The sequence below is a fragment of the Coturnix japonica genome, chromosome 6 (genome assembly GCF_001577835.2).
Source record: "Coturnix japonica isolate 7356 chromosome 6, Coturnix japonica 2.1, whole genome shotgun sequence".
Lineage (NCBI taxonomy): Eukaryota > Metazoa > Chordata > Aves > Galliformes > Phasianidae > Coturnix > Coturnix japonica.
The window spans coordinates 24,448,949-24,692,741 of NC_029521.1; the positions used below are offsets into that span (position 1 = coordinate 24,448,949).

General features: G+C 42.8%; 7 protein-coding genes across 19 annotated transcripts; 4 read left to right on the plus strand and 3 right to left on the minus strand.

The window, feature by feature from the left end:
- Window positions 1-244: 244 nt before the first annotated feature.
- Window positions 245-13,077, minus strand: DCLRE1A (DNA cross-link repair 1A). Its single transcript, XM_015867292.2, has 9 exons — window positions 12,309-13,077; window positions 9,896-11,392; window positions 8,203-8,336; window positions 7,425-7,543; window positions 5,586-5,729; window positions 4,600-4,745; window positions 3,366-3,520; window positions 1,223-1,364; window positions 245-963 (listed from the first exon to the last, which is right to left on the minus strand). Exons 1-9 carry the CDS (start codon window positions 12,712-12,714, stop codon window positions 797-799), a joined length of 2,910 nt encoding a protein of 969 aa, XP_015722778.1. The 5' UTR covers window positions 12,715-13,077; the 3' UTR covers window positions 245-796.
- A 296-nt stretch (window positions 13,078-13,373) lies between these two features.
- NHLRC2 (NHL repeat containing 2) lies at window positions 13,374-47,855 on the plus strand. The gene is made up of 11 exons (XM_015867293.2): window positions 13,374-13,564; window positions 15,687-15,839; window positions 22,774-23,229; window positions 24,889-25,010; window positions 26,087-26,216; window positions 35,128-35,227; window positions 35,696-35,927; window positions 36,383-36,505; window positions 37,532-37,741; window positions 39,303-39,528; window positions 42,478-47,855. Exons 1-11 carry the CDS (start codon window positions 13,402-13,404, stop codon window positions 42,744-42,746), a joined length of 2,184 nt encoding a protein of 727 aa, XP_015722779.1. The 5' UTR covers window positions 13,374-13,401; the 3' UTR covers window positions 42,747-47,855.
- Window positions 47,856-96,829: 48,974 nt separating this feature from the next.
- Window positions 96,830-98,747, plus strand: ADRB1 (adrenoceptor beta 1). The gene has a single exon (XM_015867370.2). The coding sequence runs from the start codon at window positions 96,878-96,880 to the stop codon at window positions 98,150-98,152; it is 1,275 nt and encodes a 424-aa protein (XP_015722856.1). The 5' UTR covers window positions 96,830-96,877; the 3' UTR covers window positions 98,153-98,747.
- Window positions 98,748-120,597: 21,850 nt separating this feature from the next.
- CCDC186 (coiled-coil domain containing 186) lies at window positions 120,598-152,595 on the minus strand. Of its 2 annotated transcripts, XM_015867349.2 has the most exons (17): window positions 152,462-152,581; window positions 149,915-150,002; window positions 139,728-140,436; window positions 137,746-137,872; window positions 135,804-135,932; window positions 134,942-135,154; window positions 133,970-134,089; window positions 133,324-133,428; window positions 132,890-132,988; window positions 132,111-132,197; window positions 131,683-131,825; window positions 129,447-129,702; window positions 128,731-128,920; window positions 127,554-127,634; window positions 126,374-126,584; window positions 125,170-125,389; window positions 120,598-124,469 (listed from the first exon to the last, which is right to left on the minus strand). In XM_015867349.2, exons 3-17 carry the CDS (start codon window positions 140,417-140,419, stop codon window positions 124,386-124,388), a joined length of 2,757 nt encoding a protein of 918 aa, XP_015722835.1. In that variant the 5' UTR covers window positions 140,420-140,436; window positions 149,915-150,002; window positions 152,462-152,581; the 3' UTR covers window positions 120,598-124,385. The 2 variants fall into 2 exon arrangements, with proteins under 2 accessions (XP_015722835.1, XP_015722834.1); XM_015867348.1 differs by lacking the exon at window positions 149,915-150,002 and having other exon boundaries at window positions 152,462-152,595.
- Window positions 152,596-154,464: 1,869 nt separating this feature from the next.
- On the plus strand, window positions 154,465-171,617 carry TDRD1 (tudor domain containing 1). Of its 5 annotated transcripts, none has more exons than XM_015867343.2 (24): window positions 154,465-154,584; window positions 154,703-154,783; window positions 155,782-155,852; window positions 156,072-156,216; window positions 156,606-156,711; window positions 157,564-157,624; window positions 158,808-158,912; window positions 159,258-159,440; window positions 159,952-160,095; window positions 160,928-161,096; window positions 161,755-161,931; window positions 162,287-162,394; window positions 163,210-163,380; window positions 164,696-164,944; window positions 165,558-165,680; window positions 165,820-165,930; window positions 166,052-166,222; window positions 167,143-167,385; window positions 167,874-167,993; window positions 168,222-168,332; window positions 168,874-169,041; window positions 169,336-169,557; window positions 169,937-169,983; window positions 170,712-171,617. In XM_015867343.2, exons 2-24 carry the CDS (start codon window positions 154,753-154,755, stop codon window positions 170,802-170,804), a joined length of 3,129 nt encoding a protein of 1,042 aa, XP_015722829.1. In that variant the 5' UTR covers window positions 154,465-154,584; window positions 154,703-154,752; the 3' UTR covers window positions 170,805-171,617. The 5 variants fall into 5 exon arrangements, with proteins under 5 accessions (XP_015722829.1, XP_015722832.1, XP_015722831.1 ...); XM_015867346.2 differs by having other exon boundaries at window positions 167,880-167,993; XM_015867345.2 differs by having other exon boundaries at window positions 154,466-154,584; window positions 167,877-167,993.
- Window positions 171,618-172,185: 568 nt separating this feature from the next.
- Window positions 172,186-185,664, plus strand: VWA2 (von Willebrand factor A domain containing 2). Of its 2 annotated transcripts, XM_015867369.2 has the most exons (12): window positions 172,186-172,271; window positions 173,021-173,079; window positions 173,473-173,547; window positions 173,912-174,045; window positions 174,773-174,882; window positions 178,955-179,149; window positions 179,285-179,415; window positions 180,211-180,343; window positions 181,152-181,207; window positions 181,812-181,919; window positions 182,054-182,635; window positions 185,342-185,664. In XM_015867369.2, exons 2-12 carry the CDS (start codon window positions 173,031-173,033, stop codon window positions 185,458-185,460), a joined length of 1,692 nt encoding a protein of 563 aa, XP_015722855.1. In that variant the 5' UTR covers window positions 172,186-172,271; window positions 173,021-173,030; the 3' UTR covers window positions 185,461-185,664. The 2 variants fall into 2 exon arrangements, with proteins under 2 accessions (XP_015722855.1, XP_032301450.1); XM_032445559.1 differs by lacking the exon at window positions 172,186-172,271 and having other exon boundaries at window positions 172,417-173,079.
- A 2,574-nt stretch (window positions 185,665-188,238) lies between these two features.
- On the minus strand, window positions 188,239-242,535 carry AFAP1L2 (actin filament associated protein 1 like 2). 7 transcript variants are annotated; one of them, XM_015867351.2, is made up of 21 exons: window positions 242,132-242,535; window positions 210,277-210,405; window positions 209,673-209,750; window positions 206,351-206,442; window positions 203,773-203,886; window positions 202,725-202,815; window positions 199,889-199,972; window positions 198,068-198,270; window positions 197,270-197,449; window positions 196,645-196,734; window positions 195,911-195,995; window positions 195,494-195,598; window positions 194,799-195,010; window positions 192,967-193,112; window positions 192,543-192,654; window positions 192,130-192,366; window positions 191,862-192,039; window positions 191,551-191,718; window positions 190,902-191,083; window positions 190,646-190,774; window positions 188,239-189,956 (listed from the first exon to the last, which is right to left on the minus strand). In XM_015867351.2, the coding sequence occupies exons 1-21, from the start codon at window positions 242,145-242,147 to the stop codon at window positions 189,930-189,932; spliced, it is 2,658 nt and encodes an 885-aa protein (XP_015722837.1). In that variant the 5' UTR covers window positions 242,148-242,535; the 3' UTR covers window positions 188,239-189,929. The 7 variants fall into 7 exon arrangements, with proteins under 7 accessions (XP_015722837.1, XP_015722836.1, XP_015722840.1 ...); XM_015867350.2 differs by having other exon boundaries at window positions 198,068-198,273; XM_015867354.2 differs by lacking the exon at window positions 199,889-199,972 and having other exon boundaries at window positions 242,132-242,534.
- Between the last annotated feature and the right edge of the window lie 1,258 nt (window positions 242,536-243,793).

A 243,793-nucleotide genomic window follows, 5' to 3' on the forward strand; every position in this document is an offset into this window, starting at 1 on the left:
CTAGGGACTTTAGAATGGTTTTCTGTGCATGATCCAACATTTTCTATTGAAATACTTAAAATTACACAAGCGTGCCCTGCATGAAACCACATAATTCAGTACCATAAACACCAAGCAGACAAAGAAGCAGCACCACCGAGGGAGAAAATGCAAAGTGAAACTTAACTTTCTGTTGTTGATTTACTTTAACTTTCTTCCTGAATCCAAGGGACAAACCTGTACAAACAGCCCTGCCAACACAAACTCACGTGCTTCATGTAGGTTCTTTATTTTCAAAAAAACCTTACCATAATATAGTTAGCAATGTCTTCTATAAAATTCATTCTTGCAAGCTTAAATACTGCAGAAGCTACACCAATATTCTCTCATCAAGTAAACTTTGTTTACAAAGTTATAATTAAGACTAATTCTGGCTTATGAAAAAATGAGCCTGTGCTGCATAAACATAATTATGTTTCATTTATTACAATAAGATATTTTCCTAAAAGATTAACCTGGAGGTGGCTTCTCCCCCAGCACTGTACATCTGGGCACCTCCATAACATGAGACAAATTAAGAACAGGTAAAAAGAATAAGATAAGAATACCCTGAAATAGGCATTTGCAAACAAGTGATAGGAAAATACATTAGTAAATAAATCAGAAAACAAGGTACCCTCCCATTAGTCCAGTTTTCTTAGGAGAATGGCAGTGGAATCCTTCCCAAGGAGTTCCATGCAAAAAGGAGCCACAGTTTCACAGGAACTCAGAATCTCCCATTCAAGCTTCTCTTCTTTGAAATACACATTTTTCCTTATTATTTATGGCCACTGTCCTCAGTCATCCAGTCTCTAAAATGCTTTTCCATTAAGCTTCTGGCTCTCCAGTCACCAACGTTTACAGTGGGGATAATTTTCTGTGGCTTCAACCATTGAACAAAACGTTTCATTTCCAGGTAACTGCTGTGCTCACTGTAAGGAATCCCTGAAATGAAACAAGTCAGAGAGATCTGTTACTCTTCCACCACGTAAAAACCTTTATTTGCAAGAACAGTACAGGAGCAGAAAGTATGAAAGAAAGTCTTCATTTACAATGTTCTCAACTACTTTCTCATGCAGAGACCCATCTGTCCAGTTTCTCACTGAATTATCTAAAGCATTGGTTGCAATAAGCAGTAGGAGTTCCCAGAACAAAAATACAAAGACCATTCACACTAAATGCAATGAATCTTTATCACACATACCATAAATGGTGATCTTTCCTCTTGTCTGCGGTTTGATATCCGTCACAGAAAGGCATGAATCAGAGTAGGTCCACCCAGTAGGTTTGAAAGCCAGAACTTGATCAAAATTCTCAGAAAACTTATTCAAATGATCTTGCAACCCCTGTTAACAAAAATAGGGCATATGCTGAATGCCATTAAACTGCTCATTAGCGGAAAGACTGGAGATTTCATGATAGAGACATCTAATTAAATTTTGTTCTCATGCTTTTATAAGAGCTCTTTTCTTTTAAATACCACCTGCCTTCAAATCAATAACGATGAATATTTACATTTGCAGAGCACCTCGTATGTTAGGACCCTAACTGTTTCATCTGAATAAGCACGTATTAATAACTACACATTACAAATCAGAACACACACAGCATCATCACATTTTTTGATCTTGCCCCCAAGCAATTCGTTTCCTTCTCTCGGCTGGAGGTCACCGCTCCTGCAGCTGAGTGGGGATAAAAAAGGCAAAAGCCTGCCTCAGTGCAAAATCATCTGGTTAATTTAAAGTGCCAATGACATTTTGGTATCTGCTTGTGGCCAGAAGCACTAAGGAAATTAGTGAATTAGCCAAAATATTGCAGCAAGCCAATGCACGGATACAGTGTTGCTCTGATCACTAAATTGTGCTTTATCACATCTCTAACCATGATCAAAAGGAAATCATCACTCCAATCTAAAAATGAAAAATAAAATAGTTTACAAGTTGACTAAGTTGGCCTCGATGCTGTTTAAGCTACGATCAGGAAAAGGATGAGGAGGAAGAATAAGAATAAATAGTGTTACTCCAGGATGACACAAGGTCAGTATTATTTCAAGCCAAAACCAGAAAACGAACTTCATGTGTATCAAACCTTAAAGGTGCATTCTTTACTTGAAAGCTGTATGTGATTTTAGAGCTCAAAATCATCAACCTTATGTCAGCAGCAGGAAGAAATCAAAATAAAGCCTGGTTTTCTAAAAAAAAAGAAAGGAGGGGAAGAGGGGAGAGAAATGGGGGGGAAGAGGGAGGAGAGATGGAGATTGAAAGGCCATGTCCAAACACCAATTGCTAACTTAACCCATCAGACACTGGGAAGTTATTAAGAAGAGAAGTGGCACAGCGAGGCTGAAGTAAAAGCAGGAAAATTAATCCACATTTGACAGCACTAAGTGAGCTCCTTCTTTCCCTTTCTTTCAGATTACCTTTAAAACTAGAGCCTGCCGCTTTGCCTTTCTGTATTGTGTGGGCCATTTTAAAACACTTCTTCGCCCCAGAAATTTGTCATCTTTCCGAGCTAAGAAATTCCCACAAAGACTCAATGCCAAAATTCTACTGGCTCAAATCTTAACCAAATGTGCTTTTAAATTCATCTGCTGTGAAACACCTTAAACATAAACTGGTTTACTTACTCTGGCTACAAAAAATACAAATAATGATCATGTGGAAAAACTAAAGCATGTGTCTGCAAAAAGCATCCTTCAATTCTTTTGCTGTGCGTTATTTGCTTACACAAAAATTTTCACTGAGTTTTAAATTATCCATATCCTCAAATATCCATATCCTTATTCTTCAGCAGGAGAAATAATGTTGTTTTTGCAGGTAAAAATATGATCGCAAATCCTTGGAAATTGAACTGGGAGGAACAGAAGAGAACCCCCCTATCCCTTCCTTATGTCAAATACCAAATTGGAATTCAGTGATGTTCATGGGCTGAAAGTGCATCTTCATGCAGAGCTGCATGCAGAAATTCCTTCTAGTCTTTTCCTGTATCACATAAAGACAGGCTGAAAGCAAGAACTCCGTGTCAAAACATTAATCGCTAATAAGACAGACCCTGCAGTCATTACAGAAATCCACTTCAAAAAGCCCACACAGAGCAAGTCTTGGAACAAATCTCAGCTTATCTTGCACAAGCACCATATTGAAGTGAAATTATGCTTTCTGTGCATCACGTTTGGAGACATTATTAATGTCTAATTGCATTTCATTTTCAATATAATGCTGTATGTCAAAACTTATACTAAGTAAATATGATCTGACAAGAGGCTAATAAGCACATAACACTGCTTGGGAAGAGCCAGCAGTTAAGATTAGCCAGAAGGTTAAACCAAGTATACTTACAGAACCTACCTTAAAATTAATTTGCATCATGGGAAGAATGTGAAGCAAAGTACCATCCCAGTTCATACTGATGAGGGAATTAACAGCTGCTGACTCCAAACACTGCAGTGTTTTGTATTTATCTCGGGACATGCTTGCCTTGGAACCCAGAACTTCAGCGATTGCTTTAGGATTAATTGGGAAAAACAAATGAACAAAACCAAACACTAAATAAAATAAGTAAGAGTTATTCTGTTACTTATTTGGAGCCATTCCTAGTCACCACCCTGGGTGGAAAAATACACCTATATTCAATAAGATAATTTTAGAATGTGAAACTGTTTGAGAAGTGAAACTTGTAGTGGATGATAAAAATACATATATACACCAGAAAACCAACTACTCCAGCTCCTATGTTTGAATGCCAGAATTACACATCACAACTGGAAAGGAGAAGAGAAGCACAGTGACAAGTTCAAAGTCTTCTTTCTTTGGTAAAATCTCACTGGCAAAAATTGATAATTGCTTCAAACAAGCTGGAAACATGAAGGGTTTTGGAACATACAAAGAAAACAAGCCAAAGCAACTAAGTATTAGTGCAAAGGTTATGCATTGATGACTTCAAATATATCTAAAAGCACAAAGAGCACAAACAGGGCACAGCTGCCTGCTCTAGAGTTCACTGCAGTACAATCACCTTGGTTTCTAATGCTGTACCTGAGTGAAGCAAAGCATACAAGATTGTTATTTGGACAGAAAAGTTGTGTTTTGGTTTGGGGAATGCTGTGTAAAAATTGATTTATTTAAAACTAAAAAATATACCCCTTTAGGAAAATACATTATATGAAGTTTGAAGAATAAACAGCAAAATAATTACACCCCTCTGCTACCTTGATACAGTGAGATTACTAAAACAAAAATACATCATTTACTTCTTAAAATGATCCCTGTCACTTTTCACATTACAATCAATTAAATAGGCTCATTCAACTAGTATCCAAATATTCCTTCTGTATACCTGGGAAGGAGCAGGTGTGTGTGTAAACATGGCGGAAATATAAAAAGTTCAAACTTCTTGATTAGAAAAACAAAGAACAAGCAGTAGCATCATTACATTCCTTCAATTAATGCAATTTCTGACCATTAAGAATAAACCAACCCTGCTGTATCCTACAGGAAAAAGGTTATTTAACATGTACTTACACATTTATTTAGTCTTTTTATCTATTAGTGTTTTTTCTTTGCTTTTTTTTTCTTTACGTACCTAAAAAAACTCTTTCCTTTCCAATGGAATAGGTGCCACAGACAACTAGAGTACGAGGGTTTAAAGTCACCATCTCAAAGGCTGTATTGACAGCAAACTGGATAACCTCTTGTTGAGAAGGAAAGGTATATTCAGGACTGCAGTACCTGGGGCATGGACACAAGATCAGATGAAGGACACCTAAGTTTACTAAGATCTTTCGATCTACATATATGCGATAGGAAATGAAAAAGACGCCATCCTAAAATATAACTTCAGTTTGTTTGAAACCCATTTATCAGAAACCATTGACTTGCTAAGATAAAACTGAATAAAACTTACCCTACGCATGCCTTCTCCCTGTGTATGTTCACTTGCCTGACACTGTCACTCAGTTCTGTAGTTTTTCCTCTATAAATACCAAGTGCTCTTTCAAGCATATTCTAATTACATCCTTATGTCTATTTTTTGTCATTCACACAAAACCATAACATAAAGCATTATTCATTCGCAGAAACATATGGAACAGAAATAAAGAACTGCAGCTGGACATTAGTCATCACAGAAAAACACTTACATACGTGAGTCACAGAAAGGCCTAATGAAAACCTGGAAATCTGACTTATCCACTTGGCATTCTTTCAGTCTTTCAATTTCCTCCCCTTACCTTTTCATAACAGAGCTGAACACTGAGAAACAACCATAAAACTCTTGTTTTTAGAGCTGAACAACTTACTGTACAAATTTTAACCCCAAGACCTTAATATCACAAATAATAAAACCATGTCAACAAATGCATCTTCTTCAATATCCACTTTTCTTCTCTTGTGTTAACAGCACAGCAGATGAACAGGATAGATGTACATGAACTTTGGGTTTTACATTACACTAAACAGAACTAATGAGCATCAAAACAATAAGGTTATTTACACTTGCAGGTATTTGGTTCACAAAGTAATATTAAACTGCAACTAAAGGTCATACTGAAAAAAATTAACTCAACTTACGTGGTATCAAGGTAAAGGGTGTGGATTTTTTGACCAATCAAAGCAGGGTAACGCTCCATAGAAGGATCTGCCCTGAAGTCTCCTGTGTGCAGAATAGCAGCTCCACTAGGTAGGTAAAAAAGGATCATTGTTGCACCTGGACAACTGGACAGAAAATACAAAAAACAGCCATATATAAATCATCTTTCAATAGAGATGGGGTGATTTGAGACAAGTAATATGGCACCCTCCAGTAACAAGAAAGTGTACATAACAACAATGGAAATCACACCTACTGTGCTGCCTAACGTAGCTGGAAATTCATAGTTTATGAAGGAATTGTAAAGCTGTCTTTAAGACAGACCTGAATTCTCAGATGAGACAGAGAAAAGAAAAAACACATCAACAGTAAAATAACCAAGTATAAACTTCTTTTTTGGGCTGCTCTTTTTTTGTTGGGTACAGCAAAGATGCTGCCTCAGTTGCATAACCTCTGAGGTTCTATTAAACTTGGAGTTAACAAGGACACAGCATACCACAAAACAAGCAGTATTCTTATCTGTAAGGAATATTGCATTATTGCAGATGCATCTTCATTCCTCTAGGACTTAATGAAGCATTTGCTTTTAAACTCTATTTCCAGGTTTTAAATATCATCCAGCATCCAGAATTTACTGTTTGTAAGTACAATTCTTGGCCACAATGAATCCACTGCACGTTCTGCAGCTCCTCACCAAAGCTGTCTGAAGGGCAAGCGCTCAGAGAGGAAAATCAGAGTGAGACTGTTTTGGACATGAGTCATATAGAAAGGGTAAATGAAACCTCAGAAAAGGAGAAAACTGGCATGAATCAGAGCTAAAATTACAAAACTGCTAAACTCTCCAAAAAGTTAAACTTGGTACTTAAGGTTGATATGCCTTTCAAACTGAAGCAGGGGATCAGGGAGGCAAACAGGAAAAATGAGAAGGGTCCAAACAACATAAGAAACAAGGCTTCCTTCATTCCCAGAAAGGGTTCTCAAAGGACTTCATGGAATCTTATCTCCCCAACTATAAACAAATCCTAAGATAAGTAATATTCAAACCAGCTGTGACACAGTGCTGCATTTCAATATATACTTTAGGGAAAGGACTTTTCTTCAAGCACGTAGCCAAATAAGGTACCAAGAGACAGAGCAGCAAGAACACAAGGCTGGAAGTCAGGAGCTACTGAACCCAAAATCCAGCATAACCACATACTGGCACTGCATCACGCTGGGTAAGAATCTCATCCTTCTAATCACTGAACCCACTATAAGTTACTTGTTGTGGTGTTTGTGGGTTTTTGTTTGGTTTCTGAATGGTTGGCTTCCATCTCTCTTGAGAACCAAAGTACGACATTTTACTTCAGCTGAAGATGTCACTATCTTGAGTTGTAGCTACAGAAACCTAACAGATCTGAAATCAGTTCTAGGATGTTTTCAACCAGGCACAAAAAAAATGAAGTCCCTAGACCTTAGAAAACCATCCAAACTCTCAACAAGTGCAAACACTAAGGAGATATGTCTGAATAAAACTAAAGTGCTCATTATATGCAAACAAAATAAAACTAAGGTTACATTACCAAAAAAGCCTAACATTCATTTTAAAAAATAGCTCACCTATTCCAAAAGTTCACATATGTAATAAGTTTAGGCTTCTAGACTCCTAAGTCGCTCATGAAATGATGTTAACAAGTCAACTCAGGTACTGAATTATTTCTGCCCTTCTTTTTTCAGATCCATGGAAACCTAGAAATTATGAAAAAACTGGGTCTGTTCAGCCATTTATCTTTAATATTCTACACGAACAAACACTGCATAACAAATGCAATGATACATACTGATTGGCATCAAGCAACAACACTTTGATCCCATTCACTATACATTCTGTGTCCATTGGCAGCACATTGATGTATTGCTCTTTGACTCCAAGTTTGCTCTTCACCAAATTGCCAGTTATCTGTAATAAGAAAAAGAACAAAATCTGTAGCAGTGTTGGCCACACAGAGACCTGAAGCATAGGACATGCAGGACCAAGCTAAAACAACTGCATTTACTTAACCTCAAGAAGAGAGTGCTTAAGGTGAACTTAATTTCAAACTTTCTTCTCCTGATGAGATTAATAGAGACTATGGAGCCACATTATTCTCCACTGACACATGCAAATAAAAATAAAATAAATAAAAAAAGCAGCTGCAGTCATGAGTAGTAAAATGATACATTTCAACAGTGTGTAAGGAAAAAAAATTAGAGTGGGTTAAGCACTGCAACAAGTTGCATGGAAACACAGCTGAACCTCTTATATTTTCAAAATGGGACTAACAAAAGCTCAGAACAATCTGATCTAACTTAGAAGTTAGTCCTGGACTAAGCAAGAAACTGAACTACATGATCTCTAAAGATCATTTAAACCTACATTAAATTCCTGGAAATAAGGAATACGTTTTACTAATCTTTAACAGACAAACTACGATAAGATTTCTTCCCAGATTCCCCTATACATACTATCCACTGTTCTGAATTGCCCCAACAATGGAATCTCTGTTCCTGTATTAATTTTCACCATTCTTAAAGTTGTACGTGGATTTGATAAGATCTAGTTACCTTGAAAAACCTTACCTTATTACAGTATAGTGGAAATACAAAGTTTTTTGTCAACCCACAATAGTGATCGGAGTGAAAATGAGTGAGGAAATAGGCCGTGCAGCCTTCTATTTCTCCATACTGGAAAGCATCAACTGTAAACCCAGTTCCTAAAGCAAAAAGGCAAGAGAAACCAGTCAGTAAACATAGATAGTTCAGAACAAGCAAACAGGTTTCTAATGAAATTTCTCTTGTATTCTTTTTTTATTTCTTTCTTCCAAATTAAAAAGGGAATACAGTTACACCATACAAAGTGTCAGGGACCATTTAATGACAGACTCAGTTTGCAAATGAGTCAAAAGTAAAAAAAAAAAAAAAAAGTTTTTTTCACATTAAAACAAAGTTTTAGCAAAGTCTCCACGTGCAAATATGTTCACAGGTCTCCCATCTATTAGTTGCTCAGCTGCCATCCTACACAGATGGCAGCTGATTAAGCAAATCTGTATTTAACTGGCATTTAAAAGTTCACGTTTAAAACCTAAGCACAGAATAAAAAAAAAATATATATATAAAATAAAAAGCACAAAGCTATTGCATAAAGAGAACAGCACAGAAGACAGCCCTCCTCCGTGCACGTTTAAAGTTTTTAATGCAGACATAATGACAAATTGTCCTTTTACATTGGGTTGTACTTTTGAAAAGCCACCAAATGCTGCAACGATCCAATTCATTTGGTGACAACCAAATATTTTTCATCTTATGTTGTTGACATCTCCCAGCTCTTCCATGAGAACTAGAAATTGTTCTGCTCACTTGGAGCCAGACTATGTAACTCCACTTAAAAAACACAACAAACCACAGTTGTCTGCTAATAAAAAAAAAAACCCACAAAATAAAATACAAAATTCTCAAGTGGGGGTCAATACGTAGCATTATCAGCACAGAAAACAGGCTTCACGTAAAGTAATAAAATTCAAAACAAAAAACACTACAGATTGTAGCAAAAAAACTTTAAATTTCTGTTGCAAGTATAGAACTCTGCTCTTCAAATTTATTATATGTGGAAATGCTCTCAGCTTATGGAACCCATGATAGTGGTGTAACCTCATGAAGACTTATAGTTCAGTCTTCATGAAGCAGCCTGGCTCTTATAACCACCAATATATTTCTATTTGGCTTCCTCAAATATTTAGATAAGATTAAATCCTTTGGTGGTAAGCAGAATTGTGAAGCTTTTAAAGTTGCTGATGTATCGTTCCATATTTAGCATAATTGTTTGAGAAGACTGAGAAATTCCTCTTTCCTGAGCTACATTCTGCTGCTTCATTTTCATTCCTTTGCTTACAAAGTTGTAGTGTTTCAGAATTTCATTATTATTATTTTTAATTAGAATAAGAAAATAAATGTAACTGACCAACCTGTTTTTAGGGGCAAAAGATACAATGTAAAAGATTAAATGCAGGAATTAAAACTAGTAACTGTTTTCCAGAGTCAAACATTTCTCTGTGCTTTACTGAGGAGGCCTCTGCAGGCTGCTGTCCCATAGTCAGATTCTTCTGAGGATCTGCACCCAGATATGATTTTATTGTCTCTTATAGAAGAAGTCACTAAAGACTGCAGTTTAAATGGATACGACGAGTGAAGAATAACAAAGCCTAAAATTAAGGGAAAAAAATGCAATACACAAGCCAAAATTAGATAAATGCTACATAACACAGTTATCTCTCACCTGGTATTTTCTTATAGAAAGGGCACTGTTTTTTCCTTGCTCCTTCATCCGTAGCAGATGATTCTCTATATCTTTTTCTCCACTTTCGTTGGCCACCAGGAGTTACATCTGCAAAGCCTCCATCTTTATTTGAACTTTCTTTAACTGCTTCTAGATCCTCCACAGATCCTTCAGCTTTCCTTTTTTGCTGTCTGGGCCTCTTTCCACTGGGAGCTACTGAACTTGGTGTCTGCTTTCCCTCACTCAAACACGCCTCTCCTTTGCCTTCCTCTTTCACTTTAGGTTTTAACCCAAAGAAAACACCAATGTCCATTTGTTTGAGTTCTTTGGCAGGACTGGATTTGGCATTCATACTTGCTAAGGAACGAGATGAGACCGTTTTAGAGATGGGGCTGGGAAAGCACACTCCAGTCGAATCAAGGTTTTCTTCTTTCTTCACCACTGGCTGCAGATTCTTTTGGCAAGCTCCTTTTTCAATTGCATCAGCAGTCATTTTATCTGTATTAGTTAAAACAACACTTGGGTCCCTCAAAACCTTATTTTTTTCATACAGAGGAGATCCAGCACCTTCTGTAAGCAGTTCTGATTGTGTATGAGTAAAATCTGAATACACAGAACCCAAAGCACAGGCACCCCTGTCTTGTGACTCTTTATTACCTGAGTTAATTACAGGGGAAATCAATCCTGGCTGTTGAAACTCCTCATTGTAATTAAGAGGAAAAGAGGATTCTGCTGACAGCATCTCCTGTTGATTATCTGCACATGGTGAATTACAGCATTTGCTGTCCACGTGACTCTGAGAAGCACCTTTTCCACTGTGATACAAACAGCTTGGTGTATTTCTTTCCTCACTGTGTTGCTTTTTAAGTTTAAAAACTTCAGCATTAGATTCTGCTCCTTCAAAGTTCTGGACTTTGAACAGTTCATTTTGTGATGTTTTTATTTCCCTCTCTTCCTCAGCTTCACCTTCACTTTCCTCACAAGTACTCAGTGGAGAATATGAAATTTCCCAGTCACTGAAGTCAGCTTTTGACTGCAGTAGGCTTGGCTGACTTGTATCTTTTTGACTACAAAGATCTTCGCCCAAAACACTTTCTTGTGAAGAGGTAAAGTCATAAAATTCAAATTTACAACTGTTATCTGTGGTTTGGGTGAGCTGAAATACTTGTTGAGGCTTTTGAACATCTGCAAAGGAGGAAGTACTTTCACTGGTTATATTTAGAGACTTCCTTTGTGCTGAGTCCTGTGTCTTTGATGTACACTCATTATTTGGGACATTTTTTAAGTTCTTAGACAGTTTCTCAGTCTGTGAGACTTCTACATGACTTGGAAAACAGCTGGACTTTGCAGCAGTAGAACATGTCACCTTCCTCTCCGAAGTATTGGCTGTAGAGTTCACAAGATATTCTCCTGCTCTGCTCGCTGCAAGTTGAAAGTGGCTATAACGCTTGTAGTGGGATGGAATGGTAGATGTGCACAGTAAACCATCAGGGCACTCTATGGAAACAATTCAGCCAAAAAGTAACGTTAATATCTCTGCTAATATATATTGCATAATTGTAACATCAAATAAAAATCACATAAGGCATACAGTCTTAAAGCTTTTCATATAAATGCAGTTATTGGAGGGCAGAAGACACAAGTGCAAAGCAATTGTCAGGCTGCCACATCTCCTGCCCCAAGCTGGCATGAAATGAGAGATTTTAGGTTTTCCAGCCTGATATTAGCATAGCACTGAGCCTGCATTAATTCCCCTTTCTAGCAAGATGAGTATGTTACCCTGTTTCAGTGTTGTACTTACTAATGTGCTACATGGCTTCTAGTTCAGAATTGTCCCATGTACAAGCAACACTCAGATGAAAAGTGCCCAAAAAGGCTGAAGATTGTTTCAAAACAGACCAAATCTTGGTTCTGAATCCACTTGAAATTCCACTGAAAACTGTCAGCTGGGAGATGTTTTAGATTTTAAAAAGTAGTCGGGTATTTACTTATGTGTAAAAAGTACTTGGGATTCAGATGCCAACGAAAGATCTGTGGCTGTTCCCTGAACACTTTCTGTTGACAGTTCACTAGCCTGACTTCTGAGAATTTAAAGACAGATGCAAATTCAATTGGGATTTTTTTTCCCTTTAATTGTAGGAGGAAGAGATGGAAATGAAGTCTTAAGTTAATACCACCATCAAAATCAGGATTAAAGGCTCAATTTTCATTGATCTGAAAAAGAAACTTCAAGAAAAGTAAAAAAGATATGAAATGGGAAGTGATTGTTACTACAGCACAGCAATATGTATATAGGATTGTGAAATCAATTTCTAAGGAAGGAGAAATTCTGAGTCAAAAACTGCAAACCCTTAACTGAAGGATATTTCCCATTATTTTACGATGGTAAACTTTATCCTTACCCTCCTCCTACCTTTTTCAACAGCTCCTGGAGTATCCAAACATTCAGCAACGTGCCAGCGAGGTGTCTGCACCAGCAGCAAGGAGAAGGGCATCTGACAGCTTGGGCAATATCCATCACAAACCAGCCTTGTTGGTGGCGAGCCCTGTTCTGTCAGGCCGCTCGTGCTTTCCTGAGTACACACACTGCTGTCATCTTTACATGGATCCAGCTCCTCCTTTGGCCTCAATCTCTGCTTGCTTTTCGGAGGAGTGCTATTTCTTTCCACAGATTTCTTTTTGCTTCCATTTCTCTTTCTTTTCAGCCTGCATTTGCCTTTGGTTACTGTCTGCCTGGACACACAGGTACCGTGTGATTTACTCTGTGTTTTTTGCTTCCTGATCGATTTGTATTCCCAAATATCCTCTTCTTCAGACATGGCAACATATGAAATCTCCTCCTTGCGCTCGAGCAGCACTTCACAAACCCAACTTTCCTACCGTTTGTCTTCCAGCAGCGAATGGGGGATGGCACAAAAGCAATCAAACCCCATTGTCCCAAAGCATCACTGGGCCCTGAATCAAACGGCAGCCCCTGATGGGACAGGAGCATGGTGGATCCCAGCCTCAATAGAACTTAATGAGCGCCTCTTTCAGCATCCGCAACCGCTTGCAGAGTGTCGGCGTTCGCAGCTTCGTCACCTCCTCTGTCTTAACAGCCCCCTGCCCTCCCGAAAAATAAATTAAAAATAAAAAAACTCTCCATTTTTAGTCCCGATACATTGCAGTTGTGACGTGTTTTACGCTTAAGAATAATAATTTAAAAAAAAACAAACAAACACGAAAAGAGGTGGTGTTGAATCTGCTGGACAGGAATCACAGCTGGGTGGTTTAGCGCGCAGCTTCCCTCACGAATGTGCTTCTGCGAATTGCAAAAGCCGGGTCAAAATGAGAAATGAATTTTAAAGACACTTCCTTTAGGAAAGACGAGTTTCTGTGTGTTTACGTTTACCGTTTTTATTGCTTGTTTTTGCTTCGTTTTAATTACAGCTTTTCTCTCCCGGGCCGAATGTGCTGCAGCGAAGAGCAAGGATAGTACACAGCGGCGGGCTCTGGCGGGGGGTGTCATGGCGGCGGAGGGGCTGGCGGGGCTGCTGCCCTCACAGACACAGCTGGAGTATGCGCTGCTCGATGCCGACAGCCCGCAGGAGAAGGAGAACCTGGTCTACCAGTACCTGAAGAAAATGGACAGCAGGGAGCGGGACCTGACGGCTCCCGAGCTCGGCGGAGGTGGGTGGAGGCAAATTGTTCATCTTGCAAACCCTGCTCTGGGTGTTTGTGGCCTTAGTGATACAGGAGCTGTGAGAGATGAGGGGCTACAAGGCAAAGAATCAAACAGATGAAATACAGGATTAACATCATACACAGCATAGGAGTGAATTGTGGCTTTTAATCTCTGAATAATTTGACTGTCTGGATTTGGCCTCAAGATGAATTTTTATTGCTAATCTCTTAGTTTCTATATTTTGTCAGTGCTTATGTTTGTCTCTAGAGATGAAATGAAATAAGTAGCCAACACTTTTTATTTCCAATATGCTTTAAGGGAAGATATTTTGATTAGGAGCGGTCCTTGAGAGCAGCTCAGCAGAGAAAGACCTAGGGGTCCTGATAGATGAGAAACTCAACATGAGCCAGCAGTGCGCTCTGGCAGCCCAGAAAGCAAATGGGATCCTGGGCTCCATCAGGAGAGGGGTGGTCAGCAGGGATAGGGAGGTGATCGCCCCTCTCTACTCTGCTCTTGTGAGGCCCCATCTGGAGTACTGTGTCCAGGTGTGGAGCCCTCAGTACAAAAAAGACATTGAGATTTTGGAAAGGGTCCAGAGGAGGGACACAAAGATGATCAGGGGGCTGGAGCACCTCCCCTATGAGGACAGGCTGAGGGAGTTGGGCTTGTTCAGCCTGGAGAAGAGAAGGTTGCGGGATGACCTCATTGCAGCCTTTCAATACCTGAAGGGAACTTACTGCCAGGAGGGGAGTAAACTCTTGGAAAGGGCTGAGAATAGCAGGACACAGGGAAATGGTTTTAAGTTAAAAGAGAGAAGATTTAGGTTGGATGTTAGGGGGAAGTTCTTTACTAGGAGAGCGGTGAGGCCCTGGAACAGGCTGCCCAGTGAGGTTGTGGATGCCCCGTCCTTGGAGGTGTTCAAGGCCAGGTTGGACGGGGCCCTGGGCAACCTGATCTAGTAAATGTGGATGTTTGGTGGCCCTGCCAGGCAGGGGGGTTGGAACTACATGATCCTTGAGGTCCCTTCCAACCTGGGTCATTCTGTGATTCTAGTGAAAAGGGGAGTAATGCCATTAAAGCAATCTAGTCTTCTAAAAAGCAGAATATAAAGCCTCACTCATGTACTGTGGAAATGCATGAACTGAAAATAAATTTTCAAGTCTGCATATGTGTACATTCACATTGATTATATATTCATATATATTCACATATACAGTACAGAGAGGGGCCAAACTTCCTCATAGTGAAGCAGAAAACAAATCTGCTGAGTTGACTAGCAGCGCCTTCTGGAACACTGAGCTCATGGTTTGCTGAAACTGATGGGGTGAAGGTTCTGACTATTTTCAGATTATTCTTAGTACATTTGTGCACTTAAAGTCATTTAAGATTTGAGTTTGACTTTATAACATATCACATCTGTTTTCCTCCCCTTTTTCCTCCCCCAAAAAGCACTGAGTGGCAAACAGTTATGTAGGACATTCGTATCTCAATACCAGAATCAGAGTAATATCAGTTACCAGCGAGAAAGCATTGCCTTCATTTTTCAGATCAAGTAGATGAATAAGTATCCAAGTGTACTTCCACCTCTGTCTGAAAGGGTTACAGTTCTGTCACCTGGGAAGAAATACTTCATATGTCATTTCAAACTGTTCAAAATGAAGAACAAAACTAAAAAGGCAAAAATTCATTTCATTCCTGGAAATAGTTATTTACAAAAATGTTGTAAAATGAAGAGTTCCATGAATTATTAAATAAGTTGTCGTTAATACCTACGATGATGTTGTTACATGTTGAGTAACATAGATTTTGAAATATATGGAAATTGTTCAGCAGCTTACATCTTCTGTTAATTAAAAAGGTACTTACTGAACTATGCAAGTTGTACTTTCAATGTTATATTAAATTTCATAAAAATTTCCTTTAGTAATTTTGAATATTTGTGTATTATAAGGGTGAGTTTGATAAGCATAAGACTTCTGTTTTGCTTTTCTGCTTGGTGGAAAGAGGAGGGGTTGTTTGCCTGAAGTAAAATGTATGAGGAATGTTGTATGTTCACATACCAGTTAGGTACAAGCGTCTTCCTTTCCCTACCCTTCCTCTAACTGGCTCTCTCTGTTCTCTGTGCAGATCTACAGTGGCTAAACACTGAAGGTCCCATTTCTCTTCACAAAGACCTTTGTGGAAAAGTTGTGGTGTTGGATTTCTTTACTTACTGCTGCATCAATTGCTTGCACCTGCTGCCTGATCTCCATGAATTAGAGCACCAGTACTCTGATAAAGGTAAAAGAGCTTTGGCCAGCACAGAATAGAATTTCCTGGCAGTGTTGCAGGTGGAGTAGCTGAGTCACTTCAGTTACTAAACAGCTGGCAGCATTTCAGGGATGCCTAAAAGTGTCTTCTAATCTTTTAAGTAGCCTGACAAAGGTTACTGGCTGTACTCTCATCACATTTTTAGGTGGGGCTAAATGCAGTGTTTCTTTAACTGCACAGGCACAGAAGACACTATATGTGCTTGAAGCATGAATCTGATATCCTCATAGGGCCGTTTGCAAAATGCATGGATGTAAGTTACAGGCTCAGAGTTGCTGTATGCACATTTACCTTACAGATGAACTCTGGGCAGGACATTGTGCAAGTGGTAGACTAGTTTAGTCTTATTTTTTTCCTTTCTAATTGAAATAAAAATACATTAAAATTTGGTTTAGGATTTATTTATTTTTTTTGCATCATCTTGTTTTCAATTAGTAGCCATCTATCCAGAGAGAAGGGATTAAGCTCTTAAAGATTCTAAGTCCACATCTGAAATAAAGCCCATCTCTCTCTGACTGAATGAAAATCCAGGGTAATTACTATTTCAAATTTAGTCTCTCATCATTCTGATGACTTGTCAGAGAGGTATTTCTACGCAGGAACATATCAGCTACTAAGTTAACTTGTATATGTTTCAGCAGATCAACCAAGTGGATAAAAAAAAAGTGTTACTTTCATTCAATAAAATACTTTAAGGACTAACAGTAAAAATTACATTACCTTATAGTGTTTACTCTTTTGATTCTACATTAGCATTTCTGATTTGATTTTCATTTTGCAGCATTTTCATGTTTCCTGTTTTCATTGGAAAAACAGATGACAGTATCTTTGAAATTAAAAGTTCATTCAGTTAGTTAACTCATATATTCTAGGTTTAAATAGTGCTTTACAAAAGATTGAAATAGAATAATTTACCTGCCTTGAAAAATTTTAACTGTTTCCTTTGAAGAAATTTGAGAACTGGTATAATAATTTGCTATGACAAACATCATTGAAGTAACATTTTCATAGCTTTTTTGTGAAGGAGGCACTTAGATTTGAGCTATAGAAGAACTGGAGATTGGGAAAAGACACTCAGGAAGGAAGTGAAAAAAATAAATAGAAATGAGAGCAAGCATGTAGGAGATAAAAGTTACCAGTCAATAAGAGATGAGAGGAAAAGCCAGCTTGAGAAACGTGAGAAAAAGGCTGGAAGAGTAAGACTGACAAAGAAGGAATGTTGGGCAAAGCAAAAATACTTTAAGGATACTAAGATATAAACTTCTTTAGCATTCACCCTGATGGCAGAATTTCATTCCATTTTAATCTACTGCCATCTTTACTTAATGGAAGCCCATTGCCCCTTCAGGATAATGGGGGACAGATTCACTTTCACTTGGGTTGGTTCCCCCATCTCTCACCTCATAACTACAAAAAACCCTACAGTATTTTACATACACATTTCATTTACATGTTTACAGTAAGCTACAGTAGCAGAAGAGTCCTCATCCAGCAGGTTATTCAGAGAGAAAAATACTTTACTCTAGGAAAGTTATCTATTTTATAGTGCATTTGGGTCTTAATCTGTTATTAGAATAGCTAAAAGAACACTGCCTCCATGTTTCTGCATAGCTGAGAACAAACCTTAATATTGATATAATTTGCAGCAACATCTTTTTGTGCATAATTTTTCTCATTCTAATTACTTTTTTGCCCACGTGGTTTAAATCCTGTCTCACTGAGAGAATGTAGAAACTTCAGTAATAGAGGCATCAGATTTAAGACATCTAAACAAGAATCTAAAAGTTTTAAGGTGATCCTAAGCCATCAAATATATCTTTGCGGACAGTTCTGGAACTTGAGATTTGTCTCAAAGTAAAGACTGCTTTCCATAGGATTAAATATCGCCTAGCGTCTTTATCTGATCTGTTCTTGTTGCTATCTTCAGTGGAGCTATTTCTGTTCTTCAAGTGGCATTCAGAAAGTTATTTTAAACCCCAGTGCATATCCAGTTCATGTTATCAGCAGTCCAGAAATTACTTCTATAAGAGGGAGTACTTTTTAATATTCAGAAATAGCTTGGCATAACTCCAGTGTTATGCTCTGTTATAATCCTTCAAATAGTGTTTTAAATGGTGTGCATTTTCTTGTATCATGGTGTAGCATCTGTTTCCACAGAAGTTTTCTTCATGAAGGAGTATTATGATGTGTCTGTGCGGTATAGGTATCAAAGAAATTATCCTTCCAGCCTTAATGATATTTTTTATGGAGGAAATAAACACTACTACTGATCTTATTACAGTGAAAATGTTTAAATTGCTGTTCAGAGTTTATCAGTTTATGATACTAGAATTTGAGTTGTCTCACACTGCAACATGCCATGCTTACTGCATTGGCAACAATAATATGATTTCTTTGGCTTTCTTGATTCTCTGTCCATGAACTTGTTTTATGCAGCTCACGTACAGAGCTTCACCCTTCCTTGTTCTCTTCCAGAGATATTACCACTCCTCCAGATGCTGTTCTTCCCTATTAATACTGTTTTACAGCTGAGGAGAAGAGCCAAAAGAGAAAAAAATACGTCTCAATTTCTTTGTAAACAAATAAAAAGCAAGTTAGAGATTAAATTGATTTCTTTGTTTTGTTCTTAGAAGGAAACAAACTCTTCTGAGCTCAATAATCTAACTGTTTAAAAGTCAGGAAATAATACCCTTTCTTACATTTCTGACACAAAACCATCAAGATAATTTACTTGAAATAAAAAATGAGTTACACTGCCAAAACAATAACAGCTCTGGCAGCCCTCCATTTTTAGAGATCATTCATCAAGTGCTAGCAATGCAATGTGCATTGCTGCAGAAAATTTATTTCCTGGAGCAGGTGTCAGACAGCCATAATGCACACTAGAATGCTTATTCTTTTGTAGAAGGGGATTATTTACAGTCTGGTTTTGTACACCATAATATTTTTGCTGCATTATTTGCAGTAACACAGCTGTTCAGTAATCCATATTATATATTGGTTTAATCTTTAAAGCTTTGAAAAAACACAGAAAGCCCCACCCAAACAATCAACCAAAACCAAACTGCAACACAGGTATTAGAAGCAAAGTAGAGCAGAATTCTTCACATCAGTAATGCTTCCCTAAGGTAGCATTTGGGCATTGTAGAATAGAGCAAGCTAAATGCACATTCCATTACATACGTGGTCATGTAGGCCAAGAAGAAAACAATGATAGATTTAGAAATAAAACACTGGGTTGGTAACATAGATAGGGTTATGCTGCAAAGCTTTAAGAAACATGATGGCTTAATATCTGCTGAGTTGTAGAGATTCTTAAAGAAAATAAGGAGAAAAAGGTTTGGCATTTCTGCAAAAAGTATATTTAAACAAAGTAACCACTGAGCAACAGGGGAAGAAGAGATTTGCAGGTGTGCTTCTAGGTAGTCTGAGAGTAGCAGATGCAGTGGGTGAACACTTTGTGAAAAAACAAGTAATGAACTTGCATGAAATATGACTAAAAATGTAGTCTTTTCCAGATTAAATTTGTGTGGAGTTAGGAAAGTTTCATTCTGTCGTAACAAATGGTTATTCTCAAAGAAGAACAAAATGGTCTTTTAATTATCTGCTGCTTTGAATAACTGAACAGTTCATGCTCTGAAAGTATTACTGAAAATTCACTAAGAAAACATTTGAAATTTGTCTTTCCCAATTTAGTGACCTTCACCATATTCAATTCAACACCAAATAAAGGCACTTAGTTCCTTACAGAATCACACTGCACATCCACTTTTATCCTTTAAATCTCTAATTTGTACCCTCATTACATAAATCTATTAGCCATTCAACTAAAATGTTTTGCCTGTAGTAGTACAACACACTTTTGACTGCAGTATTTGAAGGAGCACAAATTAACCCAAGATGTAACTTAAGATAAATGTCATTTAAGAACCTCATTAAGATCTTCAGAGCTCTGTACCAGTTGTATATTAAAGTTAAACATCAACAGAACTGGATTTAGGTTGGATAATTTCTTCATCTGTGACACCTGCAGGGTCACAAAGCTTTCACCTCTTTTATGATATTACTTGTATTGATGATAAAAAATAAGGAATTCACTGTAGACATAAAAAAACACTAGAAGGAAACACTACAGATATTTGAATGCAAGCAATAAAAAATCATAAATGCTGATTATTTATATAGATACAACTGCAAAAAGAAGAAAGAACTTGTTGCTGTCAAAATATTTTTTAATTTAGAAAAATTAGCTAAAAAGGATATCAACCATAAGGGTATTCCCCCTTCCTATTTAATTTAGAATCTCTACTCAACCTAAGACATAAGGTTAAATAAAACTTGATAACATTTTTTCAATAAAGTAGTAGAATGATACCAGTTACCTGTGATTATAAAAAGCTTGAAATATCCATTAACACAGGTGATTTTTCAATACACAGATATACATATGTATACATACAATACAGGTATAACAGTGGTAAGTGCAATAGGAACAGCAGAGCAGCAAGATCCCAGGCTGTAGCAAATAAGGCTCTACTCAAATGTAGCAGCAGGCACAGAAATAAAAGGAATTTACTTACCTTCAGAAGGCCTCAGGTGCACAATAGTCTACAGCAAGCATTGCCTCCCTGGCCAACCTTTAAATAAGGTCTGGGAAGGGGTGGATCCTGGCTCCACCCCTTCCAGTTATTAAGGGGCATTGCTTGCACCTGAGCTCCCCTGAGCTGGCTCTGCCTTCCTACCAGGTGCTCAATCACTGCTTCAATATATGACTTAGTTTTTCCACTGCATAGGGTTAATGTCTAAGATTTCAATTATATCAGCAGTTTGGGTTTAAAGTTATTGTGCTGCAGCTTTCTACAACTGCATGGTTGTTACTGTCATTATCTTCCTGGCTTCAGTAACGAACGATATTCAGTGTCTCATTCTTTTATGGTGGCTGTGAGCAACAGATTCTAGAAATGGAATGTTCTGAAATTTAATCAAATGTCATGGTTCAGATAGTCTCATTTATTTCACTCGCATCTCTGAATTTTAAAATAAAAATAACCCAAAACCTAAATCATCCCACATTTGACAAGTTACTTTGACTGTAACAACATGATGTTTATGGCTAAGCATTCTTTAAGCACAAAATGAAACAAAATATGTTGTTGATGTCATGTACATTGCTCATTTAATTTCTGAGAGATTATGCTAGAAGGCATAATTGAAAGCACTGAAAGAGATCCAGAGTTGTTTGTTAGAGCATTTGAGGTTTTCTCCTCCTAGGAGGTACTGAAAAGTGACTTTGCTGAAGGCTCCTCATTCTTTTTCTGTTAAGTAGGTAGGGGGGTGCAAAATTTGGGACTGATGGTGAAATTATTTACATGGAGTAGAAGTATATTTGTTTTTTTGTCCCATAGAGAAAAGCTGATGAGTTCTGAACTGTAGATTTTCTGTTTGAGTTTCACTGAAGTGGGAAAATAAACAAGCATTTCAGTTACGTGCTTTCTGATCAATTTATTGCTGATGCTGTCTATTCCATGTATACAAGCTGAATTATATTACTTTGTGTTTATTCAGTACCTTCATAAAATCACAGAATCACAGAACAGCCTGGGTTGGAAGGAACCTCAAGGATCATGAATCTCCAACCCCCCACCACAGGCAGGGCCACCAACCTCCACATTTAATACTAGACCAGGCCACCCGGGGCCCCATCCAACATGGCCTTGAACACCTCCAGGGACAGAGCATCCACAGCCTCTGGGCAGCCTGTGCCAGCACCTCACCACTCTCTCTGTGAAGAACTTCCTTCCCACTGACATCCAATCTAAACCTTCCCTCCTTGAGCTTAAAACCATTCCCCCTTGTCCTATCACTGTCTATGCAAATAAGAAGTTGACTCCCCTTTTTGCAGCCCACTTTTAAATACCAGAAGGTGGCAGTGAGGTCTCCTTGCAGCCTTCTCTTCTCCAGGCTGAACAAGCCCAGTTCCCTCAGCCTGTCTTCGTAGGGGCTCCAGGCCAGGATACCATTTGCTTTCCAAGTTGCAAGCACACACTGCTGGCTCACGTTCAGTTTTTCATCCACCAGCACCCCCAGGTCCTTCAGCACAGGGTTACTCTCAAGGTGTGCTTCTCCTAGTCAGCATACATATCTGGGGTTACTCTAACCCTAGTGCAGAACACTGCACTTCGCTATGTTGAACCTCATTAGTTTGTCAAGGTCCCTCTGGATGGCATCGTTTCCTTCTAATTTGTCAGCTTCACCACTCAGCTTGGCCTCAGCAGACTTGCTGAAGGTGCACTCAAACCTATCATCAGTGCCATTGATGAAGACATTACAGAGAACCTTCATGCTGGGAATTCAAGTGCAGTATCTCTATACTAATGATTATTAACCAAATATAGGTATTTTGTTATAAGCATTAAGAAGAGGGATTAAAATTGAAGATTAAATTGATTTAATACACTTCTTATATTTTTCATGGTTTCTGGTGCTGCCAGCTCTATGTAAAACACGGGGTACTGTTTTGATTTTAAGAGCCTGTACCTTTCATTTCTTTACTTTTTAAAGTTCCGTGTTATATTTGCGATTCCTGGTTTACAATAGAAAAGTATTAATTTTCTGTAAACACCATATTTATGTAAAGGAATCAGACACCAAAGAGGTATCATGAATACCTGAGAAAACAAAATACCACTTGAACTGCTGAAGCTTACCCATGATTATTTTCAAAGCATTTTCTGCCTTAGTATGCAGAGGTTAAGAAATTAAGAACTATTTGTGACATATTACTCTTTTTACTTGCTAAACCCTCTTCACTCTGAAATGCGCTTAGTTACTTTGGAGCTTTGTTTTTACTTTTTAAACTGAGATACAAATATATTTAAATGTAATAATTCACTTCTCCTTTCAGATGGCCTTGTTATTATTGGTGTCCATTCAGCGAAGTTTCCAAACGAAAAAGTTCTGGATAACATTAAGAGTGCAGTTTTGAGGTACGATATTGGCCACCCTGTTGTAAACGATGCAGACGCAACACTGTGGCATGAACTAGAAGTGTCCTGTTGGCCAACTCTGGTCATTCTTGGACCTCGTGGAAACATGCTGTTTTCGCTTGTTGGAGAAGGGCACAAAGAGAAGTTGTTTTTATTTACTTCAATAACACTGAAATTCTACAAGGAGAGAGGACAAATTAAAGATAACAGTATTGGAATAAAGCTGTACAAAGACTCCCTCCCACCTTCTCCTCTGCTGTTTCCTGGCAAAGTGACAGTAGATAAATCAGGAGAAAGGCTGGTGATAGCTGACACTGGACATCACAGGATTTTGGTCACTCTGAAAAATGGGCAAATTCTACACACTATTGGAGGTAAGGTTATGTAAATTTTGTTATGGACTTTTTTGCTCGGGGGTGGACTACATTCTGTGGTGCTCCTATGACCTGGTGATTCATAAGCATTGGTAGAACGGTTTTTTTTCCTAGAAAAACACTTTTACTGGACATGGGAGGGATAAAGCGTAGTACTATCAATGAGAAACTCTTATGCAACTGGTTGAGTTGTCTCTAATGTTTTTTTCTTTGTTTCATTAACTAAGTTCTTTATTTTTATGTGACAGCCAAAAAAATACAGTTTTTCTTTCTTCTGAAAGAGCCTCAAATGCATTTAGATTTAAGTGATCTATATTTACATCTGGCAGCAAGATAGGGAAAAGAGATAAGAATGCTTCCCTTTCCAAGAGGAAAAAGAGAACACTGGATTACGGTGGTGGTGTGTTTCAGGGGTGCATTTTGTTTGTTTTGGAATGAAGAGCACCACTCAGTGGGATCATTAAACTCCCTATACCAGCGGCACAAACTGCGCTGAGTCATGATCCAAGTGAACCTTGGTCAAAGTATCAGTCCCAGTGCTCTTCTACAAGAAACACAAACAGGGTTTATTATGACAAAAGTCAGACAGTTTGGCTTCTGTTCTGTATGTGAGCTGAAGTCTCTGCCAGCAAAGTACCCATCAGTGTTCTGGGATGTTCAGTAAAGAGCAGCTTGGAGGGAAGTGTCCTAATCTCTGAGTTGGTACCTCAGTTCCTGATGGCTCTCTGTGCTGTGCTGTGTCCTAGTTACAAGGGGACTACTGAAATCCAACACACCCCAGTATTTCATATTTGCTCATGTCTGAATTGTATTCCAGCAGTAAGTCATAAAAGTCTGTGTATTTTAGTGACGCAGTTAAATGATTCCGTGGGCAGAAAATAGTGTAATTGAGTTGATAATACAGTAATAAATGTGAGCATGCACAAAGGTTGAAATTGCTATATTTGCATCATACATCATCTTGCGCACGTAACTCATGAATCTAAATGTCTTCTGCTGACACACAGTGCTTATGCACTTTAAATGTTACTCCATCTGAAATACCATCCTTGCACTGATACTGTTTTATCGAGGTCACATTCTCCCTATTTCTTCACTGTGCTATGCAGAAGGCTGTCACTCCATCATTCTCACTGTTCTTCCATGTGATTTCTTGCATGGCATCTTTTTGCTAAGTTTATTATTAGTAATGAGGAAGTGCTGCTAGTGAAATACTGGTTTCATTATATTTACAGTAAGATTGAAACCAGTGAAATGGAATTGAGGTTGAAATGTGCAGTCCTTGCTGCTGACTTGCTTTGATGTAATTAGGAATAAAGTTTTAGAGTTTTTGGGTGTTGTCTTGTGCAGTTACTTTTGTCTCTCAGCAAAATGCAACTGGAGCAATGTAGAACCCTACTAAGACTTTTCTCTGAGAGATAATCTTAAAGATGTGGAGAACTCGCGGAGAATGAGTTCAGAACTTAGTATCAGGCTGTAGCAATGACGCATCACAGTGATTAAAATGAGGCTTTAAAAAATGTACGTAATGTGAACTCTACAAGGCAACATGGAAGCATCTTTTAGAATATGTGATTATCTTACAGCTTTAAACAGACCGTTTATTTTCCACTTTCTTTTTCTAAAATTAATTTTGAGTTTGCTTTGATTCATTTATAGGTCCAAACAGTGGAAGAAAAGATGGCAGATTTTCAGAGGCAGCTTTCAACTCACCACAAGGCGTTGCTATAAAAAATAATGTTATTTACGTGGCTGATACAGAAAATCATCTAATTAGAAAGGTAATTTTTCCATATGAAAATTTAATCTCTTGTGCCTTGCCCTACTTACTCGAAAATTTATATCAAGTGTCTTATTCTACAGATACTCTCAATATCAAGAAAGAAATTTGGCCTAGTATCTTCCTAAAAAAGGCCTTTGAATGGTGGTTTTATAAAGGGCTGCATATATCTTTGGTACTTCCTTTCAAATGAAACTATGCACTGCTTCTAGTAACTCTTACTTTCCTGTTATAAGAAATAACTATTCTTAGTGCTGGAAGCACAAGTGGTTTTTGTTTCACTTCCAGTTGTGGAAGATTCTTATCAGAAGTTATTGTATTCCTACTGTTTGGTGGATATCCAAATGTTTGGGTCTACAGTCTGCTTTGATCCGTGTGGGTTTTTTTTTTTCTGTTTAACACTTGCAAGTTTTTAGCACATAGAAAACGTTGCTGTTAATATTTAATTGAAGTTGGATCTCAAACCCAGTGAGGCCAAACTTAGAATAACGAGAAGTTTGCTGAAGCAATATCATATTACCTTGTTATTAAAAGAGAGATATTAGAAGTCACTTAGAATATAAACAAAGGGGGAAGGAAAAATAAATAGATTTAAGTTGCAGAACTAAAATATATTTTTTCCTCCAAGGCATGAAGTGAATTGCAACAGTAATTTCCTTTGTATAGATTATTTTATCTAATGATAAGAAATAATTTTACAATATCTGAGCTTTTATAGCATATTCCTTTAGAAGTTTAAAATATCCATATCCACTGTCCATCTGTCATCACTTCTCTAGCAAATTCTAATGCTTTCTTCTAAAACTGCTGACCAAATGAGTGTTAATTTTTGGTGCATCTGCAAGGAAATGCAGTCAGTTGTTTTCCCTGCTGCCTTACCCTCCTACCGCCAGCAGAAAGTATTATGGTCAGATTAACAATTTTCCTTCATAAGCAAATACCTGAAATTTATTAGGATCTGAGTTTTACTTGCAAAGATACTCCATTTTTTACATAGCTATCTCAGATTATCTGTATTACTTCTATTATCTATGGTTGCTGTTGTATATTTAGCATATATAATTTTACTTCTTACAGATTGACCTGGAATTAGAAATTGTGACCACTGTAGCAGGAATTGGGATCCAAGGTGTTGATAAAGAAGGTGGAGCAAAAGGAGAAGAACAGCCTATCAGCTCCCCATGGGATGTGGTCTTCGGGAGTTCAGGTGCAGTTTCAATTGAGCTTTTTAACAAAATCTCCCATGCATGGGTGTTTGCTTAATGTATTTCTGTTACAGTAGGAACCTGAAACATGAAATGGTAAGATATACTTTATAATTGAGTCTAAAAACTGGTGGTTTCATCTGTATAATTACCACCATTATCAGCTGAGTGTAAATTTCTGATGTGAATCCTGAAATAATGTGAGCTGTTAAGTTCTCTGAAGAAAAAGTCTTTCGTAGAAAGTTAGGTATTTACTCAGTCAAAATGCGGAAGGAAACAGTGATTGCCTTTGCTAAGCCAGTGCTTTATGGCAGGATGACTGAAGAAGTGGCTGCATTGTACAGGAAGTGGACATTGTCTGAAGATCCTTTCTTTGCCTGTATGGACATCTCGCCACTTGTAAATATTTGAGTTTAGGAAATAACTTTTATCTGATGACTTCTGCTTATTCCTGTTTAGATGACATGACATTGTTAGACTAAGAGGTCATGATAGATTCAAACAGATAGAAGAACACCACCTCAGAAAACACCTTCCAAGCATCAGGGGATAGTAATGAAGGCTTTGCAAGACAGCATGCAAAAAATCATCTTCTGAGGATTTAAGTGGTTTTCTTTCCTGATCAACTTAATGCACTCCTGAGCCTGAGATCACATAACTGCCATGTTTTTAAATGTTATTAACTAGGAGTTAGTATTCTCCTTTCTTATGTTTCCATTTCAGTATGATTAGAGCTTGTAAATGCAAGTTCCTTAATGATAGCAAAATGATTGTCTGTGGCATAAAACCTTTGCACCAGGGAGGAGAAATCACTCCAATTTAGTTTCAGGTAACATGTAGCTAGTTCATGAATGCTGATTGTATAATAGTCATAGTGTACAAATACACTGTCACTATATACAGTATACTGCCAACAGCCTTGACTACTAAAGTAAGCCACAAGCATCAGTTTTATGTTTAACAGTGTCCTTGACCCTTACAGATGAAGGGTCCTATGGAATCTTACTTAAGGAAAGCTGAAAGAGGATCTCACCAGATTTGGATTGCTGTGAATGATTACCCAAGAAGGGTAATGAACTAGATCACTTCCTGAAGCCTCTTTAAGTCAGTGGTAGAGTGTGGAGGATTTGCTGTCTGTTCTCCTTGGAGTATGTCGTTGGCATTTATGATAACAGCTCTCAGAAAATGGCGTAAAACAAAACTGAAGGCTCCTTTTCACCATCCCAGGCTGCATCCCAGTCCATGCTCACCTACTTCAGCTTTCTCCCATGTTCCTTGAGCTGAGCATGTCTTGCAGACAACTGCCTCATTTCCTTCCGCTGCTGCTCCTGCAAGAGTCTCTTGAAACAGCCTTGCATGTCAGAGCAGCAGCCTTGGGCTGGTCTTCTCAAAGCGGCTTTCTTGAAAGGTGTTTCTGATACCTCATGTTATGGTGTCTCATTTATTTCATTAGATTCGTCAAATGAAGTTCAAAACATGTAGTTGGAATTGAATTCTGTGCAGCAATCTCTATGTTTCAGGCTTAGGGAGTCTTTCTAGGGGATTTAGCTTACTGGACTAAAATGAAATTTATCAAAATATAGACAGCACTGATGAGCAGCTGGTAAAAGTGCTTACTTATTCTTGGTGCATGTGCTGTATTTTTGGGAGTGCCATAGAAATTGGAATGTTTTCAGGGGACCAAAATTGCAATTAAGTCACCATTTTCAAGAAGAATTGGAGGAGTTTTGAACAAGTGAATGAGTGATGCTCGCTGTAATGCTGTGTGAAGATGAAGCACAAAAACAACCAGATTGTGCACAAGGAGCCAGGACTGTGTGTTGTAGTTTGCAGCACATATGCCTTATGGCATAGATACAGTCATGAGCTACAGGGAGCTTTTTTGTTTTGTTTTGTTTTTTCCTTAGGTTTGTTAAAAAACTCATTGGGTAGAGTTTGTCAGAGTTGTTCTGTTAATGCAAGTCACTTGAACATAGTAGGATATTCTCATAAGGTCGGTTAGAATGGGATGGGATGTGAATGTTATTTGGTAAACCCATATGAATAACCTCTATTGGAAGTCTCTACTAAATAGAGAGCTGTCTCTGAGCAGAAACACAGACTTCAGTTGGTGACTCTCACTGTGCTGTCTACAAGTTCTCAGAACTGTTTTTCCCGTATCTGTTAATGAAGTGATTAATCAGTTTCCCAAATGACTTTTGTTTGCATCTGCACAGTAGTGCTTATTTCTGTAACGTAGCTGCAAGCTGTGGGAGTTTATATGTGTTTGAAAAGCTTAAGGTGCAGTATTCCAAATTTTGTCATTTATAATTCTGACTTTTGCCAGTACTGGAATGGCATATGGGAAATAGATTCATATTTCTCTATTTTCCATAGATCTATGTAATTCAAAGTGTACAAGAAACATTTTTATTTTTTTTTTCAGAATGTAGATTTATGGATATTACAGTTATTAAACAAGTGATGCTGCTGTGAGTTTCCTTTCAATGCCCAAAGCCATACTAATCAAAACATGAGATGAAAGCAGTATTAAACAGCTTCTGCTGACCTTTTGCAGGGTGTCAGAGGGAAAGGTTATGTCTTGAGAGATTAATATTTTCCCTGTATCAATCATATCTTCTCCTCCTACATAACGTTTAGTGTAAGTATTGATCAGTTTAAAGACAGCACTGTTTGCTTCATAAGTTTTTAATGTATTGTTTGTTGTGAACTTAAATTCATATCGTCGTCTAAATAAAAGGTGCCGTGCAAAGAACCAAGAGAAGCCCCCACTTAATCCTCCAACTCTGCGTTCAAAAGTCATTATCACTTTGAGGCAGTAGGCACAAAGGTGTGAAGTAAATATAAAGCTTAGTTGTAACATTTCAGTTGTCTCATGGATTCCAGACGACATTAAGCCTGATTCAGAGCCCACTGAAGTTGTCAAATCTGTTGCTGACATCTGTTGTGACAATACAGGAAACGGTTTCAGCAAATGACTTTTTTTTGTGTTAATTCACCTCCCAGTATACTTAAGAGTGAGACTTGTTAATCCCAAGTGCAGTTCAGTACTGTGGTTTGTGATCATTTTTGGAAATCTGTATCCATAAGGGTCAAGTACTCATTTAATCAGGTGTGCAGAGCCAAAGACCTGATAGGATATAATGTCATCCTTATCAAAACCAGATGTATCCCCACTGGTAGATAGTTCTGTGTGATAGAATTTGCGTTCTATATGTTTTTGAAGAGAAAAATATTGAGAGGAAAAGTTAACAAGGGCATAAGTAAGTTCATCTTCAGAGCAGATGCTACTATTGTACTGTATTCAGCCATCCTGACAATACTTCTGAGATAACAAGCTTCTGTTTCCCATTTTATACAGATGCTGAAACTTGAGGCAAAAAGTTTAAGTGACTGAAATACCTCTTAATAGAAAGGTGATAAAAATGTCTTTCTAAGGTAGGAGGGTTAAGACAAACATCGTGCTGGGATTCAGATAGTCAGTATTCTTCCCTGCCATCTTTACTTGATGTTAAACTTCTGTTTTGCCCTCCCCTTTTGAAAGTCTTGAATGAACTCCCTGGATTAAATTCTGTTGGTGAAAGTGGTTCTGGAATTTGAATTGACTTAGATTATGCAGGAAGTAGACAATACAGGGGAAAGGCCAGCAGCTTAAAAATACATTATTAAATTACTGTGTGCTTTTTTAGCTTTCTCTGTTGTCCTCTTCTATTTTTACTCAATGGGTGTTGAAAGCAAGTGATGCTTAAATGCACAGTTGATCTGAGTGTGAAATGTTCTTGATAGCTGCATTCTTGCTGGGAGAAGGACAATGACCTGCGCTTGGTGACATAACTGTGTGTTTCACATTCCAAAATCCAGACTTAAGTTGTATGATTGTATCCTATTTATAGATCCTCCCAAGCACAGTGTTGACCACACTTTCAGTAAACTAACTGGAAATTGTTAAGCCAATGTGGGATTTACATAGATATTATTTAAATGGAAGTACCATACCTTATAAGACGGGTACAGTCTTTATAGCCCTTAAAAGGAAAAAGTATGTACAGTTTTTTCTGGCGTTTCCACTTGACAATCATTTATTACAAACGCATTCCCAAGGAAATACTCTTTGGTTTTTTTTTTCTGAATTACTCCTAGCATTTCTCCCCCAATTTTACAAACAAAAGTGCAATAAAGCAATAATCACTTCAGCTATATGTAATTAACACTAAATGGTGAACTGTGTCTGAACTATCTCTATCTTGGAAGCATATTTTTCTTTATGTCAGTTTTCTTTTCCCTTCCAGTTTGGTTTCATTCTGGCACTGAGGCTCCAGCCTCCACTGTCTTGTGAAAGGAATTTTCCTTGGTTACGGATGAAGATTAAAGGGCTCCTTAATGAGATCATCAGGCTTTAATTAGGAATCATTTTCCTTAATAACTGAAATTTGAATTGCTCTAAATGTATTTTACATATATGATATGACTGCATGATGTATCAGTGTGGACTCAGTTGAAATGCAAAAGGCCTTCTCATCTCTTCAGGTATTTCCAATACAGAATACAAGCTCAGGGATACTTACACCCAGCTTTGGGCATCATCTGCCCCCGTGGGCATGAGTGGCACAAAAAGTCACATTAGAAACATTGCTGACATGAGACTGCTGTGTCTCTCTTCACTTCTCAGACTAGATCCTAAATCCATTTGTAAATGGTTGTTAAGCGATTAAAGAGTTTATGGTATTGCTGAATAGTAATACCAATAGACTTTAGTAATATTTTACATATTCACTGTAGATCTAGGGCAAGAAATTTGATACTGATATTAGTATAACATGCCTTTGATAATATCTGAATGGGAGTTGTGACTGGATTTCCGGCAGTAATCCTATATAACTTCATTTGACAGACTTATTTTCTATTGAGACTTCTCTAAAACTTGACAGAATGCATGATGATGATTTTCTATAGTAAAGGAAATATTTGGTTTAGCAGATATCATCTGAACAGATGTCAGACTCAGTAATATCTTGAATTCCATGACTTTTCAGTGCCCTCTGTATATATAAAGTATGATATTTGTACCTGTAAATATGGTTTCTTACGCAGTTTCTTCCTTCTGCAGTGTATAAGTCTTGTTTGTGAATTAGAAAGATGTTAAAACTGTTTGTCAGATTCTTGAACACTTTTAGCTATTGGATACTGTTTCTGATGTTCAGTTCCAGATGAAGATCCGCTGAAAATAAACATCCTTGAGAAACCTTAGAGAGGCTTTGATGAGCGTGTTAGGGTCAGGATGAGTGACTTCTGAACTGGCCTGGTTTTATACTGAAACACTTTCCAAGTCAGTCAGATTTGTCCAAGTCAGATTTGAATTTAGTTTGCTAAACTTCCACTGGCTTAAATGGGGACAAGACTTACATCCACACGCATACATATGCAGCATATGTGTCTGTAAGGGGAGGGGGCCATTGATCAGCCATTTATGCCTGCTGGGGTTTTGCACAAGATGAGTGTACCAACAATCTTCTTTGTTACTATTGAATTTTTTAAAGATAAAATTACTTGACACGGATCATATTTTTAAACTTCAGTCTATTTAGAAAACATCAATGGTGCCAGCTGTGAGCTGTAACTTTGATTTCCAGACTTTTAATTCACAGGCTGGAAGGAAGCATGAAGTCCCCAGACAGGCAACTGGAAGTAGTGTGTGGTAGGCCTGGGAATGGAATCTCTTCTCAGAAGATAGTCCGTTTGGTGTGTTCAGATCAGTGTCTTAAAAAGGTCAGCAGTATTCCTCAACCATTTAAAACAGAGTGTATGTACAAACAGGATTATGAGTTCTTAAAACACAGATATATAGCACAGGCAGACTCAGGAACTTAAAAAGCACTGAAATATTATATACCACGTCACACAAATGCATTCAGAGCTCTAGTTTATTATTGGTGAATCTTTATAACATGAGTATATCACTTTAGTAAGCCATACTCCGCTTTGATACAGGCAGCACTAAAGATAAGAAAGTACATACCCTAATAAGGAGAAACTACACTGGATTTTTAAAGCAGCTTGAGATAGTTCGGAATGTGGTGCTTAATTGAATAAATGTAAAAGAGTTCCTTTGTTCTTTTATGTTGTTTTATAATAAATTCTTTACAAATAAATTCTTTCCAGTCAAGGATGATAAGGAGTTATGGTAATGTTGGCATTATCCTAACTTCAGCAAGAAGTTCTCCCCGGTTCCCTCCTCCTGCAAGAACAGCACAAGGATGACAGTGGTGCTGCTTTATCCTCAAATAAGAGCCTGAGGTTTTTATGATTGTTTTAATTTCAGAACACGTAACATTAAACTCTGTACTGTCAGGGCCACTGTGTGATTAACAAAAAATGGTTTCTGTGTGGCCATTGGCATTGGTTTTGCTTTTCTGGTTTTGTGTAGGTTTTTTTTTCTGTTAAAGCTCTGACCTATTTTCCACAACTCAGTATGCTTGTAGTGTTACTGTGCTCTACCCATTCCATTCCATTTGTTATAACTACTGTCCAGAAGAAAATATTTGTTTCAGCGATTCCTTCTTGTTGTTCTTATTTACTTTTCCTCTCTTGATCTCCAGATGAAGAAGGGAACTTATCTCTGTCAGTCTTGCATATTCTCTAAAATTTGAAATTAATATTTATACTTTTTTTCCCGTGTCTCATGTCTGATAAGCCTTCTGATGTGCAGAATTAGAGTAAGGCCCTTTTTAATGTTCAAACCTTATAGCTGTCACAGGGGAGCAGCAGTGGGTGGAATTAGAGAAACTAGATTTTATGGAGTAGAATTTTCTGAAGTGCTCAGCTTTAGTCTTACCCCTTCATTTAATTGTTGGGTGAAGAGTAAGTAATGAACAAAACCATTTTCAACACCCCACAGAATGAACTGTGCAGCACGGCAAGATGAAAAGCTCACTTTTAGCGTCACTCTGGGATCCTCAGAATTGTAGCACCTGTAAAGTGCAAACTGTGCAGCATAGACACAAAGTCCTGGAAGTAGATCATGCACTGCATAGGAAGTAGTAAAATGTTTCCTTAATCATTTTCTCAATTAAATCTCTTAGGAGCATGCTGAAACCAATGGGGATTCTGTGTTTTTTTTTGGGGGGGGTTTGTTATGTGTGTGCGGAAGGGCACTGATATTGCCTATGCTTTGGTAATGTCTCTGATGACTGACAAAATGCTTGTTTTCCAACTCATTTTGCAAACATTCCATCTCATCAAAAAGCATTCAAGCACTTCGGAAGTCTGACTTTTAGTGTTGGAACTTCACTGTGAGTGGAAAACATGGAGCTATGTGGAAGTGCAGGAGAGGGTCAACAGAGTTCCTTTGATCACCGTCTTGGAAACTTGTATCTTCGTCCAAGAAACTGGAAAGGCTGAACCAAAACTGCATTATAGTCATACCAGCGCTACTCCTAAGAGAGCTCACAGTGAGCAGATTGATGCTGAAGATGGGATGCTGTTCTCTTCTGCTCGCAGTCTTCAATGCTAAGAAAGATTTAGGATTGAAGGAACAGCAGCAGAATATCAGTTGGGGCAATAGTGGCAATTTCATTTTAAAAGACTTCACAAATCTAAGATATTGGCAAGCATTGTACATATAATTGCTTTTGTTTTGGAACCTTCAAATAAAAGGGAGTGAGGGCTGGTCCAAGAGGTTGTTTGAAGGAATGGCTGTGAGATGGATGTTGTTTTAGAAGCTCATGTGTTAAAAAGTATCTGTGAGCCATTTAGAAGTGCTATTCTGTTGATAAGCTAGTAGTTACTTTTAATACCTCATTCATCTGTTTAGAAAACCATCTTAATGTTGTGTCTGACTAAATCAAAGAGTGATGTTCAATGTGCATGAACTGGTATGGTGTTAGAAAGGCAACTGTCCCCATTTTAATGCAGTTTTTAAAAGCTGACTTTTCTGTTCCTCAGCCTGTTCAAAAAACGCTAAGTAACTTCTTTAAGGGCCCTTCACAACAGCACAGGTCTTCATATGTTATTTCTTATGTAATGTGATATATTTTGAGCTAGAGAGCACTCGAATGTTCTGTTTCTATTTCTGTCCTTTTATTTGTGATATATTATCCAGGAGAGCTTTGTTTAATTACATAGATTTGGGCTGGTGAACATGAGTGATGGAAGAAATTACATGCTTGATCAGAACGTCATTGTTCCATATCTCTGCATCTTTTGTGTGCAATAATGGATGTGTGTGCATAGGGAGTACAACTTGGAGGCTGGACGGCATCAGTTTGCATTATGTTAAAAACACTGCACCCTGTCTTTACTGTCATTAGTGCTCCACTGGATTCAATGGGTCTGTTAAGTGTAATATAGTGTGAATATCTGCATTTTCAGGATAAATGACCAGGAATTAACATGTGCATTTGAACTGAAAGGTGCCGTCCTTGTTATTCCTCTCAAAAACTGTAAACAATGATGAATAGCTTTTGGTAGTGTCTGATTTTGCCACTAGCTTAGTTTAAAACAAAACCAAAAAACCCACCCTGAAATCCATGTTTAGGAAAAATATATACATGTTCATTAGCATACAGTACCAAAATGACAGGTGAAACACGGACCCAATAGCAGAATCTTCCAAAGAGCAAATCCTATGTGAAGTATTGTCTTCACTAGGGAGAGATATTAAAATCATAATTCTATATCCTTGGGAAGAGAATATAAGAACAATAGCAGATTTCTTGGTGAATTGAAGACACTCTCTTGCCCTGTGGCTTATTTGGTTGGTTTTTTGGTTTTCCCTGTGGCAAACAGTGAGCCAGAGTAGTGGGAATGGCAGGATTGGTTTGTTGGCTTGTTTGTTTTATGAAACATTTCCAAAGGGTGGTGTTTGTTTTTTGGTTCTTTTTCATCTGTTCTTATTTATCCTATTTTTTGTTAAAGTTTCAGGGACCCAGGAAGACGATGTTCTATGGATAGCAATGGCAGGCATTCATCAGGTATGGGCACTGATGTTGGAAGGTGGAAAACTTCCAAAGGGAAGGTAAGCAGTTGCAATAAGAGACATGTGAAACTGCCGTTTGTCTGGATAACTGGCCTTCAAACCCCAAAGAGACACATAAACCAGTTACATTGATTTATCTCAACCTTTATGTAGCTTAAAGCTTGCTGTTGCTGTTCAATCTGAAAAGGCTTCTGTCCTTTAATATCTGTGTGCTTTTACCCACATCTGCTAGAGGAAATGAAATATACTACCTTTGCTAAAAAGCTATATGACAGTAAGGTACAGTTGTACAATTTAATGTTACTTTTCATTCCATTTGAATTACCTAGTAGTAAATGATAAACCAAGTCGCATTAAAAGATAGCATAAAGCCTTTGAGTAATTTCTTGTGCTGTAAGAGTACAGTTGTTTTTATAACTACAAGTGGTCGTCCTGTACTTTGCGTTTATGCACAGCATCTGAAGTATGTCAGAGTTGTTCTTGAAGATAAGTACTATTTTTCTTTAGTGATTTAAAGAAAGGAGTCTGTCTTCGATTTGCTGGGAGTGGAAACGAAGAGAACAGAAACAATGCATACCCTCATAAGGCCGGCTTTGCACAACCTTCTGGACTCTCTCTGGCTCCCGAAGAACCATGGAACTGCCTTTTTGTAGCAGACAGTGAGAGCAGCACTGTGCGAATGATCTCTCTGAAAGACGGAGCTGTGAAGCACCTTGTAGGAGGAGAGAGAGATCCATTGGTAATCACTTCAAACTTCCCCACACTGCCCTACTAATATTTCTCAAGCCTGACCTGGAGGAACCACTTTTGGGGTGAGAGGGTAAATTAGTTTCTGTGGCCGTCAGTTTCTTAACTTCACTGCTTGGAATGCAAATGTGTGCCAGTTGTGGTGCTCAGATTATAGTGCAGACTGTTGCTCCTCAGATACAAAATAACTTGACTTGTTTATCAGATAGTTGAACTGAAAATGCATTGCGTGGTCGTTAAAGCCAGCTGGATTCATACCGATAATTTAAATGTGATAATTTCCATTTCCATCATTAGCATCCTCGCTTTCTCATTTTCAGTATCCTTTTTTTGAAGTTGTCTTGATTTTTTTTTTTTTGTCAGCGAATTTCCATTTAATTCTAACAGTTTAAATTAATACCAGCACTGAATAATCAAATCATTTCATTTGATAATGTACTTCTTCAGAATTTGTTTGCCTTTGGTGACGTGGATGGAGCAGGCATAAATGCCAAGCTGCAGCATCCCCTAGGAGTAACATGGGACAAGAAAAGAAAACTGCTCTATGTGGCAGATTCCTATAATCATAAGGTAAGCGTGTAGTAGCTTGATGTGCTCACAATTCACAATTCTTCACCATTTTTACTACTGTAAGAGATTATTTTCACAATGTATGAATACTGTGCTTGGTTGAGCTGAAGAAACAAATGATAAGAGTTCTTTTGTGGGTTCTTTTTCCTTCCTTCCTTCCTTTATGAGTCTTTCTCTATACCCATTGTTTTGTTCCCATACGCTGCTGTGTTGATATGGTGGCCCCCTGAGGAAGGTCAGTTTTGTGCCGAATTACCATTCTGACTAAAGACTCATTCCTTATATCTTTCTAAAGGTGGTGAACAATGGCAAAACAGCTATGAGTGTTTATTCAGGGATACTGCAGGTTTGATAAAACTGGTAGAGCAAGAGGAGTGCCTCTTTCCTCAGCCATGTTTTGAGTTACCCCTTGGAATTCAAAGATGAGACATTGCTGTGTGTGATTGCTTTCACATGACATTGTGTAAGCTTTCATAAAGTTTCTAATTGCATTAAATTAATTGCATGATTAATTGCATTAAAGGCAAGTAGTTTGTTTTACTTGAAGACTAAGGTAGGTATCAATCATTAGAATTTCAGGAGAAAATGACATTTTGTTCAAAGCATTACAGACCATCAACTTTTTTTGGTATTCCTTTAAGAAAAGAAAGAACAACTTGTCCATTTTTAGAAAAACATATTTCAAAGTTCATCTCCCAGTTTTGTTGTCTTCCTGTTTTGCAAATGTTTTCATAGTGGCAACAAACACTAGAAAAAAACAAGCTGTTCAGCATATGTTTATACCAAAGGGATAGGTGCCGTAAATAGAGAAAGCTGAATGAAGTCCAGGAATAAAGGAGGGAGATGCCTGTTGGCAAAGTATGATAACCTATCTTTTAGGACACACACTTATTAGCTAAGAGAATCAAGTTTAGCACTGTCTTCTGAAAATGTGGGATATAATATAATGCAAAACTTCTGAATTCTGGTGGCTTTTCAAAAGTCTTTGTCATTTTTTGGTTTTTATGTCTTTTTTTAAAATCTTAGATTAAGGTCATAGATCCCAAAATGAAGAACTGCGCTACCCTGGCAGGCACAGGAGAAGCAACCAATGTTCTCGGCTCCAGCTTTACACAGTCAACTTTTAATGAACCGGGAGGTTTGTGCATTGAAGAAAATGGCCGTTTGATGTACGTTGCGGACACAAATAATCACCAGATTAAAGTGCTGGATTTGGAAACAAAAGTTCTATCCATGGCAAGTAATATTTAGTGAACAGTCTGACAGTGGTGTGTCTTGGTGAAAAATGCTATTATGGACTTTGGCAAATGGAGTAAAAAATCATGTAGCTAATAAACTTTTTGGTAACTATATTCACATAATGTTCTGTGATGATCTGACAAACAAACAGTCACCTGTTAGGATGCTTGTTCAAAGTCCTAGTCCTTTGTTGGCAACTTTTGCATGAAAACAGTGATTATCCTCTATTAAGTAATAATAATAATGAAATAGGAGCTATTAAATACTGTAGCCCAGTTTTTCAATATGAAAATGTTGTGAGCAACAGCAATACCCTTAATAATGAGTGGAATTAAAATCAATTACAGGGTCCTCTAATTAAGGCATAATGTGTGTTTTGTGGAAGCCACTGACTTAAAATGTGGTACATAGTCTATCCCAAAGATAAGATGGCAATCTGATGTATCAGTTTTGCCAAATTTTAGCTGTTCTACATTTACTACTGCATAAACTGTTGTACTGCAGGGCAGAGCTCACCCTTTGTACTTTGTGTATTTCTGTCCGGCTTATTGTGCTATAGCTTACTTTCTCCCCACAGTAACAGCTCCTATATTTGCTGACACTGTTGTCTCCACTTCTGCATCTGTGTTTCTGATCTCTAAATATACCCCAAAATTTGCACAATGTTGAGAATATAAAGTACTGAAACAGTGACTTGCTGCAGTTATCTGGAGAGAAAAAGTCACCAAACATTTCTGTAATGTAACTGCTGTGGGGGGAGCAGAGTTGTTGCTATTGCTCTCCTGTAGTTCCAAAAGCAAATGATTATGGTTCCAAATTCTGCCAGATTTGGCAAAAATGTGTACTGTGATGTCTTAATTTTATTGTTATGGCACTGAGCTTCCAAACTTACTTTAAGCATGAAGTTTTTGTGTGTGCCATGCAGAATTTCATGTATTCCTTATCTGGGGCTTTCAAGTTGCTAAATGAAATCCACTTTCAAATCCAGCAGCGCTCAGTGTGCTTGTAAACATGAAAGCAAAACAGATCTACACTGCTGTCCATCTTATAATGGTACCACGTTTTAATGTTCTCATAAATATATGATGTAATTGTCCTGCTGTTTTCTTGTAAGTTTCCTGCATTTCACAGTATGCAATCTTCATTAATTTGTAAATTTTCATGCCATGCAACATCTTGGTTCATTTTCTTGGAAATTGCTGTTTGCTTTGCTGTGTAATCTGCAGAGTTACATTCTTGGACTTGAGGCAAATGTTAAAGATTTCAATTGAAGCAGTGGGTACAGTAAAACAGGGATGGATTTTATAATTTTAATAGTAAACATTTATCTAGGGATTAGTGAGTTTCATCCTTCTAATTTAAGAAGTCATTTCGTCCTTCCTTTTCTCTGCCTGTCACTGCAGTATTATTGTACTCTATCAGAGTTTCAGTGCAGTAGCTGTATTGTCACGTGTTAGTTTTCCTAGTCCATGTCAGCTATGAAAGTGCAATTGTGTTTTGAAAGCCTCTTTGCTGTACCAGTACGAGGGAAAATTAATACTTTGATTTCTATTGATAGTTGCCTATCCTGAATCCAGAGTCCCGCGATGTTACAGATCATCCATCTGTGCAAAAGGACCAAATAGCAAACCTTCCAAAACTGCCTAAATCTGCTCCAAACATTCAGCTTCCTTCACTGAGTGCGGCTCCCGGTCAGACAATTCAGTTTCTACTGAAGTTGACTCTCCCTCCAGATTCAAAATTGAATGAAGAAGCACCTAATGCCTGGTTTATCACTGCAGAAGGTAAAGTGCTTATGTTGTTTTATCGGTTGAACAGGTATAGATAAGACGAGAAGTAGATTTTGTCTTTATGTGCACATAGAATCATAGAATCACAAGGTTGGGAAGGACCTGCAAGATTATCTAGTCCAACCATCCACTACCACAAGCCACTAAACCATATCTCGTAGCTCCTCATCCAGACTCCTCTTGAACACTGCCAGGGACGGTGACTCGACCACCTCCCTGGACAGCCATTCCAGTGCCTGACCACTCTCCAAGAGAAAAAGTTCTTTCTTATGTCTAATCTAAACATCTTCTGGTACAACTTGCGGCCATTTCCTTGGGTCTTGTTTATTGCCTGGGAGAAGAGGCCAAACCCCTCTTCATCACAACCTCCCTTCAGGAAGTTGTAGAGTGTAATGAGGTCTCCCCTGAGCCTCCTCTCCTCCAGGCTGAACAATCCCAGCTCCCTGAGCCACTCCTCATAAAACTTGTGCTCCAGACCCTTCACCAGTTTTGTTGCCCATCTCTGGACATGTTCCAGGACCTCGGTGTCTTTCTTGTAGTGAGGAGCCCAGAACTGAACACAATACTCAAGATATATAGGAGGGATCTCAGACTGATGAACCAAAGCATCCCTCCCAGTCTCTGTTGCTATTGTGATATGCCGTTACATTGTGACATGCTAAATTCCATCCGGAGTTGTTTCATTTGAAAATGGAAGAGGGAAGAATTAAACAAAAACCAAGCAAACAAAAAAAAAAAAAAAAAAAACCAAAAAAACCACCAAAGCATTTGGTACACCAGACTGCAGCTTTTTGCTTGAATTAATGCATGCTTTGTTAATTTTTGAAAAACTTCATTGAAACAAACAGCCAGGGAGGGCGTGCAGAGGTGCTGCTCCCAGAACTGTTCAGATTTTTCCTTCTCAGATGCTTGCCCTCTTTACTCAGTCTCTATGAATGGTTCATCTCAGTCTTGCTGCCTGTCTCTGGCAGAAAGCTTCTTGAGAAGCTGAAATGGGAGTCCTGAGTCTAAATTAATCTCACCCAATAAGTATTTAAAAGAACACATGGAACATGTTCCTATTGCATGTGACTGAAATGGTTTAATTGTACCCATCATTACTATCCTTACTCTGGACACTACTTTGTCCATAGTTGTGATTGGTAGACTAGATTGTGTGAGCATGTCCCTTGAAATTCTCTTTGGTACAAAAATAGTAAGGTTATCTGAAAAGCCTCGCAAAGGGTGACCATTAGTGAGTGTTTGGAGACAATGTTTTCCAGTGTTCCAGCTGCACTCAGAAAGGAATATCTGTCAGTGCCCTTGGAAGTACCATTCCAAAGTAAACCTTTCACATGGAAGTACCATTTGAACCAAGTACCATATGAAAGACCATTAACCCATGGCTTTACACATTCTTTATGTGTTAACACAATTTTGCCTGGCTCTTGACTTATTCAGGTATAGCTCATGTGCTTTAAGACTGATGTGTTTAACTTATTCATCTCTCTGAAATACCCGTGTCTCTAAGCAGTATCCTATAGTAGGTGTTGTGTGCTTACGTAAGGCTGCCACCATGAACTGGTCTTCTTGGAGCTGAAGGGAAGACATTTAGTACTCAGATTGCGTGATATGAACACATTTGTTTTTACACTCTACGTACCCTAAAAGTCAGTAATGTGCAGAGCTGTCACCTCGTGGAGTAAGTTAATAAAATACCTACTTAGCCATTATAAAGCAGAACAAAACTTGCTAAACAGTTTAAAAAACAAAAAAACAACACCCTAGAATATCTTCTTCTTCAGCTTCCTTGTCACATTTTAGAAGCAATAAACAGAACATTTGTATTTCAGTTATTGTTGCCCATTTGTACTGCATTGAAAAGTCATTCTTTGCTGAAACGCTGCTGGATTCTAAAATTCTGCTGAGTTTTAGCGGTTGTTCTCAGCCTGAATTTACATGCCATATTGGCTTTTACAATGATGAATACATGTTAATAGTCATTACAGCTTGTAGATGCAATTAAAGCGATCTGAAACTAAACATCACATTTTGTGACTCATGTTTTTTTGGCCAGCTTTCATAGCGTCAAACTCTCCGTGTGATAGCTTAATTAAATTGATTGTTTGTAAAAGCATTCAACAAAGACGGTAGAGCATCCACAATTTGTGGGTATACCTCATGATTTCAGGTAGATTCTCACCACTGTTTGTGCCTTTAGAGTACCAATAGAATATTTCCAGGGCAGTCAGAACACCTTTTGGCCTTCAGCATCTCTAAATATTGTTGAGGTGGGGATCTACGTCAGAGTTTCAAGGATTAGTGAAGCTGGAGGGAGCTGAGTGACTTAACCTCGACAAGTTGTTTCAAGCTCATAACTTCCAGAGCCAGCTTTGATGTGTTTTCTGAAGAATGCCAGAAAGAGCACTTCATCCATCGCACTCCGGTCTCAAATGCAGAGAACAATGCAATGACTGTTTATTGTACGGCTTGTTTTTAAGTTCACACACTCTTAAATAATAAGTGCAAAGCCCCATTTGTGCTGTGACTGTTTGAATGTTGGTAAGTTTCAGCATGCTGCTCATAAAGCCAGCATTTCTGTTTGGAAGTGTCACAAAGTGCCTTCAGTTCTACGCATGTATAGCAGTCAACTTACCTGCAGTATTAGACTGTGGATGAGAATATGTAACATCCCGCTGATTTAAGGAGTTTTGTGTATGTATCTCAGAAAAAAAAATAAAAATTAATATCCTCTGAAGAGTCTATAGGACAAATTGCAGATCACTGCATTTAACAAAGATCTACTGTATGTGTGCCCACAAGTTTGAAGCAAAGCTACAGATCTTTCTATCCTTAAACAATTGTAAAGAAAGGCCATATTGTCGCATAGGTAAAAATTAATGTTTTCTGTTGGTTTCAGATATGGTGTTAAATATCCTAACAATAGCATTTGTTCTTTTGCAGATAATAATACATGGCTGCTTCAAGGACAGCATCTGTCTGGAGAAATTAAGGATGTTTCCTGTCAAACTGTCATTCCCTTTCAGCTACCAAGAGTCTGTCTATCAGCTGAAGCTGTCCTGGCCATCAAAGCGTGCCTCTACTATTGCAGTAAAGATAGCAGTGCCTGCATGATGAAAGGAATCTCATTCAATCAGCCTTTGCAGATAGGAAGTACAAACCAAGGCAGTTTGACACAAGTTGAACTAACACATTCGTTTATAACTAACTAGTGCTTGGTTAAATGAAGCAGAGTTTCTTAGTTTAATGGGAAAATTTGTAATCACAACCTCATTTCTTTTCATTACAGTAGCAGCATTGATACTGTAAAGCTCTACACTCTATTGCCAATTGTGAATATGTGGGACTTGTGCCATTCAAATAATGAGCAACAAGTCCTTCTGAAAGAGCTAATATTGCTTTGTGATGTTACTGTAAGAAGTTCTTTGCATTGTACATTGGATTACTTCAGACTAACAGTTCCTGATTCCTTCTGTGCCCTTAAATTTTAACAGAATGTCAAAATCAATGGTTTCTTTCTCAAGGCAGCAAAAGAAGCATCTTGTGTGTTTTTCTGAACAGCGTCTATGGCACGTGTGTTTTCAAAGTAGATCTTAATTTAAGTGTAGCTCTAATATTATTTAAGGTGAGTGTTTTGCTTAACTCAATCTGACTGCCTTATATGAAGAGCGCAGCTTCATGGAAAAATTCCTGTGAATTTAAGCTCCTCCATAAATGAATCACACTCATTTCTAACAAAGAATGTGCCTCCTTGATGTATATTTGTAAAGGAAAAAAAATATCACAAAACCATGCTGGAATCTTTCTAATCTGTACTGACTTACATTTTGTGGTAAGTGATAGAAAATGTTTGATTATCTGAAGTGCAAAAATTAAATGTCAACCATTTCAAGCAAGTGAATAACTTTCTCACTTTTAGAATTTCAATGTAAAACATTGTTTGAAGATTTCTTTCTTGCAAGCTTAAAATATTTGGAGTAATGCTGCCTTCTTGAAGGCCAGGTCAGGGTTTTTTGAAGTCAGTCTTCGTCCACACATTCATTTGTTATGGTGGCCTCTGAATCAGAGCTATGCATGTGATAATATCATGTCTAGAGGTTCTGACATTTTGCTGAAGATCAGTGATTTCATCTTGGAGCAAAATACTTTGAAGTCGTGTTCCTGAACTCTGCCTTTGGTGCTTCAGTGTTTTGCAAGAAAAATGGGATCGATTTGCCACAGCAAGTACCAGGAATACAGGAGGATGTGTGAGTGTCTTACCCAAATGGGAAGGATTTCCACAGTGCTTAAGTGGCAGCTGGGTTAGGGTCAGTGCTTTGATTATGAGAATCAGTTCTAAGAAGATGAATTTAATGTAGAATATTTTTGCATATAGTATGAAGTGTGGTCATGGAAGTACTTTTATGTGGCATTTTCTAAAGCAGTCATCATGGTTGCTGACACCTGTCAGTCATTCCCCAGTATGATTTGTCGTTGATGTTTCTTAAAAGCTGACTGACATGTGGGTCATGAACTCGAGGGGCTTTTGTTCAGGGGGACCATAAGGATTGGTGTGTTTTTTCCTCCTATTGAGGTGCCAGCCTATCTGTGAGTTCCCTGTAGTAGCAGAAATGGTGATTATCTCACCACCTGTCAGCAAGGCAAGGACTGAACTATTGTTTCTCTTGTGTTTCTGTTGTTTGTTTGCTTTCTTGAAGCCATTTGTTCTAATTCACTCTTCCAGTTCCTTTGGGTAAGCCTCTCAATCTCGTATGCCGTTCTGAAGAAGGGTAGAGCTTTGCTACTTTGTTCAGAGGTCGCAGATAGCGCTGGAAGGATGAAGCTAAAGAAATGGATTGGTGCATTTATCATTTCTTACATTTTATTACAACTCCTTCCGATTTTATTTGGTGTTTATCTAACTTTGGATGGAGGCCAGGAAACCACAGCTCAGCTTCCATCCAGATCACAGCTTTTCTACTGCTTACTGAAAAAAACACAAGCATTAGTTTCAGGAGTTTCGAATAACAAATCGAACTCTTAATGTTACCTTGAGTTTGTAACTCAGCAGGTAGACTGATATAATTTTAATTGGAAATTAGAGAAGAAAAATGTGTTTCAGTTGAACAGGATCATAAAATGCTGCCTTCTGTTCTCATACCCAGGGAAAAAAAAAAGCTGCATCAAATGTAATCTGAATTGTAATGTTGAAATATAGTCTTGTAGATATGTCTTCTGTCTAAATGTGCATCTGTCAACATGTGCTTAAGGGTTGTATGTTTTTTGTTTTCAAGATTCCCTTTTTAGTTACTTTGTGTGGTAGGCACATTCAGAGCCGCTGTAACCTTATTGGAAAGGAGTGGTAGCAGATAATAGGAAAAGTGTTGCATGAGCATCTAGGCTCAGATTTTAAAGGACCTTTAAATCTGTATCATAACCAAATTTTAAGTAATTTTATTTCAGGGAAAACAGTAGGAATATGTGTTTGATTATTTAATTTCTCCTTTAAGTCTGTCTTGCAGCAGTTGAGTGAATCCTGTGTAAGCAAGGAGTGTATCCAACACAAACTAGGGATGTAGCACATTCATGCCATTGTTAGTACATTCCCTGTTACTGCGTGTAATGACTGTGCTAAAAGAGGCAGAAGGTGTGTGAGAACATTTCAAAAGTACATTTGTCTTGTTGTTTACAGAGAAAAGATGGATGTCACAAAATGCTTTCCCCACCTGCATCCTGTAAGTCCTAAACCCCTTTAGACTCAAAGGGAGAGCTTCTTACCCTGATCTATCTTTATGGCTTTCAAACAGGGACACTGCTATAATAATTCTCCTTTGTTGTCTTAGGAGCAGCTAATGATCATTGTGCTCCAGCTCTCCCTGATGAAGTTACTGGGGTTTTTCTGATCCTCGCTCACTCTGTGTGTTCACTATGACTGGCATCTATCACATTAAGCCGGACACTATTTTGTTTGTCCAGGAAATAGCATGCAAACTCACTGAGTCCCTACTTATGTTTCACTCATAGCATCAGCTGAACAGGCATTTGAACACTCTATAATTAGCGTAACATGCTTTTTAAGAGCTTATGTTGTATACTTTTAGCCTACGAAAGAGATGCTGTTTCCATTGCTTTCTCCAGGGCTCACAGGGTGCAGTTACACTAAAGCAACAAGTGCTGTGGATGTAACCAGACAGGAGGTAACATGTACAAGCAGCAGAAATTTCACTTTGGTTACCAGAAAGCATCCTTAAAAGGCTATTTAGAAAAACAGGATATTTGATTTCTGTCTGTAAATACCGAAAAATCAGATGGCTGCCATCTCTTTGTATGGCAGTTCAGCTTGTAGTATTTCCCGATACAAAAACTGTAAATTACCACTGATTTGATATGGCTCAGCACTCCCAGATTTTGAACTTCCAGTGCCAGTATGTAATTCAAAGTCTTTTCACATTGTGTTTTCTCACTGACTTTAACAGGTTTTGCATCAGACCTTAATAAAGTCATAAATTACTGTAGCAAATCTCTAAAGAATATTGGTTGTGCTTCTGCTCTACAATAGAAGCAAGTTCTGAGGCTTTTGCAGTTTTTAGTCCTAGGGTTTGCTTTCCTAGAGCAGCTTTTGTTTGTGAATGAATATGTTAAAAGTTCCAGGAGATGTTTGTATTTAATTACAGTTTTAATTTCACTAGGAGAAAGATAATGTCATTTCAGAGGAGAGTAATATCTTCTCAAGGCTTTTCACACTGAATTCAGTAACATCTCTCTGTAGTTTATTCTTCTCCACTGAAGGAAGAGGAGGAATGCTGACTGCCTAAGTCGTGTTATTGATGGGCATGCATTTCATGCATACATTTTTAGTTCATTCCTTTTTATATTAGATTCTCTTGTGCCTTTTTGGGTTTTTCTACTGGTGCAGCTCTTCATAGTTCACGTTTTGCCTTAGGTCTTCCACTTGTAGAGTACTGTGCTTGTGTAATAGTGTGCTAATGTGATACAAAGCAAGTCCAGACCAGATGAATAATACATGAGAGAGTAGTTTACAGTGTCATGTAAATGCCTTATCTGCTTGGCTTCAGAAAAGGTGCATATGTATGTATTCTTCATCCACTTGTTTTATTCCACTGATCAAATCTTGTCATTCAAACCATGGATAAAACTGCATTTTGTGAGAGCATCAAGAAAGACTCATTCCTAGTCTCTTAGGAATCCTAATCTAATTGCTTACAGGAGGGAGAGGATCAGAATGAAGTGACAGGGGCACATCTTTCTGTTCCTTCAATTATTGGCTATTTATTTTAGTAAAGAGTGTTGTACTCTCTTCTACATATGATGAGGTAGTTGCAAAACTGCAGCAAGGTGAAATCTGGGCTCCTGGGACAGTGGTTCAGCCCGGTGTGACAGAAATGCTGCGCTTTCATTGCATCAGGATGACTGAAGGACAAACATCAGTGCCTTGAATGAAAATACTTGATAGTGTGTCTTCATAGGAATGCTGGAGTACAGACTGCAACAGGGAATTTATTTGAGCTTCCCAATTTGTGAGTTTGGGTTTTGGTTTTTGTTGGTTTGTTTTGTAACTCTGCTCATTCTGTAAGGATCGGTTTTCCTGCACTGTTGTGTTGTTGAACCAAGCTGAAGTGCAGGTGCTTTTCCTGCAGCCTGCCCTTATGAAGTACTTCAATCTCAGGTCTTTTGTGCAGTCTTGTCAACCTGCTTCTGAAACTGATAGGAGTAAACTTGGCGGGGTGATTTCAAACATCTTGCAGAAACTGCAGCGCAAGTGAGATGGAGGGTGAAACTTTAAATGGGCAAAGATGACAATTCTTGGTATTTTAGGGGGAGGGTTTTGGTCTTTGGGGTGGGTTTTTGTTGTTTTTTTTCCCCCTCTTCTTACAGATCAGCAAAGATAATTTAAATGGGGAAGGTCTGTGTGTAGAGGCAGCTATGAATGGTCGGGTACTCACAATGAAACAGTATCACTGTATTTGGGTTCTGATGTTGGGATGTCACATCCAGCAGCGCAACAGTAGCAGACAAAGTCACAGTCGAGCACTTAACACCTTAAAAAACGTCTCCATATTCTTTAGGTGGAAAGATGGGGATTGTTTTATCTTCCTTAACAATATGTGTGGATTATGATCCTTTTTAAGTAAAAGGTAAATGTCCTGTAATAGTAGGAGAACAAATAAATACACCAGAGAGGAAATGTCAGCCTCAGATTTCAGCGAGCAAATGAACAGCTATTGAAGAATGTATTATTTCTCCTGTGAAACCTCTTTTTCCTTGTAAGGGTTTTTTCATGGAAAAAATGAACATTAAAAATGTTATCTTTAGTGATCTGATTTGTTTGTCATTTTTTACATCAAGAGAGACGTGGAAGCAGTGAAATGTGTATGCCATAAGGCGTTACAACGGAGTTATACGAGTTATAAGGAGTTACAACTGAGTTGAATCTGTTCGCTAACAAGCACCATTCATTTCACGTTCCCTTTCCTGCAGGGCCACGAGTGTCAGCTGGCCATTCGTGGACCTGGGCTAAAATTCTGAAGACTCTCCAGCTTCAGGTTTATTCAGCAACCTGGAAAATGAGATCTGGTTTCATTCCATTTCTGCACATTAGACAGATGAGAAATGTTGTGCTGCATGAGTCACAGACTGTTTGCACGCTTCAGCTTGCTGCAGAGATCCCAAGGGCCAGCTTAGCTTCTGCAGCAGGTCTGTCTCCTGCTTTGGTGCCCTGTTAGCTGGGTTTAGAACTTCTACTGTGTGTAGAAGGTGATGTGGTTTGCAGTGTTTGGGTGCTTGTAGACACAGCTATTCTGCACACTGCACACCCCCCAGAAAGATTCTGCAAGCAAATGCTTGGTTTGCCTTCACCAAAACCTTAATGTAAAGAATGAGAGAATACACCCTCACCCATTCGTTGTTCATGTTGGGAGGCGAACGTTTTGTTCTACTGACAATAACAATCATAGTAAAGATGCTTCAATGTGGCTGAACGATGCTTTAACAGCAGCTTCTACCAATTAGAATTGTTTTGTTACAACCATCTCACTTTAGATAACAGTTTTACAGCTTTGACTAAGAACATATGGAGCTGGAGTACTAATACTGGCTTCCTGTGCAGTCATTCAAGTGAGGAGCACTACCAACATACCTACGAATATCATCTGTTAGTTACGCTTCTGCTCATGGTCTTACTGGTACATTGATTAATTGCTCATGAAGGCACTGCATGCCAAAAAATCTTGTTTGTTTACTGTAGGTAATACAGCTAATGAGAGTAGGGCAGCTTTATTGATTTTTTTTAACCTTGATAAATATCATTGCTCTTATCAATTCAAACATTTTAAACATTAATACATAATACATAAGCTTGTATGTACAAACCTATAGATGCTCACATGGTATCATTATGTATAGTGACATCTCGGACTGAGCTGGGTGCATTCTGCCAGAACCAAGGAAGGCACCACTCCTTTCTGTGGTCTCAAAGTGACTGCTCTAAGAATCATAGAACAGAATGATAGAATCATAGAATGGTTGGGTTGGAAAGGATCACAAGGATCATCAAGTTCCATCCCCCCACCACAGGCAGGGCCACCAACCACCAGATCTGGCACTGGACAAGGCTGTGCAGGGCCCCATCCAACCTGGCCTTGAACACCTCCATGGACAGAGCATCCACAGCCTCACTGGGCAGCCTGTGCCAGCACCTCACTGCTCTCACTGAAGAACTTCCCCTGATATTCAACCTACATCTTCCCTCCTTCAACTTAAAACCATTTCCCCTTGTCCTGCCATTATCTAGACAGAGCTGAACTGTCTCTAAAGGCAAGGGAAAGGAGCCTTGGATTTGAAATTTGATGAGAGGACCAAGATGTTTTCTAGCTGTTGCAAGAAGATCTCCTGGCAAGAACTTATCCAGAGGTGAGGTAGGTAGTGGCTTTAGAAGGCCTCTCCCTGCCCTGTCCTTCCAATCACACTTTCCTGTGGCCATTCAAATTCATGGTCCCGCTGTCTCATACAAGTTTTATCTTTTCTTCCTGTCAGCCTGGAATTTTGTGCACAGTCCCAACAGAAATTGAAAACAGTGTCTGATGGCTATTTTTATACTCTGCTGCGTGAAGCAAAATTCTACCCTAGCTGTACTGGGGTTTTCTGAGGCTGGTTTGTTCTCCTTACCCTCTTTCTTTAGGTAGAGAAGTGGAAGCAGAGCAGATTTCAGCTCTTAGCTCTACAAGTGGCTTTCTAAAGTACTGCTACAGCAATAGGTTTTATTTCCTTCTTTTCTGGAAAAGCATGAGCACTTGGTAACCTTCGGTTAAATCTCTGTATTTTTCCCTTCTCGGGCATTGCCTTAAGCAGAGTATGTGGGCTTATCAGTGCTCAGAGATCCTATCAGCAGGCTGTAAATAATAAATATGCTTTCCAAAAGCTGAACGAAGCTGCAATATAAGGAGCAGTAAAGATATTAATGAAGAGGCTGAGTAAATCCAAACAGCCAAAATTACCTTTGTGCTTCATATTGCTTGTAAGTTCATAATGTAGATTCGCAATGTTGTTTTTGTTTTCTGATTCTAAAGCTGCAATTCTTGTCAATGAGAACCAAAATGTTGTTCCAACATCAACTCCATATACTAATGAGAAGGTAATTAATCAGTTTAAATATCCTCTTTGTACAGCCTGGCTGGGAAAGCGCACCACCTCCCCAGCAAAGGGCTGAGCCGACAGCACGTCAGTGTGAGGTGCCTTAAGCAAAGCGAGGAGCAGTCAGCAGCCTGTCAGCAGCAGGACTGAGCAGCAGCTCAATCACAGCCTCAGCATTTTCCCTTTCTCTCCATACACAGCCTGACACACCGGTGGCTTGACTGGAGTTGTACGGAGATCATTAAGAATGAGAGATGGAGCTGCCTTTCAGCATCTTGAACGGGATCACAAAGGAAAGCATGAAATCGAAATGTGCCAAACAGCGCGTAGGAGCGGCGGTGTCGGAACGGCAGTTAAATCCAAGGGAAATCTGCCGGGGGGTAACTGAGAAACATCATTTATGCAGTTGAGTGAAGGAGAAGGGTTTAATTAGCATTTTTGCTGGGCGTTTAGCAGTGGAAGTGCTGTAAAGTTGTCATAGGCTTGAGTCAAAGGAGGCACAGAGTGGCAGAACTCGTCAGATTACGTGTAAAGTGCAGAGGATATGCTGGGATGCTCTGAGATGGGCTCCTCAGCAAAGGGTGACAAAACTTGCCTCTTGGAACTGTAAACTGCAACACTGACTGACTCACAGCAGCGTGGTTAGGAAATGAAGCTTAGCAGGAGGCTAACGTTTTTTATTTGCTTGAGGCTGCTGAAGAGCAATTCTCTTTATAGTAGGCTTAAATTACATGTATAAAATACAGGAGAAATAACTTTACCAAGCGAAGACAAGAAGTAGAATGAAAGCTATTTTTATAGAGTTGCATAAGAATCTTGTTCTAATATACAGAGAACTTGTTGATTCTAAAAATAAAGGTTTTGAAATGTTAGTGGATGGAATCTCAGCGACTTTGTGACCTAGTTTGGGTCTATGTAAGCACATTCCCTTCTGTGAGGACAGATAGTTTTCAGACACTTGGTGCATCGTCTCCTCCTCTCATATACCTTTTGTATTCTGAATGCTGGCCTGTCAGGTGAACAATATGCTTAGGATGGTTCCCATCCTAAATGATATTTGTTACCCTCTTGTCATTGTTGTTGTCAGCCAAGGAAATCAGTGAGGAAAATCCACTAGGCCTATGTAGCAGCACCTCTCAGCATTAAAGCCTACTGAAATCTCTGCGTGGGAAGAGGCTCAGATTCAGTGGTAAGTTTAACTCGGAGGTATAAAATGTGAAGGCTGAATCCTTTGGTGGAATTAATGAGTCCTTCTCTTTAGCAATAATTCATCACATCGTGGTGGTTCCTGAGCACTTTCACTCATTCACTGAGAAGGGTCAGTGCAGCCCTGATGTGACCCAGCAGTGAGGGCCATTGCCTCAAAGCACGCAGGAAGATGCTCGAGGTCCTCATGGATGTGCACCATGCTGGTGCCTCTCACCTCTTGGCTAAACCTTTCTTTCCACTCATATCTATTGTCAGCTTGTATCTTCCTTTCAGCTGTCCAGTTGACGAGACCAAGCGTTTCACGTGGTTCTGTGTGCAGAGGTGATCCTGCTTCAGTCTGAGCAGTAGATTCATACGTTTATCCCAGGCAGCAAATGGATGCATTCTCCACCACTTTGCTTCAATCATCTCTTTAATCTCTGCTGAATCTCTTTTTAATGACTATCACTTGATCCTTTTCACTCCACCTTCACTACTCTAATTAGTTCTCCCAAAACTCACAGCCCATTGACTATCCATTTGTAGTTTTCCCCCCCAAAAAAAAGAAAAGTAATTTAGCTCTTTTCATACTGGAAAGAATATTCCTAACCTGCACACCCTTTCCATTTTCTTTTTGCACTTGTGAAACGTTCTATTAACAAGAGCTTCAACTTCCTCTATTTCACGTCTGTATTCCATTCCCACTAATTTAGCTGTCTCCATGCTGACCACCAAAATTGCTCTCAGCAAGGTTTCTAATAACGTTATGTTAGCCAGATCTCTTCAGGCTTCTTGACCCACTTGTTACTTTCGACTCTTAAACCAATCTTTTATTTCTAACATCTTTGTTTCTGTTTGCATCTGTTCCACACTTGATCCTGGCTCTCTGCCTGCTTTGGAAGAAGCTCCTTCATTGTGTTGAATAGTCTTCGTCTTCCCAACCTTCAGCTTCCTGTGGGAATTCCCCTTTATCCTTCCTAGGCGTTGATGTATGTAACTCCTAATGCAATGAAGTTCTTTCCTGAGACTGAGTCCTAGACGCTATGGTGATATAAATGATAATAACAGTTGGTATGACAGGTTTATTTCCCTTGTAGTGTCTTGTCTTACGAAAACAGCTCTAAAAATAGATTCAGCAACTGGAATAATAAATGACTTCTATGAAATTCGCAATTATTCTTCCATCATACCAGAGGCTTGCTCTTGCTTGTTCCTTTATATACAAATCTCTCACTGCTTTTCCTCCTGAAGCTTCAGAAATGTGTAAGCAAATAAATTCAGGAACCTTCTTGAACCGGGGGGATTAAGTCATTAGCACAGGAATTCTGGAAGGGCATGTGGAGTTCAGCTGAACTAGACATCTCTCCAGGTTCAAGCCTTAAAGGGTCCAGAGATTTTTATCTAGTTTTTTTTTATATGAATGTTTGATCACATGCTGCAAAAAATGTTGAAGTTGGCCAGAGATGCAAGTCTTCACATATCTATTAGCTCTTTTCGTTTTTTCTAGTTGCTAAAGAGATGATTGATTGAACAGATGAAAAGCAAACGATCATTGAAGACAGGGTTTGATATTATACTGTGATATGTCTGTCTTTCACCAAAATACAACTGATCCTACACATGTGAGTGACGGGATGGCTCTTTCCATTACAGGCCAGTGCAGAGTTGCTCAACTCTAGTTCTTAACAAGAAGCAGCCCCATCACACGAAGCAGCAGCTGCACATTGAAGTTGTGGCAGACAAATGCAGTAGTAAACGCAGTCTGAGACATGGCTGCTGCAGAAGTACTGGCCAGCCATAGCAATCAAAATACCTCTTGGGCCTCCCTGCACTTAATTAGGGTATGGACTAGAAGAATGCCACCATAGAATTGCATGGAACTTCCATAAACTCTATTGTGTGACACAAATTTAGAGCCGATGTCTCTAAACTGGAGCTGAGGTTGTGAGCTGACAATTGCAGACAGATTTAAGTGTAATTAGTGCAGTGCTCTGAAAGAATACTTTCCTGGCTTCTTTATCATAAGGGTTGAGCATCTTTATTTGAGTGCTAATTAACAAGTGGGAATCATCATTTGTGGTTCCATCTTTCTCTCATCTGGGGAAGAACTGGACTGCCAAGGCTGAGTTTGGATTATCTGTAGGAGCTGACATCCTTGGCATTATTTAGTTCATCTAGAATTTTACTCCCTGGCTTTGAACAGAGATGTCTCCTGAACAGGCTGTTACCCTTACAATGGAATCTAAATGACTGATCACTGTTCTTTTTCAGCAGCTGACTTTTGTATGTTTGGCACAGAAGAGTCTGATTATTTTCATGGATTTTACTTGATATTCTGAGTAGAGAAATTTATTTCCTCAGTCACAAGTTTTCTGTATAACCTTTCGTCTCTACACTTCTCACACTTCTCCTTACTTGGTGATGCAGTGGCACAGGCTGCCCAGGGAGGTGATGGAGTCACCATCCCCAAAGGAGTTCTAGAACCGTGTAGATGTGGCACTGAGTGTCAGTGGGCATGGTGAGTGTGGGCCGGGGCTGGACTTGCTGATCTTAATGGTCTTTCCCAACCTTATTGTTTCTGTGATTCATCTATATTGCATGGCTGCAGCCCAGGCAATGAAAGACATGTACAACACACCAGCAGTCTGCCAGGACTGAAATCTCTAAATCAGCTGCATAAGGAAGAAGGCGCTGCCCTGCGATGGTGCTGTGTGGGAGCTCAGTGTCAGTGAGGAGCCCAGGAGGGCTCCAGGTGCAATGTAAATACCCAGAAACAGATAGGCAACAAGACTTTTCTTGGAGGAACTTCTGCAGCCCTGCATAAATCTGCTAGCATGGCCTGGTTTATTTTTACCTTTAATCCTGATGAATTCCTGTCTGATGTTCTAACCTTGATTTCTCATGTTTTATTAGAACCAACTTACAAAGCCTCGTTCCAGCACGCGTGGGTCCAGAGCTCAGCTTTCCAAGAGCTGCCATTTAACTCTTTCACATCTTCTCCTCAGCGATTCTCCTTTTAAGATGATGCAGTATCTGAGGGAAATATGGGAAGGAAAAATATGTCAGTTTCTCTTATCTGCAAAGGACCATGAAGCAGAGCACCTACCACATCTCAGCCTCATAATTCCCTAAACCATAGTTAATTACCCTTTTTGTTGGTACCATCTTACTATGCTTTTGGCAATCTTTCAGCCATACTCTGTCACCCATCTCTTTCCCCTATCACAGACAGAAACTGCACATGAATTTGAACTCACTCCCAGTGTCAATACAGCTGCACCTACACTGGTGTATATTTTGGAAGACTGTGATTCTTTTAGGGTCTACTCCCAAGTCTGCATGCGTGCTTCATTGTCCAGGAGCACTGATGCTGTCAGCAAAGAGCTCATTCTCTGCTGTAAAGGTCTGTTCATAAGTACACAGCTGCATCAGCACACACACATTTTTTTGCGTGCTGAGCAAAGTGAGGCTCCAGCCCGGACTTGGGACTGCAGGGTGCTGCTTCAATAGAAATAAGCGATGAAAATTGTACATTGTTTCTTCAATGCACATTGTGGCTTTTTAAAATATCCTACACTCACTAATTCAGAAATGTTGACTGCAAAGCGCTTCTTCTGCAAGAGAGCTGCCAGTGTCACAGATGGGCCTCTGTGATGGCAGATACTTGATTGCATTTAAACAGCCCTGTCCGAAAATGCTTTTCCTACCTTGCTAATTGCGCAACACTCGCACAATTATGATTATGAGAATGCAATGCATGCACTGCATTTTCTGTGTTCTTAACGAAAACTTTCTGCAGTGTGAAAAGGAGTAAAAAGCCCTGAGCTAAGCCTGTACATACATACTTTATATCATACAAAATAAACACATAAAATACAGAAAGCAAATACACAAAAGTTTCTCATGGTAGCAAAAAAAACGCAACAGTTGGTTCAAAGCACAGATGAATCAGAGTCTCTGTCCAAAGAAAAGGCTTGTGATGCTGATCCCAGGGTCCTGCTGTTTGAACTCAGCAGCCTCAGAGCTGATAAGAGCATGTTATTATGAAAGTTATCAAAGTTTATTTACACAACGCCTTAAAACAGATCCTTTCAATGGTATGGCCAGGTGGTTAACATCTGTTGTCAGTTTTTTTTATGCTTGCCAAGTCAGTAGTACGCATTCTCCATCCTGTAAGCAAGATATTGTCCACCACACTGTGCTGTCATCCTAAATCTGAGGGACTCTCATCTTTAAGCCCCTGGAATCTTTGCTTTCCTTTAATTTTGAAATCTATAAGCACTTCCTCAGAGCACATCCTTCAATAAATACAATATCAAACATCTTAAACAGCACTGAGTTGAGAATTGAATTATCTATCAGGCAGGAATCTGGCAATGTGGCACGAGTCTACCATTAAAGTCTTTCATCTTTGCAAGACCTGGAGCATCCCAGCATCCCCAGATCATCAGGAGGGTGTCTGTTCTAAACATTTAAGGTGGTTTAAATGATACCTCAATATGAGGACGCCCAACTTAATGATCACTCAAATTAACTGAATTTTTGAAGGATGGCTGCTCAGTGCTTTCAGAACAGCAGGCTGCTTTTCTGCTGCTATCTATAAACAGCAGCAACAAAGATCACTCATCTCTTTTTTTCCAAGGGTAGAACAATTTTTAACATATTTAACTGCACCAGCTGTGAAATGTTAGGTTTCCTCCTATGTTTAAAAGGCTTTGCTTCTGTATGGGATATAAATCAGAACAGAATGTATCACTAAAAATGGGAAACGGAGACACCAAATTGTATATACAAAGGAAATACTGGAGGATTTATTACCAGTGATTTGCTTAAATCTGCTTAAACACTGCACTGCCCACATTCTCCAGAATGGATATGGCTGCAGCATTTCATATCCATAGCACAGCAGTTTGTGGGGGATCCTTGGACAGCTCCGATTAAATGAGAAGTGACAGGAATGAAACAACTTCCAGCGAGCTCCAAACTGCCATGGACTGCTGGAAGCACCATCCCAGCTCTCCTGAGAGCTCTGGTGTCACACCTGAACCCGCTGAAGCCGTGAAGGTGACAGCGGGAGCTTTCGTGCGTGTTGATATCGCTGTCACAGGAACGGAGCTCTCAGAAGGGAGCTTTAACCTTGAGCCCTTGACACATCAGGTCAAGTGTGGAAATCATGACATGCCCAACTTTAGATCCATGGCTGTTTACACATCATAGTCTCCCTTTATATTTGTATTCCATTAAAATTAACTTTACAGCTTGTATTTGAATGCTATTAAAATTAACTTTGCAAAAGCACTGATTTTTCATGGGATTACTTTGACCCCACAGTGGTGTAATGTGGATATCTATGAGTATTTTCATCATCATGCCCAAAGGTTTTTCATTCTGTGTTCAGTTTCCAAGCCCTACAGCCCTTCGGAAACTAGACTAGTGATAGAATGACTTAAGCCTTTGGAAATAAGTTAAAATCTTCCCACGCCCTTAAGCCAAGTCAGAGCAGCACACTGATCTTTTTCAAGGCCAGGCTGGATGTGGCTCTGGGCAGCCTGGTTTGGTGGTTGGTGACCCGGCACATAGCAGGGGGTTGAAACTGGATGATCATTAAGGTCCTTTTCAACTCAGGCCATTTTATGATTCTATTCTAAGATCTTTGCTTCTCAATGGCTGCAGAAGAAGACCATACAGTGTCAAGGTGGCAGCAGTAAGAGATGCAAAGTCACCCGAATGCAATGGAAAATTCTCACTCATGCATAACTGAGAAACTGTAAGCAACTTGACTGTTGGGTTTTTATGTTTGTTCTTAAAAAGAATGTGCTAGAAGAATGCTGCTGCTTCTGAGACCTTGAACAACATAAATAGTTAACAAACACTGCCACAACCTCGGAATCAAAAAAGGGCTTTCGCTTCCCTGTCTCTTTTGACATTGCTTCCTCTGACAGTGATGAGTGCCTCAAACCGCGTATCGTTTCTATCTAAAGCTCGACCTTCTCTGGTGTTGTTTTTTTTTTTTTTCCTTAATAAGTAACACTGCTAAAATTATGCAACTGACAAGAAACAAAATGAATCATCCGGCTGTAAAAGAATTACCTTGAAACTGCAGGAATATATGTATATATTCCTATATATATATAGGCATGTGGTTCTGAAGTTGATTAAATCATCACATTTGCAAATCCTTAGCCCATATCTCACTATAACATTGATTAAAATTCTGAGACAGACCTCGAGCTAAGTTTGCAGGAGAGCACGTAGCAGACAAACACCTATAGGCATGAACTGTAAAGACATGACTTCTTGCAGATCAGGTGGTATTGAGAAGGACCAGAGCACTCATAGGTTTTTCATTGCAGGTTGATTTCACATAGGTTACATTTTCATCTACCAAAAATATGCTCATTCAGCTGAGAAACCAGAACCTTTGTCGTCTGGAAGACTTCCAAATAGGAAGCAAGGAAGAGCTGCTTACCTTATGACTATTTAAGATCAGGATTAGTGATCTTGTTCTATTCTCAGTAGTCACACAGCCACCCTCCAAGAAAACACTATCACAGCTTACACATTTAAGCTGACTTTGTGGAAGGATATTGAGAGGAGCAGAAGTGCCTGTGAGCTGGTCCTTCCAGATTTGACTTGAAGCACTGTGCTGAAGAGGCAGTAACAGCCATTTTCACTCAGTGCTTCCCATCTACAGGTGTGGTTAATATTTAATGTCTGCTGCCAGGACTGGGCCTGTTCTGTGCACAAGAGGACTGCACTTCTCCATCTCAAACCAGAAACAACGTGCAGAAAGCAAAGATACACAAGCTGATACACATTCATGATTTGTATTTAGGTTGGCAAGGTGAAAGATAGAGCAGATTTTCTGGACTATTTTGCTAATTAGAACAATCTAACATGGCTGGGCAACACAGCACACAGACTTGAGGCTGTTCTGCCAGCTCATCTGATCCATCAGCTGCAGCAACACTTGCTGGGTGGTTACTTAGTGTTCTTAGGGTTGAGCACCTCAGTCATTCCATTTCCCGAAACATTTCAGTTGGTTTGGCTTTTGTCATTTAATAAAACCAAGAAAACATGTTAAGCAAGATGTGTTTGGATGACCACTTGTATGTGTCTTGGTGGTCTGCTCCTAAAGTTGGACCAGGATGCAATGACAAGCCAGTGCTACTGCAGTATCAACTGCAAAGAGAGGTCTCTGGGAGCTGCATAGTTCTGCAGCTCATGATAGTGCCAGCACGACATTTGAAGCTGAAAATGCTGACTACTGCAAGACAATGAGCAGGTAGCAACCCAGGATATTAATTTTCACTCAGGACATGCCACACATTCTACTGCAGAGCAGAGCAGGTAATTTTTGCCTCTATGTAAAGTGTTTCTCCCACTCTTGGGCTCTGGAAAGAGCAATGATACTGATACTGGTAATTAGGAGCTAAATGTTCAAGCTAAATTATCATAATGACTGCGGCTCATCACATAATGGGGTCTTCTTAGAGGTCAGTTTTAAACACATGCACAAGAATCTGACCTTGTATTGCAAACTCACTTTCACAAAGCCTTCCCTCATTCAGCTCTGCTGGAAGTTTGGCTTGAACGTTCCAGCAGTCAGAAGAGGAGATGGTGGTTGGGCTCTTTTGGGGTTGAGTGCAGCTAAAGCATGAGCAATCCAAATTGCCTTCCAAGACTGGACTTACTGCCACCTGAGTAAGCAGTCTGAATTTCAAACTTAACTGCAAGTCCTTATTTCACTGCTGTCCAAAGCCTATCTTGAGCTTTTAAATCCTTGCCTTTTGATAGTATACGTGATTTAATAACCCTTTTAGAAAAATAATAAGAGAAAAATAAATAAATAAATAAAACCAAGGGCCCAGGTTTTGCACAGTAATGTCAAGTGCTCGGTTTCTTCTCCAAGCTGAGCTCATCATGCTTGGAAAACTCAGGACATAGCTGCGTTGGTCCAGCTTTTCTTTAAAGAGTTTTAACCTGATGTCCAAAACAAAGCAGTAAATTAGATGAATCTGTCAGCTGAAATTCAAAAACCGTGGCTGAAACTTGGCATGTCGCTTTGCCAGCTCAGTTATAGATTTTCTTGATGACTACTTGGCTTTTTATTTCTCCCTGTGCCTTTTTAAAATTCCTCGTTCCTCTTTTCTGCCTTAAAATGTACTTTCCATTGCAATAGTGGAGCACAGAAAAGCACCACCTTCCTCACGTTGCTAACGTAGCCTTTTTTCTTAAGCATTCTGGACGCCAGAGACATTTTATATTGAACCTACACATTTCTTTATTTCTTACTGCCATTGCAACACGCCTCTAAATATAGATTGCTCTGTTTCAGAGGTGCATAGAAATGAACTTAATGTGGAAACTCATTTTGCTCAAAGAAGGCAAAACAAACCATTAAAACAGGTACAAGAGCATACAATCCTAAGCAACGCAGGGACATTGAGTTCATTTCCATTGCTGAGATCTGTAATTTTAGGACCTATGAAATTAGTTTTCCCAGGTAGAGCTCAGTTTAAGCACTAAATAACAACATATTTTGAGGATTTAATTTTTCATCCCTTTTTTTTAATTTTTTTTTTTAATGGTTTTGGAGTTACTCCACCTGCAAGTTAATATTACATGGTTTGGAATTACTGGGGAAACTTTGATATAGTCAGCTTGTTCCCTTTTCTTTCTCATCTGGAACTCATAGTAATTGCATCAGCATTTTAAAAAAGCTCATCTTTTCTTGCTTGTAGCATTTGAGATATTATGTCCTTACTTTGTTTGCAGGCCATTACCATCTTGTGAGCTGCTGCCTATTTTCTATCCTTAGTTGACTGAGAGCAATGCTGATTGCCAAGGTGCTTAGAAATTTAATATTATTCCCCTTTCTCTGGTTTCTGGGGCCAATGGTTCTAGCAATTCTAAGGAATCCATGGTTCTCTGGCACAGAGAGCAATAGTTACCATCTCTTCTTGAACTTACAATATTTTCTCACCAGACTTCCTTGAACATGAGTAAAGGAAGCAGAAACAAGCAAAAACACCTGAACTGAAAAACAGATCAGGAGTTAAAATAAGCTCAGTTGGCTTTCTGAAGGTGGAGAAATTGAGCTGAGGAAAGATGGCTTTATTAAATTCTGCTTCAAGGTTTGACCTTAACTTAAGTTCTGAATACCAGCAGCATTTCCACAGACACTTCATGTATGTGCCTTATTGCTGGCTGACTTATGTTCCTGATGAATCCCGAGGAGAATTACATCATACACTTTTCCTGTGGTTACAGAGTTTGAATCCCATAGCATCACACATTTCAGAAGTTCACAAAAAGGAAGAATGTAACAGAATTCAGAGTTTAATCCTCATTGTTTCATCCCATGTTTCATTGTGAGAGCTTCTTTTCTTTTTTAGGGCTTAGGAATTATTTGAATCCATAGTTTTTGCCTCAAAAAAAAATCATACAAAATATATGAGTCCACATGAGGAAGAAGCTGCCCTTGGCTACTTTCATGAATGATGACTACTCAGGATTGGGTTGTATGATTAAGATGCATCTCTAATCATACCAGCAAAGCGGATGCACCAGCAACAAGCAGAGCTTGAAAGCAGGAGGGAGAGCACTCTGTCCCTACTTCAGACCAAATAAAATTGGTTAAATTGAGCATTACTATTTTATCACACGCCAACCTAAGCCTTAGAAGTGCAAAATACTTGTAGGGTCTTCCTCCTCCCTTCCCATTAAAAGTCAAGACTAGCTATTACATGTTATTTTTATTCTGGCTACATGTCTATATTAGAGTTTCCAGTGGGAAGACTCATGCATCACCGGATGCTCATATTTCTTTTTTCACTGCTTTTTCATTGTGTACCTTTCTTATTTGCTTATCCTGAAGTTTGAAACTGAGGAAGAACCTCCTGTTACACATCAGCATTATCACTGGGGAAAGTGAGAGAAGAAACGTCAAAGCACAGTTAATGCACAGCGTCTTAAAAGGGGAAAATCAAAAGCTGCAGCTGAAAGCGAATTGTAAGGACAGTCATGTAAACTAACCAATAGTTCCCAGAGCATTTGAAAGCCCAAAGCACTGTTATTTTTGTTGTGTTGATAATCCCATAGGCAGTTTTTAGCAGTTCAGACACAAATACATCTTACTAATTTTTAGCATTTCTGTAAGACACTATATGTCCTACACATGAAAGTCTCTCCATAACTGCTGTCTACCACTGTTTGGTAACTTCAGTGTTGATCAAGACTAAAAAGATAAGCTGATAGTTTAGTTCAGCACTTCAATTAGGAGATGGGTAAAGTTAAGTCCCTGGTTTTCTGGAGACTCTGCCCTTTTCCTTTCTACTCTTTCCATAGTCATGAAAAACTTTCAGGTGAACAGAATTGTCTGGAGAAAATTACCTTAATGACGGTGCCTTTTCCATAAATCAATGATGCACATTAAAGATTCAGAACACACGTTAGAGCAACCTCAAATGTGGAAAATAGCAAGGTCCCAGGGTGATCCCCCCTCTAAATTACAAACCAAGCATTAGACCGTGCTCTCAGCCATGCAGCTGCAAGCCCATTAATTTCAAGTTTACCTTGTTGTGATGGACCTCAGACTTAAGATAGGGAGCAGGGTGCTTTGCAATGCTCACTGCAAGAGGCAAACGCCTGATGCCCTGAGCTGTCCTACCAATTGCTCTCTTCTCCACCCTACTGAATTATGACACACGATGAGATATCGCAGGGCCAGTTTGTTATGTTGTAGTGGAGTGTTTGGGGAACTGGTAGATGTAACTGTGGGTAACATAGAAGAATATTTAGAAATCTAGTTCAATTGCTCCTACCTAATGATCCATAGGTCCCAAAGGCTTGGCAGAACGTCATGCAGGGCACTTTGAAAGCATTAAGCCTAATGTCGGTCTGCTTTGGTTTGCCATAAACAGATCTGTGCATCCACTGGAGAACATTCTACAAAAAGACAAATAGAAAAAGGATGTGAAGCAGTCATCTTCTTCTCTTTTTCTGCACCACACGTTTGATTTCATTTTATTGAGATTTACATTGGAAAGCCTTCCACTTAAATATTTGTATAAGCTTTGACATAGTTTTCAGCATTCCCGTTAGACCCCAGGGAAGCTGTTGATAGCTTTACAATGCATGCTAACAAATCAAACCTGTTCTTAAAACCCCTTTTGCTGCATCCTTGTGATTTAGAATGGGATTTCTTTATTTTTTAAGGGACAAGAGAATGACACATTTAAATTATGCATTGCCAGTGGAGAAGGAGCTATTGTGAAAGAACTCTGACACTTATTTGGGTGGATCAACAGTGGAAGTAAACTGAAAAAATGATCAGAAGCCAACGCTCGTGTCAGAGGGAAAATTAAGCCATACGCTCTCATGTCACATCTGAGAAGCTGAATGTGTAGGATAAAGGTGCATGCTGGTGATACGGTCACTTCTAGAAATACTGAAATCCTATCAAGAATTGGCAGGTTTTCTCCGCAGAAATGAAATGTGACATAAAGAAAGATGAGGAGTCATCTTTTATTTTATTTGAATAATTTATGGCACTTGCTATCGTAAGCATTGGACTGCTGAGGTGAGGTCCGTAAATCCAGTTTTGCTAGCTTTTGTCTCTGAGCTTTCAAGCAGTCTGAGGAATTTTCTGGCTTGAAACTTCTAAGCAAAGAAAAACTGTGCTGTCTCTGTTGCGTTCTGCAGCTACTCCCAGATGCCTTCATCCTCAGACAGCACAGTCTGTATTTGCAAAAAATTTAGATTTAGATAAATTTGTCTGAGTAACAAAATAACATGAGGATTAGGAATTGCCTATAAAATATGAGCTCTGGTAATAAACCAAAACGTGTGGGAGTTCTGCTCTAAGGCAGCAGCATGTCTCAAGGCAAGCAGACTCAGAGAATAAAACCATTCCAGCATGGCATTAAAACCAAGTTCTTACTAATTTTGGCTTGGCTTCCCATGTATGCACTAGATGAGAATACATTCATTTTCAATAGGCAGGAAGACTGTTCTGGTAGTAGTGGAAATGACAATACATTAGAAGGCTTTGAGAAGGCAGAGGGGGAAAGCACAGGTCTGAAAGTCATTTTGCATCCAAGAGCCCATCTGAGATGCTACTGCCTCACCTTCCCCCAGGTTATGGGACACACAGCAGGAGGTGATGCACATGCTCTGAAACGTCCTGTCACAGCCTCCCCAAGAAAAAGAATGGAGCTCATGGAAATTAGAAGAAAAGACCATTAGAGCTCCTTCATCTTTGTGCACAAAAGATTTTATGCATCTGAGCCTTGTCCTGATATCAAAGAGGGAATTCCATATGATATGATTTTAAGGGGGAAAAGATTTAAACATTTTGCTTTGGTATGCCAGAAACAGGCCTAATTACCCGGAGATTTGCTAGATATGCCTGTAAACCTTTTCAGGCTGAACTAAATCCTTTTGAAAAGCCATGTCTTATTCCCCATTCCTGTTCCTTACATCTGAGCACCCTGATGAGCTGTACAGAGTTGCGTTAATTAGGCCAGTTTTCTGCCATCTCTTTGTTCTGTTTTTGTTTGGAGGACAGAGGCACAGTGACACAGAGTGTCCCAGGAGACAAACCCCTTCACTCCTCCTTCCCAGTGAGCATCACCATGGCCGCTCACAGCAGCCCCAAGGCTGAGCAAATGAAATCATGGCAAAGAAGTAACGGGCTCTTGAAAGATCTGTTGTCTTTTATCAAGGGATTCAAAGAGGAGCATAAGTGAGAGGGAGGTGAAATAGGAAGCATGCAGTGCTTTCTCTTAAAATGGAGTTCAAACTTCTGTTTAGCAGTTTGTATTCACAGTGTGAGCCTGTTGGATTGAAGTGATACTTCCCTACCAACGCCTCTCTGGTGACTCAGCCTGTTTCCAAAGAGTTTAATTGAACTAATTGTTCATGTCCTTTTGTATTGCAAAGAAAACTAGAAAGCTGACAGAGAGGATTCTTTCTCCTGAGCACTTAGCTAGGCAGAAGCACTAAGAGGAGGGCCTGATATCACAAAGAAGCAATGTTTGAGAAGCATGGACTACCCAGTGCCACCTGTCAGGCACTGGTTCAATCGCCTAAAACCCATCTTCACAGACACAGTGATGGCCATAGGGGCCTCCTGCTTCTATACAATCTGTAGGGTGAAGGTCTGTGCAACTGAAGCTGGAGAGTTCAGGATCTAGGTCCCTCACAATTACACATCCGCAAAGGTGACCTCAGTGCATAAGAGCTGCACAGCCACTCTGCTCACCCCTTCACTGCCAAGCATTACCTGGAACGTGTGGGCTTTGATACACCACCTAATAAAACCTGATTAGCACCTGTGATACACTCAGTGTTTTTGTCAGGCACATGGTATCGTAGAATGGCTTAGGTTGGAAGGGTCCTCAAAGCCCACCCAGTCAACCCCTACCACCTACATCTAATCTAAACCACCCCTCTTTTAGTTTAAAACCATTCCCTTTGTTCTATCACAATCTACCTGCATAAAAAGTTGCCTTCCCTCCTACTTATCAGATCACTGGGCCAGGGGCTGCCATCTGCCCTGCAGGCTCAGTGAGGTGCTGCCTTGCTGCAGGCTGGAAATGTTTCCTGTGGGTTTAGCTCCATGATTTAATGCCGTGCTAATATTATACCTCCACTGTAACACGGTGTTGATCTAAGCCAAGCAATAATTTAGGAATATGTACGTGAAAAAAAGCTGGGTTTTTTGTTTTTCTTCAATTTTAAAACTGCAGACAGGATATAAAGCAGGGCTGGGAACAGCTTGTCTCCGAGGTCCCAGCAGTGACTTAGAAACTAGAAACAACCTTTTACAACAACAAATGACTTTATGAAACAGCTAGAGATCTGCAGGAACAGCAGCCCCACTCCCCCTGCTTTGCTCTGTACCACGTATTCAATGGGAGCTGGACAGGACTGCCCATATGACCCATTGCAGTTGCCAGTGACCATCAGGTAACTCTTCTGATTTAATAAAATATCTTGTGAATCTACTGCTGAATAGAAATTTGAGGCATAAAGAAGAAGTATTTCAGAAGGTAGTACAGCAGCACAAACTAATGTCACAATGAACCCACGACAACCTTCCCATTTATATCCTCATTTACTTTCAACGAGAGTCTCAGATTGGAAGAGGCAGGCTTTGCCCCATTTTCTGCTTCACTACAGAAAGCAACTTGCAAAGCAAGTCAACATAAGGATTCAGAAATCAGAATCAATCTGAGATATCTTCCTGAAATCTCAGTTTGCTTCTGGGTTCATCTGCATACATAAAGCTACATTTAAATTCTTGGTTTCTTTTAAGGATGTTTGAGGAAATCATGGGACTTCATGAGCTTTGGCACTTGTATGCTCTCAAATTGCTTGAGTCTGAGAAATGGCAGAAGTGAGACCTACTCTGTGGATGTACAGATCTGAATTTGAGTCTACTTTTACCTCAGCCACCTGCCAAACTTCATGCTGCTTGGTGGTCTGGTTCAGGCCTGTCTGGGATCCAAACAGCGAAAGTGAGCGCATTCAGGAAAGGAGACATCAGTTAAAAGAGACTTCTTTGGTTTCTCCTGGAGAAAGCCATACTTTCAGGAAACCAAAAACTATTCAACTGACTGTGATTTTATTTCTTTGCTCAGGAAAATGTTTTAGAACTGCCTACTTTCCTACAATAACAGACACTGACCACACTCAATTTTACATTCTAAACGTGAGCTAATAATTATGGGAACATCCACATTAAAAGTGATTTGGTCATAATCAACCTGCCACGCTAAAATCAACTTACTGTTACCTGCCAGAAATTAAAGCTCCTGATTTCCTGAACCCCACTACATCGTTGTATATTAGGTGTCCAGAGAGGTAAGTGTTCACACACATAAGCATATAAACATCATGGAATCATAGGATCATTTGCTTTGGAAGGAACCCTCAAAGTCCAACTCTCCTGCAGTGAACGGGGACATATTTGTGGAGCCTTCAATTAAAGACTACAAAATACTATACAAAGTTATGATTAAAACCACCACTCCCTTGACATTTTCCAGTGTTCACTTAAATATCTTACCAATGTTCTTTCATGTTGTTTTAGAATAGTTTTCACATTGCTATGAAAACAAAATGCAAATTCTTCTGTGCACAGGCAGATTTACCCTATATTTATATTAAGTAATAACATACTAACTGATCTGCAGAATAAGTTGTGATTTCTCTTTTGTGTTGCACTTGTCATCTACTTTAATAGTTACTCAGGTAAACTGTAAAGGAAGAGCTTGAGGATGTGAACACATATTTTAGCTCATGACAAAGAATCAACACTCCCCCTGAATCTCATCCGGAAACAGCTGCCAACTCCCTGATGCTTCAGTCAGCTCTCCCGAAGTTTTCCAGCTATCTTGTTTTATACCTCTTCCAACTTTAACTCAAAAACAAAAACAGATTATCTCATAGCTCTGGGTGCTATTTCTTTGTCCTTTCTCACCTCATAAGCCTTTGCAAAAGCAGTGCGCGTGCAAACTCAGAGCAAGCACCTGCCATCATGTAGCGTGTCTCTTTGCCACCAGGGCTCAGCTGTGCAAATTCAGTGTCTCACACCCCCATTGGGCTTTAGAGTGGGGAAGGAAATTGGTTGACCACAGTTAGTGTTGCATTAACAGTCACGAAGACACAAGCCTTTTGCCAATGGCCCCAGCTCAGCATGGTGTCACAAGAGTGACACTCAGCTGTAAGTCTGTCCACTCAGGGGAGTGCTCACAGGACATGATGGAGCAGTTGCTTTTCACGCTTATTCTTCCTTCAGCCTCTCCACTAAATCCAATAAAGAGATCTGCAACGCAGACAGATGGCAATTAAAAGCAAGTGTAAATTCAACACATTCCGAGGGACTGTTTTGCTGCCTCAGATGAAAACAACTGCTGACCATAAGGAAGTGGGATGGCATCCAAACTGCTGCCCTGACAGCCCTGACTTTGGGCACTGCGCATCTTGTTTTCCAAATGTAATGATTTCATGGCCACCAAATGCCTTCTTTTTGATACAACCAGAGGCGCACCACCTCACTGCTACTGGAGGGAGAGGAAAAGAGTACCACGGCAAAAACTGCTCTGAGGTTCAGCAGTGCTGCCTCTTTTCCACTGCTGAACAACAAACAAACATACTGTGTTTTTCTTCTTTCAGTCTGGCAAGTACCTCAAGATGCAGATGAAAGTTGCTCATGCTGATCCCCAGTGCAATCTGCGCCCTGTGATGGGCAGCTGTGTGGACAGATGCAGCACTGTTTTGGTATCTATCTCATTAAGAACCAGCTAGATGCACAAGGTTGGCTTGAAATGCATATTAGGTTGGTGTGATTCACAGACATTAGCGATAGTTTTTTTTTCCTCCCACCTCAGTCTTGGTCTTCCCACTCGCTCAGTTGAGGCAATTTTATTGCAAAGACACTCAGAGTGAGCTACTGACATCTGAAAACTTCAGAACTAAATAAAAGATTACCAGACACGTAATGCACAAAAGAAAGAGAAGAGCCAAGGAGAACAGCACCAGAAAAAGATGTTCTCCAAGATATTTATCAACTAACATGTTTTACCAAATAGATCAGATAGTGGACAAACAAAGGAGATGGGACCAGGAAATAAAAGAATGAAAGGAGAGGCTGTCAGGAGGAGACCATTTTTTTCCACACCACCTGGTTTTGTCACCCAGGTCACAGAACATTCAGATATTTGCTATTTACTTTGCAAGAGGTAAAACAGCAATATCATACCTGTCTTTGTTTGAAGTTGCTAAGTTATGAAACCACAAGTTTCACCGGAGAATCACAGATGAGTAGGCATTTCTATGGCCTCAAAGGTGTCATGTAATGGTCAAGCAGAACAGAAACTCAAGACAGGTAAAGGAAATGAAGGGCACAGCCATAAAAAGCTGTGTCTTCTTTGGAGAGTAGTAGCAATGTTCTATTAATAAAGCCAGGATGCAAACACATGAAGCAAAGGATAAAACCCCTCAAAATCAGAACATAAAATGACTCTGTGAGAATATGAGTGTATATTACGTAAGTTGTTTTCTCCAGGTCCCTTTTAGTTTCCTCAATTTTTGTGAATGACTGAAGAGTTTTACCGTGTAAGAGTTTCCCAATAATCTACTCAGTGTTATCCCCCCTCCTTCAGAATGCTGTTAGAGGTGGATTGCTCACTGTTACAGTTCACTGGAATCCGTTGCTCCCACTGAGATTTCTGGCAGTTTTGTAATAATATAAGACCAGTGTGGAAGTTCAGCTAGCACAAGATAGGGAAATAGTAACTTTTAGCTGAGACAAGCTTGATAAAGTCATTTTTCAGAGCAATTGATCTTCCTATGACAAACTGCAGTCAGTCTTATCTAAAACTGTGAGCAAGGCACCTCTCTGGCAAGTCTTGCTGTAAACACTCAAGTAATTCATCAGTGCTATTCTCGTCTCTCGATATGAGTCACCAAGCATATTGGTCATACCTCTGTACACAGACGGAGGCAAGGAGACTGAATACTGAATAGCGTGTGTTTAAATTTAGTAAAATATTTTACCTTGGGCTGTTAGTCAGCTTGACTCCTTTGTTTTGACAGCAGTGCCAGGAGGTGTGTCTGATCTTTCATAGCCTACTTCACAGGTGCAAAACAAGTGACCACACCTGTCAGTGCCATACTATGACTATATTCATCTTCTATTAATTGAGGCATGCAAGGAAGTACCTCATCTGCACCCATCTGGCACACAGACGTTGTGGCTATCTGCCTTAGGTGGCCTGTGGGAGATGGAACATCCTATATCTTACACCATCACATGCAATATTTTCACAGGGATTTGAATGATTGGGTTCAGAGTAGCTGCGAGGGGTTTCCAATGCTCTTACTGCATTTCTTTCCCCCATCCCAGAAACCACCCACATGTTCACGCATCTGTTGGCAGTAGTTGGGCTAACATAAAAAATATTTGTCAGCTCTTCAGAGTTCATGGTTTGGCATAATAGTGATGGAGAGAACCGTGCCATGAATTGCAGTTCAGGAGTATTCAGTGCTTGAAGTCAGAGGTGAGAGCTGCATCTATGGGTCAGACTCTGCTGTAAAGCTTTGATGTCCTTGTATAAACCCATGAAACGCAGTCAAAGTAAAAAGCCAGCTCCTAAAAGATGCGTACCCACAAATGCAATGAAGAAGCACTCTTTAAAATAAGTCCTTCTTAATGAAAACATTTCAGAGTCCACAGAGAGATTCTGCCTCCCTGAATTTTTGTACAACAGAGCTCTTCAGACTACATAACAACGTAAATGATTCCCATCATCATCCCAGAAGCACTGCGAATGCAAATAAAAAGGAAAAAGAATGGTGTTTGATTCTAACAGCTTCTGTGAATCAATGATGCCTTTTAATACCTGCATTAACCACAAGACAGCTTTCTGGGGAGCTGCTATGCCTCCATCTCACAAGACATGGTGCATTTTGCCCAGTTGAGAGGAGAGGTACTGTTGAATCTCTTATGGGAACATGAAAGGATTTAAGTTTAAGAGTAGGCTGTTTACCACTACTAAAGACAGGTATGAAAAACACTGATCCCTTTCAGAATACTTTAAGTATAATTACTCTTTAGACCCTTCAGATTTCCCACCATTTCAAGAAAAATGCTGATTTCCTTTTGGAAGCAATAAACATACAGATGTGCATATCTACACTAAAATCATAGATGCATGACTGCCCAAACCTTAATAAACATTGCCCTTTTGCCCATTGCAACAGTGATTACTTCATTAGCCCAAGAAATACAACTAAAATAAACCAGATATACCCCAAGATTGTTCTGGTTTTGGCTGGATTCTAAGCCTGTGGGATCCCTTTTACTCTGAGAAACATGCAATATTCTTTCTGTTTGCAAAACTAGTGATAACTTACTGCACAGAGGACAAAAGCCTTACGTTGAACTTGATTTCAAAACACAGTGTAATCTTAGGGCACTATCTCACATGGTCTCTCTTTCAGCTGGGGTTCAAGTTCACGTCCCTTTGATGCTGTACATGGAACACGCCAGGCTCACTGACGCAGTATAAAACGTACTGTGTGCTTTTATAAGAACAAATTAGCAAATTATCTGAGGGTTAACGTGCTCTGCCTTACGTGCTGAAAATTCAAAGGTAATGACTTTATGTGCTGGTTTGTGTTATCATTCCTGGCCTAGAACTTCATTCATTTGTGTTGTCACAGTTGTGTGTTCTGATCTAGGCTATCTGCTTATCTCTGTGAAGTTTATACACGTGTGGACCACAAAGCTCAAGTGATAAAGGATGCAAACCCTCCAGTGTGGTTCCCTACAGTAGCAATTCACATAGGAATTGAAGTGCCCATAGTCCTAGGCAACCTGTTCTAGGTAAGTCTGCTTGAGCAGCAATTTGAACAAGAGGATCTTCAGAATTCCTTCCCAAATCCAACCATTCTGTAACTGTGAAGCCCTCCCTCCAAGAAGGAAAGTTTGACTGTTCTTTTCTGCCTAGAGTCTTATTTACCATATTTCTACATGGCATCCCTCCCCAGTAAAGGAAAAAGAATGAGAAATCAGTCTGTTCACTGCCTGTGTCAGTACAACTACGACATGATTACATCTCCAGGGCCAGTCAAGCAGATAAAAAAAGTTGTTCAGCAAAGGACTCTCTGTTCCAAGCCAATTGCTTTGATACACACTTTTCTCTTCCTCCACAGCTTTCTGTATTGTTACTTCAGAGCACTTCAGGTCCTGTTCCTTAGCTGATCTGTAATATTCTACATATTATCCTCACCCAAAAAATATAACACAGCACATGAGACACATCTGAAATACTTAATACAGGCCCATTTGCAGTAGGTAATTCTCCAGAAATTATATTTTTCTACATCCAAATGATTGCAGCAACAGGTAAGAAATGCATCAAACATGAAGAAGATGCTGAATTTTCAGCTGCAAGCTAATTGCTGCAGTGATCTTTTCTCCATGCTTCTAATGCTAAAAAGCTAAATGTTTCCCAGGTATCACAGCTGGTTGCTGAAAATAGAATCACAAGCTGAGGCACATATGTTGAAAAGATCTAGACAACAACCTAAATGCATGGGCAGAGTCATCAGAGATAAGAATCCTGCCTTTTCCTTCCAAGACAAGTCATTCAGGTGATATATAAACTGCTTTTGGATTTCATTACTGCAACCATGAGAAAAATTCTGTCCCAGAAAAAGAATGAATAATACACAGACCAGAAAACGGAATGATGAACTGTGGGCTCCACTCCCATCCCCCTACCTGTATTCCCACTTATCTGGAGCAGTAACATCATTCCCTATGCCTTAATTGTCCTTGTAAGAGAAAGAACTATTCCTCGTCTGACAGGGATCACAGACTAACAAAGAGGTATTCAGGTCTATAACAGGAAGACTAGGGAAAGATACATTCACAAAACTTTAAAGGAGAAAACTCAGCTGTAGCTCCCAGAAAGACCACAAGCAGATAATTCCATTAAGATTCTAACAGCCACTTACATGCCACAAAACACTTCAATCTCTGGGCTTTTTTTATTCTGGAGTCAAAAGCAATGCTAGAAGTGTAACACCTATAGCACTTACAGCTCTAGGGGTGTGTTTGTTATCTGTACTAATGTATTTTTTCTAGGAAGAGAGTTAAGGAAACCAGAGAGCAGGTTTTCTTAAAGTATTTTGAGCAATGCAGATAATATTTACTTGTGGTTATTTTATATTTTATAATGTTTTATATTTATATTTCATGCTTGAGATCTAGTGTTGATTTTTGCAGCAAGCAGCTGCCAACTTTACTTTCTATTCTCTTTCCCTTCTTAAGTTCAGTCTGACAAATCAGAAAACACAATCGACTCAGCAGATACAACATCACCAGTGTTGCTTCAGAGTTGGGAACGTGCCCTGGTAGGATTAAGCTAGCTGCTTGGCTTGACTAGTCTGACAGCCTGCTTGACAAATTATTTTTCTTCTATCTAGTTAGAGGTTCTTGCCTTTTAAAACCTTAGATGGAGAATTGTGTCTTTATTGCCATAGGAGGAATTATAAGTGAGACAGTAAAGGAACTGGGAAAGTTAGTGGTTTCAGAGCTGTTCTGATAACACCTATTTCTCTTCTGCTCTGCTGTTTGTTATATAAACCTCAGATCAGACATGGACCAAATAGGATAGAGAAAGAAATCTCAGACAAGAAACACTAAGCAAATCCTACTTTGTCTAGAATTCATCTGAAGTAACCTGAATTATGGCACCTCAGACTATCCAAGATTTATAGCAAAAAAAGAGGAGGATTTGGATATTTGTTCCTGGATTTGTTTGTATTAGATAATATACATGTATTTGTGTGTTTCTTTAAACTGAAGTCTTAAGTAGCATAGTCTGACTTAGTACTAATCTTCCCATAGCATAGAATTTGCTTGGAAAAGCTTCTGCTTCCAGTAAGGTGGCTGACATAATGCAGAGAAATTAATACTGTAAAAATATTCACAACCTTAAAAGGAATAAATCCACAGCTGAGTAGGTAGGGGTTCGTGGTTCCTCTTCTGCCCTTGAGATGCTCTGACTTTCTGAGTGACCTCTATGCCTCACAGGCATTATTCTCCTACAGGCTTTCTGTTGAGGCCTGGTTAAGCACAGATCACATCACATGAGTACCATTTGCAACCTAACGAATGGACATCAGGTCACACACAGTGGCTTTTGAACACTGTGGATTGAATAGCATTCTCAAGGCTCCAAAGAAAGGCACAAAATACAGGAAATAAAAGACAAGCCCCTGTTATGAGTATTGCTTAATCAATGGTGTCTGACTCCATAGACTTCAAGAAGAAAATCAGATATTTAAGGCTCATGATTTGCAGAAGTTTGAACAACTCCGACAGTGCACATTTATGTCTGCATTAGGATGCTGTAATGCTAGAATGCAATGCAAAGCACAGCAATAATAGGGGGGTAACAACATCCTAGTCTGCAGCCAGTGAGGATAAGCCCAAATACAACAGCCATGTACGCAGAAACAAAGGAAAAAAACCTGCTTACCCTTGGAAGGCCTTAGGCATGCAGGGATTTCCAGCAAGATATCCTTCCTTCCACTGCCAACCCTTAAATGAGGTCTGGGGAGGGGTGGCCCTGGTGCCTTTCATGAACCCGAGTTCCCCTGGGTTGGCCCTGCCTTCCCACCAGGTGCTCAATCACTGTTTCAAGGCATGAATTAGCATTTCTCCTACAGATGCAATCTTTAATTACACAGTTACATCACATGTTCTTTCTACAAGAATCCTTCCCCTGGGGTGGAAGGCAGCCATAGTAGTGTTAGATATATCAGAAATCCTCCGGTCTATTGGCAGCATTTAGGAGGAGGGCACAACCACACTCACACAGCTTACACCAAAACGATCTTAGAAGACACAGTTCAGCTAAGAACATGACAAGTTTCTCTGGCCAGACTGACAATTTTAGGGATGTGGTGTAGTGGGCACGGTGGTGACAGGATAACAGTTCAACTAGATCTTAGTGGTCTTTTTCCAACTCTTAATGATTCTATGGAATCTGTTAAGAGGGACTGATGAGCAGCAAGGGTTAATTGAACAAGGGAAGCTGTGGAACAGTAGTCAACATGGTCACAAACAGTAAGAAAAAGGTATAAGAAATTCAGAATAAGATGATGATACATCTCAAAGTTACTGTCGGGTTCATTATCTGGATGGTCTAAGATGACATTATAGGCTGCAATATTTTTTCTTTGACATCTTGAGACAGTACAGAACTGGTATAACCACAGGTGGATCCAATCAGAATTTGAATCCCACCCTCGGCTAAAATTACAGCCTGTAATGAACTCTCATCTACTAAATATATCAGAAATATGTGTAAAAATCTATGTTGAAGTTTATTTGAGAACAGAAGTCAACCAACACAAGATTCACAGTGGTAAATGCAGTTGGGAGAACAAACTGTCAAAAGCTTTGCAGACTGAAATGATTGAGTTGTATGCCAGCACACCCTTTTACATGTAACCGTGACTGAAAGACAAAGTGAAGCCAACCACAATTAAATGCTCAGAAGGAAAGAGAAAGGTATCTCCATGTTGCAAATGTGAGGAAAACAAATACTTTGGATGTCAGGTAACCAGGGGTGAGAACAAATTTCTCTGTTGAATGTGCATGATGTAAGTGGGTGAACACAAACACTTTTTCCTCACGTATTTTATCATGCACTCATGACCTTCTTATCTAAGCTTCAATTGGGATATGTTCAGAAGGGACCAAAGTGGTTTCATATCATCATCCCATGACATTTTAATGCTGCACAGCAAGCCCTGTGTGTGTGTTAGACAGATCTTGACACCATAAATGCCTGGATTATGTGTATGCAGTAAATAATGACAAGCTAATGAAAAGTAGAACTGCCAATTAACTTTGTTTTGCTGTAGGAGAAGAGGTAAAGACCAGGAGAGACTTCCTGCTATTTCATGGGCTTTCCTGCTTTGCCTTGTGTTTCCATACCCTAAGAATTTAGCCAATTTGAAGAAGATATAGCGACAACAAAGGTCCTAATTAGGGCTTATGAATTATGTTTGTGTTTTGTTTCGCCTCACAAGAGTGGAATTTAGCTGTGTGGACTAACTGCATCAGTGTTCCAACAGCTCAGGATCTTCAGGCCTGGAATCAATCCTGCCCCTCATATCAGACTACCCTCATAAGTTTTAGGAAATTTGTTTTCCTCTGGCACTTCTTTTGAGTGAACCAAAAAGAAAGGGACAGAAGTTTCCCCTCTCTGCCTTCATACTCATCTGTTTCCCAAGGTGGAGTTGAACAGATGCTCACAGCATCTCTGCAGCCTGGCAGGATTGCATGGAGCTGCTGTTCGTAACTTGTGGGGCAGCATAAGAAACACAGACTTCCCTTTTCACCAACATATGTGGATGTTCATAAATAGAACAGGATAGGAGACACACTCACTGCCTTTCAAAGAGCACACTGGTTCATTCCACTATGAAAATGCATAGTTGGCTGTGCACATACCTGTGTAGGACTTCTATGTAGGAAAACCAGGAGGTTATCTAACATGCCTCTCTACCAAGTCCCACTTTTAAAACTTCTGGCTTCTTTTTAAAGACCTAAAATTGCTGGAGATACAATATTGATTTGGATAATTGTTGTTCTGGAAAGAAATTAAAGTCTTAATTGACATGAAAATAATCTTCAAGATACCAGCAAGAGAAACAAAGTAAGAGGAATTTGTGGCTTGGATATTTAGTGCTAATGAAAATGTCACTAACCACATAATCATTAACGAAACCACACACTTCTGCTTACATAGAGCACTGTCAAACTATAGAGTGCAGCTGGAGGTGAGATGCTCACTGACAATGGCTCTTTGTCAATAAATTATTCCTGTGATTTATTTGGTGTCAGTAATAGTACAGCCTCCAGCTAGGGCTCATGATCCTATTCTTCTAGGCTGTATGAATATCTTTGGAAATGAAAAGAACTTTCCAATATACTTCCAAAAATTTACTATTTTAGCACTAAAAAGACAGGCAGACCCAGGCAGTCTGTCTTGGCATACAGCGTACAGTACTGTATGTACCACAGCACTACATTACACTGAGAACAGGCCATGTACCAATGTCCTCATCAAGACAAATCTCTGTGGTGCATTTTCATAGCTGTCAATATGCGTACTCTACTCCAGTTCCCAGTTTCATGCCTTATCTTTAAACTTATTACTAAATATTTACTTCAGTTTCTGGTGAGGGCTCTTTTTCCTAAACTCAGAGTATTGGATATTAGAAAAACATTTCTTCTCAGAAAGAAGGTGAGGCGTTGGCATAGGCTGCCCAGGGAGGTGGGGGATCACTGTCCTTGGTGGTGCTCAGGCAATGGGGAGATGCAGTGCTTATAGTCCACAGGCACAGTGGGGGTGGCTTGACAGTTGGTCTATTTGATCTAGAGGTCTTTTCCAGCCTAGATGACTCTATAGTTATGCTTTCTTAATAAAATAACCACCTTGTTCAGTAAGAAGTGGGTAACTGATGGCACTTCGGACTCAAGCAGCCCCAGCATCCTTCTCTCCCTGCTTTACATAGGGGAGTCACCTCTAGCTCCTGCTGTGAGAGGGCTTGAAGGAAACACAGCAGCTGTGTTGCTTTAGGGAACAGACTACTTAAATATAACAGTCCCTACAAGGCTCCTTTAGTCTCTAAGTCTTCCAATACCGCTTCTGTTATTCTAAACAAAAATGGAAAGAAAACAGGAGCCCCATGATGTGCCACTGTGGTCCCAGCAGGTCCCTTTCCACATGTATCACCCAGCATGGAGAGCAGCAGCCTGTGCTGGAGCTCAGCATGGCCACTGAAATCCTGTAGGGCTCAGGGACTTTGCTACACTCATAATGGTTTCAGTACAAATTTTAGGTTATTCCACAGCCACTGCTATGGAGGAAATCACTCAGAGATGAACCAGCAATTTTATCTGATAGCCCCACACTTCTCACTGGTGTTAGCCAGTTTTTAGCTAGGGGGGGGTTCTCCAAATAAGCCTTCTGCAACTTGCTCATCTCTCCTACCACAAAACTCAGCTTCCCCTCATGACTCTCTCATAAGACATCCATACAAAAAAATCATGATAATTTCATCTTATTCTAATGTGAATCTTTCATAAAGCCTACTCCAGCTGTTAAGTCCTCTTATCTGAACTCAGGCTGAGATTCCTCCCCTCACACCAACTTCTGCTGATTGCAGCTACCTCAATTTCCTTACATCCACTCGCAGTACATCAAAGAAGGTCCATTACTTTCCTCAGTTATGCCTCACACATTGAGATGTCTCTGATTTATTTTTACCCTAAAGGAAAGGAAAAAATAAATGCCTGCCTGGGTCATTATAATGCCACTGCTGCTTGGAAAGAGCAGTGCTGTTCCATACAGCAAGGCCCATTGATTTGAATGACCTGAGCTGAGTGCTAAGCATTACTGTCATCTTTGACTAAAAAGGGAAAGGCTTCGTGGTGATAACTTCCAGCTGTTTAGGAGCTTTAACTCTATCTGTCCCTCATCTACAATGAGAGATGGCAGAATTCGCCATTATTGTGAGCGTATCAAGAGTTTTACAAGTCCATTATTAACAATTAGAGCAATATTAGAGAGGTGTGACCAGGAACAAAAATCATTTCCCATGTAGCTATGACCAGTATTTAGGAGGAACACAAAGCCAACTCCTTACTTGAATGAGCACCAAAACCAGGTTAATATCACTGTGGCCCTTAGAAGAGAAAGGGATCAGCATTCTGATCTGTTAGTAAAATTATTAGCAGATAATTTTATTTTTTTTTCTAAATAGTGGCAAAAAAACCAACATATTCCCCACAAAATAAAAAACCAAACACCAAGTCTCTGAACATGTTCACACAGCACATTTCAGAATAAGATTGCCTATTCCTGATTACTTGAGTTAATCAGGCTTACAGTCATTTCCTTAAGGATGAAGAATAACGAATGTAACCTAAGTGCTATTGCCATAAGTATTAAAAAGATATCAATATCATTCTTCCTGAGCCCAGTGAACGTCGATCAGAATCTCCTGTGCAAAGCCACAATTACTTCTGTCCATGAGGTCTCTGCAGCCAAACTCCCACCCCATGCAGGTCACTTCAGGGCAGAGATTATTTCCCAGCTGTGTATGAGCAAAAATAGTTTCTGCTCTACAAGAGAATTGCATGGCCAGCGTTCCTCTGCTTACTCATCAACTGAATTATTCCTGGCTTATTATTAGTGAAGGGTAAGGTAAGACAGAGCAGCTTTGACAGCTGGAAGGCAGTGCAGGTGGACAGGTCTGTGCTGAGCAGGAACAAAAGCAGGGCAACACAACAGCAGTCATGGTGCAGATGCTGTAATGTTCTGACTCGTGCACAAAGCATCTTGACTATACCCTTCACTTATGAAGCTTGACAATAACAATGGCATCTTAGACACAGTAAATCACCAGATCATTAATACCTTTCATACCATGGGTGAAAAATCCAAACAGAGCTTGAGGCAAAGTTCATTAGCCTGGCAATAGTTGTGGGAGCACTAGCCAGGAACTTAAGTCCACAGAGCTTAAACCCTAACTCCAGTGAATTCTGTTTATCTGTGTTATTTCCCAAAATGGTCAGAGATGGAAAACAGCAGTAGGCAGCGCTGTGGGTTAAATTTCCCTCTTTTGACTTCCTACTGCGTTTGAATAAATAAATCACACAGGCCAAATGTCCTGCAAACGTAAATGGGCACTGCTCTAAGCATGCCAGGGGAACCTCCTCCTTTTGTATGAGTATTTGGCACCACAAGGGCATGTGTGTGCATTACAAAATGCAAACAGTAGCAACATTTAGTTCATGTTCTGTTTCCTGCAGACACCATAGTAACCCCCCCCACCATGATGCCCAAGTCCTGTGTCCCCAAAGTACACTACAAGATGCTATAAACAGCTACAAAGAGCATACAGATAATAGATAAGTAGCTAATAGTTATAAATAGCTGACATTTTTCCTCAACAAGGCAAGGAGACAGTGTTATGGAATTTTACTATCTGTCAAGTCACAGGCACCTGCTAACAGTGGCTAAATACTTTTTCCCCACTCAAACATCCAATTTTATTAAATTCTTATAAGCGCTGTGGTGATGAATCAGGTTATTTTAGTTAACTTATGTAGGAAAGTGCTTTTAAACTCAGATTGCTACAAACACACTAAAACAGATACAGGACACTGAGAGTCAAATCCCTCCCAAGAAAGCTGAAGGCATCTGGAATTCCTAGGAGAGGTGCACTGGCTACTGAAGATCTACAGCCACAGCTCTATCAGCAGGGCTCTTGGCTGCTGCTGCTGGGCCACAGATAGCAACATGGGCAAGGCAGTGCCAGCTGGGGAGGGGTGGCTTAAGCAAACTGTCCTGGCATGCAATGCACAGGAGGAAATCCTTATGGTGGACTCAGCAGAGTGTCAGGAGGTCTGCCAGAAACGTAAATGTTTGGGGAATTCATCTCCGTTTTGCTTAACTGTCCATGAATAACAAACCACAATAGATGGTGAAAGCTGAATTTTTTCACTTCGGCAATTCCAGCCAGAACATTTAGTTTCCAGTTGGAAATGGCTCTTCATTTGGAAGTTTCATTCCGATTTATTGGAGAAAATAGATGTTAGAACACCGTGCAATGCTCAAATCAGAAATAAAATGTTTTCTTTGCATTGAGTTCCAGAAACCTCCAAAGTAGGGAGCTGGATAGATTTATAATATACTTTTTTTTAAATAAACAAAACTATCAATCATTCAAAAACTTTTCTTCCTGCCTCTGTCTGCGACTACTGGTGGGATTTAGGGTCTCAGTGCATTTACTAACCCACTGTATTGCCAGCTTCACTTGGATCTGCAGCTATCCCTGTTTGTGTTTCTGACCTCAGCTGGGCTCCACTCCAGCAACTACTGCAATGCTCCTGGGTCGCAGTAACGCCATGCAAGAAGGTACCCTTTCCCCTTTCTGTGTCACGGCCCACAGATCCCCTACTCACATTTTGTCCTCCCAAGGTCTCCAAACTTCGCCAGTTTCTTGGCCTCACAAAAACCATTGACAAGCCACAGACAAGGGCCTGTCTGTCTTCAGACACTGCCTCATACCTTGCTCTACTCATTGCTGCTTCTTACACAAGGCTGCACCAAGAGGGGGAAGGTATTTCCTGCACTGATGGCTCTAGTGCTATCTCAGAACATCACAATTATAAGTGAGCCAGCCCTGACAGATACAGCAGAGCTGCCCCCATCCACAGCTCTCATGATAACCACTGCAAGATGAGCCAGGACAGATTGTTCTCAGTGACAGACTAACTTCTGCTACTCTCCAGTGCCAGCAATTACTTTAGCCAGAGCATGACCATATTCACACACAAGATTAGCCTTTTCCATGAATACCAGTACAGTTTTCCCTGTAATCCCCTGGTTTCTTTCTCCCTAAGAGTCCTGAGAAAACTTCTGCTGGCAGAAATTATCCTGACTCTACAGAAACCAGCAGCTCTGACCATTTTTACTCCAAGTCAGGTTCTCCTGTCATTTGGCAAGAACATCCACAGGGCATTAGAGTAACCCGATAGGAGAATTCAGTTCTTTGTCCCCACTCTTGAGCCTGCTTTACTAAGAGGGAAAGTAAAATTAAGGGAGGGAGAGTGAAAGGGCAGTGTGTTGCGTAGTAGCAATGAATGCCATCTTGATATCATCATTTGCAGTTGTGGCAGATCTACCTTAATGGCAATGAGCTTGGCGTCAGGATTGCATTGACTCAGTTTTCATGACCTCAAGAAAATTCTCATCCAGCCTTCTGCTTCCTTTGAGTCAGAAAGCAAATAGAACACCACTTCATTGGGTGTTTTGGGAAAAGTGATTGATGGCCTAGAAGGACAGTGTTATGGTCTGCTCTCACAGAGAATCTCTGTGCATGATAGAGCAATGTTTCGCATTGAACAAAGCCTTGTCAGGATAATAGTAAAAAAAAAAAAAAACACAATTCAAAATCACTCTTATGAGCAAAATCAAAATCAGTACTGAGAAGGACTTTTATTTCCTTAATATTTGGGTATAATCTACCTTTTCTAGAAACATCTGTCTGCACATAAAGAGAAACACTTCAGTTCCCTGCAGCAGTATCCAAAAGTGCATTACTAAGCATTCTTACCTGATCACATACAAATGGAGTTTGTATGTATGCTAAAATCATAATACCTACCCTGGAACAAAATCACAAAAAGGAAAACAAAATGCACACAAATGAAAGCCTTCAGCTAGCCTGTCCCTCCCCTGAGCTTCCTTTACCCTGCTCTAATACAGCTTTGCTGAAGCTTTATTTTCTGGGGACACCTAAATTCCATTGGGCATCTCTAATAGCTTTGTGTCAGGCCACAATTGTTTCTATTCCTTGATGTTAATGAAGGCTATTAAAATCTCAAGCAACAGCCCTTGAGTCTGGGGAGAGGTAGACAGCCTTTGGCTCAGGGCTTAAGCCAAAACAATGGATGAAGCCATTAATTCTACGTCTTCCAGGAATTGTAGATGTCATTTATGCATGTGAGTATCAGTTTCTCACATCATACTTGCTATGAATGTCTGTATTTTTCCTCATCATCTACAGGACTCTATGACACACACAGGAGGGAAGCACTTGGTGTAAATCACCCCAGTCTAACTTCAAAGGAAAGAGAGCTGAACAAGATGTGCCAAAGGGTTTAACAGCTGTGTCATTCCTACAGGGCATTGTTTTGTCCTTCATATTTAGTAGGGAGACACCCAGTAGTGTTTTCCACTTTCACTGCGAAAGCAGGAAATGTTTAATTAAAAAAATCAAGCTTAACCTACTTTGTTTCCTCTTCATGTAGAAGAGACATCAGTTACATAGAGGGAGGATCCACAAGTCTTGGCACCCAAACATTCTCACCAGGCTGAGGGACAGAGCTGGACAGATTTGTGAGGATCACATCCAAGTGCCTGGGGTATGGGAACAAATTAGGTCACGAACCAGCAAGGTAGAAACTTGAGGAATTTCAACACCAGTAACTGCACTAAGCCAGATTCTGCTGTCATTTATAGACAATGCCAGAAACTAAGGATAACAAGAGATCTGGCCCACCTAGCTGCAAGTCTTCCTCCCTGAAGAGCTAAAGCACCTTGAGGGTATGAGAGCGAGGGCAGCGCTGGGACTGGCTGCTGATTCTGTGCACCAGGATCCTCCCTGAGCCCAGCACCCATGACTTGCTTTAAAGAATTAGATTAAGAAATTTTGTACTGTCACTGATTTACCCACCCAGTGGATCAGGCCAGAAAAAGGAAATTCCAGCTAATGTGCTATCCAGAAACTGTGTGGCACTTCTCATTTGTTAAGGGAAGAAAGGCTTTTCAGCCCCCTTTGATTAGCCATATAGTAACATAAGTATTCATATTATGTTTTGGTAGTGCAGAAAACTCTCCTACCAAGATGATTCTGGAAGAAGTCTAGATTTATTCCATGGAAAACTCAGCTTCCAGTTACGTGTTTAAACACCTTTACATCACCAAGGGTGATATGCTCAAGTGTTACTTTGCTATGATGCTGCCAGTACCAAGAGAGGCAATAGCTCCATTAGGATGAAAAAAACAAAAACAAAAACAACCATGAAAAAGGAAATTTCCACACAGTTAGGATTCAAATATCTTCGTGGACTCTTCTTGCAGAAGATGAGTAACCACAGCCAAGCAGAAGCAAATTAACATTGGCAATTCCCCCACATTTCTCAGCCAGGTGTTAACTTCCCATTTGCAGTAAAGTTTCATGGTAAGTAGTAAGTGCTGTCTAAAAGCCACTGGGATAGTCACATTTATTAACACTTTTTCCTATCATTTAGATGAGGTCTTCAGCCTCATCACAGCCAGAAAATATAGCACTAGCTATGATCCCATTATCAGAAGGCATCTTTGTCCATTGGAACATAATCTCCAGCTCAAATACATAGTAAGGTAGGCCAAAATTGTCTCCTCAGCCGCAGATGGAGAAACTGAGGTTGAGAGAGAAACAAATTACCCAGAAAATAGGATTCCCTCGTCCATCAAACTGTAGCATTTTTCAGCAAGGGGACAGCTGAGAGAAGATGGATTTCCTAAACATACCATCATGTTTATGCATCAAAGTGAGAATAGGATGGGTAGATTAGCCCTGCATATCAGTGCAATTAGAAAATGAACCTGGCATAAACTGTGGAAATAACTCAGATCAGAACAAGGAAGTAAGGTACTATGGCTCATGGAGCTGAACTACAGCAGTGTTATTTCCTCAGCTTTAGAGGCCATAAAATGGCAAGCAACAAAGCACAGATCTGTTGTCATGACAATGAACACAATAAAAAAAAAGGGGGGGGGCTTGCTCTTTATGGTTAATGCTTTGAGAGAAAGGTAACCAGGAAAGCAATAAACACTTGACAGATTTCACTGTGTTGGAGAGCAAAGCAGCATGGTATTCAAAACCTAATTAAAGCAGAAACAAGTTATTTGTTATCAATAAAAGGATTCGAGTTTTCCTATTTGTAGTGATGGACACTAGTGTTCTAGTGGGCACAAGATAGAAGAAATAAGTCACAGAAAAGGCTATGTGTGGGTAGTTCTCATGGCCCTGCTTAGTCCTCACAGGCTAATCTAAAGTCCTCCTAAATTAGTAGAGGATCTACAGAAAGTCAAAATCTATTCTACAGACTCAACTATAGCCCACAGCATGTAGCATAAAGGTTATTGTGTCACCACACATAGCCCCACCCACAGATGGGATTATTGAGTTTGTAGCATCAGGAGAGGCTCTTGAATGAAAGTGCTTAATTGAAGTATTGTCTAGCTAGGCTTCAATATCAAGCAGTCCTGTGTTTTTCCAATGGTAAGAGAAGCTGTAACAGCCAGACCCAATAACTGCAAACTGACTCTTCCACAAAGCTATGGGAAGGAAAGGTACAACAACTCCATATATCAGTTCATACAAGTCTAATGCCTTGAAACTGGAAAAGAGATGGAGAACTGAGAGAAGTAGAAAGAGGAAAACTCAACTCAAAAATAGTGCTGAGAAATACACATGCTACGTGTGAGGCTCTACACAGTATTCCCTACATCTCCCATCAGCTCACTACATCATTACCTGTTGAACCATGTTTTCTTTGTAGCCTGCTCTCTCTCCCTTTAGGATGGGCATGTTGAAATTCAAGACAAAACGCTTAAGTCCAACCACCCCAACATGACAAGCTTAGTTGCCAGCTACTGCAAGATTGCTGTACCTACAAAAAATTCTCAACTGATTCCCCTTTTGAACTATTTTCCTGGTTAATCAGGCCAGTGACAATGGGAACACCAACAACACAACAAGCTGTCTCCAAATACAGCTCTCTGGATGGAGGATTCCTTTTAAAAACTTTACTCCTGTGCCCATGAACTATTTACCTCTGAACCTAAGGAAGCAGATAATGGTGCTTTCTGAACCAAGTGGAGCTGATAGTAATAGACCTCTTAGGTCAAAGGAGGGTTTCCTTTGTTTTCAAGTCAAAAACCACCTGGCTCAGACCCAAACAGCTGTCTTGAATTTCTGGAATTGGCTCTTGAGCAAGGTTTTAAAGCTACATCCAGCACTGTTTAATTGATGAAGACCATGTTTTGGAGCAGAACAGGGAAGACATATCAAACAATGAAAATTATGGAGGCCAGCTGCTATCTTTAATAAACTGAGTCGATCAACCTTTCCATGGGTCTTTCTTTTTAAACCAGAAAAATCTTACCTAGTCTCCCATAATTTCAGGGTTCTCTCTCAAAAGTAGAAAGCTCACGCATTGTTGAATTCCACAAAAAAGGAATATATATCCTTTTTTTTTTTTGCCCGAGTTCTGTTCTGCTTCGTAATTACAGGAACTTCTGCTGCTTCTTTGAAACTATTTCACAGCCAACTAGATAATACTAGATATACTAAGGTGTCTCACTCAAAGCCATTCTTCAGCATATGCCCCTTTGAACTGTAGTGTGGCTGTTAGCACGAGCAACTATCACAGTGTTTACCTGAAGAAATAAGGGACTATTTCATTTTGTGGAAGAATCTAGGAAGCAAAGGCTGGGTTCTGGAGTGAGAAAGCAAAGCTGTATGTAATAAGCATCACCCATAAATTGACCATCTCAGTTTCACTCACCACAATGTCTAAAGTAGGTAACTCTCAGCTAGAAAACTATTGATTTATTCACATTTCACTTAGCAAAGATAGATGGTGTATATTCATTGGAATGAAACTATACTGTGCCTTACCTAGCTCCTACCACCTTCCTGGTATTAAAAACAACCCCACAATCTTGGACCTAAAACATCCCATTTATTTGCACTGCAAAGAAAGACTACTATTCCTCCCTTTGCTATCATGCAAATAAGGAAATCTCTGGGAAGGTCTTATCTAAGAAGAAAATGAAACCATGTTTCCCATTAGTCCGGCTGTCTGGTAAGTACAGAGTTTTAGAAGCTCACTATTTCCAGACAGCAGGCTGCTGCTCTCACATACAACTTCCCTGGTCAGACATGTCACACAAGAGTTAAGTGATTCAGCCAAGGCTGAGAGCATATAACCAAGTGGGAGTTGTAACTAAGGGACAACCAGGCTCCCTTCCTGTGCAGTCACACTGCTGTCTGGGCTACAATGATTTCATTCACCAAAACTTAGTCATGGACAAAGAACGGGCTCTGCAAAAACAGCCCCTTATCTGCTCCCTGCCTGCCTCTCATCCAAGTAATGTGCGATTAGTTTACTGTCACAAACTCCCCTCTGGAGCCAAAGCAGCTGCAGGACCAGGCTATGCTCTGATACAGCTCATGCCTTTACAGCAGTGTAGCAGCAGTAGCAATGGTCTGGCCCAGCCCAGGAGCTTCACTGTTTGTACAGATGGCAGAAAAAAGGCAGCTTGATTGGAAGGTAACAAGTAGACCTGGCTGGGCTGGTGATTCAACAAAGTAAACCTTGATTTGTAAAGATAATTGCTGTATGAGATAAAGATTAAGAATAGGGAACAAATGATTCACTCTGATATTGAAAAACATCATATTTAAGATCTTGTCCTCTGTCAGCTTTGGTTGAAATTTGCCAACAGGTAGAAAGACAGATGTACACATCACAGAAAGCTGAGTTAATAAGTCAGGCTTCCCAGGCAAACAACTTCAGCCTGCTTTGCCTTCATCCTACTAGCATTTATTCCTGCCACTAGCAGGGACTGTGGAAATGCCTTTCATGTTGTTGGCTGCAGCACATGCCACCCACATCACAGCCTCCTGCTATACCACTGAAGAGTCCCACCACCCAGACAGAAGCTGTAGCAGCTCTTTCAATTCAGTTTTTTCCACAGTATTTTAAATTTCAAGCGCTTATTTTTCAGTCTCGGAACCAGTGATGTCATGCATGCCCTTATCTTCTACTTCTTTGTGAGCATACAATGTGAGAAAAACAAGCAAGCCCCAGCGGCTCCAAAAAAATATATATATACACACCACCACCACAAACAATAAAACACATTTAAAACAGACCTCAGACTTGTCATATATACACATTTTCAGGAGCTTCAGGCCAGTATAGTTCTCCTAGAAAGGAGATTGTTGCTCTGCTGCAAAACAGCATTGTTAACTAACATAAGACAACCCCCCAAACTGCCTTAACATACAGTGATGGGGCAACAGACAGACTTCCCTTTAAAGTGCTACAACCCTTACCTGGTAGGGCCAGACTATTACAATACTGCCATGGTATTTTTTTCTAGTTTTTTGGTTTGTTTGTTTTTTGTTTTTTTTTACTAGACTTGCTCATATGTGAAAAACATCCTTAAAAACCAAGACTAAAATCTGATTTCCATTTATGTGATAGTTCTAACACACTAAAATATGATCCATCATATAAAACATTATTCCTTATCAACTGTTTTAAAACAAATTATTTAGATCAAATCATGTTTGTATATATAAGGGCAATTCAAGAAACAGTTTAATGCAGTAAACAAGCCATTAACCCACTTGAACAACAGGAAGTACATGTTATGCTAAGGCTGTTTAAACTTCCATAAAGCAAAGACTCACTGCTGAACACAGCAACTAAACTGAAAAACAATGATGAAAGCAAAAACTGGAGGCCATGACACAGGACCCCTGGTTGTAATGATAAGTAATAGAGCATAGACACAGAGGCCCAGATCCATCCACCTATCTTTAGCTACTTACGCAAACTGGCTAAAGCAGGAAGATGGGTTTCCTCACTAGTTAAAACAGATGGAAAGCACTGCCAGAACGACCAATATCCTTTATTACATGTTATAGAAACATAAACCCTAACATTCAAACTGAAGAGCTTGTTTAAGTACTCAAATTCACTACCAGGCAATCCAGCATAGAATCCAGAAGCATTTGCTGCAACCTAGATCTCTCTTTCTACAATATAACTCCATTCCTTCTTTTCCAGCAACCAGTAGGAAACAGTTTATTCCTCTCTTCTTTACAACAACATTTTACATGATCATCAAGCATCCCCTTTGCAATAAATAAACCCAGCTCTTTCTGTCTTTCCACTCAGGCCACAGTGTCAGTGCCCCCAGCCATTCTCAATATTTGCTTTTGGCATCACTCCACTATGCTCACATATTTTTAAATGTTGACACCCAAATCTGGACACAAGCATCACCAACACAGTAACATCCTGCATTTACTTTATGACCTGCTTGTACTTCAATGGTTACCACTTCTCATCAACCTTAAAGCACACCAGGCTGACTGGACTTTTTCACTTAGAGAGAAGCAGAGTCACCACCCCCTAAGCTCTACTCCCACAGGAAAGTCTTTTCATGGTACAGTAAATGGTGCCAAGAGCAACAAGTGCTGTAAGTAGAAAGTTTTTGGAATCAGCAGGCAGTACTCAACATACTAAGCTAGATAATCCTTAAGGGCCTTTCCAAGCCAAGTATATGGCAAAAGGAGGCAATAACAGTGCCTTTTAATGAGATACAACCATTACAGAGCAATAGCAGTAAGGAAAAAGCAACTCACCTCTTCCAACAACCAGCAGCAACTCCAGAGAAGCACAGCCTCTATCCAAAGAGATAATTCCTCAGCTGCTAAACCTTAAATGAGGATGAAGGGGGGTGGAGCCTGGCTCCACCACTGCTGGTCACTTCGGTGTATCACTCACACCTGAGCTCCCTGGGTTAGCTATGCTTTCTCACCTGGTGCTTAACCACTGGTTCAGGCCATGACCTGGCAATTCCACTGCATTCGGGCACAACTGAAGCCACCTGTCTGGTCCTACCATGCAGTACCTTCTGGGTGCTAATGAGAAAGCTATTTACGCTGCCCATCCCTCTCTTAACTAGCTAACTTGGTTTGGGTCTGTAGGGGGTGCTTGCTTTACTTGTATCTCACTTGAACTGCTGAATTCCACTGCACTATAACCAACACTAGCAACTGAACTCAAATTGAGCAAGCAATGTCACCTGTTTGCTAAATATAGCTTCATTGAATCACCGAGGTTGGAAAAGACCACCAAGATCATCCAGTCTAACTGTCTACCTTCCACCAGTATTTCCCCACTAAACCATGTCCCTTAATACAGTATCTAAGCATTTACTGAATACTACATGATAGTAGTAGTAGTAGTAGTAGTAGTAGTAGTGACTCTGTGATGTCAGAACCAGGTGAATGAGAGCTGCGGAGACCTGGAAAATAGGAAGGTACCCAGATGTTCACGTCAGAAGTCTTCCTGTGCCTTCCAGAAATGCCTCCCCTGGGTATGAGCCCCATCAACCGGAGAGCAAAGCAATTCCAGCTGACAGAGCCTGCAGAGACCCTCGAGTTCTGTAGGCAGTGCATGAAGAGCAGCAAATACACAAAGCAATTGGAAAGGCAAAGAGATTACAGAGAGCTTGTGGCCTGAGAGATGTTTGCATAAATAAACTCCTTGAATTATTATGAAATATTGATGTGCAAAAAAGAACCAAAACCACATTTCTGGATAGACATCAGAATAAAGAGATAAATAAATAATAAGGAACAAGGTGTTTACTGAGTGAGAATACCTAAGCTAACTGTGAGTTTAGCAGCTTCATATTCTGAGGCTGTGATGAGCAGCATGTGGTTACTCTCAAGAACAGGTAGAACACAGAGAACTCTCAGTACCAGTGCTGCTGTGTAAAGTAGTAATATTATTTAGTGTATCGAAGGCCATTCAGATGAGGATTACAAAGTGGTTCACAGCTATTCAGCTTCACAAAAGCCCTGTGAGGAAAGAGACAATCTTTATTAGATGCAATTATGGCATTGTCACAAACACCTTACACAATAATTGGCAGATGTAATTTTCTGCAGCTCAGATGTGAGAGAGTTACATGCATTAAGTATAATAGCTAACAGAGAAAACTTAGCAAAAAAAAAGAGATTAGTCTTTCTTATTGCCCAAAGGCATGCATACAAACATCAGGTGCACCAAGAGTTTCCTGTGGGTGTCTCTTATGCCACTTGATCATAAATGAATGTAGCTTGAAGCCGCAGTGAGGAATCTACGTTATTGATTTAAGAAGAGGAAGAAATGGGAGGTCTAGTTAAACTGAGTTTAAAATTAGACCCTTACAATGAAAATGGAGATAGAACTCAGGAATGACTCCACAATGTTTAATCAGCCTGAACAAAACTAGACTGGTTAAGGAGGCAACTGCAGAGCTCTGTTGCCAAAGAGAATGCCATCTCTAGAGAAATGCATTTTATGCTGTTCGGGATGTGTCCATGAAGAGGCGTTGTGTTGAGGAGGTTACTAACAATAACACTGGATGTTGTTATGTTGTTTCCTCCTCTTTCATAACTTAAACTAATTTCAGCTTGAGGAGTTTGACAAGAAGGCTTTGTAATTTTCAAGGTGGCTGTTCATTGATGGTTTAATCATGCCAGGGGCTATATACACTTCACTGCCTGACAATTTGGGATTATCTGACTGCCAGGCAGGGTCAGAACTTCTCTTCTGCCATCCCTTCAGATTCAAGACCTTAAAATCACTTCATTGAGGCTGTGACTGGATGTAGGTACTGGTGAGGAAGAGCAAGTCTGGGAGGGGCTCCAGACTTCACCATCAGTGGAGAAGCCTTGATGTCCCCAGCGATGACACCACTTTGTCAGGAAAGGTGGATATGTGTAGGGATGGAAAGGAGCTGCCAGCACAGGGCTGACATCAGGGTTGTGCTCTGCTGCTCAGCATTTTATGGAGCCCATCACAGAGAGAGAAAATCAGATCCAGTCTCACAGCAGTCGTATTCCAATGCCAACTCAACGCAGAATTTTGAACACTTGACTGTAATTTGGCTCAGAACAGACTTTGGGCCAAGTTATGATGAGAACAGAAACACTGAGACCAAAGCCAGAGCTAGGATTCCTTTAGCTCTATTTCTACTTATATCACTTCATCAAAACGTTTAACTTTACATTTTGGCCAAATTTGCAGAAGGTGTACTTATTTATCCACTTTCTCTCCAGGAAACAGAAATGCTGAGGACTTCAACTTCCATGCCAGGTATCTGCTGTTGGATGCAGACTGAAGAGATGCTTCCCAATGGGTACCACCCAAACAGAAGATTTGCCATCGTAAGCAAGCCACTACCTGCAGAGCCTAATTATCATAATATAAGTTGCTATTACAAATAAACAAGCAACCTTGTGAACGGTGAAATAATTTTCACTATCTCAGCATGATTTTATGATAGAGAGAAGAAAAACATTCACATGTGACAAACAGCATAATCCAAACCAACAGAATCAAGGCCACCTAGAAATGGTCAGCAAAGGTGTCTCAAGCCAATGAGAAGAGTGGTTAGGAGGGGCAGGAGCATTACTTTCATCATTGGCTCTGACCATTTTCCCAGAGCAGAAGTCAACAATGTGTTTGCAGAAATATTCTGTCTATTTTAATGGCCACTTCAAAGGAACATTTTGACAAACTGATTTGTCAGTGATGCTCTAACAACTGATTTTTTACTTTCTTTGTATCCCTGTGAATAAAGACTATTAGGCTCTTATTAGTTGATTGAGGTGAAACTTCAAGATGTCTCATCCTTCAGCTTTGGGCCAACACCCGAAGAATGGAATTTTAGTGCCTTCTAGAAATCTGGTGGTTTACCTGGTCACTGGTATGGGCAGGGAGGATACAGATACACTGAGATCTGCATCTGGTCACAGCTCTCATGAAGAACATGACCAGTCCTGGGGCTTTACCAAAGAGTCCAACCCATACTTCAATGACTAGAGCTTAGCTGAACAGACTTGGCAGTGTGGGGCTTTGATTTTTCACTTAATCCTTGAAGGAACTAATGCCAGACCTCTTCACAAAGTAAACACCACTCCAAGTTTACATGAGTCTGCATGGGCCAGACAGAGACAAAGTGCTTGCATTACAGCTGCGTTTTAATGACTATAAAATGATGCTGAACTATGCAAGTTCTTCCCCTCACTTCACATTCAGTTCATTATCACTTGTGTATCTTGTCTGGTTGGATATGAAGCTGGCAGCTGCCGTCTTAATTTTATGGCTCTTTAAACAAAGATAAGGGAAATAACAGCACAAGTCTTCTCCTGTGTGTGTTTGGTAGCAACACAATAAACTAATTTGGGGAAACTGGTGAGCAACAAGCTAAACATGGGAACTGAGAGAATGGCAGTGGTTCAAATGTCTTAAAACACAGAACCTATACTTGACCCCCGGGGATGCTGCACACTGAAATCCAACCTGGAGAAGCCTGAATCCCGTGACTGCTCTGCACTCCTCAGAAATGTGAATTTTGGAAGCCTCATTTACACCTGACATCTGCCTTCTGCTCTCCATAGGGCAGCCCCACGCCACAACAAAAGTGTTCAGAAGTGGCTGTGCCAAGATGCCAGCAATTCTCTCACACCTACTGGAGGACTCCAGCATTCCACAAGGCAGCCAGGGCCCGGCATCACTTGGGCACAAGGTACCCTACCTACATCTGAGGTAGGAACCAGCCAGCAGTTTATTCTGTGGCAAGTGGCCTGCAGGAGATTTCACTCTATGCTGTGAATTGACTATATCTAAGATTAATATTAATGATGTCTAAACCTACATAGAAGTTTCCAGAACTAGGGATCTAACACATTTATCAGTGGTCCAAAACAATGGGTTAAGAAAAAGACAACACAGAATAAGATCAAAGTTGTTCCATAGGTTTCCATACATTGATTTTTCAGCTTTTGGGTTGCCTGGTATAACATAACATCAACCTCACATAGCTCCGCATGTCGGCCCCCTCACATCGATGCATCCTACTGTTTTCTTTCTCTTTCAGCTAATCTTGTGATTACCCGCTCCAAATAAAAGCAGTTGGAGTCCCCACACTTTTTGGAGGGGTGCATCCCTCATTGCTTTAAAACAGCTTTGATCTATGCAAGGAGAGGTAAAGATAGCATCCACTTGAGCATGTGGCAGGGCGAGTCAATATGTTCTTAAGGGCTTGCTGAGAGGATGCACAGAACTACAAATGGATGCTAACAGGCAGCAATTACTGTTTGAAAAATAAAATCTACAACTCAGCATCCCCCAAAAGCTTCAAAATGCACCCTTAATGCCACTAAAAGGGAATAACCCTTTCTCAAATGTTACAACACAGTATCAGCTATTCAGAGCTCTTTCCCAGGGCACTGCCTTAAGTTAGCATGAACTGCAATTGACTTTTTTTTTTTTTGCTTAAAAAAATATTCCAGAGTGTATTTTCTCCCAGTGGGAGCTTTAATCCATTTCCCTACAGGATCTAAAGCCTTGGTCCTACATCTAGAGACATTCAGTCAGCAACACGGGGCCATCCAACTTCAAAGTCGCTCTGAGCCACGGCTGTGCTGCTAAATTCAGTCTTCTGCTATCTGGAACACATGCAGATTTTCTAAACATCTGAAAATGCTGGTTTCACCTCACACCATCTTTCTGCATGTCCCAGCCATTAGCCTGCATGCTGTAGTCCTCCATGACTAGAAAAGGAAGGAAAAGAATTCTTAGTGCATCAACTGTGCACTCAAACCATTGTCATGCCTTTCCATTCCACCTCACATCCACACCTCAACAGGTGCTGGTAAGGATTCGCTTCATGTTCCATTGTCAATGCGAGATGGTATTTCCTAAAGCATTCAGCTTTCATTCTACAAGTGGGTAAGCTCTGATATGTGGTAGTAAATTATCTCCTTACAGAATCACAGAACACTGGAAATGACCTCAAAGATCATCTAGTTGAACCCCAGTCCATCCCCACCGTGCCCGCTAACCATGTGTCTCAGTGCCACATCTCTCACATCTCTAGGGACAGTGATTCCCCACCTCCCTGGGCAGCCTGTGCCACTGCCTCACCACTCTGTCTGAGAAGAAATGTTTCCTAATACCCAATCTGAATATATATAGCCAGCACGTTGAAGCAAGAATAGACTGGAAGGAAATCTCAGAGGGCTCCTAGACATCACTCCTGTGCTCTGATCTCTCAACCACATTCTCCTCCTATAAAGAAAGCCTCTGGCCATCACCAGTTTTCTGATCTGCTGTAAAATGTTTCACTATCGCTCCCAAAGGAACTGCTGATGCTTAAAAAAGAGGCATCCTTAGTCAGACTGTTCTCACAGTGCCACTGTCTCAGTATTGGAGTCTGTACATCAGAATACCTGTAAATACAGAGAGAGACTTGGAAAATGAAGCACTTAAAGACAACTCTTAGTTATACTCTGGATGAAGATTATATCATTATTGCTCCCAATTAATACTAGTCTAGGCTGCAAATAAGAGAGATTAACTTTATGAACATTTTATCAGTAGCAAAATTAAAACTGCTTCCATAAACACCAATTCTGGCTTGTTCTTGTACCAGAACTGTACATCAATTAAAAGTCTAGTCAACAACACCAGGAATCATGGAAATGCCAAAGTGTCACTGAGATAGGTGAAAAAGGAACTCCTCCAGAGTGAGATACAAACATGCTGAACTAAGGACCTCCTGTGAGGTGTATGGAGGAGGGAAAGGTAGAAACTATCGGCCAGATAGGCAAGGAGCCTGCACTTCAGCTTCCTAAATTGGTATGACTCCCTTTCAGTTAGGTTTAAGTATGACAAGTACATACAGCCCAGCATGAGCGTCAAGTTTTACTCCCAGTACAAAGTTCTTTTGCTTTTACAAGTCTAAGTCTACTCTGTGAAAGAGGCTTATCTCCAAAGTAGTAACAGCCCCTGCCTTCATGCATCTAATGAGACATTAGTCCAGGACTCTACATTTGTTATAAGTTGTGGATAGGATTAAAAAAAAAAAAGGTCACAACCCTTATTAAATACAGGAAAAATAGAAACCTGTCCTCAATCCTCAAAGAAAATCAGTCTTCACGATTTGCATCTATGAGGAGCGCTGGGAAAAAGGATCCTGGGTCCATTCCGGGAGGACTAAGCAGAGCTGAGCTCAGCAGGCTAACAGCCTTCTTCTGCAGTCTAACCTGCGAGCAGAAGCACCACACAGATTTCAGGAGATAAGGCCATCATCTTGGCTGTTCCTCTGCACCTTTTTGCTTGGAGTATGTATGGGAGAAAGACAGAGAATCACAGCCCATCTTTAATCACTTGAAGGTAATTAATGACTCAGCACTCTTGTAAGTGCCCGGCAAGGCTGGGTTATTGCAGTGGGCTCTCTCCATATCTGCATGCGTTCAGACCAGTTTAGATCTCTTCAAACTACTACTAAAAAATCTCTGTACACGCTAACCAACCTGGGCACACCAAGGCTCAACAGGATCCCCCAAGGCATCCCAATATGCTCTCACTAACCCAATTCACCCTGCCACACATGTACCTCATGTCCCCATGGTGTCACGCCAATGGAATGGGGCTGGAAAGTACGTCCTCTTCTGGTATTAAATCCACTTGGATTACATTTTCATGGCATTGTTCAACTAAAAGCAGTTCTATACTGTGCTTGGAGCACTGTCACATGCAATCAAGAGATAATGTCAATGGAATTGCATGTTGTCACAGGAAAACAGTCTCCTGCTGCCACAGAAATGCCAAATTAAAGCTGAGGCATTTATGGAAAATAAACGTCAAGTCAAAGCCAAGATGTTTATTTTAAAAACAAGAGACATGGATCTCATGGCAACGTTCCATCGTGTCTCTGTTCCTCCAATAACAAATGTCCAATGTGAATGCAGCCAAATGACAGCTTCTTCCTGGGACAGAGCAGCCCGGGCGAAGCCTGATTGCTTCATGTGACGGCCTGCGGAGCTGTGTCTCATTTGCTTGTCTTCAGCTCAGGTTTTAGGGAAGCTGTCTGGATAACCAATACAAAACAGTTTCTTTGATGTATGTTAAGTTTACAAAGGGATTTAGGAGGATAGAGAGAAGAAAACATGACAGCGAATGCATTCTTCCTTTGCCTTTACATGGTTCTCCAGAGAGGGAGGAAGGACAGTAACATGTAACTCACTGAGATCGATGGGAGTCCTTCCAGGCATTTCCGTGGGCTTTGCTTAATGCCTTAAAAGAACAAACAGCTGATATTTAAGCTGATATTATGTTATTAATGACAGTGCTATAATTCAATTGCAGTGAGGGTGTGACCGGACCAACACAAGGAAGATGCTGTCTGATCCAAAACTGAGATTTTGAGCTTTATCAAGTCTAACCATAAGGGCCCAAGTGGTAAGAGTGGTAAAACTCCAGGTAACCTAATGGGACTGACATCCTTTCAGTCACTTCTATCATTTTTGCCCTTTCATCATATTACCACTCACTAAATCTCCCTGTATTCACCCGTTCCTCTCCTTCCCTAACAATTTTCTCTTCCTCCAGCTACATTAAGAGATTATGTCTTCAACAAGCTGAAGTGGTCTCTTCACTCTGCTCCTTTGCCAGCCCCATCATCCTTCACTAAGCTCTCCCCAGACCTCTGCCAGATCCTCCCTCACCCACCAGCCACACAGGCCATATTGCTTGCAACATCAAACCGAGCTGTCCTAATTACTACCAGTGCTTTGAGTGGCTTTTTAAAATGACTTCCAAGGGAAAAATAAATTAGGTGCCCATTAAAAACCGTGATCTGGACAGCAAGTAGAAACAATTCAGTTCAGTTTTTTGAAGTCCCTCTCCTGCGCTGACATCCTTAAGTAAAATGCAAACAAAGGTCTGTGTTAAAATCATGCTAAGGAGCAGTGTGAAATTCAAGGAAAATTTGACTTCAAGGAGATTTGCAGAAGTAATGCTCTGAAAGGGGTTAAGCCTACAGTCAGTATTTGGCTGCAGGCTGGCAGTAAGGGCCAGAGGGATGTTCTGTACAGAAATCATAAATTTGCTTATTTTTCCCTTTGCAGATGCATTGTTTCCCAAAGACTTTCTGGCTCCAGCTCTGATCTGGCGTTCCACATTGACACTTGTTGAACCAACAGAGATACAAGGAAGCAGGGCAAGATGAGGCTGCTTCTGCTTCGTGGCATCCTCGCTGGCAATTTCCTTTACTCCTGCAGCCCTGAAGCTTATCTGCCTGTGGGGCAGGACGGGGTCTCCAGGTGGCAATCTGACAGCACAGCGCGATGGCAGAGAGCCGGCATTGTGGGGTGGCGGCTTGTTAACTATATAAGGATACTACAGCAATAAGTGATCTGAGCGGATGACAGATGATGCTCCATGATTAGCACTTCAAACAGCCGCACGGTACCCTCACGCTGCTTCCCACTGCCTGAGTGAGCTCGAGGAGTGCAAGACCGTGAAAGTTTATAATGTGATTTTGTACTAAATTCACGCCCCTCGGTGCCGATTGGCTGCGGGGCGGGGCGGGGCGGTGCTGTTCGGCGGCGCGGTGCGGGGCCATGCGGATCCCGGGGCGGCGGCTGCTGCGGCGGCAGCGGCGGCGGCGCCGCCTTCCTGCCTGCCCGCGGTGCGGCGCGGCCGGAGCGCCCCGCAGCCATGGGCGATGGGTGGCTGCCGCCCGACTGCGGCCCCCACAACCGCTCCGGAGGCGGCGGGGCGACGGCGGCGCCGACCGGGAGCCGTCAGGTGTCCGCCGAGCTGCTGTCGCAGCAGTGGGAGGCGGGCATGAGCCTGCTGATGGCACTGGTGGTGCTGCTCATCGTGGCCGGCAACGTGCTGGTGATCGCGGCCATCGGGCGCACGCAGCGGCTGCAGACGCTCACCAACCTCTTCATCACCTCGCTGGCTTGTGCCGACCTGGTGATGGGGCTGCTGGTGGTGCCCTTCGGGGCCACGCTGGTGGTGCGGGGCACCTGGCTGTGGGGCTCCTTCCTCTGCGAGTGCTGGACATCGATAGATGTGCTCTGCGTGACGGCCAGCATCGAGACCTTGTGCGTCATCGCCATCGACCGCTACCTGGCCATCACCTCGCCTTTCCGCTACCAGAGCCTGATGACCAGGGCTCGGGCCAAGGGCATCATCTGCACCGTCTGGGCCATCTCCGCCCTGGTCTCTTTCCTACCCATCATGATGCACTGGTGGCGGGATGAGGACCCTCAGGCACTCAAGTGCTACCAGGACCCAGGCTGCTGCGACTTCGTCACCAACCGGGCTTATGCCATCGCCTCATCCATTATCTCCTTCTACATCCCCCTCCTCATCATGATCTTCGTGTACCTGCGGGTGTACCGGGAGGCCAAAGAGCAGATCAGGAAGATCGACCGCTGTGAAGGCCGGTTCTATGGCAGCCAGGAGCAGCCGCAGCCACCCCCTCTCCCTCACCACCAGCCCATCCTCGGCAACGGCCGCGCCAGCAAGAGGAAGACGTCCCGTGTCATGGCCATGAGGGAGCACAAAGCTCTGAAGACATTGGGTATCATCATGGGGGTGTTCACCCTCTGCTGGCTCCCTTTCTTCTTGGTGAACATTGTCAACGTCTTCAACAGAGACTTGGTGCCAGACTGGCTCTTTGTTTTCTTCAATTGGTTGGGCTACGCCAACTCTGCTTTCAATCCCATCATCTACTGCCGCAGCCCAGACTTCCGTAAGGCCTTCAAGAGGCTGCTCTGCTTCCCCCGCAAAGCCGACAGGCGGCTGCACGCAGGCGGCCAACCCGCCCCGCTGCCTGGGGGCTTCATCAGCACCCTGGGCTCCCCTGAGCACAGCCCAGGGGGGACGTGGTCCGACTGCAACGGGGGCACGCGGGGCGGCAGTGAGTCAAGCCTGGAGGAGAGACATAGCAAAACATCCCGCTCGGAGTCTAAGGTATAGGGGGGTGGGTCTGTGGGGCCGGCCACGGCTGGGGAACGCAGGCAAGGGATGAGCGGGGAGAGAGCCCGTGTTTACTGATGAATAAAAAAGCAGGTGAATTGTATCCGACATACCTCATCTGAACCTAAAGCAAACAGGAAGCCCACTGAGCAGAGAACGGAGCAAATAAACAGCCTGTCCCAAAGCTAACCAGGTTATATTTGGGTCGGAGGGAGGCTTAGCTGAGGCTGGGCTAGAGAAACGCTTTCCCAAGTCCCATCCCACGGGCGAGTTTTCCCCGGACAGTGCCGGTAGCTGCTGGAGCAGTGGGATGATCACAGCCCTGTGATGCTGTGATTCCATAGGGCTGGGCAGTGACTGGGGCTGCACCCCGAGGGCAGCAGCAGCTTGAGCTGTGACCCCGAAGGCTCCCGCAGCGGTCCTACACACACGGCAACACAGCCGATCCCAGCCGTGAGGCTGGAGCTGCAGGTGCTCTGCGCCTCATCTGCTGCGAGAGCAGTCCAAAACCTGTGGTCGCTGTGTGTGCTCCCCTCTACTGCCGAGCAGAAGTGATGACAAAGTTAAGAAGCAGGAGCACAGATCTATTTTGAAAGGGAAAAAAAAACCAAACCCCGAACAACCCGAACTCTTCTGCTTTTGTTTTTTCCCCCCCCTCTGCATCAGCAACCAGTGAGTTGTTGTGCTTATCTCTTTGGCCAGACAATAGCGGTCAGGCTGGGAAACTTCTACCTCAAACTGTGCATATTGTACAGGGGAATAAATGGGCCGTGTTTATATTAAACAGCGCATTTGCCTACCGTTAGGAGTATTTTAGGGGAAAGGGGAGGAGGAGGGGGGGGGGGGGGAGTTAATGAGCCTTCTGCAGCTTGTTTGTTGTAATTACGGATGGACAGGGGGGAAAAAAAAACTCACCCTGGCAACAACAAGATTTTACTGCACATCTTTGGGAAACGGCAACAAAGCTGGGTTTTTTTGCACAGTATTAAGGATTGCAAAGTTATTTGAAGATGCTACTTGCACATGTCCACACACGCAAATTAAAGATGAAATGGAGGTTTCGACAACACCGAGCCTGCAAGTGATTTCTGGTTTTGTCTGATCTGTTGTGGTTTTATTGAGAGAGTGACTTTTTATATTATTTTATGAAGGTACTGTAAATAGATCCGTATTATAAATTAAAATATCTGAAGGGACTTCTATTATTTTTATTTCCAAGTGCCCGCGTGAATCTGCTGTTATTTTAGCACTTGTGTGTCGTTTCCATTCTCCTCTCTGTGTGTGTTTTATAACCTATTTATACTCTGGTGCAATTTACTACTGTGTAAGTAATTAGTCGATGTGCAATAAATGCCATTGCAGCACAAGCAAGCGTGTCTCTATAGGTTTCGAAACAATACCTGCCTATAATGGGAAGAGCAGCGTTTGTTTTTCCCCAGAGATGGCTCAGATTACCAACACAACTTATCTAATGGCTTTCCCTGACACGGGATTGTAAAACTGTGTTTCTGTTGCACCAAAGTCTGCCGACTTCCCTTAGAACCAGTGGCTAACGACAAGGTGTTTCCAGCCTGATAATGAGGACGCTCTCTTTCCGTAACCGTGCCGTTTGTGGTTGTACTCGTGGTTTGTTGGAGGTGGGGAGTTGGGGGGCTGCAATACTCTGTGAGCGAGCGGGGTGTGCGTCTGGGTCCTTGGTGCAAACTGAGAGCAGCGTGGCTGCTCACAGTGCTTTGTGAAGGGACGCTGCATCAGTGTTTCACTACTGCAATGAAAGCAGAATGCACAACTGCAGACAGAGCAACAGAAAGGCAGTGTAGAACACCTCGCGTCAGTGCAGAATGGAAGTGAAGCCGTTTTTTAGCTTTATTAGACTCTGAAGCAGAGTTAAGTTAGAAATCAGCTTCTAGGAAGAGTGCTTCCCAAGGTGAGATCTGTAGGACAGCAGCCAACAGTTTGTTTTGGAAATCATTTGTTCCTTTTTTTTTTCTTTTGAAGTCAAAGAATTTGTCTTCAGTGATTTCTAGTGATGTATTTTAAAGAGTGAAAACAATAGGAGAAGTTGTATATTTAATGCAAGAACAAAATAACAGCACTGGGGAGAAATAATCCTATTGAGCTGATTTAGCTGGAGTCTGACTGTAAGCTGCAGTTAGTGGTTTCTCCCTTGATAACAGTGGAAAGGGGTCTTTATAACACTGCAGTGGCAGGTCAGGTGCTGGGTGAGATCTGCTCTGCTACCACAGGTTGTTTTTTTACCCTGCAGACCTGGTTCATTCTGTGATTCCAGCAAATTCAGCAGGGTGCTGCAGGTGCAGGGGACAGTGGCATAGAAAAGTGGTGGCTGCATGCACAGGAGATGGGGCAGGATGGGATGGGATGGGATGGGATGGCAGCACCAACCCTTCCTCCCCATTGCTGGGTTTGACAGGGCAGGATCTGGCCCTAGCACACATGTCCTAAGACTTCAGCAGGCAATGAGTGCTTTGGGTCACTGGGGTCTCTAGGTGGGAAATTTAGGGCCAGAACATACTCAGCTCATCTTTATGAATAGCTGCATTGGGTCATCTGTTGAGAGAGCATAACGGCAGTAAGAAGGATGAAGACAAGGTGAGTGTTGCTCACTGACCACAGTTAGGCCAACTGCATGAGCACAGCGGTCAGGAGGTTTTCCCAATGATGTCTGGCCATTCAAAGACCTGCTGGGAAAGCCTGGAGCCTTCACATTGGAGTGGTAATAGCCAGTGAAGAGGGCCCAACTGGAAGCAGATGGGTTGTGGGTCTGTCTTGCGGGGGCACCGGGGCAGTGGCATGGTGACCGTGTAGGCATGGAGGGACACATGGCTGGCATGTGTGTGAGCATGGGAAGCTGCTGTTGAGCCCATAGCACAGATTGTGCTTGGGACAGGCTGTGCTTCATGGCTGGAGAAGGAGCAAACCCACAGACAAACAGGATTGCTGAAATGATCTGGAGAAAATGAGTCAAACGCTGACAGTGTGTTGGGTTTTTTGAAGAAAGCCAGACATGAATTAACAATTGGAGCTGCGCGTTGGAAAGTATAGGTGGCAGCACACGGCTGCACGTGTATGTGTGCAGAAAAGTCACCACCAAGAGCACAGGCCTGCAGGGAATGGAGAAAAGCAAAACAAATCCCTTCTGTGAAGGCGATGGGTGTCTATCAAGACCCAAATCATTTGATGTGAGTGCCTGAGATGTGTGTGTGTCAGGGCTGGATCCTCAAAGGCAACAGTGGCTTTCTGGCAGCATTTGCACAGCAGGATGGAGCAGCAGGCTGCAGCCCTCCAGGGTGCCTGGGTGGGAATATGAGGTATGAAGCCCAGCTTTGCTTCTTGCTGTGTGCAGGGGGTTGAGGAAGAGTGGAGATGGATGTTTCCAAAGTCTGAATGTACTGAAGGGCTGCTTGAAAACTCACTGCACTTCAAAACTGTGACTCCAGCCATCAACTGACTGTAGATTCACACCAAGCAATAACTGATGAATCAATGAAACTGTGCCCAAAAAACGTGGCTTAAAATTATGGTCTGAGCAGCACCCACAGTACACACAGGATCTGACAGCATCAGCCATTGGCTGGTGATGCAGCATGCTCTGCTGCTTCTGCGAGCAGCTGCTTTCCCTTCTGATAGGCATGTGTTTTCAAGTAAAGGGACAACTTTTTCAGCAGCTCATTGTATTTTTCTTTGCTAAACCCTATCTGAAGTTGACTTTTATTAATAACTTTTAAGTGGCTATTTTGCAAACCTTCCTTGTGGTACACGCTTAACTCATTTATTCTAATTTCCTGTCTAGTGGAGTGCGCTTAACTTCCTTTACGTAATATATCAATTGCAGGGTTGGAAATTGTGCAGCTATGAACTACAGGAGCAGGCCTTCTTGAGGCCAAATGCGGTCAAGCATCACTGCCACCGGCAGCAGAATTTGACCTGATAATCTAATCTTTTTGGAGAGACCATCTCCATAAGAGTATTGTTACCAGCAGTAAGTGACCTCTGTTAATGAAGCTGGAGCAATTAGTCCCATTCAGCGCTGTCAAGAAAATGTTAACCGCTAACCAACAGTTAACGCTGCTGGATAGCTTGAATAATAAGTGTTTTGTTTGTCGGTGTGTGTTAGGTGATGTGTTGGGAAATAATTATCCTTTGACTAGCAGCCAGCTTTGTGCTAATCAGAAAGGAGAAGTCATGTTCTGTTTGAAGGATTATACCTAAAAATAGTTCTGCTACAGCCCCATCAACGAGTGAAGTGAAGCAAATTCACCCAGGCGCACACACCTTCCTAATATTTCACCCTGAGTCCTCAAAACCTTTTGTTCAGCTGGAACTTTCTGTTTGATCGTGTCAGGAGCACTAATGTGATCTCCTGGGATCGCTCTCAGCACGCTCTCCCTGAGGAGCATTCCCCTTATGCACCACTGACTCGCTTTCACAGCCTGCCAAATTCCTCAACGCCCAGGGAGGAAGCGAGGAGTCCTCCTCTTTGGGTAAACAGCTATGCGTAATGTAAGATCAACACTATTTGTAATCATCGGCTCACGGAAGGAATCAATATGCTTTTTGTTTGCCTGCCCACTTGGAAGGAACGGCTGCAGCGGGCAGTTTGCCCTCACCAGGGGCTGTCAGACAGGGCTGGGAAAAGCCACAAGATGGGAAAAGGATGAGAGAGGTGGTGATGGCAAGAAAACCTGTTTGCAAACGGCAAAACTGGGTGCTATGGAACCATGCTGGAGGTGTTTCCTTCCTCTGAGAAGGCCTCACAACTTCTGAAAGGGGGGCATCGAGCCGACACACACAGCAGAAACGTGATTGAAGAGGTGCCACCTGCTGCCTGGCAGCTGAAATGTGCCCCAGGCGCTCCTAAACGTTTTTGACACTTCTTGGGTAGCAGCTGTAAACCAGGCCAAGTCTGAGCAGCCCCCAACAGACACGCCATGCTGATCCTGGGGAGACTGCATCTTTGTGACTCAGAGTCCTCCCTGGCCTGGCCTCACACCACATCTGTGGTACCAACAAGGGATAGAAAACGAGAGAGTTTGGGATCATTACATAAACTGGCCTCAGCTTGCAGCAAGCATGAATTCCCTCCCCAGCCCACCGCCATCTTGTCTTGCTGGCAGCTGGCTGCATGCTCCTTCATGTTGTTGGCTGCTCGCTTTGCCCTGGCACCCAGCAGGGCTCTGCCCAGACAGGAGCTGTGCCCTGTCCTGATGGGCATTGTGCTCAATGCTGTTAGTGCCAGCTGCAAACACACCAAATGAATAGAAAATACCCTGACCTCAAGGCCAGTAACCTGAAAGGGAAAGCAGAAGTGCACTGAGGATTCTGCCACTGCTGCAGGTAGCAGTGTGTCATGGGTATGGTGCTGTGCCTTTCCTCTCTGATCCTGTGTAATGCACCGAATCCTGTTACCCTTAATGAGATTAAATGGGGATTTTCTCTGGTTTGGTGCTCCAGCCATCAACCACCCTTCTACACCTCCAGGCAATGATGCACCTCTCCTTGCCCCATGTCTCTCTGGAAGCAATGCTATTCAGACTTCTCACCAAAATGGTTTTGATAATTGGTCCTAAGTGAGGGATTCAGAGAAGCCCCCAACACACTTTCTTAGCAGGGAGTGGAGAACATTCTGGCTGAAAGTTCCTAAGTGCTCCTCCAATGCCATCGTGCTCCATGCTGATCTTTTCCATGCAGCCTGAGGGCTTGAGACTGCTGTTCCCTCCAGGTTCCCCTCATTGCTGCATTCAGTGGGGTGCTCTACCCATGGTAGAGGTGGGACCTTGGATGTTCCTTCCTCAGCCCCGCTCCAGGAAGGCGAGTGTGGTGACACAAAGACATGTGCCAACCTACGCCCCTGCTCAGGATTACCAAACCAACCATTGTGCTGGGGAGGGAGGGGTGCTTCCTCTTGGACAGGAGCAGGTAAATTGGGAGACGTCCATAAAGCCACCATTGTTTAGTGTCCCGGTTGCTGTCTGAGCCCAGCTTTCAAGGAGGGATGTGATGTTTGTCTGTTCTTCCCCTAACTACTCGCTTGGGAGCCTTCAAATAAAGCCTCAATTAGCTCGCTTACGCCACTGAAAGCAGCATGGGATGAGCTGCCTGGCAGGCAGTGCCCTCACAGCTGGGTAGCAGGGAGACCTCATTGCAGCCCATGCTAAAGCATCACGTGAAACCCAACGGGGACAACCAGAAACCCTGACACAGGGCACTGATCAGCCTGTATGGTGGCTGTTGAACAAGCCAGGCAGCCCACCTGGCTCCAGGAAGGTGGCTGCAGCACATGGAGCTAAGATGGCCACACCAAGGGTCCACTTACAGCCACTCCTCACTCTTTTCCATGGTCACCACAAAGAGGTGATTGAAAGCAGCACTCTCTAGCTTACAGGAGGTAGGATAATGAAGTGCATTAAAGTGTTCTCAGCACCAACAGACCAATAGGATTGCATAAAATATTCAGGCTTTTTGGAACTTTTAACGTAATACTCAGAGTAAGACAGCTGCAGATGCAATAACTGCCAGTATTAATTAATTAATACAATACAACAGGTATTGTAACAGTGCTTCAGATCATCTCAAGAGCATCCACACGAGAGCTTTTGTTTCTTTTTTTGCTGCTGGTTGATTGCCAGTGAGCTGGATGCTGGGTGAGCACATCCGCAGTTTTCAGTGCCGCTCCAGTCCTATGGCATGTCCCTGCCAGCAGAGCCTATGAAGCCATGTGAGCACCAGGCTCATGGGAGGAGAACAGGCCTTCCAGGAAAGGCTTATTTCAGCTGGTCTGCATGGGTTACAAGAACATGGGCAGCGGCATGAGGGAAATGGGAAGGTGCAGAGTGACAAGGCTGAGTTTGGTTGCAGCCCAGATTTCAATCTATTGAATGAGATCACAAGCTTTGCGTGTGGTGATGCTGCCGAAGCTGAGATCCATACGAGCATCCTTTGAACTGCTATTTTGCCTTCTCAGGGTACAGTTACATCCCAGGGAAGATCATGGGACTGACTTGTCAGCCCTAGGCAGAGCCTTGGACCGAGGGGGTTGGATGAGCAGCTCAGGTAGCTGGTGGCAGCACTAATTGTGAACTAAGCTGTCTTCAGCTTCAAGGGGGTGTCATGGCACCAAGCCACAGCCAGTGGATAAATAATTCTCCAGAATTATTCTCCTGTTTGCACAAGGTTCTGACACTGATGGGCACTGTTAGTGACTCTGAGCAATTCACACCATGTGTGTCTTATGGTGAAAGAAACATCAATGCTTTTATTCCTGTGCACTCCACTCACGCAGGAGCAAGGAATGCAATGATAAAAAGGCTGGAATAATGTCATGGATAGATTGTTTCCATTAATATATCTCATTATATAATGCTTTCATCACTTTAGAACATATCAGGTGCCTTTTAGAAACATCTGTATATCACCATAATAAAGAAAGTAACTTTGCAGAGCATGCTGGGCATTGATGAGATACTTTTTAATTGCACTGGATGTGCTTATGCTTTTGCATGGTATGGATTTCTTTGCCTTTATGTTACGAGACACTTTATAAATTAAACAGTTGAGGTTGTCAAATACATGCCATTAACAGCAGGAGCAGATAATGCGGGGTCTGTACTGCGCCTGTCTCCAGATAAAGTCCCTGGAAGGAGAACAATGGCGCACTGAATTCCTTCTGACCTCCACTCTTTGGTGCTGCATCTCAGAAGTGAAAAATTATCATCATTGGCATGGCTCAACCTCTCTTTGAAATGCAGTTATTTTCTACTCATACATTCCAAGTATTTTTTGTATGATATCAGCGAGAAACTTGAAACCCCCTTTGAGGAGCAAAAGATTTCCTGCAGAACTACTGCTAAAGAAAATGGATAGATCAAGTAGTAAAGTTCAATGACTTACTTAGCATTAAATAAGAAAGAGAATAATGAATAGGATTTTGTGTGCGTGTTTTTCCTCTGCAGGGATCAGTCAGGGTAATGGGTTTGTATCGCCTTCTGCTGCTGTTCTCCCATTTAGGTGAGTTTAAAACACTGTTGCCTTTTAATTTTGCTCTCATTTCCCTACAAACCTGGTACAACTTTTAGTACACAGAGCCTTGCACACAGATGAATTTGCCACCATTCCAGCCGGTGAGGAAAACACCCCTACATCCCATGAGGGCTCGTGGCCTGCTGCATGGACATCTGTATTTTACACTAGGTAGCTGTAAGTAGGCAATTCGTCGCTTAGGGTGGACAGTTATTTCCTACTATTATAAGTTCAGTCTTTAGCGTCCTTCAGGAGAGACGTTATTTCCTACTGGGTTCACCAATAAGTGTCTAGGTTTCCAATCCCCCACCTTTATTTATGGGCCTTGCCAAGCATGCCGTTTTGATTTTATTGGGGAAGGAAGGGAGGGGGGTGTAGGAGGAAACTATCACAAAACTATATAACATAAACAACTTTCTAATGTAAACTCCAAGTACTGCTTAGCAAGGAAGAAGTTAACACTTGGGGGAGGATGGGGGACTCATTAGGACAAAGATATAAATAGCAACCCAGGAAGCTTGGGGAGGGACACAGGGAAGCAATGAGCACTGAACCCAGGTGGGTGAGGGTCTCCCTAGAAGCCCTCCTGCACTACCCTTGGGGCTGGGATCTGGTCCTCCTTGCAGCATCACAAGACTAGGGATGCTGCAACAGTATCCCCACATAACTGACTGGTTGGTTAGTGGGTAACCCAAAATGCATTTATGTCACCCAAAGATTTCCTATGGAGACATAAGTCTCACTGCCCCTGCCTACCCCAAACCTTCCTGAGTCCCAACTTGGGAGTTGCTCTGTGTCTGCTTCAATGTTTGGAGCAGGATTTCCATTTTCCCACCAGCCTTCAAGACTCAGGCCTTTTGGCTTGTTTTTCATCTGAATGGGAAATGCACAATGAGAAACTGTTTAAACAAGTTATAGTACAAGGAAATCTGCTGGGGTAGAGCATATTTCATTTCCAAGGAAATGATGCACTCTCCAAAAGCGCTCCTCTCAAGCACTGCAATTTAAAGTTGCAGGATAACTACTGGTGCCTTCAGAGCTTCCTGCAGCCCTGGACCACAGCGACAAAGTGCAGAGTGCCCAAGCACACACTGCCCTGACCCACAGTTACTTGCACGGGTGGGTCCAAGTATCCTGGTGCTGGGGAAGGAAAGCCTTTGAACCATGAAGTGCCAGAGGAAATATCTTGTGCTATTTCCAGCCCTGCATTTTTACATACAAAGAGTTTCAGATCAGATGCATTTCTGAAGCTTATCTGTGTGAATATTTGACTGCTTATCCAAGCAGAACAAAAGCCTTCAAACCTTCTGAGGTCCATCCATCATAAGCCTTATCTCCCCATGTCGCCACATGGCTCCCAGCCACTAAAAGCCTCCTGCTACCAGTGTTCTCCCACCATCTCTTCTCTCTGAGTGGATTCACAACATTACTCATGTCTCCTGCTTGGCTCCCTGCCACTCCAGTGACAGGCTCTGTGTGCAGCCAGCCAGCATCCCATCCAGATGCATCCACGATGCTCCATTGCTGCCCACTGCTTCCATCCCCAACATACATCCTGATGGAACCAGCAGGTGGGATGCTTAAGATCTTCACACCCCAAAACATCCTGGTACCATTCAGTAGCTGAGCTCAGTGCCTGAGCCTCCAGGATGCACAATGAGGGCTGAGTGAGTTCTTGGGGATGATGTTGGTGTTAGTGGCCCCATGGGTGATCCTGGCCATGTAAGACAGCAGAGTAGATGGTGTTAGGCTGAACTCGCACCCTGTGTTACTCAGCCTGGTCAGAAGAACCTCACAGTGTGTCGTATTGCACTCACAGAGCATTTCTTACTTTGAAGTTGAGCTGGCACAAGAATTTGTCTGTAGTCTGCATTCCTTACAAAGCCATGGCCAAGAACAACAGAGTGAAGAGATTGAAAAGAGCCACCCATCCACAGCGTATCCCAGCAGGCTGGCTCAAGGCAGAGAGCAGCATCTGAGCAGGTTGTAGCTTCAAAGCTGGTACACAGCAGAAGGAATCAGAAGTCTCTGCTGCTTGGCATCGTTTGGTGCCGGCCAGCTTCTACACAACCTTCAGTATCAGGGTGGCCTATTCTGATGGGCACTGCTTTCTCATGCCCCTATTCACAACACAATCTGTCCTCTGGGCTGCTGTTGCTCTCCTCTCCATGGTTTTAATTTCTTTCTCTGTTTTGTTGGCAAGGAAGGTAAAACTAATTCCCCCTCATATATGACAATGGCAAGAATATTGTTGACTCAATATTGACTCAGTAGTATGAGGATAAATGTATTTTTATACTGTGGTGTATGTTAAGCTATTTATAAATATTGTATCACTTCTGGGTCATCTTCAGGGTTTAAAATAAAGTCCTAATTTAAACATAATTTTTCAGCACTGGCAGATGTGATAAATACATTTTTGTTCCAGTAAAACCTGATTTCAACAATGTTTTGCAAAATCCATTGCAAGCTAAGGATTATTCCCTGATTTTTTTGTCTTGTTTTGTATTCATCTCCAGTATTTAGTTTAATGCCACATTCCATTACAGAAAAACCATTTGTGACTGCAGTAATTTGTTCACCAAATCTCTGTTTAAGCAATGGGAGGATGCTCATGAGAAGAACTAGAGAGAGGAGTTAGCTCATGCCATGGGGATTTTTGGGGCAGTTACAGCATTTTTCTGCACCGCAGATGACTTAAAGACAGTTGCCACCCTTCCTTGAAGGGTCCCAGGACACTTGTCCTTCTGCTAGCACAACTGGAACGCATGTGCTTGGTCACAGCCTGAGACATGGCAGTACTTCATTAATACTGCTTTAGGAAATTGTATGTTTGTGCAATGGCTGAAGAAAGAAGATCTGTCCCTGGAGCCCCAGTGGCACACAGGACTTACACACTCAAAGCTCCCCACTTAAATCATTCTCCCCAGTATTAAAATGGTGGCCACTTCCTTCACTCCAGATCATCCTTTTTCTTCCAAAGGCTTGTTCTCAAGCTTTGCAACTAGTCACAGAACCAGCCCTCAGGGCACTGCAACAATACACAGGAGGCAAATTTTTGGCTGTTGAGCTAACCTTGATATTCAATGTGATGCCAAAAGAAAGACAAAAAAGTGGGAAGAATGGGAGACATTCCACATCCAGAAGGTGAGGTCAAACAGGTCTCCGTCTATGGGAGGGTTGCATTTCTGTTGCTGAGCTTTCCACCAAAGTTCTAAGTCTCTCCCAAATTTCTCTGGACCTTCTCTACTTTTCCTGCTTTCCTGTGTAAACAGCTCTGAGGAAGATCTCTTTTTCTGGAAAGAAACACTTTTTTTTCCCAGTAAAATATCATCCTCTTGCATCGGTTACTATTGATTGTGGATGTAATTGCAGCAAAACAGAGCCTCTACATGTTGTGAGGTGAGCGAGGCAGATCTTGTACTTATACAGCAAAAGTACAAGGAACAATGAGCAGGAAAAACAATTTGTTCTGAAGTGCTTTAGAGCTGTTGTCTATCTTCTGAGCCCCGCATCATTCAACCCACACTGCCCACAGAGACAATGTTTGGAGAGCAGCCGTGTATGCTGGAGATGTGCAAATACTAACACTTGTGTCTGTGTGGAATGCCCTCCATCTGCTCAGAGCCTCCAGGTGCCAAGCTGAAATTACCTGGGAAAGGGGCATGCAGAAAAGGGAGAGATGCCTTCTGGTAGGTTGCCAAGGAGGTTGCTCAGGATGCTTTCAAGTAGACACCCAAAGGACATCATCCCCTGTGACCTTCTATGATATTCTTTTCAATGGGAACAGGTGCTGGAGGGTAATCTATTATTTTTTTGTTGGTTGTGGTTCACTTCAGCTATTGAGATTGAGCAAAGAGGATTATTAAAGCAGCAACTTGGGAGGTGAGGTTACTGGAACTGTGTCCATAGTTCTGCAGGTGTTGGTTCTAAAGGAAGACACTGGCCTTGCTGTGCAGCCAGCCCCAACCAAGGCAGTGACTGAACTGCCTGCACCAGAAGATTTCAATGGCCAAATCCTTCCTGACACCCCCTGGGGATGGAAGCTGGATCAAAGATGCAATGCTCTGCTCACATGGAGAGATGCCTCCTACAGCCGCTGCCCTTCCAATGTGGGAATAGAGTGATAGGTAGGGCAGGTTTGAGGGAACCAGCTCTGTGAAAACACAGTGTCTGTCCCTGTGTGCACGAGGCTCATGCCTAGAGCAGGCGGCAGTATATCATTGGATTTGGTTTGGCTTTAAATCCCCAAGGTGCTGCACTCGTTGACTCCCTGCCAGTCCTCTTCCACTGCCCTCAGTGACCAGCATGCACTTTGGTAACCCCTCAGTTCTTGCTTTGCCCTCTTGATTCTGCTGATATCCCTGGGCCCCCAGCCAGCCCTTTTTCCACCAGCGAAAGAGGAAGCATAAGGTTTGCAGCACCAGCTTTTGTGCTGTCCCTGGGTGCTCCTTTGCTCCAGGACCCATTTGACACCTAATTTCAGAAACAGCAAAACTATTGAGCTTGGCTTCCTACTTTGTGGCAGTCTTGGCTAGAAGCTATATTTAATAACGTATTGCAAAATAAGCATATGTTGCAGAGCTGTAGGAATAGGAACAAACGACACACAGCTCAGCAAGGCTTGGAGCCGTGCTGATAAGACAATTTCCAAGAAAACGCCCAACCCTTAAATTCTACAAACTCTCTCTTCCCAGGTCAATAACCTTTTATGGGCTGAATCTTGCTGTCATCCTATGTAAAAACACAGTCAAGGCAGAACTTTCTGCAAGTGATAGCAGAGGAAGGAGAACCCATGTTCCAAAAGGGGCTTTGAAAAGTTTTTAGCATAAAAAACCCAAACACATAAGGAAAGGCAGATTTGGTAAGAGCTCTCCTGCTCTTCAGCCAGGTCTCTCTTTGCTGGGACGACATGGCCAGGCTTGGAGCCCCTCCAGGAATTCACCCCACACCTCCTCCTCTTTCCAACCCCAAACTCAGAGAGAGCCTGGATTTCTTGCAGAGGTTTTGCATAACATCCTGCAGTTCTGCTGGAGAAAATGTTGTGTGGTTCTAGTCAAGGCACCAAGAGGGGGCTGGTTAGACTCACTCCATTGCTTGGCTCCCTTGTTTCATAGGGATTTTTAAAGGTATCACATGCAGGTGTAGGAGTTGTCACAACACAGCATGCAGCACTTTAGAGTCCAGCCAGTGTGAGTGTAAACAATTTCAGTCCCTTTTTAAAACTCTTAGGAGATGTTTCATAAACATCAAACGTGCTCAGTTTCTAAGCTGTGAGCTGCTGGCCTGCTAATCACCCTTCAGTCGGACAATCCTGATGTTCACCAGAGCCTGAAGACTGAGGGACTTAGCATCTGCTCCAGGTGGGTCAACTCAGGGATCTTGCAGGGCTGAAGCCAAGTGCTGCAGCTTGCCCAGGGGAGGCTGGCCATGCTTTAGGTGCAGTTTCCCAATCCAGGACTTGGTGGTGGACCCAGTACTCCTGAGCTGCCTTAAGCCTTGCAGGTCTTGTTAGCTCTGCACATCAGGCCTCGGCTGCCCTATGAGCCAGGTCCCAGGGAGGTCACTGGAAGGACTCCAGTGGCCTGAAATAGGAGTTGACTCATGCCCCAAGAGCTCAAAATAAAGTGTGTCTGAATATTAAAAAATATTATGGAAACTGTATCATTCATGCACAAAAGCCACGCCACAAACTTTATCATATAAAATACATAATATTATAAATGGAAAGGAAAATTGCATAAGGCCTGGTGTGCGTTAACATTGTTGGCCTGTTAAACCCTCCCTTCCCATAAACACAGCTGTGACCTGGAGTCCAGCACATGTAGGCATCTGAGGCTGAAAGACTGAGCCCCTGTCTGCATGCCCCCAAGGTGCCCATTTTTCTGTTGCAGTAGTTCATTCCCAAGGCTCATCCCTTGTCTTGTCAGGAACAATCCTAAGCAAATGATTTCAACAGAGCTTTAACCATATCCTATGCTGTATGGCCTTTTCAAACACTGCAGCAGTGCCTGGTGCTACAAGGATGAGGCTCGGAACATCAGCCCGTAGGCTGTAGCACTTGACTTGGCCTTTGTGTGAGCTTTGACTTTGAGGTCAAATCCTGCCCCGCAGATTCTGGCTAGGATTTGGCTGTGGTGCTCAGCAGTGCAGCAGAAGCTGGCTGGGGCAATGATGAAACATGGGTCTGTCACCTTGCAGCGCCGCTTGGCAGGCTGAACTCAGAGCCTTTTCCATTTCTCCCTCTGCTTTGCCTCACCGACAGCAGCCCAGGACACTGCTGTGGCAGAGGTGTCCCACTGCACATCCACCAGCAAAAAGAAAACTGGGTGCAAACACGTTCCAGCTTCCAGCAAGGCAGAAACAAATGAAAAAGCCACTATTGCCATCAGATTATTTCATCCTTCTCCCAAAACGTTCAGTTCATTGGTCTAAGGGCTCGGGCCTGTTGATGATGCTGTGCAGGCTTTGCACAAACATGGAACACAATAGTTGTATCTGGTGACAGGAGGCCCTCCTCCACCAGTATTATGGCTTAGGATGTGGCTCAGCTAACTGGGCTATACTGGTTCCTGCTGGAGAGCGTTCTCCCAACTGGCACCACGAGACACCCATCTGCAATGACTGAACTCCTCCTATTTTGGAAATTTAGCAAATAAATAACTCTTCAAAATCAACTGGTGTTTTTTGGTGGGAGAAACAAGAGTGAACTATCAGCCTGGGTGATTTTGTGTATGGGGCAGAGCTCCACAAGCACCAGGCAGTGCCCCTGCATCTCGCCTGCCCTGCCCAGCTCGCCTCTCCTCCTGCAACAGGCTTGGATTGAATGCAGGGGTCTGACTGTGGAGAGTAATAGGGTGCGAACGCTCACTTTCATTTTTCACTCTACTTTTTTGGAAGGTGGAACATTTTACAGTTGACAGCACCATGCTAAACCCATATGAGGCAAGCAACTATTTTTAACCAGACAAGAGACTATCTGGGTGTGTATTGCTGAATCATTTTAAACAAGGAAGAAATCATGGGATCCAAAAGCAGAGCGGGTAGGAGGGGGTAGGAAAGCTATCATGCGCTTGTTCCAGCAACTGCTGAGCTACTTCAAGAACATGATGACGACAATCTTGAAGATACAGTGCCTGCGGGGTCAGCTCCAGTAGCGGCTGCCTTTTATGAAAAGCCTGTGCTTCCAGAGAGAGATGGGTGTTCATGTTACTGCAGCATCAACTCACTAAACCCTTTTGCAGCCAGGCACACCTTCAGATCTGGGGAAAGATGGGATCTGTGAAGTAAATCCTAGGCAAGGTTTGGGTTATACCAGGGTACAGCAGCAGCCAGAACCCTGAGGATATCTGGCAGCCTGGGATTTTTCACCAGGCTCTGCTTTGATCTCACCCAAAGACAACTAACAGCACCATCCATTTGTTAATTATGGGGCTTTGCAAGGGGACATTCCTGTTGCTATTCACCTTCCTTGAACAACAGAAGACAGTAGAACTCCTGCAGGAGTTTTGTGCTCCTGCACAGAGCTGACCCCTTCTTTTTGCTGGAGGAAAGGCACACTCCAGCATGCTCACAGGCAGGCCACACGTGGCTTGTTTTGTCCTCTATTCAGTTGCCCTGAGCAATGGGGCCTGACACGTGTTTTTCCAGAACACAACCTCTTCGGATCAAATTAATACTGTGATTTCCATCTGCTTCCTCCTCAACACAAACCATGAAGACTTCCTGCAGGTAACAGCCAAACTTGCTCAAAGCTAGGACATTAAAATCAATCTTTTGTTCTTGATCACCTTCTGTAGCCTGATTACTGTAAGTACCAGTTCTCCCTTTTGACCTATGGATCTACAGGTCCCAAAGCAGCAAACCAGGGCAGGCAGGGATGAAGTGGCTCCTCTGTGGGTCTAGAGGCTCACGTAGAGATGTTCTTACCTCTGCGCCTCCTGCTGCTTGTAGGATGAAGATACTTTTCAGGCCCCAGATCATGGCCCAGGGCCTGGGGTCACCACACACCAACCTCAGCCCTGCATCCCCGCCTTGTGGTCTCCCAGGCATCTCTGAAGTGGCAGCTGAGGTCTGTGGTTACACCACCAGACAAACTGCCTTCCCCATTTGAGGGGGTGCACAAGAAGAGAAGATTAATAGTTGAACTCTAGTCACTCTGTCCCGTAGGTCCTCCTTGTGCTAAGAGGAACTGAGACTTTGATGGGAACAGCTTGCATCATGCATGCTTTTCCCTTCTCCCGCTTATCAGGACTTACATCCTGTTGCTTATACTAAAGCCAAAGTTACACATGAAGCTGTGAAGCATGAATAATAAATACTGCTCATCAGCAGACACCCCTGAAGCACAGCCTGCTAACAAAGGATGTTGGGTGAATAGAATGCCTTTTACTCAACATCAGGACACTTTTGTTCCCTGCTTTTTAACGAAGTATAACGTTGGGACTGAGCCAGGATGTTCCTATCTATGTGCAGTTCCACATTTGTATTTAGTCACATCTAGCTCTATAACCTGAGTGCACTGCAAGCATAAAGCAGTGCTGGCATGTCTAAACAGGCGTAGCCTTTGTAAAGCAGGGAGCAGACATCTGGAAAACATAAATCACATCTCTCTCCCGAATGCACTGCAACCGCCAGTACTTACCTTACAAGTGGGACCTCACCTGGTCAGAGGTCTCGAAGTCTGCACAAAGCGTATTCCTTCTTTTCTCAGAAGGACAAAGCGCGAACTGCATCCTTACAGAGTGTCTTGGTTGCTCAAGATGCAGTGTGCAGCATCCTTGGCTTACTGTGATCACAAGGTGTGTCAGCTCTAGTAGGAGCTTCAGGTGTGGTGGATTTAAATCTAACTAGTAAAAAAATTCACAAACCTGAGCATGCAGCCCTCATGCTGAAGTCTGTATCACCACTAGGAGAAAGGCTGGCTGATGCTTTCAGCAGGGTCTAAGTCCCTCACCCATTCAGGGGGAGAGCTACTGTGACTTGGGTCTGCTCCTGTGTCTGCAGCTCTGCAGGTTCCCCCTTTGCCTGTGGGTTGTAAAGTCTACATCCCTGTTACATTAACTGATGCTGTCGGTGTTTTCCTTCTTGTTGTGTAATTGCAACTCTACTAACAGCAGACAGGCTATGTCATTGTATCATTATAACCATGTTTTTCTTGGCTGCAGTTTTGATTTTCTTGGCACTGCAAATAGGGCATCTTTGCAGATGTGCACACTTGCTAACTGCACACTCCATTTCCCTTTTCATGCACCTTGCACTCGCCTCCAAATATCCAAACTTTGCAAAGCACTTATTTTGCAATTCTTCCCTTGCTCGTGCACAAAGGCTAATGCAACTTCTGTTCCCTTATAATTTTCACACGTCATTACTTATCTTGGATTAAAGTTGTCCTTAATTACATACATGAAATCTTTAAACTTCCCTTTTTGATAGCAGTTCTGAGCCGATCCAGGCAAGGATCGGGAACAATTTGTGCTGGTTCTGCACAGGCACACGCAGCCCTCCCAGCCCCCAAGTGCCGCTGATCTAACCTTCACACAGGACAACAGATGGATACGGGCAGGAAAACAGGAGCACCAGGAAACGATGATGCAGCACTACCCAGCATGATAGGTGTACGTGCTTGGCATGCAAACCATCTTCAGACCTTTGTCAGTGGCAGCGCAAATGGATTTCAGAACTGAAAAGGGCAAATAGGTACTTCTGAGGCAATCTCTCTGTTGCTTTTTTCTTTGCTGCATCTACACAGTATCATGATTTGCTCTTCCTGCCCTGGATATGCACCTTCCCGACAGGCAGTTTGGGGTTGTGTTGTTCCCTCAGCAATTCAGTAAAGTCCAGTCCCTGCTTGTGGCAGTGGTGCCTCCAGCTTCCCACTGCACTACTGTGGGCTCTTGCTGGATTCACATCCAAATCCTCCAGCCTTCCATCCCCAGTGCTATTGTAACACAACCCAGCCTTTCTTGTAAGAGCCGACAGTGAGCTTGGACACGTATAGTTTGGCAGTATGGAGTTATCCATTTTCTTCTATTACCATTTATATTTCTTAACAGTGCCTTTTGTAAAGCTAAAACAAAACCAAAACACGCACACACTCCAGTACTTTTTCCTGCTTTAAACTCATCACAGTGTGCCACACTGCCAAAAGCAGCCAGACCCTTCTGTTTCTTTTTCATACGTATCCACCTAGTCGTGGATGTTTGGGATGCCCGGGGTTCAGTGGCTCAGATGGTGCTGCTGACTGCATGCCAGGCGTGGGCAGGCAAAGCCCCTGCCGTTGTGCTGGGTCTGCCTTTGCGAAAAATAGGCCAAGAGATAGGGAAAAACAGAGTTTTCTCCAGCAAAACTCACCCCAGTCCCTCGCTCTGTGCTTTGCTGTTAAGACTTTCTCTGCTTATCCAAGATGAGCAGCTTCCCCTCACCCAGTACAGATGCAAAGGCTGGTTTGGGGGCAGCTCGCACAATTTCTGGTCAGTGCTCCTGCACATCTGACCAGCCAGTTTTGCAGAAAACACAAGTAATGGGACTTAATCCAGGCTTGTTGCCCCCCGAAACTTTTTAAGGGCACAAAGATAAGCTGAAGCAAGGAATTTTGTTGGGAAGCATGAGGCACTCAGAAACCAAGTCTTTGTTGAGGCCTAGCTTCCGCATGTCACGGCCCGGCCTAAGTCCTCTCACAGGCAGGCCCCACAGACAGGCCCTGCCCCATCACCACAGTGCAAGATGGGGTTTTGCGCTTCCTAAAGAGATCTACAAGGCTAGATCTGTGTGGCTTGAGCCTGATTTTGCTCTTCTGAAGCCCTATAGAGCTGGAAGCCTGTGTCTCAGGTGACTCAGAGCCAGTGGAAGCACCTCACTTCCTCACCCGGCAGCCCCAGCCTTCCCTGCCAGAAACTTCCCCCGGTGCTTGGTGCTCAGCTCACTGCTTCCCTGTGGGAGGGTTGTTTTGTGGGTTTTTTTCCATTGTTTACTCTGGGACACAATTAAACAAAACTCCCTCCTTTTTTTTAAAATTGTCCTCTGGAGAAACTGTGCTGGCATGCATGTCTCAGCCTTTGGGGATGATTCTATTGTTTTAAGCTACTGTCAAAGTGAAGGAAAAATTAATCACACTTTCCTTCAGTGCAGTGGAAGTGAGCTTGCTTGCCAACGTGCCTCAGTACAGCTCACAGTTGCCCAAAGCCTTTCTTTAGTGAGTTACACACTGCAATGGGTCTTGGCATTACAAGGTGACCACTGCCAGCACAGTATTGGCGCTGTCACGAACCTGAGTAGGGTCAAATCAGTTTGAAGTAGTTGAATAGTCTTTCACTGTCAACAAGTAGCCTTGGAAGGCTGCAGGGAAAGTCCAGAAGGAAGTTGTTTGACGTAATTCAAGTAACAAAACAAAAAGCAAACCGGCAGCCTCATGCTACAGGATTAATGCCAAATTCATGATCTCATTTCCAAGGGCTTCACCTGCCCCAGAAGCAAAAACTTTGCCAGGTTCTGGTGCAGAGGTGTACCTGCTCTTCTGAAGTGCCAATGCAGTTAGCCATTCATGGCCAGCAGCTTGCCTCAATGCATTTTTGGTGTCAGGATTGCAAGGTCTGAACTGCATGACTTTAGGATGACCACAGGGGCTTCAGAGCATCCCCATGGACACGGACATCCAGATCAATTGCTGCTCACTTCACCAGCTTGGTCTATGAAGCTGAGGTTTCCCTCTGCCTGTCCTTGATGGAGAACACCTGCTTAGCTCCAGCTGAGTCTGAGCATCCAGTAATGCCTGAATAAAGACAAGGGAAATATGGGGCTGCAGGGTGGGTATTACTTGGAGCCATAAAATGGATCTGCTGCCAACTGTCCTGCCTTGATGAGCTCCTGTCTCTGCAGGATGAGGACCAGGGCTGTGTGACTGACCCAATACACTGCATAGCACAGAGATGTTCAGTTCTCAATTTGCCACTAAACACTGAGCAGTGACCTGCAGCAGGTAGGAGACGTTTCAACAGGTAGAGAACTGCAGGTAGTATCCTCATTGCTTTCTGCATGAGCCATGGGCCTATCCCATCTCTGTCCCAAAGCAGTGGAGTCCTGTCCTCTTGTAAGCATTTTCCAGAGTCCATCTAATCAATATTTCTCTGATAACCTCATGACTACAGTGAAACCAGACCAGCCAATTAGTTCAAGTCACTTAGTACTTGTACTAAGTGGTACACTGGTAGGCTACAACTCAGAGCACAAAGTCATTGCTTTCACTTCTCACTTGCTGAAGTTTCCTGGGGATTTGCAGACCCACAAAACAGGTTTGGGCTGGCCAGTACCAGGCTTGCTCTTCTCCACCCATAACTCTGCCATATGCTGCTTCTGCTCACAAGTGTTGATGTGAGAGATTCTCACTGTCTTCCTCTCCTGTATGCCAGGCACTGACTGGAGTTAAAGCAATTTCAGACTTAATAATTTCCTTTGAGAGTATTTTTAACCAGCTGCTTTTACAGTACAGCTTCACAAACACTGCTGCCACTGTGTAGGCTGCTCCTTCCAGCAGCGAGGCAAGAACTGTCAGCAGCCAGGCATGAAGCCACTCTGAAATCAGATGCAGCTACCTCTTACACATCACAGCTTGAAAAACATTGCCCTAAATTCACACCTTGCTTCGAGCCATCTCCATCTTCAAAGGCAGCACCTGTTCCTGAACACCTGCTGTTAAGACAGCCCAGGGCAGTGCTGAAGGAAGTACCAGTGAACCCAAAGGGAAAGGCTGTGCTCACCTATCTTGTGTCAAAACACCAGCATTTTGTTAGAGCTCACACACTTCTCAGGGCTTTCATGTGCTGCTCTTCCTCATTCCACACCCAGTGGATTATTTTTTAAGTAGAAACTTCCTAGGTAGCCCCACAGGCATTCAGACCAGTATTAGTTCAGCCTGTCAGAGAGCAGTGCTTCACTTGAGGCGTTACAGCAGCCCTGAGGTCAGTGGGTAGCTGCACTCAGTGTGCAGCCCTGCAACACCTGAAGGCCGGAGTTTTCCTGACCACAGAGCACCCACTAGAGCAGAACAGCCATAAACACACCCAATTTACACACAGCAGTTGAGAACTTGTTCATCAGTGCTCACTCTAATAGAAGTTACTTTACGCATGCAAAAATCTTGCAAAATCTGGCACAGATCCACTGTGGTTTAATGCAAAATAGCCTAAAAACATCCGCAACAAAACCCCAACCATGCCTCTATTAAAAAAAAAAAACTTAAAATAGGGCAGAGAGAGAAAAGAGAAGTGCTGATTTCCTCTTTCACAGTTGGCTAGAGAAGCAGACTGCCAGCATGGGGTTATGTATTTATCACTCAGTAGCTCCTGTATCCTGCCATCCTTGAGGGCTCAGTACTTAAGATGGCTGTGCCATGGGAACCCTTCTTCTGCAAATACAGTTGTGCTGGTCTGAAATAGGAGTGAGAAGATCATTTGCCAAATGGCTACTTACAAATACTACCAAGCCCAAAACTTGCATAGGAGGAGGTTTTGCTTCAGGCTGATGTTTCCAAATAGCACTGCTAAGTATTTGGGAGCACAAATCAATCCTGACTTTTGGTCCCATCTGTCAGCTAGAGCTGTTCCCAATGAAAAAAGCTGGAAAATGAGAGAAAACCACAAAATAATTCCAGCAAAGGGCAATACAAGTAGCAGCAACCAGAAATTATAAGGGAACCCTCAGTTTGCTCCTGTGGTAATTTGGCATTAAATTTCAACTGAAAATACCACTTCTTTCACTTAATGTTCCATATGAGGTATTAGAATAAACTCTGCTTGGTCTTCTATTTTCTCAGTCTCCATGCAACCAGTTTGTAAAGACAGGACAGGGTATACAAAACTGATTCCTGAACTTGTATTTTAATATAAGCATGGCTACAATGAACAGCCAACAGTTTCAAAGCTTTTTTTTTTTTTTTAAACAGTAATATGATGAATATGATGACTGATCTGCAGATGATGTTCCATCTGTGTAACTGAATGAATAAAACAGCAACAAACGTGATACCTCAGATGTAGAGCTGTTACAAAGGGAACTGTCCCTCGATGGTAAGACTGTGGCACTGTCAAATTTGCATTACACAAGAAAAAAAGAGGACTCCAGTAAGACCAGTTACTGGAATTGATAACTCACAGCAGTATAGCTACAGCACGTCCATCACCTGCCTTCAGCATGGAGAAGTCCCAGTTCAGCTTCCCAGAGACGGAATACGATGTGTGAGAGGTGTGCAGCTCTACTTCTCCTGGCTTCACTGTTAGACTGGCTGAGATACACAGCAATGAGGCGCTGCCATCACTTGTTCAGGCAGTGCAATAGAGAAGACTATCGGGTACCTGTATAACATGGAGCTGGGCAGCAACTCATAAGCAATAGCACAAACCACAGACCCCAAATCAACTTTCACGCGTTTGTATGTTTATTATTTCAAAGTACAATATATACAGAATGTATAGTGATATTTTCAAAAACTTTATACAGAAACAAGTATCTACAAAATTTAATCAATAGACACTCTGTATACTCAGACAACGTACGTATATATATAGGAAGATTTAACATAGTTTCAGTTAAAACATGAAAATGGGAAAGAAACGCCATCCATCTTAGAAAAGCTTTAAAAGCCACCCAACTCCCTCCTCTACAGCTCAGCTGTCTGCCCCCTGAAAGGTTCCAGGTGGCTGCGGAGACACGGTAAATCTAGGATTTCTAGTGCCACCTACCGTTAGCATTTCCCATCACAGTTGTTTATACTCAGCCAGAAGGATCCAAGTCCTTTGGACTTTCTATATAACGTGCCATGCTTTGAATTGCTCCCTGGATTACTGCAGGTTCCCTGCAGCACACGGGCTCATCTTTACACTCAATTCAGTGGAAGCCAGAAGTCAGCTATTGTTTAATTTTTAGCTGAGATCTAAGATCTTGTAATGAAAACTATTTCAAAAGTGTTGATTTCAGTTTTAGTAGCTGGAGATAACACAGGTGCTGCCAGCAAGTGAAGATGATGAGAGCTAACTTCAGGACGAAATGAAGACTGAAATGATTTCTACAGCACAAAATGGTGTTTTCCAGTACATAGGATAAAGCTTTAGACAACAGCGTGGGATTTTACAGAGCGTAGAAAAGCATCAGCAGCCTTCCTGTAGGGCCTTTAAGAACATCTGGATGTGTGATGTTTCAATTAAAGGAGCACCCTGAGTATTTAGGAAACAGCTGTTTCAGCTGGTAGGATACAAAGAGCTACCAGCTTGGAACCTTCAGATGAAGCCTATGGCTATCACACATCTAATGGGCACTGAATTTCAGTGACAGATATGTAAGCTAACTGCTCCAGGCTGTCTTCAAAATGAGCTTACTGGTTCATCAGCACAATTAATTTAATATGAGGACAGTTTTCTATCTCTGGCTCATGATATAAATAATATCCACAAAAGTGCACGTGAAATGTATTGAAACAAGCCTTGCACCTGTTGCTGTTCACCTGTGTGAACCACTCCACAGAAACAGATCTTTTCAGAAGTGTTCTTGTGATGTGCATTGAGCAATATTAACAAAATAAAAGGCAGCCCGCCTGGCAACATCTATGTGGATAATATACTACTGGCTCTCAGGAACGAGCAACATCATTAAGCAAAGTTGCTGGCCAACTCCATCATGTATTCATCATATTCTGGGCTTACTGTATATAGAATCATTTGCCAATGTGTGAACTACAATGAAATTTCCATCTCTAACAGGTATGTTTAAAATAAAGCTTCTGGAAGAGGACTTTGGTCCATGTGAATAGTGCACGCAACACAGTAAGTGGACTGAGGCTGCTTTGTGTCTCCTCAACCAAGGGAAAAGAGTCTGGAAAGTTACTAGTGCTACAGAAAGCGAGCAGCAGTTAGGAGGACAACCAGCCAGGTTTCTCAAATAACTTAAAAGGAGAAACAACCATGCCAAAAAGAAATAAAAATCTCCACAAAGTCATTGCACTTGTTCCATCTGCACCACGCCTCTCCTTCATTCACATTTTACATCTGAAGAACATACATTAAATGATTACAGTATTAACACGGTATCTAAAATACTGGAGTCATTCAGCTGAATACCTGAAAATATCCAGAGATCTGGTACGTTAGAGCACAAAAATGCAAACATACAAGAGCTAAGCTATGTCTTGACATGCAGATTGTTCTTTCAAGATCCTTTCCTTCAGCAGAAGGTCTAGTTCAGCTGAGACCAACTGCCTGTTTGCTCAGGATTAGATGTCAGCTTCCCAGAAGTTGGTGACAAGTCTGTTCCAGCAGAGACAGGAATTTTCCGCTCCCCATCACTTAAGCAACAGTAAAGCAGAGGTAGTCCCATGACTGTGCTGGTAAAAATTCCCTAACATTTTGTACAACCATTGCAATCAGGAGTTTAAAAAAATATATATGTATACATTAAAAACCCACCCAGATTAAAGGGTCCACAGTTTCTCCAAAGCTCATGATAATCTAAATCATTGGTTTCCACTCCCTCATTTCTACACATAATCCAGTGACAGTGAAGGGACCAGCTATCCAAAGACCCTGAAGTTCTCTGGACCACAAAGTGGGTCTTGAACCTGCAAGCACTTTCAGAAATGACCACCTTTCAAGTAAACAGGAAGTCTCACTGTCCTGTACCATCTACCCACACTAAACAAATCAGGCTCAATTTGGTTCATTACAACACTCAAGTGACTCAGTGGCACATGACAAGCTTTCATAAACTCCCCTTCCTGTATGCTGCAGGATTCAAGCCCTTGTTATGTATATGATATAAACTGTACATGGAGTAAGACAGATCCCCCCCCCCCCCCCCCAAAGTGCCCTAATTTGAGCATGTGGATGCTGTGGCATACAAATGCACACAACCTTTTTTTCCATAATACAAAGTTCAAGTAATTAAGAAAAAACAAAATATGTATTTATAGTGTGAACTGGTCAATACATTTTGGTCAAAAGGCAACAAATGCACCAATAATGCATCTACTGCTGGAATAGACACTTCAGATACTGTAAATTACTTATCCTGGAATAAAAAAGGGAACATGATGTTGTGAAACCAGAACCTTGCCACCTTGATCCTCTTCTAGTGTCACCATCTCAGACACAGGATTTAAACCATTCTCAGTTCATGACACAGTGACCACCTAATTCTTCACAACAGTAAAATTAGGAGTCACATAATTTCTACGCCATTTTTCTAGTCCAGTCAGCAGACTGAAATCCCACAAGGTGTACGTTCCACTTCTTACCATCACTTTCACTGGCTGATCTATCCACATCTAATGAGAAAACTCGGTAAGCTTCTATTTGAAAAAAAGCTTTTTTTCTTCATCTGAGAACAGATGCAATCACAATGTAACAGTGGGCAGCTGAAGTCTTTTAAATGCTGTTAAATACACAAAACGCTGGAGATCTTTTAACAATTATCTGAGATTAGACTTCCTTAGATCTATATGTCTAAAGATTGGGGGTTACAGGATTCGTTGAATTGATATTTATGTTATACATACTCAACAACTGTATCAGAAAGTCTCTTAAACCCTTAATTTTACTGTTGTTTCACTTCTTTTCAATGAAGAAATTGATTAGCTGAATGTTAATCCAACACAGAAACTAAATAATATCATCATTCAAAAAAAAGTTTTGTGACAAAGCATTTTTCCATGCACTTGTCAAAAATGTTTAATCAACCTAAACATCAGAATTAGTATGAAAGAAAAGAAATAATGTCTGAAAGCCCTTAAAGCTCAGTAACATTGGATATGTTCAATAGCATTTAAAACATAATTGGTTTATTCTTTCAAGCTCCATCATTAAGAGACTGATTAATTACACAGCGCAGAAATGAAAGTCTCACTGCAACTCACTCTCAAAACATAGGATGCACTGCAAAGCATCTGTATGTCATTTCAAATAGAAGTTTTAGATCAATGTAGTGTGTAGTATAATTCAGCAACGCTTCAAGCTGGTATTGAGTAGACAGAACTACACAGATGCCAAACCCCGCAGATCTTTGAAAGGACAGCCCGCATTGACTGAAGGCTGTGGACACAAAATACTGCTTGTGCTGGCAGGAAATCAGATTTCAGGAAAAACGTTAAAAAATAGTGGTCTGTAGCACCTGCCTTTGCTGTATCCTCATGCCAGTTATTCCACAGAAGTTTTAGTTATGTCTGCTTGATTTTCTGTTCCAGTTCATGCTTGTGTTTTATAAGCCGCTCTATTTCTGTTCCTAAGGTTTGAAGGTTTTCCTTTGGGGAAAAAAAAAAAGGTTGGTTAAGTCAGAGAGAAAACAAGTAAAATCAGCACAATATACACCAGGAAGTTAAAATAATTATGTCAGCAGATTGATACTTGCAAGTACCCAGAACAAATGCAAATGATTAGAAAAGCAGAGAAAACCAAGCTCATTTCAATAGAAGATGTAAACGTCTGAGCAAGTCTTAGCAACTTGTGGTTACTAAGATTCTACAGGCTGCCTCTAGAAAGTACAGTGCTCAAGAATGATAATTACTGAAAGATATCTCCAGCTTCTACAGAACACTGCAGTTTACCTGGCAGGCTGTGCAACTCTTCCCAGCCTCCCACCTCTTCACAGCAGAAGTGCTACCCCAGCAGCTCAGTATGGTACTCAGTGACTGGCACGTGGCCTGGCAGGTGGAGCTCATGCCACAAGCTCCACACAGCTGGGGAGAACATGCAAAACCCATCCTCCACAGAATGCACACGCAGCCAACTGCTGAGAACCAGCCCACCAATGCAGTGTATGACAGAGGGTGCAGGGAGTTAGCAGTTCAAGTTACAGCACTCTTTGATTAACCCAATGCTATGAGCATCACTATTCACACCAGTTTGACTTCTGAAAAGCCTTCTCCTTCAATACATGCATCTCTTCAAAGAGATTATTTCAGAGCCACAAGAATTCACAAAACAAAAGAGACAGATACTCACTTTTAATGTAATATTTTTCAGTAACGTATCTTCTAACACAGCTTGCAGCTTTCTGTTTATCTCTAAGGAAAGTTCTAAGGTGAGACCACTATCTGCAGGATGAGATGTATACAGAGACGCCATAATACCTCCCCGCCTACTCAAATGTACTTTGTTGAAGTCAGAGGCCTCTGAGGACAATGCTCCAGCTTCCTCCCGCAAAATGTAACTCTGAATAATTCTGGGCAAAAAGTAAAAAAGACATCATAGCATTAGAAGGTAGAAAAAAGACACTGAACTAGCTTCAGAATCCTGACATGCAATCATTTTCAAGCAGTACTGTATTACTGAAAAGGCAGTGAAGTCAACACCTATGACAGCAGAAAATCTATCACCTGTGGTATACAGGTGACACAAGGCAACAAAGGAAAGTCATGTCTCTACAGTGACAAGTTAAACCTACTTAGAAGTTCATTGAGAAAACAATATTGCTACTGCAACCAAAGAAAGAAAAAGACTAAAAGATGCCCCTATCTACTTTTCTTTGCTGAAAGATAGAATGAACTGTAAGAAAATGTCACTTATCCCAAAACATCAAGTACTGTGCAATCTGAAGTTGTCACATGAAACACAACAAAAGTCTTCAGTTTTAAGATGATTTCATTATCCCACAGAAACCACCTCCTTCAGCACACAGGAAAAATATATTACATTAGTGTAGCAACACATGCTGATATTCAAATCAAGTAAGCCACGAGAGCTAGAGGGAGGACAGTAGGACTATGACCTGTACACCTAGATACTGAACTGCTCAGAGATCTCATGCATGGAAGAGTTGGTTTAAACAACTTTTCTAGCAACAACTTTATTCTCTGCCTGACTCAAGTCTCTGGAGAAGGATTTGCAGCGCTGCTGTCAGTTCTCAGTTGCTACTGAGAGCTGTGTGACACTAATCCATACGAGCACAAAGTACAAGACAAGCGGGGAGAAATCTTTTGTTCTTTTCATTTTTCAGCCAGCACCCACAGTTGGACTCATTTGTTGCTGAACAGTCATTGAAGCATCACTGCTCATTCAAGTCATAACTCCCCAAATCATTTCGACAAGAGTTATCAATACCAAAACTACACTAAGAACTTCTAAAGAAAAAAAAAAGTGTCTCACATATACAAGAGTTTATGCATACTAAATACTGAAAACTTTATGAAGCAAACTCAGAACATACTTTGTTTTTTTCCTGATTTCCTCCACTAGGTGTTTAATGTGATCCTCCATAAACTCCATCTTCTCATTTTTTCGAGCGTGTGCTTTCTGTAGCCTTAGAATTCTTTCGACCAAGACAGACTTGTCCACCTCTGGGAAGCTATCCACAGCCACGGAAGATCCAGTATTCTCTGGAGACCGATCCTCATTGCCACTGCGCGCATTAAGGGACCCTGCCAACACATTCCAATTTTAAAAGCTCTCATCTAGGTAAAACAGAATTTCACCAGTGCAATTAATTCATTATATTTCAATAGCCCATTTTCTTCAGAATGTTGGTTTCCCTTATATGTGAGGTTTTTATATAGGCAGTATTTATAACATTTAAGTGCCAGCAGCATAGACCCCTAGCATAGGCACAATCCTATCAGTGTAACTGATTTTATTTTGTTAATACTTTTGCAGAAGTACCTTCATATTCATTAATACTACTTTATACAAGACTGAACTGATGTTAAACAGATCTGTTCTAGAGTCCACTAAAATTACAACCACAAGAACTGTGTACAGACTCACCAGTGACCTACATTACAGTCTGCAGCACTGATCCCCTAGAGACTGAAATATTTTTTGCTTTCTGTTTACCTCTCTAAGTATTTCTCTCTTATACAGAAGGAAGACACAATAATTTGGCAGACCTAACTCAACACCCCAATCTATAGAGGAAGAAAACAGATGCTGTTTTCAGCATTAAAGGTAATTGTTTTACTGCTAACTGGATAGAAAGTAATGAATTTTACACAAATACGCTGATGCTTCTAAACACGCTAACTGATTTTATCATTTACACAGGGCAGTTAAACACTGCTGAAAGCTGCTGCTAACTTTTGTTTTGTCCCTGGCTGCACTTAAGAGGGCCCTCTACAAATTGGAGAGCCCTGAGCTTCCTCCAAACATAAAAGCAACAAAGTCAGGTGTTTAAGAAGATCCAAAACATACAAACATTAAGCTCCAGCCTTGAAATAAGAACCTGTAACATGCATTTTGGTGTCTGAAGGCTATTCTGTCAGCTTTAATGGGAGATTGCCCACACACCGCATATGCAAAAACCACAGAAAGAACAAAAGCTCATGGCAGCATAACATGGCAATCTTATTAAGATGAAAAGATTGCCGTGCCAGCCCTATTATTTGTCATATTACCTGATGAACTGGAACGGCTCCCCATGCTGCTGACTTCTTTGTCATAATTACCATTTTCAATCTGATCCAATTTCCTCCGTGCTAAAAGTATAATAAAATTATGGTTACCAACAGGAGATTAAAAATCAAGAATCATAGTGTGATACACAACAAACACTCTAATCCTCTATAACCTGCAATAATTTAACATGGCTTGACTACTTAAGGTAGCAACTAAAAGCTATGTGGGGGTAGGGGAGAACAGCCACCTGAAAACAACTACCCTCCTTCTCTCCCTTCCCCTAGACATGAAGTACCTGGATGCAACATCCGCTAAGATCCCTAATACACCACAGCAGTTTCTAGACGAAGGGGAACGTCACAGAGAATTAATTCAGAACAAGATGACTTAGGTTTGATTTTACCTCTTTCATAACCACTGAATGACAGAATGGCAGCTCTGTTTTAGGATCTCATGACTATCACTACTGGGAGCTGGAAGTAGTACTTGTGCCAGAAGCACCACTCATTCAATAGGGATGAAAAGGGAAAGTGCACAGCTGTTCATATTTATACAAAAAAAGAGACAAACAACTTCTCTTGCAAAACGCCAGTAGGAGTTTTTCCCTTTCAAATGCATTTCAAACAGATCCGAATGTATTCAAACCTATCTGCATTCAGAGCTTACGAACTACTGAGTAATTATTTCTATTTATTGTCAAAATCGGTCTTTCTACATCCATCTTTATAAACTGAAGTGCTCTGTTTAATACACTACAAATTACCTCTCAGCAGGAACTCCTGATACAACCAGGAGAAGAAAACTTCCAGCAACTTTTGAATATGCTCATACAATGACGAGGATCTTTATGCACCCCACAGTGACATTCAGGTAGTGACACACAGGGTAATGAGGAGCAAACTCTCTTGAGATAAAACTTTCATTTTATGAATAAGCCCATTTCTAAAGTTATTAGTCTTAACCACTAAGACCAACAATTGGCATAAGGGCTGTTTACTGCAACTGCAGTTTCTCCCAAATCTAACTTGCTTGCTCTCATTCTTTTTAGGGACAGGAATATCTTAAAGGAGTGCACTCAAACAATACAAATACACAGACATGACTCTAGTCTCTACAAGACCCTGCAAAGGGGCTTACAGACCAGGCTGCCTCATTGTATCTGAAAATAATTTCAACCTAGCTGAAGCTGTTTAGTTAGATCTTTCAGGTTTGCAGCTTGCTTGCGCTTCTGTGTAGTCAGTTCATCTTTCAGCTCATCCACGTGGGTCTTCAGTGCTGTCAGTTCTTTCTGCTCTGAAGCTAGCTGAGCCTGTAGCGTCTCAACCTCTAGCTTTCGTTGATCCTCCTCCTTCTGCAACTTGGTGGCCTGAAATTATAATTTTAAGTGGTAAGCAAACAGGCAAATAAAAAGCACTTCTTACCTGATAATCTCTTGCATTTAAAATTCACTAAACAGTAACTCTGCAAATGAATACACAACACAGTGCAATGCTGCAGTAAGAGACTCATAAACTCTAAAACATCTATACAATGCAGCACAGAACTACGTAGAGCTGTGCAGTGCAGCCACATTAACTTATTTTTGACAACACATTAAAAATGATGTTTATCTTACATTTTTCAAAGATAATCTAAGAAAGTTTACAGTAATAAATAATTTCACACACACATTACAAGCCTTTGATTGCTTCAAGGACAGCTGTACAAACAACTCTGCCTTCCTAGACCAAATGAGCAACACGGTAACAACTCATTTCAGGCCAGTGTAATTTGGGATTTCTTTCCCCACCAGGTTGGCGAACTCAAGAGCTTGAGTTTGGGAAAGGGAAGGTGGAATTCATGTCCTGCAGACATATTAGTAGTGCAAGAAACAAGCTGCATGCAACACTCACCAGATCATCTTTAGCCTGTTGAACACATTCCAGCTGATTCTGCAGCTCTCTTTCGCTGTAAGAAAGCTTATCCAATTGGCTCTGTAAGGAATTGTTTTCAGACTGAAGCTGTGCATTCTTACTGGTTAATTTTTCAGTGAATATCAATAGCTCAGATTCTCTTTTCCGACTACCTTCAATGTCTTTCTGGAGATCAGCAATAAGAGAATTGAGACCATCTACTTCTTCCTTTAGAGCACCGATATCTTGTTCATCTCTGTCAAAACAATTGCATTTTATTAGGGAAAACCTGAGTTTGAAGTCATCAGATATGAAACCTTACTGAAATAGAAGCATTTGAGACTGAATAAGGGAAAAGAACAATTAATGATCCTAGCATATCACTGGGTGCTTTTGAATACCAAAAGAGTTTGCAGATTCCATACCACAACACAATGCAATCCTGAAGCAACACAGAAAACTGTACCCTGTGTTAGAGCTGAAGCCATTGGCATCCTCAAGGAAGGCAACCTCTGTTCACTGCGCACGGCTGTACAGGATGTCTAAACAAAATGCTCAGAAGCAGTACTGCAGGTAAGAGAAAGGCCTGCAAATCTAATATTCTCATGTTTCCCTTTTCAAAATATGTTATTTCATTATGATGAGAGACATATCTATACCTAACAGTCAGGGTTGAAGCAGAAAGTTAAATGTTTAAGTATCTCAGGATGGTCTAAGGGACCCTTAAAATTCTCCAATAAAGGAAACCCTGAAACACTGGAGGTGAACAGCATCCAGCTTAAGTGGTTCATAGCATACAACCCGAAACAATCTTCCCTACAAAACTCCATATATTTTAATACTTCCTCCAATGCACAAAAAATAGCTGAACATCCACTTTATGATATCTTCTCACACAAGTCTCCTTTCAGTTTTCTCTAAAGAAATTTGCACTTACAATCCTTTTCTCATCAGAAAAAAGAGAGACGAGATTTTACAAGAATTAAGACAAAGCTCCTGCCAAGAAGATGACAGGTAGTTAAGTTTATTTATTCTAAGCAATGTCAGGAAAAAACAGAGTTCCAGATTCCAGGATTTCTGTTTCAGAAATAACAGGCATTTACTGACTGAAGTTTTCAATCTCTTGTTGAGATTCCACAACTTTATTAAACATTCTAGACAGTAATGAAAACATGTTTAGATCATTTTAAGAGAGAAATAAAAAACTATATAAAAATGGCCTAGCAGTAATGAGCACTGCAGACATAAGATATTTAAAAACAAACTTTTGATCCAAACATAATAGAAAAATAGCCATTTACAAGGACATCACAATTACTGAGAAAAGACAACTGGAAAAAACCACATTTGCAGTTTTCTCACTGGTCACCAAGCTCATCTTAATTCTTCCTGCAAGACTCCAAGAGAAAAAAAAACAAACAAAAACTGTTACTGATTGAAGTGTAAGGTTCGGTTGTCTCTAATGGAATGCATTTTACCTCAGAAAGGCTGATGAGAGTGCTTATACAGCTGACCAGCACAGAGCAAATGGAAAATGCTTCATTCTCTAATACCCGAGGACAACACATATCGCTGAGGGACTTTTCAATGACAAATAAGAACTCCTAAGAAGTACTGGAGGGACATGTGAGTGGTTCTGTTTATCCAACAGCTATTTTATTTACTGAGAATCAATGAAGCAGAAAGAATTTCCGCATTCTAGTTAATACGTGTCATACAGAAACTCACACACACAGAAACTCCTCAGCTGTCCATGAACTTTTCCAAGATTTTGTTCCTTACACTTTTAAGCGAGCAAACTTCCACACAACACAGCTAATACTAATCCACCATAAACACAAATGTTCCTCACTGTCTGCACAAAGTATCTGCCAGAAATGGAGCTGCTAAATACTTTAATTCACCCATCATATTTTTGAAGCAATGGATCTTTCCAGTTTAGCTCTTACTTTCCCCAGTCTTCCAAAAAAGCAAGCACTAAGCAGGCTATGTGACAGAACTTCCTATAGAGTATACTGAAACAAACACTTCCATTAGATGAGCCTAAACCCACCTGTCTCCTAAGAGATGACAGACATTATCTCCATTACTAGCAATACTGATGTACATTAAACAAAACATTTAAGATAACGATATTCTACATTATTGCTGTTTTAAAATGCATCATCATTTCAATAAGTAACTTTCCATTTCCAAAAAAATCAGTCACATCATTCCTAGAAGTGCATATCTGTACCTCTGATGTTGATCCTGCAGACGATCTACAGTTTTGACTCTGTCCAGTAAACTCTGAATTTCAGTTTTCTGTCTATTAATGATTTCTTTATACTTGGATAATTCATCTTCTGTTCTTAAACGCTCATCCTCTAAACACTTCACCTAAACAGAAACAAACAAAATTTATTTTCCTGAGCTTTGAAGCTGAACAATTTTAATCAAATCTCTGAATTTTTGTACAAAACACTCGCATTACTTCTTCATGATTCCAGTAGCCACCAACACAGGCCACACACACAGTCACAGTAACGTACTTCCAGTTTCATGCCAGTCAGTATCTAATCAAATGATTTATTCAAAGAACTAAAAATACAATTAATAGATTGAACAAAGTCTTGTTTCAAAAGCCAACACTGCCTTTTGCTCCCCTGTGATCCCACACACTACCTTTGTTCTCAGTGTCCGAAGCTCATCCATGCCTTCTTTAAATGTTCTCTTCAAGTCTTCCAGTTCTTTTATTTTTGCATGAGGCACCTTTTAAAAATAGAGCAAGAAGTTCCCTAAGAAATCTCAGCTGACAATGACATCTTCTGGGATGTCAAAGAAAATCTGTCTCAATGCAGGTCAACACAATAGCTCGGAGAGTTTACGAAAGAACAGGTACCCTAAAGGTTTTCTTATTCTTAGGGAGAACCGAGAACAAAAATTAGATTTCACATTTTAGTTTTAGCTGTACAAAATCAACACCACAACAAACCCTGGGAAATGTTAACAGCAAAGAGACACTCGTGTATTTGTCACGTTCAGTTAAATGTGTGATCAAGTACTAAATCACTAGAGAATTTAGCTTCTGGGACAGAAGCTACTCCCCGTCTCATAGCTTAGCGAAATACTGGTCAGAGAAAAACAATCCTGCCTTAGAATTTGTGCTCTTAATTATAGCAACATTCGTGTATATAAACAAAATAGCACTTACTTTGTCCTCATTGTACCGTACTTTTTCTATAGCTTTGTCTTTAGAAAGACATCTGGGGCAATAACTAAAAACATCCTCCAAAAATCAGAGCTGGAGATAGACACCTGAGATAGAATACTAGGCCAAAACTAGAATGCCTGGCAAGAAGCTTGGAAGAAAATATCCTCAAATTAGAAACTTGCAGCATTCTTAACTACCAAGTTAATAACTGTCCTACCTCCACATTCGTCTACACAAATCACATAATTACCTCCAAGTGGTCAGATTTCTCCTGCATTTGTTTCTCTAGTTCTCCTTTAGTTACTTTGAATTTCACATCCAATTCATTTGATTTAATTTCTTCTGATTCCTAAAAAGACAGAAGATATAAGGACAGTTTTATGGTTTTACATTCCCCTTTCCTGCTTTATGAGCAGAGACAGCATTTCACATCACTAAATGTACTTCCACAGCTAGGTATCTAACAATTCTGAACATGTGAAGGAAGGCCTTCACACAGACTGGGTACCAAACATGACAAACTTTTTCCCTTTGTTTTACTTGGAACATTGATAAATACACCAGTGATTGGTCACCTCAGCTCACACAGAATGGTTCTTCCCTGCTACAGCTTAAGGCAGAGATGGAAGAAGAAAACAAACAGATCCTAAACATTAATTTCACCTCCTAAGGAAAGGTACCTACTTGATAGGTTTTTATCATTTCTTGACAATTTTTCCTTATTTGGTCTGCTTCTTCTTTTGCTTGAGTCAACTTTGTTGTTGCATCTTTGAGACGCTCTTTGGATTCCTATGGAAACAGGAATGAAAAATGGTTAAGCTTATTATCCACCTTAATTTAGAAAAAGCATTTTTTATTATAAAAGCTATCTACTTCAGTTTGAAATGAACCAAAACAGGAGGTCCAGCTCCCCTCGGCTCATCAACACACATATACCCCCCCTTGCTTTTATTCAGTTATTATTTCATCTAATTTTGTCTGTTCCAGCACTGAAAGCACACAAAAATGGCCTGCACACATCTTTCCATGTGACGTATCAAATCACATGACTAATAAAGCAAAAAGAGTTAAACCTATTATACAAAATCCAAATTAAAAAATGATCCTTTGAAAAAAAGGATCAGATTGAGCTCATTGTCTCCAGCATGAACACCGCACACCCTTCCAATATTTCAGCTTCAATACCAATAAATTTAAGAGCACTTAATCTCTTGCAGGTGTTCAAAAAACAAATGTTCTAAAGCAGATTTGAGTACTACTTAAAGAGTAAACCATATAGTAACTAGGCTGCTCTGACTGCAGTTTCCTGTCATGACAGGACGTCACCAACCTTGTGAGAATCCATTTCTGTTTTTAACTTGTTCTGAGCCCATTTTACTTTGATAACGTGAGAATTGATTTCTTCTTTCAATTTTTCAATCTCTTTGTTGAGTCGAGTGGCTTCAGATTCCTAAAAAAAAAAAATAAAATCATCAATTTTATGGATTTCAATCATCCAGTGCTTCTACAACAAGACTCTGGCTGAAGTGTAAAACGCACAGTTAATGTCTCGACTTTGTAAAGCCATACACAGAATAAAATATGTTCATGATATCTTAGTGCACAAAAAAAATCCCAACACATCAGTGTTCTAGTCCAAGCAGGAAGGTACGAATTAATGTCACAGTTCGGTTTAAAGATTAAACCATTAACATCTATGTCAGCATCAAGTAAGACCTTAATAGCACACTGCTGGCCTACACTACTACAGTAGTTACCCACAGGTCTGCCATTAAGCCAAACTTTCAAACTGTTTCTGAACTGATAAAGTCACCTTCCAAAAAAGGTTTACAGAAGCACCATGTGAGGGCAGTACAATTCCTGTAAGGCTCCAGTGTAATTATGAGGTATTATCAGCATTCTTACTGCTTTAAAACCTGAAGCCACGCTCTCATCCTTTTTCCCCATGACTTTTCCCCTTATTGGCTTCTAAGAAAGGAATGGCAATATTCTGGACTGAGAATTCCTACTGCTGTATAACCAGCTTTTAGTTGTATGAAATAATATAGGGCCCAGGCAGAAAATCTTCAATAAAGACTGCAACAATTTAAAGTCATTACAGCCTTTAAAAAGATCCAAACAAGAAGATGACAGTAAGAAATCAGTTATTTCCTCCCTTTCCTACAGCAGAAAGTGGTTTTCACAGTAAAATCAAATGAAAACAGGCTTATTTTACCAGGCATAATAGCAAACTAGTGTTGATAAGGTTGTTTGATAGTACTTTTAATCATTCACTCAAGTCACACAGCAACACTTGGAGCACCTTATTTTCATAGAGCTGGTGCAATCTTCCTTTTTCCTGAGAAAGCTGCTTAATTTTATTAGTGTGCTTTTCAATTTCTTTGTTTGCATCTCTCACTCTTCTCTCAAGTATCTCCTTTTCCTTTCGGAGGTCAAGTGACTCCTTTTCCCCTCGGACATATTTCATCACCATTGTTTCCTTCTCATGGCGCGCCTCTTCACATTTCTTATTTGCCTTGAAAGATAGTTAAATATGAAACAAAAGGTTGATTCATTCTACTTTGCTTTTGTAAGACACTACTGCAATACCTACAATACCCAATAGACTAGCATAACAAAATAGGACCCAACAGCTCAAATTTTGCAAAGATTAACATTAGATCCCCACTTAAATGGGATGACAAGAATTCAACCGATTCAATTGGAATTACTCATAACAGTCAATACCTGAGCAGCTGCAGCTTCATAACTGAACATCTCAAGCAAATTACCACTATTTTAGTAATTCTGAATTCAGTTGGTTATTCCAGAAGTAGCATATATGTCAAGTTTAGTAACAAAAACAATACTTCTGTAAAAACACTGTTTCAGTCCTCTGTCTTCTTGTCAGATGTCAACAGTTCAGTGGCTTATTTTTCAGATGGGTTCTGAATTGCATACACCTAACTATGTGTATTTGTAAGAAAGCATCAGTCACTCCAGAATGTTAACAGCTATTTAGAAATTCATTAGTGATAGTTATCAAAAATATATATGTAACTGCATGGTATTAGTTGCTATTTTGGAAGCTTTTGACTTAACCACTTCATCTAACAACCAAGGCTGCAAGTTTCCTACAAAGATCAAGGTCATTCATGAGATGTTCAGTAATTAAAAGTTATTACCTGTTCCATTCGAAAGGCCATTTCTTTATGCAACTGCTGAATAGCATTTTTGGCTGCTGCATCTTGAGCTACAAGTTTGTCTTTATTAGTTTTCACTTCTTTATTAAGCTCTTCTATTCTTGCTTCTAGCTAAAAGACAATAGTGTGATATAATTATAGGGAAAATAAGACTTTGATCATGTTTTGTACAGGCAGGAACATTACATAGAAAATTATAAGCTACAACAGATCTTTACCAGTGCTTTAAGCTGCAACTAACCATACTAACATCTAGCTTTGTACTAAGTACAAAGCATGAAAGTTGTGTATTTTCATCTTATGTGAGACACTGACATCAAATGAAGTAAAACAAGAGGCACAGTGATTTACTACAGAAAAAAAAAAAAAAAGATTGACAGCAAATGCAACAGTGATGGCTGTCATATGAAGTTACTTTGTCTTCCATTCTTTGGCTGATATCCCTGTGCCAGCAAAGACGTCATGCATTCAAACTGAACCAGCAATTAATTCATTGAAAAATAACTCAGCAAATACAAAGGTGGCACTTAGTCATTGTGCTGGCACATATTTTTAGCCACCCAGCAAACTAGATCAGAGTCCTGATCCAGCTGAAAAATAATTACTGACAGTCAACTGGAACACTTCCCAAAGCACATCCACTGCACAGCCACACAAGTGCCGTACGACAGGACACAGTGTAGCACTGGCACAAGGGTAAGTACATAAACTGTATTGCTGTCCAAAGGTTGTTCTAATTGTTCCTTAATGATTACCCTCTTGTTCCAAGGAGGACCAATTCACCAAGGTCTGCCTTTCTTATTTCTTTGCGGGGGAAAGGAGTGTAAAAACATAAAGATGTCAGGGCTAGTACTGCATTTTTGTGCAATTCCAAGCTATGACAAGAGCCAAGAACAAACAGCAATATTTCTTATCACACAACAAATGTGACCACATGCTCTACAGTTTTGCAGGTGGATCATTCCCTAGCACAAGAAAACATTTCACATCTACAAACATACACATTTTGCTTCCAGTTGTGAGTGCAGACAAACTTTCGTTTACTTGAAAGCTACTCCAATGTATCACACAACTCCAGTCACGATCTCAAAGTGTAACAGTCCAAACTATTACTGTGCGACATCACCTCCAAGCAAGTAGTGTCACACATGTTACTCATGGACTCCAAGCATATGTTTGATTCCTCTCTAAATTTTCTTATAAGGAAGGAGGTGACGCCTGATGTGATACTTTTGATAATTTTCTTTCCTGCACTAAAGCCAGACCACATCAAAGGAAAACCCACGTTCTTCTTTGGCCTGTCATGGTTCTGAACCACTCACTCACCAATGCCTCTATGCATTAACTGCTAATACCAAAACAACGTGTAAGATCGCATCTAATACGCTTGAATCTTCATAGATATTCCACATATTATTAGCATTTACAGCAGAAAATACACTCATTCACTTCTATTAGCTGATGCAGTAGTTAAGATTACCACAAAGAAATCAGGCATGATAGAAACATTTCCATAAGATCCCCTTATGTTTACATGCAAGAAATAAATCACTCTATTAGGAGAAGGGCTTGAATTTGCCATTCTGCCAAAATACACAAGATGCCTTTAGAGAGCATACCCTGACTTCAGCAGAAAGCCCAGGTATACAAGGTCTTAACAAGGCAATTCTCCTGACTCTACAAGAATTTCAGATACTGAACACATAAACTGAGTTTCTGGACTCAGATCATTCAACTAAAGATGTAAAGCATTTTTAGCCAGCAGATACTCGGTGGAAGAATGGCTTTACCCTTGTAAAACATTAAGGACGCCTGAGCACGGGCATTCCCACCCTCCTCCCTGTGCTACCAAGTGCATCCTATTAAATGCTGGCACCAAATACAGTTAAGATACAATCTGCCACTTCTCTTTTGTTATCTGTACCTGTTTAATAATGTTAAGGTGCTGCTTTTCTGTTTCTGTCCGTTTTTTCAACTCGTCTTTCAAGTTGTCCTTTTCCGAGCAGATTTCCAAAATCAGTTCTTGATGTTTTTTATTTTCTTTAATCAATCTGTAAAGAAAAAAAAGAAGATATGCTACTTCCATTGTTTTGCTTGATTGTTTCTAATTGAGGTGCATGCTTTTTCTTCCTGATTTGCAAATGTATTGCAATTACAGCCACAAACATTAATTAAATCCACCAAACCCTTACAAAAAGAAAAGACTAAAGTAAGACTAAAAGCTTAATGTTCAATCTAAACCAGCACCTTGTGAGAAAACTGCTTGCTTCCAGCACTTTGGGGCTACTAATGTCCATGATGAAGCAAGAAATTTCATGCCTCCATGCAGCTAACAGAACCAGCAGCAAGCTCTTTAAAGGTGAATATTTTAAGGTACTCATTGACACCAATTTCCAACCACACAGCTCCCCCCAGTCAAAGGTCTAAAAACACAAATGCTGTATTCCTTTGTGAACTGGCATGAACTGTTCAGAATGAAGCTGAGAAGCTGGTAGGAAATGGAACCCTGATTTTCTAAGTCCTAAGCAACAATGACAGTGTCTATGCTCATTCTCCTAAAAAGTTCTTTTCTAAGCTATGATTTGTTTCTTTCGCAGCTGTTTGAAGCCTCAGTTTAAGCTAACACCTCAACAGTAAAATGCTTGCTTGATCTTCCAGCACTGCAATATAAGGCAGTCACACACAAAACTCAGAAGTAGTATTGTCAGAGTTGCTGAAGAAGAAGTCTCAAATGAATTAAATGTTTAAGATGCAGGTAATATCAGATATTTTCAAAAGCACTTAAGCAAATTAGGGCCCTAATTGCATGAATCTGTGAGAGGCATCCATTTACTCAAACAAGATATTTAAAATCCCTTTAGATACATACTTTCATCTTTAGCTTCCCTTTCAAGAAAGATCTTTAAACAAACAAGGCCTCAACATTACAAAGACTTCAAAACCACCAGCAGTGAAAGAAAGCTTAGATTAAGAAACAGTTCAGAAGTACTGAATATTCCAAGATTACAGATCCTAAAAGCAGACTGAGATTCACACAACTGTTGCGCACTTATGTATCCCATTTCTGATAAAAAAAGACAGCTGGGGTATTTCCAGAGCAATGCTAGAGGAAATACTGCTGATCATAAGCAAAGGGACAAAAATCAACCACTCACTGTCCTCTGAACCAAACATAAGAGTGCTCCACAGCAGCTTTGCACTCTGGAGGTGAGTCCTCAAAAGTCACTACTCCACGGATACCAGCTGGCAAATAAAGAGAAACTGAAGATACGCTTACATTAAAAAAAACTGTGTACATACACAGTAAATACATGTACCTACATGTGAATTTGTCTGTAAGTAGGTGACCCACTGCTGTGAAAAATTTATGGCCTGCCTTTGAGTTTACTGTAAACACATAAAACCTAACTAACTTGTTCCCACCTTCTGCAGTTAGAACCATCTACACACCCAACAGCAGTTCAAATTCCCACTCCCCCTCAACAATTACTGACTGCCTAACAATACATATCCAAGCTTGACTTTCCTCACATTCTATGGCAGAGGTTAACTGGTAAGGTACAAGAGAACACAGTCTATACTTCTTGGGAGTCTCTGCCTGTCCTTTACTCCCTTTGATGTCCTCCCCTACTATGTTACAAGAATGTCTCTTCTGAAGAACATCACACTCATTTCCAGTTCTGTAAACAGGAATCAAAGTTTAACCTAAGCACATATTTTCCTTACAAGTACATACACACTAGGTAAAAATAATTCCTCATTTAAAGAAAATTCTTAAAAGCCATTAACTGTGCTTCAAACAACTCACAAAATACTAGTTGTTTCCTAACAAAAGGCCATATTCACACAACTGAAATTGTTTGGTATATAGCTCAATATTTCTGATGAGAATATTGAAACACTCACTTTTTTATAGTTTGCTCCTGCTGCAGGTATTTATCTTGCACGCATTTATCAAACACGGCCAAGGCACGCTCACCCTTCCTCACACCATTCGGGCATTTGCATTCTTTGGAAAAATCTGTAGATAAGAGTTCAGATTCTATTTCCTTCAGCAAATCCTCCTGTGAAGAAGTCTGTTGTATTGTGGAAATAAGCTTCTTGGTGCAGTCTGTGTCATAAGGGCTTTCTGAATAGATTTTATCACTAGATTTTCTCACAAAGTCCGATTCCTCCCTTAGCTCCTGAAGTAGTTCTATCAATGATTGCTCTGTCTGATTAGTTTTTGGATCTCCTCCAAATTCTTCACTAGATAAACACCCTGTTTCCGTGGAGCCTTCTATCCTTCTTTCAGAGCAGGTATTGGCACCACAGTCCTGCCCTTCACTGCGGTCAAGAATAGCACACTGCTGCTCCTGCCTTTCCGTCAGGCCTCCACCACCACTCATGTCAGCAGCTGTTGAATCCTGGTCCAAGGATGACAACCTCGGTTCTGCTTCCAAAACACCAGCGTCACCTCCAGTGCAATTGATGCTTGAACAGTCCTTCATTCCCGATGTTTCACTCGGCTTCTTGCTGTCTGAGGACTGGTAAGAGGCTTCCTCTGACAGACCGACTGGCTCCAGCGTGCTCTGCATTCCTGGTGAATATTCCTCCATCGTATTCCTTCAGAAATCTAGAACAACAACTCATATTAGACAACATGTTACGATCCAAATCAAAACAAAAATTGAGAAAGAAGCAAGAAAGGCTACTGGAAGGTAAAATTCAACAGGCAAAAATATTTAGACAAGTGTTTTTAGAATTAATAATAATTTTAAACCAGAAGGAGTGCTAGTAATCACTCCTGGGGAAAATAAATTAAAAAAAGAAATCAGACAGTGAAAAAGACTCTAGAAACATAGCTTTTATTTTGTATGTGTGATTTGAAAGCAGTAATATGCTCTCTCTCAGTCTTTGTTTTAAACAAAGCAGGGTGACTCCTGCATCTAGGCCAGGAGAATACATTTCCTTATTGCCACATCCTCACCTACTTAGTCATACAGTCCAATGTATCTGTACCCAATAACTCAGAAGAAGGAACAAGCTCACAGTGAGATTCTCTTTTCCACATCCACTTGCAAGCTACTGAAATCCCTCTGGATGAGCACAGATGGTCTGCAGCAGATCTGCGCTCTCAAAAAGTAGCTTGCGGAGCAAAAACTTGAGTTGAAAGGCTGTGTAGGAAGTGCTTTTTTTAGAAGGACACCATACCGTGATCCAGAAAACCAGAACGTTTATGGAAGAGCCTGAGTATAATGCTGCATCTTTTTCAGTATCCCAGATGGTCAGGTGTCTGGAAAGACTGCTGGCATTTTTAGCAAGCACATGAAGCTCTTAACACACTATTTCCATCAGCAGAAATTCATTATAGCACTCATAACTTTCAGATGCAATCTTGTCCTGCTAATACTGTATCCAGTAGTCTATGTATAACAGAAGCACTTTTTAATTTACAAATTCAACATTGCTTTTCTAACAATTACATCAAAAGCAACTTTGCCACCTTGCAACATGAGGCATGTTTTCATACTTGCTTTCTCTCTCATGTTTCACAAAGCTGTTGAGCTGCACTTGGACTCAATCTGAAAGGAAACCCTTTGTACTGCTTGTCTTCTCCAGAGCCTCTGCCTTATTAACCAACATTAAGTAATGCGCCTTATGCCATTAAGACAGAGGGATACACAAATTCCATTATATCTGTGACTTATTGCTACCACTGTCACCTTCTACTATTTGGAAGAAAATCAGATAAGGAAAAAAGCTACAGCCTCAGCTGAGCTGTTTCTACCAGAAAGTCCTAGCAAACAAGCCCCACTGCTAGTACCCAAACCCAGCACCTGTTCATCAATGAGAGGGAGGTGTAAATTGAATGCAGAGCTGAGAATATGACAGGGAACGTGCTGTGGCAATAGTCACAAATCATCAGAAGAGAATTCTACACCTTACAGTAACAAGCAGAATACATCTTTTTGGTTTCAAAACAAATCTGAATGATACATCCCTCTAGAACAGGCCAAACTGATAGAAACAACAAGTGAAAATAGAGGTGAGAATGCGGGTGTTTTTACACAACAATCCATGCAAAACTTGTGAAAACTGCACAAGATTTACAAGGAAATCTCCTCTGATATTAGTAAAATCCATGACCCCTCTCCTCTGCTTCCAAATATTTACACTTCAGCCAGTCCTGGAGCCAACAAATCCATCCACTTTGTTTGCGCAGCCAAAACAGCTGCTCTTTGGGTATCCAGCTCCTTTCTGATAACTTCTCCCAGTAATGAAATCACAGCGTGATGCTGTTGTTCTAAAAACAAACAAAACCCACAGACAGCCTATATCAGCAAAGCAAATGAATGCAGCTAGAGGAAAAATTATTCAGCTTGACAGCAGCAGAACAGAACTACCTCCTACTTAATTAAAAAGCTGTTAAAAATAATGATTTGAGCCCGGCGGATTTAACAGTCAATAACCATGAAATAACGTGCAAATGATGCAGTTGTTCACACTCCTGTCATACACAGCTCGCAGCCCCACACTCAGCAGGCCTGGCCACACACAGTCACTGAGTTAGCATAAAGCCAAGGTGCAGGTCTTTTTCCTACCACAGTCACTGTAGTGTAAGTTCTTGCTGGCACTTCCTCTGGGATGATCAGAGAGAACCTTTGGCTTATTTTAAGCCTTTCTGAAGTACTTGCTAAAGCGGTATCAAATCCCCCAAACGTGTAGCTGTTAGATGTACTACTGCCTCAAAGCTGCTCGCTGCTGCCCAGCTGCTCAGTTAACTCCCACAGGAAAAGAGGAGGTAAAATGAGGCATGGGAACTTCCACATTGCTCATCATGCCTAAAACATCCAGTCAGCAAACCAGATGGTATTTATCTTCGCAAGACAGCAACAGGTGAAAAACAGAAACCATACATTAGCAAGAACGCTAATTTTTCATCTTGTTATTTCCTTCAGCAAACATGACTGTGAATTAATATTAGAGACTAAGCCTAATCTCTCTGGAAGCAGAAATAAAATTATTTGCATAATTCAAGTAATCACCAAGCAATAAAACACCACTGACTCCATGTACGATGAGCTATTATCAAGCTATTATCAACTGTGAACAAAGCATAGGTTTTGAATTAACTTGTGGGGAGTTCAAACAGATACTACACTAATCTGTTACAGCATGAAGAGTAAACTATCAGCATGTAGTATTTCCAGACTTGTTCTACATTTCAGTGCTGCTTTTAATATAGTAACTTGTATTCTGGGCATTCCCGGCCTTTCCAATGCCAAAATACTGGACTTTACATTTATCCACTCACATGCGTATGAAGCTGCTCATGCCCTAAACAATTCTCCTCCTCCTACTGCCAACAAATAGGACAAGTTTTCAAATTTGAACTACTATCTTTAAATAGAAATAAAACTTAACCACAGGATCAGAATTTATCTTCATATTGGAGTAACTACCACTGCCAATCCTCCTTGACCATAAAATAGGTCTCCTGCATATCCCAGGTTTGTCACATCCACCTCAGGCACCAGAATATAGTAGATAAGACCAGACAGAAAACTGCAGTAATGACTGTCAAGAAAAGGCTCCTGCTTTGTACACAAAATTCATGCTAAAGTAACTTAACAACATCAATGCCATTAGCCCAGCTGCAGCCTGCTGAAATGAAATGCTGCCGATTCACAACATGCAAATGTAGCACACCCCATGCAAGGTACCTCATTAGACAGTAACTGGTGGCTTTTCTATGTTTTGTATCCACCTTCTACTATCTCACATATTGCTATAAATGAATCTTCCGAAATTAAGAGAAATAATAAAGTTGTGGTTTCAATTTCTTACCCAATACTGCATGAAGAAAAGAAGACATGCTGGTGATCTCAGCATACTTTATCTTCAGAAGGTGTCGTAAACAATGTAAAATGCAAATCAACTGCTTCACTTAGCACTATGTTATTTATGCATGAAGGCAGGCCTGCACCTAGAAATCAGTGAAAGCCAAGCACTGCCAGGTGCACACCACATTCTCCAGCTTCGACCAGCTGCTCTGCTCCTTCCTCAATGAGCAGCACAGCAGAGGTACCCTGCTCTTCCATCACTTCCCTATGAGATCCAACAGCAGCACACCACCCCTCTGCTGCCTGCACCACAGCAGGATGTAATCACCACCAGGTCTCAATGAAACGCCCAGGGCAGAAACTTCTCCAATTACCATTTCAGGACTGACCCAGCCCCAGCGTGCCTGCCTACATGCCTGGAATACCCAGTCACCTCTGGAGTGTGCCGCACCACGTTCAGTGCAACACGTGCTATGTAGCTCTGGCTGTGAGGTTCCCTCCCTGACCTGGCACTCACAAAGAGGACCTGAGCTGCCCTCCTCCCAGCTGTTCTCACACCTCCTTATGCGCACACAACTGTATCAGGTTCCTGCTTCACTGCACAAAGCCAAGAAGGCAGCTGTGTCTTCCTACAGATAAGAAACAGAAAGCAAAGCGAGAGGTAATGCCTGATTCTAAACTTGTTGATATGAGGAGGAATGCCCACCTAGTCAGCCTCCACCACAGCCCCACTGGGCCCAGGAACTGAGCACAACACACCCAAGTGCCTCACTGCATTTTTACACTACGATACTGTCACGTTCACAAAAAGCAAAACTTGGGTTGGTTGGTTTTTCTTCTTTTGTAGAGACTGCTTTGATCCTCGCCGATGTGTTCTTCAAAGCACGCAGTCCTCCTCCATTATCTCACAGGATTTGCAATAATTAAGTTTAAATCTGGATCAGCACATTATATCCAGTTTAAATATTACATTAGAACCTGGAGAAGTAGTTTAACTTCTGCCACAGCACACAGAACATTAATGGCTATCGCTGTAAGGCTTGCAGCCTTCTCTCATACTACTGCAACTGTGATGTGCTTGTCTGCCAAATTGCTGATAGCAAAATTGACTGGGATTAAAATCAGGAAGATTTTGCTAGCCTGCAGATACAATGAATGAACAACACAGCGACTTCTAAAGGAAGACATGTCTCACATTCATATGTGAAAGCAAGCAAGACTCAGGAAATGAGCAGTATTTTTTTCACTCGCTGACTTTAGAACAGAGAAACATCCTCTATACACTGCTAATCAAGTGATAAAAGGCCCTGATGTGACAGACATTCAAGTTCTTCAGTTAAGCACCTGCTACAAGATCGGTATTTGATGATCTATAGGGAACATCAAATAACTTGACACACTATTATGTAAAGTGACAAAAAAAGAAAAGTTCTTCTAGGTCCCTTCAGTAGCAGGCGCTGTAAGAGACTGTTAAGCCCTGGCCTCAGGGGCTACTCATAGATAAGGTCTGATTGTACAAAAATGCTTGCCAAGCTACTGCATGTAAGAAGTCAAAACTTACAGTCTACTGGAATTCATTTGGATTATGTCCATTTACATTCCACTGCCTGCAAGTAATCTACCTCAAGGTTTAAAATGACTTAAAAATCAAGTCAAATAACGTTTAATATTTAGCTACTTTAACAGTACAGACCTGATCTGTACACTACCAGCTTGTAAGATAAAGGTCTTAACCTGTCCCATTAAACCCAGCTGCTAAGCAGATAAGTCCAGCAGCTCTTTTTCTTAGACAAGATTTGCTCTCACTTCTGCAACCTGAACACACAACGTGCTACACCACGTTAGTCTGACCTCTGAAATAACGTGCATATATAATCACAGTACAGTATCCTTGCTATGATGATGTATTATGCCAGTTAGGTACTTGTTTATAATTCTGTTTTTACAGGGAAGTAGAAAAAGAATTACCAGCAGAGCCAGCGATGATATCAGTGAACATTTATGTAACTGTTTACTAACCCAAGATCTATTAGTGTGTGTGTATGTATATATATGTGTGTGTGTATGTGTATATATATGTGTGTATATATATATATATGACAAGTGACATTATATATATATATATGACATGATTTGACATTCCTATGAATAAATGCTTGGCTATCAGCACACATGCTAGCAATGGAGGGTTTCTACAGCTACAACTCTATTAACAAGGTTATGAATCAAGAATATTTCAAACAATAGCTACATCGAGGCACCATTCTAATCCCTCCATTCAACTCACCTAGAAGAACACCAATTGAAAATGTAAGAATTCTGTATTTTCTCTGCATTAACAGAAAGTTAAGAACTATCTTTTTAACTTCACAGCTAAAGCATTTTCTCCTTCCTGCTCTCCTCTTCTGCTTCCTTCTGCCTATTATCAATCATAAAGCAAAAACAAATTCTCAATTCAGAGCCCATTCATGGAAAAAAAAGTTGTTTCTGTAACATGCAATCCTCCCTTTTCCTCCGCTGACAAGTACATACAACCTACTCATTAAAGATGTTCTGAACACATTCTGCCTTGGGCTGTCCATCAGGTAATCCACTCTATCATTAGAAATCTTCATTCTGCTACATAATTCCCAGCCACCGAAAGGTAACACACAATGAAAGTAATTCTCCCTCCATGTGCCTCCCATTGTCTGCACAACCCCCAAAGGGGGAAACAGCCTTCTACAGGCCACAGGCCTAATATTACAGACATGCACTAACAACTTAGTACACTTTAATTCAATACCGTGCCATTTCTAACCGCCTTTTTGGTCTCCTTAAGAAACACAAACATAACTCTTTTAAATCCCAAACCACGAAGAACTTTCTAAGCAGATGAACTGTTAATGTTACATATTATAAAACACATAGTTTGGGCCAAGCCCCACCATTCTTACCTTCTAAATAATGGAGAACAAAGAGGCTTTATCTTCACCCAATTTCAAAACACTTCTAAAGGAAACTAAACTACAGAACTATAAGAAGTATTTCAAAGTTGGGCTGTAAAGAAAATTTACTGACAATAAAAGGGAACGGCATCTTGTCACCTAGGAACTGTCACATTTGGACTTTTACCAGAAATAGAGCAAAGAAGGACAGAAGTGTGTGCCTAGGGTGATACTGTAATGCAAACAGTCCGGCTGTTAAGGTCCCATGAGATAAAAATCACTGCTGGAACAGAAAAAGAACATATTTAGGCTGCAAAGTGTAGCTACACAGTTGAGAAAGGGGAACAAGAAAAGGAGGGAGGGAGTAATGCTCCTGGAGTGCACACATATAACAAAGACTTGTTCAAAGCAGAGTGGGTTTTAACAGTGAAAAGTATTGAGATAAGTGACTCTGAGGCACATAAGCTTCTGAAAGAGGAGTAAATGTTCTGTTAACATGAAGTTAATATGATAAATGCAGTTTACTGAACACCAGACATACCCAACCACCCATTAGACAATACAGTGGTCAGCTGCAATCAATTACATCAGTTCCTTTCAACAATAAAGGGTATGCATCATGGTCAGGTAGATGCTTTCCCCCATAGCTGTGCTATGAGGCCCTGTAGCAGATCCACTGGCAAAGGCAGCATCACCTCCTCTCCCCCAACTGAGCACACACACAGTTTAAAAACAGAAAAAACCACCACAAAACCACAGTTCTCACATCATTAGCCATGACCACATGTGCTCTCCGCTTCTGGAAACGTGAAAAGCATCCAAAGTTTCATAGTATTAGGGAAAAATGCTTATTTTTAAGCAGAAGTATAACCTAAATTAACAAAGCCATCTTCATATCTGTCACAACAGAGTACTCAAACTTCCTTTAAGCAATGGACTGAAGTCCAATGATCCAAAGCTGCAATGACACATTGCAGAGCGTAGGTGGGGAGCAAGGGGAGAAGTGATTAAGCATCCCATGGCTCATGAACTGATGATGCCAAGAGTCAGCAGGGTATGAAGTACCACGATTAGACCAGGCAAATGGATAAGCAACAGAAAAATCTGGTGCTGCTGAAACAAGAAGCCCACATTTCCAGAGGTAGGGATCTCGGGATGGATGTCACCTCAACATATTATATGGTATGTGTATATATAGTCACAGTGCCACTGTAGCTTGTAGTATAAACCAAGTAAACACCACACACCTTTAAACAAAGTCAGTATATTTATAGCTACCTACAGAGCTGCCCCCTCCAATTCCCTTCACAGCAATTATCTCTACATTGTAACTTGAAATCATTATTTCTCAGGTATTTCTCCTTTCACAAGCTCTGTGTTGGACCAATGGTTGTTGTTATTTATTTTGCTTTTCTAGATGGCATCACACCAAAGTAATCTCCACTGGAGATTCATCATAAAAATCTGAGTAAACACCCTTAAGGAACAGTCTCTTCAGACAGCCTGTAAAACTCACTAACCTTCCCTATCTGAATTGGTTTCTGAACTCACGGCAAACTAAAGTAAGAGAAACTCATCTCCTTCACTGTGCAATTCAGCTAAATCAAAAGGGACAGGCATAAAAAGCTTCACAGAGCCAGATACTTCACATAAACTAAAAACTGACATATAAACTCAAAGCCAAAAAAAAAGCCACCTGTTCTCTTGGTTACATAAGCAGCAAGCTACCCAGTTTTAGAAGGGATGAAACAACAGAATAAGGAACAGAGTTGAAAAAGCATCAAAATATTTAAAAGACAGAAATTGAACAGCTTCAGAAGAGATGATGCTCACCAACACTGCCTGATTACCACACAAAACTGACAGAGGATGGCCATGAGGTCTTGTGCAACTGAAATACAGGAAGGCCATCAGTGTACCACGTAGGGAACAGAAGTAAACCACTAGAGTCTCACACCTGTGCTGGACTCTCACACCACTAATTTACATTCACCTTAAACCAAACATAAGATACCGGTTCTAAATTAAGCAAAATACGCAGGACTTAATGAGGTATCAGCCAGTAGTGCTGATGTACCAACAGTCCCATCCACACAGAAAAGCTGGAGGACTCCAGTGCAGCCAGGATTCGTGTGACTCACTGTAGCAGCAGTAAAGCAGACTGTGTGCTGGGACACCAAGTTCTCCAGACCAGGCATAACTTGACACAGCTCCCTGCTGCAGCTCACACAAAGACTTGCTTTGATTTCAATTTCTGAAGAGAGAGAAGCAGATGTGAGTGTATACACAGCGAATACACTCCAGATTTCCTTGCTTCTATCAGTTTAATACTTAAGCTCAATTATTTTTCTTTAAACCTTTATATAAATGCTGATCTTGTGGCCCCGTGGCAGTGTCAAGGTACAAAGCTCAGTATCACCGCCAATTCTTTTAGCATGAGTCAAGTCCTTTCGAAGACAAGAATTACTCATATTTCAACTCTGCTTAAGTCACAAGTTAAGTAGTTGAGCACTGAATGCATTCCTTCGAGGTATCACTATGTTTCTCCTGATCTCTTTCCAGTGGTTAATAATATGGTTACATTAACTCCACATACAGAACCAAGTAAAAGCACATCTCCAAAATAAAGTTTACCTGTTAAGGTTTAACAAGTGGGATTGGGTTCATTCTCCATTATAACACAAGTCACTGGGTGCACTGAGATGCTGAGGTTTTCATTTGTTTCGCATACTAGACACAGGGTTAGTTTCCCATGTCTCAGGAAATAACTATTTACTAACAGGGTCCTTTCACCTCAAGCTACAAAAAATACTTCAATAATTAAGGGATCATGCACAGACTCGTAGTCTTCTGTCACTAGTATTTTCAGCACATAACTCTTCCAACCCAACTGGTCTCGCCTCCAACACTGCAGCAAACAGAAACAGCACCACTATAACCTCATAGGAGGTTCAGCATCACACCTCCAACTCCATTCAGACCAAGGCTAAGTTAGGAGCCAGCTAGCTATTCCCACTATCATGTCTGCATTCACATTCTGACACTGATATGTGCAAAACAGCGTATTAAGAGAAGGAAAGGAATGCAAATTATGACTGAGATCAAAACAGACAAAGCACACATTCTATGACAGGCCTTCTCCTTTGTTAACTGAGTAATAAGTCTTGTCTGCAAGGTACAAATTAGAGCACTGACAGACCTTACAACACTGTAGTGTCACGCAAGATACTGGTTTTAGCTTGATGGGCATTGAAAATGCCAGCATATTTGCAATCCATGGCTACTTTCAAAGGGCATTTCCAGAACACACAACCAATCACAGCATTGTCATCTGCCTGACCTCTGCTTACTGAACACCACCACTCCTGAGGATGGGAAGGCACTACTGTTTCCAAATCTGATCTCCTTGCAGAGTTTCTCCAGCATCCCTGAGGGAAAAATAAACAGGTAGAAACAAAAAAGTCTTTAAAGACCCGAATGAATCAACTGTATGCTCTAAAGAGAATGAACTGTGCTCTGGCAGCCCGGAAAGCAAATGGGATCCTGGGCTCCATAAGGAGAGGGGTGGTCAGCAGGGACAGGGAGGTGACTGTCCCTCTCTACTCGGCTCTTGTGAGGCCCCATCTGTTGTACTGTGTCCAGGTGTGGAGCCCTCAGTACAAGAAAGACATGGAGATTTTGGAAAGGGTCCAGAGGAGGGCCACAAAGATGATCAGGGGGCTGGAGCACCTCCCCTATGAGGACAGGCTGAGGGAGTTGGGTTTGTTCAGCCTGGGGAAGAGAAGGTTGCGAGGTGACCTCATTGCAGCCTTTCAATACCTGAAGGGAACTTACTCCCAGGAGGGGAGTAAACTCTTGGAAAGGGCTGATAATAGCAGGACTAGGGGAAATGGTTTTAAGTTAAAAGAGGGAAGATTTAGGTTGGATGTTAGGGGGAAGTTCTTCACTAGGAAAGTGGTTAGGCCCTGGAACAGGCTGCCCAGGGAGGTTGTGGATGCCCCGTCCTTGGAGGTGTTCAAGGCCAGGTTGGACGGGGCCCTGGGCAACCTGATCTAGTAAAGGTGTATGTTTGGTGGCCCTGCCAGGCAGGGGGTTGGAACTACATGATCCTTGAGGTCCCTTCCAACCCGGGTCATTGTGTGATTCTGTGAACTTCTGCTAATTAATATAAGAGGAACTACTACCTACAGTATTTCAAGCACTTCTTGAAGTCAGATTTTCTCCTGCATTTCAGAGGCTGATTTGTTTCCAAGGAGACTTTTTTTGCTTTCATTTGAGAGTCTCAGTCTCAGGTTTGAAGATAAAGTTATCCAAAGGGCTTTCCAAAATTATTTTTTGCAAAGAAAAATACGTTCAGAACATGCTAAAACAGAGTACAGACATCACCAACTACAGGAGCACAGAGATTAACAAAAATTGCAGACTAGTCATTCAGCATATTGCTTTTTACCTAAAAGCAATTGGGTATCCATCAAAAAGTTTACTATTTTTTCATAGCTCATTAAAAAGCCAACTTCAGGAAGTTCAATATTAGCTTAGGGTACTGATAAGCAACACAGCTATTAGGACTAAAGAAACCATTCTCTGTGTTCTTTGATTTCTCAGTCCTCTTCTTGAAGCTTTGAAAGAGCAAATCTCACCATACCAATAAATATCTGTCAACAATACCAAATCAAGTAAGCCCTTTAAAACAATAGAAAATACTGTTTTAAAGCCAAGACAAGAAAGGACAACTGAAGGATTACAGAAAGGGAAGGACTCGAGTTCACTTTTTTTTTTTTTTTAATGAAATGGATGGTATTATAAATGGGCTGGACTGCGTCTCGAAGAACCTTCAAACAAGTTTCTTATGTTTTTAGAGCTCTGCCATCTCTAAAATGAACAGCAGCAGCTCTCAGGAGCTGATAATGAGAGCAATTACCTTTCCTTTTCCATATAAAAATACAGCTGTCCTTCATGCTGCTGCAACTGTAACCTTATACAGCAAACCACAGTGATCAGATGTGGATTTTTCTGATTATCACCTTTTAGCTCCTGAAAACCAAGTCTACAACATACAGCAAACCAACAACAAGAGGCAGACTATTCCATTTCCCATCTGACCTACAGATTTCAGTCCCACACAAGATCCTCACCAGCTCTGCACAACCTCCTTGCAACACACACACAGAATCACAGAATGACCCGGGTTGGAAGGGACCTCAAGGATCATGTAGTTCCAACCCCCCTGCCTGGCAGGGCCACCAAACACCACTTTATGATAGTTGCGGGCCCGTACAACTGGTCTTGAAACTCCAAGGACGGGGCATCCACAACCTCCCCACACCTGTATCAAACCCACCCTGGCAGGCTATTTGCCAGGCCGTAAGCCCAAACCCACATTCCAACACCATAACCGTCTCACTGAAGTCGCAGTAAAGTCTCCAGCTTCCAAACCCAGGAAGAAGCTTTTCAGGCAGCTCCTGAAAATGCCATCTGCAGAAACAAGGACACTACCGCAGCACTGCAGCAAGCTCCGGAACATAACCTTCCTACTAAAACACCAGTTGCTAATCTTCGTAACCACACAGAGAAATCAAAGCACACCACAGACCAGACGGTACGACCTAATTACCAGCACCGAGAAAGCTGTCAAGAGACAAAGCGGCTCGCACAGCAGGCAGATATAGGGAAGCCCCGGCTCAGCTGAGCGCCCCACACCCGTGTCACCTCCCAGCCGAGCTGCGGCCTCACTCAGTGCCCCCGACTGCTCCCATGAAGCCGCCCCGGCCAGACCCCGAGCCCTGAGTCGACCCACCTCACTCCGGCCCTCTAGACCGCCGCCTCCCTTACAGAACCCAGTGAGGCCGAGAGCCGGCAGCACGCGAGGACCCCCACTCCCACTCACCCTCCTCCGGCCGCGGCCCACCCTTGTTCGCTACGAGGCTGGAGGTGAAGGCACCAGCCGCCCCATGGCCGCGCAGCTCGGCCTGACACATCAACAAAGATGGCGGCGGCGGGCGGCGCGACGGACGGACCTGAGGGGGGCGGAGTCTCGGAGGGGGGGCGGGGATGAGAGCGGGCAGGGAGCAGGTGAGGGTGGGGTAGAAGTAATGGAGATCCGGCGTGAAAAGTAAGTTAAAATCAACATAGATTTGCCCGCAGCCCCACCAGCGTTCCTTATGTGGCTCCTCAGCAGAGCTCTCCCTCAGGCAGATGAGAAAGGCATCTCATCCCCTCGGCTCTCCGCAGCCCCAGCGCTGTGCCTCAGGCGGTTCTGCCTCTCTCAGAGCACCAAACTTGTGGCGAATTTCCGTCTGAACGCTGCCATAACCCCAGGAGGCAGCTGTAGATATACAGGGAAAGATAACGCTCGGTGAGCCTCTCCCTGAAGTGCTGCAAATTAAATGGGAATGATTGCATTACCTTTGCTCTTGGCGAGCTCGTGTTCAGCGTGCACAGATGGGACAGAAGGCGATTTCTGAGTGAAGGAACTCACCTAAAGCACTGTCATATGCTTCAGCCTGCCCTGCAGGCATCGGCTCTGCAATGCAGAGGCAGCAGCAGAATGTGCCCTGGTTTTCTGAGAGGTCACAGTTGGGTCTTTGGGCTCTTTTGTCTAAGAAAATAAAAGCGTTGATGTGATTTCTCGGTTTCTAGCTGGAACTTGTTAAACTATACGCAGCATCTTCATAGCTCTGCCCACCACAGGGGCTTGCAATCCTTCCTATGTTGTCAGCTTCAGGTGTGGGAAGTGGCAGCATCCCTATTTTTGAGGGGTTACATGTACAAACAGGTCATAATAAAATGTGCTGCAGGCTCAGCTGGCACCGCTGCAGCTGAAAGTTCATGGCTGGGAGCAGCACTGCTTGACTCCCCTCCGCTGCATCTATCAGCAGCACAGCCTGTTGTAATGTCATTACCTCAAGCTGATGCAATTCCACATAATGGCAAGGTTACATAAAGAGTTATTCTTTTGTTCATTAAGATTCGCTTTCATTAAGTAACTATTTTATTCTCAGGCTTGCTGCGAGTCTTCAGGGTGCACCAGGAAGTGGGCACGGTGCTGGTGCTGCAGCCTTGGCCCTTCCTGGTGTGTCTGATTTAACACAGGGTATGGTTCACTCCTGAGCGTGACTGTAATTACACAGCTGCTCTGAGTAACTCGTACCAGGAAAATGCTATTTTCATGACACGTTATTTAGACTGTCCTTTGTTCAGCCTGCGGCACGGCGGTGCCCTAGCTAGTTCCAAAGCACTTGGATACTATAAATTAAAGCTAATTACACCTGCTACCATATTATGAAACCTTCACACAGGCCCTGACAAGTTGTAAGCAAAGCTGCACTGACCTCCTGTAGCTCCCAATCAGCTTCTGTTAGCAGCGTTCCCCCAGTGACCGCAGCACTCCTTCCCATTTACCTTTTCCCACTGCTGAAGCCAGGTCTGATGTTTCTTCATTTAGAAGTAGTTCCTATTGCTGTCCATTCCTGCCCTTTCTGCTCTGCTGTGGCTCATGCTGGTCAAGTTCTGCTCCCAGCAGGATGCTCCATTCTCCTTTTGTTGCACCTTTTCTTGTCAATATAACATCAATTAGTGTCATTACCAAAGGTTGGATGTTGCTCTGGGCAGCTTGGTGTGGTGGCTGATGACCCTGCACATAGCAGAAGGGTTGAAACTAGATGATCATTATGGTCCCTTTCAACCCAGGCCATCCTATGATTCTAACCTGTGGTCACATCCTATGACTATGACACCGGTAGAGGTGTTTTCAGCGAGCCTGAAATTCAAACACCTGATAATATATATTTATTGACCCCCATGTACCGAGTTTCACGTTTCAACACACTGGATAACCTCGGCTCAGAGCTGCCGGGCAGGGACCATCCCGCCCCGCGGAGCGCCCTTCCTTCCGGGGGCGGGGAGCTGCGTGGAGGTGTGGGGCGGACTGCGAGGCCTTGGGAGCGGCTGAATTACAGCGGCTGTGGATGGTTGTAGTGAGTTCCTCCATAGGGAGCTTCCCATAGTTCTGTAGGTTTAATATTCAGGTTTTCTTTTTCAAAGTGATATTAAGTCGTAACTTTAGAATATGGCTTAAATACGTTGCCTGCATTTGTTTATTTCTTTATTTAAATCTGTGCTCCTGCAGCTGACTGACATACAGCCCGTTTGTCCTGCACCGAGGGGACCATCGGCAGCATGGCCCAGGCATCGCCTGTCAAGGATGCAGGTAATGAGGTGCTAGTGAGGATGGAAGTGAGTGTCAGCCTTCTGAGCATCTCCTCTCTCGGCTGGGAGGCTGACACTGTGAAATATCTAACAAAAGTCAGTATTTTGTGAGCGAATAATACTTCTTTTTTCCACTGATGGCAGTCATAGAATCACAAGGGATGGAATGGAACTCGAGATCATTAACTCCCCCCCCTCCCCCTAAAGTAGGTTTCCTTAGCAGTGGGATCATGAATATCTCCATAGAAGGAGACTTCACAACCCCTCTGAGCTTGTTGTGTCACCCTTGCAGTAAAAAAATTCTTTCGCATGTTCATATAGAACTTGATGTGTTCCAAGTTTTTCCCATTGCCCTTTGTCCTATCGCTGTGCATCACTGAAAAGAGCCCACCTCCATCCATTTGACTTCCACACTTGAGATATGTGTTGACGAGATCCTTTCTGAGCCTTCTCTAGGCTGAACAGCCCCAGGTTTCTCAGCCTTTCCTCATGGGAGATGCTCCAGGCCCTTAATTATCTTTGTTACCTTATATTGCAGCACAGGAATGGATAACTGCAGTAAAAAATAGATTTTATCTGTATGTATCTTAGTTTTGTTCTTCTGTAGTTTTATATAGGCTTGGTCATTATGCAGATTACCAGTATCAATGTGCCTTGTAAATGCAGTTAACTCCTAAGGCGTTGTTGGGTCTTGATCTCCAGAGATATCTGAGACCTGGCTGAATGCCTTCCTGCCCTACCATCTGTAGGGAACCTGCTTTGGTAAGAGGGATTGGACTCTATCATCTCTAGAGGTTCCTTCCAACCCCTACAATTCTGTGATTCTCTGAATTGGTGTGGCAACAAGAAAAATGGTAATATTCCTGTAGTATCTCTGTTTGCTGAAATGCACTAGCAGAATGGTAAGAAAAGAGAATGGTTTTGTTTCCCTGTAAATACTCCATAACACAAGCATGCATTCATGTTGTCAGATCACTTTGCAAATGCTTCTTTTCCTAGGAATTTTCATGGGAAGCACAGCCACTAGAAGAAGGTTGCCACTTAAGGGTGCAACTGGTAATGGAGAAATGGTGAGTTACTGATCTTTATGATTGCCCTAAGTATTCTGAGCATTTCTAGATAGCGTAAATGGTCAGCCCGACTGATCAGTACAAGTGATTGTCTCTTTCTGTAACTCTGAAATCTTTTACTATTGTCAAATGTTGATACGTTAGAATATATACATCCAACTGAGCTGCTTTTTTCTGGTAAGAATCACTTGAGATTTATTTAACTATCTATTTTGGTAGGTATCTCACTCTGATTCAACTGAGAAGCCAAAGAAGTCACAATATTCTTCTAAGAATGTTTTTTCTGTTGGCTATGATAAGAGTCTCTTTAGCATGCTGACACCACCTCCTCAGACAAGAACTTGTCATCGTTGTGGTCTGTCTGGTAAGCTCTGCTATTCTCTACTCCGTGATGCATAGTGTATTTGCCAGTGGAATTGGATCAGAAGGATTATTCAGAAATGCCTTAAAATGGATGTGTATTTTGTGTCAGATGCAAATACAGTGACTATTCACAACACAGTTGGGGTTACTGAACTGAAAGAAACTGAAGACTGCATCTCCTTATTAATAAAAAATGCTTCTTCTGAAGTACAGAAGGAATCTGGAGCTATGGGCTGCAGTGTTTGATAGCTAGCTACAGGGGAATAATAACTATTTGTATCAGATTAAAATGTAAAGCTCATAAAGCAGTTACTAAGTGTTGTATGGAGTTTGCAGTTATCTCTTACTGTATAGGTGTTTCTCTGTCACTTAATTAGTTTTTTTTTTCAGGGGCCTTCAGATGTTCACAATGTAAGCAAATATACTATTGCTCTGTGGATTGCCAGAAGAGAGACTGGTCAGTACACAGGATTGTGTGTGAGCCAGTTAAACAGAAGTAAGTTTCTTATAACTCTGCTTAATGCTCTTTAAAGAATGACAAGATCACTCTTAGTACCCTTGCATGGTAAGTTAAGTTTTGTTACTACTGAAAAATACGTTGCTTCTTCTTAGTCTAGTATTGTATTATCTCAGGAAGATTTGAAAGATATCTGTGAGTTCTTAATTGTGAATTAAGTAAACTGAAATGTTTTGCTTTGTGTTAGTACTGGAATTATATGAGTTTGCAGTAAGAATACCAGCTCTTACCGTACTTGGCAGCAGTGACACAATTAAATGGATTGTATTTCTCAGACTCTGTAGAGGCACCCTTTAACTATTTAAACTGTAGCTTCAGTGAACTTAATTGGTATGTTATTTTTGATGAGCCCAGTTGTGATTAAAAGTTGTTTCAGCCAGACCATTCTCTGTCAGCTCATTATCTCTTTGACTTGCCAACTAAGATGCTCAAGAGATGGCTGATCTATTTCATCTAAACTCCATTAGGTTATGACACTGTACAAATGAGCTGGATTTGGAAAAGTGTAGGGGAGTGATCTGAGCATTTAAGCTGGCATGAAGGTCTAATGATAGCAATTGATCACTGCAATCAGATATCCATCATCAAAGTTTATGAGGGATATGTTTTTTTCCCCACAAACTTTGCTATGCTGAGTGAATTGGGATTGTAGGAGGAGACTGTCTGGCATGTTATCAGAATTCTACCTAGCTGCTCAACTGAAACACCAACACTTATCTTTTTCTCTTATTTTACCATTTTTGATGTTTGGGATTACAGTGTTAGCAACATGCTACAACACTGGTTCTTCACAATTAACCTTTTTTTTTTCTTTTTTTTTTCTGATTACAGTTTAAGTAATAGCAGTGGAGGCAAGTTACCTGCTAAAAACAAGACAGGATTTTACCTTAAGGTATTTGTTTTTTACTGTGTCTTGAATAGGCTTAGTGTGAGCTAGTTACAATATCTGTAACTTCTTCTGTACAGGAGACGAGCAAATACCAAAGATAATAATTGTTTGATTTGGAAAGATCAGTGCTTCTGAATAATGGTTACTGGAGAAGCATTCAGAAGTATGCTACTTCTAGAGCTAATAGCAAGACTGTCAGTAAATTTGATTTTTTGTTAGGGAAAGAGACACCACACTTTTGTGATAAATTAAAAAGACTAAGAAATACGATGTTGCCAGAGAAATATGTTAGGAAGGATGCAGATGTAGCTTGTCATGTTTAGAAGAAAGTCTGGTGCTTTTTTTTTCTTTCTTCCTATAGCAATACTGGGAACCTTGTAACTTACTTGAGAAATGCATTTAGTGTAGCATTTTATATTAACAGATGCACATCTTGCTTCCATGCTGTAGCAGGAATTAAACGTGATGCAGTTCTCCTTTGCAGCATTTTGATCCTATTTTTACCCATATGTTTCTTCTTTTAGACTTCCTATGAACAGTTCTACTGGAGATGGTTTTGCTATGTTCTTGGTTTCTTATATGTATAAAAACGAGTCAATGTGCATACCTCCAGTTAGATTCATGTTTGCACAATAGAAGAGAACTACCTTGTCTTGCACTTCTTAGAAGTAGTTAATTCATCTGCTTAAGTTCATGAGGCAATTTAAAAGGTTTCCCTTTTGGTCATGAGATTTCCTATTCATTCAGATAGCTTTCTGTTACGTGTGCTTGTGAGTATCCTGGTAACGCTGGTCAACTGATAGCGAGGAACCTAAACCAAGAGGCAGGGACCATTGCTAAAAGCTTATTTTGAAATAATTAAGACTTTATATTTCTTGGTTCAACTTAGAGGAAGCTCTGGTGAACAAAGAGAGATCACGTTAAAAGATTGTTCAGTATGTAATGTATTGTGTTCAGTACTATTGTATTGTGAAGTGTGCTTCTAGGGGAAATGTTCTTAAATATCTTTGGTGCTGTAGAAGCAGGTGTGAAAGGAATAGGCCACCCCGTGGCTGCTGCCATGCTCTGACACTGCTTTGGTGCTTCTTTTTTCGTTGTCTGTTCTTTCCATCTCTGAATGAGATCTGTTATTTTCAAGGGTAATACAAAATCTTTAAGGCTTAATCACTGTGGCTCTTTTAATTAGGATAATTTAACAACTGAGGATTCCTTCAAGACAGAAAAGCATATCAAGAAGATAATGTTTTCAGATCTCCAGACTCTAAGACTCAAAAAATCTATGGAAGTACAGGTACTTAAGTTTAGGAATAATGCAAGTTATCTGAAGCTCAGTTAAGCATGTATAGCTGCTTGTTACTTCAACCCTGTCTTGTTTTGCTTGCCTGTAAAATTCCTTTATTTTTTTTATAAAGATGAGTAAATGCAAGCTGAGGACATGGGGGATAATAGGGAAAGATTGATTTCTATGACAGTGAACATAATGGTCTCATAATTGTCCTCAGGAGATACCAGTGCTGGATTCAAAACAAAAGAATAGTGTCAGGTATAGGGTGAAATGCACTTACTGGGAAGCACGCTGGTACTGACTGTAGGTTGTTATTGCATAATCCTTAACTACTGTGGCTTTTCTGTTCAGGGTACGGTAACAGAATTCAGGAGTCCAAGTGAATTTTATATACGGATGAATTCTGCTGAAGTTTTAGAACAGATTAGCAAACTTTCTGTAAAACTGCAAGACTGTTACACTAACGCAGTTACTGAAGAGCAGTATGTACCGGTCAGAGGGGAAGTCTGCGTGGCAAGGAATTCTGTGGATCAGGTACTGTCACATTGGCCTCCTCTTAAAAAAACATTTGTTTCTAAGCGTTTATATCAACTCAAATCTGACAGGAGCAGTTTGTCCTTCTCTTTATGGAAGGGTGTAGGAATTCATAGCAAATCTGAATTAGTGTTGTTAGTTTGGAGTGTGGCTCAACTTATTTCAGTTATTGCTCATTTCTTATCTGACTTTTCTGATTGCTCTTCTGTAATCTCCCCTTGTTCCCATTTCCAATCCCATCCTTTTTGTTTGTTTGTTTAATCCCACTTTTTTCCCTCTTTCGTTGTTAACAAGTCTTTGTTTTGCTGCAGGTAAGCCAATTTTGGTAGGAGTTTAGCTATGTTAACAAGTCAGCACTGCACTGACTTTGATTTGCTTCAAAATTCTCAGCTGCCTTTGTTTAAAACCATATGAAATTAAAAGTTGAAGTGTGCGTTTTAGTGAGGAATACAATAAATGTAGTTGCTTATTATGATGTGCTCTTACTAAGAAATTTATTTCTTGGATACAGACATGGGGAAGAATACTGGTTAAATATGTGGATGCATTGCAAAAGAAAGCACAAGTGTTCTACATAGATTGTGGAAAGGAAGAAAATATTCCACTCTCCTGGATTAAAGCTCTGCACAAAAACATTGAACTGCTTCCTCCATGTGTGAGTTCTGTTCTCCTAGAAGTAGTGTGGTATTTTAGATGAATAGCTCTGAAATAGATATAACTCTTATTTCAGCATAACTGCTGTTATCGCTGTATTTTGTGTTCGGTGGAAGTGGTGCATAAAAATGTCTTGACTACACTTAAAGTTCACATTCTGAAATGTTCTGTAGGGCCAAGGATGGCCTTCTGATTATTTTCTTAAAATTCTTGTTATCTGAGGTGGTAAAATAATTGAACTTATATTTCCACTTTGTGCTGGAGGGCAGCAGAGGAAGCACTCTGTTCAAGTATTTCAATATGGGTCTAATGTAGTGCTGAAAAATCACTTAGCGTGGGTAAACTTATTGGTCTGAGCTGCAGGACTGTTCTGGTAGTTGTTTATTGTGGTCTAGCTTTAATCTGACCTGACACGAAGAACAGAGAAGCATTCCTTCAGCCAGGGACTGCTCTAAGTAGCAACTGTTGGAACAGTCTTTCACTGTATGTTCAAGTAGTTCTGTTTGGTTCCTAAAAGATTTTTACAGCCTTGAGACCCTTGACTCAAAACCTTCAATGTCTACTGAGGATAGATTACAGTGTATACTTACATTCAGACATGGTGTGATACAGCCGCACCTTGTGTAATGCTCCTGTACACTGAACACAGCTTGAACATAATTTCATCAATTCTTTTGTAAAGATGTTAGTTGAATTGATAGCGCTTCAGATCTCAACAGCAGCTTTTAACTCTTATATACCTGATAACAAGTAAGGCCCTCAAAAATTGACTCAATTTTCCTAAAAGGCAGACAGTCCTCTATCTCCCATGTTCTGATGGTAATTCTTTCCAGGCAATTAAGTGTTCCCTTGCCAATTATGATCCTGAACAACAAGGATACAATGAGGGCACTGCTGCCTTTTCTTCCAAGCTGATGGGAAAGACCTGTTCAGTAATTATTGTTGATGTACTGCAAGAGGAAATGATGTCAAGTTTTGCTGTAGATGTTGTTCTTCCAGATTGTAAGTATATCTGGTGTGGGTATGGAAGGGAGGGAGAAGGTTGGGGGACAGGTAAGAAGCAAAACTGGTAAGTCTTCATGTTCAGTTTCTCCAGTCTCTTCCAAGACTCTTAGAATGCAGTTTTGTCTTTTGCTTCCTTCCCTCTCTACCTTCAGTAATCTCTTTTTGTGGAATTGTCTTGTTTATTTCTATGGAAATATTTCTATTTTAATGGATGTGGTAACATGTTTTTAATTTCTTTTGTCCCCTGCATTTTTAGCCCTTTAGAAATGACAGCATTAGTTGCTAGTTTCATCCTAAAGATCTGACTTGTTAGGTTTAGTACATGTTTACTAAACAAGTATCCCAAAGAAGGTGCACCAATGGATATGGCTTAGAGAACTCTAAGCTCTAGTGACAGCAGCACTTACGTTTTTTATAGTATAAAATGCTCGTGTGATGATAGTGTCCATTAATTTAATGAATGAAATGGCAGGAGCCTACAAAGTTAAAAAGGTCTGCCAAAAAAAAGAATGTTCAACATATATAATTTTGTAGCTTAGTTTATAGTAATTTTCAGAGGTATTTCTGACTCCTGCCTGATGAAGTTGCACATTTGGAAGTTATCTGGCTTTTGTTCAGTAACCACTTTCTGTCTCGTTCTCCTCTTCATGTACAGTGTCAGAAAACAATTTTAAGGAAAGTAAAGAAGAAATACCTGAAGATAAAGAACAACGTTGCTCTGGAAATATAACTGCACAGTGTGTCTCTATATGTACTGGAGACACATTTTCTGTTGTGGTTTCACATGTTCAAAATCCAGAAGATTTTTTCTGTCAGCAGATACGCATTGGCAGTAAGTGACTTAATGAAAATAAGCTGTGAGCTATCACATCACCTTATTCTTCAGTAGTGAGTATCTAGGGGGAGATACTGCTAGTTGATCTTATACTTGGAGATTATTTGTGGTGTTATGCTGTGCTTCATTTAAAAGCCTTGGTATTATAGAGGATCTTTTTGGCATCATAATCTGCTATTACCACTTAGTAACTTGTAAGCTTATGGTTTGTGTGCATTCTGAGTAATCAGATCCACTATTTTAATATTACTTTTGACATTATGTGAAACACCTCTAATGTTGCAACAAGTTCTTTCGGGTTTTGAACTTAAGATCTGTACACTTCCCTAAAACCTGTGTTTTTTAATGCCAGGTCGTCTTGCTGAGCTTCAGAGGCATCTTTGCGAATACTGCAACAAACTTCCAAGTAATCCAAATTTCCGACCAGTTGCTGGAGAGCTGTGCTGTGCCCAGTTCACAGGTAAAGGTGAACATCTATCTAAAGGAGGCATCTATAAAATATAGCTATCTATTTTTTAAAAGACCATTAGATGGTGCCTTTATTAAGCAGACATAGAGCACTCGATTCCTTCTTGTATGAAGGAGATATTTTTAAGAGACAATGAAGGAATGGGTTTTATGTTGGCAATCCCCATTTCCTGTGGAAACAAGTATAGGCTAAAAATTTCAAACGTTTTGTGCTAGAAATTGATATTTCTTTATGAAATAAGTAACTTTTATAGTAAGAATATGAAGTCCTGATTGCCTGAAGTAAAATTTTTTTCTGCACATTCAGAAAAAGGTATTACTGTCAATAAGCTGTCTTAGCATTTTAAGTATTAGTTTCAGGTACTTAGCGAGGAAAAAAGAATCATTAAGTACATTAGTAGCTTTGATAGATTTGAGAGTAAGCTTGTATTTCTATCTGAAATCTTTAAATTGGATTAGAAAACTAAATCATATTATATGCATAATTTGAGTCAGCTGAGAGCCTGTTTTTTAAATATACTGAACTTAACTATGTTATGTGAGGGTAGTACTTAATTTTTTCTTGCAATATACATTTGTGGGTGGGGGATTCTTTATGGAAGGAATGAGTTTACAACACTTAACCGATAGGAGGAGTGATGGCGGTAGTTGCCTTCCATAACGTTTTGTCAAGGTTTGTGTGAGCTGTAGTACTGCTGTTTCAGCTCTAATGTCGAGATTGTCAATATATTGATCTGCCCCCAAAAAATCATGCTGTTTACTGAAGCTAAAATCAAATGTAATGAATGTGTATTTCTTCCTTTCTAGAAGATGATGTCTGGTATCGTGCTGCTGTTATAGCACATGCTTCTGAAGATAACGTTGTGGTGGGCTATATAGATTATGGTAACTTTGAAGTTCTGCAGCCAACTAGACTTCGTCCGATGACTCCAAAATTAATGGACTTGCCAGCTCAAGCCATAAGATGTAGCTTGGCAGGTATGAAATAAATGGAGTTATTTCTCTTTGGTTAGAGGGAAAATAAGTGGGGTTGTCCAGTTACCACATGTGCAGTATCGTGGATCAAAGGGTAGAGATACCAGAAGACATTATTTTCAGAATTATTAATTAACTGTTGTAGCATACTTACAAAGCATGACAAGACTTTCCTCATGTACTTAATGATGAAAATACTCAAAAAAAACCTGCATTATGCTAACATGCTTGTTCTTAAGTTTTGCACTTACCCTTGTTCGAAGCAAAATTCAGATGCTTGCTGGCTGGTTCTCTGGGGTTCTTAAATCTGTTGTGGAACTGGAATCAGTCCCCCTGGGACCAACCTAGTGAAACTACTGGTATGCTCATCTCCTAGCCTTGTGGTTGGAAGGTGCCTTGATAATTCCTACTTCATCCTCCTTTCTGAAGCCAGAGTCATTGCCTGTTGTTTTTGACGTGTTTGCTTAACTTGCTGTTGGAAATTGTTTGCTGTTATTCACTTCACTATGCAAGTTAGTCCATCCCTTTGCTTCAGTATCCTTTGCTATATCTGTACTTTCTTTAAAATACTTGATATTTTCTCTGTCGTTTCAGGTTTTACTTGGTAAAGTTCTGAGAGGTATCACTTGGTTGGAAAACTTAATTCAGAGAGGGAGCCATTGCATATGCATATATGACCTAAAGAAATCACTGTTTTGAGACAAATGATGGTGCCTGTAGCTTGTAATGTATATTCTAGAACTGAGAAAGTTTGTAAATTCAGAGATGCTAGAAGGCAATTGGATGAGTTGTTTCCTGATGGAGGCAGCGATTACTGCTGTGTCAAATATCTTCCAGGAAGCAGCTGATTTTTCTTAACGTTTTGCTATAATATTCTGGTTATAACTTGCATTTTTTGAAAGAAACTTAGCAGTATTAAGTATTATTATTTCTTCGTGAAACTCCCAGTAGCTGGTACACTGGTTCAAGTTTGGTAATATTGTTTCAAACGTATGCTCCAGACTATAGTTGAATTGTTGAGACTGAAAACCTAGCATTTCTTAGACCTTTCTACTAAATAAGTACTAAATCTGAATTCAAACTGTAATGGACTACAAGTTATAGACTATCATGGCAGATTTTTATTAGGTCAAAATACAATAAATTTAGAATCTGAATAATTGGTTTTGGAATCTTGTTATGTGTCTGAGTGGTGAGAGAGTTCCTTGGCATGTCTGCTGCTTAATCTGTTACTTCAAAGAATGTTACTGTACTCTTTGACATATTGTTGGGACCTGAACTGTCTCTGAATCCTTCCATACTATTTGACCTTTTTTAGGTATCAAGCCACCGTTGGGAGCCTGGACCTCAGAAGCTATTTCTCTCATGAACCAATTAGTAAAAGACAAAATGTTCACAGTGAAAGTAGTGGATAGAGAGAGTTGTAGATGTGTGGTGGAGCTCACAGATTCATCAGTTGTTCCAGAAGTAAATATATCAAGATGTCTCATAGAAAAAGGCTGTGCAGCTGAAGATTCAAGAATGGCCTTGCAAGCATTTGAAACGGGTGATGTTAAGCAAGTAAATAGTGAGTACAAGCACATCCTGATAAAGTGGTAGTGTTTAACCTCCTGTAATGAAGTTGCATGTTTCTAGAAGTCCATACAAGAATTACCTCTGGTTGGAAGTCTTCACATGTCTAGTTGAAGTAGGATATGACTGGTTACCTGTCTGTTTCTATGTTCTTGTTCTTAAGCCTATCTTCGTTGTCTATATTTTTCACCTGAAACCATTTATTCAGTCCTTCAAAAGCTGTTCAACTGTAGCAGCCTGTTTAACTTCAAGGCTTAAAGGGATTTGTTGCCTAAACTGCCTTTTTTGCATTTTCTGACTGAAGCTTTAGTTTGGGAATTTTATAACTCCTATGTCACATTTCTGTGTATTTCTGGGAAGATTCCTAGCTCTTACATGAAGCACGTTAAGGTGTTATTTTCCATCCTGTCTCTGATAAAACTGTGTGTTTTATCATAGCAGTATTATCTATCAGTGTGTAGATGCAAATAGTTGGATTATTTATAATGAGAAATGGCAGTACACAAAGAATGAGTATACAGTGTGGATTTTTTTTCTCTTTCTTTCCAACACCCCTAAAAAAGATTGGATGCAATTTCTCTTCCTCTACTTCTCTCTTTCCTCTCTAGAGGACACAGCAAACAAAAAACAATGCAAGTGGAGTAAATTCTCTCATAAACAAGCAGTGGATGTGGTAGTGTGTACGCTGTATAGTCCTGGAGAATTCTACTGTCAGATTGCAGATAGCAATGGTAAGTTTCTTCAGCTTCTGTTTTCTAGCATAGTTTCCTTGCTTTCTGATTTATTATTGTTTCAAGTGAGTTTATAACACCACTGAGTTCAGTCCTGCTTATATCAGTGACTTTGTTTATCATTCTTTCTCTCTTTCAGAGTTACGTGCTCTAAACTCACTTAACAAATCATTGTTTGAATACTGCCAGAAAACTCCTCCAAATGTTTTTAAGCCTGAAAAAGGAGATCCTTGCTGTGCTTTATTCTCTGGTAAGTAACAGGCTGAAATATTCCAGTTCTTCACAGAGAAAAAATGTACCCAATATTTTATATTAGTAGAGGATAGCAAAGACTAATTTTATTACTAAATGTCATTTTATTTTTAAATCAGATGATGGTAACTGGTACCGTGCTTTGGTGGAAAACATCATTTCAGATAGAGTTGTTCAAGTTCGATTTGTGGACTATGGGAATGTTGAAGAAGTACCAGCGGATAACATACGGCAGATTCCATCCTCATTCCTAGAGCTGCCATTCCAAGGAATTAAATGCTGGCTTTCAGGTGGATCTTCTTATGAATTCACTCCTGAAAAGTGCTGTTGCACTTAGGAACTAGAAACTTGCTGCTTGTGGGGGAGGAGGTGATGATACAGTATTTTACACAGAACTGTGCTTTATAATAATGTCTGTATTGCTTCTGGACTCAAGAAATTATGGAAGCCTCTGGTTTAGCCTTGGAACACTGCATGCTGGTATTTAATAGATGTTCTTTGCTGAGTTCCTGTCAGTGTTGTAGAGCGATCTGCCTGTGGGTCACTTACTGATTTACTGGTCAAATGCAACTTGTAGTTTTTGCTTCATCTGTAGTGCTTGCTAGCTTTTAGTTGCTGCTTAATATAGGAGTAGATGTGCTTTTGTGAAACTTAGTTATTTTTCTATATTTTTTTCCACAGGCCAAAGGAGCTAATGTGTTCTAACATAGCAAGCTGGCATTTCAGTGGGAATGTTTCATATGATTGCTGCATAACTTGGCACTGTACTGATGTTCCCTGTCTTTTCCCAAACCCTCTTCCTGTCACACCAAATCATTCAGTCCTGCAGACCTGCCGTTCCTTGCTAACCAAGTCTAAACTCCGTTTAGAAATTACCACATTTTCTCCAGGCATATTCTTCTCTTTTTAGCTCTTAAAGCACTAGACATTTCTGCTCCCTTTTTGAAAAGGCCATATTAAACTGCTTCTTAAACAGTCTGCACAGTGTTGTTTGTGCTAAGATATAGGACTTACTTGGTAGAATACCATAAAATGCAGTAAACAAAACTTGGGAGTCTTGGCAAAAGGAAGGGAGAGTTGTTATGAAGTACAGCGTGTGTCCCTGAGGTCGTCAAAATAGGCTTGGTTTTGAGCAGTGTTTTTTAGAAAAGGTTTGTGTTGGATAATGTCAGTTAATGGAGGTATTTTGAACACATCTCTTACTTCTTAGGTATAAAGCCTGCTGGTAGCAAATGGGACTCAAAAGCTACAGAAAGATTCCACAAGTGCACTGCAGGAGTGAAGCTTGAAGCCAGAATAACTTCATTTTCCAGAGATGGGGCAGGTGTAGAACTCATTGACAATTCTATGGCTCATCCAAAAGTGATCAATGAGATGCTAATGTCTGAGAAATTGGCTACAAAGGAAGATAAACAAGATAAAGAAACTTTTCCAAGTCAGTCTGATGGAAAAGGTAACTAAATGAATGTTAATTTTTAGGTTTGAAAAGAATTGTCAGCATCCCAGCTGTGAACCATCTTCCTTTTGTTTAATTATAGATGATATCAATATTAAACATGCTTGAGTATATCATGATGTTCTTGCATCTAAACAGAAGTGCCCTGTGGGTGGCATTACTGACAAATAAAAGGAAAGTCAAAAATCATTGGATTTGTCTTAATGTGAATATCTGACAGTGCAGAGTGGAAAGTCTGCCAAGTGACTGAAACTTTTTCCACGTTTACTTTCCACTATCTTATTTTTAAGTGATTTTTAGTTCTTTCTTACACCGATAGCTAATAACTCTCACTTAGTTTGCAGTTTATCTTGCTTTATCTTTCTCTTCTTGAAGTATAGAAATGGCCTGTAAAATTCAAAATAACAAAGTATTTGTTAACAGATACTTACATCATGTGTATGCTTAGAGACAAGTATCATGCAGCATTCTTGTGCTCTTCCTAATAGCAGCGTCACTCAGGCACTGGGAGTCGATTGAATTGGCAGTGGATCAAACTCTACCTGTCTGTGTGACAGAAGTTAGAAGCCCAGATTTGTTTTATGTTGTACCAGCTTATTGCAAAGGTAAGGAAGAGTTCTGTTCTCTGTTCTTAATACTGATGAAGTTATTGTTGCGAGTTAGTTGATGAGTGCCTGTATTGAACTGAACTACTTGGAAGCGTAGCTTAGACAGCAGAAAAATACAAGTTAAAAAAAAAAAAAAGCCAAAGGCAAGGGTAGAGGAGATGACAAGTAAGTACAATCTTCATTACTTGCCAGTGTGGTCAATCATCAATTAATTTTTTTCTGCAGACGGAGATAAACTACTTAAGCAGTTGTCTGAACTGCAGGACTATTGTAAATCCTGTAAGAAGCAGCCTTTTAGACCAAAGCTAGGTGAAGCCTGTTGTGCCAAGTTTTCAGGTAAGGGAATCATTCGTTCTTACACTTTCTTAACAAGCATAAAATGTTTTTCCCTTTCAAGCAAGGAGAAAAACCTACTAAGTGTTCAGTTTTCTTTGTTTGTTTGCCAAGTACAGTTTGGTTGTATCTTTAGAACAAAGAAAGTGTGATAGTCCAGAAGAGAAAAGGGTAAATATGTTGTGCACTGCAGCATGCACGGAAGAGGACATATTCTGCTGATACATAAACTCAGTACTTGAAAGGTAAAAAAGTGTTGACTCATAAATATTAGATGTAAACTGCGCATGCATTGCTACAGGAAATCTAGCTGAGTGCTAATCAGCCTTAAATTAGTAAATGCTATAGAATAATTTGCTTGTTGAGATAAGAATTTATGAAAACAGGATAGATGAATTAGAAACAATTCTAGGTGGAACACAAGCATACATTTTGCTGTTTGTTCATTGTTTCTGTTGTCCACCAATAGCTTTTCTTGCTTACAGCAATCTGTGTTTATGAATGTGGTTTTCATGTGTGATTCTTCTTGTTTCAATCTTTTCAGTTGATGGGTGTTGGTACAGAGCTGTTGTTCTAAAAGTATCTCAGTCCACAGTTGAAGTGCTGTATGCAGACTATGGGAACATAGAAACTGTACCGCTTTCAGATGTGCTGCCAATCACTGATTCCTTCCTCAAGTTTCCTTTTCAGACAATTTCATGTTCACTTGCAGGTAAAAACAAAACAAACAAAAAACTTGGCTTTTTAAATTGAAACTTATTATAAATCTACATTTGTTCTGGTGATGGTATTCATTCCCGAGTAGTGGTAAACACGATCAATTGAAATAGCCATCACAGTATTAACCAGTATATTATTTCAGAATAGATTTCTTAATTAGCTGTAGGATCTTGGCTGTTTATAATGGAAACTTAGTGTCAATGTTTTCGAAAACTGTGGTGATGTTATTTGTGAGATGAAGTGATAACAAAGGATCTCTTAACAAACTCGACTACTTTTCTTTTAGGAATAAAGAAAGTTGAGTGGTCTCCGCTGGTTCTTTACTCACTGAAGGAAATGATACTGAATAAATATGTCACAATCACAGTGAAAGGAATTAATGGAAATACTAAATTGGTAGAAGTGGAGAAAGAGAGTGAAAATGGTAGTGTGAATATAGCGGACAAATTAGTAATGGAGGGTTTGCTGAGATACTGCGAAGCTGCAAACTCCGATGTTACACATCAAGGTACTTATCTTCACAGGCTTCTCAGTTGAAACATAATTTGAAGAACTGTGAGTGCTGTGGGAAATTCCACGTAGAATCATAGAATCACAAGGTTGGAAAGGACCTATAAGATCATCTAGTCCAACAGTCCTCCCTTTACCATACCTACAGCAAACCACTAAACCATATCTCGTAGCTCCTTATCCAGACGCCTCTTGAACACTGCCAGGGATGGCAACTCCACCACCTCCCTGGGCAGCCATTCCAGTCCCTGACCACTCTCTGAGAGAAAAAGTTCCTTCTTATGTCTAGTCTAAACATCATCTGGTACAACGTGAACACTGCTTCCCCACTTTACCTAACTCCTTTATTTACTTTGTGTGTCTTGTTTGTTTTGTAGGCAGTAGAAGTGAGACCAAATGCTGCTGCGCAGAATTAAAAATGCAGGTAGGTCAGAAATAGACCTAACAGTCCTCACTTTGAGTGTTTCCAGAGTTTATAAAACCCTAAGTGGGAAGCATATGGGGGTAGGGAGGTAACAGCTGACTGAAACACTGAAGATAAGAGAAAGGAATATGCCCATTCTTTTGTCCTTTTTTCTAAGGGATAACAGCTATATTAGAACAGCCTCAAACTTGAGAAGACATCATATTATAGACCACACAGATTCCATCAGTGTTTCATTCCATTAGCGTTTGGCCACACAGACAACTCTGGATTTGTTTGCTTGTTTTGGGAGGGAGGCTGTAGGGCTTTGTTTAGTTTTCCCCTCCTAGAGTATAAGGGCTCAGGCTGTTACCTTTTATGTCTGCTGTGTAAGGGTGGCCGCAGTGTTTGCATAAACTGCAGCATGTAGACAGTGGCAACTAGATATTCTTTCAGTAAGAAAGCTGTGTTTTGCTGTGGATGCAGCTTGACAGACAGCTGTATGCATAAGTCAATTAACTTATCATATAGCATTATATAGTATTCCATCTATTTTGGCCATGGAATTATCTTTCAAAGGTAAGAATCAGAATTTTGGTATATTATTCAAAGGTCTCATCGTAGAAAGGAACTGTATATTCAATGAGCTGATGGGGAATTTGACTGAATTGGTGGTTTTAGGATCTGCCTTAATCTGAAAGCACACAAGTGGTTTTATTGCTATTTCTAATACTTTGTTTCTCCCACAGCTTAAAAAACATGAACAGGTTCTCCTATTCCTTTTAAACAAGCGCCACAATCCAGACAGATATGAAGAAATGAGGAAAATGTTGGAAAGCTGAGTCTGAAGTTATGTTCCATTTATATAAAATCACAGAATCACAAGGTTGGAACAGACCTACAAGATCATCTATTTTTGAAAGAGCCGTTTTATTTATCTTGCTAAAAATGAGAGTTGCTTCCTCTGTTGTTTATAGAACCGTATCAGTCTGTATATTTGGACTGTTATCAGATGTATTGTGTTAATGATTTCAAAGCTGCAAGCTGAATTTTCTGTTCTGTTTTTGTTTGGTAGCTCAGTGTTGGTAAGCTTTTTCATTTTTATTTTGCTATTGAATTCATTTAAGTTTATGGAATTGTCGCAGCACCTTGAGAATACCTTGTTAAATTTAAGATTATTGTAATCATAAAGTTCAACTTTTAGTATGGTTGAAACTCAACTCTTGGGAAGAGTAGATAAAACCATTTCCCCTTGTCCTGCTGTTAAGTTGAGGAAGGGAAAATTTGGGTTGAATGTCGGGGAAGTTCTTTAATATGAGAGTATAGAGGTGCTGGAACAGCTGCCCAGAGAGGCTGTGGATGCCCCATCCATCCCTGGAGGTGTTCAGGGGCCAGGTTGGTCGGGGCCCTGGGCAGCCTGGCCTAGTATTAAATGTGGAGTTTGGTGGCCATTCTGTCATTCTGTGATTGATTTGACTGAACTCTATCATAGCCTTTCTAGTCTTTCAACTTAATTTTATGCCCGTGTAAAGTTAGACAGAAAATTTTCTTCATAAACCTGTTTTCAGCATCGCTAAAGGCTGTCTTCTCAGTTTCTACCTTATCATGTTTTTTCATGCTCATAGAGAAGTCCTGTTCTGGGATATGACAATCCATTACTAGTTTGATTCGATGTTTCTTTCTTGCAGCTGCTCCCTTGCTATTCTGCTGCCACTTCTGTGCTTTCCATTGCGTTACACACCTCTGGGTGGGGTAATATAAATACAACGACAGAAACTACTCTCGAATTACTTTAATTTAGAAGAGCAGCACTTGTACTGTGTGCATCAGTGGCACTGCAGGGCAGTCTCCAGCCTGGCTCTATGTGCAGGGGCTGCCCGCTCTGCTCGGGCTGTTGGTTGACCGATACAGCAGCACGAGTCTGAAGTTGAACTTAACAACACTGCTCCTTTCTTCTCTTTTCTTCCAAATCCCAGAGCTCGACACGCAGATTTGTGGGAGGAGCACATACAAGCAGGGAGCGTGAAAGGGGCCGGCCCTAAGCCAGCCAGGTGTGCCCTTACCGTGCAATATACACGGGCACGGTGCCCCTCAATCCCCCTTTTTAGATTACATCCTCAGAGCAGCTATAGATCGCCTTTCTCCCTGCTTTAAGAGACGGCTGCGAGCACAGCACGACCCACCGCACGGCTCTGCCCCACCGCGACCTGCGGGGCGGTCCGGGCACAAGCCGGGCTCCATCCCCGGCTCCTCCTCCTCCCTCCGGAGCCGCCGAGGGTCGCGCAGAGTCCGGCGTGGGAGCGCTGCAGGTCAGCCCTGGCCCGGGACGGGGGTACGGAGGGTCAGCGTGGAGCTGCGGGGCCGCACACGGGCAGCGCTGGGATATCGTATCCCATAGGGGAATGAGGGAGGGGGGGGAGGGAATCGCCCCGAAGCCTCGGGTTTATGGAGCCAGACGTTGCCCTGCTTTGCTGCTCTCGGGTGAGTCGTTTCTGCGGGGTGCGGCACGGGAGAGGTGCTGAGCGTGCCGGGGCAGCTCCCAGACGGGCTGTGCCTGGAGTCTGGAGTTAAAACTGGGTGAGGAAGACACAAAGAAGACTTTATTGAGGCTCCAGGGAGGCTGCCCATGATGCAGGTCCATCAGTCACTGATCTGCCTCAACTATGGCTGCTTGTACATGGAACGTGCAGAACTGGCACCAGCTGCAGCTGTTCAGAGCTGCAGGGGATGATTATAGGATTCATACCTGTGTCTATTGCCTTGAATCATCTCTCAACCTGGTACGCCACCAAGTGTCCCCTGCATTTTTTTCATGACCTCAGCGCAATTACATTTGTGTCTTTCTTTACTTTATGAGCACACAGGAGGAACTTTCTTTTCTATCATTCCTTCTATTTGGATGCTTTTTCCCTGTATTTCCGACCCTTTTTTCCCATTGCTTTTGCCCTGAGCCTGTGTTTCAGAACTCCTCACATGAGACACCCAGCAAAGAGATGTTAGCTGTAGGCAAAGAAGTCTGCTTTAGGAATTGGGTTAATATTCCTTTCCTTTCTTTCAGATTTGCCATCATGCACCTCTTGCCATTCAAGTCCCTCTGTGTTTTCCTGCTTCCCCAAGGTACTGAAAGCCATCTTTTTGCATCAGGGGTTTCTGTGCCGGATGTTTCCCTGTCTCTAGATGGAGTTCTTTGTGGGAGGGATGTGCTGAACCAGTGCCTCCCCAGGAGAGCGTGGGTGAAGCCCTGGAATGAGGGAAAAAGCAATACCTGGGTAAATAGCTTTTCAAACATGTCACAGATTGATACGTGAAGAGTCTATTCCAAACAAAAGATGATTATTTCTATACTCAGAGTTCATAGATGTCTCCAGTTGCAACTGCTTGATGTGTCTGTACCTCTGATTGTTATCTCCAGAGCCAAACCTCCCCCAGCTCTCATTCTTGCAGTTCTCTCATTATTTTTTTAAAGGCAGTTTCTAGTGTTGATGGGTGATTACCTGATTTGTCCCACAGTTTGGTTGGCATCGGGCATGCAGGAAATCCATGCTGACCAAGAAACGATTGGCAAGATCTCAGCTGCTGGCCAATGTAAGTTTGCTTTCATAAAGCATGACTTTTACCTTCTACATTCTATGTCAGTGCCTTGAAAAGGTCTCTATAGAGTAGGCAGGCTGTCAGCGAGCTCTGTCAGAGGTGCTGGGGAGCTGGCATGTTTCTGCAAGCAAGGGTGACACAAGGTTAAGTCCCTGAAGGTGGGATAATGGGCAGATCTTTGGGAGACAACTCCATCAGTGGCTTGCAACTGCTCAGAGTTTGTGTTTAGAAAAACCAGAATGTGCTTTGGAAAGTGATTTTATTTCTTTTCCTTTACTTCTAATTGTTTTCTACAACATCTGCCCATCCACCTTTGGCAGTCACTTGTGACCTAAGCATGTATCTTGTTCTCTCCTAGTGATGTGGTGCTCAGCTTCTATTGATATCCTTTTCCTCTTGGATGGCTCCTACAGCATTGGCAGGGGCAGCTTTGAAAGATCGAAGCACTTTGCAAGCAAGCTCTGTGATGTCCTGGACATCCATCCAGGCAGGGTGAGTGTTGAGAATGAATCCTTTTGGTTTCAAGCAGCTTGATGAAGTGTGAGAAGGCCAGTGGAAACTTACCGAGTGATACGGCAAAACTCAGCCTAGCAGCTGCATGGGTAAGAGCAGGTCTTGGCTGGATGCCTGTTTCATCCCTGCAATATTTGCAGATCTGGGAGGCTGTTTTCTTAAATACTTTTCATAGTCTCTGTTAATCCTTAAATAGGACTGAAAATTAGTAGCGTTTTTAGCTTTGAAGATGTCACATTCCACTAAACTCCTTCTAAAGCTTCAGTGCAATATTCTGGGCAATATAAATGATTTTGCCTGTTTACATTTTCAACTACAGGGCATGGTTTTAGGGCAGGCAATGGAAAAATAGTTGCCTGCTGCGCTTAATGCAAGAAGGAGCTGCTGTTAGCAATAGAGAGACTGCCCCCACAGTGTCTGATTGTTAAACTTGCTATGTTTTTGAGGCTCTAAGCTGCTCTGTGAGGATAAGTACAGATCTTAAGCTTCCTGTAGCTCCCATGTTGTTTGCAGCTGAGCTTTTTTTGCCTTGTTTGTAACCTGTATAGATATTACTGTGCCCTCTTCTGAAGTTTACTTAGAGAGCCAGGAGTTGGACATGCAAATAGTGTTTGTTGTGATAAGATTTAGTGTTCTCCAACCTGTAAATTACTCATAAAATTGACACCTGCACAGACATAGTTCATACTCTAACCTTGCCTTTTAGGTCCGTGTAGGAATGGTACAGTTTGGTTCAGCTCCCCACCTTGAGTTCTCACTGGATTCCTACGTAACCAAACGAGAAGTGAAAGACAGGATCAAGAGGACAGTGTTCAGGTCAACTAATTCTATGGATTTTCTCTTTTTTCTGAGCTGTGAATGATTTCTGGACTGAGAATTTACTGAAGTGTAGACGTTGGCACCTCAGCTGTGTGTATACGAATGTGCTGCACTCAGGAAAGGGGATGAATGACCGTTGTCTGTGATATGTGATGCTTAGTCTGTCTTTGTCAATGCAGGCTGATAGAGAGGGAGACTTTAAGCATCCCTCCATAAGGTGGTAGACGGAGGAGTGTTTCTGTGCTGAGCAGTGGGTTATGTCCTTCCTCAGGCAGGAGGTGCTGGGCTGGGGCACCCTGCCATTGTTTGCAGGGCTGCTGTAGGGATGTGCTCACATATCCACAGCTATGGCTTATAGAGGCAGCAGCAAGCATTGTCTTCCCATCCATCTAAGCACTGGCAGGGCAGTGTGCGGCTTGCATTTCTGGTGATTATAACGTCCTTTGTCCTCAGAGGTAGTGATGAATTGCTAGTCCCTTGAAATCTGTGCAAATGTGCCTGCTGAATTCAAGAGGATCTGGTTTTCAGACACAAGCCTTTTTCTTCCTGAATGTTAAGACTTGGATGTGTTCCCATGACCTTGGAAAATGGAGCCAAAAGTCCAGAAACTCTCAGGGGCTCTCAAAATCCAAACTTTTAATCTCTGAGAAATATTTTTTTGGATCTAAAAAGGATCTGACATCTACCCCAAATAACTCTTGTTCTGATGACAGGAGTGTTGATACAGCCTGCAGGTGCCCGCTGCTTCATTTGTCGATCTGCGCTAGTGCTGCAGGTTGGCTGGGCATTTCTCAGGGATGTCTGCTGCTCTCAGCATACTGCAAGCAAACTGATCAGTTCTGACTTCCAGACAAGATCTGATGGCTGGGTTTTATTGCGCTACTTTTGGTAAGCTTATCAAATGGTGAAAACCTCTTGTGTAACGTTATGGAGAAAGCTTAGCAGAAATCAAGACACATTTCCCTTCCTTGGCTGTGGCTTAAAGGTCTGTGAGAGCAGAGAAAGAGCAGCGGCATTCAGTGTCTGGCAGTGAAATTCCTTAGTGACAACAGATGGATGTTGACAGATCAAACAGAAATAATGACCTCGTGCTTGGCCGTTTCATCTAGTTTAAATGAAAACCTGACATTTCAAAGTAGATAAAATAGTTACAGATGGATTCCAGTTGGCTTCTGATAAAGCAGGGTGTTTGGTGTCTTGGTTGAGAACCTCCCTGATGTGCTCCCAATGAACCTTTGGCCAGCAAGGCATATCCCAGCCTCATCTCCTGCTCGTGGTGCAGCGCTGGGAGAGGCAGCCCCAGGCAGTGGAAAGGCAGTTGGTTTATTCCAAGACAGATGGTCTCTTTCTGTGAATTTCATCCAAGGAGCTTTTGAATGCATTGGCCCATGTCAACTAAATCTGGCAGTGATCTCAGAAGCAAAATCTCTTATAAATTTGTGTCATTCAAGTTCAGTCACAGTAGAGAAATGTTAGCGCTCTTTCTGAGGAAAGGATGCAGACTTCACCTGCTACAACTTTGGATTCAAAACATCCTTCTTGGATGTGTATTTAAGGCCATCATCCACTGTGCCAAAAACTGGTGAAACTAAATGTACATCAAAAAGAAAATGATGCACAGAGCTTTGGTGCACAGAGACTCTTAGTAACTGTTCCTAATCTTTGGTACTCCTGCAGGCACAGTTTACTGTGTCCATCAAGATGTTGTCATCAAACTGTGCACAATGTATTTTCCCTCGTGCGTAGCACTTCTCACTGAAGCATCTGACAGCTGATGACATCTGATCAGGAAAAGGCAGATGTGGACATACCATGAGCACACAGTCACTGAGCGTGCTTTGAAGTTGTGGTGGAGAGCTGAAAGAAGTTCAAAGTACAAGGGCCTGGCAGGTACTGGGTTAGAAAGTCTCTGTGAAAATCAGAGAGTAGACAGAAAAGCATGAACTTGGGGAACTGGAGCTTGGTGATTCTTGAGGTCCCTTCCAATCCAAGCCATTCTATGAGCATGGGCGTGAGCATGTGCTTTTCTAGAACAAGCAAATTAGGTAGTAAAGCAAAAGAAGGATGTTCAGAAAGGAAATGGGATTGTGAGTGTCTCAGCACAGCTGGAGGAGGTGCCTCCAGGAGGCTGGTGACACTTTTGTTTTGGCTCCCCTTGCTTACACTGGCTGGAGATAAAAGCAACCCTTAAAGGCTGTCACAGGAAGAGATTTATAGCACAGCTTATTGGGCAGAATTAGATGACAGCTGGAAATGTCTCCTCTCATCTAGTGGCTTAATTATCAGCAAGTCTGGAGTGTGTTCCTGGAGAGATGGGCTCTGTCTGATATTGCAAGTCCAGTTGGGCAGCATACTACAGAGCTCTTGTGTTGTGCCAGCAGAGAGCTACCAAGAAAGGATGAGATTTTCTCCTGCCTGTCTTTGCCCAGAGAGGTTGTGGATGCCCCATCCCCAGGGACATTCAAGGTCAGGCTGGATCAGGTTCTAAACATTTGATCAAGCTTTAGGTGTCCCCGTTCATGCCTCCATGTTCTGCCTCCTCTTCAGGGTCCCTGTTAGGTTACCCAGGGCTTTTGCTGAAGTAAGTCTTTGTTGTTTTGATTGTGTATATTCCTGTCATTTCACATGTCATTTTTGGTGACATTTAGTGGTGTGTGAAACATGGAGCCCACCCTTGAGTAGGCATCTGAAACAGTCTTTTCAAGTCTTGTAAGCTAAGAATGGTCTGTGCCCCACAGAGCTCACTATCAAGTACTGCTAGTGCAAAAGAGCAGCCTATAGAGACAGCCACATCTTGTATTCTCTCTTGTGTATTCATAGCAGCCCTCTTTTTATTATCCTATGTAGCAGCAGAGCACAGTAATAAAAAGCACCTTGGGGGGTGGGGGAAAAGGATTGTTTGGTAAGCTGTACCTTGTTTTCTGAAGTGGCATTTAAGGTTGCTTTGTTTGGGAGTTGCAACCCAGCTGCAAGGCTTGAGGTCTGCTGTTCCCCAACACTTAGCTCATTTACCAAGTTGATTCATGTCACTGGTGGAATGTTGTCCCTTGGCACCTGAGTCTTGGTGCTTTGTTACTGTGAGGATCAACAAGTATTGAGCTAATTACTTCCTAACCAGAAACATTCCCTTCCCCGGGGCTGAATTCAAGGGCTGCCAAAATATTGAGGTGGCTGGCGTGCATCCACAAACTGCTTTTGTGGGGCCAGGCAAGAGGGAGAAAATGGTTTATCACAGAAGGACACAAGTGAGTTAAAGAGGATAACTCATTGTGTTTAAAATGACCTCATGCCTATTTCACATGATCCCATCTCCAGAATGAGAAGTGCTGGCTGCAGCCTGTATGAATGCCAGTGGCTGGTGCAGCTTCTCTGTCACACCAGTGCTGCTGCCATAAAACAAGGTGAAGGAATTGCTTTCAGGTGAGTTTAGTGGTGGTGTAGACATCTGGAGCATCAGGTGGCTTTTCTTTATGCTTGTTTTGCTAAGGGGGTACTGGCAGAGCCCTGAAGAAAGCATGCCTTGTATTTGTTCCTTCTGAATTTCTGGGGACAGAACAAGCTTTCAGCATTTGTATTTTCAGAAGCTTTCCTACAGGATGGATAAGTTAACCCTTGTGTTACCAAAGGAGAAAAAGGCACAGACTTTCTGCATGCTGTTGGACTGCAGGCTTTTGGTCCTGGTCTGCAGTGCATAGCGCTCCTGCTGTAGGTCTTGGTCTCAGAACTGCAGAAGATCCTCTGGAGGGAAAGGGATGACATATGGCAGGAGAGTAGAGCACTCCTGCGCATCAGAAGAAAACAAATACCAACATCTCAGAAGTTTTCTGTTGTAATCTGGTTTCCTCTGGGTTGAAGAGGAGAGAGGCAAAGATAAATGGGTAGAGCCTTTGGAAAGGTGACAAGAATGACAGGGTTAGACATCTCTCTGGACGGTCTGTGTGGCAACATACAAAAATATGCAAAGTTCCTCACTACCAGAGAATGGAAATTTGAAAATCAAAAGGTGAATTCAGTAGCAATAGGAGAGGTTTGATCTCTGCTTTTGCAATGCTGTCTCCCTTGTCTCTAGGGGTGGCAGCACAGAAACTGGTCGGGCTCTGAAATACGTTCTCCGTAAAGGATTCCCTGGTGGCAGGAACTTGACTGTCCCCAAGATCCTGATCATCATTTCGGATGGCAAGTCCCAGGGCAATACCGCAATGCCTGCCATGCAGCTGAAGGACAGAGGGACCACAGTTTTTGCAGCGGGAATCAAGTTTCCAAGGTAGGAAACCTTCCATGTATTTGGAAATGAGGGCCCAGTTCCCCAGATGCCAAGTGTGGGGTTTGTTTTGTATTCAGTTCTTTGGGGGTGATGTGGAGCCTGCTTATACCAGTGTCTGAACCCCTTGCTCTGCAGGTGGGAGGAGCTGCATGCTCTGGCCAGTGAGCCCACCGAGCAACACGTGCTCTTTGCTGGTGATGCCAGTGATGCAGCCAATGGTCTGTACAGTGCCCTGAGCAGCTCCATCTGCAGTGTCACCACGCCAGGTAACCGCAGTCCTGACCCCTCCTTACACCTCTGCTTTGAACGCTGTCCGCCTCACTGAGTGAGGAAAGATAAGATAGTGCCAGAAATGGTGCCTAGAGCCAGAGTGTCTGAGGTCCGTGTCTTGGAGCGATCGCATTGAGAAGCCATGTGGTCTGCAGCACTTTGAGATAATCTGTTTCTGGTGACCAGATTTGTCAGATGCCTCTCCAGGCAGCTGTAGGTTGCAGGATCTTAAGTCTTTCTATGGTGTTCACATCAGAAAATGGAAATGCTGGTCTGTGTTTGTGTTGTGAGTAACAGAGGGATTATTCCTCCTAGAGACTGTCATTTCACACATCATTTTTCATGACATTTCATGGTGCACAGAGCATGGATCCACTTTTTGTGTAGGCACACAGCTGTGCTAAATCTTCTGTTATACTTGGCTGTGTGCTGTCAGGCAGGAGCTCACAAGAGATGAAAGAGTCAGCCATGTAGGAACTAGCGTGATCCATAGGTAAAAGTAAATCAAATATGGGAGTAATGAAGGGACAAGAGGGGATGATAAGTGCTGCTGAATTCGGCAGTGCCAGATTGTGTAGCAGAGCAAGGGAGGCAGAAGAGTGTGTACCTAAAAAGCTGGAACATACTGAGATTGACCACGGAGAATTTCTCTTCTGAGATCTCACAGTGGCCTACTGTACTTCGGACAGGTAGATGAAGAAAGGTAATTTGCTTCAAAGTGATGCTCTACACCTATGTGGACTCTGTATTTTTGGGCAGTTGGCACCAGTTTGGTTTGCTGTTTGTTACAGGCTGCAAAGTGGAATCCTTCCCTTGTGAACGCAGAACTCTGGAGACTGAGAGGGAACTGGCTGGAAGCTACGTCTGCTGGAAAGGCTCAAAGCAGCAGAATGTACTGCATGCTTCGCTGTGTCCTTTTTACAGGTGAGTCTGACACCCACATCTCACCAGGGCTTTCCTGGGATGAAGACAACACCTTCTACAATATGACAAATGCATGCTTGTGCCCAAGGCTTCTATTTCATAGAATCATTTAGGTTGAAATGACCTCTAAGATCATTGAGTCCAAAAGTCATGTCTTCTTAGATTAAGGAAACAATGGAGGGAGTTGAAAAATCCTGCAGAGAGGCATAGTTGAGGGTTGAGGTTTCCCAGTCTGAACCTTGTTTTTCTGCTTCCTGTTAGAGCTGTATAAGCTAGATGCCTGAATTAATGTTGAATAAGAAATGTGCACTGCTATACAATTTTCATTCCAATGTAGAGCAAAAAAGTTAACATCTTCTGTAGCAACTTAAAAAGAAAAGAAATAATTGGAAGCCTTAAAAATATGTCTGTAGTTTTCAATACTAGAACAGTGGAAGCATAGAATATCATAAATTGGATGGAACTTTAAAGGATCATCGAGTCAAAATCGTGGCTCTACACAGGACCACCCATAAATCTAACCGTATGTTTAAGAGTATTGTCCAAAAGCTTTTTGAACTCCAGTGATGTTATGGTAGAGTTCAAAAATGGAAGAGCAGTCTTGACAAAATGAAGCATTTTAGTTTTGCTGCTCCACTTAGAATAGATGTTTTCCTTCAAAATATTTGTTTTGAAAAATTGCCTTTTCAAAGGAAAATTCGTTCCATTGAAAATGAAGTATTATCAGCCTTGAAGTTGCCTTGTGTTGATCTTTAAAGCCACAATGGGTTTTATTCTCCTGTTTATAATAATAAACTTCCCATTTCAGATTGAAAAGAGTCTCAATGAAACACCCATCCAGATGCTTTCGAACCATATGTACAGGTAGGACTATTATCTTTTGTGAATTTTATTTACAAAGCAGAAAAGGTAATAAAAAATACAAAGAGGCACTTTTTACCCTCAGTCCTCAAACGTTTGTTCTGAGTGAGAGTTTGAGGCACTGAGTCTGTTTGGAGGCCTGTAGCTAGTGGTATCCCTCAGGGCTCTATACTGAATCTAGTCTCATTTAGCATATTCATCAGTGACCTGGTTGAATGCACAGAGTGCACTCAGCAAGTTTATTGATACCAAATAGGGTGGAGTGGCATATACACTTGAGAACTGCACTGCCATTCAGAGAGACCTTGACAGATTGGAGGTGTGGGCAGAGAAGAATGTAGTGAAGAACATATTTACACAGATGTATGTTCACTGGAATTACTGCAAAGCAAAAGCAGTGAGGTTACAGTCTGCTTTGCTGTCTTCACTGCTGGTAACTGTTCCATCTGTGTGGAGATGCACATGGTCCTGCATCAGTTCATGCGGCAGGAAGATGGGCTGATGTTTGAAGTTTTCCACAGTAATGGTTGTGTTTGTGTTGTCAAAGGATGGGAAAGTGCACATTCCCTGCTGACTTTACATCTTCTCCTTCTTTGGTTCCATTTAGACCCTTGTGACTCCCAGCCATGCCAGAATGGGGGTACGTGTGTCCCAGAGGGACTGGACAAGTACCACTGCCTGTGCCCAGTGGGATATGGAGGAGGCATACACTGTGGTAGGTGTCAGCCTGACTTCTCCTTCCTTCCTTCTCACCTTTCTACACCACCAAGCTTCCAGCAGGCACCAGCAGAGGTGCTCAGCATGCTTCTTTCTGCCATGCATACAACAAGCTACTGTCTCTCTTTTCAGCACCAAAGCTGAGCCTTGAGTGTGGTGTGGATCTCCTTTTCCTGATGGACAGCTCGGCAGGGGTCACGCTGGAGGGATTCCTGCGCTACAAGGCGTTCCTCAAGAGGTTCCTTCAAGCAGTGATGGGCCGGGACTCACCTGTAAACGTGGGGGTGGCCCAGTACGATACCAACGTCAGGATACCCATTGAAGTAGGACAACACAAGGATGTGTTTGGTCTCATGAAGAGCATTGATGCTTTGAATTTCAGTGGAGGAGGAACCCTGACGGGCAGAGCCCTGCGTTACATTGCACAGCATGGTTTTAGGAGCACCCCAGTCTTTGCAGACGTGCTGGATGACCTCCCACGTGTGGTTGTCTTGCTCACTGACTCCAAGTCCCAAGACCCGGTGGCAGAAGCTGCCAAGTATGCAAGGGACAGAGATCTCTTGTTGATTGGTGTAGGCAGCAGCTTTGTGAGGGCAGAGCTGGCTGAAGTGACTGGCAACCCAAAGCAGACCATTATCTACTCAGACCCCCAGGATTTGTTCAACAGGATCCCAGAGCTGCAGAGGAGAATCTGCACTGTGAACAGTCCTGAAGGTAAGAGAGTGATGTAGGGAATGCAGGAGAAGTTTGTCAAACCAAAAGGTCTTCTGAGCAACATTGGGGTGTAGGGGAGGACAGGATGAATGTCCTTGTTTTGCTTGTGTCAGTCACAGGCTGAGGCTCTAAGCTTCCATCATTGCTGTTACGATGGAGCTGTATCTGTTGATGTTAAAAGGCCTTATATCACCCTTCATAGTCAGTGGTTGGCAGTAATGAGTTTGGCCCACAATTTGTTCCTGCTGCTTTTTTTGGAATACATCTATATACTGAAAAGTATTGTTTGCACTCTTTTATCCAGGCTGCCAGGTGCAGTCATTTGATTTGTTGTTTGCGGTGGATGCCTCAGCTGGAGTTGGCCTGGCAAATTTTCTGCTGCTGAGGGACTTTGTCAGGAGCAGCTCTTGGCACTTTACCATCAAACAGGATGTCACCCAAATTGCCCTTGTGGCTTATGGTGGCAGAGCTCACACTGTGTTCACTTTGGACACCCACACAAACAATTCAGCTCTCCTTTAAGGCATCAATCAGGTGCCTTTCCTTGGGGACATGGCCTCTGCCAGCAGTGCCTTACTCCACATTCACAGTGATGTTCGGTGTGAGTGGTGAGATCAGGCTTCATGTGACTGTGCTTTCCATCCCTGTCATGTTTATGTGCTGCCTTCACTGAAAGGTGTAGCTGAGGAGACTTTCTTCACAGTTTCACATCTTGAAGACCAGTCCCCAGCTGGGAAAAACTGAACTCTGAAATCAAGTTTGAAACACTGATGTACTGAGTGTGAGTGCTTCTGTTTGATTGAAATGAGCTTTTCAGAAAGGGAAGCAACCTGGGTTTTTAGGCATTAGCGGTGGAGAAATGCTTCTAGTTCCTTGCTGCTCCAGATGATCCACCTTGTCTCACTTTCAGAATAGTCTAACATCTGTCTTTGTGGTCTGGTGTTTTAAACTCTATGTAAGATCAAATGTAGAAGCAATTAGAGCAGTGCTGTGATTAACAGCACAGTCAAAGGTTGTCTTAATGTATTGGCATTCTGTAGCTTTTTGGGGGTTAGAAAAGACAGCAGAGCTGTCTCGGTGGGCTGAGCAGCCTGTCTCCTGGCAGGCTTCTGCAGGCGGTTTTTACCTGGAGCTTTTCAGTCTGCATCTCCTGCGATGGTATTCTCAGCTGTGTTATTATCAAAACAATCTACTGTACCATGAAATTAACCACAAGGCCACGGGTGAAGGGGAAGAGTCTGCAAGGTTCAGTGCTTCTTGGTAATAACATATCATTTCCTCAGACTGAATTGTTGCTTTCATTTTGTGTGCAGGTAATCACTGTTTGTACATATAGGCTGGGGCCGAGGTTGATGGAAAGATAAGCCCTTCATTCAGTCTTTTGCTTCAAGTTCAAGGCTTAATAACAGAAGCCTTTCACTGTCTGTGAAAGGTCCAAAAAAAAAATATAAAATATGACTCGTGATAAAAGCATGTGAAAAACAGCCTCTGCCTCTGCACACCTGGAGTCTTGTGTTTGTTCTGAGGCACAGCTGAAAAGAGGCCAGAAAAAATGTCTTTGGCGCTAGGAGAAAAGATCCAGAGCAATAATTATATGTAATGACTGCCTCATGAAAATACAGCCCCCAGGGGTCATTGTGGGGTGAAGTGAAAGATGCTTATATAGGGTGATGCAGTGTTAACGGTAGTGCTGGGTGAGAATGGCTACTGTGCTATAATGTATAGTAAGCATTCTGGTGGATAGGAGGTGGAGTTAATATTCTTTCCTTCTCCCTTCTTTTCATATTCCCATTGTGTTTTTTCCTACTGTGGAGCTAAGGGCAAGGCTGCAGGGCCAGACTACACCACGCAGTGGTTCAGTGAAGGAATTTCACACCCTTCCAAGCTCTGCTGCAGAGGTGCCAGAAGGCTGGAAGCAAATTCCTCTGGGATGCTGCTACTTAACCCAGTGCATTCACAGCATGGAACCCTGCCAGCCCTGCTGACAGCTGAGCTCTGCTCTCTTAAGGGGGCTGGGAAATTTGTCACATACTTCAAAAGAATAGAGCTAATAACAGCTTAGGCTGTGGTTGTGGGCTTTTTTTTCCTCTAATCTCCAAGAAAGAAAGGAAAAAAAAATAACCCTGAAATATTTCTTTTGTTGTTTTCCACTCATTTGTGGATGATTTCTTGTTCTTGCTTCTCTCACGTATAAACTCAGCTTCTCTCCAGAGCACAGTGGGGTTTGAACTTTGGTGGTATTTGGGGTTGTGAACTGCTTGGGGTGTGTGTCTCGCTCTGCATTGGCTATGTTTGGACCTGGAGGCTTAGAGGTCTTGTGTGTTCAGCACACAGCTCTGAAGATGTTCCATTTTTGGATCAGAATGTGAGGCAAAGCCAGTCTTTCTCTTTCACAGATTAAACACAGAGGAGTTTGTTGCCTCCTCTGCCAGGTTTGTGTGTTTTGTGTTCTGCTGTCCCCAGAGGACATTTTCTGGGGTTTGGGTTATTAAGTTGCTGTCGTTGTTCTCTGAAGCATTGCTGATGGATATACATTTAACAATTAATACTCTGTCAATGTGCCTGACCCCACTATTCTGCCTGTGTTGTTGCAGAAGCAAAAAGCCCTGTGAACCTCTAACATCTGTGAGCTAAGGCTCAGAAGGTGTTTGCTGTGCATGCTCCTAGAGTGCTTACCTCACATTTGTTTCTCTTCCTCTACAACAGGAGTTCCCCGAGGTGATTCTCCAAGATCCCCAGTCCTCCCTACAGGCTCCCACATGCAGCAGATTCCAAGCAGTTTTCAGCACTTCTCCAGAGCCCACCTGCATCCGAAAAGGTCCTGAGATGCTGACACAGATGTGCAGAGCTCCAGTTCTCCTCCCGTGGGCACTTACTGCTGCTTACAGGCATAACCCAGCAATCCACTGCTACCTTTGGTTGAGTGACTGGGCCATTCCCAGTTCCTGCACTGCACAAACTGGGCTTTCCAGTGCTCTCTTTCTTTTGGAATCAAGTAAATGTTTGATATTAAGTATTTATTTTTGGCATTTTAATGTGTAATTGTTATATTTTTAATAGATTTCTTGAGAGGTCTTTGAGTTAGTCTGAAAACATGTAGACATCTGAGCAATTCTGGAGCTCCCACTGATGGAGGATTATGGAGATGGCAGCTCTGGTTCCCAGAGCATAGGGGTTTTTAAACATATGTTGAAGCAATAGGCTGGGTGAGACTCTGAGTCAGCTGCCATCTTCATGCTAGCTTTTGCATCGTCCTGAAGATTTGATTGTCTTTCCAAGCTGATGCTTGATCTTGGCCAGAAGTGGTACTTTCAGTGCTAAAACTGCAGAAGGAAATCAAATATAGTCCCTGATGAACAGGTTAGGCAGCAAGTGAAGGAGTGAATGGTGTGCTACACACAGGTGGACAGGTAAGAGGAAGAACTGGTTATCAGCTTCTGTTTTGAAGTTATCCCTACTGTTTTGTTTTTTTTCCTCTGAGTTTATTTGGGCCAGTCTAACAAGGTTTATTTTCGTAGGCATTTTGTAGCTGCCTGTTGGGTCAAGGTTTGAAAATGATTAGTTTTGCAAAACATTCAGTGGATTGTGTGACCCCAAAGCAGAGCTGGGATGGTTGATGTGCGATTCTGCCTCCCCTTGGAGTTTCAAGCTGACCTGGTCCCCAGCACAGCAGCAGCCTCTGCAGCCACAGCTCAGCCTCTCCTGGGCTCTGATAATATTTGTGTCTCCAGAGACAGTTTGGCTTCATGCTTGTATCCTCCAGAGCAGCACTGGATCACCAGGTCAGTTTGCCCATGAAGCTGTGAACTGTGCTCCACAGGGCAGCAATTCACACTGTTATTTTGTTCTCTGTTGCTTTTCCCATGGCATCCATCCCCTGGGTGCAGCCAGGGCAGCCCTAAGCAGGGATACAAGCAGTAGCTACCAGTCCCAGTGAGAACAGCACCTGTTATTCAAAGGAGGAGAAAAACCCCTTTGCTCAGATGTCCTGGTCTGAATAGTAACATCAGATGTATAAAGAGAGAGACAAATTACTCTGCAGGTTCATTGTCAGGAGGACAATTGTATGAGGCTTTCCTGAGACTGAAAGCTGGCACCAAGACAAAATAATGCTATTGCTTCTTGTGGGAGAAGCATGAATTTCCTCTTTTTAGTACCCAGTCTGTGTCCTCTGGTGCCTAAGGCACAGCAAAACAGGCTCAGCTGCAGGAAGGGCTGACGTTTCCATAGAAGGAAGTGACTCTACCAAGATCATTCATGTAGGCAGTGCTGCATAAGCATCGTCTCTGCTGTAGAAGTGTAATCTTAGGGGAGAATGGGTGATACCAGGTTCACAGCTAACCTCAGAAGCCATGGTTTGTGTTTGTGGTGCTGTCTGGATTCCAGCTGAGTTGCACAGGAGACTCTTCCCAATCTCTCTGTGCCTCCCCTGCTGTGTGGTGGCTTCAGGATCATGAATTCTTCACGTCGTTGCCTCATTTGCAGTCCTCCCTTTCTGCAGGGCTTTACCAAAGAAGAGCACAGCCCAATGGCCCTGCTCGTAGGGCATGAAGCACTCTGCAAGGTAAGGAGGCGTCAGAGCAGCGGGAGGAGAGGGAACAGCCAACCTGGTAACATGGGTTGGGGAATGCTGGTTGTGCACTGATCCCACAGCACAGCAGGACATGGCTGAGCAGTTGTTGGAATTGTTCCTGGCTAATTTCTTGGCCCTTTCTCCTGCAAATCGTAATTAAAAAAGGGTAAGTCGCTCAGGGCTCTTCCATGACTCCTTATTAAATTCATCCCTGCAGACTTGCTTTGAATTCCATCAGAAATGTTTAATGAGAATGTGTCTGAAGGGAGCTCGTGTCCTGAAGGCTGGGTGATGCTTGAGCCTGGAAAGCTACGCAGGGGTCCCTGTGAGCCAGCACTAATCCTGTCTGGCTTAGCAGGGCACAGAGCCCATGGACAAGGCCAGCGTGTCACTGGGTGTCTGGGCAACTGCTGACAGAGCTGTGAAGTCCTCTTTCTCTGTAGGATTCCTGCAGGAGCCTTCACTGGTCGTGGTCCAGGTGCTGACTGCAGGAGGAGTGCCTGTTTCTCCTGAAGGGAACTGGGATTTAGGTAAGTGCCATGAATCTCACTCCCTTAGGTCTCATCTTCCTTCTGCCCTTGTGTTTCTTGTGTAAAGCAAGCAAAATCAAGCCTGTTGTGACTAGTAAATGTCACATGAGCTCTCCTTAAGGCCAGCTGTCGTCTTCAGCTCACAACAAACATGTAGTTCTTATTCTCAGCACTCTGCACACAGCTGCTACCTGGTGGCAAATGAAAGGTAAGGGACTTCTCACACATTTTCTCTCTACTGATTGATTTTGCTATTTGAGCTATTGGCAGGAGCCTGCTTTGTGTCATTTGTGCAAAGTGCAGGGGATCTTGCTGTCTTCAGTAGTTTAGCTGCCAGAAAGGTTTTTCATTTCCATTGCTGTCACTCTAAACTATTTACTGAAGATTTAGTCCTTGTGGATGGCCTAGCTAAGGGACTTCATAATGTTGGTGGTTTGAAGTGCATGAAAGATACTAGAAAGCAGATCAGGGACAAGCCTCACTAAAACAGAATATGCTGGTAACGTAATATTTCAACATTTTATTATAAAACCCTCTAAAGCGCCACTTTATAGGTCACAGTTAGAACAAAGGAAATGCTTTGAGTTAAGAAAACAATGGGGATGCAGAGACATTACTTAACAGTTCTTGTCTGGGAAATGTGTTTACCACCCAGCAGAGCCAACAGGGCAGAAAGCACAGCTGCTCTCATCCATCGTAGCTGGGTACAGCTGGGAGAGAGCTGGACAAGCTCTGGCAGACAGCAGAGTTTATGGGGAGAGTGTGGTGCTCTGTATGTGCCAAGGGTGGGGACAGGAGCTCCTGACAGCTTAGGATGGGGCAAAACAAAAGCTTCTTGGTGTCCGTGGCCTTGCTGTGCTTTGGAGGGGAAGCTCCAACTGGATGGATTCATCTGTGCCTCTCTTTGAACTGTAATGTCTCTAAGTTTTAGCAGTTCCAGGCACACAGTCTATCTCGTTGAACAGCTCAGCCACGGAGCAGAGGGATGAGCTTTGCAGGACACAGCATCCAAAGGCTATGTTAAGTTTTAATGATCTAGAAATAAGGGTGATAGCACCAGGACAGCTAGAGCTGTCCAGAGACAGGGAGGAGAGCAGGTACAGCACCCACCTGAACCCATGCAAAGGGGCTCTTTCCCACAGGGATGTTTAGCAATGTACAGCTGTTGTTATGGGGTATGCTGTGGCTCTGCAGGGACCAGAGAGCATCAGCAATGTATTGCTGATTGCTATGGCAGGAGAACAGAGGTACATTTACCTCCCCCTCAAAAAGGGCATCAGGATCCAGCATCCTCATCCAGCAGGTAAGCAGGCCTGGGACTTCAGTACATCATTAACAAGCCTTCAGCTATGATTATTCTTTTTCAGAACAAGCGCCTTAGGTGAAGGAGATCAAGATCCTCAAGAACTTTTAGTGACTCTGCTTGGAAGATCATTTTTGGACAGAGCCCTTGGTTCCCCCAGTCCGTAACACAGCATAAGAAGGTGAGCAGGGATCCTCCTCCATGTTCTGGCATATCAGCCCTACCACAGGCTGGTAGCATTAAGCATGTGGTGTGATGCATTTGGTCACTGAAAATCCTTGTTGTATGTTTATGTACGGTTAGTTCCCCGTTATGCTGAGAGGGTCCTTCCTGCTGGACAGGTGCCTATGTGCTTCTCATCTGTGTCTTGCTGATCAGTCAGGCCTGGACATCTGGATGATCTGCAGCCAAGGGGTGGCCAGCAGTAAGGCAGGTAGGACTTTAGCTGGCTGCAATTTACCATAACAGGCTGAAAACCATGGGGGCATGAAGAATAGCGGAGGCCCATTCTGAACTCACTACTGTCACTAATATAGAAACCGTAATAACTCATCAATAAGCCTTCAGAGTAGAAATACACAAAACACCCCTATGTACAGTAACATTCTTGTTTACAGTAACTGGGTTAAGAATCTGATGCAAGGATTGCCACCGGTTGTTATTGTTTTAGCTATGTGATGGGACTTGTCTGGAAAGAGCAAGATTGTTTGGGATAAGTGGTAGCAGCAGCTGCTGACTCCACTGCTGCATCCAAGCAGGTGGTGTGAGGCAGAGGAGGCGCTTGGTGTGGGTTGTGTTGCACACCCAACATCCACCTACTGGTTTTCGAATCCCCTTTTCTATGCATGGGCAGTTCCAGTCTTTAGTCCATCTCTGAAAACTGTACTTCTAACTTGCGCCTTTTTTCTCCCATTCCTGCCAAAGAACAAAGGTGAATTAGTCAAAATGGTAAATCTAATAAGCTCAGGAGCAACCTGAACATCTGTTACCCAAGTGGTTTTGGCTACCCAGCAGGTCAGGGAGGACTACTTTTGTTACAGACTTCCAGACAGCAGAGGCACTGCTGCACATGAGCAGGATGGAGATAGTGTGCAACGCATAAAGGAGAGGCAAAGAAAAGCTCAGCCAGTGTCTTTCTTTTGTGACAAAGACAGAACATTGTAAGGAGAGCTCCAGATGGAGCAGTGGAGAAAGTGAAGCTGCTTCTGGCCATGTTGGGCTGCTGTTTCCAGCCACTGGAGATGTGGTCTCAAACTCCATGAGACACGAGCTATATTGTTTGGGAACCTCCCAGGAGCAGACTGTTATGTTGCCTCCTAATTAAACCTCAAATGTATATCAGCAGAGATTCAGTGAGAGTAAACCTCTTGTTTACTACAGTTGCTGCCAACACAAGCAGTGTAGCTCAGCTCCAGTTACACTGATTAATTTAAAGCACAGTCAGAACAAACTTGTGTGGAAAGGCCAGAGGAAAGCCAGGCTGCTGTGAGGCATGGGTCAGGATGCTTCCCAAACACCCAGCCTGACCATAGCCATCCCTGCTGGGCTGCCTTGCTGCCAGGACAGGGAGCAGATGTTACCCCATACACTCACTGGCACGTTACCTTAGCTTTCTGTAGGACTGTCCCCTTCCCTGTCACCATGACAGACAAAGGCCTGTTTTTCAGAGCCGTTGCTGAGTTGACTGGTGAGCTCTCTGTGCTAGTTGCTGGAGTTGCAGGTTTTGTTTGAGTCTGCAACAAAAATAAGGGAAATCATAACTGACTTCATTCTATGGAGACAAATCGTTGCCCTTCTCAGTGCTATCCGGTAGAAAAGCTGCACAGTCAATGCCAATGAAATACTGACTTTGAAACCTACCCGGGGGGCTGTATTCTCCAAATGTGTGGTGTCCACGGTGGTGCCCAGCGTCACAGGACCAGACTCGGCCTTCTTCAGGTTCTCCTTCACCTCTACCAGGCTCAGCTCCAGGTCTACCCTTCGACTCTCCTTCCTCTTGCACTCTTCATCAATCTCCTTCAGCCTCTGCTCGAGGTTCTTGTCTGTAAAAGTAGGTAAGGTGCTGATGGCTGCAGGAAACTGGGAGAGTTTGGGGGTGAGTGGGGGAGCAGGGATCAGCTACAGGAGTTTACATAACTCCTGTACATATTACTTATATTTTGCCCAAAATGGACCATAGCAGAGCCAGCTTCCATTCCACTGTGATGTGGTCTAGATCAGGGTGCTAAGTCTACCCTGCCTGCCAGAGAACCAAGGCAAATCATGCCATCATGACGGGTCCTGCCTGTCCCTTCCATGTCATGAGACACAAACGGGGGCTCAGGGTCCATTCTTTTCCACTATTACAGCACTGATTCCCCTGGCAGTGGATCTCATGTTAGTGTGCCTGTGGTCCTGAAGCTGGTGATGGAGTTGCAAAGACCCTTCTCGTCCAAGGTTTGTCACCTCTTTCACCCCCATGTTCCCCACCTTGACTTGTTTCTGCACGCTGCCTCTTCCTTGACTCTACCTGTACAACTTGCAAGCATCTCCTTCAATTCCCGCCTCTCCTTGCGCAGCTGGGTGAGCTGAGCCCGGATTTCATCCTTCTCCTTCTCCAGCCGCTCCTTCTCCTCCGTAAACCGCTTCACCTCTGCCTCTGTTCTGTTCTTGCCCAGCTTGGTTTCCACCGCTGCCACTGAAAATGCAATGACCATCTCAGACAGGGAAAAAGGTAAAAGGAATACAGGCACGTGCAGTCAAAAATGATTGAGACTTGTGTTAAGCCTTAGGATGCTCAGCAGGCTGCTTGCATACTGCAGGGCAGAGCTTCCCACTCACCAGGCAGTGGCATCTTGGGTCGGTGTGCAGGCATCAGCTGTGGGCTGCCCACTGGTACAAAGCCTGCTGGTGGCTCGGGGTTGGTTTGCGGGAAGGTGATGTTCTGCTGCTGTGTCTGGATTTTCACGGTGGGCATCTGTGGTGGTGGCTCTTCAGGTTCTGGCTTTTCTGGGTGTTTCTGAGACAGAAGATAGGGGAAAAAAGGTGGGATGATGTGGTAGGGAACTAGATCTCTACTGAATCCTGGTCCCAGACCACACTTAAATACCTGCTCTGAGGTTTCCTCCTTTTCACAGGGCTCGGCATCCTTATTCACTGGGGCTGTCTCAGCTGTGCTGTCTGCTGCAGCCTTATTGCCAGCCCTCTCTAGAGCTGGTGAGCTCAGGGATGAAGGCTGACTCGGCTTCTTGCCAGCACAGTGCAGGAAGGACTTCACTGGGGTAAGATCCAGGTACACCCTGTCTTGGTCCCCCTCCAGCTTGCTCTCGCTCTTGGGTACTTCTTCCTGCAAAAGGTGAACATTCCCATGAAAAGAGACCATCTGCTGCAGCTAGAAGCACAGGCCAAGTCTCACTGAAGAGCAGAACACATCAGGCAATCTGAGATGCTTTCCATAAACTCTTCCATGATTGAATAGAGTCACAACCCCATTTTCAAGTCATTTCTTAAAGTGCACCTTACCACTGGCACATCTGGCAGATCCACATCGTCATAGAGCTCTTCCTGCTCTACCTTCCCCTTGGGCAGGTTGTCGATGTAGGCATTGGGCTCGGAGTATTTCCTCTGCATCAGGCTGTGAACAGGTAGCAGGACATCCTATAAGGGGGTGGGCCTTGCTGCATCCTCACACTGTACTGAATTTTGAGCCATCTGTGCTTAAGGCTCTGCACACCCAGCCCCACCAACATGGGTACATGCCCCTTTCCCCATGGCAGCAGTGCACAGGTTGGATGTGTCACATGGGGACAAGTGCTGTCCTTTCTTGCATTGGCTTTCAAGGAGGGCAATCAAGCTGCACCCATAGCTGAAGCATATAGGGACCTCTGTCCAGCTTGGTCCCCACTCCCCCAGCTGCCAAGAAGCCCTGTGGGCACCCCATACATACAAGAAAGAGTTCTTTGCAGCGCTCACGATGCAGGAGACTCTGTCAGCATCCACGTAATCATAGGTAAATTCCTCTGGGTCTGTTTTCGAGCCTGACTCAGACAAGAGGAGCCCCAGCCAGTGGCCCATTTCCTCCGAGGACTTCGCCTGTGAGGTGACCAGACAGATGTTATGAGTAGCTACAGCAGAGTCCCTGGGCTCCCACAGCTCCTGCCAAGCTAGCCTTTGTAGGGGACTGCATTGGCAGCCCTCTGGCCTTGCAGGGAGGAAGATGAACAGTGGGGTATTTATTATATTAAACTTGAGGCTAATTAAAACACAAAAATAAAAAAGTACTGCTCTGTACATGGATTGATTTGCAAATTTGGGACATAGAGATATAAATGCAGCTCCTCTCTCCCCTAGAACATGTAGTCAGTCTGCATTTTTCTTGCAATGGTGAGCAACTCAGCTGCATATGAAAGTGAAAACCTCTCTGGGACTGAAGATACTTTCACAAAGCCAACTGTGGGCAGAGAAGTGCATTTTCTGTTCTAGGCCAGCAGAGTGCAGTAACATGATTTCCAAACACAAGCACAGCAAAGGCCGTGCATTCCTTAAAACAGAGCCTCAAAGCCTCCCCGGGGTCTTAGCAAAGAAAAGGGGAGAGATTAAAGTATGGTCAGGGAAGAACTTCAAAGAGAGCTACAACACAGTCAGTACCAAATTTGCAGCACAGGGAACAGCCTGACATTTTGCAAAATTAAACGTTAAATATTGTGCCTTGAAGTCAGATTTAACAAATAGCCACATGTACTTTCCAGTAGTGAATGACTTCCACCTGAAGCAAGAAGTGGGCTGATGCAGACATCTTTTTGCTTTGATTTGAAGCATTAAAGCAGCAAGTACAAAGCAAAATTCAGGGTAAGTGAATCCCAAACTGGAAAGTATATTTTAAGCTTCCAAATCTGTTTTATTTAGCATAGAATTCAGTGCCAGGGAAGCCAGCCAGAGTCTGTACATTGAGTCTGACATCCCAGCAAAATACAGTTTCTTCCATTCACAAAACATAAATTTTCTCAGTACCTCTTCATGTCTGTCATTAGGCAAAATTTCTTCGACACAGATGTACTCTGAACCAGAGGCTAAACAAAAACACCTAAAAACATCATGGCAGCCTCTCAAAGTCAGTTGTTTAGCTATAAATATTCCACCAACTGGAAAAATACAGGAAATGGCTCACATTGTCCACCTCCTACTATAATCACGCTGTTGTCGTCAGAGAGAACTAAGATTAGAGATAAGCAGTGCTGGATTCAGGCAAAGGAAAGTAACAGATGGAGATGAATTTACTTTCAGGAGCAGATCTGTGATCAGTTTACTTAGAATGCACTCATAACCCACAGCTAAAAGCTCTGGTTTTCAGGAGAATAAGTTCTCTGTTCCTCTTAATCACAGAACTAAATCCCTGAAGTGACACCCGTCTCATCAAACATTAACTATCTAAGATGTGTCCTGTGTAACTTAATCATCCCAGCGTAGCCTGTAGCCAGCGGACAGAGATGGGTACCTCCAGAGGACCCTTCATCCCATCCTAAGATGAGCACCTAAGATGATGGCTGAAGATGAATGATGGAGATGCCAGCATCACAGGCAGCCTGGACTGCCTGCCATGACACCTTCTAGGTGACTGTGGGCTGGTGAACCAAAGTTGGATGCTTCAGGCTCAGTTTTGCTGGACTGAAGGCTCCTCTAAAGGACCTTGAAAGCATTTAGCTTGCAGGCAGAGGATTCAGGCCTGCTATGCCACCCAAGCTAAAACAGAACATATATGGAGATAGATGTACACCTTACCTCCAGAACGACCCGTTCTTCCCCATTGTGCAGGATGCGGAAGGAATAGAGATGATCGGGGCTTGGCTCTGGGATAACTTCACAACCTGCCAGACTTAGAGGCTGCTGAGCCAGTTTGCTTCGGTTCTTGTCCTGGTAGAAATGGAGGTGACCATCCTTTATCTGACACCAGCGGGATTTCCATTGGCTGTTCACTAGCACATTCAGGTAACCTGCAAGCAAGCACAGATTACCTAGTTGTATTGTGCACCCTACAGGCAGGTTCTGAGATCACTGCAAAAAGCCACAGGCAATGACAAAGAGCAAAAAACAAAGGTGAGTTCCTGAGCCATGCAAGACAGGTTGAAAGGGTTGAAAATCTGTTCAAAATGGGACACTTGATATTCAAGTTAAGTTTGGAGCAGCAAGCTGGCTACACATGGTTAGACAAAACTAGTCCCAGTTTTAGTTGGCCTTCACAACCTCCTCCCACCTGAATCCCACGTCCTGGCTGATGTCTAGGCAGAGCAGCACAAGATAATGTGTGCATGGCTGGCATTATTTGCCCTACTTGCGTCACCTTGTGAGCCGTTGCCTGCCCTCATAAGCAACACAGTCACCTCAACATGTAAAAGTGCACAGAATTACTGGCATGGACCAAGTAGGCAGTGGCCCTTTTGCCTCACCCCACAGCGCACACCACTCACATCACTTACTTGAAGTCTCCAGGGATCTCTCTGGGCTATCTAGAGAGCTGGATTTCTTCCTCCCAAGGTTCATGAGGTTGCTTAGTTTTAGGCCAGTTGTGCCCTTCTTCTTAACTACCAAAAAAGGAACAAAACATGTATGGCTTTTCATACTCGCAGACACGCAGCCCACTGTCCCAGCTGGGTGTCCTGCCCCAAAGCTCCCTGCACTGCAGCCATGCAACACAACACTGTGGCACACATGCATAGAACCTCTGAGCTGCTAATTCATTATACAAAAAAAAAAAAAAAAAAAAAAAAGCAATAACATCAAGTTCACATGCAGTTTTCACCCCACATCCAGTCAGCAGCAGCAGAAGCTGCAGAAGCCTGCTGCACGCAGAGTTAGTGGCACGCTTTCCCCATGTTCCCAGGGGGAGTTTTTACCATCCTTTGTCTCGACTGCCTCAGGATGCCCATCTGTGCTGCTGCCGCTCTCTGAGGCCGCAGAGTACCTCTCGGAGAGGTCCACCTGCCAACAAGCACAGGATGTCAGCTCTGCAGACATGCAGCCTGCCTTTCCAGCAAGCACTCACCCCAGGGAACTTCTTTTCTGACAGGGAATGTTCAGGCAGGAGACCCACAGCTTAGGATTCGACACCAGTAAACCATACATGTCACAGATTTGAGATCACACATTTCTAAGTCCCTATAAGGGGACACAGGCAGAAGAAATTGCCAGGTGCCCAAACAAACCCATTCTGGCTGTCCATCGTGAAGGTTTCTTTCTCCTTCCACTCTTCTGGAAGAAGCTGCTACCAGGGGAGCACCACCTTAACATCGATTAGACATGGTCTCTAGCCTTCTCGTTCAGGGGTTTACATCCCTTCCAAAACTCCTGCTAAGCACAACTTCCCTTCAGGGTAAGATAGCAGCTGTTCCCCTGTATAGAAGGGAAGTGTTGGAACAATTCTGGGGGAAATTAGCAGCAAGAAGTTTAAGACTTCAAAGGAAAGTAAGATTGTTCCAATAATGCTCCTTTTTAGCACAGAAGGCTGATTACATTAGTATCAGTCTCTGCTCAAACAAAATTAATGTACTTAGAACTGTTACTTAAAGGGATAGGGTGGGACTGTCATCCCTACGGTGCTATTTACCCTATTTGTAGAGACCAAGTATACCTTTGGATAATTGAGACGCTGTGAGTCCGGGATGTACTGGTTGCCTTCACTGCCTCCTTCACACTGCAGACCACTGGTCTCCTGGATCACCTGCACAGAAGAAAGAAAACATGTCTGGTGAGTTGAGCTGCAGTAACCCAGACATGAAAATGAGGTGCTGTATTTGTATATGGGCTTTTAGTGAGGAAGGAGTTACATACAAGGACAGGATGGAGATAAGATATGGTCTTGCTGGGATTCAACAAGAGGAACGTCCCTTGGAGATATACAACCCCACAAAGGACCATGAGGCATGTAGTCCTCCCACATTTCACCTCATTTTTATCTTCCCTCTGTTCCCATCAACTCAACCAGGGAGTTGATGCAATAACCCTACAAGACCCTTCCAAAAGGCTCTCTCTAGTTACCAGTTATTCCCTGCACAGGTGGGTGTACTCTCACAATGCTCACACTGCCACTGGCACAGAGAAGAAGGGGCTGAGCCACCTCCCATGCATGGAGGCAGCAGGACAGCCTTGCACATAAGGCAGGTACGACAGACAATACACCCTGAAGGAAACACAGCTCAGGGACCTGCCTTCCCTGGCAGGTGAAGGCCTGGGTAAACCCCAGAGGTGTCACTGACCCTGAGCCATTGCTCTGCCTGATCTTTACTCTGCAGCCCCAGCACGATGACATCGGCATTCATGGGGATGATCTTCAGCTTGTGTTCTTTCTTCCTCACTTGCTTTTCCTTGTGAATGACAGTGCAGCCCAGCAAATTCACGTCCAGCTGAGGGCTGTGGTCTTTGGAGCTCTTGTAGCACTGGGAAAGGAAGATGGAAGCCAGGTAAGAGACAAGAAGAGCCTTGCCTTCTGCTTGTTGGCATGAACTGACCACTGGAAGGCATTCAATGCAACCACATGCATAAAGCGCACCAAAGGTTTAGGTCCTATAAGGACAAGAGATCATTTAGCCATGCAGCCTACACACAGGTCACCCCTACATGTACATGCAGACACATTCCTATGTATACGTATAAAAAGTTTCATATACTACTTACTAGCTGGCCATGTATGGGGTTAGCCAGTGGCTTTAGTATCCCTTCTGCTTAATCATTTGAGAAAGTTTTCCCAAACAGAACTCTAGGTATCTGGGGAGTTTGGGATTCCAACAACCCTTAGATCCCCTCTGCCACCCCATGCTCGTGTCACTTCTGAAAATGGAACAGCATCCTTTCATTCACAGAGTCACAGAATGACCTGGGCTGGAAGGGACCTCAAGGATCATGAAGTTCCAACCCCCCTGCCTGGCATTCACAGTATTGTTTTTTTTTTGAAGTGTTACCTCCAGAGGTGCTTTGTCAGCATGGCCTAAGGCATCATTCCCCTCCCCAGCTCAAACAAACAGGTAGTTTTAGTCAGGCAGTGAGGATTTACCCACCAGCAACCTGGTGTCCTTGATGACACACAGCTGTTTTGCCCACTGTCCCAGCCATTTCTTTCTCCACAGGAATGCACAGATGCGGGCGTCCTTCATCAGCTCAATGGTGGCTTCTGTGGATGGCCACTGATGGGTTGCTGACTTGCCTTTGCTGCTCTCTTCTTCATCATAAGATTCATAGGAGCTGCTAACAGCTTCACCATCTTCTATAACAAAAGCAAAGCTTTAATACATCCCTAAGACAACCCTGGGCCTGTTGCTTGCCTCAGCCACACTCAGACATGCAAAAGCTTCAAGCATAGGAACGTGTTTTTTGAGGATATCCTACCAGAAAAGAATCAATAGGAAAACAACCCTTATAGATTGTTTTTGTTGTTGTTGTTGTTATTGTTGGTTTTTCCTAGACCAATACCAATCTCAGTATTTTAAGGTTGATAGTCTCAGTCAGCAAACACTCAAAAGACACGTCTCAGTTGGCCACAAGTTTGGGAATGTTCCCTTAGATGCTTTCTGACACTTGCTGCTTTTTTTTTCCTGCCAAGATGCTTTCTCTGCTTTCCACTGCAAGCCAAATACAATTTTAAGGCAATAGCAAGCTACAATCATCCCTTGTCCTCTGATTGTCAGAAGTAAAAATGATATTTGCAAAGCCATGCAACAAGCAAGGATCTATTGTATTTGAGATGTCATTCCGCTTTTCCTCATTGGGCTAACAAACCTTCACTCAGCATTGAGGGGACACAGCAAGGGACTCTGAAGTAACACTGCTGCAGCAGCAAGAATGAGTCATAAGTGGCAGCTGTAAACAATAGCAATCACATTTTTCCATATTCATTCTGAAAGTGATTGCTCCTTTATCAGGATGAGCTGAGATTTTCAATGCTCAGCTCTAATGGTAGGTTATAGCAGCTGATGGGAACAGCTGGTCATTGGCACCAGATTCATCAGAAGCAGCAAAAATGGTCCCATTGGCTGCAAGGGAATTTGCAATGCTTTGCTGGTATTTACAGTGCAGCTTTTATTCACAGGACCGGATGCCTATCACTGCTACTTAAGCTCACTCAGCAAGACAGTAAGATTCAGGCACTGTCTGTGTAGTTTTGCAGTTTTACCTATCAAACAGAACCAAGAAATACTATCGTTTCCCTGATCAGAATTGAATGACACCCACCAAATCTTATTATCTACAGAAGGTAACATTGTCAGATTAGTGGGGGTGGAGAAGAAGAAAAGAGATAAAAAGCATTAAGAACTTCAGTGAAGCACATTGCTTAATTTGGGTTTGTTTTTAAAATAGAAGCTGCAGTCCTATGCCCAGTCCCATCCTGCAGCATCCCTTAAGTGATCAGCACAAAGCTGCACCACTTAAGCAAATCTATTAAAAAAACAATGCTGCCTTTCAAACTCTAAATACAGCACCCTGCTGGCTCAGTATCTCCATACCTGCAGCGTATCGGTTCATCTTTTAGGGGAAAATATTAACCTCCAATGCCTTATCCATATTTAGACCGTGTCCACAGGCACTTGGAGCAGAAGTTCACTGTTCCTGGGAAGCCAGGGGAGTTGGGTTCCTCACTAAGGATCATTCCCTGTGTGGCAGTGATGTGGGAATGCCCAGCCATCCCACATGCCAGAGCTTCCTGAGCCAACAGCCCTTCCTGGTGCACAACCAGTGTGGGTAAGTGAGGGGCCAGGTGATTGCCCTCCATGCACGTACTGGGCAGTGTTGGGGGAGCAGATAGTCTTTTTTGCTAAAAATTAGGCTTTTAAAAAAATAAAAACAAAATGGAAAAGTGCTTCAGGTTTGAATGCATGCCGTACCCATTGTTATCGTGGCATAAATAACGCCCTCAGTAACCTGCAACCCTGGCCTGGGTCCAGCCGCAGCAAGCCTACCAAAAAGACCTGCACAGTCAGAAGCAAAGAGAAAGGGAAACAAAGAGAAAAAGCCACAGATAAGCAAATGCAAAGAACAAGGGCATCAGGCTGGCTCGGCCCCACTCCCCCCGCTGCTCAGCGCTGCCCCATCCCCATGTCAGCACAGGGCGCCATGTGTGGCCTTTGGAGAGGTACAGTGGGTCTGGGTTGTGCTCAGCTTCCCCCCCAGAACAAGGGGGTTCTCCTTAAAAAAGGGTCACCATCATCAGAATTAAAATCTGCCAGTGCAGCTGAGCTGCTTCAGCTGGAATCGTGGCTGCTCCCTTGGCAGTCTCGTCACCACTTGCATTTTCACTCCTGTTTCTTATCACAGCCTTCAATTATGCAAATAGAGCAAAAGGAAGGGAACGATAAAGGCTGAACACATCTCAGCCCAGGAGGGAACAGAGCGAAGCTGTACCATGAAAGGCAGCTGTTCCCAGTGGAGAGGTGGGGCTGCTGATGAAAGAGGGCCCCCAGCACCCAGAGGGGTCTCTGCCTGCTTCATTTTAATTCATTCACCCGCAGTTTTTTAGCTGCAGTCCCACCTCTGGGACTGCACAAATCCTGTTATCTCCTGAGCCCATCTGCAGGCTCGCTTTGATGTCCTTTCTTGGCTGCACACTCACTCCTTCTACTAGCAGCCCGATTCTTGTTTAATTTTGCTCACCCATAGCTGGGAGGGATGTAGGTGTCCTCCAGGGCTCAGATCACCTGAGCAGCCCCTGCTCTGCCCTCCCCATCCCAAGCTCACAGGACAGCAGCAAGGCAGGGCTAAGGCTACAGTTTTACCCTGTGGGATTGGAACTCCAGCATCAAGGCAAATCAGGCACCAGCTGCTTGGTAATGTCCTCAAATCCACTGCTGGTGCAGCACTTAGACCCCTGCAGCAGCCCCTGGGGGAACAGCTAAAGCAGGGGGACTGGGCACCAGCACTCACACACTTACTCCTGCTTCTTTCCTTCCTACGGCTGCACAGGTTTGGCCTTTTTAGGAGATCCTCATTTGAAATAGACACTGTAGCAGCCTGAGAACACTGCATCCGATGCTCCTGTTAGCACAGCTCCGTCAGAACCTACAACAACCTAATCAACCTAATTCTGTCAGTGCTCCCACCACCAGGAACTTGGGTTTTTCCTCTTTCTATCACACTTGCAGGACTCTGATCTCCCTGATCCTCAGCCCTCTAAACTGGCTCTGCTGGGAGTATTTGTACCCTTGAGAAGCAACTTACCAAAGGAAGGCAGAAGTTGAAGCTGGGCATGTGTTTATCACTTCTGCCAGCCACTTTCAATGCAACATGAGCTCATGGATAACAAAACCTGGGCTCCCAGTACACAGACCCATCACTGTACTCCAGCTAATCTGGTGCACGCCTTTACATGCCATAGCTCTTAGCACATTATCCTCTTTCTCAACGTGCAGCAGGGAAAAAATTATCCAGATATCTTCCAATGCAGGCAACTGGAAACCCCACCTCTCCACCAAACAGTGTGCTGCACCAGGCCAGGATGAGCCTGGGCCTTTCCTCAGCCAAGCTGGGAATCATCCTCCTCTCCCCCACCACAGTGTAGCTGCAGCCAAAATGGGATAGTTCCTGACAATCAAAATCTCTTTGCATTTCCCCTTTCTGCTCAGCATTGAATCTCCTAAGCCTTGGTGAGAACAGGGTCCCTCCTGAGCTACAGCCCACCTGTGTGCGTGAGGTGCACAGCTGCAGTGAGGGCTGTATGGACAAACCAGGGCAGGGCACCAGAGCTTCACTGCTGGGAGCTTCAGAGCTGGTGTTGTGCACTGGGGCTGCAGAGGATGCTGCTTCTCCCTGCTCAGGCTCAGCAGCCAAAAGCTCAGAGCCAAATCCCAATTTACCCTCAGCTCTCATTTCTCACTGCTCAGATCTGCCCCATACCACGTATGTGAGCAGCCCTTCTCTGCCGCAGTCATGGCTGCTGAGCAGAGTTGCTTCTCCTGCTGTGTGGTGTCATCTCTCTCGTTCAGACTTAAACAAATTATAAAGCAATGACAAGATTAGCTCTGCTATCAGATTTGACGGCAGTGATCTCTCATCAAGGGTAGTCCCACAAAGGAGGCACAAATACAGCATAATGTGAGAATCTGGGAGCTCTGCCTGCAGGCAGCAGCCTCCCAGAAGGTTGACAAGCATTAGTGGGCATTCTGAGGGCACCAGTGGGACTTGAGTATGAGTGAATATGCACCGGGTGAAGCCATGTTGTCCTCTTACGTGATGTGTGTCTTCTAAAACATGTTTACAGATGGTTAAACTACCAAAAGGGACAGAGCTGAATAAATACTCAGTGATAAAACCTGTTACAGCATCTAGCAAATCAACAGCCATTGACCGTAAGCCCCAAAGGGACAACTGGAGCAGCAGGACAGAAATGCAAGCCACTGGAGCTTAACCCCTTTTGAATGGAATCCAGCATTTGCCTACAGCCTATCTTCCAGAAAACCATCCAAAGAGAATCCATAATAACTTTGAGCGTTTCAGTGATGTTGTATTAACCCAGGTACTCTGCACACTACTATTTAAGTATCTGCAAGAAACTTAAAAACTTGGAGTAATTCATCAGACCATGCCATAGCATTAGATCTATCTTTTGTGTGACCAGCATCAGAAAACAATGTCACTCACAAGCTGTAAGAGTTGTATGTTCCTTAGTCTACTCATTCTCACAAGCCTCATGTCCTGCATCTCACACGTGACCCCCCCAAGGCGTACCATTCATAGAGACATCGTATGGCTCAGCCTCTTCATAATACCCCTCTGGGGACTCGATCTTGGGAACCGAAGGCTGCTTTGTTTCGGGAATCTGCAGAGTAAATAAGTAACAGAACATGATTTAAGGTCCATAAAAACAGATGCTTGAGAACAATGGGTTGCCCTTTTTGTAGGACTAAAATACGTTCTAGAGTTGTTATGTAAACAAGCTGAGGTGACAGGGAAGACAAAGTATGGGACTGCTGAGGGTTCCCAGTGCGCAGTTAGAACATAACGGAGTTCTCTGAAATTACCATGTAGTTGTGTCATAAATATTACTTCCTTTAATTTTGCTGAAAGCTCTGGGAGGATCAGCTCAAATGTTTCCCCACCAGCAGCAGTCCCAGCCCTTTGGCCTTACTGCAAGCCAGCACTCCTGCCTGCTGTATGGCCCCTGCCAGACTCTTCATAATGGCACAGCTCACTGCTCTGCTGACCACCCCAACAGGGAACCAGAGGGGCAGCAAAGGGACAACCCTGGCTTTGCCCTGAAAAGCACAGCCTGAGAAGTTGTCGTTGATTTCTCAAAGCCTGACGGACTGCAAACCAACAGCTCTTTGAGGAAATAGCAGGAATCCTTAATTGTGCTCTGAGCAAAAAATGAAGGAAATGGATAAACAACACTGATGGAAAATAAGCCTTTGAAGGGAGTTCAAGTGCTGGAAAATCCCTGTGGTGCTTGCCAAGCCCCTCCCTAAACACAAGCAGGGGCTGGCAGGAAAACCAGCCTTGATCCTTTAGAAATACCAACACATGAGAAGAAAGGGGGAAGCTAACGAGCACATTTTTACTTCTCAAGTAATTCACATGACTGTTGAATGTGAGACAGCAGAGCTGGAGACAGCAGGCAAATGAGCCCACGGCTTATTCTCTCCCTGTAGCACGTGGCATCCCACCTCTCCCATCACAACCCCCCAGCAATGCTCCCACGTTCCCCAGCAGTTTCCCCTCTCCTCGCCCAGGTCAAACCACCCTCGGTCATCTGACAGCAGTATGCTCTGGCTCTCACCACTTCAACTGGCTCCTGATTGGGAACCTGGCAAATCCTGGATAGGATGTTCAGTGCATGCAGGGCTAAAACCCCACTCCTCTCAGCAAGACAGGCAGAAGAGCAGGTCTGTTCCTGCAGATACAACAACACTGAAGGTCACAGACCATGCACATCCTTCATGCTGGACCATATGTTTGCTTGGAGTGGCCTGGAGAACACTATGGCCCAGCTGGGCACCAGCATCACAGCAAGGTCTAAGGCATTATTGTTTCCTTGCACCATCAAATGTAGGTTTAAAGCTGTTCATCCTGCCTTGGATATTTCCACTGGGGGTACTGACTAGAATAGAAAGCTTTGAATGAAAAGATCTTCAGGCCAGCAGCTGCCCACCATAGGGGATGCTTAGGTAGTCAGGTAGCCTGGCCACACTGTGCAAAACCACTGCTCCCACAAGGGCAAGATGTGCATGGTCTTAAAAAAATCCTGTTGTGGGGCAGCCAGATGCTGTGAGCAGACCCTGAGCATCCAGAGCCACGTAGGACACGCTGTCAGAAAACACTTGCCTCCAAGCACTTAGGAACTTGTCCTAACGTGTTAAATTAGAGAAATGAAAACAAACCCAACCACTCCAAAGCTTCACTTAATCCCTTCCCTGGCTGAGAATGTGTCTGCAAGTGCCATATGCAGTGGCCTTGTGTGTGTAGCCAGCTCACATTGTGTTATGTCATAAACAAATGGCCTACAAGAAGAAAGGCTGTGGGTTTTCTGACACCATCCCACGAGTGTCAGGGAAGGGGTGGGGGAAAGGGACTGCTCTGTTTTGCCTCCTACAGACAATGGAAACCAACAGGGACTAGGTGGGACTGCGCCTCAGCTGCCACAGAAGTTATTTTTTCCCCATTTTTCTTTTCCTAAGGTCATGGAGTTGTTTTGTCTCTATCTTAAGTCAAAGAGCTGCTGTGTTATCTAAGCCAATTTGGCCCTCACAGAACTGTGTCTGTTCCATTGTGGCACAATGGAGTGTGCAAATAAATCCATCTTGGGAGTCTGCATCTGTACAGTGTGACTCTCCCAGTAGATGGCTGCAGGAAGCAGCAGAACAAGGAGAGCTGCCAGGGCCACCAGAGGATGGAAGGGTACTGACATCTGAGCCACAGCCTGTGGGAATTACTGCCTATAGGTTGCTCTGGGACAAAACCAAATCAGTAGGAAACAGCTGGGCCACTTTCCCTTGGGCAGCTCACAGACTGTTGTCAGTGAGGGCTGGACAGAGCCCTCTGTGCAGAACCTTATCACCAAATTTCTCCTATGCCCCAAAAGTCAAATCTGAAGCCTCAGCATGGGATGCTTCATCACCACCAAACATAAAACCCCAAACATAAATACATCCAGAGGTCCTCTCCTAACCTCACCCAGGCAGCCACTGTTCACACTCACACCAGGAGTACCAAGCACAGTTCGTTTTGCCACAGTAGCAATTTCCACCTTCTAATTGGGCCCACATTAAGGATTTCCCTAGCCACTTGCCTTGAAATATTTAAGTACCTCTGAGTGCTCAGATACCTTTGCAGCCAACAGCTTCTCAGATGCTCTCAGTAAGGAGGTACTTGATTGCTTATGCGAGTGAGGTTATCTACACTGGCAAGCAGTGAGAGATGGCAGTTCAGGCACAAGTAGTGGGCCTGGGAGCAAAAAAATAACCTTCTGAGTTATCAAGGACTGTTCTTCCTAATTTCCTCATTTAGCTTTCCAATTGCTCTATGAGAAAGATACAACAGATGCTTTAGAGTCATCCAGTAACACCTATTGCACAGCCAGATTTTCAGGGCAGAAGTCAGGAAACAACAGCAGATCAGGTGCACACATCCTAAGGGCTGACTTAGGAACAAAGGTGTTTGAGGAAAGTGCTCTGAGTGTTGGGTCCCTACTAAAGAGCTCTCTGCAGTATGTAACTAGCTATTCTACTGAAGCACACAGCCTGTCCTGGGGAAGGGGCAGGTTCTCTGTGGCCCTCCCCTCACACTGCCCTTGCTAACACCCCCTGCTCTCCTTTCCTTTCACATCCCGAAATCCCAACTGCTGTGATTCCCACGTCAGACCAGCTACAGAACAGCAGCCTCCCCCATGTGTGTCCCTCAAGGACAGCTGGGTTGGCTTTTTGGCACGAGGACAAAATCCCACTGGAATCTGACCATGCTGAACTATACCCTCAGCAGATTTATGGCTGTCCCTACAGAATAATTTAAGGGAACACTGTTTGCAGTTTTTTTGATGCAAGCCCTCAGTAAGCTGGAGCACAGCGCCTTGGTCCTACACCTCTGGGCATTGAAAGCAGTGGGAAAACGGGTTCTGTAAGGCAGTGCAGCCCCATGTTGCCTTCTCCAGCCACCTTCTTTCCAGGCCTGGGGCAGAAAAATCCATATAGTGGGGAGCTCCTAGTTGAATTAACAAAGCTTGACAGGCCTGCTTGTCAGGCCTGTTTGTCTGATGAGCAAACTGCTGGCAGATATAATAAAAGTGACCATGAGGCCTTCAGATGTTGATGTCCCCAGGTGGAGGGCTAGGCAGTGAAAAGCAATGGCTCTGTAACACCTACCTTTGGAGGGGGCAGCTCTGGAAGGCTCTTCTGAGGAGGGGATGAATGTGGTCCCAAGTCTCCATTGGTCAAGGAGTTTTTCCCATCCAGCGCTGCAAGCCAAAAACACAATTATACCAATGAAATCTGGCACTTCCCAGCAAAGCACTGGCTACCCAGGAGGTGTGGGAACAGTACGGTACTATTTAGGTAGGAAGCAGAGGGATAATTAGAGGCAGCACTGAAGAAGTATCCACGTTACTTTAGGCTATGTCCAAGAACGTGGCATGAGGAGACAGAGAAAAGAACCTGATTCTGGTTATTTGGGGGTTGCATTTTTCCTTTTGGAAGGAGAACTGCAAAGTCCAGACCTTCTGGGTTGGGCTGCACAATGCTCCAAAGCCAGCAAGGAACAGTAATTTAACTGCTATTGAATCTACCAGCTGAGGAAGAGATGCTCTTGAAGCAGCAGAGGCCAAACATGTGAAAGTACATATGGCAACAGGACTGCTCCAGCTGATCAGCTTCAACCTCTAGAAAGTCAGATTTTCCAAGCAGCTGAATGCAGAGTGATTCAGTAGCTGGAGGGTATGTCAAAGGCTCAGACAGCTTGTGTGCATTTCTCCTTCTCAGCATGGAGCTCCTGGGTGGCCTCAGGCAAGTCCCCAAATCCCACGACCTCCAAGACAGCAAATACAGTGATGCTCGGGAACAAGTGGGAGACAGGCATCAAACAGCCAAAAAAAATTAAGAATGTTATTCTGCTTTACTCTGTGCAGTGGAGAAGTCCCCTTTTACACAGTATCTCTGCAAATACTTTGGAAGAAACAAGGCTGAGATATTCACATCTTGCAGGTTCAGTTGATTAAACAAGGGAATTAGGTCCAAAATCTGCATTGAGTTGGTGCTCTGGCTCCCTTGATCACCTGCTAAGGCTCCAGCCACACTCCTTGGGCACACACAAGAACCACTAAGGCATGGTGCAATGCCCAGCAGCGGTTAGTACTGTAATAAAAAGATGCTGGCATCAACCTTGCTGCATACTTCTGGGCTTTAAAAATAGAAGTTGGAAACCACATTACTTTCTTCCTCTCTGGGGCTCAGAAGCCACAACAACAGCTCTGCCCTAGGCTGAAGCAAGCTCCCAGCTGGGTGGTGCAAGAGACCAAAGCACATCTCTCAAGGCAGACTGCTCCTTCTGGCATGGGCTGCCTGCTCATCAGCATGAGCTAAATGTACGGAGACTCAGAGGCTGCTAGACACCAATGCACAACACAGGAAGGTCTGCTGGATGTCTCATAAGGTTCTGATGGAGAGATGCACCTACCAAAATGCCCCATGATTACACTGCTAGAGTCATACCATCAGGCTGCTGTTGGAGGTCAATCTTTGTGCCAGTGGAACAAGGAGCTGCTGAGGCCATTGCTACTTTTGGAAACACCAGAAACAAGGAAGGCTGGGATTTCCTAAAGCCTCAATGCACATCTCCCTGGAAGGGAATGATCTCCAGCTTGCACCCTCCTGTGCCAGGCAGACCCTCCCCTACTCAGCTCTGCAGAACAGCATTCACTCCAGCAGTGCTAGCTACTGCCTAACCTTTGCAAGTGGTGCCCATCTGTTCTCGGCTCTCTGGTAAACCTAGAAATCATTCAACTGAACCTCATCATGCCAGGAAAATGCAGTTCCCCTCCATTAGAGGCTATTATCACTTCAGGAAGCATTTCACGCTGTGTTGCTACAGCACGTCCAAGCCCAGCTATGGTGGTGTGAGAAACCTGCAAGGCATGAGAGGTCCCAATGACCTCAGCCACAGAAACATGTTCACTACATCCCATCAAAGGATGTGGATAAATGAGATAGAGGGAGAACTGGGGGATCCGTATCACATCTCCCAGCCCCAGTGGGCACAGCCCTCTCCACCTGCTAACCCCAATCCTGCAAGACCACTGCCCAGACACACACAGACCTTTCCATGCAGTGACAGACACAGGCTCAGGGCTGTATACCATGATGCAGCTATGGCCAAGGTCCCACACATGTCTCACTGACTTCAGCATTTCCAAATAACCCAGAAATTTTACTTGGAATAGGGAGGTTTCTGAAAACAGAGAAAGAGAGAAGCGCCAGATCCCACAGGGAGGGACTGAGTGGGTCGGCTCACAGCCTGGATGGGGAGAAGTCTGAAATAGAAGAAGCGACTCTAAAAATAAGTTGTCTGAAATACATCCCTGAGTTTCAGCATGGTCAATCAGTGCAAGCCGTGCTCTATCCACCCAAACGACAACTTAGATTAGGAGGCGCAACTGTTGTGACTCAGCCACTGAGAGCTACTGGGTAGCTGCAGTCCTGTTACAGAGCATTACAGCATGACCCAGAGGAGCCTGCCTGTAGATCATGCTGGGGCTGCCTGCGTAATGCAGGAGGACATCCTATTCTCAGGGGTATTTGAAGTCAGCCTAAATTCAGCTGCAGGTAGTTTAAAAATGAACAAAAAAAACACCAAAAAACCCAAACAAACAAATCCAATACAAAATGACAAAACCAACCCAAACAACTCTGAAAACACAGAAACAGTGCAACCCTGACTAGTGTAGGATCAGCACATCAACAGCATGAATGCATCTCCTTGTTGGTTTGGACTGGAAACTTTGGGGTTGGGTCTGCTTCTGACTGCATGTGCAATAAGGAGATGCACGTCAGCAATAACTTGCTCTGTGCAGTTATCAAATACTGCATGCATTTGTGATGAACTTCAAAGAGCATAAGTACTTCTAAAGAATTTTGTTATAAATTCAAAACTTGGGAAATCTAAATTGGAAATGAAGCTTGGTTGTAGGTTTGATTTCTTGGCTTGCACACTGCAGATCTCACTCAGCCCCCAGGGTACAATGGCACTCTGCTCGCACAGATGGTGCAGGCTGTGTCTGAGGAGTCACAGACCTGCAAGGTGACAGCTCAGACTCTATGGACTAGTGCAGAACAACACCGAAGGGACAGGCTTTCAGGGTCTCAAAAAGGTGAAGCAACTTCTTCCATGGCCAAAGGAAACATGACAGCTTCCTTAAATATTTCAGGGACTGAAGCTGCAAGCCTTAGAAGGCAACATTTTTATCCCAAAATAATGCTCTCCAAAGTGCTACTTCCAGGAATAACCGCTTTGTGTTGGCAAGGACCACAAGGTCCAAAGGAATGTAATGAAAATGGCAGCCCTTCCACACTGTCAGCTGCTTCAGTTCCCAGAGCCTACAGGGAGGCCTCCACCAGTCTCATAACCCAAAGCTCTGGCCACATGCACCTCCATCATCTTGAGGAATGAGGCAAGCGTCAACCTCCAATTCCTTACCTTTGTCTTGCTTCTCCTGGTCACCCTGCTGTCTGTTGACAGTCACTTTGTTCATGTAAATATATTCTTCATCACCACCTGCACGCAAACAAAGGCAAAAGTGAAGTTTTTATACACCCTGTGTGGAAAAAAACTTAGCACTGGGAAAGCAAAGACAGATGTAAGAAGTGTCTCTGCTAAGTGCACACTGGGGAGAGCGTGTTGGTTGAGACAATGTACAGAAAAAAATCCCAAGCAATAATAAAAAACAGAAAAATTAAATGCTGTGCACTCAGGAAATTCCATAAGTTAAAATTTCTACTTAAACACTAACTTAGCCAAACAGCACATCCTGTGTATCTTACAAAGTGGATTAAATAAACTTAAGGTTTAATAAGGAAAACAGAAAGGATCAGGAATCTTGGGAATCCTCTGCTTGTAAAGCTGGACACATAACTATAGTAATTTTACATAAACAATTAGAGGTCATTGCAAAAATAATTGCCATTTCATTTGCCCCTTTTAATTTTCATGTCTCTCATCCCTGCCAACCTCCAACAAAATGCTGCATTGGGACCCCACAGCCGTTCCCACAAGAGCCCACTGCCCCATGCTCTGTCTGTACCGCTGGACTTGGTGTACACCCGCAGCAGGTCAGAGAGGAAGCTCTTCTTCACAAGAGCAGTGCTGCTCAGGTTCTCCTTGTCCAGTATCCTCAGAAAGTCTTCAAGTTCTGTGAGCAGCTGCTCAAGAGCTATGAAAGCAAAAGAAACAATGGTTGGCAAAGCAGTTCGGTGGCATTTCAATAGAGGACACACATTGATTTGGTGTTTTCCATTTTTCTACATTTTTTTTTCTATGCAGGAATAATTTACATTTACTTTTCCAGCTTGAGCCCTCTCTCTGGTACTAAAAAAGAAAGCTCTGAATTCATTCAGCCTTTTCACAAGCTGCTAAAATCCCAGGTAAATACCTCCTCTTCTTCCTATAGACCTTTTGCTCAAAGGAAGGAAAATCTAGAGGAATTTTGAGCATTAGGGCTGAGACTACATAAAAGCAGCCAGCAGGACCTTGACACCTAAACCTTGGGTCCCTTCAAACACCTATCAGAAGTCACCTGGGTTCTTATCTGTCAATGACCCCACTTTTTGGTTCTGCTTTCCAAGCTCGCTCCTTATTTCTCTGCAATGACTTGACAGCATCCACATGCCATGTTTTCCTTCTGAGGAAGTGTTGCTCAGCTCTGCCACTGACCAATGGGGCTGGCAGGGCTCACACTGACCAGCAGGCGTTTAATCACTTGCTTTTGTTTGCTCTGAAATTTTTCATGGGCTAATTAGCAGCTGTGTCGGGAGCACATTCCACAAAGGAAATAACAGGGTGTTATGTGAGAGAGGAAGCACAGCACACAAATGACAGTGAGTGGGAAAAGCAGGCAAAACCCAAATGATCAGCAGCTCCCCTCAGTGCCTCAATGACACTAAGGACTGTGGGGAAGAAGGGCAGCAGAGTGAGGTTACCACTGCCAGGCTGGGACCCTTTAGCACACCACCAAAGAACAAGTAGATGTGACATCTGGGTGATTTAACTGGAGCAATATGCCTTTGCCTTGACTTACAGCATTTCCATCCTGCTGGGTGCCATGTGAGTCACAGTATGCAACCATGAGCCATAAAAGCACCAGTGTTTCAGCTCTACAGGGCAAAGCATCTGAAGCTTTAAAGTGAACTTAATGATCCTTAGAGGTCCCATCCAACTTGGGAAATTCTATAATCAAGTGCTACCACCTGAGTGTCACAAGGAACACTTGTGCAGGAGAGCCACTACCTTCTCACTTGCCCATCTTTAGCTGCTGACTGCTCCTCTGGTGACAGCTTGATAGAAGATGGAAAAAAAAAAAAGTAAATTGCTGTAAGCTGTTAACTTTTCTGTTGCTAGCTATTAACTCAAAATCATGCTGCTGCTCTCATACTGTATTAATCTTCACTAGTTTGACTCTTGAATAGTCTAATGAGTCCAGATCAATCAGTAGTGGCTCCAGAGGAAACGACTAACTACTAGTTCTTCACCCTTCATCTTATACCCTCTACACACAATTAATTCTTTCTGGTCTGATTTAGGACCATTAGGGAATTGAGAATGTCCACATCACACTGCATTAACTTGAGTGTTTTTGTTAGCTGCTGTTTTGCCTGGCTAGAACCCACCATTACCCAGAGAAAGTTAGAATCATTTCAAAAAACAATAGCATTTTTCATAAGCTACAAGGAAACAGGTAGTATCTGGAGACAGTATTAGATAGCACTGATAAGCATCGCTAAACAATGAACTGAGAGCACTTTGCATCAAGTGTGCTTAGCGCCTGCTGCTCTCCAGCATCAGGGAGCCTGCTTCTCCCCAGCTTCAGGAAGCTCCACTGGGGCAAATCCCAGCCTTCCCATAGCCACTTATCTGCTGCTGCTGTGCCCTTCTGAAAATCCACGTTGAGGTTAATTCCTGCTGAAGTCAGACCTAAGAATACGTTCCTATAAGTTTACCCCAGGATTTCTGTGTTTCTGGGATGGTACCAGAAGTAACACAGCACAAGAAATAGCTAATCTCAATTTGAAGGTTCAGAAGTGGTTGCTTGCCCCAGTGGCCCACATGGCAGTCGTGATCCTGCCTTTGCAGGGAGGAGAGGATAATTCTCTCCTCCACCCCCACAACAGCAGAAAATGACTTTATTCTTCTCCCAGGCTTCCACAGCAAGCCAGGCTTTTGTGAATGACACTACAGTAGGTTACATTTTCCAGCCCACCAAAGCTGCATTCAGGCTTGCAGTGATTCAAAGCAGCTCATTTGGGATGCGATGTAGGGGACACAGAGGTCAGTGGAAAGACTTTGTCAGACTTCATGGGATTCAGACTCTAAGGACTTGAGAGATTAATTTTGCTCTTCTTCATCAAGAAGCAGCATATAAACCATCTGCTTCTATGCAAGTATCACTTTCATCTCAGCTGGGCATTCTCTATCCAAACCTGATACCTGCAAAAATAAGCCACCATCAAAATGAATGTGACCATTCATTCTCTCATATCAGAGGAGAACAATCTAAAACTCATCAGAGTGATGAATGTGGGAAGGATGAAGGCTGAGTACAAGGCCAGTCTACAAGATCCTCTGCAAGCAACAATCACAGCAGGTCCCAGCAAGTCAGTAGAATTAAAAACAGTTATGAGCCCACATATGTCAAACCATCTCAGGACCCAGAGTGCTGGAAATTACTGCTTGATCTCAGCTAAAGACTTCTCTTGCTGTGGTGATGATGTGCTGAATATATTCAGGGCAAACCCACATTAGTGGTTATCCAAAGCAGTCTGAAACAAACAGCTCTCGCTCCTGGCAGCATGTGTAGCAATTATTCCCATTGCTATGCTTGCTCTGCAGGGCAGCAGCTACAGATGCAAGGAATGCATTTGCAAAATCAAAAGCTGTGAGTAGCAGAATGAGAAATCAGAAGTAGACAGAACCCAGAGTCACAAGGCAGCACAGTTCTCAAAGATGCTTTTGTGAAATGTCCTCCCACAGCTATAAGGCTCTTCTCTCATACCTCTTCTTTGCAAAGCCCCAAGTGCAACATTGCTCAAAGTAATCTTTCTACCTATCTACTTCTATTAGAGGGACTACTTCAAATAAATACCTTCACAGCACTTGCAAAAGTCCTGCCTTACTTATGAAAAACAGATTACCTCTGAGGTTAAGGCTGGGGAAAGTAAGGCCCAGAAGAATAACAAGATTTACCTAAAGTCAGCTGTCTATCACAGCTCCTATCTTACTCTTCTTCATGGTCACAGATCTTAGTCATGGATAAAACTACAAGGATTTCCCAGTAATCAATGAAGAGAAGTGTGGGAGCGTAATTGTCAGTGTGCAGAACTCGACTGATCCAAGTGATGATTGCTAGTGAAAAAACAGAAATCTCACTTTTTACTAGCATACGAAGGACTTACAGGGCACAGACTACAACCAGAACTACCAGCTCCTCTTGCCTGCACTTAAATGGATGAAGAGGGCCGTTTTCCCCTCTGTCTCAACCCAAGACAATGAAATCATTTTTGCAGAGACTCCTGGGCAGCCCTCTGACCACAGCAGATCTCTCTGTACGAAGGTTGCAACTTTGGTGGCAGTAATAAGCAAAGAACTGCCTGAAACACAAATGATCTGTTTCAGTGTCAATTCATTGACAGAAGAGAGCACTGAAAAGGCTTCTTTTGGCTCCAGTCTATGGCCTTTCTTTGCAGACAGAAAGTCCCTTGCACTGCAGCAGCGTCTGTCCTAGTTCATGTAAAGTCAGAGCCAAAAATGCAGCAGCTTGCAAAGCCCCCATTGAGGAAGCACATTCCTTGCAGTAGAGCTGCCAATTTTGCCTGACACCAAGGTCACTGAAAGGTAAATGACCATTAAACTAGATTATAAAAAGCCATTCCCTTCCAATAATCACTGATCTTTGTCATTTTTCTACAATAACAACCTATGTCTACATCTAATTACTTCAGAACTTGACCTTATGAGGAAATGGAAAGACAGGCTCAGAATGAACTTCCACTCAAGTGTTTTAGTAACCACTGGGCAGGATTATATTAGTCCATTTGAACTAAATTATTATTTCTTTTATCAAGGTAGAGGGGCCCCAGCCACTGGGTAAAGGATTCTAATAAGATACATGCAGAGAGAGAAAGTGGAAGATAAGGAGTGCCGTTACTACCAGGAAACTAGGGCAACCCTGCCTGCAGCTGGAGAATTGGAACTAGATGATTTTGGTGCTGCTTTCCATGTCAAGCCATTCTATACAGGTGAGAGTGATTTGGCAAAGGACACTGTCTGGTCTCTGGCCCATCCCCAAAACAACCTGGCTTCCCAGTGTCCCAGCTTGCAGCTCTCACCCCCAAATCACTCTTCTCTGAACCCTGATGCACGAAGGAGAGGGGAACCATGTGGCTCCAGTAGGTCAATGCCTCAGCAGTGCTCAATAGGCCGATGAGCGCAGGATGGCATGCAAGATTGGTTGCAAACCCAGCTTGGTTTTCATTGCCACAAACTAGATCCCATTCCCCAGGCTGGCATATATGCTGACTGACCAGCCTTTCTTCTTTAGCTTTTAATGGAAAGAAAAAAGAAAAAAAAGAATAAAAGACTCAAATCCAGTGTCAGCCGGATGAAACTCCTCCATTTTTCACAAAAGACTATTTCATAAATATTTGTAGAAAAAAGAAATCTCCCCACAGCAAAATGTGAAGTGCTGTGTTTATCAAAGGAAAGGAAAACAAATAATACCAAAAAGAAAGAACATCAGACTTCCAGTAAACACTGAACTTTCTCATTGAAGAATCACTGCTAGACTAGGGGGAAAAAAAAGGGGGGGTGGGGGGGAAGGTAAAAGTCATATAATTAAGGCAAGCTAAAGTCCCTCCAAACAAGGGAAATTAGAGAAGTAGCATATTTTCCCTATTAAGCCTGCTGTGTCAGCCAATTACGACCAGTGTCACAAAGCTGTCGGATTTCCAGACATAATGAAAGCTAATAAGGAAGAATGAAAAAAAATAATCCAGACTGTTTCTATTGATGCACCTAAAATCCAGCCAGGAGCATTGGGCTCGTCTTTGTTGCAAAGGATGAATCATGGAAGGAGAGAGGCAAACAATGTGTCTGGTGGGCTGTGGGCTGTGAACTGCACAGATGAACCCCACCAGCTCTGCGTGGGCTGCTCTGGAAGTTGGAACAAGTCTTGCATTGAGAAAGTGGCAGCTCTAACCTAGGAACTCTGAACTTTAACAAAACGGCAGCAGAAAGTGCACACAAAGCGTTTCAGTTTGCTGAGCAAACAACAGGCTTCTCTTCACTCCACTGGAAGACAAGGAATGGCATCCAAGAAAAATTAAGAGGAAAAAAAAAAAAGAAGGAAGAGAGAAGGGAAGCAAGACACAAACACTGCCATAAGGAGCTCTAAGCAATCTTGTATTGTAGTGCCGTGTTGCTTTTTTATGCGCAATATAGGGGAGCTGAATGAGAATTCAGGGTGATACTGCGATGTCTTTCTTTGCAAAGCGTCTCAGTCTTTCCATGACAGACCAACTGGTGAGTCACTGGAGCTCACACTGGCAAACAAATTGGTTGGCTGACAGCTGAAAGGAGCCAGTGTCACCTCCCTTTGTAAGCTGCCCCCTTAGCAGAGTGCCCATCGACCTCATGAAATGCCTGAAGCATCATTAGGCAGTGGACTGCCTGTCTGTGCTCCAGTGCTCAGTGATGGCAGAAGCATCAGCATGGGGCTGTTTGGGCTGTTGCTGTGAGAAGCAATGCAATCTCAGCATACAGGGGACCAGGTCGTGTATCACCCGCCTAACAAGTAGCTCTCATTGGAGCAGGATTGAGCTAGGGAACAAGAGGGAAACAACTAAGGAAATAGCAGCACAGAAGCCAAGAGGGCAAGTTGGGATCAAACCGAAGCAGGACAGACATCAGCTAGAAAAATATGGAGCAACTCCGGCAGGGCAGGATGTTAAAGAAGGTCCTCTTCCTAAGGTAAATATCCCCGAGAGCAGGCTGGGGCAGGCTCCCTTCCCAGCAGGGAGGAAAACAATCCCAACAATTTTTGCAAAGCAGAAATCTTGTTCGCTGCCAAGCCCCAGAGCTGGATCCTCCAGTGGCGTGACAGAGACAGAACTTCCTCTAAAGCTGCCACCGCTGATTCCCTTCTCTCCCCACAGCCCTTCCTGCTGTTTTCTCCCTACTCCTTCACTTTCCTGCTAAGATTTAGGGCTTTCCCCCCCCCTTCTTGTGAAGTTTTGTTCTCTCCCACTCTCAGTCCTTAGACTCTGCACAGCTACTTCATTCTGGGGGTTGGTGACCACCTGACCCATAACTTAGAGGACTTCCGTTGTTTGCCATCTAATATAATGTATCACTAGATCCAGGAAGGGGCTACTAAGAGGCGTTTGATCAAACAGAACAGCTGTTCTCAAGGAAAAATAAATAAATAAAATAAAAAGCACCAAGAACGCAACTACGCAATTCAATTTGACTTAGCTCAAATACAACATAAGTCCACTCAGCCACTTTCTTCTTTGATGCGATGTGCGTTCCATGGAGGTGGCAACAAGTGTTCCTATACCTCAGCTCAGGGCCTTGCTAGAAGAAAACTGCTCTCTACCACAGCCAGCAGCTGATTCCCAGAAGTGCTCATCTTCCTTCTGCAAAAGGAGTAGCCCCGGGTTAGGGCTGCTTTAGCTCATCCAAGGAAAATTAGATGGTCTTGGATGGTCTCTGGGTTAGGGAAGATGGACTGTTGTCAAAGTGTTGCTGCAGACCTTGCTTTATTCCTGTCCATCACTCTGCGTGGCTACATCCAGAGGAAAGCACCACCTCATCCCTGCCCTACAGAACAGCAGAACTGCAGGCATGCTGCCACCCAGAGCCCATGGCCATAGGATCCCTCTTTCCCATAGGAAAAGGAAGCCTGGGATGCCACATTCACAAAGCAGAAACTGCAAAAACGTGAGTCCCTAAAGATATTAGCTATCACACTGATGGTGAACGACAGTCCTGGAACAACACCCCGCGGTTTATACCACATCAGTACAAGTACAGGAGACTAACTGCCAAAAATACTTGGAGATGGATCTCTCTCTTCTCTCTCACAGACAATAAACAGATTAAAGGAAGCTGCCAGATATACAGAGGGCTTTTTTGAGTGTTTTGGTTTTTTTTTGTGGGGGGATGGAGGACATGCACACACACATGCACACCCCCTCACATCAAAGCATTTTCCCACCATTCTCTGTTGATTTAATGGCATCATTCCTCCAACAAACAATAGAGACATAACAGAAGGGGAAGAGAAAGCAAAGGGTTTGAGAAAGCAAAAGCAAGAGCTCTGGGGTCAGAGAAAGACACAGAGCCCTGGTGTCCCCTGTCTTCTCCTTGACATTTCCTCTACAGCAGAGCCCTTTGAGCTGTGCTGTGGCATCACAGCCAGGGCTGAGCCCATTTCTAGAGCTGAAGAGCAGAACGACTGCACAGGACTACTACACTAGTGCAGGGGAATAACAGCATGCTGATGTCTACCCAGGGAGGCTTGAAACTTTCTCTGCAATGCCATGATACAATCATCAGCAGACAAGCTCACTCCAAAATAGTATTAATAAAAATAACAACAACAACAAAAGAAGTAACAACATATAATAGTAATAAAGAATGTCCAGACATCACCTAGGGTTGAAATTCACCAACTATTCTAAACCAACTCCTACTAAACTTCAGTTTAGGCTTGAGAAGTTCAGAAATGGAAGGCTTAAGACTGATGAAGTACTGCTTTCTCCTGCTCTGATTCACCAGTGCTCAGTAGGCACCTCCCAGCACACAGATTGGGCTGAGGCAGCACAGCTCCAGGACAAAGAATGGCCTTTCTATTTATTTATTTATTTTCCCAAGAAAATTGGAAAAGTTCTCCCTTTCTATCCTGTGAGGCACGAGAAATGAAAGCTCTCAAACCAGCAAAACAACCATTTACTGGATAAAAAAGATTTTCTTACTTTGTCTTGCACTTTGTTTACATGAACGAGAGCCAGTTATGCCGAGTTAAATCTTCGAAACCCATTATATAAATACTCTGAAGGTATCACTAATCCTATCACAGATTTAAGAGTCAGATCATTATTTTCATTTTCCATCTCAGCAGAAAATCAGTGACAAGAAGCTGCTGATGAACAAGCTCAGGCCTTTCCAGCAAATTCAGTTTCCTCAGAACTTCTCTACATTCCCATCTGACTCCTAAATCTCATCCGGAACAGACTTCTGAGGAACCCTTGTAGCATTGCTCCAATTTACCCAGCCTTCCACCTCTTTTCCCAGGGGAGGTTCAGGATGGATATTAGGAATAACTTCTCCAAAGGAGTGATTGGGCACTGGCACAGGGTGCCCAGGGAGTTGGTGGTGTCACCGTCCCTTATCAAGGATCATGGAAGGATGTGAAACTGAGGGATATGGTTTAGCGGGCAATACTTGTGGTAGGTGGACATTTGGATGTGATGATCTTAGGGGCTTTTTCCAACTTCAGTGATTCTATGATTTGATGGGGAACAGCTGTGTCATTCTCAGTAACCCTCTGTTCCCACCTAGGTTATTTGAGGGTGCTGTTAGGATCACGCAGGGCACACAATGCAGCAGCACAAGCAGGCAGCACCACTGAGGCTTTGTCCATCCATTCCAAAAGCTCGATACTGCTTACAGAAGGATTTTCTCCTTTACCATCCCCTGCTCCCATCATCCAGAGGCTGTCCAGCCTCACAGCTGCATCAGCCCTTTCCCACGCAGGCTGCCACTGCAAACTTCCACTCAACCTTTTGCCTTTCCTTCCATCAATTTTGTGCTTAAGCTCCAGCCCTAAAGGCAAAGCTGAGGCAGCCAGGGAACACAAAGCCACAGAGCCTTTAAATCTTCTTGGGTTAGGGAAAACAGAAGGATTGTTTCTATTGTGGTTTGGTGCAATTTCATTTGTTTTATTGTTATCTGCTTGCCCGGCCTTACTAAGCAACAGAAGGGCAGGTGAAGAAAGAAAAAGACAAATGATTAAGGAAAACATTCCCCATTTTTACGGCTAGGCATGTGTTGTTGCAGAATTAACTGAGAACAATAACGTGATTCTTTTGAGATAAAGAAAAAGCAGTTCTGATTTCTCTCACTTGTTTCAGCAGCAATAAAATGAATGGCAGGAGTAGGGGGTGAGAGTTTGGAGACACTGGCTGCTTCTTATCATGGCCTCCAAGGGAGTAGGCAGGTTCATAGCCCTGCGCAGCCTGAAGGGGTTGGAAAGGAGAAAGAGAGGAGAGAAGCTCCATCCCTGCCTTCACAGGGGCAGCTGCTGGGCAGGTTTCATGCCCCATGAAATGCAGGCCAAAAGCATAGAAACAGGAGCTGCCAAGCTCTTGAAAAATGCTCATTCTACTCCACAAATCTTCCTTCACTGGGGAACAAGGAGGTCCAGGTGCTATTGCCAGGAATGTAGCACAGAAACAGAATCTATAGGAAATTCTCCCCAACAACACAGCACATTGTACTTCCCCTAAGCATGCTTACCCATCCGCATGCAGAGTGCTTTGGAGGTAACACTTCAGCATGCTTTACCCACATCTTCTGTATGACCATCTCACAGTGTTGCCTCAAGAGGGGCAGTTAAGGATGAGTGCTGCATGTTGGTACAACAGCAAAAGACAAGTGAATTCCCAGATGCAGGATAAGACACCTTAGTGAGGACCAGTGTCTCTGCCCATAGCAAGGAGAGGGATAATGCAATGCTGAGACACCGCCTTCGCCACGGCATTTTTCTCTTAGCACACCTCACTGTACCCACACTTCTGCTACCTGCCTAAGCCATCTCACTCCGATTTCCCTGACCTACTTTAGGTGGCTGCAGGGACCACACTCACACAAAGCAATGCTACCTTTCTTGCATGAGTCAGCAGCAAGCAACAGGAGAGCTGTTATTCGTAATTGAAAAGGAATTAAACAATTTTGAAGACGGGGTGCCTTCTGGACTGGTAAGCTGACTGACAGCAGGAGCACTTCAGAAAAAGCAGCATTATGAAAAGCAGACTTCAAAAGAAGAAGTGACAAGGGCCAGAGTGTTTGTGGTGCCGGAGGAAGTCATTAGAATTTAAAAGGGATGCAGATTGGGCAAGTACACTAGGCTAAGAAAGCTGAACTGCTGCCAAAAGTTTCTTTTCGCTTTCCCATTGCTTCCTAGCCTGTTAGAAGTGCAGTTCCATGCACGTCTATGTCTCAAAACATTTTTCAAGAAAACCCTTCAAACTGCTGAAAACATGAGAAAAGTGCCACCACCACGAACTAGATGCATCCTGACTCCAGTTTTCCTTTTAGCTTATAAACAGCTGTCTTGTTTTCATCATTTCCAAACAAGAGAGGGCATCTGCACGTCTCTCAGCAATAAGGAGTTTCATGGAGAACTGGAGCAGTTTATCTCCCCTCATCACCGTTCAGAGGGTGGTGTTTTTGTGAAGCAAAGGCTTCAAAGACATCCGGGGACTGTAAGCACTGATGTTTGGAAGTGAGCAACCTGCCAGGTTAGGAGTGCTGCTCCAGCAGGAGAGCTGATGTTAGTCATAGATGAAAGTGAGCGCAAAACTCACTGGTTTCCACTCACCTAGGCTCATTCCCACATCTCCATTGCTTTGAGATATGCACTGCGCCACAAGTGGTTTTGTAACTGAGGACTCCAAGTAATATGAGGCTACAATAGTGAGTACAACAGCAAAAGCTAAGCTGAAACCTGTCACGCCTGTTCTGTTTTCCTCAGCAAACTCAACATTGAGCTGAGTTTGCTCAACTCATGAAACTCCTACCATCATCTTAACACTTCTAGGAGAACAAGAGCCAAAGCTAAAAGTTTGCCAGGTGACCCAAAAGATTTGCAGTTCTGGAATGAGGACAAAGCTGGTGTTACAGCAGGGACATTCCTTCCCATCAGCTATTCCCCACCTGAAGCCTTTAATGCCTATTTTCTTGATATTTTCCCCTGTTGCAGAGACTCCCTTGCTGGACACCTCGTACCCAAACAGTGACAGAGAGAATTAAAGTGACTCAGCAGCCCTCAGGCAGCCAAGTGCTCAGGGCTGCAGGTGAGATGCAAGTCAGCCCAGAGGAAGGAGCTCCAGCAGTATGCTCAGTCAGCCTCTCAGCACTGCCCTGCTCCCAGCTGAGCAGGTCACTGTGGTTAAGTCCCTGGGGTTGCTTATCTGTCAAGTGAATAAAAAAAATTGCTGGAAGTTTGGCAAGCTTAAACAGCCTTCCAGTAACACTCTGAGGAAGCTCAGAGGATGTCATAATGCAAAGTATTTACTGAAAATTGTCTCAGCATTCAAATGGTCCTTGAGGATTTAGTTCAAGTGTTGGATCCCATCAGTTTCAGACTTGTGGATGTAACCATAATTTCAAAGGGATGGTAATTTCCACCCTGTTACTTGCTTACCTTCACATCTTACAGGGTGCCCCTTTCAAAACTCCAACAGCTTTGATGGAAACAACAATCTTTACACAAACACAGCCACTCCTGAAATAGGATTCATCCCAAGGCTTTTGCCAAGGAGGCCACATTCCAGGACATGTGGCACACAGGCAGAAGTCATCTTGCTATGGAAGAACAGACACCACTTGAAAAGTTGCTCTGGGAGGTATCAACCTGACTCTACCACAAGCAGCCACCTGAGCATCGGGGCCATGAATCAAGGCAAGCGGACATGTCACCAAGCTCACCCCTACTGCCCTTGGTACCAGTGGTGAGCACATGTCGCTGAGTGTGACAAAGACTGTAAGAAACACGACATTTGCTGTGGACAGTTTCCCTAAGGCAGGTGCAGAGAGCATTGCTCTGACAGAGAAGGGTGCGGGCACGTCACATAGCAAGAATGCAGTTTCAGATCAACACCTCAAAGGTGTTCAGAGAAATCTGATCACTTCCTTTCCCAGCAACAGGATGCAGTCTGGATGGGTGACACCTCATCCCACAGCTCTGACTGGGTTGCCTATAGTATTTCCTCCTTTGTCAAGCATGACAGCACACACTGTAGCTAATGCAACAGTAACATCTGGTACCTGACTCAGATCAAACCCAAACAATCTCTTAGCCAGTGGGAAAGAGATCCAGCATTAAAAGCTGTGAAACCACAGCAACTCGCAGGTTTTTAAATACATGATCACCAACATCTGGGACTGAAGGGATTTAAAGTAAATTTGGTTCCCTATAAAACAGGTGTTCTTGAGCCCCACTGAAGTCTACCAATATAGATTTGTTTTAAAGCACAGACAAGAAGGACACCTTCTTGGATTCTAGTTCTATTCTATGCAGAAACAAACAAGAACTGCAGGAATCTCCTAATTGATGTCACAGAGATCCAGTTGTCCAGCTCTGGGAATTCCAAAATACCACAGGAAAGAAAAACATCAAGATGAAACCGAAAGAAAAGTAAGCTACATTTCATTGGCATGGGAAACCACAAACCACTCTACATTCAATAGGAAGCCCAAACATGGGGATTTTCTGTGTTTATGAGAAAAGAAAGAATCCTCCAACTTTAAACAGCCAATAACTCCACTGGGCTGCTGGTGCTCTCCTCTGGGATAGGAGAGACCCAGGATCAAGACTGAGCTTCAGCTGGTCAGCACTGCAGACAAGTCTTCTGCACCCCAAACACCAATTCTTCTGGAGCAGCTGTCTTATATTTTATTCCATGTCAGTTGTCCCCCTACATATGTACAACTGTTCCTCAGGGTAGGAGCTTGTCAGAGGGAGTGATCTGAGAGGCTCAGGTCCGTGGACATGGGTTTCCCAGGCAGTGCCATTGCTATGAATGCTGTTTATGACAAGAAATCCCACCCATACCCTGAGGAGCTTTCACAAAAACAAACAAACAACTTTTGTGTATCCTCACTGAGGAAAAACAACCTAAAAACAGCAACACAGCAAAGTCCTGACAGATCAGAAATGACAAGAAAGAAGAAGAAAAAACTCCATCAGGAAAGCCTTCTATGTTATCAGCATAGGAACAGCCCAAGCTTAAAGCAGCTAAAATTCAACAGTGAATCTGGTCCTTTCTGTTCTCTTTATGTCCTAACTTATTTGTTTTCCTTCCCTTCTCCCATTGCCCCAGCAAGCACTCAGAGTGAGACTCGGCACTTTCTGTTTAGAGCTTGTCCTGTGCAGCCATTTCGTCAGGAAACAGTTGCTGAGCCCTCAGTCAGCACCCCAAGAGGGCTCTGACTTACGTGGCAGACTTCAACCTCCCTCCATACAGCCCAATGCTGTTCCACATGTTCCCAGTTTAACGGTGAAGTAAGCTTGCAGGAGAGAGCCACAAGACAGAAAACTGGCACAGAAAAGCAAACAGCTCCAAAAGCAAGTCATTAAGCAACCCTGAACTTCTGTTTGAAAATATTTAGACGGGACGTCTTGCTGATTTGACACATCTGGTTTCCAGAAGGACTTGGGTCCTTCACAATTTCCTTCAACCTTTTCACAATGCCCATGCAAAATGGGTAATGGGAGCCTGAGACATGCTGCCAACCCTCCCAGCAACAGGGGCACTTCGGCCTGCTCCAGCTGTTGAGGAGCTGCAGCCCAAGTGGCTGTCCCATTGGGTCTCTACATATGAATGTAATCTGCAGCAGAGCCTGTACCACCTACAACATCAGATGGATGATCTACAGGTTCTGTGAAATTCATGTATTCCCCTTAATCCATGATTAAGAAATGCATCTTCTCAGTACAAACCTTTATAGAACGCTGCAGTGTTGTGACTGGCCTCTTTATGGCCCTGATTTACCATAAGGGTGTTGAGTCCGTGGTTACCTCCATCCCTCAACAGCACACACAGCTCACTCTGCATCAAGACTGACAGATCTGAGCCTGTGCCCAGGCTGGGAGGATGTCTCAATGGGAAAGCAGGCAGAAAGCTTGCCAGTGCTTTCCCAACTGCAGGAGGTTCCAGGTCCCAAAACATCCCAACCAACTAGCAGAAACAAGAGGGGCACCTCAGATGTATGCGGTGCTCATTCCTAAAACACCTCTCCTTCCAGGAGAGGCAGGAAACAGGCCTGGTATTTTAAATAGCACAGGAATACTTGTTTCTTTCCCTAGCTACATTACATCAAGCCAGAGAGCACCGGTCAGGCAAAAAGACAAAAAACAGAATAAGGCAGCTGATAGCCCTCCCTACACACTTCCACTCAAGACAGGTACTTCTTCTCCACAAAGGATCAATGAGCCACAATACATTTTGTCTCCTGCTTACCTAATTAAAAATAGATCCTAAACCACAACAAGCTTCCATGTCCTCACTACTACCAAAGTAGCATCAACAAAGGCGAGAAGGCAAATGCAGAGCATACACAGGGGACCTGGAAACACCCAGATGCTCCCAATATAGCTGCTGCCTGGAATGTCACAGCTGGAGCACCCCTGGGAGCTCGCTACCCACACAGCAGAGGTCAGCAGGCGCATTCCTCCTCTAAAAATACTATGAGAAAGAATGGCAGAGCAGCAGGCCCAGCTCAGCCCCTTGCAGGAGCCGCCAGCCCTCCTTCAACTATACACCATCATTTGGAGTGGAAGAGCCTTTGGGTAAAAGGGCTGTTTCTCATGGTGTCCCCTGAAAGCTGCTCAGTCCGGTGTTTGCTCTGCAGCAGCACTCATCTGAGAGCATTAAAAATAAAAGACCTGCAACCAGCACAAAAAAACAACAGCACTTAGCTCATCACCATAGGAACAGTTTTAGTGATGTGGCAGCCAGACAGCCAGGTCCTGGAGGCTAGTGTCCTCCTGGTAACCTTGGGAAAATCATTGGCTCTTAATTACAAATCTGGGGAAGATTGAATATTAGTGTTTGCACTGCCACGTTACATCTTGGCTCTGTCTGAGGCTTCCTTTGGCTCCCAAGGTGCTGGAAGACAAACATGTATTTTCTTTTCATTTCAGGATAGCTGAAAGCCACAGCCTGAACAACAGCAAGAACTGTATGCAATTAGGAGTACATGAAAAAAACAGCTCTGAACAAACAGAAAGCCCCTGGCCTCAAACCCCCAACCCAAACCCTGAGGATGCAGTAGCAGTGGGGTGGCTGGGTCCAGCAGGCCACTCCAGCAGCAGCCTAGAGTGCAGTGTTTGGGTATGTGATTTTGGGTCTCAGCTCCCCTTGATCAAGCAGCCTGTAGTGGAACCCGATCACCAGGCTAACAGTACTGTCTGAGTTGCATGTCCCACAGGTCAAGCTCGTGGCATGTGAAGGAGCCCTTTCCTTTATTCACTTCCCATTTCCTGCCTATTTGTTTCAGCAGCGAACTCCCTTTTCTCATAGTGTGGGTGGGATCTGCAGAAAGGAAGGGAGCAATCCCTCTCTGCATGGCTCCCTCTCCACAGCGGGTCCACAGCCCCTTCCCTTGCCCCTTCCAGGAAGGAAGAAGCTTGCAAACACAGCTAATCTGCAGAAAAGCAGTTTTTCATAGAAAGCATGGAAAGAGGTAACACTGACTGCAAGAAAGGCTGGGCATGCAGCTTCCACCACAGATCAATACCTCAGCACAGGGAGAATTGTCCCCCATGGGTAAATGGCATCCCCAGGCAGCATTGCTCATCAAGAGGAGATCAGCTGCCAAGAGTCCTCAGAGAAACGGGAAACACAGGAGAATAACCTAAAGCTCACTGCTTTGGTTTTGTTTTTCTAGGAGGAAAGGGGCTGGGAGGGAGAGTGGAGATGCTGCAAAACAATCTGAAAACAAAATGAAACAAAAGGCAAACTAACAACCTTGACTTCTGAGTTGATTCCAGCAGTTCAGAAACCTCCCGCAGCACCGAGGCTTGCAGCCCCAGCATTGCTCACACCATGCTAGCGTGGGGCAGGGCAGCCCCAGCACTCCCTGTGTGACCCCCAGCAGAGCTACCTGGCTGCAGAGAACACGAGGGGAATCATGAGCAGCCCTCTCATCTCGGTTGCTGCTGTGAGCAGGACAGATCTTCAAAGACCTTTCCTATCTGAGCCTTTTTCCATGCTTCCATCCCTGCCTTGAGCTCACACATCAGGATTTTCGAGCAAAATGCAAGCAAACCTAACCCTGCAGTTTGATGCCTTGTCCGTGCTTTTCATGAACTGACCACTGATCAGTTCACGGCACAAAGCCAGAGGTGGCTGCAACCCAGCCCGAGGGCAGGTGAGGAGGAGGGAACCCACAATCTCTGGCCAAGACTCTCAGTGCGTTGGTCTCTCCTCCCAGCTCTGCCTGTCTGTTTTGTCAATACACACACAGCGCCAGATGACTCAGCCTGCTGCTTCCCCTCAGGACTCACAGCCGAGATACGGGCAGCAGTGCAGGAGAAGAAGGTGGAGGGAGCAGCTTTGCACCGTGTGAAAACAATGTCATTTGTTTTGCTGGACAGACTACCACCCTCTGACAGGGACACACAGCAAAGCCGGAGCTGCACGGCACCCGCTGTGAGCAGCTGTAGGGCCGAGCACCTTGCAAGGTACGTCCTTCCCAAAGTCACACAGATACACAGGGCCCTGCCCAAACAAATCCTCCAGCAGCTTTCCGCCAACACAGCTGTGGGTGTCAAAGGCACTGACTCAATATGCTGTAATTTTAAACCAAACTCATCTCTTCAGCTGAAAAAGAAGAAAAAAAAAAAAAAAAAAAGGCTTGGTTACCCTCATGACTTATTCCCTCTACCTCTCCTCCTGAAAAACCAGAGATTATGGGGCCTTTGGCTAAGAACTGCTTTCTGAAGGGATGGAAACCTTGACAGTGGTCACACTTAAGGAGTAACAGATGTACATTTCCACTAGAAATCCCTTCTGCCCAGCTGAAATCTAGAACGTGTGGGAGACCCAGTGAGCCAGATCCTCTGATGAGGAACATCCCAGTGACACTTCCAAAGCTCTGAAAACAGAAGGCAGCCAAGGAGCATCATTGTGGTCTGGAGACAGCAACGTGGCTCTGCCCACATCAACCACTGCTGGCCAGGGGTGGGAGCACACCTTTTGCTCCTTGCAAAGGAACAGGGCTCGTGAGTGCATGGGAAGCAGTTCTACATTCCAGATGGTGCACTGCCTCTTGTCCTTTCACTAGAAAAGTCTGTCTTCTTTAATCCCCCCATCAGGTATTTATACAAAGTGGTAAGAACCCTTCACCAGGCTGAACAGTCCTGTGCCAAATGCTCCAGTCCCTTCATCATCTGAACCAGCTCCTATACACAAACCACTTTGTTGTAACGGGAGCCCAGCACTAGATTCAGTATTACCGGTGACTCACTGGGACTGAGTAAAGGGGAATAACCACCTTCCACAATCAGTTGCTGTATCAAACACTCCTTTCAGTCTTTTGTTACCTGTGAAACTGCTGAGGATATAATCTTTTCCATCAGCCAGCTCACTAATGAACAGCATTACCCCTAGTATTGAGCCCTGTAGCATAACATTAGCAACTGGCCTCCAGCTGGACTTCCTACCACCAAGCAGTGATGGGATACAAAGGCCAAAGTCTTAGTAAAGTCAAGATCAACAAAGTCCCCCTTCTCCCCACGTTCACCAAGCCAGTCACCAGCATTTTACACACATTAAGAGTGTAAGATGATAGGCTGTACAACATAAAGCAAGCATTTTTCCAAGCTGTCTACTCAGCAACTAAACATAAGTAGTAAGGTATGCTTGTTATTTTTAAAGCTTAGAGAGAGTAGTACTGCATATCAGCAGGTTGTTTGTGTTGTGGACTTAAACATGGAGTTAAGACTGCTCATATATCACCAGACAGACAGATATTTGTATCCTCACCTGTATTTCCATGTGCTACCTTAAACCAAACTTACAGACAGAATAGCTTGATACTATGTGGGCTCATTTCAATCAGCACTCACCTGCATTCAGCTTACAACTGAAACACTGGCACTCTACCAAATTGCATCACACCCCTCCAGCAGCATCTGAATGCCTCCCACCAGTGCATCACATATTTTCCTGTCTTGGCTTTGCTTTTCACAGGGTTAGAAGAACATCTTGTACAGAAATTTTGTATAGCGTATACAAAACAAAACAAAAAACCCATACAAATAGATGGAAGCTGCTTTGTAAAACTCTTGGGTCAGATCCAAAGAAGCCCTGGTCTTTTACAGCCTGAACTTCATCCCAACAGAACAATTCACTACACACTGACAAAATCTTGATTTGAGCTTCACAATGAGTGGATAGGTTTGCCACAAAGGGACTGGACTATTTCAAGTCTGCTAGCACACAGGAAAGAAGTCTATCTAGGGATTCATGAAAAAGCCACACACAAGCAGCTCCTAGCCAGACAGAACGCACACAAAGAACTCTCATGAAACAGCTAAGTACAGCTCAAATCTTCAACTATTCCCTGCAGGCAAGGATCCTCCCCACACACCCTAAAGGCAGCTGATTTGTGATATGAGTATCATGGATTTATTCCCAGTGCAGTATCTGGGTCATAACCATCCCAGAGCTCACGTTTCTTAAGGCTTATGGGTACAGGTGGAGAATGGGATGGCACCTGCTTAAAACAGATGCATGTGCTGGATGCCACTACATCCTGAAGTCTTCAGCTCCTGGAGGAGAAACGCTGTTTCTATCTAGCATTATTAATCTGAAGAATCCCAGAAATGCTCCAGGTGGATGAGTCTTCAGGCAGTGCCTAGTTCAGCTGCATGCTTAGAGCAGCAGTCACACTTAATTCAGACTGGGTTCCTTGGGGCTTTCTCCAGTGATCAGATCCAGTGAAAACCTTGAAGGATGGAAACTGAACTACCTCCATTCAACTTTGTCCACAGCTTCACTCTCTTCATTGTCAAGGGTTTTTCTCATATCAAGTCTGAGCCTTTCCTGTTCTGTTTGTCTGTTGTCTCTTACTCTCCCTCCACAAAACAAACTCTCCCTCCCAATAACCTTCCACGCATATTGGCTGCCCCCAAAAGACTGGTGTAATCTGCAGATTTGTTGAGATGTATGCTTCTTTTCTGCCAGGTCACTGATAGAGATAGACCCCAGGGCAGACTCCTGGGAAACTCCTCTAGTAACTAACTGGTCTTCATGCAGAAAACAAACCACAAACCTTTTCTCCTTGAACTCCAAAATCCAGCCAATTATCAACTGACCTACAGCCCTCCCATCCATAGCCCAGCCACTCGTTCAGTAGCATCCCAGCCCAGACACACAATTGTGCTAGATAAAGCTGTTTCTGTGGCTAAGCATCACCATTGCATTCAAATGCAGAAAACATAGCGCATTTGCTCCAAAAAAGTCTTTTAGACCTGAGTATTCCATCTATCTCTGCTTGCTTGATTCAGACTGTTATGACTGATGAGACTTTCCTCAACATAGTCAGAATTTCATCCTCAAATTGAAATAATACCAATTGTGTATAGAAGTATTCAAAAATCAAATATAAGCACTGGAGGGTTTAAGTCAAATATCGTATTTCAAACACAGACTTGATCAGCATGAGGCCCTTGGATGGCTTGGACAGCTCCAGCCAGCAGGCAGAGCTTAAGAGGTGCTGTGGGAACAGGAACAGAAAATTCACCAAAATGAGTTTATTTGTGGGCAAAGTAAGAGCAAATCCATTTTGATTTATTTCTGCTTTGAAAGAGACATTCAACAGCTTCCCAGCATTAATATATTTTCAAACTCAAGTCCAGAAAGGGTTTAGAGCTACTTATGCCCAGTTACTGTACATTTCCACAACAGCGTGAGCCTTGGCAGGCTACTCAACCAGCTGGTGGGCCTCAAATCCGCCAGAATGTGAGGAATCAAATATTTTTCCTCCCAAAATTCTGAGCAGCTGTTTCTCAGGAAAGACACTGGCCAACTTTCAACAGATCTGCTGGACAGGAAGTAGATGCAATCACTTTAACTTTGCTCACAAAGCCAAGGGTGTCTTCACCTCTCTAGCACCATTTTAAGAGTGATTCTTTTACAGCACAGAAAATGTTTCCTAACTTGAACTAAAGAGGCTTCATAAGCATGCAGAAGAAATATTTAAGGAACTGAAAATAAGGCCGTATGCTCTCTGTCATACCTCCCTCCATATCTTTTCCTATTTCCTACCCATATAGGTTATTTCAATGACCAAGAAGCTTTCTATTTGAGGAATACAAAAAGCTAATGAGACCCCTGTGCTTCTCTTTCCTCTTTCTTTTCCCTGCCATTGGCTACAGTTTCAGTCTTCCCCTGCACTAGCAATGGTATTCATCACACTCTCCACTGAGCCATGTCAACTTTAATTCAGTAGAAGGTATATGCAGCAACAACAAAGTGGTTTCTGGTGGAATTCGCTCAGAGGGTGGGCTGCCTATCAGAGCAGGCATAAACCAAGCAGCAGAAGTGCCTGGCCAGGGTGAGGGCTCCCCTTCCCCATGGGTGTGAGGTGCTGAGCAGCTCAGGCTCCCTCCCATGATGACATCCTTAGAGACCTCCCACTCACTTCGCCCACTCCCTTCATGCTCTCACTGAACTGAAAACAGGCAAAGGTCAGGTTATCCCATCCCTTTTTCTGCTATTGGTCTCTTTCCACCTCTGGCATCTCTGCTAATTCGAAACCACCCACACATTCACTTCACATGATAGCTCCAGTCACTAACATCTAACAGCTGACTTTTCTCCCTAACTTGTTGATTCAGACATGTTTTCTTATGCAGTAACCACTCCAGGATTTCAAGCCTGTTTCATATATCCCATTGCTTCCCACCAGAAGATCTCTTTCAGTTAGGAACCTTCCTGCTGCTCTGTATTCCCTGCCACAGGATCTGTCTCACAGGACTACAGCCATGCCATAAGGCTAGCAGGTCTTTGGGCAGCCTTGTGACTTGATCTTGAACCAAAATGATCCTACAATCACTGTAACACTGCTCAAGTCTCCATGCTCTGGGCACTGAGGAACCTCTTGGTACCAGGTACAGCTCCTTCCACTTCTCAAGTGAGGGTTCAGGAAGGAAATTCCTACTTAGTTGGGGACTTTCCAAGGCTGCTGGGTTACCACAGCCATACCTAAAGGGGTGATCAGGAACTCCGTTGTGCCAAAAGCTTAATTAAGAAATAAATAAATAAATAAATAAATAAAATAGAAAGAAGTTCTGCTCTAAACAACCAGTATAAGGTAGTTGTTCATAGCAGGGTTTTACTGCCAGCCATCTTCTACAGAGCTTCTAGATCCAGACAACAAGTCAGTTTCAAGTTAGAAGAAACTCTACTTCTGCTGGATTTGGATCAGAACCCTCCTAGGTAAAAAAATAAAATACAGTTAATAGAAATGTGGCGTGCATGGAGCTTTCACTCCTATTAGCAGGTCTGTCCGAGAGGACAATTTTCCATGCATGCATTAAGCCAGTCCAATACTGACATCAGCTCATTCCCATTGATCCTGATTACATAATAGTGACTTAATTCTCCATAGAATTGAATTTTCCATATGTTTGGATCCTTTACTGTTGCTACATGATTTCCTTGTTCCCTTCTGCATTTATTATTTATTATCCCTTTGTCCTATCACTTAAACATTACAGCCTTCACTGAAAGCAGAAATTTCTTACAGGTTTACTTCGACTTTCTGATACAATGTTTATCCTACCAATCTTCCTCCAACTAGAAGACATGTCAGTGATGATAATACTGCCGTACTGGGCTCAGCCATAGCTTTGAGGATTGTCACCAGTTCTGGACTGAAGTTACATTTTGTTATGACCTACTTAAGAGTAGTTAAGAACAGTTATGGCATCCAGATACTTTACTACTATTTACAATTCACAAACATCAGGTTTACAAGATCTGGAGGTTGTCTAAAGAAAGCTCAACAGATTGCAAAGTTTATCCCAGTATAGCTGTGGATGAATATTTTTGCCATGTATTTCCACCCAAAAGACAGGACTGTTCTCATCAAGGGTTACAAGCCACATGATAACACTGCAGGAGGACAGCAGATTGCTTTTGAGCTCAGTTTGGCTGTGACACTTGTGGGAGCTGGGGAAGTTCTGATTCAGTTACAGCATGCAGTGTGGGTACCTGCATCCTCAGCACATCCCCTGGTTCAGACATCATCTTCCAGCTCTCACGTCACAGCAGTGGCTGTTCTTTGGCATCATGGAAAAAAGTGTTTTTGTTTCTCTCTTTTTTTTTTTTTTTTTTTCTCCATGCCAAGGAAGGAAATTATCTTACTGTTCCATTATACACACCCAGGACTAATAATTCACATCACATTCCCAGGAATAATGAGACCTCCCAGATCATGGAGTAATCCCTGAATGATCCGAGGGAAGGCACATCACTTGGAATATTGAACTTTTAAATGGGGAAAACACCAGATGATACATACTTTCTGGAATATGGTGTAAACTGAATGATTTTAGGGACTTTTTTCATTGTTTAACTCCTTTATAGCTTGAGTCACCTCATCAAACAACTATCTCATAACAAAGCCTGTTACTATCAGGGAAGGCTAGAATGAAGGTTAAAGCAGTCCCTGCTGCCAGGTGATCACAGAGGACCTGAACACCCTGAGCATCCCAAAGGAGCACACCTGATGGAGCATCACTACACAATGGGCTGATCCCCCTGCCCAGCACACTGCTCTCCTTGCTCTCCAGCCTGCCAGTGAGCAAAAGTTGCCTAGACAGAAGCTAGCTAGCAGCTGCCTGCCAGTAGGGTGGAAAGGAGAGCAAATGTCAAAGGCAAAGCAGGCAAGGAGGTGGAATCGAAGGGCTGGGCCATCCTTCTCAGCAGGAATAACTGGCTGGACAGCAGGAGGTTTCAAAAGGTTACTGTGCCAAAGAAGTCTCTATCACCTACCACACACAGCCACTGAAACCAACAAATAAATGTTCTCTAAGGATCCCCCTCTGCTAGATACCCATGTATTCTTAATTTGCAGTGTACAACAGCAGCACAAAATGTACTCTGAGTGCAGAGTACAGCTGAAGAAATACTGAGCACCAGTGACACTTTTGCACCAGGACTTGCCAAAAGTTTGCTGCCTCACACCACATGTTTCACCATATCCCCCTGCTCATGGCCATGCAGCACACTTACCCAGCCACCCAGCCCCATGCATGCCTGTGCATCACAGCCTGCACTGTGACCCAGCCCAGGTCCAGCTGTGTTTGCTCGGGCAGCTGCAGTGCCACAAAAAACAGCTGCATGGATCTGGGCCGGACACCTGGCTCCAAATAAAAGCGGTTCAGTAGCAAGAATTGGCCACCTCTGCTCCACACAACTGGAGCTGACCCTGTGACTGAGTCAGGCATCACCGCACCTGCCTTCTCCTCCGCAGAGCGGTGTCAAAGGACTTGCATCAAATCAGGGTGGCAAGGCAGCAAACGTCCATTACAGAGTCTGACTCAGGGCCAAGAGACCCAGATTTTAATCCTGGCCCCACCTCTGCCTGAGCTGCAGTGCAGGAAGTCTCTCCCCTTCCTGGTTTGTCCACGTTGTTCACTGCTCCCATCGCTGTAGGAGTGATCTTCCCCCACCCCAACCCTCTCTGACTTCAGGAAAGCTCTTGGCAACCAACATCACAAATGTTTTGGGTTTTTTTCTTTTGTTCCAAAAAAAAAAACAACTTCCATGCTTCATTTCAGACATTATGGTTTTCATTTTCACATAACATACACTGTGACTGACACGTCAAAGCCCAGATCTCGGGGCTTTATTTCTGAATTCACTATAAAGAATTGCTCCCTGCTACTGACTGAGTCATCCCTTCTAGATCAAAGCTGCTCCTGCTCAAACTGAAAGAGAACAGTTTGGCATTTGACTCTTTCATCTAGAAGCCAGCTCCATGCTAGGCAGCAGCTCCCTTTGCATATTAAAAAGGGAATATTTTACTTCCTTCTTCATTCTTTTGGGAATAAAGCAGACAAAAAGTGAATGCATGAACAAGGGAAGGAGATCTTACGGGCAAGCACTGAAAGGAAATTTGGAATTCCAATGCAGAATTTGAGATTAGCAGAAGTTCTCAGGATCTCTGTTTCATCACAGCTGAGCAGAAGATGAAGTGGAGCACATCTCAACAGCGGGGCTCCCAGCCCTGACTGAGGTCTGTGCAGAGGGGTTGGCTGTGTTTCCATACAGCCCGACCCCAGTGTGCTCGAGCCTCCTCGTTTTTCACGGTCCAAGGAATTATGTCTGGAGCAAGGGTCAGCCATGCCTGTGCTCTGAGCACTCGGAAGTGCCGGCATTTCTGCGGGGTGAATATACTGCCAGCTCTGCATTCCTCCTCTATCACACATCAGCTTTTGTTAACTTGAAGGTTTGACTGCTTGGTGTGCCAAAGCATCTTAACAATATTTCTGGTGCAACCAGTAAAGTAACCTATCAATAACAACTGGTTAAACTTTCAGTAAGCCCAGTCTAAACCTCAGATCCAGTCTGACCCTTGCGGTCTGTCCATTGGCTGTGCTGGAGGGACACCAGGAATGAATTTGGCCTTTCCCACCTCCTCTAGATATGGGCCAACAGACATTCATGTTTGTCAGGAAAAACAGGAACATATGCTGAAAACAGAACATTTCCAACAAAAACCTCCATCCAGCATGGGAACAAAAGTAAACCAAGAACGTTTTGCAGCTAATGAAGAGTGACAGTGGGAGGCTGTCTGACCAGAATTAAACATTATAAGAATACCTTAAAAGAGAGCATTGGAGTACCATGCAGATCAAGCCATTTCTTCACAGAGACAAAAAATATCTGACAGAAGAACATGCAGTCTGGAAGAGGCACACAACAGCCCACAGATTTCATACAGCTCTGTAGTAACACCCAGTTTCACAGAGAGACAGAACTGCCTACGTTAACAGCAGCGATACCCATCTCATCACACACTCAGCATTAATGGAATACCCTGTACCTGCTCTCAAAGTCCTTGCTCAGAAGCACCTCTCTGTGCTCCATCCGTGGCTGTGCTTCTGTTTGTCCCCAGGCTTTCAAACACCCATGATGTTGGTAGGTGACCAGCACGAGAATAAAAGAATCATCACAACTAGAATGACACTGGCAGCAAATTGCACACACAGAACCAAAGGGGGATGTCATTATTCAAGCCAAAGAATTGAAGGAAGGCTGACGTAGCCAACAAATACAGAAGTTCAATTCCATGCTGTTTAATGCGGGGTTTCAGCCAGAGGCAAACCTACAGAGGCTGCCCCAGGACTAGAGGTGCCTAAACCCACAGCCATGCCACTTCGCTTCCCAGTTTTTCAGGCTGGGCACTGCCTGGAACCCACTGCGCTCAGCCACAGCAGTACAACAAAACTGCTGCTGCTCTTTTGGCTTAGAGGCTCAGAGAGCTATCAGAACTACAAATAAATCATCCTGCTGTTGGGAACGCTGAGGCATCCCGGGTCGAGAAAGCATTTGTTTCTCTTCTCAGCCAGACATGGGAATTCAGGCTTTATAACGTATAACTTTCGATTGCCATTTTGCCTTCCCCCACCCCACCAACTCCCACTTCAATTTCCAGAAATAGACCTCTTCCGCACTCAAAGAGAGCATCTGCTTGAGAAGCTCGAGCTGCAAACTATGCTCACTGGAGTTATTTAGCACAAAGTGCTAACAGACACAGCCTTGAAGCAACCGCATCCTCAACCCAGCTCCGCTCCATACACTGCCAGGAGATTCTGGAAGTATTAACCAGGGTGGCCCATTTAGATAGAGATTATAGGGATTTTGGCATATACAGGTGATTAAATCAAGAGCCTGCTGTGCTGGAGCTGGGACTAGCTGCCACGATCTAAGAGCTCAGATGACAGACTGCATTAACAGCACCTCAGTATCTGCAGATGAGGATCAGAGACAAAATTACAATTCAAAAACCCAGAAATGAGGAGTGAAGTTTAGCATTAGAAACACACTTCAAGACTGATTTACAGGATCTGGGGAACTTTCCTAGAACTACTCCCTATGGCTCAAACAGATTCAGACAAAAGCCAAGCCACACTTTTAAGCACTGATACAGTTATGGACACTCAGATGAGTGACAGCACATTGAGGCAATCTGTACCAACAAGGCAATAATTCCTTTCAGCTGTCTTCTCCTCACCAGGGGGACAGTTTCAAAGCTGCAGAAGCAGAGCTAACTAGTGTGGGTCCAAGGGAACCGGTAACATCAGCAGCCAGCACTGCTCGAGAGTTAAAAGACCTTGTGTGCATGTCCTGCAACATGACTGGAAAGAGGAGATGGGATAAAACTGAAGCAGCAATGTGAATCTGTGTTTACATAAAACAATACTCTGTTTAATTGAAGAGTAAATCATTTACAAGCATTGCTTTGCTAAGTGGTACAGTAGCTGACTTCTGTTTAGCATTGGTAAGAAGAAAGGCCTTTTGGTTTTGCATTCAGGTGAGTGCACATCTGCTGTACACCTCTGAGAATACCTGGGGTGTGCCTTTCCAGCAGGCTCATATCCCACACAGCCCTCACCCTGCTACAGCATGGGTCCTTGATGACCAAAAAGCTGTGCATACAGAAAAGGGATTGCAGGGGCTGAGAATCACCAGCACTGTACTCTGCTTCTCAGGGAAGTGGGGAGCACAAACACTGGGATGGGGGAATATCCCAGATCCCACAGGTCACACATAGCTGGGTGGGATCCACCCTGCAGCCTGTGCTTCTGAAGTGAGGTGAAGAGGATGCTACAGCCCATCCCTAGCCCAGCTGATGGCAACAAAGTGAGGACAGCCCAGCTGCTCTATAGGTGGAGCCTGATGAACCTGAACAGTTCTCATGTGAGGCTTCTCAAACCTCATCAGCTGCCAAGATCAGGCAATCCTATAGCAGATGTGGAACAGTACATCACAACCTCAGCTCTCTCTATCTCTGATTCTGCATACCCTAGGGAAATGGAGAGGCCTAAAAAATATGACAATAAAAGCTGCAGAAGTTTCCACCAGTCGAGATGAGCAGGCACATTTTTAGAGGCTGCAATAAAACACAAAATATCCTTGAAAACACCAGATTTAAACGGAGGAGACAGGACATGCTCCTCAGCCAAACTGCAGGGATGGAGCAGCTGATGGAGGGGACAGATGGCCTCCAGCTGTCACAAGCCGTGCTGCAGCCTGGCATTGCCACATGGCCACTTCTGCAGCACACATTTCTGCACTTGCACATTTTCACAGCTGTGGGTGGTGGCCAACTATAACCAGTGTGACCGTGCACCCACTTCCAAAGAGCATCCCTGCATTACTGCTGATTTCCGCTCACACACAGTGGGACCATTGGAAGTCAGAGCTGTTTGGCACCATCCCGACTGGACACGTGCACTGCCTTGCTCCAACAAATGACAAATGGATGCTACTCGAAGCCAGTGGGGCTGCAGCTGGCTCGGACACATTCCTTAGCCCAAGGAATATCCATGTTTCAGACACATTTGAGGGGAGACATTCAGCTCACCAGTGACATTGCAAAACCCTCGTGTAACCCACATTTTGTCTGAGCCAGCTCTTTCTTCCCAAGCCTTAACAGCTTTCATGCTTTTCAGTGATAAATAACAACAATGCAAGTCTGGATCAGGGGTGTACTTGCAGACACCTTAGCTCACAGGAGCCTGTGCACACACTTCCCCTCACACCTGCCTCCTGCAGATCAGCCCCAGGAAGGAGGTTATACCCTCACTCCTGAGCCCCATCCACATGGGAAAGGTTGGAGCCACAGCCTGAGCACAAACTGCAACATGCTCCTACCTTGGACCCACCTTGCTCAAAGCACTGCTGCCAAAGCGTTATGCCAACAGCTCCTGAGAGCATCCAGGCTGCTGAGCAGCCCACCTCTACCCTCCAAACTTTGTACTGACTCCAAAAAGCCCAGAAGCATTAATTATTAGTGAGATGGAGAGTCTAAAGATATTTTTAATCCCAAGTCACAAGAGCGAGAGGAGAACCATGTGCAGCACCCTGTGCTGGGGGCAGTGGCTGCTCCCACAGCTTCAGGGGGAGGTTTGAATTCCTGCATGCAGAAGGAAGCCCACAGCCTGGGCTGCCAGCTGGGGCTGGTGGGTCTTTGCTTCCCAGGCTTATTGTAAGCCTTACACTGCTTTCATCCTAAGCAGATCCAAATGAAATAGGGGAGAGAAAAGACAGTAGAAAAATCTTTATGCAAGACAGAGCACAGTCCTCACAAGTAGGGGACATACTGGCTTCTATTAAATCACAAGCAGCAAACACATGCATTATGTGGGAGTCTCAGCCTGATCCTATAATTCCAAGATATTTACTTTCAGACAGAGCTGTTAATAACTGAAGACAATGTTGCCATACATCAAACCATCCTCAGATGCGCTTTCTATGGAATTTTGCCCATAAAAAAGTCAATAGTTCAGTGGAGGAAGGAGAAAAAGGGAACAAAAAATAGTACATTGGTGCATGCTGACCTGCACATTTTGGACTTGAGTCCAGAGCCCTCACTGACAGAGCCAAAGTGCCCACAGGAACTGCTCCACTTGTGCCTCCACCAGAAGCATCTGTTCTCAGTGCTTCAGTGCCTTTTAGCCCCACTCCTTGCCTTTTGGGGTTGGTGCAGGGCTGAAGCTGAATGCTTTCTACACACCCCACAGGTGCAGCACCAGCCTTTGTTTCACTTCAGCCCAGCAAGGAGCAGGGCTGGCACTGGCAGCATCCTGGGGTCAGAGCAGACCAGACACCCTCAAGCTGTGCAGGCAGACCACAGCACAACACACGTCCTGTCTGCTGGCCTGGGAGCAGAGCAGCAGTGACTCACCTGCCACCACAAGTAAACACCAGCAGGCAGCCTGTCAGACTGGCTCTGGGACCGCAGCGACCCAGTTCACTTGCAAGCACTGGCTCTGTACTTAAAGGAGCATTGCCTATGGCCCAGGTGCTCATGCTCTGCATCATGATTAATCACAGCTGAGTTTTGCTCCTCAGAAACATCCCCTACAGCTCTTAGATCTCTGGTGGCTCGTGCCTGAAGACAAGCTTCCCTGCTCTGATGGGCTCCTGCCCTTCAGAGGGCACAGCAGATTGTTTGGAAGAAGGTAGGAAGTTCTCAAGACAACAGCATGCCCGATCTAGAATCAGAATAATTGAGATTGCAAAAGACTACTAAGCACATCCAGTCCAACTGTCAACCTGTCACCATCATGCCCACTAAGCCACATCACTCAGTGCCATATCTTTGCATTTCCTGAAAGCCTCCCAGGGATGGTGAGCCAGGTAGGATGGCTGGGAGGAATGCATCACCCACATGCAGGGGAGCTTGGGGTTTGGGTCCTGAGCTTACTGTACTGCTCCCCCATCCCTGTCTCGAGCTGGAGCCATGCTCCAAGAAGCAGCAGCACTTTTGCATAGGCTCTGCCTGTGCTGTGGACACTCAGTGAAAGCAATTGGCACACAAAGAACTCATTCACAGGGATTCCATGCACGCAGCTGGAGCAAGGAAGGTGTGTGAAGGGGTGAGAGCTGCCCCATACAGGGAATAAACACCACGCAGACACCAAAGCAGCAGGACTGAAGGGTACTGCACCCTCTGCCCATCTCTGAGACAGAAATACGACACTGGCACCAAGACGATGCGTGGGATGGCTTGGCTGGAAGGGCACAGCAGATGCATCACTGAGACAGGCTGCGGTTTCTGTCCCCAAAATAGGTTTCATCTCCTAAATCCCTGCTGAGCAAATGACTCCTGTGCTTGTTCCCTTCTCCAAAACCCACTGAGGTCACTCACTCAAGGAGTTACTCAGGACATTAACCAAAGGGGTCTGAGCCCAGCAGCTGAGCATTGTGTGGGGGCAGGTACAGGGACCTCACCGCCCCTTTTTCTCCAGCTGCCAGGTGCACCAGGACAATTAGCTGAGCACAACAGCTGTGTTGGTGCTCAGCTGAGGAGAAAACACATATGTTTGCATGGAGCATGGATCATATTCATTTGAATCAGTCCAGTTTGAACTCTGATTAACTGAGTTTTATAAAGAACCTCAGACCATTATCACAGCTCTTATCATCACCCCTTCTGCTTCACAGTTTAATGCCAGTCACACCTCCATGTATTTTCAAGAACTTGTTAAAAAGAACACGTGCACAAAGTCCCAAACAGGCCCACACCCGGATCTCCTCCCAGTCCAGTCACAATAACTAGCAAGCAAACACCTCATCTTCCTACCAAGTCACCCCTTTAATCCTTATCTACGCCACCGATTGGCTCCTGTGAAGACCTAATATGTGCCAAGTAACTCCCCTGTGCAGCTGTCCCCGCAGCCCCATTGGCAGGGGCTGGGAAAGGAATGTAGCTCTCAGGAGTTTTACCACCCGAGCCCTTCCCGGTGCCACCCCACAGGCTGCCAGCCCCAGCTCGCACCCATCCGGCCCCACACGTCTGCCTAACTGGATTCCTGTGGTGTGTCACCCTCTGAGGCAGCAGGGACACCTGCATGCCAGCTGGGAGCTGGAATTAAAGCACATCCCTGCCTGTACTTAAGGAAAACAGCACTGCTGTCTGCTGATGATTGCAACCTTATTTCCAAGCAACAGAAAGGGCCTTAGAGTCAAAGTCCTCCTCCCTAAACACCACTCTGTTGCCTAACAGAGCCCTTTGCATCCACCCATCTCCAACATCAGAGCATTTCCTTGCACAAGCACTCTGTCCAGCCAGTGGAACAGGCAAAAGCTCCCATCCATTCATCCATCCCCACCAACACATGCACCTCTCCTTGTGCTCACTAACTGCCCCTCACTGCTCTCTCCACCTGCTCCTCAGCACCCTGCCTTATATATGCCCTCTGCACTGCCAGCAGGGCCAGACCCAGCTCTCACCCATACAGCCGTCTCCCTCTGCACCCTCATTAATGCTGGGCTGGCTCCCACACACACACACTCACTCCCATTGGTACAAAGGCACTGGCAAGCCCCCGCCATCGCAGCACTTGCTATTCATTCCACATGTGCAGAACACATCCCCGCTGCTCTGAAGGAGCAGTGTGCATATTTAAATAAGACAACATACAAAACATAGCTGAATCTTAATGAATCTATTGCTTTGCTGCTGGAACTGAATGGAACCGTGCAGACCCTGCCAGAATTTAAAGAAAAAAAAAAAAAGCTACACAATATTTGACTTGTAATATCATCTCTCACGTCACTCCAGCAGTACGCTGCTGTTGTGCTTATCGGGTTTGTAAAGCATCGATTGTAAGCAGGAACCAAAATGCAACAGGAGGTACAGCGCCTCAGGCACTGATACTGATACAGGCTGCGCTCCGGTGCTGCAGGGCTCATGCAGCACAGGCTGAAAATAGAGATTAATTTCAGCCAGCGCGATACCTTGATGTTACCCGAAGCTCCAATTAAGAAGGATTAGGGGGAAAGGGATGTGAACTGAATGCATCTGCTGAGTTTCAACCACATCTTGTCAACTGGAGGAAAACAAACGCAAATGGGCTCAAGCAGGCACACGTGTGCCGAGTTCCAAGTTCCCCTCTCACACCTCCAGGAGTCCCGAGAAGGGCGGCGGTTTCGGTAGATCCCCGTTTACCCGCAGCGGATCCCACCGCCGGCTCCACTCCCCTCGGGAAGGAGACCACGAACAGCAGCGGCCGAAATGGCCGAGTGCTCCCATAGGCGCAGGGCTCTCCAGCGGCTCCCAAAGCGGGGAACTTTTCCGAGAGCCGCCCGCAGCCCTTCCCGGTGCCGTGTCCGAGCATCGCTGCACGGGGAGGCAGCAGGCAGGCTGCGGCAGACGGACCCCGGCGAAGCTTTGGGGCAGCAAAACGAGTTCGACTCGCAGTTCCCACCGCCGTCCCCACTCGTTTTCCATCCCACCGCGGTTTCCCACCCGCGGGCACAGCGGTCCAAGTCCCCCACCTAAGATCCTTCCCTTCCAACGCTGCTCCCCACGAGCAGCAGCGGACACGGACACGCGCGGCGCCTCCTCACCTTTATACTTCTCCATAGGGACCACGGCCGGGACTCCCCGGCGCTCCGGGACACGGCGCTGCCCTCCCCGCTCCTCTCAGCGCCGCTCACCGCCTGCCCGCCGCCGGCACCGGATCCCGGCCCGGGCCGCCCCGCCCCTCCCCGCCCCGCGGCTCCGGGGTGGGGAGCGGAGAGCGAAGGCAGGGTCCGATCGGGGGCTGCTTCGCCTTGTCCCAGGAGAGCGCCTCGCCCCCGGAGCTCTCCGTGCCGGGATGAAGCAGCCGGGTGCACTCGTTCCTTGAACAGACCCCGGTTGTAGCCCCGAAGCACTAAGCCTGTGCCCTGCCTCCCAGCAGCCTTGCAGAGGCTCCCTATCAGGGGCTGCCTCCTGCAGAGCCGCTCTCCCAGCGAGGTGTCCCTGGAGTCATAGAATCATAGTATGACTTAGGTTGGAAGCATCCCCAAAGATCACCCAGTCCCACCCCATCCATAGGCTGGGTGCCTCCCACCAGATCAGCGCCCAGAGCCCCACCCAACCTGAGCATCCCCAGGGATGGGACACCCACAGCTCTATGGGCAGCGCTGCCAGTGTCTCACAGCCTTTGAGTAAAGAATGTCTTCCTAAGAGCTAACTTAAATCTTCCCTTTTAGTTTATATACATTCCACATTGTCCTGTCACTATTAGACTGTATAAAAGTAATTCCCCTTCCTGTGTATAAGCTCCACTCCAATACTGAAAGGACATAACGAGGTCTCCTCATTTCAATTTAGATCAGGTATTAGTAAGAAATACTTTCCAATGAGGATGATGAGGCCCTGTCAATGCTGTGGGTGCTGCAACCCTGGAGGTGCTCAGGGCCAGGCAGGGGAGGCACTTGGGCAACCAGACCTGGTGGGTGACGTTGCTGCCCACAGCAACAGGGTTTAATGTGCCTTCCAACCCAGGCTATTTCATGGCATAGAGTTACATCAGACAACATACATGGAGACTGTAGAAATCTTCCAGCTCCAGAGAAGTTTCAGTTAAGTTTGACTTGTCCCCACGCTTGACAGCTTAAAACTAACTGCAGTTTTCGAAACTCAGCTCTGCTTCCCTGAGCTGGCAAACCCCTGAGGCGTGCCCATGCCTCCAAGCAGGTGGGTACTCACACTGAATTCAGCAAGCATAATGAAGGATAATAGGAGTCAAACAAACTAATTAAAGATGATGTGAAACATCCAGGCAGCAGATACCCGAGATTCCTGTCTTTGGGCCCCTGAGCCCTTACAGCCTTGCTAGACCTTGTTGCTCCGCTCCCAGTTGTGATGAGGACACCAACATCCCACAGGGAGCCAATATTGCCAGTGTAGGTGCTGACATCCAGACATTTGCTACTCTGCCCAGGCAGCGCACACACTTGTGTGCTGGTTTTCACACTAGAGCTTCTTGGAATCAATAAAGTAACAGCCACCTATGTACATACCCATGTATTTCTTGCTTTTTTCCCCCTTATTATTAGTGATGGTTATTAGTTATAATTAGCACTAGCAATTACTTATTTGTGACAAGCCTTGAGGGTCAAGATCATCCTGTTTGAGTTTTTGCTTAAGTACTCTGCTATGGCTTTCAGTGGCCATGACAGACCCCTTTGTCTCAAATTAGTCTTGGTGTACCACAAAGCTTCTGTCCCTCTGTAGACTCT

Coding starts and splice junctions, on each gene's coding strand:
- VWA2 (XM_032445559.1), top strand. CDS start 172,815: ATGAGCACACAGGAGGAACTTTCTTTTCTATCATTCCTTCTATTTGGA. Junction 174,046..174,772: donor TGGACATCCATCCAGGCAGG/GTGAGTGTTGAG, acceptor CTTGCCTTTTAG/GTCCGTGTAGGAATGGTACA. Junction 181,208..181,811: donor CTTTCGAACCATATGTACAG/GTAGGACTATTA, acceptor GGTTCCATTTAG/ACCCTTGTGACTCCCAGCCA.
- TDRD1 (XM_015867343.2), top strand. CDS start 154,753: ATGGCCCAGGCATCGCCTGTCAAGGATGCAG. Junction 167,386..167,873: donor AAGTCAGTCTGATGGAAAAG/GTAACTAAATGA, acceptor TGCTCTTCCTAA/TAGCAGCGTCACTCAGGCAC. Junction 167,994..168,221: donor TGTACCAGCTTATTGCAAAG/GTAAGGAAGAGT, acceptor TTTTTTCTGCAG/ACGGAGATAAACTACTTAAG.
- DCLRE1A (XM_015867292.2), bottom strand. CDS start 12,714: ATGTCTGAAGAAGAGGATATTTGGGAATACAAATCGATCAGGAAGCAA. Junction 4,746..5,585: donor ACCCTTTACCTTGATACCAC/GTAAGTTGAGTT, acceptor TCCATGCCCCAG/GTACTGCAGTCCTGAATATA. Junction 964..1,222: donor AGGAAAGATCACCATTTATG/GTATGTGTGATA, acceptor GTTTCATTTCAG/GGATTCCTTACAGTGAGCAC.
- AFAP1L2 (XM_015867350.2), bottom strand. Junction 192,655..192,966: donor GCTGCAAAGAACTCTTTCTT/GTATGTATGGGG, acceptor ACCTGTTCACAG/CCTGATGCAGAGGAAATACT. Junction 192,367..192,542: donor ATCTGCCAGATGTGCCAGTG/GTAAGGTGCACT, acceptor CACCTTTTGCAG/GAAGAAGTACCCAAGAGCGA.
- NHLRC2 (XM_015867293.2), top strand. CDS start 13,402: ATGGCGGCGGAGGGGCTGGCGGGGCTGCTGCCCTCACAGACACAGCTG. Junction 15,840..22,773: donor GCACCAGTACTCTGATAAAG/GTAAAAGAGCTT, acceptor TTCTCCTTTCAG/ATGGCCTTGTTATTATTGGT. Junction 37,742..39,302: donor AAACAAAAGTTCTATCCATG/GCAAGTAATATT, acceptor TTCTATTGATAG/TTGCCTATCCTGAATCCAGA.
- ADRB1 (XM_015867370.2), top strand. CDS start 96,878: ATGGGCGATGGGTGGCTGCCGCCCGACTGCGGCCCCCACAACCGCTCC.
- CCDC186 (XM_015867348.1), bottom strand. CDS start 140,419: ATGGAGGAATATTCACCAGGAATGCAGAGCACGCTGGAGCCAGTCGGT. Junction 134,090..134,941: donor ACCAGCTCTATGAAAATAAG/GTGCTCCAAGTG, acceptor TTTTTTTTTTAG/GAATCTGAAGCCACTCGACT. Junction 131,826..132,110: donor TTCGGACACTGAGAACAAAG/GTAGTGTGTGGG, acceptor GTTTCTGTTTAG/GTGAAGTGTTTAGAGGATGA.